At 42.9% G+C, this 209547-nt stretch overlaps 8 protein-coding genes and 3 long non-coding RNA genes across 21 annotated transcripts; 4 read left to right on the plus strand and 7 right to left on the minus strand.

The window, feature by feature from the left end:
• Positions 1–4312: 4312 nt before the first annotated feature.
• egr1 (early growth response 1) lies at positions 4313–68166 on the minus strand. Its single transcript, XM_084352966.1, has 5 exons — positions 68099–68166; positions 67056–67188; positions 43753–43892; positions 7756–8589; positions 4313–6907 (listed from the first exon to the last, which is right to left on the minus strand). Exons 4-5 carry the CDS (start codon positions 7964–7966, stop codon positions 5592–5594), a joined length of 1527 nt encoding a protein of 508 aa, XP_084209092.1. The 5' UTR covers positions 7967–8589; positions 43753–43892; positions 67056–67188; positions 68099–68166; the 3' UTR covers positions 4313–5591.
• A 23298-nt stretch (positions 68167–91464) lies between these two features.
• LOC311257070 lies at positions 91465–94389 on the plus strand. The gene is made up of 4 exons (XR_014622570.1): positions 91465–91680; positions 91865–91882; positions 92142–92236; positions 93030–94389. It is a non-coding gene; the product is annotated as an uncharacterized lncRNA (long non-coding RNA).
• Positions 94390–99892: 5503 nt separating this feature from the next.
• On the plus strand, positions 99893–101190 carry LOC311257900. The gene is made up of 3 exons (XR_014622673.1): positions 99893–99917; positions 100290–100384; positions 101150–101190. It is a non-coding gene; the product is annotated as an uncharacterized lncRNA (long non-coding RNA).
• A 4511-nt stretch (positions 101191–105701) lies between these two features.
• On the plus strand, positions 105702–108527 carry LOC311257162. The gene is made up of 3 exons (XR_014622590.1): positions 105702–105844; positions 106239–106315; positions 107157–108527. It is a non-coding gene; the product is annotated as an uncharacterized lncRNA (long non-coding RNA).
• Positions 108528–115743: 7216 nt separating this feature from the next.
• Positions 115744–128882, minus strand: reep2 (receptor accessory protein 2). Its single transcript, XM_084353202.1, has 8 exons — positions 128631–128882; positions 126458–126530; positions 123695–123771; positions 123292–123412; positions 123061–123174; positions 121785–121965; positions 119168–119334; positions 115744–118020 (listed from the first exon to the last, which is right to left on the minus strand). The coding sequence occupies exons 1-8, from the start codon at positions 128660–128662 to the stop codon at positions 117949–117951; spliced, it is 837 nt and encodes a 278-aa protein (XP_084209328.1). The 5' UTR covers positions 128663–128882; the 3' UTR covers positions 115744–117948.
• An 865-nt stretch (positions 128883–129747) lies between these two features.
• kdm3b (lysine (K)-specific demethylase 3B) lies at positions 129748–153208 on the minus strand. Of its 4 annotated transcripts, none has more exons than XM_084353897.1 (25): positions 152703–153207; positions 145529–145693; positions 144122–144235; positions 143674–143779; positions 142303–142427; positions 141685–141744; positions 140836–141537; positions 139528–140716; positions 139225–139441; positions 138878–139092; positions 138559–138711; positions 138295–138396; positions 138047–138174; positions 137648–137945; positions 137284–137537; positions 136645–136917; positions 136381–136552; positions 136147–136237; positions 135474–135604; positions 135246–135365; positions 134781–134804; positions 132158–132297; positions 131649–131825; positions 131393–131527; positions 129748–130746 (listed from the first exon to the last, which is right to left on the minus strand). In XM_084353897.1, the coding sequence occupies exons 1-25, from the start codon at positions 152907–152909 to the stop codon at positions 130666–130668; spliced, it is 5379 nt and encodes a 1792-aa protein (XP_084210023.1). In that variant the 5' UTR covers positions 152910–153207; the 3' UTR covers positions 129748–130665. The 4 variants fall into 4 exon arrangements, with proteins under 4 accessions (XP_084210023.1, XP_084210022.1, XP_084210025.1 ...); XM_084353896.1 differs by having other exon boundaries at positions 138295–138402; positions 152703–153204; XM_084353899.1 differs by lacking the exon at positions 134781–134804 and having other exon boundaries at positions 152703–153208.
• Positions 153209–156069: 2861 nt separating this feature from the next.
• Positions 156070–170113, minus strand: spon2a (spondin 2a, extracellular matrix protein). The gene is made up of 6 exons (XM_084353900.1): positions 169878–170113; positions 164711–164939; positions 161932–162152; positions 158497–158688; positions 157964–158135; positions 156070–157775 (listed from the first exon to the last, which is right to left on the minus strand). The coding sequence occupies exons 2-6, from the start codon at positions 164937–164939 to the stop codon at positions 157588–157590; spliced, it is 1002 nt and encodes a 333-aa protein (XP_084210026.1). The 5' UTR covers positions 169878–170113; the 3' UTR covers positions 156070–157587.
• Positions 170114–177109: 6996 nt separating this feature from the next.
• ctbp1l (C-terminal binding protein 1-like) lies at positions 177110–193478 on the minus strand. 3 transcript variants are annotated; one of them, XM_084353890.1, is made up of 11 exons: positions 193200–193478; positions 191841–191889; positions 190852–190995; positions 185723–185877; positions 185395–185539; positions 185082–185288; positions 183092–183306; positions 182484–182614; positions 182266–182393; positions 181017–181134; positions 177110–180916 (listed from the first exon to the last, which is right to left on the minus strand). In XM_084353890.1, exons 3-11 carry the CDS (start codon positions 190910–190912, stop codon positions 180742–180744), a joined length of 1335 nt encoding a protein of 444 aa, XP_084210016.1. In that variant the 5' UTR covers positions 190913–190995; positions 191841–191889; positions 193200–193478; the 3' UTR covers positions 177110–180741. The 3 variants fall into 3 exon arrangements, with proteins under 3 accessions (XP_084210016.1, XP_084210015.1, XP_084210017.1); XM_084353889.1 differs by lacking the exon at positions 193200–193478 and adding an exon at positions 193030–193193; XM_084353891.1 differs by lacking the exons at positions 190852–190995; positions 191841–191889; positions 193200–193478 and adding an exon at positions 189754–189837.
• Positions 193479–193674: 196 nt separating this feature from the next.
• Positions 193675–199814, minus strand: LOC311257927 (protein FAM53C-like). Of its 3 annotated transcripts, none has more exons than XM_084353893.1 (5): positions 199735–199814; positions 197438–197686; positions 197286–197346; positions 196372–197204; positions 193675–195217 (listed from the first exon to the last, which is right to left on the minus strand). In XM_084353893.1, the coding sequence occupies exons 2-5, from the start codon at positions 197519–197521 to the stop codon at positions 194960–194962; spliced, it is 1236 nt and encodes a 411-aa protein (XP_084210019.1). In that variant the 5' UTR covers positions 197522–197686; positions 199735–199814; the 3' UTR covers positions 193675–194959. The 3 variants fall into 3 exon arrangements, with proteins under 3 accessions (XP_084210019.1, XP_084210021.1, XP_084210020.1); XM_084353895.1 differs by lacking the exon at positions 199735–199814 and adding an exon at positions 199579–199714; XM_084353894.1 differs by lacking the exon at positions 199735–199814 and adding an exon at positions 197781–199563.
• Positions 199815–200035: 221 nt separating this feature from the next.
• phykpl (5-phosphohydroxy-L-lysine phospho-lyase) lies at positions 200036–205176 on the plus strand. The gene is made up of 13 exons (XM_084352546.1): positions 200036–200397; positions 200497–200615; positions 200727–200886; positions 200962–201036; positions 201120–201207; positions 201297–201413; positions 201515–201597; positions 201687–201912; positions 202272–202426; positions 204056–204145; positions 204278–204411; positions 204575–204619; positions 204976–205176. The coding sequence occupies exons 1-12, from the start codon at positions 200339–200341 to the stop codon at positions 204616–204618; spliced, it is 1350 nt and encodes a 449-aa protein (XP_084208672.1). The 5' UTR covers positions 200036–200338; the 3' UTR covers position 204619; positions 204976–205176.
• Positions 205177–205531: 355 nt separating this feature from the next.
• On the minus strand, positions 205532–209272 carry LOC311257096 (heterogeneous nuclear ribonucleoprotein A/B-like). Of its 4 annotated transcripts, XM_084352550.1 has the most exons (9): positions 209188–209272; positions 208459–208688; positions 207858–208026; positions 207607–207765; positions 207386–207517; positions 207184–207274; positions 206883–207038; positions 206693–206775; positions 205532–206249 (listed from the first exon to the last, which is right to left on the minus strand). In XM_084352550.1, exons 2-8 carry the CDS (start codon positions 208671–208673, stop codon positions 206708–206710), a joined length of 990 nt encoding a protein of 329 aa, XP_084208676.1. In that variant the 5' UTR covers positions 208674–208688; positions 209188–209272; the 3' UTR covers positions 205532–206249; positions 206693–206707. The 4 variants fall into 4 exon arrangements, with proteins under 4 accessions (XP_084208676.1, XP_084208673.1, XP_084208674.1 ...); XM_084352547.1 differs by having other exon boundaries at positions 207184–207517; XM_084352548.1 differs by having other exon boundaries at positions 207184–207517; positions 209136–209222.
• Positions 209273–209547: the final 275 nt, after the last annotated feature.

Here is a 209547-nt window from a genome sequence, read left to right on the forward strand (position 1 = left end):
AAAGAAAAGATAAGAAAACAAATGAAATAACGCTACACAAAAAGCACAACAATTGTCACCAGCACATATTCAGTCACAAAAACACACATATACTCACAGATACCCACAGCGCTGCAGCTCTCACCTCTAATCTGGGCCGTTGTGACAACCGGGTGGTTGTTCTGAACTCTTGAACCACAGCTCAAGCAAATCCAGTGACCCTGAAATGCATCCCCACTGCTTCATGTGTAATAAAATGGGTCATGGAAACAGGCAGAATTATAAGGGAAAACAGCAGGGTGAGGTATTGATGATAATTTTGTTGCAAAATTAGCACAGCATAGTGCTCTATTAATCTACTACAGCTCTACAGATGTTCCCAAATTAAGGCATGATGATTTACACAAGTCTCCAATATAAATAACCACATTATTTATTTTGTTTGAACTGTCGTTATTTAGGAATCGACGTCTTGCACGGTGCCGTCAGAAGCCTCTCATTTGCAGCAGGAAGCCATCTGCTGCTGAACATGTATCCCTCTGATAAAAACAGACAGGTCTCTGAGAGGCATGACTGCATTTATTTACCCAGCCTCAGAGACCCCGCTCAGGGACTGCATATGATAGTCAGACTCGCAGACAGAAAAGAAAACAACTCGAGCCCACTCACTAGCCTTAACACATAAAGACTTATGAGGGCCTGTTTGCATTTCAGAGCCACCCAGGTGCCTTTTGTGAAGCTGTAGTGTACTTGATGCCGAGTTGAAGAGGTGTCACATTTGGAGGTACTTAAGCATGCACTGTTTTGTTGTCTGTTCAAAGCCATGTACTTCAAACAAGCATGGCTTATTAAGTAGAGCTAAAGTTGCCAGGACACCTGTAGATTATTGTGGAAGTGATACGTCAAAAAATCTCTTTTGTGTGCCACAAATAATTTCAAAGATGCTTGTGAGTTGTGCTGCTCTCACATCTCGTGGGTTTTGAACACATACGGAGCCAACAAACATGCAAAACATTCACACATCTTAACCCAGAAATGCGGAGCAAATTTGTGACATTTTGATTACCTATTATGCGCTTCCTCGCCTTGATGTGCAAAGCGGAGCGTCTGTTGGTTCAGACTGGTCCGTGTGTGTTTCATGTACAGCGTGAGGGTGAGATTAAATATAAATGGACTGCCACATTTTGCCCAGGTTTGTCATACTTACACTTTCTGACTGATGTTTGTTTCAAACTGCGATATGCCAAGCACGTTTCCCGAGCGCTGTGTCTGTAAATGTTGCAATCTACCTGAAATGCGACTGTGTGGAGGCTGGAAATCAAGCAGTTTAAATATAACCTACTTTTCCCAAAAGGCTCAACAGGTGTCGAGTGTAAGAGGCAGAACAGGAGAAAGCACCTGACGACTGTATCAGCGTTCCCTATTGGCGAGATCAGAAAAAGCCATATCCCAGCGAGGTTCTGAACATGAGATCAATGGCGCATATTTAAAAGACATTAGAGAGCAGTCCTCCTGTCATATCTCTGTGATGAAGTACAGGAATCTAGCCTTCCAGCATACAGTACCGTGTCTGCATGAAAGCGATTCTCCAGTGTCTTTCCTTCCGTGTTTAATCTCCATGTGGAGATGAAGGATGGTGGAAGGCCAGCGGTGCCTACGTACTAAACTGGACTCTGGGTCATCCTATCGGTCCCTCCAGACTGGCCCGGGAGATGTCAAGGGTTGAGGGCAGAGGAGAACGGATAGCTGCTGGCCCCGGAGCCCCTCATTCACTCTCTAACTTGCTCACATTAAAGAGAGCTCTAATCACTGCGGGGACTTGGCCAATGATGTGCTTATCAAACAGCATATTTCAAAAAGGCATCTTAAAAGGCCCGAGGGCGAAGAGGCAATAAGAGCACATTTGTATGTGGATGAAAGGGAAAAGTGTAGACAGACCTTGCATCAGAATACAGAGGGGGGGAGATCATTAGCATCTGCAGCAAAATATGCACTGCCAGAGAGGGGCGAGAGAGGTAGAGACAGAGCGGGAGAGAGAGGGAGCGAGGTGGCAGTGGGATTGGGTTGGAGGGTGGTTGGGGAGGGAGAAAGAGACGTTCTTTTCGCCATTCGTCCTTTTTTGTTTTACGCAGTTCCCAAAAAGAATAGGAGAACAAATACATTTTTGAACAAAGGCAGGGCTCTTGAAGTGGAAGCCCGTTGGGGGCGTGAGGTGGCTCCGCTGTGGGTTACAACAGAGTGAAGCCACGACGCAACTGCACTCTTGCGCTCCTCTCACACCTCCCTAAACAGATCGGGCCCAGCACGTGAGCTTTGATTTGCGAGGAAGAGCCTTAAATCAGAGCAAGAGGATAATATGGGCTACACAATCTCCTCATACTCTGAGGGGTATCGGCTGTCTGTCTCTCCAGCGTTTCAGTTATGGACTGTGACAGGACCGGTTGAAATACTGTCTCTCCACATGAGAAAGGGCTGAGAGAAGCACAGTCTGTGGTTTTCACATTGAGTTAAAGAGTTTCCTAAAAGCATGCTTGTATGAGAAAGTTGTGATGCAAAAGCTGCTGAATGGCTCTTGATTTGGAGCCAGAGACCAAAATAATGCTGTAAACAATGACAGGAAATGACAGATTTCAGGATTTTAAGCCACACAAGGAGGCTCGAGATTTGCCCCAAAAAGCTGGAGCGGCGAACATCTTTGTTTAAAAATCAAGATGATTTAAGTCGGCATAGAGATCAACAACAGCGCTGATTTGTGTTTGCGTGACTCGATGTCGTCTATCCTCTTATCTGTGTGTATTTCATTTATTTATTCAATTGTAGCAGTGTTGCAGATTTCATACAAGAAAATGGACCATTGTTGCGTTCTGTTGCTATTTTTTGCTGCCTTTTGCTGTATCATTTGGGAGTGTTTACACACAATCAAGCAGACTCACACACACACGTGAACTGTGTCAGCAGATGCGAGGGTGGTGTCCAGGTGGATGTGTTTCATGGGGATACTGAGCTTTAACCAAGGAAACGCAGGGCAGAACAACGGCTGCTAACACGGCAAATTTCACACAATTACACACTTACACATCACGGCAGCGGCATGCAGACACACAGCAGGAAACGGCTACATTATTCAGAGACTATACGCAGCCACTGTGTGTATCACACACAAATGCCTGCATACATGTGCGCACACACAAACCCGATACAAACACACACAACTCAACAGACCCAATTTAGAAAGTCAATTTGGGATCAGGAGACCAATTATCTTAATTATTTTCCCTTTTCCCTCCATCACTCTCTTCTACTTGTTTTCCTGCTTTCTATTTTAGCTGTGTTTGCATTTGTGAGTATTTTGGTTAGTGCGTTTCACAACACAAAATTACTCCAAAGCTCAGAGAAAAAAAAAAACTTAGGAGGCTTCATGTCTACACAGGCTAAAAAAACCACGCTGTTTTATTTTCATACTCAAACATGTAGCAAGAATCCCTTCGCCTCGAGAACAGTGGCAGATGAATAATGACGGTGCGACGAGGCTGTTATTATATTCTGCTTGAAAAACCAAAAGAAACAGCGGTTAAACCTTCAGGGCCAGTCTGTTCAGCTGCACCCGTGCAACAATTCGGTCTAACCTACACGGTTATTGCCCAATTGTGTGTTACAGCTCATTCAGTATGAGGTGACAGCATCTCGCCAACCACATTTTGCGGAAAGGAAGGTAATTATCATGTGATGGATTTCACCTGCACTCTGTGAAAATAAGCCCTGTGCATGTCTAAGCACAGTCAGTTTCAAAATATCGCTCTCCAAAAAAAAAAAAAAGAAAGAACAGAAAAATCATTCCTCTAACAGCACACAGAAGGGGAAAGAAATGTTTTTTTGTAATTCTGCCTGAAGATCAAATTGCTGGAAGTCTGTGTGCTCAACAGTGAGGACCAGTGTGTATCACAAAATCTAAAATGAAATGGGAATTTAGATAAGCTTAATATCTTCAAGAGCACGTTGGATCTCGATAAGAATTCCTCATCTTCAGTGTTTATAGGCATGGGAGTCATGCGTTAGTGTTATCATTAATACAAGGTTCAATTGGAGAACAGCGATTGAGACGGAGAGTTTCTATAAGATCAAGCTGTGCAGATTTTTTCTCAAGTCAAAGGCTGGCGCTCTGTGATGTGAAGTCGTTGTACGTATCTGCTAATAATCTCCATACAATTAACATATAAGATGATGGAATATATTACGGTCGTGTATGAAGGATGTACATGATGAAATGAAGGGTGGGGAGACGCCTCTATATGTGGAAACACAAAAGTCGGACAATAAAGAATGAAAACAAATATACATATATATTCATATTTTTATTTATATTTCATTTCTGGGAGGATATCTTGTACACCAAATATCCCATTGGCAGTTAAGCGCATTCAATGTGTTTAGAAGCCAGAAACAGTCACTTGTTTTAACAAACACAAATACAAAATAAAGATAACCACAAAATAATGAACTGCATGTATATAACATACAAAAGAATCCCATGCCTACTCAGTAGGTAACTTCAACATTCCAGCTCTTGAAGATGTGGATATTTACACTTAAGTTTTACAAAAATATACTTTATAATTTTTCTCCTTTTTTGCTTACATTCTAATGAAATGAAGCGGTGCCCTCATAGCTCGTCCCTTTTTCCTCCCTCTGAGTATGACTTACATTCTGTAACAAAAATATTCCCTCAACCCTTAAGGCGAGATGCAGTGCATCCTCTCTCGCGCACAGCCGAGTCACAACATCAGCAAGGCTTCACAAAAGGCACCAAATAACGGGAGTGTTTGTCTTGTTTTGATTTTTTTTTTTTTTAAACGTTTTCTTTTTTTTAATCTTCTCTCTGTTTTTCCATATAACCGATCGATATGTCACATGTGAGAAAGAGAGAAAGAGATCGTACCAGTGGATGATATTTACAAACAGAAACTAACATCACTCTTACTCATGCTTGAATACTTAAGTGCTTTTTTTCAAACAATGTCAAAACGTATCACAGCATCATCACTACATAATAGAGAAAGTATGTAGAAAATATGGCCCTGCTCACTTCAAATAATACAATGCAAATATGCAAATAATTTTTCACATCAATGGTACCAAAGAATGATAAAAACGAAACATGGCACATGTACAATATACATATATGGTAGCTTATGTATATCATTCAATGTCTTTTGTACTGTATGAGTGCCTGCAAGGGCGAACGTGTCTCAGCACCACAACTGCTGTAAATCTGGTTGTCTCTTGGTGTTTGTGTACCTAATAGTAGAGACCGTCAGTGCCGGTTTCTACTCTCTATCTGTTGAGTCCCATATGCATTTGAAGTGCTGCATTTGTTTTACAGAGTCAGAAAAAAAAAATCCCTTTTCATCTTCTATTGTCTTTGCCCAGTCCTTGACATGTGTCTTTTTCTCTCTTTCAGGTAAATCTCAAGATTCACCTAACACTGCACAGGGAGCAGACAGAAAAGTGCTTTTTGGAGGGGAAAACAAAGTCTTTTGATGCTGATTTCTTTCCCCTCAAAGAACCTTAAGGAAGGAGAGGTGCGGAGAGACTAAAAAAAGTTTTTCTCTGTCTTAGCAGATCTCGATTGTCCTTGGGGAGAGAGTGGTCTGCATGTCTGATAGCGGGGTGGGGATAGGGGAGCTGTAGATGTTAGAGGCGACTGAGGAGGGGAAGGAAGAGGCGACCTGGGACTGAAAGGTGCTGGACATGGACACTGATGGGTAGGTGGTGGCGATGGAAGGAGATGGGTAGGAAGTGTGGACGGGAGAGGAGTAGCAGGAGGTGACGGGAGAGGGGTAAGAAGACACTGGAGAGGGGTAGGAGGTGATAGGTGAAGGGTAGCTGGAGGCAGGTGAAGCGGCTGATACCGGAGCTGCTGTTACTGCCACTGCTCCTGCCTTCTCTGCTTTCTTGTCCTTCTGCCGTAGGTGGATCTTTGTGTGCCTCTTCCTCTCGTCACTGCGGGCAAACTTGCGTCCACAGATCTCGCAGGCGAACGGCTTCTCACCGGTGTGAGTGCGGATGTGTGTTGTCAGGTGGTCGCTGCGGCTGAAGTTGCGCATGCAGATGCGGCACTGGAAGGGTTTCTGACCCGTGTGGATGCGGATATGACGTGTCAGCTCATCGGAGCGTGAGAAGCGTCGATCACAGGTCTCCACGGGGCAAGCATAGGGCCTCTCGTGAGGAGGTGTCTTGCTCGGCCGGGTGGGGTACTTGCGCATGCGGCTGGGCTTAATCAGCTGAGACTGGTAGACACCCTTTAAGTCCTGGGAACCAGTCTGGGTGGCAAAGGCCTTGATGGTGGACAGAGGAGTGAGGGAGGGCTGGCTTGACTGACTCTGGAAGGGCTTTTGGTCAGGGGGCACCAGGCTGATCTCTCCCTGCTGCTGAGGGAAGAGGTAGTCGGGAATCATGGGCACAGGGAAGCTCGTGCTGCAGGTCTTGCCGTTGGGGTAGGCCGGAGGAGGGTACTGCACTGCTCCGGTCGAGCTTGAGAAAGTCTGGCCTTGGTCTGGGAAGATGTCAGAGTTGGGGCTGGAGTAGGTTGGGGCAGCTGAGTAGATGGGGTTGGGCTCGCTGTGGTGAATGGAGGAACTGAGGCTGGAGCTCTGAGATGAGGAGGTAGAAGAGGAAGTGGAGGAGGACGGGATAGATGAAGAGGAGGACGAGGTGGTCTGTGAGGCAGCGGAGGAAGAGCTGGAGCTGGGGGCAATATTGCCCATCAGACCCGTGAACAGGCCCAAGATGGGCTCCGCCCAGAGGCTGTTGCTGCAGGTGGTGGCGGGCTCCAGGGTGAAGCGGCCTGTGTAAGAGATGGGGGGCAGCCTCTGGGTTGGATAGGTCTGCTCCGGCTTCTCACAGTTGAAGGGGATGTCAGGTAACGTATCTGCAGGGAGCACAGAGAAAGGGGAGACATTAATCAAACTGTCAATATCCAGAGGGAGGGAGAGGGGGAATCCTGCCAGAGCGGTGGACAGTGTGTCACCCTGATCAGTCAGGTGCCCACGCAGAGAAGCACCCCCCAAACTAAACTCTTACCCCCCTAAACTCTAAAACTGCCTCTTCCACACCTCAACAGGAGCTGCTGTGCAAGCTTTATTTACTCGCATTTTCCTCTGCTCACACTCAGTCGATCGTTCTTTCATTCTTTCTGTCTTCCTGTCTTGCACACACACACACAAATATACACACCAACACGCACATTCTTGAAGCCCATCACAGAGCCCGAGGCAATTGATTACCGAAACTGCAGTTCAGCTGGTTTTAGGAATGCAATTTGAATTGAGCTGTAGGAGTGTCTCGGGGCATGCGGTGACTGAGCAGTGTTTGAATCCTCCGAGAGTCGACATGGATTTACAGCTATCAATAAATTGGTATTACGTCAGATATTTTTAATATCCCTAATTTTGTTCATTTGTAGAATTTTATTGCATTGATGTTTTGTGTCTGGGCAGCCGCAATTCTTATTCACTTGTAGCCAACAATTCTAGTTTTTGAGTAAACAATTTGTTACCAGAATCCATGATAAAACACATTTTCTTAATATGTCATCTGTAGTTATATCATCAATTCATGATGTAAATTAATAATTCAGTGCAGAACATAAATCATAATGAAAGTTATGCAGCTATTAATTTCTCTCAACTCTTTTCTTGGTTTAGTGCAGCTCAGCAGATGAGATTGAATGTTTAGCACAGAGAACCAAATGTAAAAAGGAAAATCTTCAGTTCTTACCTCCAGCAAGGTGGTCGTACTGCTCTCCTGGCTCCCCGGAGCCAAAGCCTGCACCTTCGGGTGCGGAGGCGGTGAGGAAGGGGGTCCCTGTAGAGCTGAGCATCATCACCTCCTCCAGCTTTGGGTAGTTATCCATGGGGGAGTGAGGGAAGCTCAGGGGCTCTGAGATCTGCAGGGCTGGGAGGATCATCTCGGTCTTGGCTGCAGCCATCCTCTGCTGGTGCTGGAGCTGCACGGCTGAGGCTGCGCTGGTAGCTGGTGAGGAGTGCAGGGAGGCTGAATGCACGCTGGCAGAGCGGTGCCTCGCAGGTGGAGGAAATCACTTAACCCAGCTCAGGGAGCGCTGCACACTTCTGCTGATGCCGAGGAAGATGCTGTTTTCTGCTCCGAGACTGTTGCTCTCCAGTTGTCTTGTTGTTTTCCTTTTTCTCTCAGAGATGAGTACAGATCCACTTGTCTTTTCAGAAAAAATCAAAAGTGTCCTTTATACTCATTCCCTAAGATTCATCAAAATTAATCAGCAAATTAATCTTGATTTTTTTTTTTTAAATCTATGTATTAAATAACTTATCCAATTAGGTTTTGACCTTCTTGGATAGATGTTGTTTTGAATTGACTTTTTACTTTTGTTGTGATATTTCTCTGTAAGGGAGTTCTATGTGTTTGTCTATCTATCTCTGCTCTAACAGTTGCTCTTGTGGGCGCTCAGGGCTCTCTCTGAGCTGAGAGGTTTCCCTGCGTCTTTTATACCCTCTTGCCGTGACGTAGATGTCCATATTAGGAGCGGAGGAAGCCCATATTTAGGCACTGCAGTGGAGGACACATGACGCTGGCCTGGGGGGAAAGCAGAGAGGAGAGACTTTATATTAAGCTCTCGCAGTAAATTGCGAAGACAACGCCGCTCTTCCTCTTTCCCGAATCAATGTATCTTCATAGCAGAACAGCTCCGCGAGACAGCAGCATATTTCTTGCTCTCTCCCGGTCGCCCCATAGATTTGATTTGGATTTCCCATCTGTGCAGCAGGCTGCGCTGCTGCCGGAAAGCCCGGCTCCGCCGTACCTTATAAGGTCGTGACTACATAAGGACCTATTCCGGTGGGTTTCCATTTCCCTGTCCTTATTTGGAACTTCCTGAGGCAGCGCTGATCGCTGCTTGGCAGTGAATGAGAGGCTGGAGTGCAAATCATGTCCTGCGCTCACAATAACTAATGTCAGCAGCAGAATCCTGCTTCTCTGCTTTAAAGCACAGCTTCAGCGGAGCTGTTAGACTTTATGTGACGGACTGTGCAACAGGCGACTGCTTTACGTGTGTTTTATTAGTGTCAGAACAACAAAGACTGGAGGCTCGTGTGTTGAATAAATACTAAAACACGTTGTAGGCACACATGCAACAATCCCGCGTTTTTATGAAAACTTACATTTTCAACTAAAACAAGCAAAAATAATATATAACTATTCAAAAGTGATTCTTTTTCTTTTAGGGTTAAACCTATTTTACATTTCAGTAATCGACATTGCCATCCATTTCCAGCCCGTAGCCTTATTGATTATGAATAACTAAGCGGCATGTTAAATTGATTTTGACTTGTGATATAAATGAGGGTATTTCTGAGGCTATAGGATTAAAACACAAGACTGTGCAAACTCTGCTGGCTGGTAGCAAACTTCCTCTAAATTAACTTTCCATCTCTCTCGGCTGTGTCATTGATTAATGAGAACAGATAGCCGCGGATGCTGACGAGGTGCGGGGCGATCCGTCTAATTGAGGGGTGTCCCCGGCTCAATATTCGGGGAATCTCTCTGCCACTCAGCGGCCTAATGGGCCGCATTAACAACGCTGCGCACAGCTGCCAGGACGCCTGCGGGATACCGATGTTCCCCCCGGCTGCTCCAGCTTCGGCTGGCGCGCCAGCACTCCTCGGTGGATGCTGACGGGAAATCAATGTGTTTCCCTTGCTGCTGACTGGATCTATATGCGAGCAACCTCATTGGGAAACATCGTGGGCAGGACACTTTGAGGTGGCCTGAGAGAGAGAGAGAGAGAGAGAGAGAGAGAGAGAGAGAGAGGGACGGTGCTGAGGGCAGCACAGGTGAGATCAAATATTATTTGATTCAGACTGAAAATACTGTTTAACCATGTTTGCCATCTACAAGTGGTGGTTAATTGATAGATAGATAGAAAGATAGAAAGATAGATAGATAGATAGATAGATAGATAAACATAAAACATAATCCAGGTGCACACAGTAGGTTTTTGGTCTTCACTGGATTGCATTCTCTCCCAGGCGTTTCCCATTCAGCCTCTGGCAAATCTCTCTGTTTACCCCCATTAGACTGATAGCAAAATTCTGTCATATATTATGGATGATCTGGAGCACAGGCTCCTTCACAAAATCCAAATAAGCCTGAAGTAGAGGACGCAGCTGGAGAATGTGTAATGTTGTTTATTCATACAGTCAGATAGGTATAAATGATCAAATCTAATCACTTTTGAAGGTATGTGGCTCTGCAGAGCCGTGTTGTATTTCAGGAGGAGAATGGTGCTCCCACTGCGCACACTCCCAAAACTTTACATTTGTTTTTCAGCAAGAGAGGTGCCACTCCTCTCCAGGCCCGAAGGAAAGCGAAGGGCCAGCAGCTCAGGACATGACGATGACAGCGGTGAGTTGCACAAAGTGACCAGACCTAAACTCCTGTCTGCATCCTTCCGTGCCGTCATGCATCAGTTACCAAAGTCGATAAATTTGTGGCAGAGCAAAGAAGAAAGAAAGGAGAGAGCGGATGAGAGAACTCATCATCTGATGACAATGTAATAAAATCAGGTTAGGGAAAACTGTCAGAAAAGTAATAAAGTAATAAAGATGATAAACAGTTCGCAGTGGCTGGTTGGGCCTCCCTTCACTCTGATGCATGGAGGGGGTGGAAGCCAGATGCTGTAAGGGCAGGGGAAGGAGAATTAGTCTGTGTTTGTGTGGATGTCGATGTGCATGATGTGTGCACTGTCGCATGTTTGTGCGTGTGTGTGTGTTTGGGTCAGCCGGTTCATTCTCCTCGGTGTGTTCCCCATTGCTGCCCACACAAACCAGCTAGAGGAGTCCTCGCTCGCCTGATGAAACACCAACGCTCTGCCAGCCGGCGAGAAAGCCAGGCTCTCCCATTACCTACGCAGCCACCACGCCCCTGCTCACACACACACACACACACACACACACACATACATACACACAAACACACCCTGCATGAGCTGATATTTAATCATGCCCCAATATGCCACAGAGAAAAGATGAGGAAGTACACGGGGAAGCCAAAAAAAGAGAGGAGGAGGTGGAACATAAAAATAAAAGGAGAGGGGGGGGGCCGAAGAAATAGAGATGTAATACTGTATGTAGAGAGGCGATGGAGGCAGGTTGAGAAAAAGAGATGGAGAAGGTGGGAAGGAAGGGCGAGGGCGATCGAAAAATAGAAAATAGAGAAACCGAGAGAGAGAATCCTCACACCCACATAGTGTACGTGGGAGCAAATACCAAGCTTTCTGCTGGCATTTGTCAGCAGCCAATGCCAGGGAGACAGACAGACAGACAGACAGACAGACACTCCTGCTCCTCCGTCACACCTCCTCCTCACCTACTGGGCCACCCACGCCCACCGGTGGTGCAATCCCTCCCCATTAGCATACAGGTGTGTTCAGCCTTGTGTTCTCCCATGATGGGCGGACCAAGATTAGAGTGTGGACGATGACAGTTACCAAAGCCTGCGTGTTACATAATGTGGCAGAAGGGATGGGGAGGGAGGAATAACGAAGCGAAAGAGAGAAAGAGAGGACCTGGCTATTTTGGAGTACTGTAAGCACATTTTTATTTTGTGGGACCGGGGTGAGAGACTTTAAGATGATAAAATACGTGGCATTGATGTGTTGGGGCCTTTGTAACACACGGGGAGAGTTGATAATTAAATAGGAGAGGAGCAGAGGCCCAGGTCGTCTCGGGCAGAGTGACAGGCTGAATATTGGCCCATAGTCATAGAGTGATGGGGCGAGGAGGAGAGAACATGATAGGAGGGTATTTGATAAATGTCATTTTTCTCCCAGCTTTTAAAGTGACGCCAGCAGGAGTGTGCGTCCTGACCTTTTACACGCAGAGTGAGACGCGCCTGGGAAAAGACGAACTGGCGTGAGAGGGATAAAAACTGTCGGAAACGTCGGGGAAACTGGCAGCGTGAAGGGGTCATGGAAAATCTCCTGACTAATTGACATGCATGAAAAGCCAAACGGGTCTAATGGGATTCGAGTCGATGAAGACATCCACCACTCTGTTTGAATACTTGACACCTCAACTTGGCGCTCGAGTTATCAAAAACCTTGGCTCACTTATTGAAATCTAACCCCGTTACAATACAATGCAGAAGATTACAGGGCACCACCTGTTGCTGCGCTGAAGCAGCCACACTTTTTTTCTTTCTGTGCTCTGTTCAGAGGAGTCCAGGAATGCCGCCGTGGAATGATTATATGGGGAAAGATCACAAGTTTTCTTTTACTGCGGGAGGTTTTTTTTTTGTTTGAAAAACAATCTGCTCTCACTTCACAGTCACTGCGGGCGTCCCTCCCTGTCGCACTACACTCGCCCCCCTTAGGCTGCGGAGCAGGATTGGTATTAGCGTATCACACAGAAACAGGGCCCCAGCTCTATCTGCTTATCTGCCTGTTGTTGCCTCCCGAAGGTGGTAGGTGACAGAGACACAATTACCAAACACGTCCCCCAAAGGATGTGTGACTCACTGAGCCCCCAGCCTGTTTGTTTGATGCTCATGACAAAAGATCTGACCCCTGACCTTTCAGCTCCCGATGAGTCACTGGAAGACGGGGCTTCCCCACACCACGCTGTAGTCACAGCACAGCAACGGGTAACATTTAAAGGTTGTCACAAAACACTTTTCTGTTTGTCTGAGCTGTGCGTACCATCATCTGTGGGTGGCATGACCCGAGCACCGGTGATGATGTTTAATAGGTCAGCTCTTTTTTGGATTTATTGTTTGGGGCTTGAGAAGCTACCGCTGTAGTTTAGCAGATCAAGTTCAAGATCAATGACCACCGAGGCTTAAAATAAAATATTCTATTTAAGAATGCTATTGGATTTTACCCGCCTCGATAAGTAAAGGCGCCCGTTGTGCTGTTATTGATTGTGAGATTTTGCTCATTGATGACAGTCTTTGTACACAGATACAGGCTTTTCCTGAGAGAGACATCTACCACAAACATCTCCTATTGTGCTTTGCTCTTTCTTGTCAGTCAGACACGGAAAGCACCTAAGTAGATCAAATCAATTACTGTACTGTAGTGCAGTTTTGAAGTGCATGTACTTAAGTTGAGTCCTCCTACTTTGTGCCACTTTATACTTCAATATATAAGGTAAAAATACTGTACTTTATACCCCACTCTATCTCACAGTTATGGTTTCTAATGTCCTCTAAAATGAAGATATCACATAAAAAAACACATAATAATGATTTGTTTTTTTTCAAAACCTGGAGCCCTCATTACCCACAATGCAACTTAGCCTCTGAGTGACATCACTGAGGGCAATTAACCAGATCACATGCAGCTTCATCTGGAGCCACAAAAGGCTTTATACTACTTTTTTCACATATGCAGTAATACTCCCCACGATCTGTAAACACACTTTAATGCGTAAAAATTGGTGGAGTCACCCTTTAACTCGCTCTTGTTCTTCTTGTATTGATCTGAGGATTTCTTCCAGCACTGCTGTCATCTCTAACATTTAACCCACCTCATCAGCAGTCAGCCACGTTGAAAAGGAGAAAATCAGGCACAAAACCAGACTAGATCCATTTAAAGTTCACTTCAAAGCTGCCTGGATGTTGCGCCTTATTGCACGGGGACAAAGCTTCTTATTGGCTGATTGACCGAGCTCACTAAACCCGACTGCGCCTCACACTGCTGACGTCCTCATACGGACAGAGAGGCCGGCAGGAAGGAGCGAGGGAGGCAGAAAGATGTGGCCTCAGCGTCCAGACTGAGCAGCGACCCGTTTGTTGTCTTAAGCCAACACGTTTGGGTGTGACTCATGCGCACACGTAGTCGGAGCAGACAGAAAACATCCAGACTCACAGACCTGTTTTTATTCTACGACAGTCTTCAGATTTTTGTCAGGAATTTAAACTTTGCTTTAGTCCGCAGTCAAGTGGAGCCCTGCCAGTCCACATCTGTTTATGTGGAAGAGCGGCTTTATGCAGCGTGGGTTTATTATTGCATCAGACAGTCACGCCATCACCCTTGCTCACTCCCTGGACCTTGACGTTTATTGAGAGAATGGTAAGAAAGGGGAGATAGTTTGGTTTCTATCTTTTCCTCTCTGAACCAAAAGCTATAAACACAGAGGCTGAGCTACTGAAAATTTGGTCAACTCAAACCTGAAATCACCCTGTCTCTCTCAAAGGATGACCTGTCTAAACCTGGTGTTATACAAACAGGCACACACACACACACACACACACACACACAGAACCTTTAAGTTGTTCTCCAGAGTTTATTTGAGTTTTGAGTCACATCAGAAGTTGCCAAGACAAATAGTCTCCCTGCGTCCAATGGCCGAAGCTGTTCCCAATAACTCGCTGTGAAGTGAAGATGACAGTCAGAGAGAGGCACATCAGCTCAGGTGAGACTTATTTGTTTTGTAGTGTCGAAGCTAAAGTAAAGTGAAGGGGTAGAGAGGGTGAGAGGCAGAGAGATAAATGGGTGAGGAGAGATACAGAGGCAGAGCAAGTGATGGAAGAGCGGAGCCAGAAAGCGACTGAGACAGAGAGTGAAAGAGAAAGCGACTGTCGCTGGGTTGTTGACAGGTGGGCCTCGGGGCAGGTACGACAGGTTGATTCAGGTAAGCCCCTCTCCCTCCTCTTCCCCCCCCCCACCATCCAACCCTTCCCTCTACCTCAGCTGGAGACTGCCGATGTGGGATAGCCTACAGGGCTGAGGAGACAGGTCTCCATCAGAAAAAGCCCCCCAACTCTTTACAATCATGCGATAATCATTTAACTCTGAGTGCCACACGTCAACAGGCATGATGGCTGACGAGGCAGAGAGACAAGACGACAAACAACACGAACCGCAACAGCCGTCGTATGCTTCCAAGGAAAAAGAAAAAAAACAAAAAAACAAGGAGTGGAAGGAGGGAGGAATGAATAAATGAATAACTGTCAGAAGCATTTGGCTTATGGGACAATGGGTTTTTCAGGAGCTTCTGCTCGGGGGCTCAATGTCACTTTGGGTCACTTGGACTGAAGATTCAGCAGCAGATTCTGTAAAGTCTGCAGCAGCCAGAGGATAAAGCACCTCGAGTGATAAGTAACTGCACATAATGTCATTTGCTTTAACGTTTTAATTTAGATTATCTATTACAAATTAGCAGGGTCAGAGTTGCCTCTCTTCCTCTCTCTTCACGAGAGGACTTGGAAACGACTGGGTGTGCAGGTTAATGGTGCAACTGCATTAAGGAGACCAGATTCATACATTATGCACGCATTTACCTTAATGGGAGAAACGTGACTGGTAAGCAGTGTTTACATTAAAGGAGGGTGAGAGTTCAGCTGAGCCCGGGGACTATTTTTCTGCCTACGCTGGCGGCAGACAGTGTAATGAATTTCTATAAAGCGCACTGCAAATAAAAATAAAGACACACAAAGGAGATTGCATGTTGATGGTTGTCGAGCGATGCTGACGAGGAGGAATGGGTGAGGACGGCGTTGAGACTTGCAGTAGTGCACAGTTTGTAAAAGACATCCAGCAGCCCCGGTCTACCCTTTTCAGCTGCCAGAGGTGAGATTAGGTGAACAATAATGTCAATTAAACGCAGGATTTTAACACATGTATGAGGAGGAGGGATCAAGCAGGAAGTAAAAAGCTTTTCAACAAGAATGCACACACACAGGACACAAACTAACACGTTCCTTTATTTGTGTTTGTCTTGCTATCCAAACACACGACGCACGTGGCGTATTGAACACAAACACCCACTTACACACACACACACGCACACACACACACATGATCATGTCCAAGGGCCGACTGCATGTATCCACAAGTGTGCTGACGGCACACACCCAAGCATATAGCCTGACGTTCTCTCGGCCACAATACACCACACAATTAAAATAAATCTCCTACGGAGGCCACATGGTGCTGCTTTTTCTAACAGAGGAACAACTCCATAGCAACACCAGAGAAATGTTTACGTATGAGAATATTTGGATATGCACCGTTGGAAACATAAACAGGCTTAGTGTCATAATTTAGTTAGGAACATGATTTCTCTCCGAGTCAAAGGAAGAAAATAACGTGAGTTGGAAAGTCGTGAACTTCCATTTTTCTCGCAGTGGGATTGTGACAGTGTGTGTTCTCATTACGAGCACGGGTCTCACTCTCTCTCTCCCCATCTATCTCTGCATTCCCAGACAGCTTCAGCAGTTCAAACCCTCGCACTGCGGCATTGTCACACACCACACTGGTTGCCATGGAGAAATAGTCCTCCTGGTCTCCAAGGTACCCGAGTCTATTGTCTTTGGCTTCTTTATTTAGATGAAAACATGATTTGTTGGAAGGGATCTACTTGTTTTTTTTCGCTGCTTCTCTTTGCTGCCTTTTCTTTCTTCTCCTTCCTCCTCACGAGCATCAATGCAACGTCGCATGATGTGTATTGTTTTCATTCTTCTCCTTTCCAGGAGTTTGACTGTGCGCATGTGTGCGTCAAGCTCGCCTGATGTTTTGTAGCAATTAATTTCAGTGTGTCTGCATGTCAGCGCCCCAGGAGGGGGGCTGTATAAAAGTTTTCCCCATTGCCACAGCTCTCGCCAGGGCTTATAATTGCCTTCTATTACCAGGGCTGGGTGTCACAGCCTGTCTGTCACCAGGAGACTCTCAACTAGCGACAGATGATGAGGAAAAGGAGTTGGAGTTTTCTTACTGCTGCTCTTTTGGCAGAAGAGTTAATACAGGATATATATTTATATATACAGTGTATAGTATTGTATTGTCCTCCAGCTATCTGGCCTTGCTCATTGTGCTACGCAGAAATTTCACCTTCAGTGGCTTGTGCACCTGTGCTGCTGGAGAAATTGATTTGCAGAATGTATAAAAACTGTGCACTCACAAACAACAAGCTTAAGGTGAGCCACATAACAAAGAGAAGAAATGTTCAGAGGCTCTACTGTGACTTTAAAAAGCAGCTGCGAGGGCTTACAAACACTTACAATCAGCCAGCTCTAACCTTTGACCTCGTTTATTTGCATCTTTCCAGCTCCGCTCACAGCTGTCAACAAGCTGCTACCTCTGCGCGACTCGAAAACCAAACAGGAAGTGACATCACATCCGTTGCTCCGTGATATCACAGGGCCGAGTCGGAGAAAACGATAGAGTGAAGGGAAGAAAGAAGACAGTGAGAGCAGCGCGGCTGATGGGTGGAAAGAGGAAGCCGTCTGTGTTTCGTTCTCATTCAGTGGCTGTGGCTCAGACTTCCCAGAGTCTGTGGTCTTGTTTAAGGCCGGGCAGACAAATAAACTGATCCAATTTAAGTCACTTATCTACTTAATCAGAGGGGCTGCAAACAGGCAGGCTTCATCTCCTGCTTTACCCTCGGATGACCGTCTTGAATCACAACTTATAAAGTCTTTTTTTGGAAACACACATAAATATTTTTGGGCTAGACTTTGCTGACGTCAGCAGTTGCTAGACATTTGCCCATTTAGTTCTTGTTTCTTTTAAATAGCTACCAGGTCCTTAAGATGTGTCTTACTCGTGGTAATTTCAATAACTCTAGTTTGTTTGTTTGAGGATTGGACAGAAAGTAAAAATATTTTTCATCTTACATAACTTTTAAAAGGTTGAAGAATAACAGCACAGCATGTCATTTCTGTCAAGAGGTTTCTCAGCCAAAGCAAAACCAAAGATGTACTTGGCGTGGAATCGGCGGAGTTGTTGTATTCATTGTTCAAGATATAATATGTAGGAATGCTGCATTCAAACAACTAGACCTTTGTTATATATTTTGTTGAGCTGTGCACTCGCTACATTGTCAAAAATGTTTTCAACAATGTACGAACCCTGCTGCAGTCAGGCTGACAGACAGGAGTGAAGATAAATCCAATTTACAACTAATTCCTCCCGTTGGTAAACGGTTCTGGATCAGAGCAGAATCCAAAGTGACTCCTGGTTTTTATTCTCCAGAGGGTCTGGTTTTAATCCAGAATCCAAGAATTGGTTTTGTCTTGACAGGGCCCCTTTGCGGTAGAAGTTACATATTATACTTTTAACCACTGTCGGTGAAAATCTGTCTGACGTGACGTATTAAAGTTATAATTCACATTACGTTTAGTCACATTTGCTGACTTTCTCCCTCACTATCTGATCCGCGTGGAAGTTAGAGCAACAGGCAACCAAATCAGACAGACTTCTCTGAGTTCGTAACGTAAATACACAACTCAACAAAATATATACAAAGGTGTAGTCGTCTTTAGACATTTTAATAAGGAAATGTTACATCTTTAAATCAGACGGAAAATGTGTGTTCTGTGTTATAAATGTATTGTGTAACTGTAAAACTCAATCTACTATCACAGATCTGCTGTGTGTGTGTGTGTGTCTGCAAAACATGTCAGTTCACACCGATTCACACACTGACATTTCTTCTCTCTTTTTTTTTTGCATGCAAGGTGATGCAAAAGTGGAAGGAGAGGTTTCGGAAACTATGACGCTGTGCTTTGTCAGCGCTGGGTGCAAGGCAGGGTGAGTTACTGTTGTGTGCTTTTGTGGCAGAAGCGTGCGGCAGCTTGTTCCTCTGGCACGGAGGCTAAACGCTGAATGGAGTGGGTGCAGGTAAACATGCTAAAACAGGCCCTCTCGGTAATTGTGCTACCTCGTTGACATCTTTCACGGTCGCACAGCTACTTTTCTCAGTGTCTGTCGTCATTCCATCTCTAACTTGTTTCCTCTTGGGATCTGGCAGTTGGAGGATTCATTCCTCTACTCAGCATTTTAGCATAAAAATAACAATAATAAGGAACCAAATTTGGATCCGATCATAAATGTGCATGCTCAATAGTTGAACTTTTGAATGACCTCAAATAAGAAATAGGTAATTCCCTCCTCAGTACCCGAATGACTGAAGTTACTGTAAATCTCTTTGAAAGGATTTTTGAAAGAGCCCACCTTGACAATCCTCCCACGATATACACACTCTGAGTTGAAGTGTTTCATCACACATTACCCAACATTTGTTGCTATGATGATGACGATTGTGTCGATGATGGTGCTCTGACTGGGCTCGGCCGGAGCCACAAATAGCCACAAATTGTTTTGAAAAGCATTCTTCATTTCTCATTTTCAGAACGGGGAACTAGAGAAAATGAGTCAGAGCAGATGTGTCGAGATGCTGAGGCAGCAGACACTGACTCCAGATCAGTTGCTGGTTTTACAGGGAGATCGAGCCTACAGGGGTTAATGGAAAGACGGTCCGACAGCAGAGTTCAGAGGAAGGGTGGTGCTGAAGAAAGGAGACGGCCTGCTGTGAGGAGGACAAATAAACCAGCAGTCGTACTGTACGGGCTGTTGGGAATAGACAAGCATGTCCACACGCACACACACAAACCCGTATCACTCCACAGTGAAAAAGCCAGCGGGAAGAAGGGGAAGCGGGTGGGTGAGAGGGGGAGAAGGAGGGGAGTACTGTGGGAGAGAGAGGCAGGAGGGAAGGGAGAGGAGGTCTGGAGCGGATCCAGGGGAACTCCAGACTGCTGTTACCCAACGTGCTCTCTCTCAACAGGGGCTGGGAGACTGACTGACTGCTGCTGCTGCTGGAGACTGGGGAGGGGGAGGCACGCACACACTCGCACATTCGTGTACACCCTCACCCCCTGACACACATCTGACTACCGTGGCTGTGTCGCCATAGTAACACACTGACCCTGGCCTTAAAGTTGCACTCCCGAGCCTGATCTCCTGCCAAGCTCTGAGTAGTGGGGTGGACTAAATCGGCCTATTTATAGCGTGGCCCCGTGGCTCATTTTCTACAAGTGACAATAAGAGCTAATCTGCTTTCTCCAAAGCCCCGCCACATCTACCTTATGTTAGCCTATCTATAGGCACACGTTAGTGAAAGGACAGGGATGGTGTTAGCTAGGGATGGAGACACAGAGCTGGGAATAAATGAGAGGGAATGAGTAGGAGGCAGGAAGTGACAGAGAAAAAAAGAAAGACAATGAAATAGAAACTGAGAGACTGAGGCTTTGCTGCCTCTGATGATGTGTTCATGTTTTCTTTAACCCCTTAAATCATCACTGAAGTTTGAGTCTCTAATGAGATTTCCTGATTAAATAAAGCTTGACCTAACTATTACACACTCATGTTGTGTCACCAAACGTTGTCCAAAGATCTTTATTTGAATTCTGCAGTTCTCAGAGATACCCGGTAAACCGTAGATTTTCAAAAGTTGACTTTATTTTGAAAAAGTCAGGAAACCGATTGGTTCAGAATTACCAAGTGAAGTAGACTATTACATGTAAGTTGTACGAGCTACAAAGTTTTAACAACTTAAAATGATTAGTCTACTTTTCTTGGTAATTTTGACGTAATTGGTTTCCTGGATTTTTTTCACCTCAGATTTTACAGTGTATGTATAAGCTTCGATGAAAAGCTAGAAGAAGCTGATACAGAATATAAAATGTACATGTGATAGTGTGAGACAGTGGAATGAGATGAATCTTGCTGTAATTTTCCTTTTTTAAGGGGAAACGCAGTCAAAAGGGGTTAAAACTAAAACTAGAGTTGAGTGAATACTTGTCTGAAACGAGTATGCACACAACTCATGTACCTTTTACGATTACGATCAAAGTGAAATGTGTCAATATTCGTACTTGTGATAAAAAAGTCCTCACTGGGTAGCCGACGCAAGTATTCATTCAAGCAGTGTTGGAGTCAGGGGGCTGCTGGCGGTGGGCGTGCCATTAGGGTGGCCTTCCAGTGGACAAAATATGGTTAAGTGCCCTCTCTTCACTATAAATATATCATGGATTTCTGCATGCTGGTGCCCCCCACATCCAGCCGGTGCCTTTTTATTTTTTTTGCCCCTGCCCCTCACACATCTTGAGTCCGCCACTGCATTCAAGTTTTTAGAAAAATTGTTCTCTGTCACTGTTGTGATCAAAACGCTGTTCAGAAGCTCTGTGTCTCAACTTACACCCACATGGACACAGACCAGACCAGACTTTGGCCAACGTGACTCGGCAGTGCCCGGGGTAATTGTCCCGTTCTGCTCCCAGCCAGACTGAGTTAGAGGAGCCAGTAGTCACAGTGAGTAGTGCGTAACTTTAGCCGGAGTAAAACCCACTCTGGCCCTGGCTGCCGTCCAAGTCCACTGGCCTCCTTCTCAACCCCCACCACCACCGCTCCTCCTCCTCCTCCTCCTCCACACTGCACTGACACTGAACGTACGCTGGCAGCGCACAGAGGTGGGTTCAGTGAAGGCCTCACAATACCCTCGACACAAAGACAGAGTGGAGAGAGGAGCTGCTCCAGATAAAGGGGCTGATATTGATACTGCCGCTGCTTTACAGATATATTCCCCCGACATGATCTGAGGGCGTTCAACAGTGTTACAACAGTCGTGTCTCCTCTCACTGTGATTGATCCGTGCTCTCTTTCACATTTTTTCAGCTTGTTAAATGTTATCTCTTTCTGCGCTCCGTCTCTTTCATGTTAGCATTTTCCATTCACTGCGTGTATTTCCCTCTCACTTATTAATAGCAAAAGTCTTTTTTCTTACTTCCTTTTTTCTGTGGCACAAAGCTCATGAACCGTTAACGTAATTAAAAAAAAAAAACGATCAGACTCTATTTTTGCGACAGACATGTGACACCAGATCCAACAGGTTTTGAGGTGGCAGACATTTCAGTTCCTTAAATTTGACTTCTGTGGAAGAGTAACTTTTTCTGTGACACAAACAGACGTCACAAGTTCATCGTTTGTCTTTGGCACACTTTCAGCCGAAGTAAAGGACTAATCCAATAAACTGATCAATGACGACCACATCTGCGTCAAAAACTATGTGCTGGCTTTCGGTCAGGTGTCAGGTGGCACACATGTCGCTGCCAATCTTCTGACCAGACTTCGTTCATGTGATCATCTTGGGCAGTTCAGCTTTGGCGGCTAACCATCCCAACTAACTCCTCTGTAACCCCGAAGCTCGCTAATTGGCTTTGGGCTGTTTCCTTTGTGGCAGACTGCGTCACTCAGTAAACTTAACCTCAGCCCAGACATAAGCATATTAACATGGTTAAGTATAAATAGCTCGGAGTAGTTAAATTAAACCTCTATGTATGGGGAAGTGAGTATTTTGGGCACCTGTGATCTTGTTATTGGGTTTAAATTTAGCTCTGTGGTCCTCAGTGAGGAGTGGAAACAGTGACAGGGACCTGTTTTTGCCACAACACGCTTCCTGTGCACTGTGAGTAGTGAGAAAACCACAGCCCAGTGACGCAACGCTCGGAAAAAAAGAGAAAGACAGCAACAGAGAGGCGTGGAAAATCAGCAATGAGGAAGTTGTGGCTTCATTTGAAAAAGGAAAATTGTTGACTGAACTGTAAATGGATACTGTAAGTGAACTGTAAAGTTTCCTGTGCGCGGACTTTCCCCTTTTAGATAACGCGATCGGCAGCGTTGATAAGGTGAGCAACAGACTGAACATGCTGCTGCTGCTTTGACTAACTGTGGAATAATGTCTACGGTGTTGCAGGAAATGCATCGATTTCAACAAGCATACACACATAGATGCCTTTTTTTTTTTTTTAATCCTTTATGTTCTCCAGCTCTCGTGCTTTTGTAGCTGCTCTCACTTCCCGTGGGCCATTGTTTGTTGTGACCTCCGCTAAGCACGAGGTGCACGCCAGAACAGGCAGGACCACAAAAAAAAAAATAAAGGACTTTATCCTTTGTACTTTAGACACAAATGTGCTGCAGCGTTTCCTGATAAAGCGCAGCCGAGCATTGAATTAAGAGACAGATTTCTGAAAGTAATCTGTTATATAAACTGCTTATTTATATGAATGAATTTATAAGACACCACTGAGTAAATCTCGCCTATTGTTACGTGATTATGATATTTATAACCACAATCATGAGCTCCTAGTCGGAGGAAGTGCGAAATGAGTGCATGTTAAAGATATTTTTGGTTCATTTGTGTCAGTTAGCATAAACGAAGATGCACTCATTTTTGTCTATTTGTGTGGGAGTTGGAACGCTCGAACATAACAGCGCCAGAGTGTGTGTGTGTGTGTGTGTGTGTACATCTATAAGTGTGACACAGAGTGTTGGAAAGAGACACATTTATAGTGTGATTTTCTCTCTCTGAAACAACACTGAAAGTCATGAATCATCTCTGCTGCATAGACTTAACCACAGGAAGTGCCCATGGAACACACACATATACATACAAACACACACACACACACACGCTACATGAACACATAACCAAATACAGTCAGGATGCTCTACTGCTCTAACACGCGAGAGGTAACACATAAACACAGCCCATAAACTGTGAATATCTCGGGAGTATAAATTCATCAGGTCCGGTCCGAGGGATTTCTTCTCATCGATCGCGAGTCTCAACAACGCAGAACGAGATTTTTCTTTGAAACAGCCACCAAATCTTGTGGATCGATAAACTTTGGTCAGGACCCCATCACAGCATCCTAGCCATTTGCTGCGGAGGGCAACGTTACCATGGTGATCCCTACACACAAGGGACACATGCAAGAAAGTGGATGCCATAAAGAAGTGTCGTGTATGTGTGTGTTGGGGCGTGCGGCCTCTGTGCGACAGCGCTCAGCCCTGACCCCCGGAGTCCTTCTTCTTTGTAAACCTTGTTTGGTTCGCTGCGACAGAGCAGAATAGTTGCTCATTATTCCTGTTGTATGAGCCTGGTCCTGGGGGTGACAGCCGCCGTGAAAGAGTCCACACACTGACCAGAAGGAATAAACACACACACTCATACACACACACACACAAAGTGAACAAGAGATAAGGGAAAGGATTTCAAGGTTAGAGGAAACCCAGGCATGGCGATTGAATCATACATAACGGAGTACAAAGTGCTTCACTTGTCCATGACCTGCTCTGCTCTGACATCTTGTTATGAGCAGTGGTGGAATTAATAAATCACTTGGTGCGTTTTTGTGTTCAACTACAGATATTTGCGGTAACACTCTGGCTTACAGCCTGCAACATACAGAGTAATTCTTCGCAATCTACAGCAGTGAACGAGTACAGTAGGTACTGATATATATATTTTTTTTTTTTTCACACATAAAACCACATGAAATTTGCTTCTTCACATGTGAACTGTACATTTTCACAAGTGGTAGGCCTTATTGGACATATGAATTAAAATGTCCATATGTGAAATTTACATTTTTCACATGTGAAATACACACATTCATATGTTACTGGCTTTTTCTTACATTTGGATTGGAGTTTTTCTCACGTAAAAACAAAACACAGCACATAAAATCATTGAACCATGTGGATTCCACATTTTTACCTGAAACTGACTACCTGAGTAGAAGTTTCTGACAATAGATGTACTTAAGTACATCTACCAGATCCAAAGAAGGGGAGGCAGCCTTTAGTGTATATGCCCCACGAAAATGGAACACCTTGCCTGACACACATGCCACATCAGTAGCCATCTTTAAAAACAGATTCAAAACATATCTTTTCTCAACAGCATTCTGTTGAACTGTGTGTGAGTGCATGTGTCCATATGTGATTGTGTGAGTGGGTGCGCATGTGTGAGTCTAAGTGTGTATGTGCTGAAGATGACATATATGATTGTTTACTTGCACTCTTCTTGTTTTCTATTCGATTTCTAATTGATTTTATATAACTATGTATACGTGTTGTGAAGCACATTGAGTCTGCCTTGTGCATGAAATGCGCTTTATAAATAAAGCTGAATTGAATTGAATTAAGTATGAAAAGTACAAGTAAAAGTGCATTATTCATATATTTACATGTGTGTATATACTGCATACAATGGGTCGACCGATTACCCACCTGACTGATTATTGGATCCAATATTTATTTTTGTGATAATCAGAATCAGAATTGGATCGCCAATAAAATACATTAATTTAAAAATGCTCTGATGCAGCGTGCCATCTGTGAAGTAAATAATAACCAAAGTTGTCGAATAAAGGTCTTTGCCCCTTCAAATGTAGTGAAGTGGAAGTATAAAGTAGCAGAAAATATACATACGCATATTCAAGTAAAGTACAATTACCTCAGTTTACAAAAAATAAAAATCGATTATGTCACGTGTGAACAGGACTGAACCACAATTTCTTTTACATTTTTTTTTTGACCAGCCACGACAGTGTTGGCTGGTAATTTTTTCACTTTGAGTCTGTGTGTGCCAGGTCACATCCGTGCATCTCACAGTCATGAAACTGTACATGTGTCTATTTTTTATTATTACATAAATACTTAATCTATTAGTCTGTTTTTGTTTTTTTGAAGGTGCTATATAAATAAAGTTATAACAATTTTTATTATTATTATTATTATTATTATCATCATTAAGATCAAAATCAAGGCCAAGTTTGAAAATGGTTGACTTCTGAGATAAGGAGCCAGAACTAGGGAGGTAGGAAGCAGGAAACAGGCATGTGGCCTCATGTAATAACGTAGAAGTCTCTACTGAGTGGACATGGGTTGAAACAGGAACATGTTGACGGCCATTGCGGCTGGGTTGATCCCATCGCAAGATGGTTTCTAGTTTCACATATGAAGGACAATTTCCACACAAGACATGAAAATGCTCACAATTAAACTACATACAGTACGTTCATACACAATTGGCTTTAATTCACGTGGGGATTAGAATTTCCACATGCGGCAGCCAACACTGGAGGGGTGAACTCGGAAGAACTGGGAGGAAAAATGATTACCATATTTGCCTTTCTGTGCTCTGTTTGTATATCTGAGCATGCCGTGAAGCAGGTGTAGAGAGACGATGTCCCCAGCTTCGTACTTACTGCCAGTTGATGCCGTTACTCCGATCCCCCAGATGTGGCTTCAGGCTTGGCATGCTTGGTTATCCAGGTGACGGCCACCGTGTAGACAGAGGCCCTGACCGGTCTTGGCCCACTCTGTTACACCGACTGTGCCAACTTACCGTCAAGTGGACACTAAACGGCGGCGACACGTATGCCGCCTCCCTCTGGCACATGTGTTCGAACCTGAGAAAAGATAAACTAAAAGCGTGCACAGCCATTTGAAATCAGGAGACCTGAAATCAGATTTGCCAGCCTCAAATCGAAGTACATCAGCGAGAAGACTGTTGAAATATCTGACCCGGCATCAGCGGTGTAGGGGGGTGATTTTGTTGCTGGTGGGCTGCAAGCAACACAGAGAAGAGATTTGCAGAGACAGCCCATAACAGCTCCCTTGGAACCAATGACTCAGATATGCAGATGTGTTTACTTCCCTTCTGTTTCCCACCTCAACCAGCACACAAAAGGCAAGGGGAATGAAAGTGGCTGATAATGTCTTTAAGTGTTTCATTTATATATTTATATGCTGTTATAAAGAACTCATTTTTTACTAAAACTTAGACAGGCACTTCAAATAGGCTCTTTGCCTCTTCTCTCTATTCCCTCCCTCCCTTCTGAGGGTATTCATCTTTTGTCTAATGCGTAGCGCTGCTCTCTGTTAGCTTCTTTCTGACACCATGCCAGCAGAGTCATCTGCAAAGGGACTCATGTAGGGATTAAAAACCATCAACAGCTCCCCTTTAACAGAGAGGTAGAAAAAAAAAACGTTGAAAAATAAAATACAAAAAAAAAAATAGAAAACTCCAGACAGTTTTGAGAAAACTTGTAGAAAGAGAATGCAGATTGTCACCTGACCCTGAGGCAAGGCAGCCCTAAATATAATAAAGAGAAGACAACAGAAGAAGACGAGGCGACACGACACGGGTAATGTGTTTTCTCTGCTGGTGTCGTCTGGCAGATCTGGGATGATTGAGTGCTGATGCCTGCCTGGGCCGCTTCAGAGAAGATCGTCTACCCCCCCTCGGCTCGCACACACGTGCACAGCCTCTCTTATGACACGCACTAACACATGTGTGCACGCACGCACACACACACACACACACACTCTGCCGTTCTGTTTTGTGAGTGACAAAAACATCAAGGCGTATTAACTGTCATCATCTCAGCATCTCTTCGCCTCTCTTTTTGGTCGAGGGAATATTTCAAGGTAACACTTTATTATTGTGATATGTGTGTGTGTGTGTGTGTGTGTGTTCTCCACGGTGGGTGTGTGTCTTAATTATAACAGGGTTTAGTGAATTAGGGCAGGATGTGTAATAGATGCAAATTTGCATAATCTCTGTTGAATAAACCTCAGTGACAAACATGCGAGCAGACAATCATACATGCTCACTGTACTGCAAAAAAAAAACATAAAGAAAGGCATGTTCCTGCAGCACTAATCTGTTGCGTTTACTTACAGAATGTGTGTTTTAATCTCTGTATGTTGTCATAATCTCTTGGTATTGTGAAATTGTCAGCAGCAGATACAGACAAACAGGTGGAGGCTACAGAGGAAGTTGATTGGCTGGAGTCCATGATCCGTTTTCCCAAGGCTTCCACACCCCTGCAGCTGTCCTCCAGAATATGAGAACCATGTGTGTGTGTGTGTGTGTGTGTGTGTGTGTGTGTGTGTGTGTGTGTGTGTTTGTGTTTGCAGTGCATGGTTGTGGTTATGACAAATTCACTCCCTGTTACTTGCCAATAAGCGAGACAATGATCTTCATTGACAGAAAAATACAAAATCCAGGAGAAACAAAACAAAAGTAATTACAGAGAGTTACTAAACAAGACATTTAAAAATCCCTCAATAGCTCCTTTGGACCGACTTTAAACATTTCTTAAAGTTTGAAAGAGTCTGACCTGCTTGTGAATGAGTTCCCCTGATGTTCAAAGTGAAGTCATATAACAGGTTTTGGGGGCTTTTTGGCTGTTTTGCATGGCAGAATGTTTTGAACTGAGCGGTGACAGCCTCAGCCCAACTCGAGAGTCGACTCCGACTCGCCTCATTTCTATTGGAAAACACTTCTCTTTCTCCCTCTCCCTCTGTCTCTCTCCCTCTCCCTCCTCTCTCTGAAGCTGCAGATCACTTGAAAAAGAAAGGGGAAGGAACATGAATAAAAACCGAAGGCACTTCTCTTAGATATGTCTCTTGATGCTCTTCAGATCTTTAAGACTTCATCACAGGGAAATGCAGGGTTACTCGAAGAAAACTGCAGGACTCTGACTTCCTAATCTGCCGTACAAGACCTGATTTTGAGAACACGGCGCCTCTTTGGAGCAGCTTTGCGATTTTGTATCTTTTCTGTTAGTTTTTTATTTACTGATGGACGGATAGAGCTGCAGCACACTTTTTAATTATGATGAGAAAAATAAGGGACCATATTATCATAAAAAAAAAAGACTTGGTCTGTCCTTGATCATTTCATACTCTCGTGCCTCAAGTAAAAACTCCCAGGGAATGAACTTCTGTGTTTCGCCCTTCATCGGCTCCACTGTATCATTTGTTCGAGTGAAAATAAATAGTTCTGAAAATGTCAAACAAATCAGTGAGACCATGAAACGAAGGCTTAGTTGAAATAACTTTAGAATTATCAATTCCAGATACCATTGCTTCAGTAATTATTGCCACAAATACACTGAGTAAAGGTTAATTAAGTTTTCTTTAAAGGTTCAACATCTGTGTCAGCAGGTGTTCTCACTGACTCCTGCCCTGTTCTATGTTCAACAGTTCTGAAAGCTGAACCCGGGTCTCCACCAAACGCCTTATCTGCCTGAGCCGGAGCCGGGCCAGACATATTGACTGATGTTCCAGGCATAATGAAAACATCCCCTGCAAATTGAATCTGATTGGATATCAGCTATCGGCCGTCGTTCAACAACAGCAGAGCAAATGAGCCCGCCAGCAGCTCTCTCTCTCTCTCCGTCTCTCATTAATCACAGACTAAACTGCAGCAGGTTCGACCTCGCTAAGTGTAGGTCGTTTGGGTTTCCCTCCCTGTTTGTCCTTTAGATGATCTTAACATTACTGTTAGCTTTAAAACTGAAACATGCTTCACCGAATATAACTCAGTCGCAGCATTGATTTACAGTGAATAAGGCTGCTGTGCTAAATGTTGACTTAACCCTAACCCTCCAAACAAATACTGGCAGCACGGACGCTGGGAGAAAGAGTTTTTCAGGCCCTGGGCTAGCTGGTTAGCATGCTAACTTCAGTAGATAATACTGCGACACAATACACGGACGTCTTTGACATAATGTCAGAACTGTTATTTCTTCAAATTCTATTAGTTTTGAAAGCTTTAGACGAAAAATTCTTGAGTATTGCACCTTTAAATAGTCTTCAGATTTTAAGCCCAACAGACGGATCCCACTCTTTGGCACATAATGATTTCACTCATAGGAAAAAAAATGTAAGTATGATAAAGTAAATAATTAAAATATTGGTACCATTTACTTGATTCTGTCCTCTCTCCGGTGGGAAAAATGTCTGTTTGAGTTGTTGGTCTTGACGTCGTTTTATACGTCTCAATAGTTGAGCAGAGCAGCAGAAAATCAACACTGAACTCCATTTTCGTCTGCAGCCATTTTAGGACAAACTAAATAGAGGTGTGCTCATTAGACGGATACCAAACCCTGCACCTGCGCTGACACTGCAGCAGCTCATTCACACCATTATTCTCCCTATATAATGTCCAATTTAATGGGATGAGTCGAAGAAAAGAACAGAAATTTAGGCATGACTCACTTTGTGTCAGCTGGGATAAATTTGGTGGTGGTGGTGGTGTTTGGGGGGCGGGGGTGGGGATGGGGATGGGGGACAGCTCCACTGCTCTACCTCTCTCTCTAACTGAGCAGCTCCATCACATAGTTTACCCACAAGAGAAGGCAGGGAACAGCACCCCCTATTGGAGAGTAACAGCATATCTTCTAGGGGCAGTCCCACAACATGATCTGTGACCTCAGACTTACATGTATATTTGATGGTCTATATCAACCCCGACAACATCAAGTGTCATTTTTTACATTGTAGATTTAAGTCACAAGTGTGCTCTCGCTCTTGAGGGAAAGGACGCGAAATAATTCAAAAATCTCTGACCCTTGAAGCGCTTTACAACGAGTGCTATTAATTGTCCTCTTCTGTTGCACAAAAATAACCAGATTATACAACACCCCAGTGAAGAAGTGCGAGAGTGAGATTTCTATTGTTCTTCTCGTCTCTTGTCGTCGCCGCAGCTCCTCGTCCCTCCCTCCGCTCCCTGGACATCACCGCGCCAACAGATTAATTAGACAACTGATAGCAGTGTTCTCTCTTAGTGCAGGCCCACTGAGTTTTGTTTTTCTTTTTCACTTCTTGTAAGCCTCTAATTTCTCTCTTTACATTAAAGGGGCTTACTTGGTGTAGTGTGACCCAGGGGGAAAAGAAAATTAAGTCGCTCTTCCTCTAGGGCTGCTGCAGCTTATCCCGAAAAATCGAGTTTGTTTCATCCATTTGGCGAGGGGAAATATCACACCAGGCAATTTTGTTAGGCCTAAATAAAATAAATCCTGAATAACAAAAAAAAGTTTGCATTCTAGTATCACTTTTGCTAACTGCCTCTTTATATTATTTTATTTTAAAGGTGCACTATGTAGTTTTGGGGAAGACATTTTAATCAGAAGAGAAAGATCTTCAGGAACTGATTTTTTTTTTTTTATGCCTAAACAAACTCATTACAAACTGTCTTCATTTTCAGAACTGAATAAGCAAACTGACCTTAAAGGACAATACAATGTCATATTGTTTTATATTTATATAAAATATTTATATTTGGTGGACCCTGCCACCTTTCTAGCTTCAAACAGTGTTCTGGGGACCTTATTTTCCTCTGAGAACAGCTTTTTTATTCAGTTAGGGAAAATATATATATATATTTCTGTTTGTATTATTACCTCATTAATATTCTAAATATTAAAATTTTAAGTTTGAATTTCTTCTCCAAAACTACATAGTGTCCCTTTAAGGTTAATGTCGCAACAGTCTAATTAAAGGTATTTTGTGAGAGCAGCCACGGTTTTCATGTTATTCTATTCAAAGTCTGTCAACCTTCGCTGACAGACAAAAAAAAGAAGAAAAAAAAAAGGACTATCTGGCCACAGGTCCTGGTTGGTTGCCTTGGAAACGAGCATATGACTATTCTGAGGCAGCGAGAGAGAGAGAGAGAGCGAGCATAGTAAAGGTAAGTCACACAAGGACCCTCTGGTCAACTTGATAAAGTGCGATGAAAATCAAAGGCCACGACTCCACAACGCCTGCCATTGGAGAGAGGGGGAAAAAGTAGTTTCTTTTCTAAAAGCGCTGAAAACGAACACGACGGAGCAAATATTGTGTCGCTTTCAGAGCATTTCTTATAAAGTGGAGGAATCAATAGAGAAAAAAAAAGAGAATGGATTTTCTTTTCTTCTCATGTGCAATCAGTGCAGTGCACCGTCTTGATCGGCTCTCGCAGACATTGCTTTTTACACACACATCCCCCTGCGCTATCAATGCCTTAATCTGTGCATAATTACATGTGTCTGAAGTGCAAGCCATACTTTTTTTTCCTTTTCATTTGCACTAAATCATTATGCATGAGTCCAGGTCTGGGGCTCCATGCTTTTTATTCACGTTCTTTGAGGAGGCTGTCGAGCCTAATTAAGACAACATGCTTCTAACGGGCCTGTTTGGATAGCCTCTGCCTCCCTGCCCCCCCTCACACTATATCAGCCTGAATTTACTGCTGAGCACATGTATCTGTGTTCGCACTCTGTATGTATCATAGAGAGTGTGGATGTAAAGATGCAGGCAATGCAGCAGAGATTATGTCTGCTTTCTTCTGCTCAGTCGGCAGAATAAATGTTCGCGAACCACAATTACTCGCAAATGTATGCGTGTCATTTGTACCGTATCATCATATCTACAATACATATTACATCACGTTCACATTATGTGTAAGTGCTGGTGTCATGTCTGGAAGTGGGCAGAATGGGTTTATAAGCATGAAACCACTGGATATTTTGGGACATTTGTGTCTGTCGTGACAAAACCATGTATTTTAAGCCAAACCATGATCTTTTCCCAAGCCTAACCAGGTGTTTTTTGCGCCTACACCTAACCAGACCATAAGCATCGCCACAGCATGGTCACAATACAAAATTAAAAATTGCAACGTATCTGAGGTTTGTAGGAACGTACATTGCCAACATCTATTCTGGTGATTGGGTTGATTAGTAGTTTGAACAAAGGCAACAAAGGGCAGGGTAAACTTATTTTGTTAGTATCTTTGATTGAATTGAGAGAATATTATATTATTATAATTCGAAGCATTCATATTTAAAGGATAAGTGCAACCAAAAATGAGAATTCAGTCATCAGCTACTCGGCCCCATGCCGAGGGAAAGGTGAGTGAAGTTTCATAGTCCACAAAACATTTCTGGAGCTTTATGGGTGAACTTCTCCTTTAAAGTGAACACGGTCTTGAGAACTTGTCAAAATCAAACCCTAAATTTAGAGCAAGAAAGAAGATCAGAGACAGAGAGAGAAAGAAAGAAAGAAAGAAAGAAAGAAAGAAAGAAAGAAAGAAAGAAAGAAAGGAAGAAAGATCAGAGTTGAGACATGTTGTAAAGGCTTCAAAATACATTTCTCTCTTGTTTTACATGCCTGATAACAACAAGACCACCTCTCCGTTCCTGCCACTTCTCATAGATTCACACACATAAATGTTGGAGGCGAAGAATCTGCCACGAGGTCAGTGTTGTTGTCATTGCTTTTGTCCCTCTCTTCATTCTTCCCTTGTGATCCAAGGTGACAGGGCAGCGCTGGGGTAGATAGGGCGAGCGAGCATCATAGTGTAAAGGCAGAGAGAGTGGCCTTGGCAACATGGAGGAAAGACTTAGATCTGTTGGTGACAGCGCGGCAGCCACACAGGGGCCTATAGAGCCACTCCAGAGGCCATAATTCAATCATAACACAACCGTGATGGAGACAGAGAGACAGAGCTGAGGGGATAAACCGAGAGAGTTGGAGGCAGAGGAGAGCGGATAGAGGCATGAGTAGAAAGAATCAGATTACCATGCTGTTAAAGGGGAGTGGAGGATGACACTCATCCGACCTGATTTAAACGACAGAAGCGTAAGGAATGAAGTCCTCGGCTCGTCTGTCCCCTGACCTCGCCAGGGAGCGACGAGTGTGCGAGAGGAGAGCCGAAGAATCGGTCATGCTTGGAGTGAGATGGTGCCTAATCGTCCAGAGGCCGGGATTGAGTAACTGTGACTGGGTGCATCCACTGCCGAGCGAGGGGCAGGGAAAATCTGAAAAGCTAAAAAGTCATAATCAGTTTTTTGTGCGCGAGCGGGCGAGCACGGTTCGCACACGGGCCGCTCGGGGCTGTACGTGATGAGGCCATCAGCCACTAGTGGTCCCGCAGACCTGACACAAGTCATTTCACCTCAGCACCACTCCGCTCATGCACATTCACAGGATGGTAATCGTGCGCAGCCAGTCTGTGCAGCTGCTTGGCTTCACTGGATGAGCTGGATGTTTTTTTTCACCCTCAATTCCAGTCACTTTTCCCCGTATCTGTCTATTTGTGTCTGTCTTCAACAAAACGTGCTGTAAGTGTATCAAACATCGGTGGGAATCGATTTTATCTTCACACTGAGAGCCCCTGTGGTTACAGCTGAAGCGCCCAGATATTTTCCTTTAACGTGCGTGTGGTTTGTTCTTTTCCCCGCGTGTATATATGTGTGTATGTGTTTACGTCTGTGCATGTTTGTCTTAGACTATTGATCTGGCCAGCCCACAGCAGACATTAAATGAGGAGAGTAGAGGCTGAGGCCGACAGGGACCAAGATGGAGAGAGTGATGGATGGCAATAAAAGAGGAAGGGGCTGTCGGCAGGCAGAAAATTCTACCTTCAAGTGCGTCGGATGTGAGCAAGGCCGAACATTTTGAACTATAAAAAGCAGAAGACGCATTTAAAGATATAACTGAGGATGCACCTGCCTATGCTCTCAGTCTTCCCACCTATGAGTGAAGGATGGAGGGGAGAACGAGACAGGAAGCAGCATACGGTCATTGAGGGGGGACACGCAGGAAACACAACAGTGACTCACACACTCGATATACTGTTTGCAAACACACACACAATAAATGTGCACTTATAAGTCGATGTAGCTCTACTGTACAGACACAACCAGATTGATGGAAGTGGCTCAGAAATATCAAAACAACCTTGGGGAGGTTGAGTTGCTGAGAACACCGTGTTCCTCCACTACGCGGGCTCTTTATAGCTCTCCTATTCAACCAATCTGTGCTCCACTCTTTCATCCATTACTTTGGTCTCTCTCTCCCCACGTTATTTGTGTCATTGTACTGTTTGTCCTGTTCAGTGGCAAAGACGCACACACAGTCACAAATTCACGTGCGTGATGCACTCAGAGCAGGCAGCGGAAATTTCACAATATCCCCGGCATGATGGCTTATTAACAAGGTCTGTCTAACCGAGGGAGACAGCAAAACGAACAGGTTCCCTTCATCTGTCACCGTATGAATCATACTGTTATAACACACACACGCTCACACACATAGGAATGTACATTCACACGTTCACACCGAAAAACGTAACGTGTCCCTGCCATCCAGAGTGAAAGTCATTCTTCAAGAACATACAGTTAACACGGAGACACGTCCAGGTGCTGTATGTTCACATGAAGAAAAACGAACACGTGCACCAGTTGTTGCTGCATATACATACAACGCAGCGCACTCACAGGAGGTCAAGAGCACCATCTGTGCATGTTCAATACTTAATTAGATTCACAGCCACTGAATAATGTATCCGTGGGACAGAAATACCTGAGATTACGACGGGGTCCGTTTTTGACACATTTTATATCAGCGTCTTTGAAATCATTGTGTTTTTCTTTTCCCATTTCCTGAACAGCTTGTCTGGTGGTAGGCCAACAACTGGCCTCAGCCTCATTAGCTCGAGGGTTCTTTGATTATTAAAGTGACACTCCACCTAAAAACGATTATCAAACTCTCGTTCTCTCTCCAAAGAAGAAGCAGTTGGATTGTAATTGGTGGATAAATAGGTGTCAGTGCCGGCGCAGAAAGTTCGCAAAACCACTCCTGTGTCACAGTCCGTCTCTCTGCTGCTCATACGTAACTGCCCTCTCACCAAAATATGCTAAATTCACCACTTATGATGGAGATTCAGGGATTTTCATACTTAAACAAACTAAATTCCCTAACGAACTGTCCTCTTCTTCAAGGTTTTCATGAGTTAATAATCTGAATAAACAAACTGACTTTAAAGGACAACACAATTTCATGCTGTTTTACTTTATATTTGGCGGACCCTGCCACCTTTCTGGCTTCACACAGTGTTCTGGGGACCATATTTTCCTCTGAGAACAGCTTGTTTATTCAGTTATGGAAATTATAACATTCGCTGTTAGTTTGTATTATTATCAATTCAATATTTCTTAGTGCCCTTTTAAGCTAATAAATGAGAAGTTTGATGAGAAGAGGTTTACAAGGATTTTAAGTTTTTTTATAGTGAATATCTGAGTGTAATTAAAGAAAATTTACACTTTGCTGCTGATCCCCATCACCGAGACTACAAACACATCTCAAGTCTGTGAGGTACTTAAAATTACCCTTTAATTTTTCTTCTAACACATAACTTCATACACTTGCACCTGACCAGGATCACTAAACATGGATACATAGATATTTTTATGTTTCTCATACAAATATCCAAATATACACATACACACATTTAAGATAGTGTCTTCTTGTGGACTCATTGCAGACTAAAGTTGATCATTGTAATTGTTAAATTTTTTGTTGTGTTATTTTCTTGTCACACCTTTTCACAAAAAAATATATAATAAATCATTTTTGTATAGATACTGATTCGGCCGTGCATTTTGGCCAGTTTCCTTTAAAGGTCAATCATTACAACTCAGCTGCATTTTTCTCTCTGAGTGATCACCAGTAATTCTTAAGTATCTGACATATGACAGCGTGAAGCCTAATGACTAATGGCACACGAAAGCGTCTTCATGTAATGAAGAAGTTGAATCATTGCTGCCAAAGTCAAAGTGTGTCACAGAGTGTAAGTGCGGGTTATGTAAAAAACTGTGTCAGCCTTGTACATCTGTTCCAAGTACACAGAAAACAATGCAGGAGTGAAAAACTGATATCGCACTGGAACTCGACAAGGAGGAGCTTTGTGATGCCGTCGTATCTCCACGCTGTCAACACTGACGCGCTCATGAAACACAAGGCCTCATTTTAAGTCAAACAGGAAATAGCCTGCACAATCCTGGGAACAAACAAGAGAGGACAGCGGCGCAGTTTGATTGGGCCATGAACGGTCGCTGTCGTTACAAAGCACCACTGTAAGCTCCATCGATTATCAAAGGGTTCCGAGCTTAGACGGGGAGTCTACTGATCTTTCCCGAGCTCAGACATGAAAAGCCCCCAGTGACAGCTCATAGCCTGGGCTAGATCACGCCGCTGTGGTGGTGGTGGTGGAGGGGTTGTGGAGGGGGAGCTTCTGGTGCCTGTTTTCTAACCACCTGCTCCACAGGCCCTGGTTTTGTTTTCTTGTTTTCTCTCTCTTAACGCAGCGCTCTGACAGGGGGCGACAAGGATGTGCTTTCATGTGAACTCGGGGCCAGCGACGACATAGGTGTGTGAGAGACACTTGGTAAAACAATGCAAGACAACCTTTTATTATGGCGGCACCTCATTACTTTTTAACCAGTGTAATCGTACGTGCTGCTCCTCATGAATTATTCACAGGTGAGTTCTCGTCACAAAATGACAGTGGGGGAGAAAGCAGAGCGCTCTGAGTGAAAAAACAAGCACAAAAATAGGAGAAGGCATATGTCGAGAAAGTGACGCAGTGACGTGTTTCTTCATACCTTCCATTAACTATAAAGACTTTCATGCAAAGGCCACAGATTATGCATCTGAGCCTACAACCCTGTAACAGAACATATGGACCGCACATTGAGAGTTGCTTTCATCTGGTACAAAGTTACTTTCAACTAAATCAACCCAATTTTTAAAAGTGGCACAAGGTTTGAGCCCCAGTGTGTTCTCCTTTCATCAGCAGCATTTGGCAGCAAAAAGGAAACATAGAGAGGAAGTGGGTGCTGCTACAGAGAGGTCAAAGCATCGCATCAGGAGCGTCTCTCTCCATTAGACCACCTGAGAAGCAGAGCCGGTCCGCTGGAGAGTTTTTCCCGCAGCTGAGGAGTTTGTTTGTGTGTGTTTGAGAGAGGAAAAAGACACGGAAAGAGAGGCTGCATGAAAATAGACACCTCTGTCACTGCTCTTCCCTCCAGCTGCACCTCATATCATTTCTGCGCACACATTTTCCCACTTTTTAACTTCCTGTCTTGTGGGAATTAAACTCTCTGATCAGATTGAAATGAACCGCACCCTTTCTGTATCATTGTTGTAGAAACTAAATCTGGGGGCTCTGCAACTTTACCGACTGCACCAGTGGCAGACTCAGGATTTTTGAGTAGCAGGGGCGAAAAAAATAAAACTGGCACCAGTTGCATGAGGTGGAACACCCTCGAGGGCACTTTATGTTTTATCTACCGTAGGGGAAAATTAAATATAAGACCAGTTAAAGGCCAGTGTTTTTAAACCATGGCCCTATTTTTTATTTTTTTATTTACATATTTCGGTGTATAAATGTCTTAATGAAATTGGTGCAGTAGATCGCCTCATGTTAGTTTGGATCTGATCCAATCCAAGACATTACAAACAAACAAACTAATGGATCAAGGCTGTAGATCAGCAACTTCTGCGTATTAAGAGGTAAAATTAAATTTTTATCAATGGAGTCTGGTAGCTTTTGACAGAACAGTATAACAGCTATTTCTTGTTCAATAAAAAACATCTCACTCTTTGACAAAGACATCCTAATTGTTTTTCAAATTGTTTCCATAATGTAGTGTAATGTAATACATGTAATAACAATCTGTGCCTGTGGACGTACTTTGAGTTTGGATTATGTTGCAGTCATTGCAATCATGACTGGACCAATTCCAAACCTGTGGGTACCTATTTGTCATTTAGACCCCAGAATACGTAAAAAAAATAGGGCCCAGATTAAAAATACTGGAATAAGCGGTAGATCAGCAAATGAGAGCTAAAATGACAATTTCTTTCAGTGGAGTCTGGTAGCTGTTGACAGAGCAATATAACAAATGTTTGTAGTTGAACAAAATGGTTCTTGACGAATTATCTTTCCAAAGTCCGACTCTTAGAATAACTATCTGTGCCTGTTAGTTGCAAAAACAAGCACCTTTAGTGGACATACCCTGACTCTGAATTACACTGCAGTCATCACAGCCCATGTCGCTGCTGCTGAGGTGACATACAGAACCGATTCCAAAACTTTTTTGAACACAAAATATGTAAAAATACAACCCAAGTTTTAAAAAAAAATACTGGAATTACCCTTTAAGGTTTTACTGAGTGGTTCACACAGCTGTGCGGCACAGTATCGACACGGTGAGTCTATTCATAGACTTTTGCCGACTATGTGCCTTCCCTGAGAGTCTGCTGATGCCGCCACACGCCCCTGAGGTTCACGGCTTTATAAACATCCATGATCAATTAGACACCAATTAAACAACGTGTTAATGAGCTGCCTAATGACTTAACAGCCATATTTCCTCTGTGAGGTTTAGCTCAAGCTGCCTCCCTCTGGGGCGAGAGCGGGTAACAGGAATCATGGAGTGGGTGTGTGCACTATGACTCAGGCTTGCTGTCAGTGTGTCTTATTCTCTTGACCTCTCCTAACTTATTTTTTGTGTTTTTTAGGGTCAGATGCATAAACTTAGTCTTGGCTTGTCAAGCCGTTTTCAGATTAGATCACACAAGAGTCCTATCGTCGTCTTGTTTGAAGTGGAGTGACTGAGAAACAAACTGTAACTATTTTGTAGTACCACTGGAATAAAATATTGGCATGTCTTACATAATCTGGCCCACTTTGCTAAATTTGCTCCAGCATGACTTGTGTTATATTATGTTGTAACTCAGCATTAGTAGTTTCTACTGACCAGCAAAGCCCACGCGGGTTCAAACAGCCGGGGCACACACACAAGTTTCTGTGAGTCAGAGCTCGAATGTGTGAGAAAATAAAATAAAATTAAAGGTGAGTTTGAAAAAAAAACGCTAGTTCAACCCTGCTATTCTCTCACTCCACTCCTCCACTTTCTGAGTCAACCGCCTGCCTTTCAAGGCTTTCATCCACAGAATGCAGAGTGAATCACGACGTTTATATCATTAGATTTTTTGCCAAACTTTGTTTAAGAAGTTGAAAATGCTAATACTATGTTGGGAGAGAGAGAAAAGACAAGGGAGCTCGGAAGGAGATGACCCACTTAGTATAATTATCGCTAACGAAGAGACGGGAAAGTTGCGAGCTGGGGAAAACACACAGGCCTAAATGCGTTAAATTAATCCAGATAATTCAATAGGCGGTGATGAAACGCCACAATCAAGCCCCCTCTGGCTCCAGTGTTTGACTGATAATGCACTGGGCTGTTTTATGCGAATAGTTTTCCATAACCTTGTTCTCCCTGTCAGGCGGCATGGCTGTGGTCGGTGCTGCTGGGTTGTGTTTGTCTGCGGAAAGTGACACACGCGCACACAACTACATTTGCATGCACGCATTGACACAGACACACACACACACACACACACACGGGTAAATACACCACTGTATAAAGTCACCCTTGGACATTTCCCGTGCCTCATGTGAGATTCATACAATGCGTTCAACCATGGCTTCCCCCCGGGTGTATGCAAGTGCAGCATCTGAGGTTTAGTAACAAGATCATTAAAATAATCAAATTATGATAAGAGAGAGTCAGTCGTGCTGAAACTAGTTGTTTTGAGTCCATCAGAGGCGATGCTGTTAGTGTGCGGAGCGACGACCGAGGGGAGGGCATCATCAACATTAGCTGACAGCATGGGAAAAGACCCTGCGGTGGATCTGAGCAATAATAACATTACTGCTGCTTTCTCACAATAATAACATTGCAGGAATAAAAGAAAAGTTCCCCTTTTTCTGTGAGTTAAGTGTCCCACTTTTAAGCCTCAGAGCAAAACAATCTTCACTCATCTGATTGTGTCTTAATATCTTGTCAGAGAAGACGTCAGACCGGCTCACCTCCTGTTAGCAGGCTGCTGGTCTGTTTCTGGAGGCGATGCAAAGAGGCAGCAGCAGCCAGCATCTCCTCTCATTCATCGCCGCGGAGGGAGAAAGAGCGAGAGACCTACAAGTGTCTTCAGAACGGGTGTCTGCACCTTTAATCTCCTGTGGAAATGTTTGTTTAATGAGAAAAATATTATTCCACCTTTAATTACAAATGTGTCTTTCCTCCCTGCTTACAAACATCTCCTTTGAGACGTCGTCTTATTACAATTGCAGTTTAATCTGAAAGGGAATTAAAGCAGCAGTAATTAGTTTATAGAGGAGTCTAATTGTCTTATTGTGTTTTTAAAAACATTGCTTCATCTCCTCGGGAACTTTGAAAGTAGGATAGTGTCGTCGTCCCCCCCGCTTCCCCCGTCCTCATCAACTTCTCTCTCTGCTGTACAACAAAACTATTCATTTAAACCAATAATCTCCAAGTCATTACCACTTATCAAAAGGGCTGCAAATTAATTATGTTAACTGCAAGAATTTTCATTAGATCTTTAAATTTGTACACTTCATCAGTTCTGAGAACTCAGCAATTTGATTACAGTTGATTTCTTTCTATTTAATGAGGCAAGCGTTTCTTTTTTCCCCGTCCTTTTTTGTCCGTTTCTCTTTTTTTTTTTCATTAATTGGATTATGATCAATGCAAGCTTTAATGTTATGGAAAACTTAACCGGAGCCTCTATCTACTATGACACAGTTTTGCCGGGGAAGATTAGAGAATGCCATATCTTCATTCGTCAAATATCAAACTGTCTTTCCTTAACGATGTTGGAATGAAATGTTGCTAATCACTGCTGACGAACGCACACTGCTGTTCTACAAAGATAATGAGTCTGCCAGAGTCAAGGGGAGAAACAAACAGCCGAGGAGAGAGGACTGAGACGGAGGGGAGACGATGTGACGGATCAACAAAACATAGATTCTCCAAGTGCAACTACAGACTGACAACTAATGTAAAAAAAAAAAAGCGCGACTAGAGGAGAAAAGACAGGGGCAGCACAGGAAATGAAGGAAGGGAAGATATGTAAAAGGGTGTGAGGGGGAGACCGTCACATTGTTTCAGGTTCGAGAGTTGACCTAAATGGAGCTGTGAGGCAGAGCAGGAGAGACGGAGTCAGAGACATTACAGAGACACATGTCAACCACCATGGGATGTAAGGTGTGAAAGAGAGAAACAGAGTGAAAGAGGGTGAGAAAAAGGGGGAAGAGGGGAGTGATGTTGGAAAGCGAGGCGGAAAGGATGAAGAAAAACTCGGAACACTTTGACAAGAAGTAAGACAGCCAAGCAATCCTCCTCTGGCGTCCACTTCTGCAAACTTCTGCATCACGCTGAGACTAAAATTGAGTGTTTCCCGCCTGAAACGGTGCATTTAATTACCCCTGCAGCTCGGCTTTTGTTTGCAGCTGTTTGGATGAAAAATCTGACCGGTGATCCACCAGCCAAGAACCTGAAAACCTGATGATTTATACCTTCCACATCGCCACGACACACACACACAGACAATTTATAGACATGTGAAATGCACCTGTGCGCTTTAGCCTCCTCCACTTTGGACCCAAAATGTCACACAGATGCATAAACACACACATACACCAACGCACACACACACACACAGGTGCTGCTGGGTGGACCGTGGGGAAGAGGTGAGAGCACTCTCGCTCCGCTGGGTGGAAAACCTGATCTTCTTACCTCAGCAACTTCAGATGGAGGGACTCAGTGGAGAGACATCTGTGTATGTGTGTGTGTGTGTGTGTGTGTGTGTGTGTGTGTGTGCGTGCGTGCGAGCATGCGTGTGTGTGTGCATGTGTTGCGAGAAGCAGAGCCAGAGCTTCTTCTCCAGCAGCAGAGTGAGTGCAGAGATTGAGGAGGATGAAAAAGACAGACAGACAGAGCCGGAGACATTGGCTGTTGTCATGGCAGCATATTAGTAGGCCGTAAGGTAAACAGGTGTCTCCTTTTAACATAATCAATCCGGCTAAATGAGCTAATCAGCGCTTGTGATATGATCCGCAGGGCTGAGAAGGAGCCATGTTAGTTGCCCAACCACGACCTCTCGCCGGCACGCCCGGCGCCGGCCCGTCCAGTGGTCACACGGGTTTACACGGCAGCATGCCGTTCAACCGTCTCCCCACTGAACCAGGAGAATATTCCCACCCGCTATTGCTGTTTGTGTGTATGACCACCCACTATCATCATTAGCATCTGACAGAGAGAGCACCGGTTATGTGGATTATCACAGCCGTGCGTGCTATTATCATAACAGTTACGATAGCTACGCCTTCCGTGAATGGATAATCAGCAAGGTATTATGTACTGGGATAATAGCACCGTGTGAAAACTGGGGATGCACTCCCGGGCTAACGTGCGCGCACAACCGTAGCAATTATTATGAGCCTGGTTCATGCTGCATTTCGTTAAAGCTGTGTACCGCCGCAGATCTGATTACGATAACAACGGTGCATCTTGTGATGATGATTATTAGGACGATCGCAGCGATGATGAGGGTGTTATTTCCAGGGCCGAGCTTACCTTTGTGTGATCAACAGCTGTGTGTGTGTGCGTGTGTGTGTCTGCGTGAGAGAGAGAAAGTGAGCAAATGGTTGTAAAAGAAAGTCACTGAAAAGCATTTTAAGTGTGAAAGAAACATCATCTGTCACATTTCACACAGAAGTAGCTTCAATAATCCAGTTTGAATCATTTAGTTAAAGAAACCAGTGAGAAGATTATCATAGGAATCTCTTCCTCTGTGGCGACGCACCTGTGTCTGTGGGACTCGTAACTAATGTTAGCAGTTGTCATTAGCGGAGACTTCGTGCTAATTATCTCATCACTGTCCGTCTCAGCGGATTCACATCCTGCAAAAGCTAAGGAAGCAAAAGGGAGGAATTCAACACAAGTGCAGACTCATTTGAAGTCTTTATCACCTTCACTCTCGATCAAAAAGGTGCACAGATGCTTAATGATGACAAAAACATGTCAGGGAATAGACGTGGTTAGCAGGTGAAATCGAAGACAAGCTGCCTCACAATTAAATCTGCTGAAACGAGAGGTTTGCTCTGCTCTGCCGTTTCCCCGTCTCATTTTAAGAGGGCAGCATTTTTGTTGCCTTGTATCCCCCTGCCGCTGTGGGCATGCACACATTATTAAGCTGCTCAGGCCTCCTCACCAGCATCAGGCCTCCGCCCCTCCTCCTCCCCCCCCCGCCGTCCTCCCACCCAGCTCCCTAGAGATAATCAGGGTATTACAAATGAAAAGTCAGAGCCATAAATCAGGAACCCCACCCCCCATTCCTGCCTCCACAGGTTCTTTCACCCACTCAGCTCCCCCACTTGCTCTCCCCTCCCGGTAAAGTCTAAGCTGGACAAACGGTGCCTGTCCTGCCGGTGAGGAAGAGACACAGATGAGAGGAGATATGGACAGAGGAGAAAGAGGGACAGATCAGATGGAGGGGGCTGAGTAATCCGGGATTTCCACCCGATGACGTCAGCAGTTGGCCCATGTCATCCATCAAACTCACATCTGTGTCACAAACATTCCCGTGTGTGTGTCTGTGTATTTGTGTGCGTGTTGCAATCCTACATGACTCAGGCGCAGCTGGTCTGCTCTGTGCTGCTGAAGTGGACGTGCGATGACAGAGAAGGGTGGAGAAACACAAAAAACAACACCATTTTGGGAGCCTGACTTTGATGTTTTCCATGGAAATCCTTCATGAAGATATTCTAGAGAAATAAAAACAGTCACACAGACACAGAGACATGAGGGAGGTCAGATATATGGTAAAATACCTTTCACAGTCCTCGTCAAAAAATCTGCCAAACAAAAACGTCTTGTCACCTTCAGCAACACCAGACAGACGCTGACGAGAAACTGATGTAGACTGGGTGAAGTCTTCAGAAAAAGTTGCTGCTGTTGTGTCAAACAGACGAGGACAGAGGGAGTGACACGCAGCCTGATCCAGGTGTCAATCTGTACAGTACAGCAGCTAATAGAACGAGCGGAAGGATGGGAGAAGAGAAGGAGCGAGGGACAGAAAGAGGGAGAACGCTACCCCTCCCCTCCGCAGCCTGTCAGTCAGTCACAGAGGGGGAGAACGACAGGCCACAATGGGGCCCTTCAGCGCCTGGCTGAAAGTTGTAATTTAGCATGAAGAGCCATCGAGGGGCGAGCCTAAATATAGCTCCACATATACATTGTGTCTTGTGGAGAGAATAGCAATTAACAGCCAATTAAATGAATGACTGGGGTCAGCAGCAGCAGCAAACTAATGGTGGGTGTGTTGCTGCGCTGCCGGGTAATCCAAAGAGACAAAGAGAGAGGTTGGGGAGCGAGAGGGGGCAAATTTCTCCATGTTTTCCCTTTTCTTTTGAGCAAGGCAGCATAATGAGATTTGAAGGGTTCCAATTATCTGTGTCACCTGTGCTTCAAATGCTGCTGCCATGTAAAGCACTCAGACATATAATAACTGTACTGCACGCGTGTCATCTTGCTCGGGATGAGATGAAAAACAGAGAGTGCGCGTGTTTAGAGAGTGTGTTTGCACGGGAAAAGGTCGCTCCGGTATGTGTGGATGCACTGCGTGTGTCATTACATCATACAGCTGCGTGCGTTAGTATTTCAGCGGTCACTCCTGTCCGGGCATTGATTGGCCGGTGGGTGACAGCTTTACCAAGTCTCTGCAGTAGCCCAAGCACAACGGAACAAGTCCCCCTCTAATTGCCTTGCCTTTGAAAAGGCAACTCCTCGCTTCAAAAAACAAGGCGAGTCATTAACGCCGTTCTGGCAGCCGATCCACCTCCCCTCCTCGACCCCCTTCTCCCCTCTCTCTCTCTCTCTGCCGCAGCTGATAACACCTTGTTCAGAGCCAGTGATCAAGGCAGAATCATCTCCTCCTCACCCCCATCTCCTCTGCAACTCCACCTGCATAATTGCCGCACCTAACCTTTTCAGTGCTGCCTCCGTTGGGAGTCAGCCAGCCAGCCCAATTGGGCTGCAGGTATTAATAGAATCTCATTTCATGCCTCCATCGGATAAAACAAAGGTTGGGTTTCACCGAGCAAGTTTGATCTTATTACTGCGACTGTTGAGAAGGTAAAGGTGCACAGCGAATTCACGAAGGTGTGTGTTTGTGTACGTGTGTGTGCCAGCGGGGCCAGATCACGGAGGTGTGATAAGCAACAGGGTGTATGATCATGATTAACTTACCATCAACAAGTCCTCCAAAGTAACACAATTGTTATTTTGTCCATAAAAGCCCCTGGAAGCATTTCCTGATCTTGCAGATTACAGCTGAAAAGTAAATTAAATCAGCACTATGAGTTAAGTGGTTTTATGTAGCTATTTGTAGCAATTATGTATTTATCATTTTCAATTGGCCATATGTGAGCAGACTGTAACATCTCTCTCTGTTGCCTTGGTTGTTTAACGCAGCCGGACTGTGGATTTCTTTGTGAAGGACCCGGGTCGGATTTTCAGCGACAGTCCAAAGGATGTGACTTTATGGACGTTCTCTAGCGCCTCGTCTCAGTGCCTCTCTCCGCTCGGCTAACACAGAGCAACAGTAGCTAATATTAGCTCACAAATGGAGTCTGCTATGAACGACTGACCGCCTTCCAGCACAACATGAAAGTTCTGAAGAGCCTTAGGTTGGCTCTTGTTTTGGTTGGATTTAGGCACCAAAACATTTTTGCTAGGTTTAGGGACCAATCATGGTTTGGACAACACGTCCCCATGTCCCACCACAAACATCCCAGATACACCGGTGACAATAATCTAACATCGTATGTTTACATAAATTCTTGATGCCATGTTATCACCTCTATGTAGCATACAGCTTAGTATTTTGGGAGGATGAAGAAGCTGATTGCTTTACTTCCATATCCCTGAAATGTGTGCATCGCTGACTACTCACTGTCGCTCTATAACATCACACGACTTTGAAACAGCTGGCGATCTCCAACCCATACATGTCTATGAGAGAAATGTTTTCACTGGCTGTGCACTTTCATGGTTTTGGAGGTGGAGGTGTGTGGAGTCATTTGATTTAATTGTCATCCTCACTGATGAGTCCAACCTGAGACACATTTTTTATGGTCTAATTTGTGTGTTCCTCCCTGTGGTTTTGTTATCAGTCCTGGTTCTCCTCCATGGTTGAAGATGAATCTGTACAGTGACGGTCAAGTGGACCCAAGTTGAGGTTCATGACCTTTCGGAGCTGCTGTTAAATGAAACTCATCAGTGGCTAAAAACTCTATGAAGCATTCTCTGAGTTAACGTATTCTCCATTTTTTTGTCAGTGCAGCTTCTTCATGTTGACTTCCTCTAATTAAATCCCAAATTAAAGCCTGATTGTTCAGTTTGTAAGAGCTGCTCCTGCTCGCGAATCATGTATGATTTCTCAAAGATCATGACATCATAAATCAAGTTTAAAGGTGAATCGTTGCCCTGAGGGAATTTTCAGGTTACATGGCTTGTTATTTTATTTTAATTGCCCTTTCCGGACACACGATGGATCTCAGCGTATCAGCTGCTGTAGGTGTGAACTGCACAGAGCCAGTGTGCTGTGTGAGGGCTCTCAGGAGCTGAAGATGAGGCGGCTTAACGCTCCTCTCTCCGACGTGGGGCCTTTTGACATGCTGCACTTTAATAGCATTGTGCCACCATTTAGAGATCAACACGAGCCTCGCCTCGCTCACGCTGATACGAGCTGCTCGTGGATGAGATGCATCTTGGGAAATCTCTTAAATGAGCGAATTCAGTATAGAGAGCGGCGAAGCAGGCTTTCTGCTTAACAGTCAAATCACTAACATGGTGAGGAATGTGTGGCCACATTGGCATTTAAAATGTTAGCCTTTTATCCCTCTCTGTCTTTCTTTCTGCTTTGTCTTCCTGTTTCTCGCTGTTCTTTGTATTACTTAGCTCTGTAACCGAGGCTGTGGCAGACACTTTGCAGGCTGTTTTTCTAGCCTTAATAATGCATAGATGTTGTGGGTGATGCGGCTAAGGCATCTTTGTTCAGGGAATCCCTGGTGTGACACAAATTGATGGAGATCTATGAGAATCCAGCTTGTTATGAGGGAGGGGGGTTGGGGAGGGGTGTAAGGGGGCAGATAGAAGGCAGAGGAGGAGGGAGGGGCTCAGCAGGTCACCGAAGACCAGCCAGCAACTCTCATTTAAAAAACGATCGAGAATGACAAAGGTTCGCTTTCATCTGGGGATGGGGAAAGGAACAGAGAAGCGATCATTATACAACATACGCACACACGCACATTCACACAGTTCGTCGAGCCTGCTAGCCTCAGCTCGAACCTTTGTAAAAAGAAAAAAAAAGTCCGACCAGAAAAAGCATTTATGTGCAATATGTACAGTAAGGAGGTGTGTGGGTGGGTGGGCTGCTGTCTTAATTGGGAATTAATGAGGGGGGGCGCAGGGTGAGGTAGGAAGTGAGGGCTGGGACAGAGAGGGAGGGAGGGGGATTACCTTGCAACAGCAGGGCGAGTGGGAGGAATTCTCCTTTCACTCCGAGTCCCCGGTGGACGGATGGGACAGGGATCTCCCTGGAAACAGCTGCCACGCCCTTCCTGAAAGATGGACTCGCATCCTCGACACTTTTGAGAAACATTCGAAAACAGGGACGCGTGAACCTCGAGATCCCAAACAGGAGGTGCACTTAAATGTTTCCTGAACAGTGTAGCTGTTTTGTGGACAAATCTTCCGAGTTCCTCTGCAACACAAGGTTTTCTCTCTGAGATGTGGGGATTTATTTGCAGCACTGCTGCAAGTCTGTAGGGACTGCTCCACTTTCACCCATAATCTCTCATTTTCATTCACATCAGAATACATTAATGAGAAATGAGACCCTGCCATATACTTCATGGTTCAGGCCTTTTAGAGAATACTAAATATAGCAGGGTCTCTTTTTTTCTTTCATTATTTCTTCTGTTCTTTCTTTCTTCCTCTTTCTTTCTTCCATTCTTTTTTCATTCTCTCTTTCTTCCTTCCTTTCTCTCTTTCTTTCCATTCGTCTCTGTTTCCACACCATCTCCGTCGGCTCCTTTCTCTCATCTATATTTATGTACTCCATATTGAAAAGTTCTTTTGCGTTCAGAGCGAAGCTGTGCGTGGTTCCTCACTGCAATTACTGATTAATTACAGGGAATTAAAGCAATTAGAACTGCAGAGATATACAATTAACGAACACACGCTTCATGACGCCACACACAGGCTGTGCAATCACTAGATTGCAATGCAAATACCTCTCTCTTTTAATCTCTCACACAGTTTTTCTTTCATTTTCTCGTCCCGCTCTCCCAACATGTACTCCACAAATACACACACACACACACACAGACACAGACAAAGCATGGTGGGGGCAGGTTTTCCAGTTCATTAGATAGTATTTAATTTGAAAACACCTCTGTGTTGAGGGAGATGTGAGTCCTCCTGGGGGATGAAAGCTGAAGCAGGAGTGGGCGATGAGGAAGGGATTCCTCCATCTGTCCCCCTCAGTCCCACAAACCTGAGACGGCACACACCAAAACAGCTCCTTAACCACCAGAGTAAAGTGATCTTTGTGATGGCATTTGGGCTGACATTGTTAATATATATCAGTGACAAACAGAATCATATGGACAATAAAGTTGTACCCTGGATTCACACACACACGATGTCCATCCACTATCAGTAAACAAGTATTTTTCTAGCTATGATCATTCCCATCATAGATATAGTTTGATATTTTCAGATATATCCTTATTAGCTTTCTGTCCAAGAGTTATAGCGGAAGATTGCCACCACTCTCACGTCAGTACAGTAAATTTTAAAGTGAGGTTATCTATCAACACTGACCTCTGCTGCCTTAAGTGGTAACTACAGCGCGCTGATACATTAAAATGTATTGACATCTTAGGACAAAGAGGAAAGGAGACACATCTCCAAGACTTTTTTCTACGACATCCCTTGTCCTGCATATGGCTGAAATGTAGCCGCTAGTAGCTAGCCTTAGCCTACTCACCAAAAGCCACTGCACACCTTTTCTGTCCCCACCTGCCATGTCTAGGCGTCCCTGAAGTCATTGTCTTAGTCAGAACCGCTGCATCACTTTCATACTGCATCATCAAACGGACCTCTGACAGTCTCGGATGCTGTGATTAGTCCCAGTTTGATGTCCTATGTCCTATGTTCACTTTCAAGCTGCCAAATCCATTTGAGCTGGGCCCCGTCGCCTGTGGCGACTCTCTACGTGATACAAAGTGCTGGTCCAGACAGACCCCAGGGCCACTGGCACCGTGGCTAACTGAGCCATGCGCTAATTAGCTAACAGTAGCTAGCGACAGCCAAGGATAGCTAGCAAAGAGCAGCAGTTGTCGGTTACTCTGGTGATATGCTGCTTTTTGGAGCACCCTTCAAATTCTGGCCATATTCTACAGATTACACCTCTAAGCTACCGCCAGGAGCCATTTATCTTAGCTTAGCACAGTGACTGAAAACAGGGTGAAACTGCTAACCTGGCTTTATCAACAGGCAATAAAATCAACCAAATCAGCATGTCTGATGTCTTGATTCAACCAGGCACGTCTCTATGACCTTGAGAGTGCGACACGGTCTCTTCTGTCACGTGGCTTCCAATCCGACTGGGACCGTTTCAGAAGCATGTCATGCCTGCTTGATATGGTTGAATTGTCTATATAAATTGCATTTATTGTTGTTACTTCCAACTTTGCTGTGCTGTAGATCCCCCGTCTGCTCAGGGTGGTTTAGTTTGAAAATTGACAGGACTCTATGTGTCTGACTTCCTGCCTGGCTCGATCTGGTCTGTTCAACTGATGCTGGTTCTGTCTGCTCCTGTCAAAATGTTGCTTTGCTCATAAAGCTCATACAAAAACCTGAGTATAAAAGCTTGAGTTTACAGGGGTTTTGTGATGGATTTCATGGCCGGTTTAAAAACAAATCTTGTGTAATTAAAAGTGCCAGAGAATAGCATTAGAACGTGGAGTCTTAGCAGTGCCATTAGGCTGATTCTTGACTTGTTTTTATAAGAGTCATTTAACGAGTCCTGCTGTGATGTCATGGAACCATAACGCAGCCAACAAATCAACGGCTTTCGTTAAAATGTCACTGGACTGAAAAATATCCTGCAGCTAAAAGCGACGAAACAACAACAGAGGACAGGTCACTTCTCTGGTCTCTGAAAACCAGGCATGTAATAAACAACTCATTTAATCTTATATTCACTCATGAAGGTGTTATGGTGGCTCAGCTGCTTCACAGTGCCCGACTTACTACCAGCCTGTGCGGCGTTTGCATGGGTTTCCTTGAGACTCTCCCTCCCACACTCAGGAAATGTTGTTAGGTAAGAATCTGAGTGTGAATATGACTGAATATGAGAGCGTCTATCTGTGATGGCCCCGTGACTGACTGACTGACTGGTGATCTTTTCAGAGTCCCTGGTGACTGTAAAAAGGGTTGAGTGGGTAGAGACTAAAAATTAATTCTTGACTTCCTCACCCAGTTCGGCAGAAATGTGATTGTGCAAGTGTTTCTGAGGCTGCTGTTAGCGTGAATCACTGAGAGTTAGTGCTGCGAAAAACTGATTTCCATCATCTGTTCTGTCGGGATACAACAAATAATTTCAAACGCGGGGAATAATGGTGGCAGAAGCACAGAGGCACTTGAAAAACGGAGGCTGCCGTAGTAAACACACATTTCACTGAACTATTAGAAGCATAAACTGTACGGTTATTGTACAGTAAATGAAAAGTGACAGCAATAACTTTGACAGCCTGAAGACAAAAAGAGAGATTTGGAGTTTGGAGGCCTCATTGTCCCCTCTCTCGAGTTTCCACAACAATGACATGCATTCACACTGAGCAATGCATAAGTTGAAAAGCAGGGAAGGTTGAAGGGGAAACAATTTGTGTAAACAGGTGAAGGAAAAAAAACAGTGAAATAAATAAAACCAGAAGAGGAGAGATTGATAGGTGACAGGATGCTCCTCTACTCTTCTGTCTCTCTCTCTCTGGCACTCAGAGTGTGATGCCCCGAAGCAATGCCCACGGATACACTCTCCTTTCTTCCTCCCAACCCTCTTTGCCTTTATTTGACAAAAAAGCACACCATCTCTGTGACTCGTATGAACTTTGAGCTCCCTCTTTGCATTTAAAAACTTTTCTCACCTGCACGAACCCATCCATGACTATCAAACTGTGCATCACAATAAAAAAAATTTTTTTAAACAAAAATCCTTACAATGATTCCACAACAGATCCTCAGTGTCTCTCAGAGCTTATATAAATGCTGAAATATTCATATACGTACATATTTTTCCCTTCATTTTTTTTGCCCATTTTCAAAGAGGAACATTTTTCTGCACTTTAAGGCTTGCTATATTTATGAGGAGGGCAGGAAGTGTCCCCAGGGCAGCACAGTGACTCATCCCAGGGTCCTGCTGCAGTGAGGAGACGAACCTCAGACCACAAACTCACACCTGCTGCAGCACACACATATACAGACACGTACACAGAGGGCAGGAAATGAAACAATATGATCGAGAGGTCAGCGTTCCTAGAAAGAGGAAGAGTCAGAAACACAGGGGAAGTAAAATGTTCTCAAAGCAATTCAGTAATTTTAAAAAAAAAAGGAAAAAAAACGGTTATTGTCGGAGCCGCAGTGATTAGCCTGCCGTACTTATTTTTTCGTCAAATGGAGGATTTAGTATTAAATTTATCTGAATCGTTTTTCAGTGGAGTCAAAATCAGCAGAGTGGGAAATAACAACAATCAGCTAATGGAAATCAGCTCAGGTTAGTGTGCCAGAGGAAGAAAACACAACTCATCTCACACATTGATTCATTCAGTAACAAGAGTCCACTGTCATGCTAATGGCTCTGTGAGGCTGTACTGCACAGAGATGCTTTTAGCTAAATGCAACACCATCATGTGAACATTTGTCAAAATGATATTGTTAACATGTTTAGCAGCTATAGAGCACGGGAGTGTGGCTCGCTTTATATGTCAAGGGAGGGGCAGTATTTTCTTAAAAACAATCTGATATCATGACTTTGTATTTAAATCTGTTCTCAATGGCCTTGACCAAACACTTTTTCCCATGAACCCTTGACCTCTGCAGGCTAAGCCACGGCAAGAGTGACTCTGAGACTCAGCAAACAAGCTGGCTACCTGCAGGGTGGGCTGCCATTGGGCTATCCCACTACTGGTCCGCCACACAGCCTGTCTGCTGTATCGAAAAAGCCCAGGAACTGCAATTGAGACAGCCAGAGTAGTTGGTGTATTTACTTGGGCAACTACAGCTCATAATCCACTGCATCAGCTCCGCTGCTACCAACCACCACCCATCACAAGAAAAACACAAGCACAACTCATTTACACCAGACAACGACTGAACATAAACATGTCAATGGTAAGTTACACGTGCTGCCATGGTTGTAATTTCTTACAGGAGTTTTTTCTGTTCCCATGAGGTAATTGTTGTCTGTTTTTTAAATCATGCAGGTATTCATTTCTTATAGCAACAGCTGCAGTGAAACCGAGTTGTCTTAGAAAATGTAAAGTTAACTGTGAACATGTTTCCTTTTTTCAGAAAGCGAGGTGAAAGAAATGCTCAGATTGCATTGAGTTACAGAAGCTACTGGAACAGAGCCATGACAGGACGTGACATCACTACTTTTTTCTCTATAGTGCCATGTTTGGCATGAAAAAATGCAGTTTGAAAAATGAGTGCACACAGTTTAGGGAGGAAGCAAACACATGTATCATGCCATCCGCATTCTTTCTGCCACTGTGTACATCTGTCACTATAATGAACATGAATGTCGTGCCATCACACACAGCCCTGCCTCAGCCAGTTTAGTGGCTAAACACGCCACAGTTGTGCAGCAGTGAATACTGTAGGTATGTAAAAAACAATGACAAGAGACCATTTTCATTCCCTATTTTCATCTCCTGTTAATCCTCACTCCTCTTTGCACGCAAGCTGCAGAATACCTCAACTGTACTGTACATGGCGTATAGTTCACCATCACTCTCCCTCTGCTTCCTGTTTCCCACAGAACAGTTTAACACATAATGACCGTACAGCCATATACGCACCCAAATGACATCTAATGCATTCAGCCCTGATAATGTGCGCTGTGGCATGTTGCATTTCCATACCGCTGCTTAGTACATCATCGTCACAAGAAGCCATTATGGTAATACGGCACCTGAGGGAAGACAGACGGAAAGAAGGAAGGAGTTGCCAGAGAAATGGAGGGAAAGGGAAAGACGAGAGGAGGATATAGATGCGTGCATAGATAAGAGACGGGTGAAAATAGTGTACAAGGACAAGGTGAAGAGATTCTTCTGATATGCATCACAGGCTGGTGAAGGAAGTTTGTTTACAGGCAGAGAATATAAGTGATTTTTTGGCTTGAGTTGGACATAAAACTCAACATGAAACCACTCTCCTTTATTCAGGGCTGTAATATTCAAGTCCATTCTTGGTCTTAGTCTAATCTCTATTTTTTTGTTGCCCTTGCATTTGTCGTTGTCTGGGCTAAATCAGAGACTGGTGGAGATCACCCAGTCTTTGTGTTCACCGAGTGACACTGGCAGGTCTCACTGCAGGCTGGAGATGCTGCTCTGCTGTCAGTTCCCCAGAGACACACATATTCACACAATTTTACCCTTTACAGTAATGTTACATGTGCTGTTCTTTACTGTCATTTACAAGAGTGGGTAATGTTTAATTTCCATGGTGTTTTATTACTTTAATATCTAGGCTGTAGATAACAGTAGCTACAGTTAGCAGCAGTTAGTGGTTACTCATGCGATACGCTGCCCCCTATTTGTTTGGAGTTTGAATTCAACAGTTGGCCAATTTTTACATATTGTATCTTTAAGGTATCTTGACAACTCTTTGTAGGTTTTTATGTTTCTTTTATGATCATCAGTGTCATTACTCACTTCATGTAATTGGTTTTTTTTCACCTTTTTGAGGTTGATGCAAGGACCAAACAGCAGTTGCCTCTTTACAAATCCAGCCGTTAATGAGCATCAAGTCCAATATTCACTCTCATTTTAGCTCAGTTTTTGGTCTCTACCAACTCCTGAGGGAAATATCTGGCCCTTCACCTGCTAAATGTTTTGCTATGGTTACCATCTAATTGCAAACTTTGTTTGTCTGTTTGTTCAGTGCTGAGTAGGTTGTTACAGCTGGCTTTTCGAGCTTGGTGAGTGCAGTGAAATTAAACAAAATCTGTAAAGCAGAAAAACCAAAACACTGAGCTAAAAGACACTGCAATGCCCTGCAGAGCTAAGGGGAAATGCAGAGTTGCAAGCTCTTTCACACACAAATAGACGTGTTCTCCATGAAAATAGTGATGATAGACACATTACTGTGTTACATATCTATTTTTATATTCTTGGTCATGGGAGTATGTCTATCAAGGATTATTCTGTTCATATGGGTGTATGTGAACAGGCTCTCCATGTCTAGAATCGATTTTGGTGCTCATATTCTCTTCAGATCTGCTTTATTTTAAGTCTGTGCTGGGATTTTGAATTTCCTTGAGGCACCTTTCTAGTTAAATAAAGTTACACAGAATTCAAAAATGTAACTTTTCAACCCTGGCAGCATGAACTACAGTCCAACCCTGGATCCTTCAGTTTGTAAGAGCCTTTTTACAAATTGTAATATGTGTTGTGCCGATGAAGGGCAGCTTACAACACCTTTAAGTGAAAATGCAACTTTATCACCTCCATTGCGACATCACTCAGCACGCCAGTAATTCACTCGTGATCCTTCTCTCACTCACTCTTTCTGTTCACCATTACCACAGTCTCACCTTTCCTCTCTCACTCTCCATCCCCCTCTCTCTCTCAGTCGGTAACACACAGTGACAGCTTATGTAACATGCCAAGTTCCAAACTGAACTCAACTCTCCTTGATCTGCAGCCTTTTCCCTCTTCTAAATGACTCACTTCTGTTATAACACTTCAGCCTGAGTGAGAGACACAGCGGAGAGGGCGGGAGGAGGGGTGGCAGACAGAGACATGACATGAGAGGAGAGGAAACGCAGGTTTAATTATTCATACCTACTGCAGCAAAAAGAGAGCGAGCGAGGGAAAGAGAGACACCGGGAGAAAGATAGAAAAGAGAGAGATAGGAGGAGAGAGACTGACCCAAATGGGGAGGTATTCCTAGGGCAGTAGTGCACTCTGGGAGCCAAAGCTGTGCCACCCTGGGGCCATGGGTGTGAGGGAACTCCACCATTAGCTTCCAGAGGACCTCAGAGAGGAAAGGGAAGGAGAGAGAGAGGAGGATGATATTCATGAATTCTATGAAAACTAGCCCATTAGTTTTATTCTGCTTCCTTAACGCACTTTTGCTGTTATCTATGTTGAATTCGCTTTTTACTTTGCCTCGAGTCTACCACACCCTATGAACATGACTACTGCGGAGACTGGAAGTTTTTTATCAGTAATGCTCACTCGGGACCATATCCTCCAAGGTGTGTGTGTGTGTATGTCTGAGTGTGAATGTGTGTGCGTGCAATGCACTTATGAACAGAGGGTGAGCGTGAACCAGACGACCCAGATCCCGTCATCACACTCCGGAGATGCTTCATCCCAGAGATGGCGCGCCGCTGCGGGGATGAGAGCACGGGGCCTCCTTCGTTCAACTGCTGGTGCTCCCCTGAGACCAGCTCCCTTTCATCTCCCCGTCTCCTCAGGGTGCCCAACAACAAACCACCGATGGAGGAAGAGGGGAAAGAAACATAGAAGAAGAAAAAAAGGGAAGTTTTGGCCAGGGGGGGGAGCGTCAGCAAAGCTTGTGCATTCCCAGCTAGGGGTCAACCCGTTCTGTTTACCTAAGTTTGGCTGGTGTGTTCGAGAACCGCGTGTCAACATAACCCTTTTTTTCCCGCTCTTACCAGAGGTTATGGATGTGAAACAGAGCCGGTTTTTACATGCACGTCAAAGCACAATTCTCTTTATTTTATCTCTGATCCGTTTTGCTGCAAGCAAAAGCACCGGCCTGGACGAGGATGTTGAAACTTCTTAATATTTCAGCAGAAGAATAAGAAAAATGGGGGCCTGTGTGGTGGTGGTATTCCAGCTGATTAGCCCTGATGTCTCTTTGTTGATTGTGGGAGTGAGGAGGGAGGGAGGATGGGAATGAGAGGAAAAAAAAGGGGGAGGGAGTTTTTACAGAGATGAGTTGTGGCAGGTGTTGGACAATGACGGGAACTAAAGAGAGATTTGAACACTGCACTTCAAAAAACCCTTTCCCCTTTCTATTCTGTGTGAGCCCTGCCTCATCCACCACTGAGTCTTTCTTCCTTTCCCTTCTTCCTCTCTTAATTGCCGCTCGCCGAATCCCTTGTTCTTTCTTCTCATCCCCCCTGTGTTCTCCTTGTCTCCCTCATCGGCTCCCTGTGTCCCCGTCTGTCTCCCTTTTTTGCCTTTTAATGTCCCCCCCTCCCCTCCCCTCCTCGTCTCCTCTCTCTGCGCTCTCATCTCCTCCCTCCTTCTCTCCTTGGCTCGGCATTCCTTTCGCGATGAGACACGTGGATTTTTGAGGAGGCAGCAAGTCGTCACGGACGCAGTGACTAAACTTCCGATAAAATCAATGTTTAATTCAGATGACTGCAGGCCATTGACAGAAAAAGTGGAAGCCTTTCATCTATAAAAGGACTGAGAAAAAGGGGGGGTTGAGAGAGATGGAGGGAGAGGACTGACAGGATTAATGGAATTGTCATCAGTTGTATCTTTAGCAGTGAGAAGGAGCCATCAGCCCACTGTTGCCACCTCTCCATAACCTGCATGTGTGTGTGTGTGAGAGCGAGTATGTAAATGATTTCACCTGCTGTTCATTCTTCCTCCTGTCTTCCTGTATCCATCTGCATCATCCCTCCCTCACATCTTTTTCCTCGTGTCACTCAATCATCCTTCACATATTTAGATCATCGGCCTTCACACAATGCTGATCTAATGTAAAGCTAATAGTGAACATGAAAATTGGCAGTATAGTAAAGCTGCAGAGATTGTCAAGCTCATATGTCAAATATGGAACACAAATAGGATGAGCCATTTGTTTAAGGTCACAGACGTACATACGTGCACGGATGCTTACACACATAATCGCACACAACATGCTGAAATGCCTGCATGCGTGTGCGCGGACCGCGTCACGTGTATGTGAACATCAACCCTGCTGGCGCTGTGTTCAAATGTCAGACCTTTAACCTTTTGAATTTGACCCGAGGTGGCGTCCTGGCATGTCAGTCGCCGACTACCACGTGCGAGATGTAGCAATAGAAAGACATGAAAAGAAAAAGAAAATACCAACACTCAAGCCTCCTATGTTCTGTAGAACAGATTGAAGTGTCATGCGGAGAGAGGAGAGAATCTGTTCCCGTACAGGTGGTGAACAGAAGGTGAAGGCTGAGGGGAGGACGGGGTGGAGAGAGGGAGGTGAGGAGAGAGAGAGAGAGAGAGAGAGAGGAGAGGGAGGAGGGCTGTTACTCCCATTACATAATGAATGAGGTGAGAAGTCACATATTTGCTGTGGAGGCTTTATTCATTTTATTCCACTACATGTTGGAGCGCCTGACCTCTGCACCTTTATGCACACAAAGTTGTCCTGCTGTACTTGTGGGGACATATTGTCAGTCTTCATTAACATTCATCCTGTATAGGCCAATAATAATAACCAGGACATAATGCTAACATTTTAAATAAATGGTGTGATTTTGTGTCCAGGTACACACAAATATGCCATATTGGTGAAAGCTGTGAGCGTTTTTTGATTTTTTTTTTTGTATTTCTTTCTCAGTGTATGCGTGCAAAATTACTAGGTGAGAGTAGACATACAAGTGTATGTGCATGCTTCTGTCATGTATTTGTGTATCTGTGTGTGTGTGCGTGTGCGTGTGTGTGTGTGTGTGTCCATGCACATGCCCTTGTGCTGGTACAAGTGATGAGCTAACAGGCAGCTCAAAGAATGACAGGTGACCACACTACAAAGATAGAAATGTCAAGCTGAACTGGGTGATTGGGGGGGCGTCAGGAGGGGCGGTGAGGAAAGGCAGGAAGCCCGGAGTGATGAGTACATCGCCGCAGCCCCTGTCACTTCCTATTAGCACCCCATACACACAAACACACAGGCTGTGATTGTAATTAATTCATTGGGCTGGTTTGGAGTATGTGTGTGTGTGTGTGTGTGTGTGTGCCAGCGTCTACGCACGTGTTAGTGCATGTACCAGCATACATACATGTGTGTGCATTGACATATAAGTGTGTGTGTGTGTGTGTGTGTGTGAAGGACATGAGCATCGTTGGAAAGAATGAGAGCTGACAGAATCTGTACTGGCATGCTGTGGCTTAAACCAATGGGAAGCTGCTCCACACGCGGTGACACCATTACCCCTCTGTATGTTCTGTCATGCCCACTTATGAGCCATAGATTACTGACTGGCCGGCTCTATAGCATCTACTGGACGTTTACCAAAGAGAGCATTAAGGCAGCTAATGTGGCTTTAGTTGCAAACGTAGTTCTTTTTTTTCTCTTGAAAGCACAATCCCTTTCCTATCACGTACTATAGTTTTCTGCAGTTTTTTTGTGATTTATTGTGCTGCCAAGTGTTCAGACAGAACCCAGCCCTGCCTCTGTGTTGGTGGGCATGTGTCTTTTTGGGTTAACATGGTGACTAAATGTTGAAAAGTATAAACGCATACAGTACAAAAGTATGCACAAAAAGAGGGCCCAGTTCTTATAAGAATATTAGTGAAATATATAAAATAATATATAAAATGTGTTTGAGTGTTTAAGGAGTAAATGCAAAAATCAGTGCCTAATAAAATAGAAATAGAAGTGAGATAAGTTAAGTACAAGAGCAAACTAAAAATGAACTAAAATAGAAGAAAGTAATATTGGCAGTGATATTGAAAGGTAGTAAAAAATAATAATAATGTTTGTTTTTTGCATGTCGCTGTCTGTCTGAACAAAGCCTTAATTCTGCAAAGAAACTGGTTGTGCTTTCAATGTCAGTAAAAAATTCAATTCAAGCGACTGTATCAGCAGACTTTCACTCTTCCAGTGAGTCAGGCCACTTGCCAAGCTGACCCCGAGCACATGCTACTTGTTGAAACTTTTTCCACATCTCTTACAGCTATTACCTACATTTGTATTTCAAGTTTTGGGAACCTCTTGGCGGTCATGCACATCCATATATTTGTTGTTTGTTGTTTTCATAGTGGTGGCTGGAGAATTGCCTTTGTTTTGCTGTTGCGTCGTAGTTTTTCTGCCATAGGAAACACGGAGAAGAATTGTCGAGGGACTGCATTGTTTTTGAGCTCTGCAGGGCTGGACAGACCCCTTAAATGAGATAGGAACTACATGCAAAAGGCTTTTAGCACCCCACTGCACTGTGCAATTTAAATTTATATTTACATTTTGGGCATAAAGCTGAATCTCCTATCCATGAAGACAGTGAATACTCGGGTTTAAATCCCTACCGATACCGAGTAATACAACAGTGAGGTGCACTCAAAGGTGACATGCCTGCAATCAAGAGCTGGCGGAAACAATATGATATCACGGACGAGTGTGTCGCTCTGTAACAAAACAAAACCTCTGTGTCAGATCCAGGTCTGCCCAGAAACCTGCAGGTGGTGCTTCACGAGCGAGGCCCACTAATCTGAGAGCGGGCTCTGACCCAGATCTCACTGAGTGGGAACCACCCTGACCATCTGTGGGTCTCCACACCCTCCTGGCACCTTACACCACACACACACACACACACACACACACACACACACACACACACACACACACACACACACACACACACACACACACACACACACACACACACACACACACACACAGACTTGCACAATATCTGCAACACAAGAGACGAGGAAGAAGAAAGTGAGGCAAGACAGAAGAAGACAGCGATGTAAGGAAATGTCAGGAAGACAGAATCAGAGAGGGAAGAAAAAAGGAGAATGACTTAAAAAGAAAAGTAATTTCTGTGTGTGTGTGTGTGTGTGTGTGTGTGTGTGTGTGTGTGTATGTGTGTGTGTGCGTGCGTGTGTGTTTGTGGTCAGTTTAACAGAAGGTCATTATTATATATGCACCTGCTTAATGACATAGATGGCACAAACTAGCCTTCAATACCATTTTCTGGCTCTTTCTCTTCCTCTGGCAGGGAGCTGTTGGTCTGGAAGGCAGCATCGCAGGGCAGGCGGGCGGCGCGGTCGAGTCGACCTTCTGCGATGGCTGGGCGGGAGGGCAGGAGGACACCCTGCGCCCCGGCCCAGGCCTGCAGAGAGGCCATCTGGACGGGGGAAACACATGCAGAGTACCTGGCCAGACCTGGACCTCAACTCTGACTCACACAATCGCGCACACATACACACATGCGCGGGGCTTATACGCCGACATATGTATATACACACAGAGCACGTGTAGCATGATTACACACATTCACACGTACCCGACAGCTGATGTGTGTTGCCGCAGAACATTTAGAGCGATGTATATCTGTGGGTGCGTTATGTGACACACAAAATGATCTTTACACATTATATGTATAATCAAGAATACATCAGTAGACTATATCCAGCCTGAAACTCCCACTCAAACCCACACATGCCTTCCACACAGCACTCGTCGGTCTATGGTGATGTTAACGTTAAGCCCCTCTGATTCCGCCTGTCGATGAGTGTTTTACATTTGGTTAAAACAGATTCTGCCTGTGCTGCAGTGGAGAGTGCTACATTTGGTTAAAAGCCATTATTATGGTAATGTGAGGGTGCTTGAGATAATGGCAAGATGAGAGCAGCTCGACTGCCTCTGACATAACAACCCTACTCTATCTATCTCTTCAGCTTCTTCTCTCTCGCACTCTCTATACTGTATTTTGCCCCCCCACCCCTCCTCTATACCTCGCCGTCTCTCTCCCTGACTCACCTCTCTCGCTGATCGCAAAGCTGTTGTTTTTTTTTTTTTTCTTCCTCGCAGCAGAGCTATTTTGTCATTTAAATCAAACATTATTGTACTGGAGCTGTCGCTGTGGCCCCATTTCAACAGTGTTTAAGAGATTGCCCGTCATCTGTTCCCGTATTTCTTTGGTATTGTCGAAAATTATATGGTATCCGGCTTCAATCTGTTGCTGTTAAGCCTGGGTGCTACCTGTGACATGAGGAGCTAACAGAGTTTGTCCCCGGGGAGAGGCTGGATGGCAGAATCACTACTGGCGGCAGAAAACAGAGGATCCACTCAGAGTAGAGGAAGGGGCCATATAATAAGTCGCTGGCAACAAATTTTTCAGGTCACTAGCATTGAGAAATCAGGAGGCGATGGTGATGATGACAGATAGAAAGAAGGACAGGGAGAAATGGAGTAAGAAAGTCAGAGAGAGAATAAGTGAGAGAAGAGCAAAAAGAGAAAAGAGGGGAGATTGAGAGCAATGTAATGCCATGCACATCGAATTTCCCTTAATATGATTTTGTGTTCTGTGTCTATTCAAGTCAGCCCTGATTTGGTTGTGTGTTATAATCGCATCAGAGCAGGGATTTGCTCTGGCTTTTTCACTGCTGTTGTGTTGTTTTTTTTCCTCTTATTGGAGTTGGCATCAGCCTTCATGACACAAATCCCCTCTGATAAATTAAAAATGATTGATTCAGAGTCAAAGATGGAAACTGCACCGCAGGGAGTGAGCGACTGTCCCCACTCGTGTCCACACACAAGTGCATGTTGTTAAGTGCATGCATGTGCACGAGTGCTGCACTGTAATGTCGAGTACAAATCCCCGGCTCATGCGAGCGTGTGAGCGCCGTCGCTGGAGCGAACGCCTGTGTACAGTATGCACGTACAAGAACGGAAGGGTGGGCTGATTACATTGCATTCCTGACACTTTTAAAGAATGTGAGAAGATGGCAGATATCCGACGTGTGAACCTCAAAGCCATCAGCGTGCATGTAATGCTCTAAGCTGCGTATCTTGCCAGCATCAACTAAAAGCGTGAAATTCTGGACCGAAACGTGTGAAAATCCACCAAGAACACGGAGTGAGCTGTGAATACCTACATTAGCGCAATTACATACATTTATCCACCAACACACAATATGTAGGCTTAATTAAGTAAGCATATAGTATAAGTCTACTTTGTCTTACATTCACTTACTCCTCCTAAAACAGATACACACTCTTTTTGACACACACATCCTCGTTGTGGGCTCTGGCTCTCCCAATTAAGCGGAGGAGTGTTGTGGAGCATCGGTGTCGGGGGATTCTGCTTTCTTCTCCTCTGTCAGGTCCCATCACAAAGGCTCCTCATTAGTGTCAACCTCAGCTGTGCCACCACTTTCTCCTTCCCTCTTCCTCTCTCCCTCTCTCTTATCTCTTTGACTTTTCCTCTTTCTCTCTCTCCACATCTCCATCTCTCTGTCTTCCCCCTATTTGACTTATTCACATTGCATTTATTGCTGAATACATTTCCCGAAAGCCATCACTGATCACCCCGTTGTCACTCCTGTTGCGTCCGGCTTCGTTCCGTCTGCCTCGCACTCTGGTAAAGCTCATCTCTCACACAGGCGGCGGAGGCACCGCACTCGCACGGCGGTTTGTCACATTGACAACAAACAGGTGTGTTTTTACAGCACTTTAATGACAGTGAGCGGAGAGACATTTCAACAAAAAGAAGAGGTTGCAAAGTTAGTCAGATCATTAGACCAACGGAGGGGATGGAAGGGAAGTTGATTTGTGACTCGACATGCAGTATCATAGACATATAATGATGTTAATGATCAACGCGCTGCGAACACGGCGGCGGCAACAACATGTAAACAAGGCAACAGGGGACTTGCCGTGGAAGCGCGGGGTTCAGAGATCACTCGATGCACGCAGAGGACGAGATGTGGAGGAAAGGCTGCAAGATAAAACAGATGATTGTTGTTTGTTTGTTGTTGCCGTTTTTCCCCTGAGCAACAGTTCCCTCTACCCCTTTACCCCCTACCGTTACCCCTTTCTTCCATCCCTTCATTCCCTTACCCCCTTTTTTCTTCCCTGTAGTCCATCCCTGTCTTTATCTCCCTCTGAATGTGTGTGTGTGTGTCTTGTTTTATTCTGCAATTAAGAAATTGAGCTTTGATTTCAAGGAAGGGTTATGGGTGCCATATTGGGATGCAGCGTAAGATCCTCATCTCACCGAGTTCCACTCCCCAAGTCCCAAGTCCCAGTCTGAACCTCCCCATACACTCGTTTCTCTCTCTGCTGCTCGCTCGCTCTCGCACACTCTCTTTTTCTGCGCAATTTGGTATCAAAGACATGATAATTAGGCTGAACAGAAGTTCATCTGGCTTCTATTATTTCTCTTTAATTAATAGTGTATAATAATGACATAAAGTTACTCCGATGCACTATGTGACTGTGTGTGCGCGTGTGTGTCTGTGTGTGTGTGTGAGAGAGAGAGAGAGAGAGAGGGAGAGAGAGCGAGCGAGAGAACTCGTGCCTGTGTGTGTGCGCTTCGGCATGAATATCTTTTAGAGCACACACACAACTTTAAACCCTGAGATACCGCACAGATAAAAGGCGCCAAGTGTCAAAAGCTCGCAAACTTTTCTCTCCTCTCTCCTTGCCTTCTACCTCTCCTCGCTCCTCTCTCCTCTCTCCTCTCCTCCCCTGTGCAGCATGCCGCTCTCTTCACAGCATTCGTGGAGACCTAATGAGGACATTTCTGTCACGCTCCTCAATCACACGCACAGCTGCCAGCCCCAGCCAGCTATAAGTCCCAGGTATCTGAGACTTCACTCCTTTTTCCCCCCAGATGAAAAAACAACAAATAAATAAATAAACAAATAAAAGCACATTTAATGCAGCGCAATGATGTGAAGAAGAAGAGGAAGGGGGAGTATAAGAGGGAAGACTTAAAAGGAGACACAGTGGGAACAGAGCAGGGCTGAATTCACTAATCTCCGAGGAGGCATAAAGTGAACATGCCAACCACCTTCGGCTCCAAGGAAAAATTCCATTGGTTTGGTGGTAAATAGGATTTAAGTTAGGGTGACAGCTCCTCTGTTTGTATGTGTGTGCATGGAAGTGCGCGTTTGTGTGTTTTTGTGTGCCTAAGCACATTCGACTGATACGCAGCAATGGGCATCCTTCCAGCTAGCCCCCGATGCTTTGCTCGGCGCTCGTTGTGACTTATCTCTCAGAAACAAAGATGGATGTGTCAGTGCGCTTATTAAAACATGCTTTTAGCCCTGGCCGCCACTCTTCAGGAGGAAATCGCTTTCTGGCGGAGATTGACAGAACAGAAAAGAGAAAACAACATCCTCATTTAGGCCCAACATCTCGGACATGATTGCTCGCTTTAAGCTGGGTGTTCCTATTGAGGTTTTTTAATTGTTGTTTGCTTCTTTTTTGCTCATAGCTACACATTCACCAGCCAGGCTTCCATGGCTGGAATCTTTAATTACCTTCAATACTCGTCCCCCTTATTTCAAACAATTGCATGATTAAATGGCTGCAGTATGTATATGCTTTTTTCCTCCCCGCGTCCTCAAAAACAGCACAGTTAAGTCAACAATTTTTTTTTTTTTTTGTCGCTTGGCTTGTTTGTTAACTGTTGAGCTTTTATTTTTAAAGCCACAGTGCACAAGCCCACAAAGGCTCCACTTGTACGGTGGCAGAGTGGCAGCCCAGTTTGTGAACGCGCCCCGTTCAGAATCAATCCGGCTTCGCCTCTATCACATTATCGTACAGACATGATGGTGTCAGCTTACAGAGGAAATGAAAAGATTGTTGTTGACAAATCAACGCTGACAAGAGTAGCTGAAGAGATCCCTCCAGCTTCACACAGGATTAGCTGTGTGCCATCTTAAAGACAAACACAGTGGCCCATGTGTTGCTATTTCCATCAGAGATGAAACAAAGGCGAGGGGGGGAGAGGAAGGCTTGTGTTAAGTCTTGGCGAGATGATGGGCTTTCTTCATTCAGTATTAGCAGATTAGACGTGTTTTATGAGCCAATCACTCCGGATGATATGCTGGTGTGTGTAAAGGCAGGAACACAACGGGGCAAACGGGGGGTTGATTCACTTACAGATTTATAATTAAAGATGGAAAACAATATAGAATGAGACAGTTCTGTCATCTGTTACGATGCAGCGTTACAATAATGTATCTGCTCCGACTCCATCTTCTGCAGGGCCTTTGAGGAGACTGTCAGCCGAATTGAAGTTTGCTGTGCGGTTGATCTTAAACGGATACTTTATTCATGAACCGCACAGCTAAACTGCCGTTTGCACACATATAGCTGTCAGTCCTCACTTTCATGCATTTGCTATGTTCCAGAAAAAACGAGTGAAAAAAAAGCAGAATCTTTCAGTTGACCAAAGTATATCCCTCTCTGCAAGATGGCAGTTGCCCGCTAGCTACGATAAAGCCACACTTTCAGTCATGCAACAGTAATTCTTTGCTTTCTTTCTCCCTGTTTCCAGATTTCCTTCTGATGTCTTGCCAGAGTAATCGAGGTAATCTCTGGGAGGAGAAGAGAGGGAAGGAGAGGAGCTGAGGAGTGTGGAGAAGTAGGCAGAGATGGCCTGCCAGCACATCAGATCAGAGCTTACATAAGTCCAGCTAAAACTCCTGGGATTCACCTCTCTCTCACGCTCCTGGGCCACCGACAACCGAGGGCTTCCATTTGGTGCTCATGTGCCTAATTAAATGCAAAGCTGTCTCATAGGTGTGTACGGAGCTCCTGCAAACAACCATCACGGCCATCATTCACCAATGTCACAAACATGGGTTGCACCAGCTGTGCGACACAGTTCAGATGTAGCCATTCGAACTTAGGACTGAATTTACACTAACATTTTAAGGGTTGCACCAGCTAATCCAGTTCCAACAAAGGGAAAACTTACAACTTAAATCTTACACCTAGCCTCTGTAGTCCTCTGTAAAATAGCGGTTGGCGTGCTGCATCTGTTTGAAAGGTGGGATAACTCAGAGGAATGAGTAATAAATATTATATTTTATCTTTTGGGCTACGGTCTGACATCCCCACTACCCTGATCATAGTGTACAGTGTATTCTCATAGTTATAATTCATTATAATCATTTCATAATACATTATAACTTATAAGTTACTGTAAATGATCATTCTGTGGTTTAAGTAATGAAATCCCTGCGTATAGGCAGGTGAAATAAATTACAAACCGTCTACTGTATGAGTCACTATAAGTGGTCAGTGGTAGTAAAGTGAAAAAAAAATTAGTCGATGCATTTTAACAGGCATCAACATACATTATAACGCATTATAGACATTGGTGTGAGCATGAGTTATGATTATTTTTATGAGAGCACTTCTAAGTATGATAATGCTGCGCTACAGGGCATAAAGGGAACCCAGTACGGCGCAGGCGTGTGCTTCAGTGAACTGAAGTCTAACAATCCTGACAGTGTCTTGCTTGTTCAACGTAGTGTCTGCAGTCTAGATGATGTTGAATCAAATCCATTACACCAGCTCATGGGGAAAGTACCCAACAACTTTTGTAGTCAGGGGTCACCAACAAAGTATTCTAGATCAAAACTGCCAGCAGAACCATCATCTCCACTCTCACACAGACCCACACAACAGTGTACCAGAACCAAAGACATGCCAAAGAGGCAGACAGATATGTTAGCACTATACACCATGTAGGCCTAGATAGTGCCTGACTAACATTAAAGGCATAGAAAAATAAGTCCACATTCCACATCTCATTCAACAAACTACATTGTAGATCCAATACGGGTCCCAATACCATAATGAATAAATAAGATAGGACTAAACCTATAGGCCCAGCATTAAGCTAAGCCTAATCAAATCAGTCTTACCTTAAAGAATTGAACACAGAGGTTTGGGTTGACTCTCCTTGGCTTTCCTTCTTGTCACCCACGATGTTGAAAGCTCACCGTCCTCCTGACGTCCTCCTGCCTGCTGACTGCCACTCTGACCTCCCTCTGCTTCCTTAATACAACAGCACATACATGTAAAACTCACCATCACCCATATCCTGCTCAGTATTAGGCCTGCATGACAACCACACAAAATATGGGTTGGCTTATCATCTCTGAGCCATTTTAAACTCAGTCTTTTTTTAGCAGTGAAAAAGTGCCTGATATCTCCTCCTCTCCTCTTGCTCATTTTGACTCTGTGAATGAAATCCAATCTGAGATCAATAAAGTTCAGCACACAAGGATTTTAATATTATTTAACTATCCAACAAAAAAAGGGGATGCTATTATAAAAGCTAATATCAGAAAGGCAAAAGACTAAATAACCCACACCTCCACACAAAAGACTATTAAAATGAAATAATGAACTCCACATTCAATGGTGGAAAGTAACTAAGTACATTTACTCATGTACCGCACTTAAGTACAATTTTAAAGTATTTGTACTTTACTTGAGTATTGTTACATGCTACTTTATACTTCCACTCCACTACATTTCAGAGGGAAATATGGTACTTTCTACTCCGGCTCTGACAAGAAGAAATCAGTGTGTATTTGTCTTTGTCATGTTTCAGACGCCTGTAAGTTGTTTACATTTCCACCAAACAGACATTTCCCCTCACATGGTTTCAGATAAATAACTGTTTGAGGCCCAAAGAGGTTAAACTCTACAATATTTTTCACAAAAAAGCAAAGAAACATCTGAAAAATGAATCCAAACTTATGTAGCAGAACTTTGTTTTTGTATTTATCATCTCACGACCCCTCCACCACCAGTGTTAGCTAACAGTAGATGACATTTTATATTAAAATGCTAAGCCATAGACTCACGTTAGCATTCATCTGTAGACAAGTGACAAAATGTTTAATTCAGAAATTATGAAGGTAAGAAAGTAAAGTGTATTAAGTATTAAGCTACTTACATTATCACAGCGTTTAGCGCGACGCGTTTGAACGTTGATGAGCAACTGACGGGAGTGACGGAGGCAGATGCGTCACTCACCTAACGTTAGGTTAGGAGATGGTACGGTCCACTTGAGGGGTGTCTGAAGTCCTATTAAAAGATTCTTCTGAGCATGGATATGGGAAATATATTGTGATGTTTGCGATTACAGGTAAGAAGAATAATTCTTATTGGGTCCAGGTCTTGATTGGGTTAGTTTGGACTTTATGCCAGAGTAATTAAAATGAACTTACCACTGTTGGTGTCAAACTAACTAGTTTCAATGTATAGCTTTCAGTTCAAGCTGGTGCCTGGGTGATGTTCAAACTTTTACCTTTTCTACTAAAGTTTTCTGACCTTTCCTGACATGTGTCAGTTTCCCCACAGCAGAACAGTAGGAATAAGCTGAAAGAAATATGTTAGAAAAAGTAAAAGATTGATGGACGTCCCGTTAGCCGCAGTCTGTAAATAAACCATCAACGAAGACATCGCACAGTGAACACTTCTCAGACCGTGATGTTCAGAGTGCAGCATCATTTGAAGCAGCCAGGCATGAAAATGTACAATGACTATGTACATTCAAATGATGAAGCCTTTCTTTGAATGTGAATCTGGACAATGCCAACAATATGATTTTCCTTTCATGGTAATATAATCTTTCTTGAGGAGGGAGCTCAGGAGGAGGATCTTGATCTTGATCTCTAAAAAACTTGAAGCACCACCAAAAAACACAAACTCTGCATTTCATTCCACTGAAACTGAATTTCTTTTGCTAAACTTTTAGTGTTGACATTCAAACTTAACTCTAAAATGGTGACAGATGTTTAAAAATGTTGACTAACAACCATTTTTTCTTACATTCTCACATCACATGCAAAATGGAAATATACAGTGTGTTACCACAGAGGTACTGCTTCTGGATGACTGCTTCTGGATGACTGACCAAAAGACAAAAGACTTCACAATGATCCAAAACAGAAAGTGCACATGAAGGAAACAGTGCAGAATTACTTCCCAAGCATGCTCATGTGGTCTGAGGCTTTGCCCACTAGAGGGCGCTGGTTTGGAGCCGAGATTGACAGTAGCATGATTGGTGTGTTCAATATCTACGTATACTGCCAAGACAATTTGCTTGTGCTGTCAGGTTTGACAAGCCCTGGCAGAAATCTGTAGAAACAGGACCACAGACACACTCTCATAAACTCTGTGTCACTCACACACATGCCATAGTGCTTCTGTCCTTATGAGAACCCTTCTTCACTATATTTACTCAATATCCCCTATCCTTAACCCTAACAGCAGTCCTCACCTTAAAGGCAGGGAAGGCAATTCTGGAGCAAGACTGTTGATGATTGAATCTCGTTCCCAGGTCGTCAAATATCAATGCTCTGGGTCGGTATTCAGCCCGAAATTCTAACCCAAGGTATTGATATCTGACGACCTGGGAACGAGATTCAATCATTAATCTTTCTCTAGAATCGCCCTCCCTACCTCTAATGCTGAACCCAAACACTCCCTTGAATAAGTTAAGAGTGTCCTCACTCTGAAGGTCTAAAAACTCTCGGCTCTCACAGAGATGGAAGAACAAGTAAACACTCGGCTCCATCAGGTCAGCGCCGGTATCAGCTCCTAATCAATTCTGTCAGCCTTTAATGTGTCTCTGAGTTTATGAGAGGTCGGGCTGCAGTCTGCTGCCCATGTTAGAAACGCCTCTGTCTGCTTCCTGCCATGTCCAGGGGGGACAGCCTCTACAAGCCAGGCCTGGTCTGTCCCGTGCCCTCATGTGCCACCCTGCCTAGTCGTGTGGACATCTGCCATTCTGACTGGTGTCAGCGCCCGTTGCCTCTCTTTGGCTAACGGCTTCTGACACCCCTTCACCCCCAGGCGCCACGCTGCGCTGAGTGGTGGGCATCTCGTTTGTGTGGCGCATCTACAAACCAGCAGACACATTGACCTATTCTTTTGGCTTTAGCATCAATGTCAGACTGCGGCCCGCCGCTCGTTCACTCCAAACACCTCCAGATAGACCCGGATGCCAGATAACCCCTTCACTGGGAAACATCAAAGAGACAAATAAGCGTGCCGGCGAATACGTCTATCAGGGGAGCGGTGGAGTTAACCCTTTCAGCGGAGCACCTCTGGGACAACTTCAAACACTTAACGACGCCAGGGGCAGGAACAGCTAGTGATTACCACAGCAACTGCCTACAGTGGTTGCTATAGAGACAGCTCAGGATTCAAAGAAAGTCTAAGCATCTAACTCGGGCCTGTAGCTGGTGCAGTTCTGGCTCCCGAGTACCAAATATAAACTTTCGTAGAAGTGCTATCAGCACAAGTTTCTTCAAAACTTTGATGCGGTGGAAAATATTGTGGGATGCATATGCAGATCAGCACATCAGGCTCCGGCAGGCCTGTATTAAATGACTCTACTGTTGACCAACAGCAGTATGGATCCTCTGTGTGCTATATATCCTAGACATATTGTTATATAAGTGCTAGCTTGGGGGCAGCTCTCTCTCCTGTCTGTCTGCCCGTCCTGCCTTCACGCTCACCCAAAGCGCACATTTTGTATCAAACGACACAGCGTGCTTCTATTTCTGTGCACGCTGCTACGAAGACATGGTTTTAATGCTTCTGCGCTCTGAAGCTATTCCTCAGTGTAAACACACAGAAAGATGAGGAAAGCATGAAACAGTTGCACTGTTCGTCAGATGTGACACAGTCAAGGGGCTGAAAAGAGCATTGGGTCACTGAATATTCCCACTGGTTTCAAGACTATCAAGCCCTGGCCTGTAGCCTCTATATTAGATGATTGTATACACATTATAAGAGAAAGGGGGCCAAGGTGTATTTGTATGAGTCCCAGGTATGGCAAGTTATGATTACCTATGGTGGAATAATTCTCAGCTTCATAAAGATGGTGGGTGCAGAGCAACGTCCAGAGGAGCACGAGTGTGTGTCTGTGTGTGTGTGTGCGTGCACTTTTTGTGAGTATGTAAGCACGCATGTATGCATCAGCGTGTGTGCGCGTCAGAGCCAGGAGGGCATCGCCGCACCAAAAGATCCATTTGGAGGTAATATAGTCTTTCTTTCTAAAGGTGAGAAGGAGGAAGGGAGTACGAGGAGAGAGATGAGAGAAGGTGTGGACTTTAAAGCCTCTGGGCCTTTAAGAGATTACTGCCTTATTGCTTTGAGACTGTCCAATCTGACATCAGTTGTGTAGCACTAAGAACAGCTGACCACACACACACACACGGACCCAGCAATAAAGATAGCAACACAAAACAGGTATAAAGCAATGACGCACAAAGTGATGGTCAAAGGAAGGAGGGCAAAGAGACAGACAAGTCAGAATAAGTGGAAAAGTCAGTGACATTATGAGTATGTGTGCTGTTAGTGTGTGGTGGGATCAATACGTAAAAGAAAGCAGGCAGGTAGGAAGAAGTAAATAGAGAAAGAAGCGAGAGCAGGGGGTTGTTGAGAGGCTGGCGCGGTGGAGAAAAGGTCTTTCCTTAGACCACTGTTGAGTTCAGAAACCTCCATTCAAGACCAGAGGGTGGGGGGCCGGCGTGGGAGAGACACTGAGGAAAACCCATAAAGAAAAAGAGTGGAGGGACCTTGAGAGTTGTGGGGACTGATGTCGGCGGAAAGTGAAAGATTGTGTTGGTGGCAAAGACGATAAAAAGAGAGAAGAAAGAGGACAACGGGCGCAAGAAGGGGGCGCGAAGTGTGAGTTGAAGAGACAGAGAGAGGGAGAGCGGTAGTCCCGTCCATCGCCCCCTCAGCCCAGCGACAGTGTCATGAGGAGAGCCTGGCTGCTGGTAGCCACCCACAGAGCAACAGTAACCAGGGGAGCCCTGCTTCTGCCTGCCTGCCTCCCACTCTACATCCAATAACAGCCAGTACCTTTCCTCCCACTACACTGCTACTTACAGGCTCTACTTATTACCTCACCCACACACACACATCACACTCTGTATCACTCCACACGCAGGCAGACGGCTGATTAGTCAATAATGGTGGGAATGAATTCTGAAACAAATGGTGCGAACACTGTCATATGACATGGAGGTGTCCTGCTCCTCCGCGGGGTTTCCTCTGGCACTCTGCAGACCGGGTGTCACGTTGACATGCTGATTCCTGTTTCACGTACTTTGTGATTACAAATGCAGGAAGGATGACGATGCAGTTTTGGTAGTTTCAGCACTCTGGGCAGCCCGACAGCAGAACAGCCTGGTGAAAGTTGGATTATAAGGGATGAGTCTGTAGATATTAATTAGTGGTGACAAGAGCTTGGACCTTTGAGTAGTATAGTGCAATACAGTGGGACAGAAGCAATGAGTCAATTCAATTTTTTGTTGAGAAGGTGACAGAAAAGTGTGGTTGTGGATTTTCATTGTTGCTTTTCTGTATTTTAAGGTGGTCCTATAATTTGTGGGGGTATTTGAGGGCTTTCTGAAGTCTTTTAAAAGCTATTATCCCTCAAAAGAAGTTTTTTGTTTTGTGTGTTTTTTAGAAACTTAACTTACATAAGATGAGGTAGATAATTCAGTGCAGTTTAAACTTGAGCAATGTTAAAGTGTTTTATAAGCATAACTGTTTTGAAGCAGTCTGTAAGCTGTAGCATTTCTGAGTCATGTTTCCGAGAATAGGTCTACGTATAAACTCTGCAGTCAGAATGAAAATTGTACATGATGCTCATGAGTCATTGCTCAACTTCTTACAACTTTTGTGGTAATTTGCACTAAAACACAGGTGAAATGTGACTCAAACAAGACTAGTCTTCAGCCACGCTAGCGGCTCTGGAAGGCTGTTCCATGGATGTAACGAGGAAAATCTGGATTCAGCGTTCGGCAGAGGCAGAGCCCCGTTCATTACTATGGAAGCTGCTCGGTGGCACATGAAGCCAAAAAAGTTTGACTTCCTGTGTATAAGTTAAAGAAGTCATTTCAGTGGGGTTGTGGTACTCAAAGAGTGCATCCACAATTTGGGGAGGGAAATCTTATATTGTGCATTTGGGATTTTTTGCTACTTTTTCCCAACTGTACCGAACTTGTACCAAACCGTGACCCCTGTGCCAAGCTACATACCAGACTGTGACTTGTGACTGTGTACCATTCACACCCCTAATAGTAAACTAACTTAAAGATGAATTGACTGATAGCATTTTTTTAATTTTCCATTGATATCACATTAATATTGTCGTTTGGTTGAAAAACCATGTATAATTGGAAGAACAAAAATTTGACCTGATGAGGAGAAGTCAGAAGATCACCACAGTCTGACAGCTTTATCCTCAGGGGATTATGAATGCTTGTAATCCAATACTGTAGATGTTGAGATATTTCAGTCTGGTCCAAAGTGGTGAACCGACCGATTGAGCAGCCAACAGATGCATCCACAGAGCCACGCCACTAGCTGGAAGTTATTCCAAAAAAGTCATATTAAATAATGTTAGTTAAGACGGTGTAAAACTTGCTAATATATCAAAATCAATCACACAGTTAATGCTTTGTAGAAAATATCCAGTTTAAAACTATATCTCAAGGTCTTCATTTCTGCTACCAGCAGAGCATCTCAGCCACTTTTTGTTTCATCGTTGAACACATTAGAAAGAGGAAAGAAGTGGGGATGGATTATGATTTTTACTGAGTGGATAAAAACACTCATTTGGCCTCGCTGCTTACAAATGTAAGTGGCTCAGGCCTGTGTCAGGTTCAAGTAGTCGGACACACAGTAGAATACAGGGATGTAAATGTGGTTGAGTCTTCCGGTTCATTCACAGTCCTGTCAGATGTTTTAGTGATGCCTCACAAAAAACTCAGTTTTCACACACACACACACACACACACACACACACATCATCTCTCTCTCTCTCTCTCTCTCTCTCTCTCGCTCTCATAATACTTAAGCTCTATAGGAAGAACTGAAGCCCTGTCTGTGCCCTTGGTTTAAAGAAGAGAGTACAGCAGCGAGAAGAAGTGAGGGAGTCAAAACATAAAACTCAGAGAGGTTTTTAGAAAGGGCAGAGAGAGAGGATGAAAAAGACAGAGAGAGAGAGAGTGTGTGTGTGTGTGTGTGTGTGTGTGTGTGTGTGTGTGTGTGTGTGTGTGTGTGTGTGTGTGAGAGAGAGAGAGAAATCTAGAGGCCGGTGTGTTTGCACCCCCTGACAGCACACACACATAGAAATAGAGGGAGACACAGTGATGCACAGAGGTATCCAGAAACAGTGAGTGGGTGGAGGTTAGCCCTTGGGCTTTCCCCAGAAACCAGCAGCCTCATTACAAAAGCAAACACACACACACACACACACACATACACAAGTACACACAGATGTACAAAGGGCTTCCCCCACGCTGTAACAGCTGTGAGACCCACGATTGCAGTGAGATATCAAACAACAACACCTATAGTTGGCAGACAGCAGGTAAAACACGAAAAAAAGAAAATGCATTATTCACTGGCCCTATTGCTCTGAATACAATGTGTTTTCATAAATATACTGATGCTGTGTGTCAACAAACATATTTGGTCAACAGACTGTATTATTGTTGTCTAAAGGCCTCGCAGTATACTGTGTGTGTGTGTATACGAAGCACGACTTCTGACTTTTCAGGAGTTTCTGTTGTTTGTGTGGCTGCCTTGAACAAATAAGAAGGCAGGATTACATGGAAGGAAAACCCATTAATGTCAGATTATTGATGTAATATTTATGAAGCCATATCAAGAGGGTCGTGTTTCATTATTCAAGGCGACAGTTGTAGCGTGTGCGCGCGTGTGTGTGTACTCGGCTCTCGCTAACAGACTGCAGCAGCGGATGTGGGTGGAAAAGGGCTTTCCCGACGCCATGGAACAGTGAAATGCCTGCTACTCTTATGTAAACATGGACTCAAAGGTTCGTTTTCTGCACAGCACACACCTACACACACACACACACACACACAAACACACGCACTTGAGGGATGCATGTCAGCTGCTCAGGGCAGCTGTTACATAAAGACAAATAATGTAATGCCCCGCCTTAAATAATGCAGACTGGAATACTTGGAGTACAGAGTGAGCACACACGCATACGCACACATCGATGAGCATGTGCAAACAACACACTGGAGTTCAAACACTGTGCACTCGGGGAAATTCACAGTTACAAAACCATGCACACATACTGTATACACACACACACACACATACAAAGTGTAGTTAAATTTAAATGTGACAAGATAAAACAAAAAGTAACAAGAGTCATTCGGAGCCGGTCACCAAGCGAAAACAGGAAACTTACAGGAATACGAACAGGCCAGAATCATTAACAAAAACCTTGAAAACTAGCGTGGCAGTCAGTAGAGCGCATGTCTGCGCCAAGGCCCGACAGTTGATTCAATCAAGCCTCATCCAATAACAAGCTTGATAGCCATGTATTATTTTTAAACCAACAAACAAACAAACAAATGGACTTGAAAACATATATCCTTGCTGGATATAACTATTTATTGAATACAATAGCAAAAGAAAAACACTGTCATATATCGATGGTTATAGCTTGGATCTTCTATTAAAGGAGGACAATTTTAGAAAAATAATCACTGCAACCTTACAGCAGAGTTTAATTAACGCCTCTGTGACACATGCTCAACAAAAGCCCCATGTCAGGGGCTTCACACCGCCTTTAATCACAACATTGTGCAGGCGGCACAGAAACAAGCACCGAGTCCTGAGCTGAGGAGAAGGTTTCTACAGCCACACGAGTTGACATGGAGACAGTGAAATGATGACCAGTGTCTACTGTTAGCGCTGGACACGGCGATCCCTGCTGCCGTTAAATGGGATTCATTTCTTCTGATGATTACTTTGCATGTTCTCTGCAGACTGCGAGTGATGTCATGAACAGCGGGATGGAGAGGAAGCCTTCCCACTGTCTCCACGATGAAATCTGAAATCCTAGTTTAAAGTGGCTACAATTCATTTTTATTTAATGGCAAATTACAGTGCATCAGCAGACGGAGTTTCTTTTTTATTAACTGGTTCTTCCTTAAATATCCCATAATGTAGATATCCATGTCTTTTTTTGACCATAAAACAGGTCTAGTTGCCATAAAAAATACTGTCCATGGAGCACACACAGCCTGTATTCAGAAAATGTGCCCTTAAACCAGCCGTCAGGACCTTGTGACGTTGTGATGTCACAACTATACAGTCACCGCCCTCAGCCACGCCCCCAGCTGGCATTTTTCCTTTGCTTTTCCAACGAGTTTACTGCAACGACCTGCTCCGGAGTAGGGCCAAGCCGTGCCTGCCCCGCCTCCAAACAGGCTGTGCAGCTGTGATACTCAACTCATGTCTGTGCAGGAAACCTGAGAGAAAGACGTTTTTTTAAAAGTCTGTGTTCAGCTCTCAGTACTTTTGTAGCTTCTTACTGAATCTTTTAGTTTCTCTGTTTGTACTTTCAAACATCTGCTGTGTTTTACTGTGTCGTTTTCAGCTTTCAGCTGTCTTGGGAGTCATGTTTATTTACTGTTTGTGAAAAAACAATGTTTCCTGTAATGCTGCTTCACAATAATAGCTTTATATGACTAAATAACGGGGGGCTTTTGATGCAAAGATGTTATAGGAAATAAAACGTGTTTGTAACTGAATTTGCGGAGCCACTTTGTTGGCGGTGATTCTTGGTTAGTACAGCAGGGATCAAGACAAGCGCGTCATTGGTTTAAGATACACCTTCAAGCAGGTAGTCCAGTTGTGGTGGAAATCCCTGCCGCTCCAGTTCAAACCGAGTGGAGCCAGGCTGGCAGATGTAATGGAAAAATGGCAAAGGCGGATATTTCCTACTGTTGGTTTTTGGGTTTGAGTTTGAGTTTCACTCAAACTATTGCTGCTGCTGTTTACTTGGAGTTATCTTCACCACCTGCCTCTTGCTGATCTTAGATTTAAAAGGTTCCCTGTGGAGTTTGGTTACACAGAGTTCGTATGACGTGACATACAAATCCTGCTAATTGTTTCACATGATTTTACAGATCCACAGGTGGCAGAAATGGAGCGATGCGCCAGTAAAGACAGGAGAGGACTGCTAACTAGAAAATATGGATGCACACAATATGGATAACTTCTGTTTGTTTACAAGAGAACACTACAGTACGCCTTTAAGTTGAGAGAAAGCTAATTTTGACATGTTAGCTGACCCAGAACTACTGATAATTCACCATTATCTAGCACTGAATCCTTTTCTCAGTCTAAACGTGGTCGAGGGCCAGCTCGGACAATCATTTACCTAAAATGAACTTGTTCTGACTCTCCTTAAAAGTTTAAAGCTGTTCAGAAGGTAAGGGTGGCCTTGTGCCTTTTCTATTTATTTGTTATGTGGTTTTGTCATTTTGTCAGCTTTCTATGAACACAAACACACAAACACACACACACACACACACACACACACAAAGAGAGGCAGGTGTTAATGCTACCATTTGTCTGCCCTGTTCTCTGGACCAGTATGATTCATTTGTTCTGTTGTCTTCCAAATTCTCTCTTCTTTATTATTGATGAACGCTGCAGTACTTTCTTACTTTGTGGTGCACTGTACATTGAGCCTGGTTTGTGTGTGTGTGTGTGTGTGTGTGTGTGTGTGTGTGTGTGTGTGTGTGTGTGTGTGTGTGTGTGTGTGTGTGAGTGAGTCTTACATGCAAATCAAATGCCCCCGTAGTAATATCAGCCTTATTAAAACGCAGATTATTTGAATGTTAATTAAATTCTGCTCAATGTTACATTATTATGTATTTATGCTACAATCAAGCTACAGTATATCTCTCTTTGTATCCCTCCGTAATCATCTGCCACCTTACCAACCTATCACCGCTCCTTCATCCCCCCTCCTCCTCTCAACCTCGTCTGTTTCTCTCCGCCACCTCCAGACTTTCTTCCCTCTCTCTTCTCGTCTCTCTCGTTCCTGTCTGTTCAGCACATTAAAGCTCAGCGGATGCCCTGAGTTCTCGTGACTCACCCCTCCTGTGTGCCTGCGCGTGTTTGTTTATGTGAGTGTGTGTATGCGTGTGTGTCTGTATGCTCATTGGCCTGGCATGGGGAAACAAATTGGTTTGTTTTCCCTCCTCTGCTCAGCACCCAGAGAGGTCTTCTAGGCAACTGTCAGGACGAGCCTGTGTCACTCATGCTCGCCTCAACATGATCGCCTCATTCATCGCCTGCGTGTTCAGATTACTACGAGCACGTCCGGAGCGTCAGTGTGCCTCGCTGTACTGTATAGGTGTTTTAGTGTGCGTGTGTCAGTATGTGAGGGAAGAGGGGGGGCAGTGAAACGTACAGATAAAGGCAAAAAAGCCAGAGGAACATCGCTTTGTGGGAGATTTTGGAGGGTAATTCATTCATCTAATCAAAATTACACAGCCATAATCTTTATTACAGGGAATTATTGATAATTAACTTTCAAAACAAAGTTGCAAGAATATGTTCCTGTGGTTTGCTTTCCATATTCTAAGACAAATTAGCTAAACAAGTTTACGTAGTCTTTACGATAAAGGAAAAAGCTCCAGCTCCAGTACAGCTCCCCCAATGTTTGAGGGGAAACAATTAAAAGGGCACCAGAGTGCAGAAAGGCCTCCAAGGAGGCTGCAACCAGTCACCATGTTTTGTTCCCAGGAAGGGCACCCTGGGCAGTTTATCATGTTTTATCTACCATAGGGGCGTCCCAGAGGGTACAGTCGCAGTGTTTTTACGAATATTGGGCCACCATAGGGGGACGATCGCCCCCATTTTCCCCATTTCTGCTATATTTCTGCTATAATCTCTAACTGTCACTATCACAATAAAGGCACAGATAATAGACGAATAAATTAAATGATCATGATACAAACTGATTACAAACATGGTCAGGTGAAGTAAAGTTAAGACAGCTGAAATATAATTTAAAAGGATTATTTGTAGAAGTGACTTTTTTTCGAAGATTAAAAAGCAGAAGCAGTTTTTGCTGCTCTGATCTCTACAGAGATCACTCCAGAGTTTAAGAGTTACGTCCACAAGGCTTGATTATCAATCTATTTGAGCTTTTAAAGTTATTACTAGAATTAAAAATTCTAGAGGCAATCATGAACCAAGTGTAGGGACACACGGATCTGTAAAACATGATTGTGTTTCTTGGGTCCAATTAAGATCCTGGCAGCTGAATTTTTGAACAAGCTGCAGACAAGAAGATTTTTCTGCTCATGCCAGTAAGTGGGACATTACAGTAGTCGAGATGAGAAGTAATGGATGAATAAATAACAGTTTCCAGTTTTTCAGCAGTGAGAAATGGTCTAATCTTAGAAGTCTTCCTGAGAAAACCACTCTGAACACTACACCAGGATTCATGCAGTGACGGGTGAAGGGGTGGTACATTGAGCCAAGTCTATTAGAAATCTGCCAGTATGTGCCATCGTGGATGAGCTGCACATGATATCAAGTTTTGTTATCGAATGTGTGGATCCATATCAAATCAAAAGAGGACTGCTGCTTCTCAGCTGCACTTCTAGATTGCTCCCAGCACAAAGACGAGATGGGAACCTCAGCGTGGCCCCTTGTTAAACCTCCCCATGTGTACACCACTCAGCAGCAAGGGAGAGGATATACTCTAGTCTGCGCACACACACATTAGATTACACTCCACCCACCCCCACCTCACCCACCCATGGCCAACCTGCCCAACCCATCCCCCCAAAATCTGTGTCGGTTATGTAAAACGTGGGGCGAGGAGTATGGGAAAGGTCCCCGGAGAGCGACGTTGTCATCATACATTAAACAGCACCCCAGGTCTGACTAAACACCCGCTCATTAATAAACAATGAGGAGAGTGGTTAAATATAGATCCCCCCTCCCTCCCTCCCCAGCCTCCCTTCCCCCTGGTTCTCCCCCTCTGGCAGGAGCCTCTCCAGAAGGAGAGCAGAGGAGGAGGCCTGCCCCGTTCTGCTCCGCGCTGGGCTCCTTCATGTTGGGTTCAGCACCATGGAGAGCGGCGCTGTGTCGGCTGCTGTGTGTGTGTGCATGTGTGTGCGTTTGTGTGTGTCTGTGTGTGTGTGTGTGCTGACAGCTCACCAGGTGTCCTCTCAGTATGAGTTCCTCCGTAAACAGGAGCCGAGCGGTAAACACAAGCCCTGCTGACGGTAATGATGTCAAACCCACGTCTCACCTTATCTCCCCTCTTCCAGCTCTCTCATCGCTCACTCCGTCCATCCTCTTCCTCATCAATCTTTGCTTTCTTTTTTCTCTCCGGCTCCCTGTTTTCACTCTACCCTCTGCTCCGACCAAATCTAACACATTCTCGTGACCTCTCTTTCACCACACTTTTGACTTTCAGTGCTCTCCTACGTCACTCCCGCTTGCCTTGCTTCCTTGCTTCCCTCTCCTGTCCATATGTAATATTTCTATTGCCAAATATTTCAATGCTTCCTCACCTCGGTGCTCCAGTGAACACTTTAGCTTCCTCTGTCCACCTTTTTCTTCTCTCCCCAGGACCTCTATCCATTCTTCTGTCTGATTTAAGCTGCAGGACTATTTTTTACTCTTTCCCCTAAAGGGCAGATGGATTTCCTTTCATGAGCCTGGAGAACAAGAAAGATGAGGAGAATTCGAAACCCCAAGGAGCGATAGAGGGGATAGGAAGAAGGAGTGGGTGAAGCGTAGAAAGTAGCAGACACCTTGGCAACCTTCAGCTCTTTGCCAGAGAGGAGGATAGAAATGGGCAGTCCTTGCAGAATAGATGTGGATAATAGATCAAGGTATCAAAAAACGAACGGGTTGCACCATACTAGTATTTCTGAAGATAGCTGTTTCTAAGTGTTTACACCCACCGAGTGCCAGCTTTAACTGGTGTGTTGCTTACTGAACCCACTTGCAAAGCTTATGTTAGCTTGTTATAGTTTAAGGGTCCAGACACACCAAGCTGACAGCAAAGATCTAGCGGCGACGAAGGCCTCGCGTAGCCTGTGTCTCGGCCAGAAAGCTGCACTTGAACACACCGCAAAGACTACAGCCCTCGCCCAGCTAGCTCGTACATTCTGTGCCTGCGTGAGAGGAAATACCTCGTGTGGTGGTAGTATGTATTCGTCATTCAAAAAAGGGAAACCAGAAGACTCGGGACTGCAGATATACAACCGCTGTTAAGATAAAGCAGCGTAGGCCTATCATTTTCACTCCACTCTTGCTAACATAACCACTTCTAATCAAGAATATGTCTGATGATAAAAAGTTAAAAACAGCACTGACAAAGAGAAAAAGAGAAAAAATAAGGAAAAACTGCACTAAATGCGTGAAATCATGTGACAGGCTCAAGGGGCTTTGCATTTCTTCCTTTCTCACTCAGCTGAACAGCCAATCAGAGGGATTTCTCTCTCTGACGGGGCTCCGTCGCAGATTCAACGTGCTCAATCGGCCAAAAAGCTCCCGACAAGGTGCCTGACAGCCAGCCTCGACCATCTGACCTGAGGTTTGATTACAAAACTATCTCAGTCAGGAGAGACTAGTGAATGAAGTAAAGAATATGTTTATTACAGTGAGTCAGAAAGTCTTTGGCACTTAGACTCTACAGGGAGATTTCATGACCAAAGGGCGTCTGCCCTGAGCAGCAGCAAGAAAAATCCCCTCATTGAGTCCAGACACTGGTGGTGGTGATGGTTGATGACTCTTCTGAGACAGAGAGGCTGATGAAATGATGAAGCTGACTTCATCAAAGACTGGGCGTTGATGGGGAAGTGGAGGGCGCACGCAAGACAGCAGCATGGATGAACTAGAGGCAGGAAACAATCGTATTTAGAAAAGACAACAGCACAGTAGGACGATACCTCAAATAACAAAATGTTGTGCTTACGATCTATGGCCAAATTATTATCTAAATGGCGTCACTTGGATTTAGGATTAGCAGTTACATTGAATATAAAGATTGTTATTCCAATAGTTATTTGACAGATTGTGGAGCTAAAGGGACTTCCTGTTCAGACAGTTGAATGCTTTTGATTGGACAGTTACACACGACTCATTCTTTATTAATGGAGACATTTAGTGACACAACAGGAAGCAAGCTGTGAACACAACATTGACATATTACCAGCTTTAAATTGATGTGCTTATTTACATATTCAGCTGTTACAGGACAACATTATCATTCATTTGAAGTTGAACGTTCAATATTCACTCCCTTGTAGCTCTGTGTGAAGTCTCTACCAGCTCCTGAGGGAGCTATCAGGCTCTCGCTGCAAAAAGCACCACTATGTCCACCTGTTAATCTCTCACCAGGCGTTTCTATACACATGTGCTGGCTCAACTTGACTCGGTTTGACTCTGCAGGGATTTGCATTTCCATGACAACAGGGCTACCTGCTCGAAGGTGCGTCTTTAACTCATGACACCCTTGTTTTAAGTAGTGGTCAAAGGATCGGCTGTAAATACTTCCTGTCTGCAGTATTATAGAGGAAACACTGCTAACAAAGCGCCGCTGATTCCATTATGAACATGTTTAATTTGCTACAAATTCTTCACAATAACGGCGCCCTCGTTATTTACTCAGTGAACTGTTTGGTTTTCACTAGCAGTAACTTAACAAGACTCCTGAAACAGCTGAAAGAAAACACGATACAGTAGTTAAATGCAGCAGATACCTAAAGGTACAACCGGGGGAACTTAACCTCAAACCACAGAGATTCAGTTGGAAGCTACAAAATTACTTGCAGCTGAACACACAGAGACTTAAAAAAAAAAAAAAGGCTTTTTCTCAGGTATCACTTCACAGGGTTGTCTGAGGGGGAGACGGGGGTCACCACAGTTTTGGCAGAGGTAATGAGACGTCACTGCTGCCTTCCTGCTGGCCCCGCTCCGGAGAAGGTCCTTGAGTGCCAGCGGAAAAGCCCCATAACTGTGTGTGTCTGCTGAGCAGGTACAGTGAACAGCGAGTTTTTTCACCGAACCTCCGAAAAAGGACTCTACGAGAGCTGTGAGAGTGGCCCAAAACAGTCAAGCTGCAGCCAGATAGCCCAGCAGTGAGCCGAAACTCATTATAAAGCTCAGGGAGCGGCAGATTTGGGGAATAATTCTCTGTAGGTTCATCAGCACCAACGACCAATTTCACATTGTCATTTGATTCATTATATCGATTATAGCCACTTCAAGTTTTATAAGTGTGCAGCCATTAAAGTAAATCATTAGTCTGAAACTAGCGAGCAGTTATTAGTAAGTAAGAAAGGACTGATGTGCAACCCGAACCCAGTTAGATAAGCGTTGAAAAGATGAAGGAACTATATTTCATGTTTAAGAGCACAAACACTCGTTGTTTATCACCGCCGTCTAAAGGCACAAAACATCCTGAGTCTGTGAACATTTCCAGGTAACTTAATCAAACGCTGCTCTGGACTCCTGGAGACTGTGAAGGTCAAAAGCTCCACCTCTGGTTGGCAGCCAGCTGTCAGTCAGCCCAATCAGGTTGAGGGAGGAAGGGAGAGGGGGAGACTTTTCAGGGAAGGTAGCCAAAGATCGTTTGATTCTGCCTCCATCCAAAACAACAACAACCGAGAAGTCGCAGAGAGATGAGAGCCGTGGTCCTCGTGGTATTGAAGTGACTGTGAGGAGGCTGAGAGGAAAAAGAGGAAGGGCAAACGAGAGGAGGGAAGACGGGGGGACAGCAGGGTGAGATACAGGGGTGAGGGTGGAGTAGCAAAGTTGTCAGCAGAGGAGGGAAGGAGCGAGGGATGGCGGAGGAGAGGGTGGTGGATGATGCAGGAAGGTGAGCCAATCGTCCTGCTCACTTGACCCTTCCAATTACCACAGCGACGGTTAATTAGCACCGAGGTAAGCTCCGGTAATTACCACATTGTGTCTCGGACAAGAGGCTACACACGCAGATCACACACACACACACGCACACACTGCAAAACATGTTGCTATGGATACCTGCGATCCTTTCTACCACAGTGCGGGGGGAAAAAACAGAGAAAAAGAAGATAGAAATAGATAAAAGTGATGAGGGGAAATAACAAGAGCAGATACAAGAAGCAGGCAGAAAGCAAACAAAAGCTCTACAAAGGCAAAGGAAGTCGGAGCAGTGTTTAGTTCAGAGAGGGCGGTTGGATCTGTGTGCGTCGGCCACCTTGTCAGAGACACACTTTAACAACAAACTCTGTCTAGGAATGACAGTTGAAGAGGAAAGCTGCAAATCGGCCAACAAGCACACACATTAATATTAAAAACTGTTGAGTACAAAGTACAGATCTCCTCTCAGGGACACAGCTCCTCTCATGGTGACGCACCACGTGGTCTCACGGACGAGGTCGTTTATTCCAACGGTCTTGACCTCACAAAGTGACTGATGAGGTTTAAAGGGTAACTCCACCAATTGTACATGTTAAAGTGTGTAAAGAAGCTGCGTGTAATCTGATAAATTGCCTCAAGTGATGTCACTCAACGGCTAAGTTGCATTGTGGTTAATGTAGGCTCCAGGTTTTGAAAAGCAGTCCACTGGTCTAACATATCACACTGTTGGACTCATTATGGACGCTTTAAAAACAAAAGATCGAAGTCGAAAAACTAAAATTCTGACATTTAACACAATGTCTTTACTTTTACTCGAGTATGACTTTTGGTTATAAGTGATATTTCCAACCCAATCATCAGAATAAATGTTTCTGTTTCCGCAAACCATTAATGTGTTGAAACTTTATGTCAAGTTAGGTTAGGTTTAGGCACAAAAAAACACTTGGTTAGGGTTAGCAAAATGGTTTTATCTTATCCGATTGTGTCACCATAAACACGTACAGAAATCTTCCAGATGTCTGGTTAAAAAAATATCCAGTTTTGCTGCCACTAACACAGCTGGAAAGTGTCCAAAAAAACATCCAGTGGTTACGCACTTGCAAATGTTTGAATGCCATCTTGAACAGTGGTTTCTTGCTCGGCAGCCGTCTCACCTGTCACGCCACCACCATCCCCTCTGCCTCCTAACATGACAGTCAGCTCATGCACTGGTATTCTGACTGTGATACACACTGTAGAAATGTTCATATGATATGTCTAAAACCTCAGGAGCTCCATACCTGGAGCCCTTGCTGGTGTTTCTAATAGCGACCCTTTTGTTGGATCTGGCATACTGACCCCTGCTACGACCACACACACCTGCACATAAAGCACGTCCGTGCACATTATCACACACATGCATACATATAGCTGCACGTGGACCTCAAACACGGACATGACAGATAGGTCCTGACACTCTGACCTGACTCCTTGCCCCTGCCAGCACCTTCAACCCTCTACAACACTGATATTGTATGTCCTGAAACACACGTGTGCACACACACACACAGAAATGTCTCTCCCGCTTAGCTGACGTGTTACATAAGCTGTCGACCACTGTATTTCTCAGAGGTAGAGTGTGGAAGGAACAGTAGCCTCCTTACACCTCAGTAGTGATGTGGCCAAGCAGCCTCTGACAGGCCAGTTTATGGGGCCATGTTTGGGTTAAAAGACATCACCTGACTCGAGATACCTGGGAGAAGAATAAAGTGTGTGTGATGGACTCTGAAACAGGTTGTTTGTGGAAATAAATGTGTAGTTTCTAATGAAAGGTTGCTCAGTGAAAGAAATACATTAATATCCTGCAAAACTCTGTTTAATTTTCCCTAAATTTTCAATTAAAACAGGTCTCATATTAAGCCAGCTGTAATCCACAGAGTGTGGCTGCCCCCTTCAGCTCAAAGCTGCCGGTGGGTTTTTGTGTTGCCACAAGCAGATTATAACTCACCGTCCTCTTCTCTGTTTCGTTGTTGGGCAGACAGCTCCACCAACTGTCGAGTGCTTGTGTTGCATCTGTTCTGTAAACATGGCACCTGTTATTTACATGACATTCTTATGAAATTGAGAAGCACAATATTCACTGTGATCTCAAATATATAATGTCCAGTTTTGATTTCAATTTGTAAATACAAACCTTTTTTTTTTTTTCATTCTGGTCTGAAAGCTGTCAACATATGAGTGACAGCAGGTCTGCTTTGAATCCTCATTAGAGGTAAACAAGCTTCTTCTGTCCGAGCTCCTACGTTATGAAGAAGTCAAACTCTGATGTCAGGTCAGCAAACAGATTGAGCCCTTGTTTTTGGCAGATAATATTTATTTATTTATTTATTTATTTATTTATTGACTGATGTATCATGAACTTTTTTTTATCACAAATGAATAAGAGGACAGAGTCAATGTAAGTAAATGCACAAATGAAAATCATTGGATCAGTTTTGTGACCATCACTAACACGAAGGAAGTGTTGTAGTGAAAAGGATTTCAAACTTTAGCTGCAGTTATATACATCCACCACCAGAGGGCAGCAGTGCAGAAGATAGAGATGGTCCACTTTGAACTATTGTGGGTTTTTTTAACCAATTTTTGTACAAATGAATGTAGCCAATTTGCCTTAAAAAGTAATAATATGTGTAGAAACACAAGGTGGACTGAAGCTTTGCCTGGTGGGATAAATCACAAATACCTCATTATGTTGATACTTTTTCAAACACCTGATTGGAGCTGATTGCTACAGCCCGTCTTGTTTGGTACTTAAGGTGAGTTTTTAGGGTCAACCTCATGAAGCAATGGGTCCAACTGTCATAATGCTTGTACAGTTGTCTGAAGTACACTCCAGGAACTGATTTTGAGGCAGGTGCATGTGAAGTTGTGGCATCATGAGCTTATTTACTGATAATTTAATATGTAAATAAAGGACTTTGAATGAGTGAGAAGGTGTGAGTTCATCTGCGATGCTCTGTGCCCTATTCAAAATAAATGATCTTCTGTTGTCATATACATTTTTTATTATATGTTAGTCAGAGTAGGTCTGAACAACTGCATTGGTGAAATACAAAGTACTACAGACACAATGGGGCACTGTAAGAAATAACATAAAATATGTCAGTCCACTATCAGCATTTTACTTTCGAGCATGAAGTGCATTCAGGCCCATCATGAAAGCCATGAAAGGAGTCCTTGGTAAATATGAACTGTACATAGTGGTGAAGAATAGGACCGGGAGCATTAAACACATTTTGTACCATCTTCATGAACTTCTCCTCAACGCTGTCACACTTTCTGGTCACTGGTGCGGCTGTCGTTAAACTCCTCTACCAGAACCTGCTCTCTTCTGCGGATGTCATCAATGCTTGGGCTACAATAGATAGTGACATGCATGCAGGTTGAATGTGGCTCCAACCTAAATTTCTTCTTCATTAAGGAATATAAAAGTACAGTTCTTCCTGGGGCAAGTGGACAGTACCGCTTAGGAATGCTAATTTATGAATGATAACTTCAGTGAATGGGTTGGACTGTAAAGGTAATTCTGTACCACATATTCTCAAGGATGTCAGTCTTGCTCAGGCTTGAGGACATCCCTCTTGATTAATCATGGTCTTCTGGCTGTATTAAGGACAATGACAAAACAGCTTGTGTCTCTTTATGTTGTTGTTTTTTTTTTAAATAAAAGACAGAAATACCTGTTTTTTAAAAAATGTTGTTAAAATCATAAAATATATATGATATAATTTGGTAATATATAGTATCTGGTTAAAATGAGATACCCTCACCCAGTTTGGTTGGGAGCGGTGGAAGAAGTAAAGGAAGTCAGCAGCACCACACTGTAAGAAGAGTCAGCCTCATTAGCTACATGTAAGAATCTTGTTGAAAAAGAAAAACTCCATTAAAGCCCTGTTAAGAGTAATATTTTATGTGTTTTTTTAAATAAAATGTATATTATTACATTGGATCTAGGTACAAATAATTTAAAAAAATTAAGAATACAATTAATTGCTTTCACCAATTCAACCAATGTAGCACCCGTTCAATTTAGAGTACAGACACGCAGCCATTTATCATCTTTTTCAGTGGTGAGTGAAACAGAAGCAAAACCGGAAGTTGTGCAAGACTTAAATTCAGCCGTCTTTGTGATGCGTTAAAACAACTAAGAACTTCTTAGCAAAGATCTTTCTGTGTATCTAACATTGTGTGTGTGTGTGTGTTTGTGTGTGTGTGTGTGTGTGTGTGTGTGTGTGTGTGTGTGTGTGTGTGTCTGCCCTGAGCATTACAGGGCAGAAAGCACTCACTCAGATTGTTTCTCCTGCTGGATTAAGTGGGATGACGGGCTGATTGATTGTTGCTGTGACTGGAAATCTAATCCCTGCCTTCCTCCCCCTCTGTCTTTCTCTGTGTCTCTGTGTCTCTGTGTCTCTCTCTCTCTCTGTGTGTGTCTCTCTGTCTCTCTGTGTCTGGGTCTGCTGTGGAGGTAGCAGCACGGACAGGGACAGGAAGAGACTAAACAAACTCTGCTCAGGTCTGTCCTGGACTGTCTGCTGGACTCCATAGAGGTGGTGGGTGAGAGGAGGACGTTAGCCAAGCTGACGTCAGTCATGGACAACACCTCTCACCCCCTGCACCAGACTGTGGAAGCCTTGAGCAGCTCTTCCAGCAGCAGACTTTACACCCTTTGAACTCAAGCACTACCTGAACAATCACTTTCCACTCACTTGTTTGTTTCTTGTAGATATCTTATTTTTTTCTATTTATTTTCTATTTAACTTTATGCTTATTTGTCTGATTATTTTACTTGTTGCATCTTGAGCTGTTGTAACAAGTGAAATTCCCCGTTGTGGGATAAATAAAGCCAATCTTAATCCAATCTAATCTGATTTCATGTCTTTCTATCCTCCAATCAGAATCCAGTTTGGGGTTTATTTATTTATTTGTTCACTGATGTATCATGAACTTGTTTTTATATCACAAATGAATTAGAGGACAGATTCAATGTTAGTAAACGTACATATGAAAATCTGTGGATCAGTTTTGCTACAATTGTTTTTTTGAACATTGATATTTGATGTATTTTTTGTGAACTGTTCACATTTTGTGTATGTTGATATTGGATGCACCTGGAAGATATCGTTTTGTTTGTGTCTTATGCTATTCTGTCCAGTCGGAGCTATTTCCTGATTGTTTGTCTTTGTATTGTGGTCACACCTCTCTCACACTACGAGGCCGTCTGTGGGGCAGGTACTCACACATGGATTCAATCATCTCTGACTGTAGTGCTGAAACACTTTTCTTTTCTCTGAGAGTTTTGTCATTTATAATTTTTAAGCTTTGGAGAAGTGTTGGCTTTTTTTGTCATAGGGCAGCAAACTCTGACTTAAACTTTTAAAATCTAATCTCAAGGCCTATTTTTTACACGGGCTTTTGATTGATGTTTCCTTTCCTCTTTTTTGTTTTTTCTTCATCTGATACTGTTTGGATTTTGTAACAATAAACAGGGAGCTATGAGGTGGAGGTATACACCAGAGAATAGTCCAACATCAGGACACACAATGTAGGTCAAGTGGCTGCATGTGGTGATGAAGAATAATGATTATAATGAAAATTGAGTGAAAGATGCTTGTGGTAAATAAATCCATGAAATAAATCCATTTTAACTAAATATTCACCTTGTTTTTTTGTGTCTTATTCTATAATTCATGTTGATTTACAGCAGAATGCAGCAGAATCGTCCAGTCTTAATTAAAAGATTGATTGTTAACATTAGGAACAGGTCTTCTGATGGTGGCACTAAAGCAGCTACTACCTGTTAAACTTTAGTAACGTTCTCTCCATCAGTTCATGTGATATACATTTGATATTGTTTGCATTCTTGACTGACATATCTGAAGTTGCTGTGAGTATGCCTGTGTATATACTTGATGTGACACTGAAGCTTGGGGGGTATCGGGATACATGTAACAGGATAATGTTATTAGATTACAAAAAGAAAAAAGTAACTGTATTCAGCTAAAGCCACAAGAAAAAACACATGTAGTTAGATTACAGATACATTTAGTGAAAATGGGGACTACTAACAGGATCACGATTTTAAAATGAAGAATGATATGAAACACAGCTCAGTTCAATCAGGAAGGACATCTAAATGTTCATTCATTCACAACTCTGTTCATCTTTCCTTCTCTCTCCTCACTAATCAATCAGCCGTCGATGGGCGTTTACTCTTTCAGCTGAACCAACCAGATTTGTCCTCCATTAAAACAACCAACCAACCATGTTGTTACCATCAAACTTGAAATGCGTTCACCCCATTCACCTCCAGTTCATCACATCCAGTGTCCAGGTCCGGCTCACCAGACTCCACCTCATCACATCCAGATCTTCAGCTATTCTCTCAATCCCATCACCACCACAAGCGCCCAGGCTCCATCCTGGAGGGGTTTCGCATACTGCTCATGGCTTCTACCTCCCTCTTAAAATATAATGGACGTCATGATGGGACCTCATTGCCAAAGACTCTTATTTCTCATCTGATGTGCACATTGAAATAAATATTTATTTATTCATTTAAAAAAATGAAGTCTCTCCTGATTGAAATACTAGTGTGTAACCACGCACATGTGCACACATGACAACACTTCAGGAGCTTCACACAGCATCACTCTGGTCTTGAGTGAAACCAAATATTGTGTATTAAGATTAAGTAAAAGTTGTCTTATTGATTTTTCTTTTCTCTAGTCTTGCATATGTTTGGTATTGAGGTAATCCAAAAGCAACGGAAAGTAATTAAGTTCATTACTTTAATATTGTTACACTTGTATTATGTTACTGAGTACATTTTTTATTAGGTAATTGAGGTCAAAGTAAACTTTATTATCACTGGGCAGAAATTTACACATAAACAGGACAGAGAATGACACAATGCTGTTTAGGAGGCTGATGGTAGCAGGTACAAATCATTTTTTTTATTAGTAACTGTATAACACCCGCTGTATAACATGAGTCAGCTTTATCATGCCACTTCCTGTCTGACCACACCCACAGCTTCATATAGAGACAAGAGAGAAAGACTTATCGAGAAACAGAAGTGAAAGCATTTCATAAATTGTGAGGAGTAAAGGTTTAAAGATTTACTGTAAAGATGGATCCATGGGGAGAAGAAAACAACCACATTTGAACTCTTTCACAGCTTGTTTTGTTCTTGTGACAGATGAGCTGAGAGCTGGCTGGTTGGTGAGGTTAGCCATCCTCAGCCAGGTTGTCCCTTCACTGCATGGTTTAGTTGAAGGTGCTGTGCGTTTCACCATTGGGTGTCAGTAAGTCTTGTCATATCAGTTCCTGTCTGACACACCTACAGTTGCACCACAACATAAAACAATTTATTGAACAACAGAAGTGAAAGCATTTCTTAAATTGTAACGAGGAAATGTTAAAAGATGGAAACCGAAACTTAGCATGACAACAACCAATGGTGCAAGATGATTGGCTGAGGGGAGGATTTATAAGCCAACACACTTGGACACTTTGATCAAACCTACAACTCTTTGAATGAATAATAGATATCAATTAAATAAACAGAGCAAGAACTAAAGGGAATTTGTGTACCCAGCAGGGACTGACATTCCTAGTTTTCTGTAGAATCAAGGACATAGACTCATAAATCTTATCAAACAGTAAGATTGTATTGATTTTTTAACTTAGAAACCGTAGAAAACAAGGTTGTCAGTCCCTGCTGGGATGGCCCACTACTCCGGACCAAACCTGGTAAGTCACAACAACTTTTAACAAACTCTGTTTTTCTAAATGTGTGGTGTTTGTTAGTCCTGGCATTAATGTGTAAAACTGGCTGATAAAATCCTGACATGATGAGCACCAAACCAAATTTAAAGTAATACAAACCTTCACTTTTAAATTTGTATTGTTAATTTAATCTCACTTGTCTTTCTAGGGTCCAGAGGCCATGGAGGTAAGTGGTTATTCTACCCTGTGTATATATATATATATATATATATATATATATATATATATGTTTGCATGTCCAACCAAAGTTTAAAACAATTGTAAAAACTGTGAAAAGTAATTTCAAAATGACATATTGTTTGTAAACCAACATCAAGAGATCTTCAGTTCAGATCACTTTAACCTACTTCTGAGAACATATTTAGACCCACTTTTATATGTGCACTTTGTGACTGATGGTAATGATTTTACTTTTCCTCACTAAGCCGGACAGAAGCAGACAACAAGTTCCAGAAAAACGTCAGAGACTGGAGATACCATCGACCACTTCCACCGAGCTGCAGCCCTTCATACCTGAAAGGTACTCTAACAAATAAAATGCTGTATTTAGTCAGACGAGTTATGACAACTGGTCCCATGAAACTGAGTCAAGTAAATGTGAAAACACAGACTCAATTTTACTTGATATTATTGAAATACATTTTTATTCAGTCTACCAAAGTCAGTCAAATATATCCAGTTTCACTTTGATTCTTCTTAATTCAAGTTATTACATATTAGCACTGTAACATATGACAGCCTATACAACTTTGTCAAATCCTTCTGACGATATCGAATCAAAATCTCAAGAGGAGCTTTCGGCCCTGCTCCTTATTCCTGATAAAGATTCTCATGTCCTCCATTTGCACCAATGTTATCAACCTTAACAGTGGAGGAACAAAAGGTTTTCTGATGTGATGTGACGAGACGACATCATTTGTTTATGACTGTTAGTTGGAAACAGGAAACAGAAAGCCCTCTGTGGTTCAGTGTTCAGCTACCAACCTAACATCCTCCAAGCAAGTGAGCAACTTCTTTGCTCATTTACACATCACATGACTTCCTCATTTGTTAATCAAAGTGTTGTTTTTCTTTAGAGAACAGTTTCCATCGACTTTGTACTGAACTCCATTATATTGAGCAGTGTTAACATGTTTTGTCAATTCCCATTTTAAAAAGCGAGAAAGAATAAAAGAAGAACATTTTCAGCTTTATTTACGCAGTGTATGGGGAATCTTGCAAGTGAATAGTTAAATAACATAATTTTGATAATATTATATTTACATTATTTTGCCCTGTGAGTTAGTTAATGTTTAACCTTTTTCATTACCCAGGGAGGACCAGCAGCAGGAGGATCATCACTCAAGCCCGGAGGATTATATTTTTAAAGAAATATCTCTAGAAAAACATGATTTGTTTAAAAAGTGGCCTAACGTCCAGGATATAAATTCAAAGGAACAATTTATTTTAGAACCTCCTGCTCATTATGAAAGTGCAGTGACATCAACAGCAGCCAGTGCTCAAGATTCACAGGCTGCGACTGTTTCACCAAATAAATACTCCTTGGATGGTTTTACTTACCAGACAGGAACATTTACACTGTGGTTTACAGAGATGTTAAACCAAAGCAAAGATGATGACAAAAAAAAAAATGATCTTTTTATTGACATAATGAAATTATATCCAAAATTAGAAAAAATAAGTATTGCTGCAGTTGAAGCAGGTGAGCCCTTGCAGTCTCTCTTAGACGAATATCAAAAGAAACACAGCAGAGAGGAAAAGCAGTACGCATTTGCTATTGTATTTCTGAAAGATGGTAGAACTGTGATTTCTCCTGTGGTTTATCCACGTCATTCAAAAAAGAGAGATCATTCTGATTCCATCATTAGAGATACATTACACAGTGAGGAAATCTTAATTCCAGATCTTGATCATTTCTTTCAGAAGAATGGAGCCAATGTGCAAGATGTTTTCATCTATACACATAACAGCCCGTGTACAAAGAGAGAAAAACAACACATACAACCGTGTATGTCTCTACTACGAAAAAAAGCAGATCAGTGGCACAATGAATATGGATTTTTTACTGCCGTGGCTTTCAAAGCTTTTTGGGGACAAAGTCGTCCAAACTATTTCAACTATGTCACAGATATCCCTTCAGACGGCAGTGCTTTTTATCCATATATTGAAAAATGTGACAGTATCCCCTTCAAATTATACAGCAAAGACTTCAATAGATTGACACCTGGGGAGATCCAGAACCTCACAGATGTTGAAGACAGAAACAGGCTGAAACTATATGAAGTCATTGAAAATGTTCTTAAAGTTTTAAAGAAATCAGCAGAAACATCATTTGGTCTGAAAACAGATCATTTGGAGAGGGGAGAGAAAATGATTGTCCAAAGTCTGGAAAACTTCCAAGATCAGGACATTGGGATAAACATCGTCACAACTCTAAGACAGAAGTGGGTTGAAATGGTTAACAACAGTTTCTTGTCACTGATAATAAAAACATTAACCGCAGATTTCAACGCTGCACAGGTTCATCTTGCTGTAAAAGACCTTCAACTGGGGAACAACAGCCCCTTACAGCTTTATCACATCCTGGATAGAAATCTATAAAATATTGTAATTCATGTTTTTTCTGGAGCTTTGTTGTCTGCTCTGTCCTGACCTCTTCACAATAAAATCTCAAAAATCTAGACTCTGTGTGCTTTGTTCCCTCATCATTGCCATTAATACGGTGATTTAACCTTATTTCCTGTTCATAAAAGGTTTTAAATCAACTGTTACAGGAAGTTGTGCTTTTTATGAAGGAAACAATAAGGCTTGGGGAGTATCGGGATACATGCAACAGGATAATGTTATTAGATTACAAAAAGAAAAAAGTAACTGTATTCAGCTAAAGCCACAAGAAAAAGCATATTACAGATACATTTAGTGAAAATGGGGATTACTAACAGGATCACGATTTTAAAATGAAGAATGATATGAATCACAGCTCAGTTCAATCAGGAAGGACATCTAAATGTTCATTCATTCACAACTCTGTTCATCTTTCCTTCTCTCTCCTCACTAATCAATCAGCCGTCGATGGGCGTTTACTCTTTCAGCTGAACCAACCAGATTTGTCCTCCATTAAAACAAACAACCAACCATGTTGTTACCATCAAACTTGAAATGCGTTCACCCCATTCACCTCCAGTTCATCACATCCAGTGTCCAGGGGCCTCATGTACTAAGACTTGCGTGGATTTCCTACTGAAACATGGCGTACACTAGAATCCAGAAACTGTCGTACGCACAAAAGAAATCAGATGTATCAAAGTGTGCGTACGCATCGATCCAAGCACTTTTCCTTTGTACATCCCAATCAACGTGGAATTGAGCGCACATGTAGAAGTGCTAAACTCCTCCCTGTCCACGCCCTCATTTAAATATGCAAATTAATTTAAATAGGGCCTGCACCGGGGATTCCCCTCTCTGCACCATCAGATTTACACCATGAGTAAAGGGAAGAAGCGCAACTTCACCGAGTCTGAGCTCGAAACGCTATTAAATAAAGTTGAGACGCGAAGATCTGTATTATTTGGTAGCCTCTCACCAGGGATAAACACCAAAAAAAAAGAAAAAAAGAAACGTGAATGGGAGCGTGTGTGTGAGGCAGTGAACGTTGTGGGGTCAGAGCAGCGCACACTCACTGAAATTAAAAATAAAAAATGGTCGGACGTGAAGGTGGAGGTGAAGCGGAGGATTTCTGCCCAATAACATGTGAAATAGATTTAGTTTCCTTTGTTCATGCACCACTTGATTGAATCACTATTACTTTTTTCAAAAGAAATAATATATATAAGTGCTACCGTTAGTGGGAAATAAACAGAAGGACAAAACAACTTCATTACAAGGATTGACGAGACTGATCACATTTATAATAATGACTGCAGAAGTGCGCCGTGGCTACTGCAGTGTGACATTTCCAACTTTACGCACGCGTTTAATGACACAAATACTGAACACAACGAGACAATAAAGGGCTTGTTAGATAGCTCTGCCGCTCTATTTTCACCAGGGAAAAACAAATGCACATATTTGAATGCACGTGCCCAAATGGGCATTGTGCTGGTTTACATTCGGGGGCTATTAAACGGATTTACTCAACGAGAAGCCACCCATCGCGCACCGTGCCAGCCTCCAGCCTGTTACCAACCATGCTTTTGGTAAGAATGAACGAGTCATGCGTTGAACCAGGCCACCTTGCCACGATGTTGGTGAGCTGCATTTGCGCATCACATATTATTTGAACATTAATTGAATGAAAATGTTTCCTGTTGACGAAAACAAATTCACCGTGATGGCGCTTTTATAGCAACATGTGTGACTCATGAGCCAGTTGTCGTCATTTGCCAACAGATCTTCCCGTTCTCTAAACACCCTCTCACGTCTGATATTACCATTTGCGATATCTTCTAACAAGGCCAAGGCTGCCATTGTTAATGCCATTTTTCATCACTTTGCGCATGCTTTTATGATTTATGATTTATGATCCATATGATTGCAAACACGTGTGTGCCCCAGGTCCGGCTCACCAGACTCCACCTCATCACATCCAGATCTTCAGCTATTCTCTCAATCCCATCACCACCACAAGCGTCCAGGCTCCATCCTGGAGGGGTTTCGCATACTGCTCATGGCTTCTACCTCCCTCTTAAAATATAATGGACGTCATGATGGGACCTCATTGCCAAAGACTCTTATTTCTCATCTCCTCTCACATTGAAATAAATATTTATTTATTCATTTTAAAAAATGAAGTCTCTCCTGATTGAAATTCTAGTGTGTAACCACGCACATGTGCACACATGACAGCACTTCAGGAGCTTCACACAGCATCACTCTGGTCTGGAGTGAAACCAAATATTGTGTATTAAAGCTGGTGTTTGTAGAATATGTGAAAAACCCCATGAGACTGGGATGGAATCAACTGCGCTCCCCCCTCCCCTCCCTGTTTCAACTCCGTAGCTCCACACTTTCACTTTCCATTCCAATTACCCCGGCATGCACGGACTATCGGAGACAACCACTTTATTCAGACACTTCTTTCTTTTCACTGCAACCTGAATATAAATAATAACTGTCACATCCATATCTACACGACACACGTCCTCTGTATGTCATGAACATATAACGCTACTGACAATACATTTGACGTTGACTTTGGCTTTGACTTGCTTGTAGCTGTAGTGAGCCTTTGGCTACGGATACCATAAAGCTAATCAACTCACAACATTACTCATCAAGTGTGACCACAAACCGCCTGCTTTATTAGATTCACGGTCATTTCAACTACACAGCCAATTACTACCACACATTTAGATTATCAGCCACGTAAAACTTGTATTGGAGGCTCACCTGTCCAGGAGAAGAACAGCAAGCTCAGAATCCAACTTCAGCCCGATGCTATCGCTCAGCTCTCTCCACTTCGGATATGCTTGTCCAATGTTTACATGCAATTTATTCTGTCTATTGTCACTCTCCCTCTTAGACTCTCGTTTCTCTACATCGGTCTTCCTTATTTTAGCTTGCTTAGCCGTGTATGCCTTTGTTGATAATGCCGGGATAGCGGCTTTTCCTGCTGGCACGTCCGCCATTGCATCTTCACCACCGATGGAAGGTGAACGCGCATCGTCTTTAGTCGAGCAACCAATAGGAACGCCCAAAACAGCTTGCTCTGTAAAATGAACTGTGATTGGCTGAACGCTGACGTCCCGGCACTGATTTTTTAAAGCCTGAATACAGAGCCAAGAGGAGACACAGAAGTGCAGTGTTCTGTCATAACACTATGAATTACAATATGCTGAAAGGTTATTATTGATTTTTGACCAAATTACACCAGAAATAAGTTACACACTCCAGCTTTAAGATTAACTAAAAGTTGTCTTATTGATTTTTCTTTTCTCTTGTCTTGCAATGTTTGGTATTGAGGTAATCCAAACGTAACAGAAGGTAATCAAGTTACATTACTTTAATATTGTGATAGTTGGATTATGTTACTGAGTACATTTTTTATTAGGTAATTGAGGTCAAAGTAAACTTTATTATCCCCGGGCGGAAATGTACACATAAACAGGACAGAGAATGACACAGTGCTGTTAAGGAGGCTGATGGTAGCAGGTACAAATCATTTTTTTAATTAGTAACTATCGGATAACCTTTGCAGATTGTATGTTACAACAGAGCAAAGTAGTGAGTAGATAACTGGGAAAAGCTGAATATTAGATCCAATAATCGGCCAATCCAATACTCTGTGGTCTGGTGGTACAGCAGCAGATACTCCTGTGTGAACAGACTGTGGCTGGGGAGGGCGGGTGTTGTCTTTTTGTCCTTTGGGATCTGCTTTGGCACCTCAACACACAGATATCACTGATGCTTGGAAAAGATGGGTTTTAATCACCTGCTACATAACATGAGTCAGCTTTATCATGCCACTTCCTGTCTGACCACACCCACAGCTTCATATAGAGACAAGAGAGAAAGACTTATCGAGAAACAGAAGTGAAAGCATTTCATAATTCGTGAGGAGGAAAGGTTTAAAGATTTACTGTAAAGATGGATCCATGGGGAGAAGAAAACAGCAACATTTTAACTCTTTCGCAGCTTGTTTTGTTCTTGTGACAGACGAGCTGAGAGCTGGCTGGTTGGTGAGGTTAGCCATCCTCAGCCAGGTTGTCCCTTCACTGCATGGTTTAGTTGAAGGTGCTGTGCATTTCAGTGTTTGGTGTGAGTAAGTCTTATCAAGTCAGTTCCTGTCTGACACACCTACAGTTGCATCACAACGTAAAACAATTTATTGAACAACAGAAGTGAAAGCATTTCTTAAATTGTAACAAGGAAAGGTTAAAAGATGGAAACTGAAACTTGGCATGGCAACAACCAATGGTGCAAGATGATTGGCTAAGGTGAGGATTTATAAGCCAACACACTTGCACACCTACGACTTCAACTCTTTGAATGAATACTAGATATCAATTAAAACAAACAGAGCAAGAACTAAAGGGAATTTGTGTACCCAGCAGGGACTGACATTCCTAGTTTTCTGTGGAATCAAGGACATAGACTCATAAATCTTATAGACTTTATTTGTTTTTGAACTTAGAAACTGTAGAAAACAAGGTTGTCAGTCCCTGCTGGGATGGCCCACCACTCTGGACCAAACCTGGTAAGTCACAACAACTTTTAACAAACTCTGTTTTTTCTAAATGTGTGGTGTTTGTTAGTTCTGGCATTAATGTGTAAAACTGGCAGTGTTGGGGAGACTTAAACTACATGTAGTTGAACTACATACCTTTACTACAATTTGCTGTAACTTGCTGGTAGTTAAACTACTTTCATATTTTGTGCTGCGTCAAGTATTTCAACTACTTTTTGGGTCATTTTTTGTAGTTTAACTACTCAATTTACAAACTACAATTTTGGCCAATAACATGAAATATTTTTTTTTCTAAAAAAAAGACCTATATAATATAAATTTTATTTTATTTTTCTTTGAAAAAAGGCATGAAACATGTCATGACATGCTAAGCCAATGCTGCCTCTGATTGGCTTGCCCTGGCAGCACACGAATGCTTCACTGAGTGGGTGGGTCTTTATGCCAAGGAAGGCAGTGCAAAGATGTTTTTAGTGCCAAACGGAGCCGGCTGTCTGATAAAAACTTTGAAAGACTGCTCATGTGTCGTGTCAACAAGCGATTCTGCCCTGGCATCTAGTTCTAGTGCCTAAGTGGTAGCGCCTCTGAAGTTGATCAAAAATGTCAGCTTTTGTTCTTTAAAAAATAAAACTTGAGTTGAGAGGCATATTTCTGCTGGCATGTGAATTTTTTGCAGGCTATTATATTTTGTTTCATATACACCATATGTTGATTTATTTAACGCTGAGTTAAATGAGTATAATGAGTATAACTAGTTGCTAAAGCTACTTTTTTTTAGCAGTAGTTTTCTCCAGGGGTAGAAATGTAGTTTGTTCAAACTACTGCCAGGCTGAACTACATGTAGTTTTAAAAGCTACGCTTGCAAAGTAGCTTCCCCAACACTGAAAACTGGCTGATAAAATCTTGACATGATGAGCACCAAACCAAATTTAAAGTAATACAAACCTTCACTTTTAAATTTGTATTGTTAATTTAATCTCACTTGTCTTTCTAGTGTCCAGAGTCACAGATCATAGAGGTGAGTGGTTATTCTACCCTATAGACCCTTTACTCTCTCTCTCTCTATCTATATATATATATATATATATATATATATATATAGATAGAGAGAGGAAAGAGAGAGAGAGAGAGAGTAAATTCATTGTGGCTGTATATATACATTCATATATATATATATATATATATATATATATGTTTGCATGTCCAACCAAAGTGTAAAACAATTGTAAAAACTGTGAAAAGTAATTTCAAAATGACATATTGTTTGTAAACCAACATCAAGAGATCTTCAGTTCAGATCACTTTAACCTACTTCTGAGAACATATTTAGACCCACTTTTATATGTGCACTTTGTGACTGATGGTAATGATTTTACTTTTCCTCACTAAGCCGGACAGAAGCAGACAACAAGTTCCAGAAAAACGTCAGAGACTGGAGATACCATCTACCACTTCCACCGAGCTGCAGCTCTTCGTACCCAAAAGGTACTCTAACAAATAAAATGCTATATTTAGTCAGACAAGTTATGACAACTGGTCCCATGAAATTGAGTCAAGTAAATGTGAAAACACAGACTCAATTTTTCTTTATATTATTGAATTTTCTTTTTTCGGTCTACCAAAGTCAGTCAAATATATCCAGTTTCACTTTGATTCTTCTTAATTCACGTTATTACATATTAGCACTGTAACATATGACAGCTTATACAACTTTGTCAAATCCTTCTGAAGATCTTGATTCAAAATATCTCAAGAACCCAAGAGGAGCTTTCCGCCCTGCTCCTTATTCCTGACAAAGATTCTCATGTCCTCCATTTACACCAATGTTATCAACCTTAACAGTGGAGGAACAAAAGGTTTTCTGATGTGATGTGACGATACAACATCATTTGTTTATGACTGTAAGTTGGAAACAGGAAGCAGAAAGCCATCTGTGGTTCAGTGTTCAGCAACCAACCTAACTTGTTTGCTCATTTACAAGCTCACATGACTTCATCATTTGTCAGTCAAAGTGTTGTTTTTCTCCCTCGACTTTGTACTGAACTCCATTATATTGAGCAGTGTTAACGTGTTTTGTCTATTCCCATTTCAAACAAGGAGAGAGAATAAAAGAAAACATTTTCAGCTCTATTTACGCAGTGTATGGGGAATCTTGCAAGTGTAGAGTTAAATAACATAATTTTGATAATATTATATTTACATTATTTTGTCCTGTGAGTTAATTAATGTTTAACCTTTTTCATTACCCAGGGAAGAGGACCAGCAGCCGGAAGATCATCACTCAAGCCCAGAGGATTATATTTGGCAAAAGTTGCCAAATGTCCAGGATATAAATCAACTAATTTTAAAACTTATTGCTCATTATGAAAGCATTAAAAACACCAGCAATTTACACCCAGTGACATCAACAACAGTCAGTGCTCAAGATTCACAGGCTGCGAATGTTTCACCAAATAACAACTCCTTGGATGGTTTAACTTACCATACAGGAACATTTACACTGTCGTTAATAGAGAGGTTAAAACAAAGCAAAGATGATGACAAAATGAAAAAAGATATTTTTATTGACGTGATGAAATCATATTCGAAATTAGAAAAATTAGGTATTGCTGCAGTTGAAGCAGGTGAGCCCTTGCAGTCTCTCTTAGACGGACACCAAAAGGAACACGGAGTGGAAAAGCAATATGCATTTGCTATTGTGTTTAGGAAAGGTGGAACTGAGATTTCTCCTGTGTTTTATCCACTTCCTTCAAAAAAGATTAGAGATACATTACACAGTGAGGAAATCTTAATCAAAGAACTTGAAAGATTTCTGCAGAGGAAGGGAAGAGCTGTGGAACAGGTTTTCATATATACACACAACAGCCCGTGTATGAAGAGGGAGAAACATCATATAGACCCGTGTATGTCTCTTCTGCTCAAAAAAGCAGTTCAGTGGCACCATGATTATGGCTTTTTTACTGCCGTGGCTTTCAAAGAGTTTTGGGGAATAAGTCGTCGAGACTTTTTCAATTGTCTCAAGGACATCCCTTTTCCCAACAGGGTTTTTTATCCATATGTCAGAAAATGTGACAGAAGTCCCTTCCAGTTAGACTGGAAAGACTTCAATAAATTGAAACCTGGGCAGATCCAGAACCTCAAGGATGTTGAAGTCGGGAACAGGCAGAAACTATGTAAAGACATTCAATCTGTTCTTGACAATCTCGGCAGAAGATCGGCAGAACCATCATTTGGTCTGAAAACAGATCATTTGGAGAGGGGAGAGAAAATGATTGTCCAAAGTCTGGAAAACTTCCAAGATCAGGACATTGGGATAAACATCGTCACAACTCTATGTCAGAAGTGGGTTGAAATGGTTGACAACAGTTTCTTGTCAGTGATAAGAAAAACATTAACCGCAGATTTCAACGCTGCACAGGTTCATCTTGCTGTAAAAGACCTTCAACTGGGGAATAACAGCCCCTTACAGCTTTATCACATCCTGGATAGAAATCTATAAAATATTGTAATTCAAGTTTTTTCTGGAGCTTTGTTGTCTGCTATGTCCTGACCTCTTCACAATAAAATCTCAAAAATCTAGACTCTGTGTGCTTTGTTCCCTCGTCGTCACCATCATCATCATCATCATCATCATCATCATCATCATCATCATCATGTGTCTGCTGGTAGTTAAACCATCAAAGCTCTCTGGTGATCTCTTGGCATGTGTGGACATTCACAGGGCAATAAATTAGACTGAGGGGGGTGAAGCTTTGTCTCATGGAAAGACACAAATTATGAACTCTTGCACCTCCAATCGGTCAATATATTCAGCATGTGGGACACCTTCAGCTCCATCCAGTCCTGTGATTGGTCTGTTTCTTCAGGACCTGCTGTTCAGCTGTCTGTAGATAGTCACACTCATTTCATTAATGAATTTATTTATATGTTAGTTTAATCATTTTACTGCAAAATTAAAGTGTATTTGCCTCAAACAGTAGTTACTATACACACCTCAGGTTGTTGTGTACCACTGCGAATTAAAACAAGTTATCTAACTATGACACTTTCAGAACAAGGACCAATCAAAGAAAAGTAGTATTATGGCACAACTTGCCTCAAGGAGGGTAAAATGAGCCCTCTAGTGGTAAACAGCCACCAGTAAATACTGATGTAAACATGACACAGAATAAAACTAAATAATAATAATAATAATAATAATAATAATAATTTAATAATGCCTTCAACAACAGCCCTTTAAAGTAATACCATGTTTGTGTGTGCTTGTTAAACATGCTAACTCAGCATCTTCAGTAAAGATTAACTGTGATCTCTGTGTGTTAGCTACAGAGAGAGAGTGTGCCTCAGTGTGCTTCAGTTTACAATATATTTGTGTCTAGCTTGAACTTAACTTAAGTCAACAATAAGGTATTTATTACATTTTACACATACCTAAGTAAGCATGACACCATGTAATCTACTCCGTTACTTTAAAATCATAAAAGATTACTGAGTACAATTTGAATTAATATCTAAACCTTTCATCAGCAAATATGTAGCAAATAAGGCTTCTGATCACAAACAGGCTAATGAAAACCCTGATATAAGAGGTGTGGAGTCATTCAGACTGAAGATGTGAAGAAACAGAAACCCTTTTTTTCACACAGGCTTTTGACTGATGTTTCCTTTCCTCTTTTTCCTTCATCTAATATTGCTTGGATTTTGTAACAATAGACAGGGAGCCACGAGGTGGCAGTATACACCAGAGAATAGTCCAACATCGGGACACACAATGTAGGTCAAGTGGCTGCATGTGGTGACGAAAGATAATGATTATAATGAAAATTTAGTGAAAGATGCTTGTGGTAAATAAATCCATGAAATAAATCCATTTTAACTAAATATTCACCTTGTTTTTTGTGTCTTATTCTATAATTCGTGTTGATTTACAGCAGAATGCAGCAGAATCGTCCAGTCTTAATTAAAAGATTGATTGTTAATATTAGGAACAGGTCTTCTGATGGTGGCACGAAAGCAGCTATTAACTGTTAAACTTTAGTAATGTCTCCATCAGTTCATGTGATATACATTTGATATTGTTTGCATTCTTGACTGACATGTGAATTATACAAGTATTTACATTACACTATAGGCTGAATGATTATTGATCTGATACTCAGTGATGGAATGTAACTAATTACATTACTTAAGTACAGTTCTGAGGTTCCTGTACACTACTAGTATAGTAGAATATAGTACAAGTAGAAATGGAAAGACGTATTTACATTTCCTGCTCTTAACAAATAAAGGTATATAATTCAACAGTGTTTAAGACTACAAACACAGACAAATACTACACAGTGGATAAAAAGTGCCCGTGATAACACCTGTATATAAGAAAGTTTTGCTATCATCCCGTCCTAATATGCTACTGAAACACGACAATGAAGATTATAAAGATCAAATCAGAAATGTCCAACATCACACAGGGGTTATTCTAGCAACAGAAACATACATGAAACAATAAACAACTAAAGAAATTAAAACAGCTCGGTGCAAACATCTGCCTCTAATTAGCAAAATCAGGTTATTTGAAGAAAAAAAAGCTAAACATCGAACTATGAAGGAACTAGAAGACACAGCCACAAGGTAAAAAGAAGAAAATGAACGTACACTGTACACGTTTTGCATGTGAACGCACAGACTGGTTGATAAAGGGCAGGATGCTGCTTGAACAGACTCACCTGTTAGAGGAAATGAGCATGAGAACAATGAACCTCAAGATCATTTTAATTAGCATGATACAAACAGGATTGTACAACAAGATGATAGTTGTAGTTCCTGCTACTTACTGTATAAAAACAACATCATATAAATGGATGAATTGAACAATAAATCGTAAAAATAAAAACAGATTATTACAGGTTGGGTGAGGAGGAGTCTCTCAGCCTGAGGAGAGGAGCTGCTCTGTGGTCTGGTGGTACAGCAGCAGATACTCCTGTGTGAACAGACTGTGGCTGGGGAGGGCGGGTGTTGTCTTTTTGTCCTTTGGGATCTGCTTTGGCACCTCAACACACAGATATCACTGATGCTCGGAAAAGATGGGTTTTAATGTTGATAAAGGCTGTTTTAATCATCCGCTGTATAACATGAATCAGCAAATTCCTCCAATTTATCAAGAAACAAAAGTGAAAGCATTTCATACATTGTGAGGAGGAAAGGCTTAAATAGTTATCTGATACTGTGGCATTCATAAAGATGTACCATCATATTTTGGTGTGTTGTGGAACTTTGTCTTATTTGTGAGATATCTAAAATAAACTTGCAAGAACTACCAGTTGTCTTTAAGGATTTTAGACAGTTGAGAAACCTTTTTGATAGAGGGAAGGGAGTGCCCGGTGTCCTTCTCATGTCTGTACCAGGTTCAGTTCCCATAACAAGAAGCACATACTTATAACTCTCATTGTGCAGACAGTACAAACATTCAAGGATGTGGGAAGAACACATGAAGACAATGTAAAACATAATAATGATATAAGAGTGAAATAATTTCTCTTACAAGAGTCTAGTAATTTAATTTTCCATCATAGGTGGTAGTGAATTTCCTCAGGGAGCATAGTTCCCTCAGTCAGATGTACTAACACATACAGATTGTAATGAAGTGTTGACTTTTTGGCCTCTGGTAAACGTTGAACGCCCATGCAACAGTGGTGACGCACCCTTTAAAAAACTCAAAAGCACAATGAAACTTGACACGGAAAGTCCAGACTGTGCAAGATGATTGGCTAAGGCTGGAGGATATATAAGCAGCACTCGCTTCAAGTTGTCACTTCTCTTTATATGCAAACTGATGATCAATTGAAACAAAGAAATCAAGAAGTAAAAAAAGATAATCATTCCCCAGCAGGGGCGGACAATGGTTGTCCAGTCCCTGCTGGGCCAGACCACCACTTTGGACCAAGTCCGGTAAGTTACAACAACTTTGAACAAACTCTGTTTTTGTCTAAATGTGTGGTAACCGGCTCTGTAGCAGCCGCCTCTGGGTTTATCTCATCTCGGCGGATCGACCCGGTGCCGACCCGTACCGGCATCGTTACATTTGTTTGCATTCATTTCATTCGGTTTTTGTATTGCTCATTTTCACGTCAAATCAATGATGTCATGTTGCGATGTCAGGAGTGGGCGGCTGGGCGCCCTCTGTTTTGTAAAGGTGCGTCTGCTGCTGCTGAGAGAGTCCCACAGAGGTTGAGGAAGAAGGGGGAGAGGGATAGTTACAACATATTTACAGGAACATATTTAGACTCACTTTTATATGTGCACTTTGTGACTGATGGTAATGATTTTACTTTTCCTCACAAAGCCGAAGAGAAGCGGACCAGAAAATGCTGAGCATGAAGAGACCAGTCCCACCGAGCAGCAGCCCTTAAAAACCCAAAGGTATGAAATTAAATGCTGTATTTAGTCGGACGAGTTATGACAACTGGTCCCGTGAAACTGAGTCAAGTAAATGTGAAAGCGCAGACTCAATTTTGCCTCATATTATTGAATTTTCACTTTTTGGTCTACCAAAATCTGTCAAATATATCCAGTTTCACTTTGATTAGTCTTCATTCATGTTATTACATATTAGCACTGTAACATATGACAGCTTATACACGTTTGTCAAATCCTTCTGAAGATATTGAATCAAAATCTCAAGAGGAGGTTTCCGCCCTGCTCCTTATTCCTGATAAAGATTCTCATGTCCTCCATTTGCACCAATGTTATCAACCTTAACAGTGGAGGAACAGATATATTCTAAGTATTACATGTTCAGTTTTATAAGAAAATCTGTCCACTCCTGGGAGGATTCAGCACACAAGACGACATAACTTGTTGATGACTGTTAGTTGGAAACAGGAAACAGAAAGCCATCTGTGGTTCAGCATTTAGGTGACTCAGCTACCAACCTAACATCCTCCAAGCAAGTGAGCAACTTCATTGCTCATTTACAAGCTCACACGACTTCCTCATTTGTTAATCAAAGTGTAGTTTTTCTTCAGAGAACAGTTTCCATCGACTTTATACTGAACTCCATTATATTGAGCAGTGTTACCGTGTTTTGTCAATTCCCATTTTAAAAAGGGAGAGAAAATAAAAGAAAACATTTTCAGCTCTATTTAGGCAGTGTATTGGGTATCTTGCAAGTGAACAGCTTAATAACATAATTTTTATGATATTATATTTACATTGTGTTGTCCAGTGAGTTAGTTAATGTTTAACCTTTTTCATTACCCAGGGAGGAGGACCAGCAGCAGGAGGATCATCACTCAAGCCCGGAGGATTATATTTTTAAAGAAATATCTCTAGAAAAACATGATTTGTTTAAAAAGTGGCCTAACGTCCAGGATATAAATTCAAAGCAACAATTTATTTTGGAACCTTTTGCTCATCATGAAAGTGCAGTGACATCAACAGCAGCCAGTGCTCAAGATTCACTGGCTGTGAATGTTTCACCAAATAACAACTCCTTGGATGGTTTTACTTACCATACAGAAACATTTACACTGTGGTTAACAGAGAGGTTAAAACAAAGCAAAGATGGTGACGGAAAAAAAACTGATCTTTTTATTGACATAATGAAATTATATTCAAAATTAGAAAAGTTAAGTATTGCTGCAGTTGAAGCAGGTGAGGCCTTGCAGTCTCTCTTAGACGAATATCAAAAGAAACACAGCGGAGAGGAAAAGCAGTACGCATTTGCTATTGTATTTCTGAAAGATGGTAAAACTGTGATTTCTCCTGTGTTTTATCCACGTCATTCAAAAAAGAGAGATCATTCTGATTCCATCATTAGAGATACATTACACAGTGAGGAAATCTTAATAGAGAAACTTGATACATTTCTTGAGAACAATAAAACCAATGTGCAAGATGTTTTCATCTATACACATAACAGCCCGTGTACGAAGAGAGAAAAACAACACATACAACCGTGTATGTCTCTACTGCGAAAAAAAGCAGATCAGTGGCACAATGAATGTGGATTTTTTACTGCCGTGGCTTTCAAAGCTTTTTGGGGACAAAGTCGTCCAAACTATTTCAACTATGTCACAGATATCCCTTCAGACGGCAGTGCTTTTTATCCATATATTGAAAAATGTGACAGTATCCCCTTCCAATTATACAGTAAATACTTCAATAGATTGAAACCTGGGCAGATCCAGAACCTCACAGTTGTTGAAGTCAGAAACAGGCTGAAACTATGTGAAGACATTGAAAATGCTCTTAAAGTTTTAAAGGAATCAGCAGAAACATCATTTGGTCGGAAAACAGATCATTTGGAGAGGGGAGAGAAAATGATTGTCCAAAGTCTGGAAAACTTCCAAGATCAGGACATTGGGATAAACATCCTCACAACTCTAAGACAGAAGTGGGTTGAAATGGTTGACAACAGTTTCTTGTCAATGTTAACAAAAACATTAACCGCAGATTTCAACGCTGCACAGGTTCATCTTGCTGTTAAAGACCTTCAACTGGGGAACAACAGCCCCTTACAGCTTTATCACATCCTGGATAGAAATCTATAAAATATTGTAATTCAAGTTTTTTCTGGAGCTTTGTTGTCTGCTCTGTCCTGACCTCTTCACAATAAAATCTCAAAAATCTAGACTCTGTGTGCTTTGTTCCCTCGTCATCGTCGTCGTCGTCATCATCATCATCATCATCATCATGTGTCTGCCGGTAGTTAAACCATCAAAGCTCTCTGGTGATCTCTTAGAGGACTAGAGAACCATCAAAGAAAAGTAGTCTGATGGCACAACTTGCCTCAAGGAGGGTAAAATGAGCCCTCTAGTGGTAAACAGCCACCAGTAAATACTGATGTAAACATGACACAGAATAAAACTAATTTGAGATTATTTTAAACTTTATTAATGCCTTCAATTTAACAACGGCCCTTTTAAGTAAAACCATGTTTGTGTGTGCTGATTAAACATGCTAACTCAGCATCTTCAGTAAAGATTAACTGTGATCTTTGTGTGTTAGCTACAGAGAGAGAGTGTGCCTCAGTGTGCTTCAGTTTACAATATATGTGTAGCTTGAACTTAACTTAAGTCAATAATAAGGTATTTATTATATTTTACACATACCTAAGTAAGCATGACACCATGTAATCTACTCCGTTACTTTAATGGTAAATGGTCTGCATTTCCATAGCGCTTTTCCAGTCCTCTCGGACAGCTCAAAGCGCTTTACAATACATGCCACATTCACACATTCATACACTGATGCCGGAGGCTGCCATGCAAGGTGCCAACTACTCATCAGGAGCAATTTGGGGTTCAGTATCTTGCTCAAGGATACTTCGACATGTAACTGGGGGGAGCCGGGATTCGAACCAGTGACCTTCCGATCACTAGAAGACCCGCGCTACCTCCTGAGCTAGCTTTAACATCATAAAAGATTACTGAGTACAATTTGAATTGATGTCTAAACCTTTCATCAGCAAATATGTAGAAAATAAGGCTTCTGATCACAAACAGGCTGATGAAAACCCTGATATAAGAGGTCTCCTTTCCTCTTGTTTTTTTTCTTTTCCTTCATCTAATACTGTTTGGATTTTGTAACAATAGACAGGGAGCCACGAGGTGGCAGTATACACCAGAGAATAGTCAAACATCAGGACACACAATGTAGGTCAAGTGGCTGCATGTGGTGATGAAGAATAATGATTATAATGAAAATTTAGTGAAAGATGCCTGTGGTAAATAAATCCATGAAATAAATCCATTTTAACTGAATATTCACCTTGTTTTTTTGTGTCTTATTCTATAATTCATGTTGATTTACAGCAGAATGCAGCAGAATAGTCCAGTCTTAATTAATAGTTTTGCTATCATCCCGTCCTAATATGCTACTGAAACACAACAATGAAGACTATAATGATCAAATCAGAAATGTCCAACATCACACAGGGGTTATTCTAGCAACAGAAACATACATGAAACAATAAACAACTAAAGAAATTAAAACAGCTCGGTGCAAACATCTGCCTCTAATTAGCAAAATCTGGTTATTTGAAGAAAAAAAAGCTAAACATGGAACTATGAAGGAACTAGAAGACACAGCCACAAGGTAAAAAGAAGAAAATGAACGCACACTGTTCATGTTTTGCATGTGAACGCACAGACTGGTTGATAAAGGGCAGGATGCTGCTTGAACAGACTCACCTGTTAGAGGAAATGAGCATGAGAACAATGATCCACCTCAAGATCATTTTAATTAGCATGATACAAACAGGACTGTACAACAAGATGATAGTTGTAGTCCCTGTTACTTACTGTATGAAAACAACATCATATAAATGGATGAATTGAACAATAAATCGTGAAAATAAAAACAGATTATTACAGGTTGGGTGAGGAGGAGTCTCACAGCCTGAGGAGAGGAGCTGCTCTGTGGTCTGGTGGTACAGCAGCAGATACTCCTGTGTGAACAGACTGTGGCTGGGGAGGGCGGGTGTTGTCTTTTTGTCCTTTGGGATCTGCTTTGGCACCTCAACACACAGATATCACTGATGCTCGGAAAAGATGGATATCAGTGTTGATAAAGGCTGTTTTAATCACCCGCTGTATAACATGAGTCAGCTTTATCATGCCACTTCCTGTCTGACCACACCCACAGCTTCATATAGAGACAAGAGAGAAAGACTTATCAAGAAACAGAAGTGAAAGCATTTCATAATTCGTGAGGAGGAAAGGTTTAAAGATTTACTGTAAAGATGGATCGATGGGGAGAAGAAAACAGCCACATTTGAACTCTTTCGCAGCTTGTTTTGTTCTTGTGACAGACGAGCTGAGAGCTGGCTGGTTGGTGAGGTTAGCCATCCTCAGCCAGGTTGTCCCTTCACTGCATGGTTTAGTTGAAGGTGCTGTGCGTTTCAGTTCTTGCCTGACACACCCACAGTTGCACCACAACATAAAACAGGTTATTGAACAATCAAAACCGAACCTTGGCATGGCATGGCAACAACCAATTGTGAAAGATGATTGGCTGAGGGGAGGATTTATAAGCCAACACACTTGGACACTTTCATCAAACCTACAACTCTTTGAATGAATGCTAGATATCAATTACATAAACAAAGCAAGAACTAAAGGGAATTTCGTAGCAAGCAGGGGCTGACATTCCGAGTTTTCTTAGGAATCAAGGGCAAAGATTCGTAAATGTCATCTTCACTGAAACCGTCGAAAACAAGGTTGTCAGTCCCTGCTGGCATTAACCAACACTCCAGACCAAACCTGGTAAGTCACAACAACTTTTAACAAACTCTGTTTTTTTCTAAATGTGTGGTGTTTGTTAGTCCTGGCATTAATGTGTAAAACCGGCTGATTAACATTATGAGCACCAAACCAAATTTAAAGTAATACAAACCTTCACTTTTAAATTTGTATTGTTAATTTAATCTCACTTGTCTTTCTAGAGTCCAGAGGCCATGGAGGTAAGTGGTTATTCTACCCTATAGACCCTATACCATATACATATATATATACATTATCAAATCACTTTAACCTACTTCTGAGAACATATTTAGACCCTCTTCTATATGTGCACTTTGTGACTGATGGTAATGATTTTACTTTTCCTCACTAAGCCGGACAGAAGCAGACAACATGTTCCAGAAAAGCTTAAGAGACTGGAGATGTCATCGACCAGTCCCACCGAGCTGCAGCCCGTCCTCACACCTGAAAGGTACTCTAACAAATAAAATGCTGTATTTACTCAGACTAGTTATGACAACTGGTCCCATGAAACTGAGTCAAGTAAATGGGAAAACACAGACTCAATTTTACTTTATATTATTGAATTTTCTTTTTTATTATTGAAAGTCAGTCAAATATATCCAGTTTCACTTTAATTCTTCTTAATTCACGTTATTACATAATAGCACTGTAAAAGATGACAGCTTATACAACTTTGTCAAATCCTTCTGAAGATCTCCATACAAAATCTATCAAGAACCCAAGAGGAGCTTTCCGCCCTGCTCCTTATTCCTGACAAAGATTCTCATGTCATCCATTTGCACCAATGTTATCAACCTGAACAGTGGAGGAACAAAAGGTTTTCTGATGTGATGTGTGGGACAACATCATTTGTTGGTGACTTGAGGAAACAGAAAGCCATCTGTGGTTCAGCATTTAGGTGACTCAGCTACCAACCTAACATCCTCCAAGCAAATGAGCAACTTTTTTTGCTCATTTACAAGCTCACATGACTTCCTCATTTGTTAATCAAAGTCTTGTTTTTCTTTAGAGAACAGTCTCCATCGACTTTGTACTGAACTCCATTATATTGAGCAGTGTTAACGTGTTTTGTCAATTCCCATTTCGAAAGGGAGAGAGAATAAAATAAACATTTTTTCAGCTCTATTGAGGCAGTGCATGGGGTAACACACACTATAAAATATGACTTGTAAGATGAACTGACATGTGATATTTGACAGTCTATACAACTTTGTCAAAGATGCTTTAGTAAACTGATTCACAAACCCAACGCAAACAAACACAGCAGCAATGCAACAATGTCATTGTGGATCTGGGGTCCGTTTCACAAAGCAGGTTTAGTGAAAACTCTGAGTCTGTTAACCCTGAAATGAGGGAAACTCTGAGTTTTCCGTTTCACAAAGGGAGGTAACTCAAACCAGAGAAAGAGGGGTAACTCTAGCCTGTTTCACAGAGAGAGGTAACTTAAGCTCTCGGTCAGTTACCATGGTAACATACTCTATGACTCTAACCTGGTCGGGACCAGGTTTTTCTCAACAAACCTCGAGTTTCTCTCCGTCTCCGCCTCTTTCAGCCACACACGGTATTTGATTTCCTCATTCATTCATTCATTCATTCAGTCAGCAGGCGAGTTTTGGCGTAATATAGTTCTGCCGTCTGTTTTTTGAGAAAATCATTGCAAAAATCAGTCAGTAGGCGACATTAGGAGTTATATTAGGTGGCGACTATTTTCACTACCATGGCATGTCCTTTTGATAATGATCCCGTGGATGAAGGTGCAGCATTACTGCGCAGAGAATTAAATATTCGTCGGGAGATGATTATCAGACCGCGCATAGATGTTCTTGCATTTCCAGACAATTATCTTTTTGAGCGGTACCGTTTCACGTCACAGTCCATCATTTACATACACAACCTAATCCATCCTTATATGTCCAACATTACCAACCGAAGTCATGCTCTCACATCCCAGCAGATATTGTGTGTTGTGCTGCGGTTTTTTGCAAATGGGAGTTTTTTATACAACGTCGGAGATGCAGAGCACTTTACAAAAGTAAAAAAAGTCATGAAAGGGAAATACATATTTTTATGAATAGGCTTAAAATACATATATAGGTCTAGGCATATTATATTTTATAAAAGCACTTGTGTCTTGGGGGGTGAGCTCAGAGGATGAGCTCAGCCACTGGCCTTCCTAAACTCTGGCTCAGGCCCAGCTCCTCTGCCTCTGTTAGAGGTGCGGTGCTGGGCCACCACCCGTTTTACGGGCATCTGCTTTCTTTCTGTTGGCTGAGTAAGTCTGTGTTAGTTTAAACAGGCTTGATTATTTAACAGAACATGATATAGATGAGAAGACATTTATGTGTGTGAAAACAGCATTATGTTGGAGATAAAACAACTGTACAGTCAAACAGCCACTTAATATTTACTTTACAATGTAAAACATGATCAAAATGAGGTACCCCCATGAGATAATGCCGAGGTCTTACCTGTTTGAACAATGTTTTTATGTTTCATCTTAAGCTGTTTACACTTCCTTCTAATAAACGTGCTCAAACTCACCGTATGGGCGCATTAATTTAAAAAAACGTAGCCCTCCTCTTCCCCGTTGCCATGGTGACTCGTCGAATCGGGGCTCCATTGATGCTGTCTTTTTATACTTGTGGCGCACGCGCTTAACTCCAGGTGAAACTACTCCGAGTTGATCAAACTAACTCAAATCAGCTGTTCTGGAACCGAAAACTCAGAGTTTCCTATCTCAGAGTAGATCAACTCAGAGTTCAAGGTTAGACTCAGAGTTTGTTGAACCTGCTTTGTGAAACGGACCCCAGATATCTGACTGACTTTTTGTTGTCACTGTCAGAGAGGTGCAGATCAAATCTATTTCATTTACGACAGCTCCTCCAAATGAAATAACAAAAAACATCTATGCCCTCTAGAGCTACAAAAAGTTTTCTGTTGTGAAATGTAATGATTGTCTGGTAGGATGACAACATGTGTTGGTGCCTTACAAAACTGTCACAAATCACTGGAGAAAATTTTCTGAAGGTTATGAAGCTTGATCATTTTTGAAAAACAAAACATTGACTGTCAGTTTAACACAGGTAACAAACGGCGTTCATTAAATTTAGCACATGATTTTGTCCTGTGAGTTAACTAAATTCAACCTTGTTCACTACCCAGGGAAGAAGACCAGCAGCAGGAGGACCATCCCTCAAGCCCAGAGACCAACTGTGATTTCATCAAAATACTAAATTGTAAAAAAACAGATATATTTGTAGACTTATCTAACTTCTCAGATATAAATTCTGGCAAAAAACTCTATTCCCCATCAATTATCAATCATGCAAACTTTTGTTTTAAAAGTACCCCCTTGGATGTCAAAAACGTAAACAAAAATGATGGCAAAACAAAAACTGAAATTCTTGTTGCCATAAAAAAATTGTATTTGAATATAAAAAAAGAAGTTGGTATTGTTGAAGTTGGTGCAGGTAGGCCCTTGCAATCTCTCATAGACAAATATGTCCCACACAAAAAACAGAAAAATCAATACGCATTCGCAATTGTGTTTTACAAAGACGGTGAGTGTGTGATTTCTTCTGTGTTTTATGCATGTCCACAAAATAAATTACATAGTGAGCCAAGGTTAATAGGGAAACTTGATACATTTCTTAAGAGCAATGGAAAGAATGTGGAATATGTTTTCATCTATACGCGTAACAGCCCGTGTATAGACCTGTGTATGCCTCTACTTCAAAACAAGGCATTTCAGTGGCACAATGAATATGGATTTGATACTCTAGTGGCTTTCAAAGAGTATTGGGGAATAGCTGGTCCACGTGATTTTAACTATCTCAAGTATTCTGACATCTCTCCCCAGAGTGATTTATATCTATTTTTCAAACCATATATAGAACAATGTATAAATATCCCCTTCACATTAAAAAGTAATTACCTCAATGACTTAGATCCTCAAAAGTTTGAGAACAATGATATCGAATCTGAGGTTAAAAAGCTCAAGGAACTGGCAGAATCAACTGGTCTGAAAAAAGACCTTTTGGAGATGGGCGGGGAAATTATTGTCCGTCTTGAAAAAGTCAAATATCCTAACATTCTGAGGGAATGTAAAATTTGGAAAAAGAAGTTGCGTGAAATGGTTAACAACTGTTCCATGTCAACGATAAGGGAAATTATATACAAAGATTTCAACGCAACAGTGGTTCATCTTTTTGTTAAAGGGCTTGAACTGGGGGAAAACAACCCCTTAAAGCTTTATCAAATCCTGGATATAGATCAGAATTGCAGTGACACAAAAGTTTAGGGTCCTTTTAGTATACCTGAAAATATCTTTTTTGAATTGATATATAAACTCTGGGTACCAATTGTAATAATTTTACTGATTACTATTGTAACTTGAGGTTTTTTCTGGATCTTCCTTGTCTGCTCTGTTCTGAGCTCATGGCAATAAAATCTTAAAAATCTAGACTCTGTGTGCTTTGTTTCCTCATCATCATCATCATCATGTGTCTGCCTGTAGTTAAACCATCAAAGCTCTCTGGTGTTCTCTGGCATGTGTGGACATACACAGGGCAATAAATTAGACTGGTTTAGTTTCCTTTATTAGTAGTTTTATTACTGATACATGACCTTGTTAGATACCATTGTCCCAGCACACATACTGTAATCCTTTTTGACATGGAGCTTTAAGAATTGGCACAAACAATATACAGATGAACATCCCTGTATACCATATGGATTTAAAAAAAGAAAATTAACAATAAATATCCCCAAAATGGCATAAACGCAAGATAAAAATGCAGGGCCGTAGACTAAATGTCTTTTAATTTTGTGCCGCCTTCTTTTTAACGATACATTTAGAAGAAAAAAAAAGGAAAACAAAACCTTTGGCCCTAAAATACTTAATAACCAGTCAGAGTAGAGTACAGAGAAGGATGGGAATGTACCAACATCAGTTTAGACTCAGTCTGGAGATTCCCTACTTTGTGATTGAGGAGTTTAAACATCAGACAGACAAAGATACAAAAATCACTTCCAACACCAGAAGTCCATGTGTGTGAAATCTGAGCTTCTTTCGGTTTCAGAGCGTGTGATTTATCAAGACTGAGAATAAAACAAAAGCACACAAATGGTTAAAAAAAATAAATGGATTTAAGCCCAGAGAATGAATAAGGCAAGCAAGCTCATATCGTATATACAGTTCAGGTTACTATTTACATGGTGTTTACATATTGTTTAGTAACTTTACCAACAGTTGAGGTGGGGTTTGTCTCCCCCTACTGGGTCATACTAGTGTCACACTGCAGACAGCAGGTCTCATGCTTTTAAACCTCTCACTACAGAAGAAACACAGGCCCAACGCAGTGACTGGCAACTCAGTCGAACCCATCCTAGAGCAAAAGTCCAGTGTATATAACACCCACAGCCTGGTTTGACACTCCCTCCACATCAAAACAACAGCACAGGGATGAGAAAATAACTCTTCACAGTCTCCTGATGTTGGATTTGGTGGGTTTATTTCCATATTGCGTCTCTTTGTCCAAGATAGGTAGAAACACTGAAAAGAGGCAACCACACAGCTGGGTGGAGGAGAGCGACTCTGACTTTCTAATGTTGAACACAAACAATATACAGTACAGACTTCACTACTGCGGTGAAAGCAGATATGTTACCTCGCATACAACTCTTCCATGAGTGCTGCATTTATTGGGAGAGAGCTCAGTTACAGCGTTACCTTAACTGATCATATTTACCAGTAATATCACGTGACCAAAAGTACTGGATCAAACAGAAGCGCAATAAATAAATGAATGATCATGGATAAATATAACCTAAGAGGGAGTGAAGTCTAGAAGAAGGATAACTAAGCCAACACTAAACAAACCACTCCATCAGCAGTAGTGTACACGACTTGAAGCAGAGATTAAAAAAGTCGCTGTAAGTGAGACTTCAACTTAGCAGAGCCAGACTCACTCAGGAGGTGTATAAGGCCGAATGAGGGAAAACTGAACTTGTAAACTCTTCCACGGGCTGTGAGGCCTAAAAGTCAGTCATCAAGATGAAGAACTGATGCAGGTTTTATCACAAATAATCCTTTAAAATTAGACAGTTACATGAGCTGGGGCATGGTGGAGGTTGAGAGACAAAAGCCAGTTCAGGCCTTGAAGTTGATCTGAAATACCTTCTTAGTCCTCAATAATAAAAAACAAAACAAAACTGTGTGCTGCGGAGCCAACAACATTTGAGGATCCGGAGGGTGAGCTTTTTCACCACTTAGGAGGAGCACAGAGGACACGAAGCAGTTAAGAACGTGATATTTTACTGATACTTCAACCTCAATCAAGAATGTCTCCTTCTCGACAGCAGAACATGAATCAGTAAGACCGATGAGACCGGAAAACCGCTCATGACCAGCTTGAGGGGACATATGTATATATCATATGTATGTTAAAAGAAGAAAGAACGGAGCATTTATGAATATATCACCAATCATTATCAGACTAAATAAACTGTCTAAGAAACACCCCCCACTGTTAAATCAGAGATGAGCTCACAGTAAAGAGTGAGACAAAAATATGCAACAACCCGGTAAAAGAACTGCTCCCAACCTAAAGGAGGCCACATACTGCTAAAAACCAAACCTTGCCCTAAAATCCAGCAAGAGTGACACAATTGCAGTGCTTGATATATACAGTGTGTGTGTTTTTTGTGCGGAGACCAAACGGAGGAAGAAGGGCCTGCAGGCTGTGGGTGGAGCGAGTGGAGGCCGGTGGATGTGGACAGCAGGCCTCACGGCGGCGTCTCTGCATTGGTAGTCGTGGTCTTTTTCTTCGCCGGCTTCTTCACCGTCTTGGTTTGAGTCTTGCAGGAGGGGAAAGACAGTTAAGAGCAGTTAACACAGTTGATTAAACCAACAATAGAGAAGTTTTGCTTTAACGTATAAACATGAAGTAAATGGTGATGTTAATGACACCATCCTCATTTAGATTGGCCCCCTATAAGCCTGACTGTCGCTGTGCAATTGTGTCCACCACCAGGTAGGAAATCTCCAGGAAAGTGGAGGCTCCAATGGCGGCACAAAGGAAGCACGTTGCACGACACAAACGGGAAGAGGATTCGTTTTCCCTGGTAGCTACCCTCAGGTAATGTTGGAAAAACCAGATCAACTGTGCAATCGCTCAATGTAGAGAGCACTGGTGTTGTGTCACAGCCTGTTCCCCTGTCAAAATGTGCTTCCCCTTACCCCCAGGACTTGAGATGGTTCAAGCCTGGCATCCTCTAGATCAGTAGGTAACAAAACTTTGGACATAGCCTGGCTGCTAGCGGTAGCCATGTTGCTAAAGCTAGGAGCCAGAAAATTGAACAGGGTGGAAGCCAGGAACAAAAGACACAAACATCTTTGTTTCTGGTTGCTAGCGTCTTTGCAATAGCAAAGTCAGCGAGAAGACCACTAGGAGACATTGAAGGGGGTTTAAAAGGTGTCTGTTTCCACTTAAAACCACAGAAGGAAAAGGAGGAGAGAGACTACAGTGAAGAGATAAAAACAGAAAGGACGTCCAGCAAAGGTTCAACTAAAGCTGGGTGATACAAATGAAAATTGGACTATTGGGAAATTGATCTGCTATTGCTAAACAAACAATTATTACAGTGATACCAAAGGTGATTGAAGAGAAAAGTCAAATAAGCATTGATGAACTTTAAAATGTAACTTGGCCCTGGAGGATCAAAAGTTTGTGGATGTGGAAATCACATCAACACACCAACATGGAGCTGCCACTAAGGTCTAAAACAATGTTGTTCTCAGATCTACGTCACTTTGTCACATAACTGATCGTCTTTCTTTCAAATATGCTATAAAAATTGTACCACTGAGTATAAGATTTATAATTAACATAGGTCGTACACCTAAACATTACTCTATTTGCTCTCTTAGGCACAATATACAGCAGTAACAATCATCTGCCTTCTTACATCAATCTTCTTTGTGTGTGAATGTTCATTGCTCTACCTCTGTCTTAGCAGCAGCAGGTTTCTTGGTTGCCTTGATGGTAGACGCTCGTTTGGGGGCTTTTTCTCCCACATCGTCATCAGAGTGTTCAGTCCTTGTGTCTGATTGGTCAGAGCTGTGCTGGGATGACACGTCGTCAGCCAGAGACGTGGCCACCATAGAGCGGGCTGCAAGATTGGTAAAAAAATTGGTGGGTCACTCAACGACAGAGGAGCTCAGGCTTCAGACTAAAAGTAGGTGAAAAAATAATCACCAAATGATTCATCAGTCAGCTGAGAGAGCAGAGACCGAGCATCACATTTCCTTGCCTCTGAGCTAATGTGATTTATTACATAAATATTAAAATGCAAAATGGATGAAATTCCTTTTGCATTCATTTAGAAGACTGCTTTAAAAAGTGTGTATTTGCTATTTGCAGACCTGTACATCACTGCATTCATGGCCTCTCACACCACCCAGTGGCCACATTTCAAACTACAGACTTTGTTTCCACCAGTTTTCATTGGATTTCGTCAGCTTTATGATAGAGATCTAGACAAACTGGGGTCTGTTCTGCCCAGCCATCATCGCAGTATGTAGGTAAAGAAATGAAAAAAGCTAAGAGTGGCAGAGAGCACTTCGGTGACCGTCTAGACCCCAGTTGGACTGCTGCAGCACTGATACCCAGGATTGCAAAAAACAACTTCACTATTGGAAGTGACTGACCCAAACTTTAACCATCTGCAGCAGTGGTTCCCAACCTTGGTTGGTTTAATACAAAAAAATTATTATCTTGTCATCTTATCAAATACTGATAGTTTAAAAAGGTTTTTTGAAAACTATTAAATTAAACAATCTGACGAGGGCAAATCACTCGTAGGTTAATAGACTACAAGTCACAACTACAAATTGCTGCATTTTACAGAACACAAGTAAAAAGATTGGCAACCACAGTAAACATATGAAACATTTGACTGGTGGAGCAAGTTGAATTTAACCTCTGGTGGGTTTGTCTTACATTTATCATGAGTGATAGAAATGTAGTTTAAACATGTCGGCCTTAAACACATGAACAGTAATTACACTGGTACATACAATGTTTTGTATTTCAAGGACACACATGTACACACAAGCACGTGGAGGTACACAGTCCTGCCAGTGGCTTCATATTATTCTCCCGATCGACATATGACAATAATGTGCCAAAAGAATGGACCAAAAAACAACCACAAGGGAGCAAGTAAACATGGATGTAAGCAAAGGAAGATTTAAAATATTTTTGCAAAATTGTCTTTGAAAATGTTCTATGGAGGGAGGAATTATACTAGACAGGTTCATTAGACACACATCGTGTTTTGGTGAGAAACCAAAGTAAACAAGTTCTTCACATAGAAGTAAAATCAGGACAGCTATCCAATGGCCGTTTCACTCACAGTCGATCAATCACAGGAGATTTACCAGTTTCTTTTTTCTCAACATCAGTCATCAATTCTCGTCGATAAAATCTCAAATACAAACAGCAAAGGGTTAACTAATGTAGGCGGGAACAACCTGGGGTTAAGTGAAATAGCAGATTCCTTGATTGGCTCTGAGAGACTGTTTATAAATTAGTTGTGATCTTATTGGACTAAACCCACATCAAGCTTCTCTGAGCTGGAGATAATTTATCATGTGTATTTCCTTCTCTAAAAACCTTAAATTCTGTTGATTTAAACAGGGCATAACAGAAAATGATTGTTTGAACAAGAATGTGTTCAACATCAACTAAAGTTATATCCACTTTCAGCTCTGAATAGTCTGTTATGATGCGTTATGCTTCGTGATAAAATATTACATGAACAATTAGTCTACAACGATGCATAGTGCCCTCCTCTACCTCATTTTGTGCTGTAAATGTACGTAGACACAGGACATTTTAAAATGTTTGAGTCCTTTTACATCACATGAAAGGATACAGAATCAATCATGTTGGGTCCATTCACAAAGTTGTTCTAATGAAGGCTGAAAGCTCTGAATCATTGGTGAGAGGATGGAGAGGACCTCCATGTTTGGATTCTCTTCACTATGCTGTACTCTTCCCAAAAAGTCATCAAACGCAACAAAATCACAAATCATCCTGAAGATTTCGTATTAACTGCTTCTGTCTGTCTGTCTGTTCTATCACCTCACTGTTTTGTTCTTTCAGACAGGGTTTCGGTAGAAATGTGCCACTTTGCTCTGTTCACTTGTTGTTTGTGCGTCTCTGTGTCCTTCTCTCTGTATTCAGTTCACAGCTCGTCAGGCCCACACAGCCAACCAGCCAGCAGTGTTGTGAGACACAAAGAGTCCTGCTTCCAAGCCTCTCCTCCCACTGGAATCACATGCTTTCACCCCCCCACCCCACCCCGATCCACACTTCTTTGCGTCCCCTCCTCTTCCCTGCCATCCTGCAGTGCTTTAACTCACATGATTCCACTTGGCCTGACTAGCCTCACTCCTGCTCATAAATAAAGAAAGTCCTCCAAGTGACACCAGCCCAATCGGCTAACTGCACGCACAGTCAGTACATATGTATTTATGTAAATGTGTGTGACTCAGTGCTTCTCCACGTGAAGCTGCTAATGAGGCAGCGTGTGCTGTGGGGGTCATGTGGCCTTACTTTGCCGTGCAGCGGTGCTCTTGGCCCGGGGCAGCGTGCTGGCCCCTGAGCTCATCTCGTCCATGGGGTCCCGTCTCATGCGAGCGTCTGAATGGTGCAGAGCCAAATCGTCATCAGCGTTGATGAGAGTCAGGTCCTGCATGCTGAAACTCCTCAGCTTGTCTGACAGCACGCCCTGCCCCTGGGCATCAGAGCAAAACCAAACACAGATGTGTGTGTCAGATATGTGACAGCATGAAAATATCTATAGCTTACGTCTGACTGTAGGATCTAGAGCTGCAATTATTAACTAATTTGTTAAAGCATTAATTGATTTGTCAGTCAGCAGAAAATGACTAGACATCTCGTACATGAGGATTTGCTTGTTTTCTCAGTTTCAGGTCATTGTAATCTGAATAGATTTTTGGATCATGGTCAGAAAAAGGTATCTGAGACCTTACCTTCGGTCTCTGGGAAATTTTGATGGGTACTGATTGTTATTTCATGAGATCTTGTGGACGATTACTCAGTTAAGGGAAATTAAAAATGAATCGACAGATTAAATCTCTACTTGAATGTCTGTTAACTATTTGGTAAGCGTGATTACGCGACAGAACCCTCTGTACAGGAATATGAATGAAAGTGGTGGAGACTTGCGTGTTAATGTGGAGCGGAGCAATAACTGGTATAGTAACTAGCAAGTGTGAACTGTGAACTAAGACTTAAAAACAACAAAGCATTACTGTAAATACAGAGACTGTGACTTTGCATTAGAACATTTTCCATTAGAACACATGGATCTTGCAGCACCAACAATGACCACTGACCCAAACATCTGCTGTTTTCCCAATTAGGGACACAGCTTTTGTCCCCAGTTGCACCCACCCTCCCCAATCAACTAGTTTTGAGTATGAAATGTGTATCCCATAGTAGTCCGACCCTCAAACACATGTACCTTTCAGCTATTAGGAGACAGGCTTAGATAAAGTTTTGAAGTCTGATCCCAGTTTTCGGCTCAAGTGAAAATAAGCACTTTTCCTTCCTATTTCTTCTGATGACATCACATGTGAGCATCGAAGCACATCACTTGAGAAGAATCTCAAACACATCAGAAATGAACTGCACCATCTGATCTGGATTTAAAGACACACCAGGTCCTAACAGAGCAACAGACAATTCTTACACAATCTACAATGAAGATATTACAGATGTCAAATGTGAAGAAAACATGCTTTGTCAATGTAAATCACGAATTATTTAATCACAATAGCACCCAACTTCAGAGCGCAGAACTCACCTTGGTGGCTGCGGTGACAGCAGCATTAGCAGCCAGGTTGAGACCCCTCTTTCCAAACCTCATCATTGTCTCATAACTCCTGTCTTTGGCCTGTGCGATGTACTCATCTATCTCCTATAGCACAGGATGAAAGTTGAAGGGGAGGAGAGTAATGTAAGCAATGGGGACAAAAAAAAAAAAGAAGACATTTGTGAGACAGACTTAATGACTTATACAAGGTCCTGTTCCTACCTTCTCTTTGTTGGACAGGGTTGGGTGAACAAACTTGCGGTAAAGGACACTGGAGCCCTTGGTGTATGGGGACAGGAGCCAGATCACAAAGGCAATCTTCAGCTCAAAGTAAAATGGAAACCTGAGTAAGGAAACAGAGATATACAATCAGAAGAGAGGAAAAGGAAAGCTTTGAGGAAGGTACCGACACTAAAGTTTGCCAAGAAGCTGAACAGAAAAAAAAGGGCTGAATATTTGTGTTTTATGATGCTAAAGTGAAAACAAGATACTTTCATAAGAGACCATTGTACTGATATCAAGAACAGCTCTCAGCACATGAATGCGTCTATTGATATCATACAAGCAGTTTATTTATTACGAGCAAGTTGAGGTGGGTCATGATCACGAGCAGCTCCTGACTCACCACGACAGCAGCAGGTCTGTGGCCGTCTCTGCCGTCGTGAACAACGCAAATACTATCCAGTACATCATCCACTTCACCTGGATGGACACACAGACACACACAGCGGTGAGTAGAGAGAACAAAACAGAAATAGCATCCACAGCATCCAGTGTGCACGTGCCGAGACACGTGGAGCCAAACAGACGTGCCAATGCAGAAATGGAACATATGTTTCAGCGCTGTCAGATCACATCAGTGTGCATGGTTAATGTCCCGCAGACAAAGGGAATGTAGGCCATTGTGTAAGCTAAATGAAATCCTTTTTAAGTGGGCACTTAAAGGCAAACTAGCTTATTCAGTGGAAATACATTATCAATATCAAACATATGCATGTATAATGTTACTAAAATAAGAGAAAAGCACTGCATGATAACGTTATGCTGAAGGCTTTAACAGGCTGCAGGCGCGCAGCCGCGTAAACTCACGTAACGCTGAATTATTCGACTCATTACAAATGAGTCAAACCAGAGGAAAGAGGAAACATCAGTTCTAAAAATGGCGTCCTCCACTTTCTCTCTCTCTCGCTCTTCCTCCGTCCCTCGTTTGCTCCGTCTGTGGCCGTCTGCTTGAGGAGCGGTTGAGGAAGGGGGGGGGGGGGTTGCCATGGTAACCTGCCAGGAGGAGACTGTTCTCCAGTGCGAATCTAGGCGGAGGGCCAGAGTGCTGCTATCTCCTGCTCCTCTGCCTCCTGGACCCCCCTTCTCCCTCCGTCTCATCCCTTGCAGTGATGAGGTAAGCAGGGAGGCCCGCCGAGTCTCAGCCAAAGACAGAATGGGAATCCATCCTTCTTGTCCTGGTTTCAACTGGGACTTCATCTGTTGTGTTAGATATTCTCTCTGATGTAAGCATCAATGTTTTAATTCTCAAGTATGGATTGTGTTGAGGGTTAAAATATCATCAGTGAACCAAGAAGAAATTTGGGGATGTGCACGCACCATAGGGTTTCATGACAAAACAAGGGAGTGCACATTTGAACTATGAGTCATTTTAGTATCAAGGGATTGGGGAGTTTCATGCTCTTGACATGCTATGTGTGTCGGATCAGTGTTTCATAACTTAATTGTTTATTTTTTCCGTCCAGTTACTCGTCTTGTGATCCATCGCATTCATTTTGCGTTAACTGCACTAAATGTTGCAGACAGCTAATCACAATCTGCAGAGTGGAAGGCTGTTATGTAATCATTAGGAGGTGCATGCACGTTCATATACTCTTGCAGATGTTGGATAAAAATGATTTGCTAAAACAAGAAATAGAAATAGAGAAACGCACAGGCTAATGCCTTGTTCCCAATTCCTCTCCTATTCTACATGGACCACATCTGGTGTTCGACACGTTGTTTTGTCCATGGAGGACACAAGAATTAGGTTTGAGACACAGATATGGAGGTATGAGTTTGTCTTTTACACCTAGTATTAAAAAGGGATCTGTCTCTGAATACATTATCCGGATAAAAATAAATAAAAGTTTGAGGCGGCTGAAAATCAGCCCCAGACTTTGTGGGTCGTGAGTTAGGGGAAACTGTATGAACTTCATTACTTGTCCCCTCTTGTAAATGTGCGTATGTAATACTCATCTCATCTACAGTCATTCCTTTCTTAGTATAATAATTTTGTGTCAGGTTGTCCTGGTTTGTCGCAGACCCAGCATGTAGGCTACTCTGTGACTCAATCTAACAGATGCTTTAACAGCAGATCAGCTGGATAGATCAGTTACTTCTCACAGTAGGTCATTCATTTTCCACACTTTCATTTTTCACGTGGTTCTGTTAAATAACAGAACTTTTGGCACTTTCATGGCGCAGAACAGACTCTTAATCATTACCCAGAGCCGTGTTCCTCTCAGTTTTTTTTGCTTGCTTCCCCTAAATTAGAACAACAACCTGTATATTATTTAGCTAAGAACAGATGTGTACAGATGTCAGCACGTTGTACGCATTGCGTTCACACCTACCTAAGATCCTTTTCTGAAGGAGACCTGTGTGACATTCCATCCGTTTTTGTGTTGACCAAAAGTGGCTGTTTGTCACAAGAAGTTGGGCCATTTCCATTTGATTGTAGTGAACAAAACGTGTATCTTAAGCCAAAACATAATGTTTTCCTAACCCTAACCGAGTGTTTTTTGTGCCTAAACCTAAGCAGAGCAAAAGCACAGCATTGTGGCAAGAGGGAAATAGGAAGTTCAACTTAAAGAAATGTCAAGGTGAAACATAAAATTCAGTTTGAACTTGTGGTTTTGCAGAAATGTACTAAGCTAACATTTATTTTGGCGACTGGACGGATCCAAACACAGTGCGAGCCCGACTATTTCCAGATGTGGTCAGGCAGATCCGATCCGATTCCATTCAGGACTTAGAAATGAGGGGCGGTATGTCCCAATTAACAGTCATGCCTTGTCTGGGAGATCCCGATCAGAATCAAACATGCTTGATATTTTGGTAAGGAGCCTTTGAGCGAAAGTGCTCCAAGAAACAGAGCAGTCAGGGTGGCAAACCTCAAAGCAGAAAGTACTCCGGGTGATTAATATGCGTCCTCCAAAGTCAAGAGTGTGCCTGGCCTAAATTCTGTCTGTGGGCTTTGTATTACATTCCCTCTCACAACGTGCATTTAAAACGCGAGTGTAAAAATAGCAAACAGCAGCCCGCGGCAAAATATCCCAAAAGTCAAACAGAGCAGACAGGGGTCAAAATAGGCTGCTGTGATTTAGTAACCAGAGGTGATACTCACATATTCCTTCACATTCTTCGTTTTGACAGCCTTGTATGAGGAGTATGCTGGATAGAGCGTCCCGAAGGCGAGGCTGCAAAAAGCAGAGGAGCAGAGAAGCCTGGGTCAGAGGAGGGGGACTCAGCTCGAGAACGTGGCCTCTGGGTGTTGATGCAGACACCTAACAAATGTGTTCCTGCTTAAAAAGCAGGTTAGCCGTGTTTGTTCTGAGCTTATGTAAACACATGCAGCTTTCTGTATTACTGGGCTTTTTCTTCTTCTTCTTCTTATATTTAAGTAAAGCCAGCCTCTCTGTGGTTTTGATCTGAATGGTGATGCTACAGTACACAGCTAAATGGGAAGTGTCTTGTCAAAACACACTGGCCTGCCAATCAGGACAAAAAAACAAAAAGGAGATCATGGAGTCAGGAAAACTGCAGTGAGACAAAGTGGAAAAACACACAAAGGTCTGGCAGGGGTGGGTCACCATGTGTCAGTCCACAGATTGGGACGCTGTGCACACAGAGCCGTGGTTTTGATGTGCATTTGGTGGCATCCTGTGCCACTGTGGGGATTTGTGCTGATGTGACAGGATGTTAAATGCTGAGTGAGGGGAGAGCAGGGAGAAAACAGTTCAGTCAGTCAGTACTTTGTCTGTATGCTTACAGTGGATTGTAATTCATAACAATCCAAACTAAGGGTTGAATGTCTACCTATGAGACTCCCGGCTTTTTGTAGCCTGAACATATCTGCTGTTTTTCCTCAGCATTTAAGTAGGTCCAAGTGTCTGAGCTGCTCGGTCATGTGTGCAGTGCCTCTCGGCTTTGTACAGTAAGCCGAGGCGACTCCTACCAGGCCTCTAGGCCAGTAGACTCCCACAGCAGACGCCCCGTGCCTCTTACTGTCCCCTTCTCAGGTTCACTTCTGAGTCTGAGGGCGTCCTGTCCTGTCACTGATGCTCGAAGATCAGAGATATTGAGCAGAATGTATAGTTACGCTGCTGATACACACGTTTTCAATTTTTCCAGCTACAAACAAAGCATGTTTCTATTATATTAAAAGAAAAAACGCAGCTGCCTGTTTGAAGCGCAGAGCCACAATGAGAAATGATTGATCTTGTGTCGGATGTGCAGCAGCCATTATGGTGCACATCCAGTCACACTGTTCGTCTCCCATCGACACATGACTACCTGAGGTGCAGTGAAGTGGAAGAGCCAGCTGGACGCCGCTTAGAGTAACCCGTGTGTTATCTTCTACTTATGTAATCGAGGCAAGCGGAATATTTATAACATCAATAACATCTCCACACCTGGGCCTTTCAGAAGACGTCATTGTAGTTACATTAGAGGGTTAACACTACCAAGAGTAATCACAAGGAACAGACAGGTACGTCCAGATGTCAGACAATTATGTCACCGAAAAGTAAAAGTGTCTGCATAAAGGATGAGGACGATGACAGCTGCTGGCTTTAGTTGAGTCATCCACACTGCTGGGATGTGGTGTGTCCAGGTGGAAGCTGAGGCCCTGCTCATCTGGAGGAAAACATCTGTAACATGTTGTAATATTAAAAATAGCCAAGTCATCCACACTGATGTGGCCAGTTCCTGCACATAGGTCTAGTCACGGATAGATGGATGGATGGATGCACGGATGGATGGAAACACATCCCTGACTGGCCTGCTGGGCCATCATATTTCACCCACTCATGTCACCATATGGTGCTGCTGAGATGCTCAGTCTACACACACAGGCTGTGGTGTTTATTTAAAAAAGCCATAGCAGGCTGTTTGGGGACCTTGTCTGAAACGAGGCTGGCATATTAAGCAGGTTTTAGGTGAATAATGTGTCCGGATAACGACTCATTTCCCCTGCCAACACAGTCTCTGTCAGGTGGTTACTGTTAGCTAGCCAGAAGACGTTAGCTACCAGCGGCTAGCAGCGCTGGATGCGGACTGCACCGCATCATCGTGTTAACTGAACAGACGGTTATTTCAGACGGCTGCTCACACAACACACGGACGAGGGAAGTTTTCTACATTCATGAAACGTAAGTCGTTGTCTACGGGAGAGCACACAAGCCTAGCTCCGGGTTGGCGCGGCACGGCTCAGCATCGGACAGTTGATGAATGGGGGAGCCGCCGCTGACATTCGGGCTAACGTTTAAAACACAACAACAGCCCAGCCCCGTACTCACACTACTATCCTCGAAATAATCCACGATACCATCTTGAGAGGACCGCCGGCCGTGAGCCTTCTCCGCTTCTAGGAAATCGAAGGTAATTAGCTAGTGGGCTAGGTGCCCCCCATTCCCCTCCTGGACGCGGTTTGGCTGTGATGTGATGTGATGTGAACCGGGAGGCTGGCCGGTGCTGCGCCGTCAGGTGGGCCGGCAGCAGCTGAGGATGTGCTGCAGTCTCTGGCTCCAAGCTGCTCCTCTCCCCGCCGCTGCTGGAGAGACGCGCTCTTAAAGGGCCAGAGCCCAGTTCAACTTAGAGAGCAGCGACACACATGGTCCAATGAGCTCGGTTATTAAGTAGGAGCTCTCTGTTTTCATGACTGAGTAAACAAACTGACCCTAAAGGACAACACGATTTCATATTGTTTTACTTTGTTTATATGTGGCGGACCCTGCCACCTTTCTAGCTTCTCTAGAGTTTGAATTTCTTCTCCAAAACTCCACTGTACCCCTTAAAAGATGTAAATGAGACCTTGGTTTGGTACATTCACTCCTCTCTGCCCCATTTCTGTGATCTAGTTACTAATTCAGACATGAGCAGTGAAAGGTAGGCCACACAGGACAGATATGAGCATTGGTAAAAAACACAATCTGATATAAAGTACTGTCCTGGTGTTAACATTAGCAGGCAGCTAAGAGAAAGACATGCAGTACATAGCTGCCCAGTGCCTCTTTTATGATGGTTTTAAAAACCTTTTCTCACCTTAAAGCAAATGTACTTCTACAACTTCATTTCTGAAACACACTTGTCATATTTAACACTACACAGATAAGACACAAGACATTCAGATGGGCGATGAAACAATTGCTCAATCACTTGGTCAGACAACACAACAACTACATTAATACTTGAGTATATATTAAAGACATTTCTCAGGACAAAACTCAAAATATTTGTGCTAAAATGTTAATATTCGCTGCTTTTGATTATCTTTTTTTGGACCTAATCACAAAATAATCAACACATTATATGATAATGGAAAAAAAATTCACTGCAGCCTATATTCAGACATCAGCACACACGTTGTAACCACATACAGGTTTTTGTGGATAAAAATGACCATTAAACAAACAGTAGTTTTTGTAAACTTTATTGTGAAAAATCAAACAGACTGCTAAGATCAATATATATATTGATACAATGTTAATGGCCAGTAGTTCTGTTCAGCTGCAATTGTGATTCTTGAACAATGTTGTTGGAAGTCTGCAGTTCATTCAGCTCACGGGACAAAGATAGGTGACCAAAGGAAAAAAAAAAAAAAAAGAAAAAAAAAAATCACTGCCCTCTCTGGAGTCCTTCTGATCACTACCTTGTGGTGTATAAAAAGAAAAGACTTCTTACTCTAGAAGTGAAATAAGAAAACAAAAAATACAAAACTTTGGTCTGCTTCCCCTCACTGGCTGCTTCGCAAATTCATTTTTGCCCACAGAGGGCAGAAGCAATCAGCTGTTTAAAAACTCCAACAACAAAAAAGTCTACAAAAACAGGTTAACCTCGCTCCTATTGAAGAAAAATAATATCAAAGTTGTCAAAATAGGAAAGTTAGCCCAGTGCTCACATTTTGTCAGTCACTTATATGGTAGCTGAACCTCTGCTCAAAAGGCACGTCAGCTGTTACCTCCCTTACTCTCACATCTTACATATACAATGAAAACAACAGAACAAACACACTGACCTTAAATACAGAGTTAATCAAAAACAAAAAAAATTGGAAAACAACTAGACAAGTTTGAGCGTACTGTGTAACAGCGATAAACGACCTCCTTCATCGGATCGCTGACTAGCCCCTCCCCGTCTAATCCCTCCCCAGATCAAATGTTCTCTTTCCCAAAACCCAGACCTTCACTGCCCCAAAAACACCTACGCTCTATCTTTGTACTCTGCTCTCTGCAGCTTGTACTCGTGTGTGTAGGTATGTAATGCATACTGTGTGTGAGTAGTGGAGTGGTCGTCAGAGGCTGGTTGTTTTGAGACAGCGTTAAGTATTAGGAACTAAGGGCGTGCTAGTTTAGGTTCGTGCGCCTTCAGTGTCCCAACAGCGTCCTTCACTGCGTGATAGATGATGTTCTTCACCTGGGAAAAAAACAACAGGGAAGGTTTGTTTAACAAGGGACAGGCATGGAAACAATCCCCCACTAAGACTGGTCAAACTTTTTGTCCCTTATGGCTATTTTAACGTTCCTTTAATGATGAGTTTGGAAATATCCAACGATCATCATCTAGGGTCAACAGAATGAATGGTCTCAATAATTTTACGATGTTAATTCAAAAAAAGTTTAATGCGACAAAAGGACGACTACATTCCAGACGCTTCCATCAAGTCGATTCTTCAAAGAAAATGTATTAAACGTTTAGTCACATCACAGTCATAAGCTGTTTTGAGTGCATTGTCATTTCATGCTTAACAAAAGATGTCGAAAAACGCCGAATCTCACAAAAAAATTCCTAGATCTGCACCAAGAGTTAAAAGAGGTCTGTTCTTGGTATGGACCCATCCCTGTTCAGTTGTTTTGTGATTCTGCTGACAAACCAACCAACAAGCACGTTCACAGGTGAAAACATGACGTCCTTTGCGGAGGTTATTAATCACTTCTCTTGTCCATCAAACCAGCACAACATAAAGATGTAAATATCTACCTGGCATACTGTTTGAGATCATTTTCTAGTTGAATCCATTCAATATGGCACTGTAACTAAATGAGAGGAGAGGCACACCAACCTGTAGCTTGTCTTCGTGGTTTGTATGAGTAGTGGACAGGTGTCTGAACTCCTGGGTCAGCCTGAAACAGTGCCTCACGTGCTCGGGAGACACAAAGTCCTCCGCCACCTTAATACAGCTGTACAGGTTGTGCACCTGAGAGGGAAAGAGCACAGAATGAATAAGCATGTGAATTAAACAAGAAGAGACAAATGCATGAATGATTTCCAAATAAATAGATATGTGTAGAAGGTTTTCTAAAAATAACACATCTGACCTGGTGTGGAGCTCCAGCAGGGATAAATACGGCATCTCCTAAGAACTGTACAATGGCCCAACCCTGGACGCCATATTCTTCATAGAGTCTGCGGCGGAGCACCTGGTCCAGGTACCAGCTCTGGTCATGAATGGGGTCGTGGTCTGGAGGGTTCTCTTGACCCTGCTCCTCTCCCACCTGACACATATGCATAAACTATGGCATGATCTGAACCAACAAGTATAGTAAACAAGGACACAGCTGAAGGAAATAAACTGGATTCAGATGAATGTAAATTCTTAGAATGCAAATAAAAATAAAATAAAAAAAGAGCTTTCTAAGAGGAAATCAGATTTTTGTTCATGCACTGCATTGACTATCTGCTGCTATCAGGCCAAAGGTATTGCACCGTTCCTTTGATTCATCCCTGTCTCTGTAAACAAGGTTAAATTGTGTTACAACTACAGCCAATGATAATGCAGCTCAAGAGATCAGAAGCTATTTTAGGCAGACATTTATTGGCTGCTGACCTTGCGGAGCAGTTCTCGGATCTTCTCAGCATCCTTGGCAGCGTAGATGTGCCAGAGAGCTCCAGGTTTCTCTTTTGCATCGTACACCCTCCTCTTGGTCATTTCATCCACATCGCCCTCCTCAATGGTGGTCATGACCTCTGGACGACCAAACATAGGCAACAAAGCACACACATACAGGACACCAAAGGGTCATAAGCAGTGCCTCTAAGACGACCAGATTTTACAGAGTTTCATCGTCAGGGTTTAACCTGTAATCGTTGAGGTTTCAACTGTACTCAAACACGGTTGTCTTTTCCTTCCTCCTTGATGACTCACTAAATCTATTATACCTGAGTCCTAAGGGCTCCAAGATCCATCTGCATTTCTCATTATCTGTGGCATAATCCTTATATAACTGAATTAATGTAAATCCATCAAACTGTTTGACAACAATGGCACAAAGCTGTAGTTCTCAACAGGTACCTCATGACCCAGTAGCTGGTTGCAGGTCTTTTATAAGTGGACTGCAGGATTGTGGGCAATAATAGCTCTATTCTGAAGTGCACACATTTTCAGAGCTTCTCTTAAAATTTTGTTTGTTGCAGCATCATATGACTGTCATGACACAAACATCCCAAGCAGGAGTCCTGGCTGTTCATGTTTTCCCCCCCAAGAACTGTGAAAATGTCTTTAAACAGAAGCTACTGATGCAGCCTTTGGCAAAACATGAAAATGCCACCGTAACAGTGCTATTAAAGTGCATGAATGCATTGTAGATTACTGAAAAATTGAGAAAATCAATGAAAATGGTTGAAATTTTCAATGATGTTTGGGTTGTGACTGAAGACAAATGTGGATCCTGGGGATGGACCAGTTGACAACCACTGGGGCAAAGAAAAGGACGAGTTACAGACTACACAATCACATTCACTGACACAATGTTCACATCCACAGCCTGAGGTTGATCGTACAGAGCAGCTAACACTACTACTGTAAATATAATGACTTCTCATTTTAGTACTTGGTTATTCAGAGTTATCAGAAAGATAAGTGAGATAAGTAAGTCTTTGCTACGTACCTATCCATGTGTATTTAGGGCTGTGCAATATATCGAATATATTCATATATCAATAAATGTTCAATATGGCAGGTGACCAAATTATCATATTTGAGTGTTAACTGTTGTTGCTGGTCAGCTTCAAGCCACACAGTCCCAAATAGCTATTTTAATTGACTTCAGCTTGACTCGTAGCTGCCTAATAGCTTAATCAAAGTCTCGACCAACTCTGCTGTGAAGACTACAAGGAGATGGCCGTAGTAACATTATATAAACAAGGACTTATTTCATGTCTGTGGCAGCAGCTTTCTCTCTCTTCTCTCTGACAGCAAGATAACACACAACACAGCCCTGGCATCTCTCGCTACCTCACAGAGCCATCTTCCTCTTGTCACTCGTCTCTTTCGATCTGGCTGAAAAGCTCATGACAGGCTGAGGCATAATTCGGGTTTGATCAGATTTTTGTTAAGTTAATTTCAAATACTAAATAACACTTTTTCAGCACTGTATTCCTCCAGCAGATGTAGGATTATAGCAGGTGTAAAATATGTAGCTATGTCGCTGCTGCGTCCATCTTTTTCTCTCTTCTGTGAAGTGTCTTATTTCAGATTTATTTCTTACATTAGTCATTCAGTGAAGCTTTTAAGCTGTAGGTAAATTTAAGTCTATAGCCAGTCTGACGTAAAGTTAAAGTCGAAGTCAAAGGCTACACCTATTTTTATGCGACTGGTCCTTCCTCTGGCCTCAGCCACCATTTGAGAATTTACAGTTTGCTCTTTTAAAAGAAACTTTGTATAGGAGATAAGTATCAGATATCGCAGCATAGTCTAAAAATATCTACATATTATTTCTAAGCCATATCAGCCAGCCCTAGTGAGGTGACTTATATGTTGGTGTAAACTGACCCAATTATTATCATCTGGTCGCTAATGACTATGATTGATTTACAGCCTTAAATTCAGCTGCCAGGATGAATCAGTAAATGTGCGATCATTGGGATGTGAGTGTAAAATCCCCTGGTCATAAGAAGAAAAGGGACTGGTGTATGAGGACAGCATGCCTGTGGTCACACTATTGGGTGTGTGTCAGTGTCAGTGAGGGAACAGGGAAGCCAATTCTAGATGCCCTTCATGGAAACTTTTCTCCCACAGTGTAAGAACCAGAGCACAGCTCGCATAAAGCTAACAGGAACAGAAAATACTCCCACTGCAGTTATTATTTGAAATCTTCTGTGAACTCCATGTCAATTCATGGAAAACATGTTTTTGCACTGAATGACGCACATTTAGAGATACACATTTTAACTCAACCCTGAAATCTACTTAGAAGAAAATCAGAATATCCAAAAAGGCAAAAACAGGAATTTCAATGCCACCCGTTATCAAATTAAGGTGTTAATAAAGGTTTACATAGGAATGTACAAACATACCACATTAGAAACTAAAAGATTGGGTCCCTGTGCTCTGGCCCCTACTTAACAGATAAGAACAGGAGGATGAGGGTGGGACATGGGGGAGTGAAAAAGGGGAGTTAGTCAAGAAGAAGGGCATGCTACTGAAGTGATACAATTGAAAGTCTACAGACCTTTGCGTCCAGACATATCTCCCTCTGTGAATGAGAAATTGTGTCACAATGTAAATGAGTGAGACCCCACTGAAGGGTATTTTCATGGTCCCATCTAAGCCAATCAAAGCAAAAACATTACTAACTAAAGCGATAAAGTAAAGAGCATGATGTTCTGGAAACAGCTGTGAAAATATTCTTAAAGAATGTTCAGGAGGGTTCAGTTAGATCAAAGACCAACGATTAATATCCTGGGCTTGAAATGACAACCTAAAAGTGTGCATGTAATATTGTAAATAACAAGGTTTTTAGGTAGTAAAATTATTCTTTCAGTTTGGAAAAGAGTAGTGGTTTTGATAACATTTAATAATTCAATTAACTGTGTACCTGACAAGTGTAATGTAAGAAATGTTTTTCAAATGTGTGTGAGAGCAAGAGTGAGAGGAAAAGGGAGACCAAAGAGAGTGTTTGTTTAAGTCAACTGACCTTGCTCCTGGTCGCCCTCTCCTTGAGGGATGCCAACATACACCATGACATTGACAGCATCAGAGACATCCAGATGAAGGTTAGTGGTTCCCACCTTCCTGTCCTCAGACGAGGTTAAGCCTGAGTGTAAGAATTACATTGAGGGAATGAAACAGAGCTGATGAAGACAAATAAATGATGGAGGGAGGGGGAGAAAGAGATGTGCCAAACTCTGCCAATCCTTCTCACCGTAGGCGTTGTACATCTTAGGTCCAAGGTCAGGACGCACAAAAAAGTTGGGCAGACGGGCGGCAAGGTTTAGACGACCATCTCTCTTTGTGTACTCGGGCAAGGGCAGGTTATCCATCAGATCATCAAACCTGACAAAAAAATCCCAAAGCTAATATCAAATGCATACATTTTTCATCTTACACGGGAAATAACTGGTTCACGAAAATGGTTTTGCATTTATGACATGTGGAATTTCTCATAGTTACACGGTTAAATATAGTTATTCAGCTTTTTAACACGTTTAAGTAAGTGTAAACATGAAGGTACCAAAATTAGGTAAAAAAAATCAAAGCACCAGGAGTCAATGACAACTAACATCAATCATTTAAAAAAGGGTCAAGAGTTGTGTGTCAGATACAGATAAATAAATACAACAGATTCCATATGTACCAGGTGACTTGAAAACGGTGTGATTAAAAAAATGTGAATCTAATTTTTGCATGTGATATTCATGAATCTTAATTGCAGATTTAACTAGTTTGTGTATTACAACTTCCAAAAATCTGTTTTATATATAATTAGTAGTATACACATTTGTAAATGACCTCCACTGGGGATGCAGTGGGCAGCTTGGTTGGTGAGCAAAAATGCATTAAACACACAAGAAGCAACTTATTTCTCGGTTTCTCACCGTGTGGGCATCATGTCCCTGAAGTCTTCACCTGGAGGCCAATCCTTCAATTTCAACACCATGGGACTGCCCTCAGCATCTTGCAGTCGCTCTGCATTCAAAGAAAAAAAAGTATTAGCTGCCATGTCTGCCATCACAGAGAAACGGTTACTAAAATGACACAGTGGTAACCCAAACTACAAATAAGTAGTATAGTATGTATATATATATAGTAAATATAGTTTGGGAACTCACTGGAGATGACCTGGAAGCCGTCCCAGAAGTCTCGCACCTTCACATCAGAGATGATAGCACAGTTTCTACAGTTGACCAGGTCTACATCCTGGTCTCCAAACTCCTTACTGAAGGCATCAGGCTGCCACAAATGACCTTTCAGGCGTTTCTCTATTCCTGACACCAACACAGGCTGGACACAGTGCAGAAGAAAATCAAACAAAAGTCAGTGCTGTAAAGTTTCCCAAGAGAAGCAATCTTTATAATACAAATCATGATTCTTACTTGTCCCTGCTTCCAGCACTCTCTGAAGATCTTCCAGTTGTTGCTGTTGCTGGGATCCTGTAGGCAGAGGAGCCGTCCGTCACAGAGCCAGGAGTGTGAGGTATGTGGCTCCAAGACACTAAGGCCCATTACGCCATCCTTGCGCCCCCCCAAGACACCAAGCTCGCCGCCCTCAGAGTTCCCGGTCCGACGGCCTTCTGCCTTCTTGGTCTCCACAACTGAGGCGATGATGTGATCGAGGAAGTTTGGGAGGCTGCTCTTCAGCTTGTCACTCTGACAGACAAAGGACACATTTTAATTACCCAGCCAGTGCTTGTACTTCCACTCATATAATTTTAAGTAAAAGCCTAATCTTTTATTCTTTTAGAAAGCAATATTTTTTCAGCCTTGCGAATTTCACAATTAAAAGATCTGGTTCATTACTTCCACAGTAAACGGTAAGACAGTTTGTAAATAGCTAAAGGCGTAAAGTGTGGTTTGAACTCACTCTGAGTTTTCCTGTTTTTCTTTTTTGTTTGTTTTTTCTCCAACTGTTCTGTGTACAGTGTTTTTTGGGCCCATCGACTTCCACCGCCTTGTTAGTCTAGGTGTGTCGACACTTTAGAGAACATAAAAGAATAATAAAAGTTTTATACGTACGCCTGCTGAGGTAAAGACGGAGGGGAATGGTACCCCACTCTCTCCAGGGCCCTGGGGGAGTTTGCCCGGTCCGGAGTTGAGTAGATCCCGGAGACTGGACCCCTCAGGTTTGGACTGGGTCATGCTGGAGCCCAGTAACAGACTGTTAAATAGCTTAGGGCTGGAAGCAGAAGGCTTTGACAGGGCACTGAGTGAGTCCAGGCCAAAGGGAGGCCGGCTGTCTCGACTCATCATGGAGCGAAGTGAACCGGATTCTGTGAGAAGATGGCAAGAAGGCAGTGATGCAACTTCAACTTTGATATTGATTTGGACTTTTTCATGCACTGACATTACAGTGACTCAGCAATTGCTCTTTCCCTCTTACCCTTGGTGTCATCCTTGGCTTTCTGTGTGGCCAAGTCTGCCAGCCAGTGCAGAGCAGAGCTGTTGCCCTCTCCTGAAGAGCGCGGCTCCTTGGAAGAGGACTGGCTGATGTTACAGGGGGAGGATGTACCACTGGTGGAGTTACTGGTACTGCCCACAGTTTCTCCTCCCCCACTGTCTGATGGTGCTGTTGTTTGCGTAGGTTCTGTTTTGATCGCTGATGTTTCTCCCTCTAATTTTGGAGTGGTGCCAATACCAGAGGCTGCAGCTGCGAGGACACCACCACTGCTTGATGAAGACTGCCAAGAAAACATAACAAGAAATTAGAGCCTTCGGGTTTAGCACTTCCCAACATACTGAAATTCAGAACTAGGGAAAAAATAATGCTGCACAATTGTACCTGTGAAATCCCATTGGGGGCACCAGGGCGCACTAGAGGCTTGGTGTGTCGACTGGCACAAGGGCAATTGGCCTTAATACCCCACTTTCCTCTGGCTGAGTGCACCATGTCCCCTATGTTGTAAAGAGCTAAAAGAGATAAAATCAATCATTAAAGCTCTTACTGTATCAATAAATTATCATATTTAATACTCGATACTCGTGAGGAAGGGGTTGACAGATTTCTGATTGCATTATAATGTACGTTACCTGTCCCAGGTATAATCTGCGTAGGCATGAGGTTCTGGGGCTCATGAGGTTGGCCTTTGGCACACTTCAACCATGCGAAAACCTCATCCTCCGGACCTTCATCTACATCTGACGGAGAGGACATATTGATCAATGCACTCAACATTAAAAGATCTCACTACACATTAACATGTTTCTATAATTGGAATAATATTATTGGAATAGTAACCCTGTAGCGATACAGTTAACTTCGCTTTAAAGATTTCTATCACCGCAAAGACTCACCCTCCCTTGGCCTGTTCCTGCGGAGCCGATAGCAATCCAGACACACTCCAAAGCCACACTTGCGGCACACCCAGTGGATGTTGAACAAGGTGGTCTCACACACGTCACACATTTCTCTAACACCTCGTACTGCACGCTTCCACGCCACTTTCTCTGAAGGACCAGTCAAAAAAACACAGGATTATATACATAGAAGAAACACAACTGACAGGTTAAGAGATGAGAAAATATGTAGCACAAATTCAAAAGACCAGGTAAAACACAAACTGTGGAGAAAACATTGGCTCAGGCGAGATCCGTGAGATGTTTCTGTACTCACGGTGAGGCTCCACCATCATCATGGCCTCCTTCTCAGACATGACCAACTGACAGAACTGGTCTCCCACATTGGCCAGGATGTACTTGGATGTATCGAGGTCAAGGCCTTCTTGGACAGCTGGTGCAGGTAACCACAGACCCATGGCCATGGAATCGCTCTGTTGAGGACTGAGGAAGCCTTCCACACGCAGTACACCTTTACGAGTGAAAGCCAACCTGGTAATGGCCAAAAAAAAAGACAAATTCAGTAACAAATCATTGTTGGCAACGATTGCTTCTTCTATTCTGATAACTTTTCTTTTAGATGCAATGCAATACACTAAGCGGCACAAGCATAGAAACGCTTACCTTCTGAAGTGGAAGAAACGACAGGCCACGTTTGGGTCGTCATCATCATCGCTGTCTTCATCTGCAGTTCGATATTTACGGTAACGCTCCAGACGGCACTCGCGGCACTTGTGCAAGTGAGGGGCCACATTTATGCAGGAGCCATCCTGAAGAAAGGACTCACCAGACTGCTTTAGACGACGCACCTTGCTCTGGTCTTTTAGTACAGACTGGCCCACTGAAGGAGACAACTTAGGGTTAATTTCATTGCTTAGTTTGCTATCAAAAATGCTTCTGGGGTTTTAAAGAGAGGACAATACCAACCTTTGAAAGGCTTGTTACGTGGACGGCTCTTAGCAGCCCCTTGGACTTTAGATTTCTGCAACATGGCCCCATCCTTGGGAGGCTGTGGTGGTCCTCCTGGTACTTGGCCTTTGTCTGGGCCCTCCTCATTGTCACTCAGGTCTGATAGGTCACTGTTGCTGCTGGAGTCAGAGTCACGTTTGGAAGATTGGCCCCTTTCCTCCAGGGCAAACTTCTGGGACTGGTTTTGCTCAAAGGACACAGGGGCCTCCTCCATTCCAGCAGGGCCAGTGCTTCCAAACATGGGGCAGCCTGAGGTGGATGAAGGCATCTCAGCAACTTCTTGCTCCCCCTTTGTCACAGTCCCTTCACTCTGTAACCTCTGTGATGAGGCTGTTGCTGGAGAGGAGGAAGAGCTGGGTGATGCAGCTGCTGAGAGTGCTGGGAAAGGGGAAGACAGGATCCCTTTAGGTGGCTCTGCCATGGTGAACAGGTTTGGCTTGTTCTCCGAGGCAGGACCAAGGGTCTGTGGCTCAGCCCCAGTGAGGCCAGCAAAGGAGGTGTGGGAGGTTTTGTCCCCATATGCCAGAAATGGATTAGCAGGCTCTTTGGAGCCCTGCAGAAAAAGGTTCTGGTGGCTATCTGAAGTATTAAAACCAGATTGTAGCCCTGAGCCCCCCACAGAAGTCCCATTATTACTGCTCTTCTTAGAAGTACTTTGAGCCCCAGAGGCAGCACCAATATTTAGACCAGAGCCTCTTCCTCCTACAGAGCTACCCATGCCCTGGAAGACCGACGATGATTTGTTGAGCACACCATTTCCTGTCGGATGGGTGTCAGGCACTTTGGGCTGCTCAGGCTTTTTCAGCCCTTCAGTGGAGGCTGCGGACTTGAAAAGGCTTGGGGGTTCTTTACTCAGGCTCTCTGACACGGCAGTGAAGTAATTTGTGTCCTTGGACTGGGTCTGACCAGCAGCTAGGCTCGGGCTGGAGCCAGAATTTTGGGTCATGCACTGGAAAAACAAGTTTTGGTCTTGCTGGGATTGAGACTCAGTCTTTGCTCCACCAAAGCCGAAGCCAAAGGGCCTCGGAGTGTCCTGGGAGGTTGTGGTAGTGGTAGGAGATCCGTTGGTCTGAGAGGTAACTTCTCCAAATACAGAGGCAGTGGGCGCAGCCTGGGGCAGACGAAAGCCTGATGCAGTTTTAGATCCCTGAAAAACAGAACGGTTTGATAAAGTAAAATGGCAGTGATAGCAGAAACCAAACTGTGATCATTTACAAAGGGATCATATAATGGTATTGATGTTATGCATCATATTGACCAACTTACCTCAGTCTGGCTTCCCCAGGTGGGGGCTTTAGGACTAAAACCCACAGAAGCAGAAAGTGCCACGCTCGGACCGCTGTCATGTGACCAAGAAATGGTGACAGGCCCCGGGGAAACAAGAGCAGCTGTTTTGGAATAAGCTGACTGGGAGGCCTCCTCTCGGTCTGGTTGGGGGGATGGGGAAGCCTTAGGGGCTGGAGCTCCAGGGACCAGGCTTGGCATCTGGCCTAGTGAGGGGAAAGATGTGGTGGAGAAGGGAGAGGGGGCTGGTTTGAGGGGAGGAGGGGTGGGGGTGTGAGTTACAGCAGTGGTGGAGTCTGCCGCCCCTTGTGTGGAGATTGAGCGACCATTTTCTTTGACGTGGGCAGGATAACGAGGAGGAGTAGCATTTGATTGGTCCATCTGGAGTGAGGAATTGGTGTTGGGGGACGACACTCTGCCCTGAGGAAAGGCTCCTTCTGAAGAGCTTCCGTTTTTGGTTGTGCTGCTGACTCTTTCGGCCGAGTCTCCAGCCCAGATCCCCATCCCTTCCACTGGAGTTTTGTTGGAATCGCCACAGTTTTGGCTGTCAGCTCCCGCATCTCCTGCTCCTTTAAAACGTTTCAAGTTCAAGTCATCCTCACCTTCGGAGGCAGTCCTGCGTCTGCGTCCACTGTCACCCTTCATTGTTTCACTGTCCTTCCTACGACGCCCATTCTTACCAAGCTAAAACAAGGGAATATGTGAGGAGGTAATTCTATTAATACATTATAAATAAAATGTCACTTTAGAGCTGAAAATACTTTAACAAAACATACAGAACAGTGCAACCAATTACAGAGTATAGTTAGATGTATAATATGACAAACTTACCTCCTCCTCAGCCAGCATGACATGTATCACACGAGGATCAACCATCTGATTTTCTTTTCCCTGCAGCAAAAACAGGGCTTTTAAGTGACTTTGACAAAATGACCAGGATATATATTGGCAAAACAAGAGCATTATCTTAACAGTGCAATGTTACTAATCAGGCAAATGTAAGAACACCTGGAACCAATGAAATTTCCATAATACATTTCATTTCCTTTTTCACAACATAACCCACTGCTCTGAGTCAACCACAGTATCTAATTATTTTTTATGTTTTTGGTCACGATAACACATATCCGTGCCGCCGTGTAATATTTAGAAAATTTGGTAGCTTTAATCCACCTCTAAATTTACTTAATTTTACAACTTTCATTTAGTCTTGACCTTTGCCCACTCCAGAGGAATACGCTAAACACTTCTCCTGACACACCTCTTGCCACTCTGCCTCTAAACAGGAAAAAAGGATTCCAACTTCATTCGAAAAGGGACTTCATTCTTTGTTTCCCCAAATTTTGTATAATATCTCATTAAGACTTTCTAGTGTTTTTGTTATTTTGATCACACAATATCTAATGAAATATGCATCCCAATTCCCATTCTAAAGCGAGCGTTATTTACCTTATCTAAGGTAATCTCCATAATGTGCGAGATAGGATCGTGCTGTGATACCAGTCCTGAGGCCCAGCACTCCTCAAACTCTGGCTGGTACACGCGAACCCTGCGTCCTTGAATAGTGTATGAACCTGTGGGCAGGGACAGGAGGAAAAGTTGTTAGAGTTACATTCTGGCAGATTTAAATGAAACAGAGATGCTGAATGGATGGTGCACTACATCTTACTTAAATAATGGCATATTGGTTTTGTTATTAGAGTGAAAGCATCACCACAAATACCTAAGAAGAATCACAGCAAACATAAGCAGCATCGTAACACTACACAGGGCTACAAATAGCCACAGTCCACATTTTCACAGTGATACCTTCTGCATCAGCCTGCTCAGTTTGTGTCCCAGTCCAGGTTTCAGTTGGCAAGTGAGCAATGTTAACTGAAATGTATGTTTATTTAAAAAATTCTATTCTATGTTGTTTGCTTAATTTGCTTAAATATTGAATTTACAAACATAGTCGTTATCATAACAAGGAACAACAACTGGCTGTGGATATTTTGGTAACTTATTTTTTCTGGTTTCAAAAGGATTACCAAAGATTATCTTTATATTAAAAGGAGACGTATGTTTTTTTTCTGGCTCATAATTGTATTTTGGGTTACTACTTCAATAGGTTTACATGCTTTAATGCTCAAAAAACAGTTTTCTCATACTGTCCAGTGCTGCAGTTCTGTATTGCCCCTCTGTCTGTCTTTAACTTTCAAGATCTTTTTCATGTACAAACACATAAAACACTGAAGGAAAAGAGAAAAATACATACACATGTATCTGTTTTTAGTCTGGTTAGATATTGCGTTTATAGAATACATTATTCAGATGCTGTTAAATTATTCCAAAAATAGACCAGATGTAAATAATGCTGTAGGAGATGTGTAGCTCAAGCAGCTTGTACACATAAAAGCACTGAATAAAATCACTCTTCATTTCATCTCATGCACATCAACAACTCAACAAGAACCAGGCTAGAAAATGATATAGTGCATTAAACTGTGTTTGTATTAAGTTGGTGCTGCAGCACTATTTGACCATGAAGCTCCAAGCCAAGTATCAGTACGGAAAAAACGTGTTCCCTCCGTTGCATATTGCGTCTTCGCTATGTCTCATCAACATTTTCTCAACCAGTAATAATTTACAGTGACTGTTTTAGTGCATCTGTATCATACCTTTACTGCTTTACAATGTATTTTATCTACATTTTGAATTTAAAATGGACATTAACTTCAAGGTTGCTAATTTGAGCAGGTGCCTTAAATAAACACATCATACGGGAAACACAGAGGGGTAGTAAAAACAACATAAAACCTGATGAAGGTTGAGTCCTACCCTTCCTGAAGATCTCCTGCAGTTCAAAGTCAGTGTGCCAGCTGGTGATGGCAGCCTGCAGGGAGGGCTGCTCCAACAGCAGAGGGTGTCTTAAGTCTTTATCAACCTGCACAAGGACACAACCCACCCTCTCCTTAAATTGTGATACTAGTGCAGCAGGGATGTGAAATAGAAACATGCGTGAAACTGCACACTAGAATATTACAGGAACTGTTGCTGTTATTATTTCATTGGTTTATTATTTTGTTTTAACATGATAGAAGAAATAACAAAAGCACAGTGGTATTCAATTTACAATTAATCAAATCTGAGAACCATAAAATGTTTTTGGTCATTTCTGATGAATGCCATAAATAGTTTATTACGAACTAACTGTTTTAAAAACTCATCATTTTTGCACTCATCACTTCTAAATGACTAACAAACACTGTAAAACATTTGTACACACCTCAAACCTCTGGACAGTTTTGTTATCAGCCAGGAATTCAAAATTCTTGCTTGCAAAATACTCCACAGGAACCAACGGTCCTAATCCCACTCTGTCTACCAGGGAGCGGAAGACCTGAGGAAAAGGAGAACACTGTGTTTAAGCTCTACTGCAGAGAGGCAACAGGAAAACCGTAAGAACTGAATTTTCTAAATGTTATTTAAGCCATCTGGGCTATGTTTACACCAACAGGATGCCAGACATAATGGCCCAAACATAGCACCTATTTAGTCAAATAAGAATTGCTCTCCTGGCACATACGCAAAAATAGTTTGAGTGTTTTTCATGCTTGCTTCGCATTCAAATTCCTGCTCGGCCCATGGACTTTTCATTGTGATGACAACATAGGTTATTAAATCACTTTCCTCCACTCAAGTAAAGTTTTATACGTATAATACCTTCATGGATGAAAGATTCATAATATCAAAGTCATAATTGACCTTGTTTGCAGTTTGAGGTGTCCTTTGACAGACATCTCCTTTATAATGGCGACGTATGGGGAAAATGCTTTTTGGGCTGCAGGTGAATTTATTGCTGCAATAAAGCGAGTGGACATTGGGCAAAACTGGAAGCAAGGTTGAGCAACGCAATTGTATCCAGGTCAAAATAATACATTCATTGTTGCACACCGCAGGTCTTGATGCCTTAAACTTTTTAGTCATTATAAAGTGAGTCATATTGGATTCTCTTGTTTCTGCTCAAAACCAAATGAACACATGTACAATGGAATGGCCATCGGCATTGAGCACAAACAAGACAGAAACAAACATTTGAGCTGGAAGCTTAACTGGAGTTCAACTGGAATAACAGAGTGGGCCTGAGCAGTGAAAGGTATCTGTAGCCCATATCAGGGTTTGACACTAGGATGTGGGAAAAGTGCAAATTTTATTTTCAAATGACTCCAAGAGATCTACGGAAAACGGAAAAATACACACATGGGAGAAGCTATCTTTTCAAAAATGTGTTAAATGGTGTGAAAGGGTGAATTTTAACCAAACCAAGTATTCTTGTTGCCTAAACCTACCCAAACAGTGACAAAAAGGAAAGAAAAGAAATCCAAAAACACTACGTGAACAGAGTATAAAAATAATAAATATAAACAGTGTAATGAAATGTTTAAAACAGGCGTGTTACTTAAAATTACTTAGCAATGTTCAGTGTCCAAACCTGAGAATAATAATCGATCTAGAAGCTAAAGTCTTTGAAAACAACCATAGCTGCCAAAGGTTTAAGCCTATTTGGCAGCAGTGGTTGGCCTTGTACTGATGCCTATTCCCCACTTCAATGGGTACATTAGATGATTTCAAGGCTTGACATTTAGGTATGATGTGGACTACTGTGCTTCCCACTGTGTAACTGGGCACTTACCAGAGCAGGCCAGGCTGTGGCTGATGCTGGGGCTCCAGTAGGCCCAGTACCATCACTCCGATTGGCCCAAACAATGGAGTCTTCCACCAATACGGCCTTCACCCCCTCGTCATACACCTGCACCCAAGAACACCGCTGCGAAGCGTTCTCAAACTCCACAAATACCTGCAGTTGGAAAAAGAGAGAGAACCAGAGCATAAACATCAGACTGCTAATATAAGACGGCTACGCTATCTGCACTAGAGTGCTACCTCAGGAGCTGACCAACATTCATCAGCCCTGAGGTTTGTGCTACAACAGGTTGATTAATTAAAAATTCAGTTCGAGGTAGAAATATGTGCAAAATTTGAGATTTTCTGGGTAACCTAACACATTCAACAACAAAAAAACCAGACTAAAAGACTGTTGCAACTGGACTGGCAGGATACCATCTGCCAGTGCGTACAGCAACACAGAGCCTCTTCAGTGAACAAGAGCTCATTATACACTCAATCAGTTAAATTACTGTGATTCAATCCTGATTAAAATGAGAATACTCGAAAAGGAACATTTCCAGTCCGTGTCGTTTAAGTCATCACTTTTGTAAACTTTTCATGCTGTATCATTTATAACAGCATGAAATGATCTGTCCACATCTACAGCAAGTTTGCATGTGTTGCTGGTATAACATGATCATACACAACTTTGTCTTGTGCACATTTAAGCACTACACAGTGGCCCTGTTCTGTTAGAGTAAGAGCTGGACAACACACTTCATTTTATGTGGTACTACTGTGGAAATCTGTCTAAACTCACATGAGGTCTGCCTGCCAATCATTAGTTATCCAGCTGCCTTGGTTTAAAGAAAAAAAATAATGATTCATTTGCTTAAAATGAAAGAAAAAGCCTTAAAAAAATAGGCATTTGGATGTTGGTATGAAACATACTTTGTAACGTGTGCACCGTATTTCTACTGTTTACCTCACAACTGTCGCAATAAGAGATCAAATAGTTGTCGCAATGGTAAGTCTGCATAGTTGTGAAATCCTGTCTAGTATTGCCAACCGTGATGCAGTGTTTTGGTGCGCAGTAAGTCTTTAAACCCATTAATTGGTAACTAAAAACTGGACTTCCTGGATCATATTGCAGTGTCTCACAGTACCTTTAACATTGTATTGTATTATTACCTCATTAATAGCTTAAAGGTAGGGTGGATGATGTTGGAAAAACAGTTCGAGCACACAGCATTTAGAAAAAAAACAATTCAATAGCCCAAACCCCTTTCCTCAGCCTTCCCCCCCGAAGCCACGCCTCCAGAGTACCGGAACGCGCATCGCTTGTTCCCGAGGGTTCACGCGTCAATTTACTAACAATTTACTAACATTGCAATTCGTCCAATTCGTTTTATCCCCAAACTGAATGGATATTTGTTAAAATTAGGGATGTCCCAATCACATTTTATGCCCCAGAGTCAGAGACATTTGAGGAGCAGCAAACAGAGGCTAGCACTAGCTAGCTAATCTTCTTCTCTGTATCACAGGGTGAAGGTAATCCGGTGCAGCGGTGATAGAGAAGTGTCGTTTCAACTTGACTCTGTCATGCAGTGGCCTGATTGCTTCCTAAACCATTTTAACTATTTACTGAAATTTGGAAACTGACATTTCAATTGATGGAAATCTGACGTAGCGGTGGAGAACTGTAATCCCTGGCAGTGTTTACAACACTACAATCCATTGAAAATTACGTGATCGGATCCGGGACATCCCTCGTTAAAATTACAACATAATGCCAGAAACCAATGACTACTCTCAAAAATCATAAAGACATAATGTTATCTTACCTATCAAGTAGAAATAGGGCCTATGAGCAGCCCGTGCTATGTGACATGTAGCCAACTAGCCAGTAGCCAAGCCTCTGAGGACGCGCGATTCGTTCGTGCCTGAAGAGGAGTACGCTCAGGGGCGGGGGGGGGGGGGGGGGGGGGGGGAATGGCAGTTGAGGTTGATAGACATCACCATCCAATTGTCTTGAGCGTGACGTTCAAGACGATTGGATGGAGTTTTTTCAGTCCTGCCCATCCCACAGGGGACTATTTTTTTTGGTGTATGTGTCATATCATTTAATTCATTGATTTCAATCTGTGTGTGAAGGAGATTTTAGGCAATATGGTAAAAAGGGTTAAAAAATGCTCCAGGAAAACATCATCCACCCTACCTTTAAGTATAAAAATTCTGAGTTTGAATTTCTTCTCCAAAACTACATAGTGCTCCTTTAAATAAGGGACCACTGGAAAGGTGGCCCTTGCATAAAGGGCTGTCTAAGCAGTAAAATGACACAAATATTTTAGAAATTGGTGCTACATGACCTGTGGATGGCAGTCCTTGAAGTTGCCAGATGACATTTTAGCAGATTTTTGCCAGCAGAGAGTGGGGGGCTCTGGGTGCTAAGTGGAGAGAAGTTTACCAGTGTTCATTTGCATGAACTAGCAGCATTGTAGTGAGACAACGCTGGTTGAAAATCAGCAAAGTTCCCCTTAAGTGTTTTGTTCAATGGTATGTAAGTTCTGCATCATCTCCTCTGTGTCAAAATAACAGAGTAAAACTGGTATGCACTGATTCACAATGGATGATCCAATAGAAAAATGGCATTAAGTAACTCTGACAACAGCTGGGCTCCCTCTATTCATGCTCTATGAGATTAGTACCTTAGACTTGTATCACCGGCTGAAGACAACATGACACAGTCGTAAAGTCGATAGTGAAGGTTTATTATTTTGTTGAATTTTGAGAAGTAAAACCATTCAGACACAGCTAAGCATTTCACATAAGCTGTTGAATTTAACAGAGCAAGCTGTGAGAACCCGACCGTACTGTTATCAGTCTGACTCCCCCATTCGCCCCTTCTAGTCAAATCAGACTTGTTAAACTCAGGGTGGGACTTTCATGGAGTGTCATTAACACCATTTATGGAACTAACTAGCCAAGAAAAGAAAAGGAAAATAATAGGTGAATGAGGGGGAAAAATTAACCTGAAGCTGAAACTGTGGTAGTAGTTTAATATCAGTAACTGAAGGTTGAAAGCAAGAAAGTGCCATGAATAAAAAACAAAAAAGCTCTGCAGGCATTGAGGTGGCATATTTGCACAGAGGATGTAAAGCCAAGTGAGATAATCCCTTCCACTGCACAAGAGGATTCTATCAGCTCTGGAGTCTACACTTTAAAATTTCAAAACAACATATTTTCAAACTTATCTGCAGCCCTGCAGAGAGTTCAGATTTTATCTGGTGAGGTTTTCAGATATCAATCTGAGTTTTCTGTCTTCTCCACAATGCAAGTGTGCTGAAAAGTGTGTAGTGCTCACAGCACTGACAATTTACATTTCAAATATTAAACAACAACATCACACAGTTTCCACAAACAGGGTGCCTATTCTGTATAAGCCACAGACCTCCGAGTGGATAGTTTTCATAGAGACAATTTCTTGAGTAGAATACAATGAAAACTGTTCACAACAAGGTCTGGGGTGTATGAAAAGCAAGAGGGCCATTGTTCGTATTAAGACACATTGCTGTTGATTTTTATGTCTCTTTTTAAAAGCTCTGGCCACCACTATTCTTTGTATTGGGCTGGCAGAAGAAATCTCAGAAATGGTTATCTCAAAACCTGGCTAGACAACATCATCGGTGTCCAAGCAGCTACTACTCAAGGCACCAGTCTTAGCGGACAGTGTTTCTGATGTCAGTTTAAATGACTGGCGAGTTTCAAAAATCCTAACTCTGGTCCAAACAACTAACACAGCCAATCATTGCTATCTCTAGGGCAGCAGAGACTTCCATAGAAAAATGGAAATAGTTGGTAAAGAGCGAGTCATATGAGATTTTCAATTCACACACCATTCACATCTCACCAGGAAACATGAAGGAATAAAAGCAAATCCCTCTGAACTCGATTCAATGTCACTGCACAGTACACCAAACAGGTGTTGTAAACTGTGACAGTCATACAACAGTAAACTGTTATGTTTATAAAGTCATTTGTGACTGGTGTCTGGCTGGTACAATTGTAAGATTAGTACAGAAATAACTGAGATGACACTTGAAGGACTTCATAAAGCGGTTACACAGCCTTCAAGCTAGGGTTGGGTAATGTATCCCAAGTATGCCAGTATTCCTACACCATACTTCCATATTAAGGGTGTAGCAATTAACATTTTTCGACTGTGCAAACTGTACAAGTAAATGTTAGCAATCTGCTGCGGAGATGGAACAAAGCAGTGTTATTTTACCTGGAGAATGTATAGATTTTTTGGATTGCTTGGACTATTTTGTCTGTGTGTTTCGAAAACAACCAGCCAATAGATGGATTCCTGAACTGATCTGTTATTTGTGATGACAGTCAGCAGCTTTGACTGACAGTTAGGAAGGACTGAAGTGAGCTTAAGCTTTGCTTATGGCCTTCAATACTTTCTCATTTCTGTACATGAAAAGCAATAATAAACTTTCTTTTTACCAAAGTTTGCCTACACAGTGGACATTTGGCCTCAATTTATGCCACCTTGTGCAAATCGGCATCTGTTCACCTCAGTTCCCGTCTGGAGCAGGACTTCTTTTTGTTCACCTCCAATAAAAGCCAGACACTACCACTGTGAGCTGTCAAAGATCTAAACTGCAGAAAATGTTAAAGTCAGTCCAAGATTTACTCTCGTTCAGGCTCTTGCTCAGTTCATTTATTTTTCTCTTCTTAGTTTCCTCCGTCAACATCCTGAGAATTCTGAGCTAGCTTCTTCTTATAGCTAGCTGAAGACCCAAAGTTAAGTGGAGTGTGAAGTTGTGCAGCAGAGTTTTATGTACTTCTCACAGGAGATTGCACCTACTCAACTTAAGTCATAGTACAAGAAGAGGCATTCAGGGTGCAGGGTGGAATAACAGAGCCTCCGTTTTTATGGTACAAGTCAGTGTACCATCAAAAGGATTCTGATAGTTGCATAATGCTTTAAAATAGGGGTTTGTCTTTAAGCAGAAATATTTTCAGTTTTGTCACTAGTCTGACTAAATATGGACATTTGTATATTTATTTTATTTCATGTCATGCAGGCTTAATTATTCTTTAATTTGGTCTGATATAAATCCTGGTTTTCATGTTTTGCACCAATATTACATGTGTCAGAAGGCCACTATCAGAAAGTACTTGTGGTGATACTTACTTACTATTAAAAGTCCAGATGACACCTTAAGTCACAATATTGTATCGATATATATGGATTATCACCAAGCTCTTTAAAAAAAGTTATGTAAAACCTTCCTCCAACAATCTGCACTGCCATTTAATTCACAGGCCACTGAATCTAGACTCCCAACTAAACATCTGTAAACATTTTAGCACATTAGGATTAGCATTTGTTATGTTTTTCTACAGATCCCAGCTGTCATGCTGGCTACCCATGTATCCACCATACGTGACATGTCAGTATAATGGTGGGACTGGCGGATGTAAACTTAATCTTAAAACCATTCCTTTTGTTTTCTTAGCACACAACTGAAACGACCCAGCGTGACCATGAAAATACTGTAAAGAGCAACCGGGTGCGGCTCGCTCCAGCAGTCAAGATGACTTTTTAAAAAAAAGAGTGACCTGAGTGCCCACAGATGTCATGCTGTCGCAAAATCTTGCAGGGTTTACAATTTTTATTCATGAAACTGAAACATTTCAAGTATCAGGGATGTAAGTTTGGGAATTAACACTTTTTTTCCCGGAATTAGCCATATCCCAAAAACTCACCCAGAAACCCTGATGCTTGTACAAAATATTGTACTGTGTTAGATTGATGGTAAAACACAGAAAAAGGGGGGTTGAATAAAATGGTTAAGGCGCCTTCATCATTCTTTGTGTTTGTATTTGTTTGCTCAAGGAAAAGAAATTCCCACACATAAAATTCCCCTCAGCAGTGATTTTGATTACTTTATCAAGACATTTCTCATAGTACACTTATACACACACACGGCAATAAAAGAGGTGAATGAAAGGAATTTTAATGTGTCTTCTGTGGGCGTTTTCAGGCAACTGTGGACCACCTTTATGAGTGCCTATGGTTTGCATGTTACACATTAACTGCAAGTGTGTCATGCAGTGTGGGACACTGGTCTTGTCCTGCCTTGACTTGGTCGCACCCCCTCCAAGTCTCGGTCTTGTCTCGGTCTAAATACACTCTGGTCTTGATCATGACTTGGTCTCAGTTAAGGTAGCCTTGACTGCATCACTGAAAAATACTAAATTATCTTGTTTTCATACTCATACTATAGCCAAAGTGTACAGATGTCATTAATCCTCATTTCACATAGTTTTGAACTAGTTCAATCAAGGAAATCACTGTTTTATAACTTGTACATTTGCATACCTAACATTTTTTTTAAGTATTTTGTTTATCTCAATAAATATTTTTTAAACTTGACAACTGCTTGCTGTTCCTAAAAACTGGATGTTGGCTACGAAGCGTTTGCCATTATGTAGGTCACCCACCACCACCACCACCCCAAATTCTTTACAAATCTCACTTAAAGGGGTCCCTGCGATTTAGCAGCCCTGCACAGATTAGACTAAACGTAGCTCTTGAGACTGACGTCCTGCTCTCGACAGTTTATTACATTTACAAACTTGAGTGTTGGTCTGAACATTTTAGTTTGAACCTCACAGTGAAGTCGAAGGAATTCCTGGTTCACCCTCATATGAACTTGTGAGGCCTTTAACTAGACTAACGTTAGCTAACGATGGCAGCTGACAAGCTAACGCTGTGCGTTCACTGCCACTGTCAGCGATTTGTTTTAGCGACGGTACCGTGATCGTTTAATAAGCTTTGACGCACCTGTACTTTGCGGCTGATTGCTACGTGCTTACGATAAACATCGGTGGATCTGAATGTCAGTCGTTCAAAAGCTTCAAAAAAAAAAAAACGAACAAAGCAAAGGCCAGAAAATCCCCGGCCTCGAGTTTAGCTTCGCCTCACTGCCTGCGACTTGTTACGTTAGCTTGCTAATATGTAGGTAAATGGGCTAACCGTCAACTGCCAACAAATGCAGCATTGTTGACGGTTAGAAACGAGTTCAGTGAGTTGAAAAAGCAGATATTATAGCCGGCATGTGATTTATGAATCAATTGGTGTGTACTAAGCTGCGCAGTAGGTCTTGTATGTCAACACTGACCGTCAGCCCTGCAGCGGTGGATGTTGTTGTCGCCTCTCCACCGCTAACCTCCGGAGCGGCCAGGCCGATGACGCTCACCGCCTGCACCGTCCCCCGGAGCCAGTCCCGGGCCCAGGCAGCCTTCTCCGGCTCGGATCCATTCGCGGACCTGCCGTCGTCGAGGAGCAACAGCAGCCGCTTCCCTATCAATTCGAGAGAGTCCCCCATGGTTTGCTCGCAAGCTAGCTGCCTTCAGTGAGCCACCATGAACAGTGTACGTTAACTTCTCCGCTCGGGATGGGAACTCAAGAACGGAGACAACAAGCAGGAGGAAAGCTGGGAGCGACTTCGTGTTGAATGTTAGTGCACAGGAGAGCCCGCTTCAGCCGATGCACCCGGGGGCACGCAGCAGCGGACCGAGTCACGCCAGGAATTCACACAGTCGAGATGTTATTGTCCTCGATGCTAACGCGACTACCCTGCTCTGTCCGCCATTGAGTCCTGCAACAATCAAACGCACTCCTCGTAGACAGGCAGCACTGCGGAGACACCAGGCGAGGGTGAGGAAACAGCGGCCTCCAGCGGCACGCCTGGGAGCCGGGTTAGTGACTGCTGTGTGCGCTGTAGTTTTCAGGGTTTCCGCAGTGCTGAGGCAGAGCTGGACAACCTCGCCCTAAAATAAAGACGTAAAAAAAAGTCAAATCTATTAAATAATACATTATTTCTATTCAATAGGAGCTAGTAGCTTAATGGTTTTGAAAGCAATAACAACACTGATGTTTAGTGGTTCAAAAAAAAATCACAATAGTAATTTGTTTTTTACATAACACACCCAAACATTTTAATAATTATTCACAAAATTGGATGTTACAATTTTGAAATATGAATGTTTCATTTTCGTACTGCAATATGACATTTGAAAAATATTAGCTTACTTCAGACACAACAGTATACTGTTGTGTCTGAAGTAAGCTAATATTTTTCAAATGTCATATATTTAATTTGTAAAGTTATTATTTAGGCCGTCATCCACCAGATAAATTGATCATGAGATGAGATGTCCCACAATAGGCCTACTGCTGGCTCGCCTCCTGGAGAAATTTCTTATGATCTTTAAAAATGTACAAAAAAAACATTACCATGTTAAAAGCACTACTTTTGCTTACAAACACACATATATTTTCACACAACCTGAAGAAAATCCCTCATCTATATGATTTTAATTCATTTTATTTTTGGAACAAATACATGTGTCACTAATGTGGTTAAAATAATTCTATAAATAATTCTGATAAATATAGCCACATGTGGCTATTAGGCGGGTTTGAGCTTTTTTCACTCAAGAAGCTCAATGGGCAGGTTTTTGACTAATAGATGAAATTCTGTCCAACAGGTTTTGAGGTACAAATTTTTGGTATTTGTGGCGCCTCCTATGTTTGGGGCTCAGGATGCTTTGGTAAACCTGTTCACAACCTCAGCCTGAAGATATATCTAGAGTTGTATGATGGTTGGACCAATGGTTATTGAGTTTAGGCCAATTTATTCTAAGCCCCGCCCTTTGTAAGGATATTATGTTTGATAGCAGCAATGTTTTGCCTTATACCCAATTTGGTCTTGATTGAATCAAATTTGACTGTTTTTCAGTTTTTGCAAAATAGCACCAAATCCATCATGGCGAGCTATATGGGCCAAGAGGCTTTCTTGTAGAGCACATACTGGCCTTTTTAAAAGTGTATTTTTGGGTGTTAACTATAGCGCCACCATGAGGCAGCCTTTCATCTGAAACTTGGTGTGTGTGTTCAGGAGACAGGCCCGGATGTCTACAGTGAGTTTAGTCATGATTGCTCAGAGGCATCTTCAGTTATGAGCCAATAAGTGATAGGTCACGCCCACTTGCACCCATCTACAGAGTTTTATGATGATTGGACTAATGTTATTGAGTTATGGCCAATTCATCGTAAGCCCCGTCCTTTGCAAGGATATTTTAAATTATAGCGGCCATGTTTTTCAACTGATCCTTCTCATTTCTGAGAGGCATGTGTATCTCTGACCCATGATGCTGTATACCCAATTTGGTGTTGATTGATTAAAAAAAAAGTGGATGTCACTTTACTGTTTTTCACTTTATGCTAATTAGCAAAACATCCATCACAGTGGCCCCAGAGGCACTGAGAGACTTTTTTTGTAGAGCATGTTGAGCTGTTGAGTGTCCAATTTCATGTCATCACACTTATTTTGTTTGGGCTGTGGCCTTGTGATTTTGTAATAGCGCCACCATGTGGCCGATTTGGCTCGTATTTCCAGGGAAGCATTTGCAAACAGTATGATCATTGGGCCAAGTTTCATGTGTGTAGCTCATTCCAGCTCACAGGAGTTTGAGCCGTGACGCAAGACAAATAATTTTGAACCAACACAAAAACAATGGGGCTTGAACCCTAATATATAGCACTGCACATCATATGTTAAACATACCTAAACAGGGCAAATACAATTACACATGCAGTTATACAAAACACAACCAATAAACAGAAAATACAAACTGCCATAAAGGTACCCTTTATTATTCATTGTATTTCCATTTTAATCATAATTTTCATGTCAGTTTGAATTGTAGGGGTTAGGAGTTTCTCATATTGACCTCTTGAACAGAGCAGACTATTACTAAAGGCCGATTAAGAGTTTTCAAGAATGAGGCTTCACCATGTCATTGAGCACCTTAGGTGCCTGTCTTTTTTTTTTAAATTTAGTGCTTGCAAATGTAATTTATATTTTCTTTCATTATTCATGTTATTTTCTCTAATAATAGTAACAGTAATAGTAGCACTGTTGTTTTTGATTGTGCCCACTAGAAGGTGCTACACTGCCACTAACTCTTCATTGCAGTGATGTGGAGGGTCAGTGATTCAGTGGATGTTCTGTCGAAGTGAATATTTGTGATTCCTATCAGTAAAAAAGTGGATATTTACATTCATCCAGACACCACAAAGAAAGTAGCCTGGGAGCTATGAAGCAGCGAGTCATCAAAGTTTAGGATAGAGAGACAAAGTGGAATCATCTAACTTTAATCTATAAATATGTAGAAGTGTGACTTCTATTTTGGGGAATATAAAGCATCATAACCTTTTCATACTGTGATATTTATGGCTGTGTATTTTTGCATTTGGTCCATGAGTCCTTTGGACACAAATAACGCTGTGTCAATACTGGTGAAATTATGCTCTGGCATACACAAATAAGTTGACTTCATCATGTATTACTGGAACTGTGCAAATCAAGAATGTTGTTTGGTCTCAGTTTTAAATATAGACAATGCTTTTACATAATAACACTTTCCAAATGAAACGCCGTGCAGCGGATCAGAGTAACACAGACGTTTTCTTTTTGAAAAACACACCTCCAAATTTATTCATGAGTTATACAAGATAAGGAACATCATACAGTATATACAAAATCTCAACATTAAAAATATCAAAAGAGATAATAATACAAATATTTTCATTTCTATAAAAACCTGCATCTTATTATAAAATAGGCCAGCCTCTTCCGGACGGCTCTTGGCCTCAAGTCAGCCATTAGGTGTTTCTCGTGAAAGGTGATATTTATAAATCGGGGTGTGAGGTTATTTTGAAAGAGCCGTATGTGCCAAGCATGTATAGGTTACCTATGTAAACTAATGCCTCCGTGCCTGTAAAAGTATGCAGTATGTGCAAGGACTTTTGTGTGCAGAATGTGTGTGTGCATAGATGTGAGAGTGTGTTGAAGATTTGTTATTCTGGTCGGCCACTATCAGCGTATGTTGTTGATAATCATAACAAGTCTCATACAGGTGTTTGAGGGGACAGTTTTTCTATCCTGCATCGATGACAATTTATAAAAGTCACTTTTTATCTGAACACATTCAAAGTGTGATCTCAAACTGTCCAACACCCTGCTGCAATCAGACTTTCATTTCCCTTTATTGGTATTAAAATACACCCAGAGGAGTGCACACTCTTATAAAAGCGGGCTGCACAGGTAGTCCAGCAAGTCTTAAATTTCCACAAACACACAAATCCTTTGTATTATCGAGGAAATGCTCAAGATGCAGCAACATTTTTCAGTCCAGCAGTAATAACATGAGAGTCCCAGTGTTGAATACTGGCAGTATCTGTTAGGGTTTGGCTGATGAACAATGCCATCGTTCATCACAGATGGCTGACATCAACTGCTGAGCTCCAACCATCGTAACATTGTGATTTAAAAGGTGTCCCACCAGAGAACACAGTAACGTTGTGTGTCCCCTCAGAGTAGCCGTAAGGCGGAAGTTTGTGATATGTGGGTCAGAAAGTGAAGAGAAGTTTGTTGCTGTTCAGTTCACTAACATTACATCTCCATGTCCCGTTTGTTATTGTCTGATTAAACCAGCTCATTGAGGCAAACCCAAGACACTCATTTGTGGCAGCGTTGTTGCTTGTCTACAGACCGCTGTTAGTGTGTTTCTTTCAACCGTGCAGTTGTTATTCACATTTGCTTAGCCTCCTCAATATAGCTAGCCGGCTAACTTTGTTTCAAGCTTCTGAGGCTGAACAGAGCTATATTATGGACACGTGGTGCCGAGACACAAAGACGCTTTTTAACCCGACACAGGGATGTATGTCGGGGGTGACTGAAGACAGTTTTCTCTGCTTGGTGAGCATTTGGTGGGTGCCGTCAGAGCGGCAGTGGGAAACAGCTGTGACTGTTGCCTTACGGCAACACTGAGGGGACACACTGCCTCAAATTCAGAAACACATGTTACTAACCCCCCACCCCACCCCCAAACAACAATGTCATCGTTCATCATGATGTTTCACTGTGGAAATCGTCATATGCCAGTTTGGCAGTTGTTGCCAAACCCTAGTATCTGTGCTTGTGTGCTCCTTGCAGGTTACTGGACTCTCATACAGCTGTGTGGCACACATTCAGCCTGTTCCTCCAGCTCAGGGCACGGGACGCCAGCATTCGCCGGCCGCAAGAGGATGTAACGTGTGCGGTGGCGGACACCGCCTCTGGAGCATGGACCTAGACACAAACCCCAGGATGACCAGAGAGACACTTCACAGTCCAGTGGTGTCGCTGAATAGAGGGAAAAGAGTTGTCAGACATATACAGCATGTGAGAGTAAAGAAAAACAGAATCTGCAGAAACAAGGGCTGTTTCTGTTAGCATCTACTTTCATGGGATACAAATTAATCCAATAGTATTGCTCATTTTGACCCTTTGCAGGTAAAATATTTGGGGCACATGTGATGCTGTGGTTTTACCTGAGAAACGCTGGGGGCTGATAGAGTTCGGGAGGATATGATTGGACATTGGGGCCTGGCGGTCAGGCGATCTGGTCTGTCGAGTGATCTTTATGCTGGCGATGGGTGGAAGCTCCTTTAAGCGTGGATAGTAGAAGGAGTTGGCTGGATGGTTTGGCATCTGAGATGTGATCTGAAGTCGGCAAAGAGCAGTGAGGCATAATTCATCAAGAGAGCCAGCGGATTCTCAGCAAAAGTTCAAGAGCACAATAGCCCACTTTAAAACATATGCTGGGAATGGATAGATGGTGTATTATGTAAGAGAGGCCCTTTTTTTACTCTAATCATTTCAGGTCAGACACGAGTGCCGCCAAGTAATCATTTCAGTGAAGACAGCTAGGAATGATGCCCCAAATGAGCCACGCTGCAAACCTATTTTAAGAAGACGAGGGCCATCCACCTTGCTTTGTCTTCGGAATAAACGCACAAATGACTAAAGTAATGAGTAAATGTGCAAACAAATTATCTTCTTTCTTGAGGATATTATAGTTCACCTTTGTGATGTTTTCAGGTGGGCTGGTGGGGAAGTTGGGAGAGGAGAAAGTGAATCCGCTGTCTGTCCCCGAATCATAAGGCTGGAGGTCAATGGTCACTTCCTGTTTCCACTGCGCGCCCTCGCAAAGGTTCAGGCTGTCCACACCGACGAACCAGTCAGGGCTGGGGATCATTTTCACCAGCAGGGACAACTGTGGGTCAGAAAATGGAGAGGGAATACGGTTAGTTCAAACTAACTCAAATGAATTGTAACAACTCTGTGATCCCTTAACTTTTTACCATGCACCATCCTCAGGTCAACATTTTTGTCCAATACTTTGGTTTATGGCTGGAAGACTAAGAAGGTAACTGTAACACAATCAATTGGTCTTAAGAAAGTTGATTACCCCTCCAAAGTACTGTTGTCTGTTTATATATACTGTGTGTCGAGTTAAGTTAAAGGAATGATAGAAAGATATGAAGTTATACACACACACACTGTTGATGTCAGGATTTATAAACTTTGTCATTTATAAATGCATTAACTGGGGAATGCATGTGTACATGCATGCACCCACTCAGTTTCCTGTGCAGGGTTAGACTGTCTCCCGTGTGATGGATGTTTCCTCAGAGCTGGTGACCTCATACAGGAAGTGGCCTGCATGGGGTCAGCACACGCTGAGGTGGCAGACGCCCAGAAAACAGCACATTTGAAAACGCCTCCGCACTTGTGGCCTGATATTCGAGGGCCGCGGTGGGTTTTGGATGGAGTAGTGCTGGAATGGACTTCAAACCAGTGCACCAGGTAGAACAGACCACGCGGGATAGGGGGCAGGTAGTGTCAGCTGACACTACCTGCCCCCTATCTTGACTTGTTTTCTTGAATGTGACACACAGCAAGACACTGAGAAACTGAATCAGAAGCAGGTCTGTAGCTTTTTAGAAACCTCCTCTGATCCCCTCCTTCATTCCTTCCTTCTTTCATCCCTCCTCTCGTCCTTTTTAGCCTCCTCTCAAACAGCGTTTTTTCCATGAAGCCCCATCCTGCTGCATCCATCGGGTCAGTCATTAGGGATGTCTACACTGGGGTATCCTTCCCTCACCACTGGCTTGATCAGTCAGTGCTGGTTTGCAATATGCTGGCCAGGAAGTATATCTAGAGCACAGAGAGTTGCTCAAAGCTCCTGTTATCCCTCTAAATTTTTTCTCCATCACAGCAAATCTTCCGCTGAGCCCCAGAGAAAACGAGTTGTCCTAGAAAACATGGAACTTCTGCACCTTTATGCCCAGGAACCGTACTTTCTGTAGTGCCACTGATCTCAGAAAATACTGAATCTTTACGAGTAATGCCACTTGGATCCTGAATTGTGCTTATTTGGATTTATTTGTCTGTTTGGATCCTGAACAGCAAAAGCAGTCGGCTCATGAATACGGAGATGAAAATCATCTGTGTTTGGGATTTTTGGGGCATTGCGTATGATTCTTTTTGATTTGTGGGGAGGATAAAAGCGATGGGATTTGTATACAAGTGTGCGAGAGAGAGAGAGAGAAAGGCACGACTTTGAGATTAAGATTCACCACATTCTGTCCGTCTTTGTCATGTCAGACACAAACACACGAGTCAGACTGTGCTAAAAACAGACGGGCCCATTTTAAAGCCGCCACAGACATCTTGTACCTAGATGACGAGCTGTTAATCTGCTGTCCATGACAAGTACTTACCGAAGATGCCCTCTGACAGGGTTGTTTATGATTTATAAGGGCCCTCGGGTTCAGGCAGTGGAATAACCAATAAACAAATGTAGGTCACCAGTCTCTCAGGCAGGCACACACCTATTTCTAAAAACTCCAGTAAAATGTCTGCCCTTCCTCTTCACCTCTTCCTCTCTCACTCATCAGCTACATATGCTTTACACATAAAGGAATGCTTTATTTCAAGGTGTAACTGTTTCAGTCGTATGACACATTTTTCCACAGCGCCGTACCTCATTCCTACCTTAAATCCTTTGCCTTTGATTACGCCCCAGGCCCAAATTTAGCACAAGCCTCAAAGAAAAAACAAAACAACCATGACCCTCCGCTCCCAAACTCACTTATTATTCAACAGCAGCGGTACCCTGTAGTCCAGTGATAAGCAATGTTGTACCCTAGTTGGAGATTTAGCTTCTGGCCCACATTTATCAGCCTTTTTTTTTTTTTTTTTTTACCTCAAAAGTGGGGCAATACGGGGCTTCAACAGTCTGAGTTCACCAGATCAAATGGGGTTAGTTGTTTTAGTGCCAAATAGGGATAGATCCCAAAGGATAGTAGCACAAAGAGGGAATTTTGCACTAAAAATACCCACTTGATTTGGCTAACTCAGACTGCTGAAGCCTCGTATTAGCTTCGGCTGAATGTCAGAATGCAGTTTATCACAAAAGGAAGGGGTCACCTCAGGGCTGGTATGGTAAGGAAGAATGATTACAGCAACCAGTAACTCTCTGTGCATATGAGCATGTGAGAATATAATATTAAGATTTGAACCTATTCTTTACTTTTACCCTTAAAGCTGATGTAAGTGTTATTAAAATGAGTGTTAAATAGCTCTGTATTACAACAGTAATCACTGTTATAGACTTGTGCAGTAAAGGACACAGAACTTTATAAAGAGTCAGTCTTGTCCGTGGCAAGGTGCCGAGAGCAGGATCCCCCTGTCCTGGTACGTAGCCCAGCAGTGGCGGAAAAGGGAAAGCTACCAATTCCAGCATCAGTGACACTTACCACCAAACAGACCAGGCTAATGATATACAAAATCCCAGACGATATATAGTCTCATATCACGATAAAGATATATTGATGTATTTCCCAGCTCTAGGGGGTTATAGTTATGTCAGGGGGGATGACAACAAGGCTTCAAGAGATAGTCCAGCACATAAACCCCCATATTATGTGTTCATTAGTGAGATTAACAGGTGCTGGTAGGCTGATTTGGGCCAGGCTAACTGTTTCTCCCTGTTTCCAGCTTTTATGCTAAGCTAAGCTAACAGGCTGCTAGCCGTAGCTTCATATTGACCGTGCAGACATGACAGTGGTAACGAGCTTCTCATTTAGATCTTGGCAAGAGAGTGAATAAACATGTTTCCTAAAGTGCCAGCAGTACTACTCCTTTTACCAAACTTCATCCTGAGCTCACAGAGTTCAGTGGGACAGGCGGCAGACAGAGTGCAGACCGCGCAGGATGGATGTGGGCGTTTGTGGCTGCAGGGCTTCAGCACTCGGGCTAAACATAGTCTGATTGGATAGTGGAAAGAAGTGGTGAAGTGTTTGGTCAGAGCGGATGGCCGACGTTATGTGGAAGCCCGGGTCACCAGATGACTGAATAGATTTAGACGGTTTGTGTGACTTACTGTGTCTGAGCATGTCTGTGTGCTTTTGTGAATGACCATTGCTTCTACTTAAGTTTTATTCGTGCCTACCAGTGAGCTCCGGGGCTGCATGAGCAACTCGGTGGAGCTGTGCCCGATGCCGTTAGGGATGCCGGCCGTTCGGTACATGGCGCCGACCGTGCGTCTCTTCCTGGCCTCCTTGGCCGCCTTCATCAGTTCCACCGTCACCCCGACTTCAGCGAAGCTCTGCACGCCTGCACTGGCTGGAGCGCCCTCCTCCCAGAGCCGAAAATGCCGATTATGGCTGACCGCTAAAGAGAGAAAAGAAACACAAGAAAGCGGAGAAGACAGGAGTAAGATGCTTATTCGCTGGAATGCATATCAACGTCAATGAAACACCACAGAGCCTCAGCCAGACGGTGAGATCATTTCCACCATGGAGCCTGTATGTATGTCTATGGTTGCCTCCTACTTCCTGCAATTAAACAGATAATTCTGAAGGAATTGCCAACATGCATGTCTTTGGCATTATTGTACGGTTATAGTTACGTCCTTTCTCGATCTATCACTGATAAAACCACAGCACCGGCTGAAGCTGCCAGTAGATAGGTCAGGAGCTCGGAGTCAGCAGCCAGATGGAGGGCAAAAAAACTCTTTTAAACATTTTTTAAAACTGATATTGATACTTTTTCAGTCTCTTCGAGCCGACAGAACCATTTTATTCACATTCTCATATTAAGTCCTGGTTATCTTTGAAATCTGTTGAGAATAAAGAGACTGATTTAGGTTAAACTGTTTCTACCGCAGGTTCTGGAGCTCCATATTGAAACCCACAGAGCCACTGGCCCGGGCCAGTGGTTTTAAGGGCAGAGTAAGGTTAGCCAGAAACACGCTGACAAATGCTCTGATGGTTCTGCCTTACCTCACTTTTCAGAGCTGCATACAGGCGCGCATACACACCCGCTCATTTATACTTAAACACTCTTGACACATGTGTTTAACACACACACCGCACGGAGCCACACACACAACCTGCCCAGCACACTTCACACACTATCTTGTTTCTCCCCAAACTGCCATTAGTTACGCACCTAATTGCATTTCCATCCTAACAAATTTCCCACAAGCGTCAAGACCTTGAAACTCAATAACACATCACGTTTAAGCCCCACCAAGACGTTAAAGCCCACTTCCCGCCCTCACTAAATTGCTCGTGTTTTTTCTTCGGCCAAGACAAACTCCATTCCCTCTTCATCTGGCAGCGTCCTTGGTCCCTCACCCCCGGGTCTCCACAATAACACAAAACCATCACAGGCCCCCAAACCCCTCGACAGGTTATGCTTTTCTTTGTGCTACGACAAAATCAATTTCCAACTTTTGTCCCCTACCAGCCCACTGAGGCCCTTGTGTTTTCTTTCTTTTGGGACAAAGACCATTCCCTGTCCCCTGATGTGGAAAACTTGTGCTTAGTGTCAGTCTTCACCCTGACTAAGAAAAGAATAGACTGCCTCAGTTATTCTTACTTAAATGCACGAGTTTAATTCAAACACAGATCTGTCCACAGAGGAGGTCTTTGTACAGCATGTACACATGGAGACGTATACAGTGACCAAATGATGTGACTGTACGGTGGCTCTCATGTCTGTGTTAAAGCCAAACAGTTCTGAAAAGGTTCACAGGTTCAATCCTGGATGGGTTGAACCAGGTTGAACCAACTCTGAACCAGCTTAATCTAGCACCAGCCCAGAACCAGCACTTGGTTCGCTTTGGTCAAAAAGAGGTCAGGACAGGGAATTCTCTTCACTAATATTAACAATATTTCTGGTGGTTCATCCACATCCGTAAGCTTTCACAAATATGCGACACAAGGTACGGACAGAGGCCTCCATCAGTACCCATATCTAACGTTGACTTTGGGTGTCTGGAGGCACAGATAAGATGAGCCTCAAAGAGAATCCAGACTTCCTAAAGTCTGCTCACAGAAGTATGCCAATTGTGTAGGACAGTGAGTAACCATAGCAACGTATGAATTAAAAAATGTTATGAGACACAGAATCAAATATTCCTCTATGATCATACATTTCTCCAACACACCCTGTTCACCGGTGCCCAAGGACATTAAAACCATTATGGGTGTGTCACGATCTCCGGTGCCTCTCTCTATATGGAGTAAGTAGGCCATCACCCTCTGGCAGGGCAGCAGGGCACCAGTGACAGAGCTGGAAACCAGACAAAGCCACAGACAGTGATGCGTCTAACACACACATACACACATGCATGCACACACATGTACAAACATCTGCCATCCATCCCATTCTCCGTGGCTCGGAAAAAAAGAGGAGAACAGAGGGGCCTGAATCGCTTCTTCTTATTCTCCTCCTGGCTCTGGGCTAAGCGGTCTGACCCCAGCTATCATCACCCACCTTCACCATCTCCGAACCCCCCCCTTCAGTGTTTACCGCCAACACTGTGGTAAACCAGCGGATATGTGGGAAGGAGGGTAGGATCGGGTTGAAGAAATAGAGAAATATTAAAGATACGGCCGGACAGAAGTTAGAAATAACCACCATCTGGTAGCATTTAGACTGTCTTTTTGCTCTCTGTGTCTCGCTGCTTTGCTCATTAACATCTTTCATCCCTGCGTATGTGTCTGTGTCAATGAGGATCTGCTTTAGGTGGAGCTCAGTGTCCCTTCATCTCTATGTGGTCATCATTTTGACTAAGGGAGGTGAGCTAATAACCCTTAACTCTCTGTGCTGCTTCAAGCCTGAAATAGTAGTCGAAATCCAACGGATTATCAGACTTAAGAGGTCAAATTTTCCATCAGTAATTGCTGGTTTTCCAATAACCTGTTTTGCAGCTTTCTCACCTATGAGTTTGGACCACTGTGCAGGAGGCCGGAACAGTGGATACTGCTTGGGGAAGGCCTGCGGGCTCCAGTGACCCGTAAAGACCAGTATGTAGGAAGCAGGACCCTTGGCTGTGCATTCTGTCGCACTGAGCGGTCGCAAAGGTCCAGCAAAAGAGAGGCAAAGCTTGAGAAGCACAACGAGTAGCTGCTGCAGCCAACCGCAGGTCAGGTGCTCCGATGACATCATCTGAAAGAAATGGAGAAATGAAAAATGGTTGTTTAAGTTTTCCTCACCCGTGGTAGATGTATCAGGTTTGCACATGATTGGGTTCCCAGCACAAACACAGGTAATGATGCTGCTGCTCCTGTTGTATTGAACTCATTAGACGTGGGGCTCTTAGAAGGACTTCAGCACGTTATGTTTAGTCCAACAGCGAGCACATGAAAGGATCTTAAAGGAACAGTTCACCCCAAAATAAAAAACACATTTTTCTATCTAGAGTGCTTTGGTGTGAGCTGCTAAATTTGGAAATATTTCGGTCATAGATGTCTGAGTAATCCTGTCATGATTTCTGGAAAGAGACACTGCTGTTGAGTTTTTAAAGTGTATTTTATTGGCCATCTAGTCCTTTTACATTAGAGTGAAGGTGGACATCTCTAAAGCTGATATCTCCAAAATTCGGCAGCAGAACAGGTACAAGGAAAAAACATTTGATTTTGATTACGGGATGAACTGTCCCTTTAACATGAACTTTTAGGAAACCAAACCCAGGCAATCCTGGAAAATCAGTACAACGGGAAGTTTCACGTCCCGGCCCTCATATCACAACACATACGTTTTATCTAGGAACAAAGCTCATTGAACTCATCGGCCCCCGGAGCCTTCGATTTAAAATTATCCTCCCATCCCCCTGTAAGCCCAGTCAGTGTGTGTGGGTCCACAGCCAATCTGTGGCTACACGGCAAAACGGTTAACATTCATAGCTGTCACGTTAATGTCTGCCACAGAGGCAGGCCTAAAATAAAACAACACAGATGACATCTACGAGGACAGATGCAAATCCTGTCTGCTCTGCTGCTCTACTGACCTCACCGACTGACCATCCACTGACCACCAGCTGCTGAGTCAGACTGTGAGGAGAGCGGAGGAGGCCACGTGAGTGATAATTGCTACAGTTTTCAACCTTATGGTGTTGGGATAAGGTGGACTTTATTTTTTTATTTTTTATGATGCTCTGGGGGATGAATGTAAATCAGTGTGAATGTAAATTTCAGATGGAGCAGAATTAAAACAGCAGCCTGACAAATACTTATTTTGTTATGTGTGTGCGAGTCTGTGTGCACATTATACTAATGTTCTCAGTTTGTAAGGCTGCATTCAAAAGGTGAGCTTTGAAATAGGGATTGACCAATATTGTTTTTTCAGGACCGATAACAGATATTTAGAAACAATAAAAACATTTGCAGTAAAAATGAAAACCTTAGTGTCGAAATGTAGAATAACCAGCGATGGACTGTAACTTGGTGCAATTTACTTTGGTTCTGTACTGCCACAAATTTCGGTAGTGTTTCCATTTTCTGCTTTTTCTACATTTATTTGACAACTTCAGCTTCTATTTATTTTGAAGATTCAGATTATTCAGTGTTAACAGGCTACTTCTCGTGATGGTTGACCAGTCAGATAGTGTTGTTGGGACCACAGAGGAGTGACTATAGACAGAGAGAGAATGCTGCATCGGAGCCAAAGGAGGGATTTTTTTTAATTAATCTATTACAAAAACTGCCGATACTGATGATCTGAAAGATGCTGAATATCAGCCCTGACAAAACCGGAAACCACCAAAAGAAGTACAGAACGGGGATGACGCAGTTTTATTGTTTTAAAGTTTAGTGACTGCATCTTTGGCACGATTGTGACGAAATCTGTCCACAGACATATAAACATCTGGCAAAGTGCTCAAAACCACTTCTTTGGTTGTTCCCGCTACAATAGGTGTTACCAGGATGACATCCACCCACACACTCGCACGCATACTCACACTCATGAGGTGAAAACACTACCAGCCGTTGCTGCCGTGGCTGGTAAAAACAAATTATAGATGTGATGTGTCCAATTTGACACTTTTGGCAAGTTTACCGCATTGAAAGTGCACTGAAAAATAATTGATGTTATTTCCTGTTAAATAACAACAGATGTTTTAGCTTTGAGTTGACAGTTTATAACATTGATTTTTCTCTTTGTGTGTTACACAGAGGGACAATGATGTTTTGTGGCTGCAGCCTTGTGTGACGTTTCTAAGGGTTACTATACTATAACTAAACCTCCAAGCAGCTGCAGAATGCAGACGGTTAAATTTGGGGTAAGTCCACACACACACACACACACACACACACACACACACACACATTGACACACATTAGAGTCATGTCCTGCTGCACAATGTCCCTGAAGTTTATTTCCAGAGGTCAGATAGTATTACTCTGCCAATATAGCTGCAAAACTCCAACTCTGACACTTTTCTGACCGCAGACGTGCACTGAATGTCGCTCCAGTGTTTTATCAATTCCCTGTCTCCATTAAATGTATATTAACCACTGCAAAATTTAACAGCCAGCCATAAAAATACCTCGAGTATGGAGACACACAGAGCCCAGCTTTGATCTCACTGCTCAGTCATCTGATCATCTCACTGGCTGCAACTTTGCAGCTCTGCAGGAGGCCGATAAAGCTCCAGGTCGAGCTGCTGAACGACGCAACCTCTTCCAAAAAAGTTACTTTCTTTTGGAAAAATGTCTTGATAGTATTATTTTTCAGACTGATCAGCGGTTTTTCACACTCGAGACCAAGCTCTGTGTGCTCGGGTTAATGGAGGCTCAGCTGAAGGTTTTTCACATCAGTGTGAGATCTTAACTGCTACCTGTCTGCTCCATTTAGTATACAAAAGGAGGTCAGTCCTGTCACAGGCTGTTGCAAAGATTGACCTGTTTTTGGCTCTTTTACACACACACATTCCAGACAAGAGAGATCAACATTTTTAACTGTGAATTTCACACACTGAACATGATCTCTTTCTCCAAAATGATTTGTTTCTCAAATACAGTGGAGATACTCTGTTGCTGGCTATAACAACGATTACTCAGATGACCCCATTCTACACTTCAGCTCAGAAGACCCTTCGACCTTCCCTCTGAACTTGTCACACTGACACTATAACACACTAAGGAGACATTTCTTGAATTTCCACACTGACACACTGAACTTTATCAGTCAACACACACAGAGAGCTGCTACCAGCTGATGTCTGCTCTTGAAAGCACATGCAGCAATAATAATAGACTGCGCGGTATTTGTTAATGCATGCAGAGGCACACACTTTATTCTCAGTTTACACACACATGTGCGCTCACACCGCCGACTCTCTCGCCGCTCTCATCAGTCAGCGTAGATAGACACATGCAGCAGTTTTTCTGTCAGGCACAAGACACAATAAAATGAGGGGATGTGGCGCGGAGCCAAATGTGGCGGCTGCCGCCCCATGGGCACCTTCACTGTGCAATTACAGCCGACTCATGCAGAGATAATACACACATCCAGCTCGCCTCATATATGCAGGTATGCACGCACAAGCACAGATTTGTGCACACAGTGGGAGGTAGGTTCATTTTTAACAAGGGGATGGCGGGGATGTAATTTGCTGTTTTCCCTAAGAAAACACTTTTTCCCCCATCTAGTTTTTGGGATCAGGAGCAGTGAGAAGAAAGATGCATTAAGTAGCCTTTTTACACATGCGCACCTATCTGCACACCATTTCCCTTTGTGGGATAAGCACAGAGACAGACAGAAAGACACACTCAGCCAGGCATGAATCTGGACTGGTTCTCAGGCAGGAGGAGGGGAAATCATGACAGTGTGGGTAGAAGTCAGAGAGACAGAGAAGTGAGTAGGGCATGCAGATTTTGGTTTGCCTTAAGAAAAAAAACAGTTGGATGGACAGTGGGTGTGTATATAAACTGCACTAGTGAAGGTGAAGAAACTAGCAAAAAAGCATCCCTTCTGAAAGATGCAGTTCCAACAAAAAAGCTTTTTTTATTCTTGCATGACAACAACAACATGGCAGAAAGATATCTCTGCTTGAGTCTGCCCATTTAAACTTTGTTAATTGACTTATACATTTATTTATGTATCTGTGGTCTATTTGTTGAGGATGAGCAACCACTTTGTGGAAGCTACTGCCGATCCAAAAAAATATATATATTAGAAAATACCTTTTGAGATACAATGTTGTGTACGTTACTTGTGTCTTTTCCAATCCGATGCTACTCTGTATTTCTGCTTCACTGCAAATAAAATCCTGTAGTTTTTACACACAACACTGACAGATCTAGTTGCTAGTTATTTTTGAGAACATGATGCATTGTTACAGATTGAACACCTCAAAAGTTTACAAGAACCGCTGCAACATTCAAGAAATCAAAACTCATAACTCGTAATACATTTTTTAAATTATATATAATATTAATGAGGTCATAATACAAACTCATAACTGAATAAACAAGCTGTTCTCAGAGGAAAATACGGTCCCCAGAACACTGTTTGAAGCTAGAAAGGTGGCAGGGTCCGCCACATATAGTAAATATAGGTAAAACGCTATGAAATTGTGTTGTTCCTTTCAGGTCAGTTTGTTTATTCAGCTATGAAAATGAAGATAGTTTGTTTATTTAGTTTGTTTAGGCATAACAAATCAGTTGACGAAGATTTTCCTCTTCTGATAAAAATTTCTTCCACAAAACTACACAGTGCACCTTTACTATGCTGCTTAAACATTAATGCATCAGTCTGAACAACATCACATATTACACTCTGAAGCAGCCACTGCATATCTTTAACTCACTTATCCGTTTAAATGTTGTAGGCACTAATTCTACAAAACACTTTTATAATAATACACTTTCAGTAGGCAATATTTTAAATGCATAACTTTCACTTGTAATAGAGTAATCGCTACTTTTCCTTCAGAAAAAGATCAAAACACTTCTTCCGCCACTGCATCCATTTACTCCAAAAATGCCACATTTTCCCAATGAAGAAACAAGCTGACTGGATGTCATACGGTTAAAAAAAGAAGAAAAAAAAGGTGGCGTGTGGTGCTGCGGAGAATGAATGGAGTGTCAGTGTGAGTCCTACCTGTGTCGGATCAGTCGGTGTCAGAGAGAAGCTGCAGCACAGTCACTCAACTCTCAGAGAGGATACAGCTCCACTGTCCGCTGCAGCCCTATCAGCCTTTATCCCTCTGTCTTTATCTCTCTCTCCAAGTTTCTCTCCTCCTCCTCCCTTCTCTCTCTCATTGTATCTCCTCACATTTCTCTCTCGCTTTCTCTTGCTGCCTCTCTCGCTTTCTCCTCCCCCTCCTCCTCTTTTCTCCCCCTACCTCTCCATGTATGGAGAGGCAGTTAACAGCCTCTCCTCCGATGTCCCTCTCTCCCTCTATCTTTCTCTCTCTAGCCTTTCAGTGGCTGCGTAAACTCGGCAACCTCTTTGCTGACAAGGTAATCAACACCACATTGGCCTCGCTTAACATACACCACTCAGCATTGTGTGTTTTCTTACCGCTCTATCAGACGAGGGAGGTGTAGGTTTGCTGAATAATGGCAGGAAAGTAGAAAAGGGAGAAATGAGGGATAGGGCTTGCTCACAGACTCGCAACCTGGACAACAGACGTCTGGACAGAAGCTTTTGTTTTCTGCAGGTCATTTACTGATTGGACATGCGGGGAATCAAAGGGTTTTAAATAGTCCTTTCTTCCCCTTTCAGTTCTGTCCTGTGGCAGATCCAGCTGTGATCTCAGCCGAGAAACCCCTTTTCTTCAGGTCAGGGTGTGTGTGTGTGTGTGTGTGTGTCAGAGGAGTGTGGTCATCAGTTCCCACAGCTGGTACACACATGGGCGACCAGGGAGGTTTCTCTCAACGGCCGCCGCTAACTTATCAACATGTCAAAGCTCAGACTAAACCAGGCCTGGTGTGTACGTGTGTGTGAAATCTCCAGGAACTTTGGTTACTTTCCATGGCCGTGACGCAACGAAGCAGCCAACCTATATTTCCTCGAGTGATCTCACGCCCACACACACGTACGCATTCTTGGGTACAGCTAGTCTTCAGATCTGCTAATCAACCTGGCCGACATCAGCCAGAACCGAACCCTGCAGTGGGACAACTGCAGACCTTTAAACCGACTCGGCCACGTCACTGACTCGCCTGTGAACCTTCCAGGAATGAGTGGAGACGAAGAGGAGCAGACGGAGGACGGAGAAGAGGAGGGGTGGGGGAGTTGGATGTGGATCAGGTAACAATTTGGTCTTTGTGTCTTGCAGTCATAAACAATCAAGTAAACAATTACGCCCTGTGCCCATCTGTTTCCTGATTTCTTTCGTCATTCCTCTCCACCTCCAAAACCTCAGTCCACTATCCATCTATACATCCATCCATCTGTCTATCCATCTTTTCTTCTGTCTCCGCACTTGAAAGTAGGTTACAGGAAAAAGCCAGACTTCCCCGCTGCTGCCCGCTGATTAATGACAGTGAGCTCAGCAGCCAGATTGACTCACATTAATGTGAAGCATCACTGACACACTGTCAGCTACGCAGGTGTGCGTATGTGTGAGCGCACGCAGCGCACACAACATCGTTTTTTTGTGACCTCACGCTGACAGCTTACGTCAAAGGACATTTAGGCAAACCTATGCGGGAATTGATGATTATTTTGATTGCAAGAACACAGACGCATAGTTTTGAGCTAAACCACAGTCTGCAGCATACACACACACACACACACACACACACACACACAGGGGAATGATTGTAGGTTGCCTGACTGACGCAAATCTCAAATAAAGCTGAAAGTTTTCTTCCTGTCAATCATGTGCTCACGTCAATGTTACATGAGCCAAGTGAGTGAAGCGATGAGAGGAAAACCATGAGCTAATCACTGAGCGCTGGGCCGAGGCCATACTAGCTCCGGTGTCTCGGCTTCAACGCCGCAAACCCGCCAGACCCCTAAGAGAGATAGACATGAGGAAAGAGCAGTATTAGGAACAGATGGATAATGTTGATGGTGTACTGCGCTAAAATAAGATGGAAGAAGGGTGGAGGAAAAGAAATACATATATTTAAATCACCTTTCAATCACCTTTTGATATTTGATGTTAATGTTTGTGTGTGATCGTGACAAAGTGTGGTCCTGGAGACACCTTTTGTCAGATAGTTTTTGAGATACGTGAGTTTGGACCAAAGAGAAAAGATGTTTGTGCTGGTCGAATAAAAGATGCACTGCAGCGTCTTTTTAAAAATGACAGCAAAGTCGATGCAGTCTGACGTCACATCTGAGTTATTTAGTGGCTGGAATAATATTTGATCATTCCAAAGACAACCGAAGACAAATATTTATCCGCTCTGCTTTGGGGTTGGTAGTACGATCCCTCCAAGTGGGAGGGTTCATCTGTCTGGAGACTGATTCATCACACAGACATGTACGCTCATATGCTAACTTTGTCTTGCACACACAACCCTAATCTGTCGAAGTGCTCTTCTATCTCCCCATCAAGACTCGAAACAATATTTTACTTTTGCTTATTATGCTCTCCGTTAAGTGATCTTGCATGACCTTTGACCCACTTTGAGTTGCTTTCTTCTTTCATGTGACCCACTCACTTAAACCAACAGAAGTTACCTAAGCAGGATGACCTGTTACCGGGCAGTTTACTGGAGGTACTGACCCAGAAGCTGTACGGGAACCGGTACTCCCATTTTACTGGCTTGACCACTGTGCTCCCAGCCTTGATTAAGTCTGAAGCTCTCAAAACCCTTCCTCCACCATCTCCTCCTCCCCCCGTCTCCTTCTCCTCCTCCTCTTGGACTAAACAAACAAATAAAAAAAATCTGGCTGCCCAGCAGGGGGCTGTCGGGGGAAATGTATGGCGCTGGGTGAGGTGTGTGATGCTCCGCTGCACTCTGTTGCACAAGAGTCGGACTTATTGGAAGCAACGAGCCAAAGTGTGTTTGAAGTGTGTGTGCATCAGGTCTGTTAAAATACTGCTTGCATCCTGGGCCTCCTTCAACGACACACACTGGTATAGACACGCTGTTATGTAATACGCCTGTCCCTCGTGCACACACTGGCCAGCACAGGATGTAACAGTATGTTTATTGGCCTCCGATCCAAGTATCCGTAATGACTGAAATCTAAAGAAAAGGATAACTAGAAGGCTAAATCAATAAGTCGATTACCGCTTTTTAGACTGATTTTTGGATTGATTGCCATCTTGTACAAACATTCACGGTCTCCAGAGGATAAAACATGACTTTTGTGATCCACTGTCTTTTCCTCTCGCGCCACAACGAGGTCAAGGTTTTGTACGAAGGCCGTGTTTGCAATTTTTTTTTTTGTGCTGTTATCTCAAGATCACGAGTTTAATTATTTTGTTATTTCAAGAGAACAAGCATTGTTATCTCCAGATAATGAGATGACCAGTTGTGACGAGAAGGTTGTTTCCTCTTATTACTTCTAATGTTCATCAGTTCAGAAGCCCTTGATCTTGAAGAAGGCCTGAGGGTTGAAACGTCGATTAAAGAAACTGCATATGGAGCCAGAGTGTGCGACACAAGTGCCATGCTAACATGTACAGATACCATCTTGTGTCAACTGTTTTTTTAAAACCAAAAACATCAGATTAATTAGTTATACGTGCACTTTATGTCCTGATGTCAACTTGAAGGTTTTCCTATCAGCTTTAAATCAACCATTGTATGTCAGCCTAGTCCTTACATAATTAGCCATAATGTAAATACCCCATTTAATCCACTTTGGAAAACATTCTTACAACAAATGGCAAAAGTTCACACATAAAATTTGTTTGTAGACTCCCAAACCCAACTCACAGAGCTATGAATCTTCGAAAATTGTCTTCTCGTTGCTGATGATTTAGTTCTCTCTATCCGATCTGTCGAAGTTGTTTAAAGCTGCTGGACTGTGGATTTCTTTGTGAAGGACTTGGGCCGGATTTTCATTGACAGTCCAGTCTCGTCTCAGTGCCTCTCTCAGCTTTGCTAAACAGCAGCTAACGTTAGTTTAAAAAATTGAGTCCGCTAACGTAAACTGACAACCAGCTGCCGGCACAGCACAGAAATGATAAATGCAGCATTTATTTTCAAAAATTAGAAACTGTGATCTCCAGGTTTCATTTAGTTGGAGGGGGAACTGACCCAGAATTCACTTTAAATCACTGTAAAGTCCTCGTCAACAAGCGGGGCTGAAGCCTCCGAGCTTCCAGCTCTATGAATGTGCAGCCCAAATTAGATCAATCTGTCCCTTTTATTGTCCCTTTTATTGAGAGATATCACACTTTAAAAACAGGGACAGATAATCCTCTCATAAATCCTATCTGGAGAGTTTGGACAGATACACAGATATCTGGTACCTCCATAGCACTACAGTGTCACACCCTCTGTCCCTGCTGCTCTTTGGGATGAGATTATTAAGTTATGGTGTTGTACTTTTCCATTTTTAAAGGCTGCCTCAACTCGTTTCTTTAAGTGCCCACAGGTCAGGCACCGTATTTGTTTACTACAGGGTGGATAAAAACCTTTAAAATGTTACAGCTAATGTCCGTCGAGCAATCACAGCCAAGTGGGGAAAGGATTTGGGCGTCTGTTGTACAAACTCTGAATGGGAATCATTATGTAAACACGCTCACTTGTTTTCTTACTGACCGCTTTCATAAGCTGTCGCAATGCAGCGTCATTCACAAAGACCAAAAGTATTTATAAAATGTGTCCTAGATGTAAAACAGATACGGGGATCATCCCACATTTGTTCTGGGATGGTGAAAAACTCGACCACGACTCGAGATTCATCGGAGACAGAACCAAGAATATCAGAGGTCCAGAGCTCTTGTGTTCAGCTTGTAAACACCAACACTCCCCACAGTTAACTGAGCTAACTGGCTAACACATCTACAGTTAGCAGCAGTTAGTGGTTACTCTGGTGATACGCTGCCCCCTGTTTGATTGGGTTTTTTAAATTTTATTTTCTGTTTATTTTCTTTCATTTGCTTTTACATTGAACAAAACTGTAACAAAACCCGAAAAAGAAATCAAATAAAAATATGTGTGTAGGCGGCACCGCACTCTCTTTACAAGCTTTGATCCGTTCTTTTCACACCAGCCGGACACATGACCCACTTTTTATCCCATATGCAGTCCATTTTCCCTAGCGTTGTGCGTGGGTGCTTCATTTGGTCCTTAGATAATGACTTAGTTTTTCCTCGTCATATAGTTCTTCTACAAAGTCCAGCCACTGTCCTGGTCTGGGGGTGTGTGATGTGATGGCTTTTTTTGTCTCTAGGTATCAGACCCAGGGACACAATCCCAGGATCCTTTTCGAATGTAGAGTAAAATCTCTTCAAGAGTCTGAATCACAATGTCCCAGAATGACTTTTTTTTATACTCGACCAGAAAATCTGTGAGTGATTAGCATCGGTCTGACTGCATTGTCTCCAGCATTGCTGCTGTTTACCCAATTGTTTATTTTTTTTTATGTGTGGTGTAACAAAAAATCGAATTCAATTTTTCCATTCAAATTCCCTCCATCTTCTAGAGCCAGTGGAAGACAATCACTCTCTGACAGTTTGATTTTCATTTCCTGTTCCCAGGAACCCATTGTACTCAATAAATGTATTGTTACAGATACTTATGGTTGGGAGGGAGAAGAAGTGAACATGGGAGAGCTGTGGCAGGTGGGAGATATAAAAAGAGAAATCCTTCACGAACACAATCCTGTTTATCATCACAAGATAATGTGCACTCTACATTACCTTCAGTAGGTACTCAAGACCACCTACATTCAAGGGGAACTTCACCGATCATACACATCCAAGATCTGTGTACAGGTTTTGGAGAGTAAACGTTTGTGGCTCCAGAGTGAGTGTGATGAATTGCCTCGTGTGATGTCACTTGAGTCAGTGTCAGTTGGAGCTCAAGAGTTTTTTAAGGTGTGATACTTAAGAAAATTAGTTACCAGTAACCAGCTCGTCCTGACCACTCTGCACCTCAAGAAGCGAGAGTCCGACAGGATAGCTCAGACTTAGTCGTCCTTGGAGTCAGAGTCCTGGTCGTAGCTGCTCTACATCTATATCAAGTGTTGTTTTCCCTGTCATCAAACTGGCAGCCATAAGCCTCGGAGGCTGGCCTGGCTCCGGTTCCTGTGCCGATTACAGTGCTGCGTCCCGCTAGCTGCACGGCTAACTGAGCTAACTAGTTAGTGGCAATTATGGTGAGCAGTTACTCCAGTGACCAATTATTAGTTTGAAGTATGAATTTGACAGGTGTCCAATTCTTACGTAATTCACCTTTAAAGATGAAATAAATACAGGGCTCTGTTGTTTTTTTTATATAGGGGCTCTGTGTAGTTTGAGAGATGAAATTCAAACTCAGAATTTTAATATTTACAATATTAATGAGGTAATGATACAAACTCAGAAATATTTATCTTTTTCATAAGTGAATAAACAAGCTGTTGTCAGAAGAAAATCAGGTCCCCAGAACACTGTTTGTAGTCAGAAAGGTGGCAGGGTCCGCCAAATATAAACAAAGTAAAACAGTATCAAATTGTGTTGTTCTTTAATGTCAGTTTGTTTATTCAATCATGAACACGAAGAGAGTTTATTCATTTAGTTTGTTTAAGCATAAGATCATTTTCTTCTCCCAAACTACACAATGCACCTTTAATCAACGTTGTAAGTCTGACAATGTAAGAGGTGCAAAGTAAAAGCTGGTGAATACTATTTCAACATTTGAGACTGTATTTGTCCGAGATACTGACGAAGCAAAAAGCTGCTTACTTAAAGTTATAGGGCTGAAAAAAACCCGTCTTTGATGGACTCTCACGGGTTACTGTGCCAGCCAGTGTGAGTGGACTTCATCTTTCAGTCCCTTCACTCCACTTTAAGAGCAGGCTCCTGGTTATGTGCATGTGGTAGCAATTTTGGGGCTGATAATCCCCCACCCTTCTCTGCCCTGCAGGTCTACACAGAAGCCCCCTTTCCCGTACACCCCGGCTAGCCTGCCCACTCGTAAAGCTGTGCCTGTTCTGGCACTGCATAACCCCTTGTTGCCATATAAAAGAGCTGACAAACTGTGGTAGTAAACAATTTTGTTTATGGCAAAATCTCTAAACACAGCTCCATGTCCTGAAGCGGTTGAGTGTAAAGTGGGACGACCTACTGGTATTAATCGTCACCTACATACTGACCACTATAATCAAGCACAATTAGATGATGAACAGCACAGTTAAAGGGTCAGTACACACCAGGATTCGAGGAACCAGTCAAGAATTACTCCTATGAGGTAAAAAGCAGGAGAGCAATCTTTAATTTTTAAGATTTTATTAAAATACGGTGTGGAGTTTACCATTGGAAGTTACCATCACAAACATGATTGTTTCTAATAAAAAAGTAAACAAAACAAAAATAAAGCTTAAGAGCCTAGTTACAGGAGATTTTTTTTTGTCTTTTTTTGTTTGTTTGTTTTTGCAGTCTGGTGAAAGAAAAAAAAAATCATTTCACAATGAGAGTGAGTGGAAAACAAAAAACACGTTCACATGTTGTAAAAATACATTTCCCAATTTTAACATAACACACAGTCACTTTCAAACATTCATTCATTCCTTGTTAGATGGTTAGATGTCAGTGCCAAAACAAAGCAAAACAGAAAAAAAAAAAAGTTCAGACCTGTGCACAAAAGGGGGGGAACGAGAGGAGGTCGGTTTCTAAAAACGCAGGAGGCTGTTCTACGTTCTGAGGGCGGAAAAACCTGGGACGAGGGACACGAGACAGAGGGCGACTGCTGGAGGATATGTGTGCATTTGAACCCTGAGAGAGAAAAAGTGACCGATTCTTAATTTTCTGCTTTTTCTTTTTTTTTTTTTTGACAGACCACACCAGTGTCCGCTATGCCCTCCCCCTCCCAGCTCCACTGGGGCTCTGGCAGCACTGTGAAAGACGCTGTTAGAGCCCCGGAGTGGTGGCGGCGGTGGTGGTAGTTGTGGAGGGATGGGTGGGGGGCATTCTCACACCCAAGAGTGAAATATCAGCTGTGGCTTTGTGAGCATACACACTGTGCTTATCTGTTAGCCTACGCACGCACACACTGCCGGGCTGACTTTTTAAAAATGAGGAAAAAAAACAAAAAATCTTTTAATGCACAGTAAGAATTCACACTGGATTCATGTGTTTGAGCTGAAAACGACGGTCCACGCGAGGCTAGATGCGGTTCATCACTGAAAAAGAAATGCGTTGGTGCTGCAGATTTAGGCGCGTCGGGGTGTGAGGAGCTTTTTGCGGAGCGGCCTTGATCGCGGCTCGTTCTTTTCAACTGGGTGTGTCTCCTAACTTCACCTGCTGTGGTCAACTGTATTAAGGCAGTGAGTGGTTCCATGGCGACTTTCTATTAACAGCTACTTTTACAGGGAGAGAATAAGTAAGGCCCAGAGGAGATCAGCTGGAAAGGACAGGTGGGATAAGACGAAATTTAAAAACAAAAAGGAAAAAAAAAAAATAATAATCACCAGGAGAGGGATCTCGTTTTCTCTGAAATGTTTCAGTACAACATGTAGAACACAGAAAAGCATATCCATACAAATGAAATCCTACAATAAAACAGAATGGTTTTCATAACAGTGCACTGCTGAACTGAAAAAAATATATATAATCATCATCATCAACAGCAAAATTTAGGATTACTAATATGCTCATAATCCGAACTATGGGGGTTATTTTTAAAAATATATACTCATCACATGACAGAGGAGCCTAGCATCTCAGGACACAGACATGCTCCGTGTCTCTCATAGACTCTGAGGGGAAAAACTGTACATCACTGGAAACTGACCACGACAAAAAAATGGCAACTCGGGTTTGAAAAACACTCTGAGGGAGAGGGGGAGGAGAGGCCGGGGGAGCAGAGGGAAACAGCAAGATGACACAAATTCTTTAAGCCAATATCATTTCCCCTAAAACATTACCTCACATGCACTATAGATAGAGCAGCCTGACAATGACGGGGCGTAAAAACAAAACAGCATCTACTACTACTGTCCTAGTAAAAGAAAACTAGCAGACCACGGCGACCGACTTTTGTTTTTTACTTATTTTTCATTAGCCAGTAAGATGGAGATCGAAACACATCTACTACAGTCTGAAGTCTAAGAATGGGAGAGCGTTGTGCTGAATCTTCCACAATGAGGAAATAAAAGGTAAAGGCAGAGAGATACGCATTGGTTTTGAAGCCTGAGAAATTTTCAGTGACCTATAGCGAACAGAGAAAGATTTTGTCAAATTTATTCCACGGGGCAATGTTATTTTATTTATTGTATCATTACTGCTACAATTTCACAACCCTTCTGGTAAAGAATAGTAAAGAAGTATCTAGAAAATCTGTACAAAAAATAAAAGGGTATGCACGGTACATTCAATATCTGTTACTGAGGTACTAGAAAGGTGTTCCCTTGACACCAGGGCAACAGCGTTAAAGAGTTACTCCTAGGGACTATTCCTTTGGAAAGACAATAGCTTGTTATAACAGGGTGAGGGAACACACACGCACACACACAAACCCACACACACACAAACCCGCACACACACACGCACGCACGCAGACACACACACACACACACCACTATCATTAACAAAGCCAGCATGCAAGAACACTGTCGCCTTGCTCCTACAGGGAATCTAATCTCTACTGTCCCCTCACGCTTAAAGGAATTGGTGGATGCATACTGGTTCATGAGCAGATGACAGTGGGAGAGGAGTGGAGGGTGGGTGGGTGGGGGCAGGGGGTAGGTGGTGGTGGTGGTGTGCAGTGAGATCTTATTAAACAATAAGGCGGTAGTAGATCCCTGGTCACCCATCCTGTGTTCTGAATGTCGGCAGTGTGTGGTCATGTTCTTCGTCACTACAGCTAACCTGTAACTGTCCATCTGTTGGACTGAAATGAGCTGCATGCGGTTGGATGGTGCCCTCTGCTGGCGATGCCTCCGGCCTGCTGTGTGGGCACCATGTTTGGAGGACCTCACACATTGCACCCTAGCTGCAGATGGAAATTCAAGCCTAAGGTGCTCTCTGATATGACGCTCTAAGCTATTATAAAACAATCCATGTGTAAATACAGGGACGACTGTCCTGAAACTAGACAGTCACAGCAGTAAAAGGCGACAAAGGATCTTGGATATCACTATCTGGAGTATGAACTCGGCAGGGAAAACACACTTTGACAGTTGGACAGCATCATAGATCCGTCTTCTGAGCAAGCTGACGACAGTGCCAAGGGCCAAACTGGGCTGAGGGGGTAGCTAGATGCCTGGTGGGGAGGACAGGATGTACTGTTTGTGATTCTGTCTGGTTTAACTTTAGTACACGTTTTCCCCCATCACAAGAAAAGTAGGAGGAGGGAGAAAAAAAAAAAAGAAAAGAAGAATAAGAAGAGAGCAGTAACATGAGCCATTAATGTACAAAGAGGGGCTTCCACCTGTCTGCCCCTGTGCAGACGGGGGCTGCAGGAGGCAGCAGACTGGAAAGCCTCATGTCAGAAATGCTATTTTTTTTCTTTTTTTACAAACAAACATTAACACCTAGAACCACAACAGATCAATGTTCCATTAAAACAACAGCCAACTAAGGATATAAACCAATCCAATCATTGAATCCTTGAGAACAGTTATTGCTGACGTTGTGGGGGAGTGAAGGGGGAGGGGGATGGTGAGGGAGAGGGTGAGATGAGGACGAAGATGGAGGGATGTGTGTGTGGGATGGGGCTAGCTGTGGATAAGTCACTCCTGGGCTGGTTATGTGATCGGAGGAACACGACTGTGTAGATCCACATCAGGTCAAACTGGCGCGGCCGATGTACTGGAGGGTTGGGCTGTGTCTGATGCTGGGAGGAGGTGGGGGCGGGGGTTGGTTTCCAGAGGTGACGGAATGTGCTGGCGGCGGCTGCGGGGGCTATTGGTCGGAGGGGATGTCTCTGTCGGCTTCGGCCTTAGGGGAGGGGGCGTGAGGGGGGTGGGAGACAGGGGCGATGCCGTGCGCCAAGGTTCCTGAAACCAGGCTTTCAACACCTCCTCCGGCTCCAGGGAGACCCCCTGCTGCTGCAACATTGATCAGACCTGGAGGAAATCTGAAACACATACGGGGGAAAAAATATGACAGCTGCTCCTTTAAAAAACAACTTTGAAATACTCACTACAGATACATGTTCAGCCTTATTATCCTCTCACCTGTAAGTGGCTCCATTAAGTTCTGGATGAACAGTGGCGGCCTCCATGCTGGGCCACTGAGAGGCTGCCATCAGATACTCCTTATTAACACAGTTCTTCAGGCTGTCGGGGATACGCCCTGGAGCAGGGAGGAGACACCATTAGTCTTCCATAAAGGTTCTCTGTGGCTTGTTTTGACTTCACCCTGTACAATCAACTTTTTAAGACTATAATTCAAGCACTTTCAAGGTACCTTAACCAAAAAAATCCCAAGATTAAGCACTTTTGAAGGAGTATATCTGAATCTAAGCATATTCCTTAACATGAAAAAATTTCAAATTAGGCACTGTACAGTCCATAACACCTACAGAGCAACCAGCCCACATTATCCATTTAACCATTGCAGCTTACATGTCAAGTCTCAGATGTTATGCAAGGCTTATGTTTCAGTGTCTCTGATCATTATCTGTGATGTGACAACATATTTCCACACAGTGAATTAATTAAATAGTGTGCATCTCGGACATCATGTAGGTGCAAGGCTATCAGGAGATTGCGTGGATGAAAATAAAGTAACCTGCACCGTTATGCCATGCCACAGAAGTTAAACAAAGACAACTTTGGTAAAAAACTCAAAGTTAGTAACATAAGGTTTGACCTGATGACGATCCAAGTGAGATCCAAACATTTGTCTTACACCTGTGTAGCATGGAGTTACCTTCTTTTCATTGTAGCCAGTAGTTTTGGCGACTTTGTTAACATTGAACACTGGAGTCGAGAGCAGAGTGATGGGCAGAAACGAAAAGGCTGTGATGCGATGCTCTGCCATCACCCTTCTTTGTTTCCATCACAATTAGTTGTGTAAGACGGTGCAGTAAGATAGCCCGCCGTTCTGTTACCCTGCATACCCTCTTAGACTGGTGAGGATTCAAATCAGACATTTGATTTCACTTTCTGGTTTTATATAATTTACAAGTATAAAATGATGATGAAATGTCCACAGAGAATAACTAATTAGCAGGAGTGTGTTATTTACAGTCACTGCATTGACACTCACTTTTCTGCTCATTCTAGGAAATGGCTTCTCCTAATCTCAAGGCTGCTCAAAAAGCATTTAAAGAGTATATTGCCCTCTTTATGATGCCCTCTTAATGAAACACTTTAAAAAAAGCCACATCACCATACATTTTGTATAACCCTAGGCAAATCAGAGATCTAAACATTGAATGTCATCATCTGCAGTGGAAAGTGTAAGTAAACAGTGTCTTACCAGTGATGGCGCGGCGAACCTCCCTGGCAGCCTCCTCGCGAGCCTCCACCGAGGCCTGCTCACTGTACCAGGATGTGTGCGGGGTACAGATCAGGTTGGGGGCGTCCTTCAGAGGGCCTGTAGAAAAACTGTGAAGAAGGGAAAAGGATGTTACAGAGAAGAGTAAAGAGGTTATGTGTCATTCACAGCCGTTTGTGTTGCTTGTGTATCGTGATCACCTGAAAGGTTCTGTCTCATGGACGTCCAGGGCAGCCCCTCGTATCCGGCCCTCTTTCAGGGCCTGAGCCAATGCTTTCTCGTCAACCAGGCCTCCTCTTGATGTGTTCACCAGGAAGGCTCCCTGACGCATCTGTATCAGAGTAAGCAACATTATGATTAAACTACGGGGAGCAGACCATGCCAGAGAAGGCTGCAATGATTTGGCTTTAACTATATTCCATTTGTATTCTCCCAATTTATATTCCAGACTGTCCTACAGTACAAGAGCAACGGTTCAAGCCAAGTTGTCTAGACTGTCTAAACAATTATGCTCAACCAGTGTTAGCCAAATATTTAAGTCAGGATTTTTAAGCTGCTTATAAAACCAGCATGCTGATTCTAGCTTGTGAAGTTAGAGCACACACTGAATGAACAAAGACATTTATTTATTCCCTCTACATATTTTACAGATAATTCTTTCATTATCATTACATACCACAAGAGGAAGAATGAGACAGGACAGTGTACAACTGTCATAAAAAGTTAAAGAGCAAGCAAACAAAAATCAATTGTATCAACTATTAAAAAACATGAGACAAAACGTGTGTTTCAGGGGGCGTCCGCACACCTGTTTGATGGTGAAGTCGTTGATGAGGTGGTGGTTGTGCTCGTTGAGGCTGCAGTGCAGGGATACACAGTCAGAGTGGATGAGTAGGTCCTGCAGGGTGGCCATGCGCTGCAGGCCAAGTGAGCGCTCCACGCCATCAGGCAGGTAGGGGTCATAGAAGATCACGCCAAAACCGAAGGCCTTAGCCCGCAGAGCCACCGCTTGGCCAACACGCCCTGGAAGACAAAGACAAATGGTAAGGTGACTAACAACCACTGCGCTACCAGGTCCCAAAGCATAATGTTTGTCTGAACATCAACCATCACACTTGGACTAAACAGATCTTTTCAAGGCGTATTTTGTAGAATATGGCCAGAATTCGAAGGTAGCTCCAAAAACACAGGGTGCATCACCAGAGTATCTGACAACTAGGGATGGCTCGATACCGCTTTTTTATGAAGCAGCATTACAGGAAACATCGTGTTTTCACCAGCAGTAAGTAAACATGACTCCTGAAACAGCTGAAAGTGAACACGGCGAAACCATAAAAAGCAGCAGATGTTTGAAAGTACACACAGGACAAGAGAAACTGAAGAGATTCAGTTAAAAGCTACAAAAGCACTCAGAGCTGAACACAGACTTTTATAAATTTTCCAGCAGACATGAGTTCAGTATCGATTTGAGAGGGAGACGGGGGCTTATTACGCTCAACTCTGTGCAGTAAAACTGGTGATGGAAAAGCAAATCGGCGCGTCTCGGTTTGACTCTGCGTGCCCAAACGTGCTAGTGGAAAAACAGCATTGGTTGCTGCAGTGCACTTTTCTTCTTGGCACTCGTTGCCTGTAAAAAAAAATCATCGGCATACTCCCACGGTGTTTCTGCAAGTGTTTCATCAAGCGCGTTGTGTTGACGTTTCCAACGGTGCTGCCGCCCCTCGAAACACTTGCTTTGCATGAATTGCACTCAGCGGTTTTGCTTTTTTCTTCTGTTAGTTTAAGGTAATTTCAGACAGCTGACATGATAAGAGCATCACTCAAGCTCGCTCCAGCTAGTCACGTGACACATGCTGCCCCTCTTTACCGCACGTTGCGCATAGTTTAAGCATTTATGGCAGGGTTTAGGTGAATACATCCGATCGGATTATACATTTTCTCCTCTCAGATATCCGATCGAGTGATTTTGGCCAATATCGGACCAATACCGATACTTTATATCGGATCAGCGCATCCCTACACACAACTGCTGTTCTTTGTCAGAAATCCTCAGGTGTAGCTAGCTACCGTTAACCAGTAGGCTCATGGCTTAGTTAGCCGTGGAGCCAGTGGTCTTGGGTTTGCATGGCCTGGGACTTGCCTGGGATCACCACAGGCAATGGGGCTCAGCTCTACTGGATTTGGCAGCCTGAGACTGAACATGGCTGGACTGAACACAGCCTTCAAGACTGACAGAGGTCAGTTTGGCAACAGGGGAAACAGTACGGAGGTGATTTGTACAAAGGCTCTGACGAAGACTGTGACTCTGGGAACAAGATATGGCAGGCGGGGACGGCAGAGGTGTGCAGAGCGAAGCGACAGAGTGTAGGTGAAAACGGCATGTAGAGCCGAATATTTACACACCTCACTCGACCAAATATTCACCAAATCAGAGGTGATTGTGGAAAGACAAACCAAGACTGTTTTGTTAAGTTTATTTAGTTTGTGTCTAGTTTGAATGCGGCGTGTCTAACTGAGTTAACAAGCAATTCAGCTCTTCTTAGTTGAACTTTAATTCAGATGGTGTAAAGTTGTATTCTTTTGTTTAGTAGGGAAATTAGAAAGTGGTCTGAGGAGACAGGTCGGTACACAGACGTCTCAGACATAATGTCAACACTGATGTTTCTTCACATTCTGTTGAAATATTCATTTTTTTTTAATGTTTTAAAATAAAATTCTTGCCATATCTTACAAATTGCTTCTTTAAAGCACAAAATAACTTTTTGTTCAATTACAACTCACGCACAGTCTTTACTCACCTAGACCGATAATGCCCAGCGTCTCACCCCTGATGCGAGCGGCACCGCCGGCTACCTCCCTGATCTGCTCCACACTAGAAGCGCGGGTTCCCTCTCTGAGGGCCTGGTGCATCCAGGTGACTCGCCTGTACAGGTTGAGGATCAGACACAGCGAAGTGTCGGCTGTCTCCTCCACCGAGGATGCCGGCACATTACAGACGGCAATTCCTGGATGATAGAAAGAAGGAGAGAATTATTAACCTCTCTGTGTGTTGTTCGATGTGAAACCATGTTGCTGACCACGTGTCTCTGAAAACGTTAAGAAGCCCCTCACCTAGCTCAGCAGCTGCTTTTATGTCAACGTTGTCAAAGCCGGAGCCAATCCTGACAATTACACGGAGGCCTTTAAACTTTTCCAAGTCATCTCTGGAAAGAGTGATGGTGTGGTAGAGTAGAGCGGCCACTGCCTCATTTAGCACCTACAGAAGACAAATACATCAGAAATCATAACTTTCCATACTGTGTGGTAGAACGAAGAAAGCAGCATTTATTTGGGTACGATGTCGATTACTGTCATCCTACATCAGACTGAAACAAGGTGTTAAGTGCCCCATGTATTGTGATACAGTCAGGATGTGTGTGTGTGGGTGTGTCGGCTCTACCTTCTCATGAATCTCTTGTGTGGACTGAGCGTCGCAGAAGGCCACTGTGGCCACATCTTTCAGGATGGGCATTTCCACAGTGCAGTCGCGCCCATCCAGCAGGGCCACAAGGGGCCGCGGGTGCATTGGCCCGTTAAGGATAGGAGGTCGGATACCTGAGTCCAGAGGGAAGAACATATGTCGGTTGTTGCACATGAGCAATAAAAGAGGTTAAATATTCAATGACCATTACAAATCCGGGACAAAAAACACAAAACACAGGTTTTCATCTCAACTTCAATGCAGTGACAACTTGCAGTGGGGTAATTCCACCCAGGATCCAGATCCAGATCACAAAAGTGTAAAAATCATGTGATAACTTCTCTTGGGAGCTGAAAAAACAGCTTTTAAGATGTTTGCACTGTGTTGACTTCAAGGTTTTCTATCTTTGTGTGATGCCTATTGAGCCTGTTTATCTTCAGGTGACGTAAAATTTGCAAGTTACAGCTTGTAAACGCTTGGTTTGTTGCATACTAGATGATTTCATCTTGTCCTGCATATCTGGACAAAATATTTCGTAGTTCCTTAGCTTAATACATTCATTGGTTTCATTTTAGTTTAATATTTGTACTGTGACCTCAAGGTTTTTAATCTTTATACATATTATTTCACATTTTAAAACCTCTGTGACCCGATTTAAACCCCATAAGGTACATCCTCTGCGAGACATTGCGAGCCAGCCATTTCCCACTGCTGACTTTAGCACTGGGCTTCAGGGGAGAAAAACCTGCACTTGTAAGGCTGTAATTCATGCTGTGGACTTTCTCAGCATGTACGGATGAGACAGCCTGGGTTTCATCTCTACTAGCTGCTGATCTTGATGTGTACTCTTCCTGTCATCTGTGAATCTTCAGTTTTTTGTTCCAACAGTGACTTTTGACTCCTTTATTACACATGGGGGACAACTTCTGTCCAGGCCTTGCTAGGCCTTCCTGTACATGTTGTAAGCTCCCCTGCTCTCTCTGTATTTATGATCCTCAGTGAGTGACTCAGTTTGCTGCTGGGATGCAAGTTGAAAGGATCACAACACTTTCTGAAGAAAGCTATATTTCACTAAAAACTACTTCTGGTGATGCAAACAAACCTGGAATGACCTGTCAAGTCAGAACCTCCGCTACTTACCAAACTTGAAAAATCTATTTTTTTGACAGTTGGCTTCTTCTTCTGAGCTTTTTCCAAAACAACAATAGAGCCGCCATGATCTCACTATCACGTCAAGCTGCTTAATGATGAATGAAATATGATTGCAATCTTTTACATACTTTCAGGTACTTTCAAGTAGAAATCCCTTTTGCATTTGCCCAAAGCTGCTTCAGGTGGGATTAGCCCAGACTTGCATTTGTTATTTAATGCTACCAGTTGATGATGTCAGAAATTACTTCAGAAGAGTCCGAAATTATGAAATGTGTTTACTGAGGTAAGGGATCACGACTAATATTTTGTCCAGACACGTGGCACAAGATGGCATCAGACATTTCAAACTGTATAAAGATTAAAAACCTTGAGGTCACAGAACAAATATCAAACTAAAATGAAACCAATGAATGTTTCATCGATAAGTATGAAAGGATTCGTAAGTGGTGAGTATAAAAAAATAGCAGAATATAAATAAATAAATAAATGATGATGTAATATCTTTAGATTGTTTTATATATCTGCAATGAATATTAAAGGTGCAATATGTAAGATTTTCAGTAAAAATAAATAAATAACAATTTTTAAATATCAACAGATTTGGGAAAAATAGCAATTTTGAAATCTCAACATCTGTGTATTGTGTTACAGATATTTACTGAAGTCAGCATGCTAACCAGCTAGCTCCCCGCCTGTCCGATCAGAAGTGGTGCTAGTGGTGTAAACAAAAATAAACTATTTCCATGAATAGATGGTGCAAATTATCCTTCGGGTTTCCTGGGTGTTCAGTACACATTTCAGCCCGATCCAGTTAAAAAATAAGTGATGAGAATACCAAACACAGAATCATAAAAATATTAAATTAAACTCAGAGAGCCAAAACACAGTCCCATGAACTTAACAGATGTTTTTACGTGATGTTTTTCGAGAAAATCCATGACACAGACTGCGAACGTTCTGAATTCGGGGTGAGTTGGCATGACATGACCCATTTCAAAATAAGCATCAGTGACTCAACAGTCTGCGTTTCCCATGTCTGGACTGCCCGACATGATGCAAGTCATCATACCCTCACACAAAATCCCCCTGCAAACGTTAATGGGGGCTAACTGCTGCACTCCTCAGACAATAATAACTCAGACTTTTATGACTTTCTTTTTCCAATGCATCCACTTCCACCGACACCCTCAGGAAACTACCGGGGTGATGTGTGTAAGTGTGTGTGTTCTTACGGAGTGCTCTATGGTTACAAAAGCAATGTGTAACTAAATCTGTGATGGGGCATGGAGAGCATCCAGCATCATGGCCTATTTGGTATCGAACTCCAGCTCTGTCTAGAAATGCATCGAACCAATATACACTCTCCAGCTTTGATAGATCCTTCTCTGTTCTACTCGGGCCTCCTCAAGAGGTGAAGGAAGATTCGATTCTGGTTAATGACGGAGAGCAGTTTTGAATAAGTGTTAAGTCTGGGAACTTGACCTGCCACTGTATGAGAACAGCGCATGCAGAGGGGAGGGGGGCTGGGATGGCAGGGGAAGAGGTGATGGAGTGTGGCGGCTGGGGGGAGGGGTGGAGAAAACTCGGGGTCTCGGAGAGGAGGTGGAGGGGGTTCATGAGGGGGTCTGAGTCATGACCTAAATTCTCCTGTCTGGAAGAGTCCCTCCTTCCTATTTCTTTTTGGTTCTCCCCTCTCTTCGAACACATGCAGATACACACACACACCTTTACTGGCAAACATCTGCATATTTGGCCCAAGTGCAGCATGACCATTGATCATTACGCCAACAAAGCAATGTCAAAAAGAAATATCTAACGCCACGCTTCTTTCCATGCAATTGCTGCTAAATCAGGAGAAATGAATGGTTATATCTGCAAATGTCATTTACACCTCTCCGGCGTTCTTGTTCTCAGCATTTCTTGGCTCGGACGAACACCCCACATGCACCAGTGCACACTATCTTGTCCCTGCTGTGTGACAGGTGTGTGTGGGAGCTTGTCCCAGGGTGGGGGAGTGTGTCTAGCTGAAACATTTACTCGGACAGAGGACAGGAGGTAATAGTAAGACTACAGAGGAGGGAAGGGAGCTGGTATCCGAGGGTGGAAAACAAATATTTGTGACAAATTCCTCTGACGTCTGAGCATTTCCCAACGCATGCATGAAACACACACACACACACACACACACACAAACACAGGCAAAGAGGAAAGAGAAAACGTACAGCCTGATAAATATACAATCTACTGTACTCCATTTGGCAGTGTGATCCACAATCATTGCAGATGGCTCAAGAATGCGAGCAGGCCTACTGCTACACGCTGAAGGCACAAAGAGACTCTTACTATGGACAAAAACCCAAAGGGGTTTATCACAAAGCCCCCCACTGAAAAAGTAGCTCTGGAAATATACAAGTAGGCCTACACACAGAGTAATTCGAGTCAAAGGACACTGGCATACCCGAGGCCTACTACGCGCAAGCATGGCCGCACACACAATACAATTCATTCAGTGATTCATTCATTCTCCCTCCCTCTCCCTTTCTTTCCCCTCACTCCCTCCTCCTCTTCTCTCTCCCTCTGGCCGCAGTTGGAGGAGTAAGAGGTGAGGGGGGAGGGGCAGCAAACGATGATAATGCAGCAAGCAGCAGTACTCCACCCAGACGCAGCTAGACACACACACGGTTATTCAGTTCCTTCTTAGCGGCTGCGACAACGCCAATGCGAGCTGAACAAAAAAGGAAATCTGCGCACACATAGCTGCTCCACACCCAAACCTCAGATCTCTCCCCCCCCCCCACACAGTTCACAAATTTAAAAACACATGCCAAAATAGAAAACACATGAGCACCGGGCCTAACCTTGCATTATGAAGTCTGTGAGCCTGTCTTCCTCTCTCTCTCCCTCTCTCGCCTCACTCTCCCTCTATCGCTCTTTTTTTCTCCCTCTCTCTCTGTCAGCCTGCTCTTGGCTGGCTGGATCCCAGCTGTCATCCACGCCCAGCCCCTCCCCCACGGCCAGCGTCCAATCACAGGCAGCTCCATTGAGGGCCAGCCAACCAGCACTAACCTCATTAGCATAGCCGAGGCTGAGGCCGAGGGCGGTTTGGGCTGTTGTCGTTTTTTAAAGAGACAGCTGGCCCGTTTCCCTGTAGCTGCGGCCACGACCCTTCACCTTGTCCTCTCCCTCTCACCCGTCTCCAGAGACTCTCCCAGACGGTTCCCTCCATTTTAGCACACCATTATGTCTGATCTCCATCGTCTACAGCAGCTCAAAACCGCTGTCTTTTCTACATATACGCACTGTACCAGCTCTAACTGCATGTTATTGAGGCGACATATAGTCAACAGTAAAAAAAGCGCCTTCGTGTACATTCCTTGTGTACCAGTTTAACAAAAATAAAAACAAAACAGCAACCCCTCCACTCTTAAACACACTGAGAGGAGGTAAGATACACATGGGTCGGCATAACCAGTCAGTTCACAAGTGTAGAGCACAGCAAAGTACACAAAACTCAGACACAATATTCCTACAACACGAGGATAACATGTTAAAAGTAAGCAATAAATATTATAAAAACATATGAAACGGTCAGCATCTGATTTCAAAGTTTCAAATGCACAAACTTTGCTCAAAATTTCACATTTTTACACCTTAAAAAGACTAAATGTGCCCTCGCTATGGTCTGCCTACACAGTTACAGGCTGCAGCTAAAAATGTAGATATGTGGATGCAGCAAAACACATACATCTGATGCAATCAAGTAGGAAAGACTGTCTTTCATTACTACAGCCATGCTATTACAGTATATACAAGTACGATGGCTGGGGTATAGTAAAATCTAGTTTAATTTTAATCCTGACAGACCTATTAACACCTTAAAAGAACAAATATGCATCAAAAACATAAACTCCACCATATGAAAGTCTGCTTGTTTATGAGTATTTATGAAATCTCACCCTCACAAATGCGGTCAAGTCTCTGCCGCTTGACCTGTTTGTGTTTGTCCATCAGAGCCATAGACCAAGCAGTCTAAACCTGGGACAGAGAAGAACAGATCCAAGTGCTAGGGAGCCCCGTTAACGATGTCCACTTAGTTCCACCTGCACACAAACAGGGAAAACAGTCAGTAAACACAAAGACTCATTCACTTCTTTGTACTTTCATAAGCAACGTCCTGATTAACTACCAGTGACCAAATTTTCCTGGCATGGAAATGGATTATACTGTCATCATCTATCATTTGTAATGGTGCCAGTCCACCTTCAGGGGCACTGCCGAGGTGCCCTTGAGCAAGGCACCGGACCCCTGACTGCTCGGGGTGCCTTATACGCAGCAGCCCCCTCGCTCTGACACACCTCCATACATTAATGCACGTGTATAGGTCCTGTTTGTGCACGTGTGTATTTTAAGGCCGCAGACAGAGTGAAAAGGCTGAGAAAAGGATTAATAAAGTGTGATTTCTTCTTCTTAATGATTAAAACAAGGACACAATACGAGAAAACTTTAAGAATACAGACGATTAAAGGGCGCCATGTCGTTTTGGAAAAGAAATTCAAAGTCAGACTTTTAATATTGACAATGTTAGTGAGGTAATAATACAACTTCAATTTCCATAAGTGAATAAACAAGTTGTTCTCGGAGGAAAATAAGGTCCCCAGAAGACTGTTTGACGCTACAGAGGTGGCAGGGTCCGCCACATATAAACAAAGTGAAACAGTATGAAATGGTGTCCTTTAAGGTCAGTCTGTTTATTCAGTCGTGAAAACAGAGTTTGTTTAAAAAAAATAAAATAAAAATATCAGTCAATGAAGATTTTTCTCTTCTGATTAAAATGTCATCTGAGTGCAACTTCAAGCAACAATTTCCTATTTTGGGGAAACGACTATCTTCATCAAATTAAACTAGAGACATTGCTGAAGTGACAGGACTGCAGAGAGACACTCACCCGGAGAACTATGTCCGTTGTGCCAGTCAGGTTGACTACTTAGTTTACACTGTAAACACAGAAAAGGCAGATCTTAGAGTATGACAGTGACACACAGCCATCACTGGAGGGGCCTATGAAGAACACAGCAACTCCATATTATCGATACATTAAGGGGTCCATACACAGCAGCTAATACATATATCTACTGTTATGTGACACCACTGGTGACAAGAGTGTTTTCACAAAGCCGATTTGTGTTCGTAACTCGTTCAAGTCCATCTTACACGAGCTCACACTAAGTCACTTTACTTTTACACTTCTCCATTTAACCTGTTGAAGTTGTTGATCATGGTTTACAACTTTATGATCAACTTCACTACAATAATAACACCACTCTCTGCCATAGAGCACTTAAACAAACACTGCCGGTTCCAGTCAACGTTAGTTGGCAGAACGAGCCGCTAATTTAAACGATAATTCAAAGGTTGTGGTAAAACTACAAGTGGGTCTGAAGCCCCTCGTTAGCAGCCAAGTTACCGTTAAGTAGCTAACTAGCTTATGATGCTAACTAAACCGTGCCTCGGCTCTCGAGAATAGCTGGGTGACTGAATCGTGTATAATACGTCCCGTGCACGTACTTAAGTTATTTAACTCTCCCTTTATGGCAAAAATATCATTATTAGTCTGCTCGCCCCGAAGAAGTTAATCTTGCAATAACTTCTGAATCGCGATCGGAGCTAACGCTAACTAGCAAGGCAGCTAGCTAGCCGATGTTGGCTAGCTAACCCAAACACAAACATTTGAGGACTTTAGGTGGCTAACGTTTTAATGAAAAGTACACATCCGTGTTACCTCTCGTACATTAAAGGAATCTGGTGTTATTTATCTGCGTCTTAAGTGTGAAGTGTGTCAATAAAATACATTCCCATAGCTTCATTTATAAAGCGTTTGCAGTGATGCTAACGTTAGCTAGCCAGTGCCGTTAACTAGCGTGCCGCTGAGTGAGTGGGAGAGACGCAAGCGGAGGGGGAGCCCATTTCGTCCGATTTGTTATCAGCGAGTGGCGCTACAATGTGAAATATCTGACCCAGAAGCTACAAAATGATAAACTCTACAGGGAATGGTGAATCACCCACATGGCTGAACTCAAGCAGGACTACTTTGTAACTCAAGTGACCAAATCTTGCAAAAATCGTCAGTTATTTACCCCGGATAAACTCTTTCAAGAGTGCTGAGACAGTGTGCGTGCGTCGGTGGTGTTCCCTCTCTCCCGATCGCCATGAAATCAGACAATAGAGGAAGTGGCTTGTTGGTGAGGGGGTGGAGGGTCAGGCAGGCTGTGAAAAAGCACGAGTGGACTGGAAGGAGCGCCCTCACCTTCCACGGCGGAACGGCAGTCTGACAAAGACGCCCAGGACTCCTCGGTGTGGCAGCCTGCGCGTGCAATGGTACAAACTTTTATAACTTTTTAATGGTGGTCTTCAACTTGATCCGAGTTTTTTTTGTTTTGTTTGTTTTTTTGAAGATCAAGACATTTATTCATCATCATAATCGTGATTGTATCCGTTTAAGTGAGCTGTAAATTCAGATTTTTGTGCCACTTTTTTCTTTTTTTTTTTTGCCTGCAAACATGCAGCTGTGTGGATTAATATCTGTTAATAAAGCCAGATTGGACCAAACACGGTGTATTTCTATGCAACACCAGCTTTACACTCACATCAGCCACCAGGTGTCACAATAATCTCACTGAGATGCCTTTTACACTTGACTGACAGGACAGATGATTATTATTTTTTTTTTTTAAAGGGAAACAAAACTAAAAAGACAAGACACCTTTTGGAAGAAAAAAAAATATCATTCTCTATTAAATTTTATTTGTACATAAATTGTGCAACAGTAATATTTATATCTGAAAACACATGAAAAATCATTTCTGAAAGGCCACCGAATCATCTGCATCACTACTGCCTTTGTCACATACGCTCAGAGTTGGCTCGACGTGTGCACTCGCTCTAACCACTGTACAGTAGATTACATTGTGCCCTATGGAGTCCGGCCGCAGCGTCGACCCAGTCACTCGGCCGACTACTATAGTGCATGTGCCCACCTGTTCGAAAATATCTGAATCAGCGCAAATGGAGACTGCAAAAATGTCTGGCTGTGAAAAGAAGACCAGAGCACCAAGAACTCTATTTTAAGCTTAAGGCATGGTCAAGTTTACAGTATCATCAGTAATATTGTTGACGAGGTGTCGTAATGTTCGAGCGATTGATAAAAAGAAAACACACTAACAGAAGAGAGAGCTGTAATTTCATTGCCATTACAAGGAAAGCTTCCCGTTGATGATATAGAGTTACTCCAACTGGCCAAACCAAAGACAGAACCGCAGAAGAAGATTTGACTCGAGGGTCCGTGAGGGATTCAAAGACCTGTAGGGAAAACCTGGAATGTATCCTGTTGAACCTACAGGAGAGCGTTTACATATAAATCTGTGTCTTATGTTATTTGCGCAACTTGAATATAATTTTGACCTATACTGCGACATTATTTCCACTTTCAGCAGCTCCATTTCCAAATTCAGACGCCCAAATACAAAAGTAGACGACCCCAAGATGAGGAACGCTTTTCTCTGGCCCATTCGACGATTAGCTTTTAGTGTGTGTTCGTTTAAATAGTCACCCATCATTTTATCATCTGTAACTGCTTATCCTTTGTAGGCTCGCAGGAGGCCGGAGCCGATCCTGGCCAACAGGACAACAAGATTTGTTAAAGTCACTTGTGCTGAAGTGTTAAGGACGTTCTGCCGACTCGAGTATATAATGTTCTCTGATGAGGATATGTGAGGATGTCAAGATGTGTAACAATTGCTGATGCAAATTAAGACTTTGTATCAATATGAGATATAAGCAGAAGTTCTGTATGCATGAAAACTAGCTTATTTGCTCATGCACATTTCCCTATAACACTGTAATTTGATATTAGCGTCTAATTGCTTGGTACTTGATTATGCACTCTTGACATATGCCTCAGGAGGGCAGCAGGTTCCCAAGGACTCTGCCAGAAGAGCATACAAAGCCTACAGGTGTGCTTAACGTGGTTATGAATGCAGTAATCACACTGGGAGCCCCGAGGAGTGGTCAGTTCTCTTCTATAAGGTTCAAGTCCAGTTCTGTGCAGTCTCTTTCGAAAACAATCTTTTGTCCGTCATCTATTAGAGTCCTTTTTCTTTGATCTTCCTCCTCTTCTTCTTCCTCCTCCTCACTTTCACTCAGTGGCCCGATGCTGGCTCGACCCAGGAACTCTGCAGGGGAGAAGGCTGAGCGCTGCTCTGCCTGGGAAGACACTTGGACAAGGCAGCCCCCTGTACCGCACACCAGGCTCTCCTGATTACCAATCTACACAGGAGAAAAGAAGCATTGTCATTATCATGTGTTCATGTGACAGTTCTTGTTTGTTTGTTTTTTTACACAGGCAAAACAGCTCACTAAAATGTGACCCAGTCTCTTCCTCAACAGTCACTCAGACATCTCAGGATCCACACCCAACAGATAATAAGGAAGTGTGCACAGTCATAGATTAACTGATAGCAGATTTAATGGGCTTGGCTGACTTGTGCAATCGGACCACAAAACGTCAACCTCAACACCATTAACTCTGGAAATTATACAGTTACACATTCACTTACTTTAAGTACATAATTTAAATTGACATCCTCGAATCCTGTAAAATGTGTTAAATATGTAACAGACTACCCGACTATTTGACACAAACGGATCAGAATGTGCAGGCCAAGTACCGGGTATCCCAGCAGGCAAACATACTGTAACATCCTCGCTACCTTGCTGAGTGTGTATTGGGTGGTTCATCATGATGATCTAAAAGTAGTGCAAAATAACTGAAGGGTGAACTTTAAAAATATTATTTTAATACTGCATTTTAGCACATTGTTTGGTGGATCATTGATAGAGTTTTGCTTTATAAAGCAGTTGCAACCATTGAAACCTATGACAGAAGACTCAACATGAGTAGGTCGAACTCGATCTAAACAGATTCCCCTGACAATCTGACTACCTGATGACTCGTGGTGGTGTAAACATCAGTAAACTTAATTTACACTATCAGTTATCACAGATTCACTGTGTCATGATGATATTTTAATCGCGGGCAACGCATTTTAAATCAAATTATATTGTGAGTTACTCTGATTCTCATCCCTATGACTGATGTGACTCAGACGGGACTATGGAAACAGATCTGGGGGCCCACTTCACTAAATGATCCCAACATAAACACCAGTCTGAAATGAGGAGAGTTGATGGCAAGGGGGCCAAGCTTAGCTGCGCTGAAGCAGAGTTGTGGGGGATGGGATCCTGCCAGAGGCCTACCATTGGCCTCCAGGATCCAAAAGACAAAACATGGGCACGAGTGAACCCAGGCCAGTGGATTACTTACCGATGCGATGAGCCGTGTGCTTCTCAGTATATTTATCAATATGAAGAGATTGCCAGATATCGCTCAACTTTACATACCATTGGACTTTCTTGCTCACCTGTGTCATCTTGCTGAAGTCAAGGCCTGGCCTGGGGCAGGGCAAAACATCTGGGTCATGGCGCCTCTTCAAGCGAGGTTTACGCATGTCACAGGGCTGTGAGTGACAACGCGGCAGCGCCGGGTGTAGGTCACGCCTAGAGGAGGAAGGTGTACTGCAGGCTGAAGTGGGTGATGGAGACAGGGCTGGGTGTTCCAGGCCAGAACAGCCGTATGTCAGAGCGGAAGCAGGGGAGGGCCGGGGGGGCAGAAGCACCACAGAGGCGTCCTGAATATGCACAGGGGAGAGGGAGAAGCGGCGCTGCAGCAATGAGTGAGAAATCAGGGGGGCCGGTGAAGAGGAGCAGGAGGAAGGAGAGGCGAAGGAAGCAGAACAGGCTCCTTTCAGTTTGTCACAGGGGTCCCATGGGAAGCTCCATGGTAGTGGGGAGTCAGAGGACAGTGCTAAGCTAAAGAAGGTAGGGCTAGAAGATGAGTTTAGGGATGAAGAGGTGAAGGAGGAACTGGGACCACAAAGTGGCAAAGAGCTGGCTCCAGAGCCTGAACTAGATGCTCCTCCACTTTGACTTCCACGTTTGACTGGGGTCCAAACCTTGGATGCACTAGGATGCCAGGTGGAGCGGCACCGAGACAGGTCCTCTGGAACAGAGAGGGACCGGCAGTGGCGTTTTGGAGGTGGCGGCGGGGGTGAGCTTTGGAAAGCCTCGCCTGTGAAAGACACCTCTGGTCTCTGGATAGTTTCTCCAGAATGGGAAGTAGGCCATAGGGAGTCTGGTCCACAGGAATCATCCAGAAGGTTGGCTTTGGATGATGGGTGTGTTGCTGAGCTGGTGTCTAAAAATGCCAAACAATAAACATGAGACAGAGATCCCCACTGATAGGCTGTAAATGCTGCACTTGATTCAATGAACTTGCCTTGTGTTGATCTGCAAGCACTCCACGAGACAGTGGGACTGGAGCCCACTGCAGGTAATGACTGTAACAGAAATATTATAACTTTAATTTAAAATCAGAACCCTTAAAACAAAGTAGATCACGGTGAAGATTTAGTTTTGTATCCAACTCACCACATTCACGTTGAACGAGAAAGCCCTGTAATAAGGCTCTTCCAAACTCTGCTTACGGAGCTGCTCTGTGATAAGTGTCACCATAATTGTAGCTACAATCTGGGGACAGACATGGAGATGAAGAGGAGGATCTACTGAGGGCAGTGGAAATTTTATTAGTCAGAATCCTGGCGTGGTTTGTGGTGTCCCCTCCACACCTCAACCTGCCAGACCAACTGTCTCACCATGCCACCATCATCTTTATGCCACCTAGCAAGACAGATGAGAAAGAAACAATGTTAAAGATTAACTCAAAGTGATCACACACATTGCCGAAAAAGCACGTCATCGAAGAGTAGCTTACAACATGCAGACAGATCCACCGGGCCTTAGATAGGAATGTAAAATCTGCCAAAGGGGACTTTCCTCTTGATGCTATAACTGTTGTAGTGCAGAAAAGCCGCCAGAGAGAGGAACAGACTGTCCTAACACGTGTGCTTTAATAACTGACCACATACTACCGAATGAGACCCAAGCTGGGATCTACATCCTGATTCAGTAACACATGAAACGCAGGAGTTCATGTTCACAAAGGCAGAGAGTGCAGACATGGACGAGGGGAGACCCAGAACAAAGAAACACTTCACATTCCATCATGCACATGGTCATTTCTTATTGGGACTACAAACACAATGTCTAGTAGTGAGGTTTCAAATAAAATAACGAGTCTATCCCTTGTAAAAACCTTTGAGGCAATACCATGACAATCGAAGTCAGTTGGGTCCCATAAACACAACTGACAAGAGTTGTGAAGTGAATGGAAGGGGGAGGGAGGGACGAAAAGGGCAAGGATGGGGGAAGTGTTTGAAAAAAATGAATGGGGATTGGGGCTCGAAGCATGCCACAGTATCTTTGCAAGGGGGACAAAAGAACAGTGACCAGGTCTCAAGGGCTTATATTACCAAGGCAAAGCCAATATGGTGTGATGTACCCAGACAGCAGGGCACAAGACAGCCTGCATGTCCATTTCATTAACACGCATTCCTCTGACACGCAAATTGTTCACTTTTTACATCTAATGGTTAATCATCCACAAACATCTTTGAAGATTAACCTTTAGTGATTCATGTAAGGAATCACCGCCCCAAAACTCACACTGAAACTAGAAAAAGAAAGACAAAATATAAACTATCCACTACATTAAAATGTAATATGCCCTTTCATTCTTCAACTAGAGTACATTTCATAATGACATAAACTAGACACAAATGCATGAACTGTGTCAACATCACATTATGCATCCTAATCTGATGTAAAATGCTTGGTGATATTTAGAGTCCTAGCCACTGAAGACATTTGCTTCGACACTTGCTGTTGGCAGTCAGATGTGGCCTCCAGGGCCTTCCTCCTTGTGGCAAACATGGTGCTACACTGCTAGCCTAGTTCCACATGCCAGAAGACAAGCTACTTCACCAGCACAGGGACACAGGCTGAACCTCATCCTGAGGAAGCAGCATGTTAGCTCTGCACCCACCACAATGACTCCTTTTGTACAGAAACAGCCAAGAGCAATGCTGTCGACCCCCAGCTGATTTAAAACTTGATCACTCTCTGATCTTGCCAACAAACTTTTAATGTCAGCGTTGCTTCAAATCAATAACAGGATATTCACAAAACGACTGACCAGACACGTCTAGCACAAAACGTTGTTCATTCAAACTATTAGTAAGGTTAATTGAGTAAGTCTACTGTAAGGACACTTTACATCTTTACTAACGTGCAAACCAGCAAACAAGTTTAAGGCAGTACTGCGCAGGTTGCCCTTCTCTAAAAGAAACACAACATTTTTGTTAGCCACTTAAAAACCTACAACATTATCTCAAACGTTAACGCTAGCTGCAGGACAACTGCTTGTCATTGAGAATGTACGACTTAATAATATAGGGATAGGTTTCCTGTCTAAATCGGATACCGACTTTAGCTGTTGAGCAAAGTATACAGTAAGCTAGCTCTTCAACACGATGCAGCCCATGAAGCACCAAGTTAGCCAGTTCTGTTAGCTATATTAGCTGAAAGGATAACAAGTGTCCTAACTAACGTTACTAGCGTTAGCTTGCTCACATTCGGACTGTTTACTACATGTTAATAACTTGTCATTATACCCGGTTGTGGCCATGATTCATCCGAGTAGAATTATGACTAGAGGTGATAATAAATTTAACGTCTGGGCTGATAATGCACCTAAATTAGTTGTAGCGTTAGCTTGGTTACGCAGCCTGTTTGCAAGCTAGCATGCTACAGCTGTCCTGATGTATTACCTGCTTTCAGCGGTTCCTTAGCAACCGAAGCTGCACACAGTGCGCCGGATAGAGTGCAGTTAAGCAGAGTATTTATAGACTTTGGGCGATACCAACACAGAGGTGTTGTTAACACACTGCCGGAAAAAACGCATTTTTAAGGAAACCCTTCAAAACGTATAAAGCGAATACTACTTCAATACGACGTTTATTCGCGTGTTCCCAGCTGAAAGTCCATTTAAAGCAACACAATGTTGCACTTATTTTGAGCCTCTGAGCATCTTAACACCCCCACAGTTAGACCCTTCTAAATAAAGCGACGGGATAAAGTCAGACCTGACCAGGATGCAAATGTCTTCACGAGTAATACACGTGTTTTTAACCGGATATTTGAAGGATAATCTATTACCTGGCAAATCTAAATATCTTAAAAATAGATAATGAAATGGATAGAAAGATAGGGGGGAAAACTCGCATGACGGAACCCAACTACTTGCGCATGCGTGGTGGGTGTCAAGAGTTCATAAACACCTCCATAAAACGAAATGGTCTAACTATTATCTCTTAGTTTATTGTTTCAGCGGTCTTTGGTGTATCGTACAGACAGAGGCAAACCAAAGACAATATGGCACTTGATAAACTCAGGAAAGAAGAAACTCTCGAAATGAGGAAGAGATTAATCGGGTATGTAAACTGAACTGACTGGTGTTGGGCGAATTTCAAATGGAGTCGTGTCATATGGTGCACTGTGCTGCTTTGACGTCTTCATTGTCCTGATCACAGGCAGTCATGCAGACTCTTTTACTCAGACGACCCTGTGAAAATTGTAAGAGCCAGAGGACAGTATCTTTTCGATGAGAATGGCACGCGCTATCTGGACTGCATCAGTAACGTCCATCACGGTAAAAAAACAAAACAAAAAAAGCCTTTATACAACACAGTATGTCACGCTCCTGCCTCCTTGTGGCAGAAAGTTGAGAGTAAGTAACGTCCTGTGTGCTTTTCTGTTGTAGTGGGCCATTGTCACCCCAGTATTACTAAGGCTGCAGCTGCACAAATGGACCTCCTGAACACAAACGCAAGATTCCTGCATGACAACATAGTCCTGTATGCAGAGCGCCTGGCTGCCACCCTGCCTGAGAGACTGTGTGTCTTCTACTTTGTTAACTCTGGGTAAGTCCTTCACCCACCCACCCACAGACAGGCGACACCTCTCCATACCAGTGATTTGACATGTTTTTCTGACAGCTCAGAGGCCAATGATCTCGCCCTACGCTTGGCAGAGCAGTACACCCAACACGAGGACGTCATTGTGCTCGACCAGTAAGTGTTTTTGTTTTGCAACACGTACACCCTCTGACAATACACCTGCTTATCAATTACAATGGCCTCTTCTTTTATACCAGTGCATACCACGGGCATCTAAAGTCCCTCATCGACATTAGTCCTTACAAGTTCCGAAAACTGACGGGACAGAAAGAATGGGTTCATGTGGTGTGTACATTAAAAAAAACATCATTACACAAACTGCAGACCAACAGTGGACTCCTGCCTGTCTGACAGAATGTGTTTGATCCCTCAAGGCACCCTTACCAGACACCTACAGGGGCATATACAGAGAGGATCACCCCAACCCGGGCCAAGCATATGCCGATACGGTGAAAGACCTAATAGAGGAGGTGCACAGAAAGGGTCGTAAGGTAGACTTTACTACTGTTGCATGCACAGAAGCGCAGGATAATGCTGTGACAAATATGACCAACGCATAATACGTTACTTATTTTCCACCTTTTCCACAAAGGTCTCTGCCTTCTTCGCTGAATCGTTGCCAAGTGTGGGAGGGCAAATCATCTTGCCCCATGGGTACTCAACTAAAGTGGCGGAGTGAGTGGTGACTCATTTCACAGGTTGTTTTTTTCTCGTCACATGAATGATAGTGGAGAAAAGTTTCATCTCCCTCACACTCTCCACAGGTATGTGCGCTCAGCCGGTGGAGTGTTTGTGGCAGACGAGGTGCAGACAGGCTTCGGAAGATTGGGGAGTCACTTCTGGGCTTTCCAGCAGCAAGGGGAGGGTTTCTGTCCCGACATAGTGACCATGGGCAAACCAATGGGCAATGGGCATCCCCTGGCATGCGTGGCAACAACTAAAGAGATAGCTGGAGCTTTTACAGCCAACGGAGTGGAGTACTTCAATACGGTGACTATGCAGTAATATGAATGAATGCTCCTTGAACCTGGCTTTTATAGCTTTTTCTGGCTGAGGAGACATTTATAGTCTGACATAAATCATGACACTCAGAATGTGATTTCATAATAAGGGCAATTATCGTCACTGAACTGATTGTCAGTTTAATACAGATAGGATCTTTTAAGATGAGAAAAAAGTTGCCTTTTTTCATTGATGCAGCGAACATTATTCAAAAGTAAAATGAGAAATAAGGTGTAAACACATCTGTGCTTTACAGAAGAACAATACAAAAGTATGTATGTGTAAATCTGTCTCAACTACCTCGTTATCAAGACGGGACTATTTGTTTATTCTCCAACTTCGTGCAGTTCGGAGGGAACCCAGTGTCCTGCGCAATTGGCCTGGCGGTCCTTGACGTGATAGAGAAAGAGGACCTTAGAGGAAACGCCACACGGGTGGGAGCACATCTTAAAGATCTGCTCACAAAGCTACAAACACGACATCAAAGTATTGGTGATGTCAGGTAAGTATGCATTCTATTTTTTTGTGCCCTTCAGCATTAAACCACTTTTTGAAATCAAGCACCAATAATAAAAAAACATGCATTGATAAGGACGGTCTGGTCATCATTACGTTGTCATATAAAACTGCTGTTTAACTGGCAACACTAATTAAAGCTCCTACACACCCTTGGTACATCCACACTGGTGTTTTCGCTTATCTTGGCTGATTAGAGCTTTTATTGGACTCGTCTGGTAAAAACTACAGCAGTATCCTCTGCCGTACCACCAGATTAAGAAGCAGCTTCTTCCTCAGGCTGTGAGACTCATGACTTCACCCTCAATTCGTCATTAAAAATGTTGCATTTTGTTGCACAATCCTGTGTTGTAAAATGACAATTAAATGAACCTTTAACCTTTTATTGAACATTTGAACCTTTAGATATTGGGTGGTAACACTGTCAGCCTGAAGGACTGAATGATTTAGCACAGGCTGGTTAAAATTAAAGGTACCACTTATATGTTAAGTGGACGTATATTTTTCATGACATGGAGTATAATGGATAACGTCATTAACCAACATAGCTTCTAAATTTAACCTGAAAGGTCTGACCAGTCAGAGTGACTGAAGACACTGTGTGGATATGCAGGGCCTCTGAGAGAAGGTGATACATCGCACAGGAATAACTAAGTACATTTTACTCAAGTATTGTACTTGCACTTGTACTTGGGCATTAACATTACTGCATTTACATACTTTATATATATTGTAAATCTTATAAATATCCATGACATCATTTTTTTTCTAATGAAGTGAGTAGTTCTCTGACCTTTTAATTAAAATAATTTTAAAAAGCTTGCTGTCTTTTTTTCTTAAAATATGTGCAGTTCTTATAGAATAAAGACATTACAAACATGTGATCAACTTATAGAACATGATGCTCTGCTGTAGATCAAACTACCCGACTGTATATAATTAGTTAAAAGTAGCACTGTTTTATCATATACAGCAGTAAAATGAAACATACACATTACTGCAGCAGTAAAACTGATCTAACAACATGATATATGAGTCAAACAGTGACGGGGACCATTTTATGGTTGATTCATTCTTTGAACTTTTGATCTCAATACTTATTCCATCGCTGTAGGAGACACAGCTTGTTACTTCTGCAATGACTTACATCGTGGGAAAGCTATTAAACACAAAATGTGGTTATTTTTATTGTTAATGTGTAGAAGTTAAGTTGGTTAAAGGTTAAATGAGCCCTATACCCACAAACAAAACAATTTGTGGAAGCATTTTCACATTTCATTGAACCTTATTAATTTTTTGTGGTGTGTGAGGCCTTTTTTCATCAATATAAATTAGTCTATTTCACAGCAATTGAGTTCAGATAATCAAACAATTATACTCAAGATTCATGAAGGAACTTCCTAAGTCCAACATGTTTTGTGATTTTTAGACACACCCCATGAAATTACTGAATTTTAACCATTTTTCCCATTTGCATCATGTATCATTACAGACAAGTAGACACCATAACTCCATAATATAGGGATACATCCCAAATGTCTTTAAGCTTATATTGGACTCAAATATTTCAACTCCATGTCTAAAAGACTTTGCCGACTCATTTCTTTTTAAACAGAGGTTTGGGACTGTTTGCGGGGATTGAGCTGGTTAAAGACAGGGAGAAGAGGACTCCTGCCACAGAAACGGCAGCATTGCTGGTGAAGAGGTACAGGACTGCAGTGCTTTACAGTAGTTAATTTTTCTGTTTTTACCTCCCAGAAAGTAAATGTAAATAAATTTTCTTGTGTATGCCGTCTCTGCCACATGGCGTCGTAGATTAACCCAATGTTCCGTTTAGGTTGAAGGAGGAGGATAAAATCTGTGCAAGTACAGATGGCCCCTGGGAAAGTGTTGTGAAGTTTAAACCTCCCATGTGCTTCAGTATGGAGGACGCAGAACTGGTGGTACAATGCATCGATCGCATCCTCACAGGTTAGTTACGCAAATGTGTTTGGGATTGTGCCTTATGAAGGTATGCATCTACCCCACTTTAATGTATTAAGAGTCTGAAAACTATTAAATATATCTGTGAGGAGTTAATTTCACACATTAATAATAAAGTGTGGGATCACTTATTAAATATTCTCGTTCTCAGACATGGAAGCCAGTGACCTTAACCCGGAAAAGGAAGACATCTAAGGTTTGTTAAACCTGTAGAAAAAACCTTTAATTGCATCAGACATTGTCAGATGGTCACATTCAGAAAGTTCAGAGGTAGAGATATGAATGTCTAAAACTCAAGGTTCCAGCAGATCAAACAAGTTCATTCATTTCACTTGGCAGAACATGTTGCTGCCCTGCACCAACTCTGACCACTGTGGGGACTCCCTTTGTCTTCATAATGGACTGTCTTTTCTCAGAGTACATTCTTATATCCAAGCTTAAATCAGAGGACCGACAGATTTAAAATAAGTCAGTACTTGAGGATGACTGCTCTTAATTTGTTTGAGTCTTGAAACCTAAAACTGAAATAATATGAATCTGCTTTCTCCACAGGAAGGTGGGAATAAGGAGATGCAAGAGATCACCTTACTGATAATAATCAGCCAATTGGAGTTTACGTGTTTAAAGTCATGCAAGCTACAGCACATGATTACCAGCTGGGAGATGACCAATATATAAGATGATGCCAATATGACACTGAACTTGTTTTTTTAAAATCAAAACTAATAAAGTTAAAACTTTTTAAGGCCTCGACTCTTGCGTTCTTTTTACCCACAGTAGTGATATATAATTTGTCCCAACTTACAACACTGATCAGCAACATGTTCTTAATACACAGTACGGTTGAGTCAAGCACTTACCAGACCACTATCTTTAACTCCTGGACACATTTCACATAATTGCTCAAGTATCGCAGTTTCACATCTAGTGGGGTGGGTATCAACACTGAGCCAGCAGTTATCCTGCAGATATTGAAGCACTCTCCCACAGCTTCCCCAAGAGGCATCCGTAGAGATGTTAACATTACTCATGACAAAACAAGCAAGCCATTTAGCAGTACAAAACATTTAACATTAACTTTACAAATAATAACAAAAAGATCCATGTGTAATATAAACCAAAAGTTTATTTCTACCAATTTGCCCAAGACACTAGAGGAATGAGTTTCCAGTGAGAGAGGGAGTACCCTCGTACATTAACAGGCTTGCGTTCAGTTGAGTTACACTAGTAAAGCCACTTAAAATTGCAAACATGATGGGGGAAGAATCTCCTTAAAAGCCAAAAGAAAAAAAAAAAAGATGCTGGTTGTCTTCGTCTACTAGACCATCTGCAAACATTCAATTGACACGCTTACAATGAACCCTTTGATTAAGTTTAAATCCCTTATTTAGCCTCACCCCACATCTGAAGCCATGCAACTCGCATCCAACACTCAGCACGGGAGATTTAACTAAAGATCTAGAAACACCAAAAGGAAAAAAAAAAAAAAAAAAAAAGCAAAATTGTTTTATTTGTAAGCTTTAAAAGCTTTTGCTCCTGCTCATCTGTAAATCCAGTAGACATGTAAAAATACAACCATACAATACATTAGATTCAAAAAGGTACCAAAAAGTACAGTAAAAATAACACTTCCATCACTGGAAATGTAAATGGACACAAAACAATATAAAATAAAAAGTGGAAAAGTGACATTTGCTTCCCCAGTTCCTCACTTGATCTGTACAAATGGAGCATGAGTCCAAATTTCTGCCAACTCCAAAGGAAAAGCCAGAGCCCATGTTCGCTGTGGTCAGACCATGGATCTCTTTTTCTTATTTACTTTAGACCTTAAGAGAAAAACACGGTGCTTAACGTTACTGAGAATAAACCAAATGTGGCATGCAGTTACACATAGACAGACAGGTGCATGAATGAGTTTGACAGGTCAGTGAATGGACAGACACACTTTGGGGGGAGGGGGGGGACGACCGCTAGCTATTACACACCTAGCACCCAGGTGAAAGGTGAAACGGTCCTTATTGTTCCTGTTCTCAACCACCACCAACTCAACCCTTATTGATCAAGTAGTGTTTGTAGAGATGCATCTTAAGATGGCTGACAGGTGGAATGAATCCATCTTTAATGATCACAGACCCCACAACACGGTCTACACTAACCCCACCACAATGCTTGAATGGATTTAGAGTAGATGGACATCTTTGGGGTCAAAAAGGCACCAATGGTTACAGCTATGTTCTCATACTACCACGGATGATGCAAAAATGCATACCTGCACTACGTGTGATCAGTATGGCTTGTAGCTATTCTGGTGGCCACGTCTTGGAGTTTTCCCATAGCTTGTATTGCCCTGGTCTGGAGGACAAGAGAAAAAGGGACTGAGTTCTTCTGTACAACAAGGAGGACCAAGAAAATAAAGTTTCTCTCATTTTTTTCTTTCCCTGGGGGCACTTATCGCTTACTGTAATCGTAGCCACCCCCATAGCCGTAATAACCAGCAGAGTAGTCATAGTTGCCGTAGCCGCCGTATCCATAGCCTTGCTGTCCGTAGCCGTAGTTCTGGTTGTATCCCTGGTTCCAGTAGTTGTTGTAACCTTGATTCCAGTTCTGGCCCTGGCCTAAAAACAACAGGTGATGTCTATGTCACAACTCTCCAGCACACAGGACCCCAGGCTATCCCCCCACATAAATTAAAATCTACCATTGAGTCTAGTTTAATGTTAAAAAAAATATTTGCTTGTATACATGCAAGAATGCGCTTACCCCCACGGCCCCTGCCGCGTCCGCCATATCCACGGGCTCCATACTGCTGCTGCTGGTAGACCTCTTTGGGCTGGGCTATTTTAATTTCACACTGCAACACCACACAAGAGAACATTACATTGCAGCCTGACACGCCTTTTGCAAAATGTATGAAACTGGGTAAATCATACCCAGTCACATGTGTGCACAATATGCTTTTTACCTTGCTTCCACCGACATTGTGGTATTTCTTCTCCATGACCTTCTTGACAGGGGCCTCATCTTTGTATGTGATAAATACGAATCCCCTCCTCTTTTCTGTCTTTGGATCTTGTGGAAGCTCAATGGTCTCAATCTGCGTGAGAGGAAATGAAACTTTAGATCAATCAATATCATAAGCATTCATTTACATAATAAACTGGGAAAATCACCAGAATATCATACCTCGCCAAAAGTCCCGAAGTACTCCTGGATGACTTCCTTTGAGGTGTCAGGGTTAAGGCCTCCAACAAAGATTTTCTTGACTGGGTCCTTCTTCATGGCCATGGCCTTCTTGGGGTCGATCACTCTGCCATCGAGCTTGTGCTCCTTCTGTTCCAGAACCTTTCAGAACAAAAACATAAAAACATTGAGATTCGCCCCATCTTGTAAACACAGAGTTCCTGAAGTTCGGGTATAACTACTTCACCACTCACCTTGTCCACGCTGGCTGCATCTTTGAAGAGAATGAAGCCGAAGCCTCTTGACCGGCCTGTCTGCTGGTCCATCTTGATGGTGCAGTCTGTCACCTCACCAAATTTTGAGAAGTAATCCTTAAGATCCTTCTTGCTCGTGTCCCAGCTGAGACCACCGACAAACATTTTCCTGAGTGCAGAAAGGGGGAAAGGGCCATGTTTAGCTTGAAAGGCGGCACCGCTACTACAACTTTATATATGGCTGTGGGGTGGGGGTGGTGTCGGGCAGGCGGGGGGTGTAAATGTACACACTGTTCCAGAACATCTGTTAACCCAGTGACGTGTGGGGGCAGGCTATATTTGCTATGCTTACAGGTTATTTTACAACATTAATCAATCTAGTGAAAATCACTACGATGCGACTAAAGCAAGCATCTCGTATCCACGGCGTCTCATAAGCCATTACATGTTAGATTTGATCCCTGCTCAGCGCCCATCCCCCCTCCGCTCTGCATATGGCGCCAACAAAGGCCGGCGGAACAAAGAAACATGGCAAACCACGAGTGCGTATTTTAATTGTCGTCTTCACAAATGATTCACGTTAATGCATTTCAAAACTCACCCTGCATCCTCTTCGCTTTTGCTGGCGTCGATCTGTCCGCCCTCCGTGCCGCCGTTTTGCGAATTGCTGTCCGCGCCGGGCCCTTCGTCCTCTCCGCAGTCATTCCCGGCGCTCTCGTCGATCTCCGCTTCGGTGTTGTCGGCTCCGTTAAAATCATCGTCGACTTCGTGGCCGTTTTCCGACGTTTCCATATACTGCTGCTCTGTCTCAGACATTTTGCACTAATTTACCTAAGACCAAAAGAGAGGAAAAATCAAGTTATAAAAGTAACGGTGGTTACATAATCCGTCATGCCTTGCACGCCTCGCCATTTACACGGTGCCAAAGCATGCATTTCCCACCATTTTGGCCGGCACAATCGCTTTCCATACATTCACACAAGACCCTATTTGTTTCCGAGTGCCTGCTAAAGACAGCTAGAGGCACCGTGGACCCACAGCACAGCAGCTACCCAAAATTAGTAGCTACGTTTCTGCCGGAGCCGAAGATTAGAAAATACGTACCCATCTGTACCATACTGATAACACAAGCCTGGACTGTACAACTCAAATTCGCAGTTACGTAATGCAGAGGCCGTGCTAGACGCACTGTAGGCTTAAATTCTCTAGTAAGTACGGATATTTCAACTGCATCTACCAGTAAAAAACCGAATAGAGGTCACCAGTCAGAGTACTTACGTGACAATACAATGAAAAAACCAAGACTAATGAAGAACGAAAACCTGCTTACTGGTCACACAACCGGAGAGCTCTCTTCAAGATGGATTCTCCCACACGACGACAACTCGTGGTTGGTTTTCTAGAACCGGCAGAAAAAAACGACATTTCTGCGGAGAAGCCATCTGATTGGACGACGGCCGCTGCCACTCATGGTGCTGACCAATGACAGACGCATCGCTCTCTTTTCACAGAAGATGTTCACGCCCTCTGACTCACAGGAAGGAAAAAACTCTGAACCCTTTTCTTTAATGAAAAGACTCACTGTTCGCTAAATTCAACCACGTCGATTGGCACAGGGAACATATGATGAATAACTCTTGTTGTGTTGAATAATGTAATGAAAGCGTTACCCTTAAAAACTAATTTGCAC

This window comes from Pagrus pagrus (assembly GCF_965226575.1).
Source record: "Pagrus pagrus genome assembly, chromosome: 5".
Classification (NCBI taxonomy): domain Eukaryota; kingdom Metazoa; phylum Chordata; class Actinopteri; order Spariformes; family Sparidae; genus Pagrus; species Pagrus pagrus.

What these genes read in the sequence shown, in the direction of transcription:
- egr1 (XM_084352966.1), bottom strand. Translation starts at nt 7,966, where the DNA reads ATGGCTGCAGCCAAGACCGAGATGATCCTCCCAGCCCTGCAGATCTCA. An exon ending in GTACGACCACCTTGCTGGAG is followed by an intron (nt 6,908 to 7,755) that starts GTAAGAACTGAA and finishes TGCTCCCTGCAG; the next exon opens with ATACGTTACCTGACATCCCC.
- reep2 (XM_084353202.1), bottom strand. Translation starts at nt 128,662, where the DNA reads ATGGTATCGTGGATTATTTCGAGGATAGTAGT. An exon ending in CCCTGTCCAACAAAGAGAAG is followed by an intron (nt 123,175 to 123,291) that starts GTAGGAACAGGA and finishes CCTGTGCTATAG; the next exon opens with GAGATAGATGAGTACATCGC. An exon ending in GAGCACCGCTGCACGGCAAA is followed by an intron (nt 119,335 to 121,784) that starts GTAAGGCCACAT and finishes CCAATCTTGCAG; the next exon opens with CCCGCTCTATGGTGGCCACG.
- kdm3b (XM_084353896.1), bottom strand. Translation starts at nt 152,909, where the DNA reads ATGGGGGACTCTCTCGAATTGATAGGGAAGCGGCTGCTGTTGCTCCTC. An exon ending in AGCCAAGGATGACACCAAGG is followed by an intron (nt 137,538 to 137,647) that starts GTAAGAGGGAAA and finishes ATCTTCTCACAG; the next exon opens with AATCCGGTTCACTTCGCTCC. An exon ending in CCGTCTTTACCTCAGCAGGC is followed by an intron (nt 136,918 to 137,283) that starts GTACGTATAAAA and finishes TTTGTCTGTCAG; the next exon opens with AGTGACAAGCTGAAGAGCAG.
- spon2a (XM_084353900.1), bottom strand. Translation starts at nt 164,939, where the DNA reads ATGATGTCATCGGAGCACCTGACCTGCGGTTGGCTGCAGCAGCTACTC. An exon ending in TGCAGCCCCGGAGCTCACTG is followed by an intron (nt 158,689 to 161,931) that starts GTAGGCACGAAT and finishes TCTGACCCACAG; the next exon opens with TTGTCCCTGCTGGTGAAAAT. An exon ending in CACCTGAAAACATCACAAAG is followed by an intron (nt 158,136 to 158,496) that starts GTGAACTATAAT and finishes TGCCGACTTCAG; the next exon opens with ATCACATCTCAGATGCCAAA.
- ctbp1l (XM_084353890.1), bottom strand. Translation starts at nt 190,912, where the DNA reads ATGGCTCTGATGGACAAACACAAACAGGTCAAGCGGCAGAGACTTGAC. An exon ending in AAAAGCAGCTGCTGAGCTAG is followed by an intron (nt 185,289 to 185,394) that starts GTGAGGGGCTTC and finishes TCTATCATCCAG; the next exon opens with GAATTGCCGTCTGTAATGTG. An exon ending in CATGAGACAGAACCTTTCAG is followed by an intron (nt 182,394 to 182,483) that starts GTGATCACGATA and finishes CCTTCTTCACAG; the next exon opens with TTTTTCTACAGGCCCTCTGA.
- LOC311257927 (XM_084353893.1), bottom strand. Translation starts at nt 197,521, where the DNA reads ATGGTGACACTTATCACAGAGCAGCTCCGTAAGCAGAGTTTGGAAGAG. An exon ending in TCTCGTTCAACGTGAATGTG is followed by an intron (nt 197,347 to 197,437) that starts GTGAGTTGGATA and finishes TTTCTGTTACAG; the next exon opens with TCATTACCTGCAGTGGGCTC. An exon ending in TGCTTGCAGATCAACACAAG is followed by an intron (nt 197,205 to 197,285) that starts GCAAGTTCATTG and finishes TGGCATTTTTAG; the next exon opens with ACACCAGCTCAGCAACACAC.
- phykpl (XM_084352546.1), top strand. Translation starts at nt 200,339, where the DNA reads ATGGCACTTGATAAACTCAGGAAAGAAGAAACTCTCGAAATGAGGAAG. An exon ending in CATCAGTAACGTCCATCACG is followed by an intron (nt 200,616 to 200,726) that starts GTAAAAAAACAA and finishes TTTCTGTTGTAG; the next exon opens with TGGGCCATTGTCACCCCAGT. An exon ending in GAGTGGAGTACTTCAATACG is followed by an intron (nt 201,913 to 202,271) that starts GTGACTATGCAG and finishes AACTTCGTGCAG; the next exon opens with TTCGGAGGGAACCCAGTGTC.
- LOC311257096 (XM_084352547.1), bottom strand. Translation starts at nt 208,673, where the DNA reads ATGTCTGAGACAGAGCAGCAGTATATGGAAACGTCGGAAAACGGCCAC. An exon ending in ATGCAGCCAGCGTGGACAAG is followed by an intron (nt 207,766 to 207,857) that starts GTGAGTGGTGAA and finishes TTGTTCTGAAAG; the next exon opens with GTTCTGGAACAGAAGGAGCA. An exon ending in ACGCGGCAGGGGCCGTGGGG is followed by an intron (nt 207,039 to 207,183) that starts GTAAGCGCATTC and finishes TGTTGTTTTTAG; the next exon opens with GCCAGGGCCAGAACTGGAAT.